At 46.6% G+C, this 260685-nt stretch overlaps 1 protein-coding gene and 1 long non-coding RNA gene across 3 annotated transcripts; one reads left to right on the top strand and one right to left on the bottom strand.

The window, feature by feature from the left end:
* Window positions 1-20729: 20729 nt before the first annotated feature.
* Window positions 20730-236467, bottom strand: LOC310682889 (kazrin-like). Of its 2 annotated transcripts, none has more exons than XM_083452198.1 (8): window positions 235886-236467; window positions 74036-74227; window positions 44509-44645; window positions 41822-41992; window positions 39261-39450; window positions 36481-36611; window positions 33113-33163; window positions 20730-31701 (listed from the first exon to the last, which is right to left on the bottom strand). In XM_083452198.1, exons 1-8 carry the CDS (start codon window positions 236142-236144, stop codon window positions 31534-31536), a joined length of 1299 nt encoding a protein of 432 aa, XP_083308324.1. In that variant the 5' UTR covers window positions 236145-236467; the 3' UTR covers window positions 20730-31533. The 2 variants fall into 2 exon arrangements, with proteins under 2 accessions (XP_083308324.1, XP_083308325.1); XM_083452199.1 differs by lacking the exon at window positions 235886-236467 and adding an exon at window positions 102144-102322.
* On the top strand, window positions 168297-171034 carry LOC310682977. Its single transcript, XR_014514230.1, has 3 exons — window positions 168297-168996; window positions 169445-169577; window positions 170897-171034. It is a non-coding gene; the product is annotated as an uncharacterized lncRNA (long non-coding RNA).
* Window positions 236468-260685: the final 24218 nt, after the last annotated feature.

The raw sequence follows: 260685 nt of genomic DNA, 5'->3' as shown, positions 1-260685 counted from the left end.
CCCAAGCCCCCCCCCCCCCCCGCCACCCAGTATTCCAGTACAGCAGAAGGAAATCAAATCTAGCCCTGGAAAAGATTGACTCGTGTTTGCGAATGGTTAGCTAAAAAGGAGCCCCCACCTTCAGAGGCAGTCTATAGTTGAAAATCAGATTTTTCTCATTGGGACCCACCCCTCAGCTTCATAGAAGATCAGAATACAGCGGTACCTCGGGTTACAGACGCTTCAGGTTACAGACTTCGCTAACCCAGAAATAGTACCTCGGGTTAAGAACTTTGCTTCAGGATGAGAACAGAAATCGTGCAGTGGCGGCACAGTGGGAGGCCCCATTAGCTAAAGTGGTACCTCAGGTTAAGAACAGTTTCAGGTTAAGAACGGACCTCCAGAGCGAATTAAGTTCTTAACCCGAGGTACCACTGTACTAAACTAGGTGAACCCAGGGGAGAGATTTCCTGCTGCTGGAGGTGACATAAATCGAACTCGGGCCCCACTGCATGCAAAGCGGGTGCTCTTGCAGTTGGCTGTGTACCTTCGCCTATATAATCATGGGTGGAAAGCTGGAAGTAATTCTTCTTCCTGAATACGCCCTCTGCGTTTGTCTCTTACTCTCCAAAGTGCCCTCTCACCCCACCTGCTCTGTCATAGAGACATCCTTTTACTCACCACTCACCCTACTGACAACCAGGTATGCAACAACTGCATCCAGAACTCATTGCATGCAGAAATGGAAAGAGGACGAGAATCCAAGCAAAAAGGAACGGCTTACAAAATTAACGGATTATACCAAAATGGCCTGTAAAACTAAGAGACCCAAATGATGAACTGCTTGTAGAAAACTGGAGGGCTCCCCCCCCCCACTATCTGTTGAAGTACTATAGCAATTTGAAATCATGAGCAGGATTTGAGATATGAGTGGCAGGGGGGAAAAGAAAGAAAACAAAACAATAACATGGAGTTAGGGGGTTTGGTAACAAGTAGAACACAGCAACCAAGGATAGGGACAAAAACATCAGGGTGGGAAGGGTGAGAATTCCAAAAGAAAAATGTAATATTGTATGGGAAGCAAAATCATAATATTTTTTTTGAAAACTTAATAAAAACCAATCTAATAATAATAATAATAATAGAAAACTAATGTGCAGGTGATGCTGACCAGTGGGCTGATGTCAGGGCAAACTGGATTTTAATTATTGCTTTCAAATATGTGGCAAAGGCATTTTAATTACTGCTTTTAACTAGTTTGCTTTCATTCTTCTGCATTTTACAAGTGATGTCTTTAAATGTTTTAAGCTGCCGAGAAAGGCGGGGTGTCAATATATTAAATAAATAAGAAGGCAGGGGGGTTGCGAGGGGTGGGCAGACTGTGCTTCAGTGGGGCAGTGGCCTCCATCAGCCCCTATGGCCCAGGCCACATTGCCTTGCATTTAGGAAAGGAAAGGAAAAAAGGACAACGGAAGTTCAGGGGTGAACCCAGCGACTGCATATCTGGAATCTTTTGTGCACAATACTATGTACAGTTCTGGTTGCCTCACCTCAAAGAGGATATTGTCGAGCTGGAAAAGCTTTGGGAAAGGGCAACCAAAATAAACAAAGGAATGGGGTGACTGCCTTATGAGGAAAAGTTGCAGCATATGAGACTTTACAGGTAGGACAAAAGGTGAATAAAGAGGGGACGTGAGAGAAGCTTGGATAGAGAAAGGTTTTCCTCCCTCTCTCCACCTAGAACTTGTGCCTCTCCAGTGAAACTGAATGTTCAAGATTCAGGACAGATGATAGAAAGGACTTCTTCACACAGCCTATGGAACTCACTGCCACAGGAGGCAGTGGTGGCCATTAACTTGGATGGCTTTAAAAGAGGACTGGACAGATTAATGGAGGTTGAGGCTATTGATGGCTATGCTTTTCCTCCCAGCTGGAGGCAGTAATGCTTCTGAATGCCAGCTGCCAGAAACTGCAGGAGGGCAGAGGGCTCTTTCGCTCGGGTCCTGTTTGTGGGCTTCCCACAGGTACCCAGTTGGCCACTGTGAGAACAGGATGCTGGACAAGATGATCCTGCAGGGCTCTTCTTCTTAATAAATAATAATAATAATAATAATAATAATAATAATAATAATTTTTATTTATACCCCACCCTCCCCAGCCAAGGCCAGGCTCAGGGCAGCTAACAAGCAATAATAAAACAAGTTGAATGAATACAACTTAAAAACAAGATTAAAACACAACAATTAAAATATTGAAGCATTAAAATATTAAAATGCAGCCTTAGGTTCTAATATTATGGGCTTCATTAACTACGAACTGCAAAATTTGGGGTCCCCTTAATAAGCCTTATATTATGTGCAGGATGAGAAGAGCCTAGATTTATAAGGGGTAAATTTGAAGTTTGGAAGCACTCCTCATCTAAAAGGTAACATCTTTCTGCATCCCGATCTTTATCTCTTACCACTCTGCTATTTCCTTTCCTCTTCCTTCCTCTTCTTTGCTGGTTGCTGTTCCTCATTTTCTCCTGTGTATCACTGGGTAGTTTGCGGTTTCCTTTGTGTTATTATTAACAACAAAACTCCCCTGGAAACATTCAGTGTTAATAACCTCCGCCAGAGTGACAACTGGTTGTGAACTGCACCCCTTTCCCCAGTCTGCTGTAGAGATGAGTTCAGGGATGGGGCAATCCAGTCACGAACTCTTGTTTGGCAAGTTCTGAGTAGCCCAGTGTGATTCAAGATCTTTGGTTAAGAGCAGCCAGACAGTTGTGGAGAGGCCAACTCACAATTTGGTGGCGCAGCAATGAAATTGCTGGCACATTTGCAAAGCTAAGCAGGTTTCAAATTGGGCAAGGGACTGTGTGTTGAGATTTCTGCCTTGCAAGGTGTTGCAAGGGAGTCTTTTCCAACCCTACAATTCTATGATGATTTCATCCAGCACCAAGCTTTGTTTGCAGAAAGTGCTAGAACACTCTCAATCTCATGAGTCATGTTCGAGCCCCACATTGGGCAAAAAGATTCCTGCAGCACGGGTTGGTTCTAGATGACCCTCGTGGTCCCTTTCAACTCTACAACTCTATGTTTCTATGATCCCATTTACGGCCTGAAACTTTATCAGAAGGTCATCCTGCTGTGTCAAATGGGGCTTATGTGCAAGATATAGCCAGCTATGTGAGAGAATGCAGCCTTAACTTCCCTTGATGTGGAATTTACTGCAGTGCTCTCTGTGTGGGGCTACAACTAATCCAGAATGCAGCAGCTAGACTGGTGACTGGGAGTGGCCACTGAGACCACCTAACACCAGTCTTGAAAGACCTACATCGGCTCCCAGTACATTTCCAGGCACAATTCAAAGTGTTGGTGCTGACCTTTAAAGCCCTAAATGGCTTTGGCTCAGTATATATACCTGAAGGAGCGTCCCCACTCCCATCGTTCTGCCCAGACACTGAGGTCCAGCGCTGAGGCCCTAACTGTGAGAAGCGAAGTTACAGGAAACCAGGCAGAGGGTCTTCTCGGTAGTGGTGCCCACCCTGTGGAACGCCCTCCCATCAGATGTCAAATAAATAAACAACTAACCTTTAGAAGACATCTGAAGACAGCCCTGTTTAGGGAAGCTTTTAATATTTGATGAATTATTGTACTTTAATATTTTTCTGGAAGTCGCCTAGAGTGGCTGGGGAAACCCAGCCAGATGGGTGGGGTATAAATAAATTTATTATTATTATTATTATTATTATTATTATTATTATTATTATTATTATTATTTCACCCAGGACCCTAGAGGGTTGGCCCCTATGATCACCAGCTTTGCTTCAATGCCTCCTTGAATGTTTCCGCTTGGCTGGGAAGTATCCTTGCACCCTGATAATGCCTCTTGCTTTGACTGAATGGAGGATGGATGTGTCTTTGCGCGTGCCCGCACAAATGAGCCTACAGTGGTACCTCGGGTTACATACGCTTCAGGTTACACACTCCACTAAGCCAGAAATAGTGCTTCAGGTTAAGAACTTTGCTAAAGGATAAGAACAGAAATCGTGCTCCGGCGGCGCGACAGCAGCAGGAGGCCCCATTAGCTAAAGTGGTGCTTCAGGTTAAGAACAGTTTCAGGTTAAGAACGGACCTCCGGAACAAATTAAGTACTTAACCCGAGGTACCACGGTACTGCCGAATGGCAAATTTTACATTCCTTGCTCCTCCCACTTTTGCCTCTGGCCCCGCCCACCCCTAGCCCCCAGAGAAGGTTGCCCGGCAGGAAATGCAACAACGCTAATGGCAAAAAGTTTGCTCTCCTCTGCTCTGCAGTTCCTTCTGCATGAGGATCCGCCCTCCCCCTTTGCTCCGAGAGAGTGCCTCATTCAAATGACTGGCTGTGGGAACTCATGAAAGCCGCATTGTGGGAGGTTACACAAGGATGGAGAGCGGGGCAGCTGTAAACAGGGGCTGTGCAAGAGTGCATGCCAAGGCAGAGAGTTCTTCCAGATGCCATCACTCTGATTCAGGGATCACGAGGCAACAAAACCCTCCTCTGTCTTGCACAGGATGTTCTCATTAAATGTAGGGATGAATCATAAAAGGGCCACTTCCGAGCAGCCTAACCAGCTTCCCACTTTTACCCTGCTACCTTATCTCCTCCTTTCTGCTGCAAAGGTGGGAGGCGGCAGTCTCCTGTATGAAGGGGCCCCTTGTCTTTGCCGCGGTCCAACCTGTCTGCAGAAGCGGAACATGATCCGAAGCCACGAAACAAAGCCGGCTTTGCTCAACAATACCTGAAAGCAGGCAGAGAAGCAAACTTGGCTCTCTCCTCCCGACATCAGCAGGACACCGCTGCGTATATATCATCCAAGGTGTCCTCCCTAGCGGTGTAATTTGGAAAGGTGCAGGCAAGGACAGACAAAAGAGGACTAAGGAAAGATGGGTGACTGTTGTTTTGGGTTTCTCTCAGTTTCTGTTCCATTCTTAAGTAAAGTTTGCTATGTTTCTCTCTCCCCCCCCCCCCCCGGTTCTAAATGTTTTATTTTGATTTTGCAGCACAAACACAAACACATTAATAAAAAGAAAAAGAAAGGTAAAAAATAATAATAATATCAAAAGTAGATACAAACACTTATACTAAACAAATATTAAACGATGCGTATATACCATATACATATATACCATATACATATTTGGACACAGGTGGCGCTGTGGGTTAAACCACAGAGCCTAGGACTTGCTGATCAGAAGGTTGGCGGTTTGAATCCCCGCGATGGGGTGAGCTCCCGTTGCTCGGTCCCTGCTCCTGCCAACCTAGCAGTTTGAAAGCGCGTCAAAGTGCAAGTAGATAAATAGGTACCGCTCTGGCGGGAAGGTAAACGGCGTTTCTGTGCACTGCTCTGGTTCGCCAGAAGCAGCTTAGTCATGCTGGCCACATGACCCGGAAGCTGTATGCCGGCTCCCTCGGCCAGTAAAGCGAGATGAGCGCCACAACCCCAGAGTCGTTCACGACTGGACCTAATGGTCAGGGGTCCCTTTACCTTTTATATACCCCCTGCCCCTACAGGCCAGTCTTGACAGACTCTAGGGTTGTGCGCCCATCTCACTCAAGAGGCCGGGGGCCAGCACTGTCCGGAGACACTTCCGGGTCACGTGGCCAGCGTGACATCGCTGCTCTGGCGAGCCAGAGCCGCACACGGAAACGCCGTTTACCTTCCCGCTAGTAAGCGGTCCCTCTTTATCTACTTGCACCTGGGAGTGCTTTCGAACTGCTAGGTTGGCAGGCGCTGGGACTGAACAACGGGAGCGCACCCCGCCGCGGGGATTCGAACCGCCGACCTTTCGATCGACAAGCCCTAGGCGCTGAGGCTTTTACCCACAGCACCACCCGCGTCCCCCTTACCTTTTATATACCATATTTCAATTCTTCTTTTCTTCCAATTGGCTTCCTTCATCCTCAGCGCAGTTCTGCTTTCATCTTTAGTAAAAAGTTTGCTATGTTTCTTTCTTTTTAAGCACTCACCAGAATTTGTCAGTGATTGATTGATACTTTAATTTATATACCACTTAATGTACACATTTGTATGCTATTTTGTCAAATATACCCATTTTTCAAACCACATTTTGAATAAAAATGAACGAATGAATAATATGCCCCTTAATGTCAAAATAGGCACCTTTGCACAAAACTGACCCCACCTTTTTAAATGAAAAATGCATTTTTGTGCACACTTTCCCCAGATGCACACATTTCTGTACAATGTTTCTGGTTGGATAACTGCTCCAGAGAAGTGCTAGTTTCAAAGTGCCGCTGCCTTTGGGTTCCTGCATTGTTTCAGGAAGTGCACATTTGGCAGGTTCCCATTAAAACATGAATCGAATTAAATCGACCACCCCAACCCTAGACCACAGTCTTCTGCTGAGCTGAATGACCAACAGAGGCTAGCCTCTGTCTCCTGAACAAAACAATTCTGGAGGTGGATAAGAAGTGATAATAGGTAAAGGTAAAGGTACCCCTGCCCGTACGGGCCAGTCTTGACAGACTCTAGGGTTGTGCGCCCATCTCACTCAAGAGGCCGGGGGCCAGCACTGTCCGGAGACACTTCCGGGTCACATGGCCAGCGTGACATCGCTGCTCTGGCGAGCCAGAGCCACACACGGAAACACCGTTTACCTTCCCGCTAGTAAGCGGTCCCTATTTATCTACTTGCACCCGGGAGTGCTTTCGAACTGCTAGGTTGGCAGGCACTGGGACCAAACAACGGGAGCGCACCCCGCCGCGGGGATTCGAACCGCCAACCTTTCGATCGGCAAGCCCTAGGCGCTGAGGCTTTTACCCACAGCGCCACCTGCGTCCCATAAGAGGTGATAATAATAATAATTAATAATTTGGAGCACGCACTATGTATGGATGGAAAAAATGCCAGAGAGACTTCTCTTTGCCAAATTCAGCTGCAGTTCTTACAATGCATCTGCCTCGCTCCCTAGGAAGGCAAGAGCCTCTGCTGCATCAGACCATCTAGTCAAGCTGCGGGGATGAACAGTTCATCAATTTCTTGTCAATTTCCCATGTGTTATGAATGAAGTCTGTTCCATCCCATTCCTGCATTCATGCACATTTAACAATGCATATGAAAACCATATTTTGGATACATTTTCTCATCAAATGCATATTTCAAAACATATTTTCTTTAAAGACATGCATTTCTAATTTTGCTTTAACTCTCAAAACATGCATTTGTTAATTTTTTTTCAAGTCAATGACTTCACACTGCAAGACTCGGAGACGTGCAAAATCTAAAGGGCAAGTACATCCCAAACCGCACGTTAGTCTGGCGGGTGCTGAGCAAGTCAGTTGACATGGAAACTCTCAAAGAGCAGATTTCTCAAGCTCCACAGGTTCAGCATCCTGCTGCGGCTGGTTAGATGTTCCTGGGCCTGGGGAATCCCAGAAGTAGGGCAGGAAAGCAATGGCAACTTTTATGTAAAATATCTGCTTCTGTGTTTTTTGTACCAAAATGGCATCATAAAAACCCAGAGGAGTGCATAATCCGATAGGAAACTGTGTTCTTGTCCACAAATAAGCTTGATAGTGTTGGATGGGGTCAATCCACTGATAAAAGGGAACCATGCAAATTCTGCTTTCATCCCTACGATAACAAACGAAATCCTGGCCTGTCTCCCAGGGTTATTTTAATAATAATAATAATAATAATAATAATAATAATAATTTATTATTTATACCCCGCCCATCTGGCTGAGTTTCCCCAGCCACTCTGGGCGGCTTCCAATCAAGTGTTAAAAACAATACAGCATTAAATATTAAAAACTTCTCTAAACAGGGCTGCCTTCAGATGTCTTTTAAAGAGAAGATAGCTGCTTATTTCCTTCACATCTGGTGGGAGGGTGTTCCACAGGGCGGGTGCCACTACCGAGAAGGCCCTCTGTCTGGTTCCCTGTAACCTCACTTCTCACAATGAGGGAACCGCCAGAAGGCCCTCGGCGCTGGATCTCACTGTCCGGGCTGAACGATTGGGGTGGAGATGCTCCTTCAGGTATACAGGACCAAGGCAGTTCATGATGTAAATGAACTGTTTTGGAACAACACTCAGGGAACATAGGAATCTGCCTTATATTGTCAGACCAATGGTTCCTCTAGCTCAGTATGGGATGCACTGATGGGCAGCAGCTCCTCAAGATTTCAGACAGTGTACATTCCCAGCCCTATTCCAGAAATGCCAGCGCTTGAACCTGGGACCTTCTGCATCCATAGCAGATATCCTACCACAGAGCTATGGCCCATCTACTCTAGATGCTTTGGATCATTGCTCATATTTTGCCACCAGCAACACAAAACACTTTGTATTAAGTCACATTATATTGTATTGCTTTTGCTGGCTTTTACATTGTTCTGTAGTTTTATTTGGTCCAGAATTACTTCCCTTTGCTGTTTAGGCATTTAAATCCATGCATGAATTAGATCCCACTGACTTTTGTTGGATTTACTTCTCGATAAACTCGTGCACGCAATACTTTAAGATGTTTTTGTTTTTGCCAGCATTCATCAACGTATGCATGTTCATCAGTTAAACTCCACACCTGAAGAATATTTATGGGCATCACTGATTACGTCAAGATCGCTTTGTTGTTAAATGGTTTGCTACAAGGCATATAGACAAATGGGGACTAGGAACATGGCTTTTTGCTCTGAATGAAGCCAAAAGTGGTCAGGGCATCAAATGCTACACCCAACACCAAGCTGGTCATTTGCACAATCTCAGAGGAATATCAGCCCTTTAAGACTGATGATTAATCTCTCCCTCCCTCTCATTTTCCTAGCTGACATTCTGGACATAATATACTTTTCCTCAACATGTTCCAGAGCTCGTACAGGGCTGCATGTGTGGAATGGATCTCTAGAGCCTTATATTAACTCTGGCTGTGTGCAGACAGAAAGATAATATTTCTACGTGTACCATCTGCTTACCACCATCTGCCCCACTAGACTTCTTTCCCCTCACCCGACGTGCTGAGTCCTCAGAGCAATGCAGATCTCTGGTGAGACACCTGTAGATGCTCAGGCGAGAACAGGAAGCGCTTTTCCACCATGCTGAGCATCTCACAAAAGCAGCCACTGCCGCTAGAGGGAAGAAAGAGCATCCTCATCTTTAGGACTGATATTTGAACTAGTCTTTCCCAATGTGGCACCCTCAAGATACTGGATTCCACGAGTTCCAGCCAGGATGGCCAATGGTCAACTGTGGGGAAAAGCTGTCCATGTGTAGAGAATCTGTCCATGGAGTTTTGCTAGCAAGTCTATGGACGTCCCTATTTTCATTGGAGAAATGCTGGTGGGTATGGAGTTATGTGACCCCCCAAGCCAAGGGGATAAGTAACTATGCAGCCTTTAGAAGACACCTGAAGACAGCCCTGTATAGGGAAGGTTTTTTGTTTTTTAAAAAAGTTTAATGTTTTATTGTGTTTTCATATATGTTGGAAACCAACCAAAGTGGCTGGGGCAATCCAGTGAGATGTGCAGCATATTATTAAGTATTATTATTATTGAATAGGACACCCCTATTTTCATTGGAGAAATGCTGGAGGGTATGAGAAATGTTACTAGATGCTCCCAGGCAAGGTCACTTTGCGGGATCAACTCATACATGCAGATGCTATCAAAACTCTCCTCAATCAGATTTCTTCCCAAGGTTTTGGACTCCCAGATTGCCTGGGATCTGCTTGGGAAGTGGAACCAAAACACGCAGGGGCATTCTTCACTAGTTCATTTTCTATTTCCAGGTCTCTTCCCTCTCCCCGCCCACACCGTGGTGCAATTTCCATTTACTGCAACTTCAAAATTCCCTGTTTCCTCATTCTAAGCACTTGACCCGACAGAACTTATGTTAGCGTGCGGGTAAGATGGGAAGGTTCTACATCTTGGCTTGTTTACGTATGCACATATATCACTGCCCAGCAATGATATTCCGAGTGTCTCTAGCAATAGAGACACAGGCCACAAGATGTCAGCATAACAGCACTCAAAACTGCTCCCAAGGGCCATTTGCTTAAAAAAACCACACAAGACAAATTAAATGCTTTCATCACCCAAATAAATCGCTTTAATAATCACAGTGCCTGCGGACCAGCACTTAGAGAATTAGTATAACCCACTATGCAAAACACAACCTTAGATTTGATACAGAGTCTGCAGGTTGGGGGATAACACAGAACTCTTTAGATTTTTTAGGGGGGAGCGGCTCAGTTCAATCACAGAAAGAACAACAACAACTAACACAGATTGTTGGTTCAGGAGAGCCTTCACTAACCTTGGCCCTCCAGAGTGCCCTCACTGCAACAATTACCAACCCCAGCCTGCTGGTGGAGAGTCATCTAAATCGGGCAGTTTCACATCAAGCTCCTTAGCTTAGCCCCAGCATGGGTCAAGAGCATACTGCGACTCCCTGAGATTTGTTGCAGGTCAGGGGCCAAGCGGAGGTAAGGAAGGAGCGACTAGGAGAAGGAAAATTCATATTCCAAACCCAGAAAAAGGCAACTCTGCCAATGCACCCAGACGGATCCCCAGCCTGGGATTCCTTGTTGACCAGACAATTACCTTCCCATCCATCATGCTAATTATACCAATTAAGAGATGGTGACAGGCCAGGCAGGACTTATCATGGGGGACTTTTAGAACCGAAGGCTGACATCCAATTTGGAAGCCGGAGAGGCTGGCAAGGGGATGATGGATATGCTGCGACTATCCTCGCAGTTGGGGGTGGAGGGCGGTAGATGGAACTTAAAATATGAGTTTTTCTTTTAGTTGGAACTAGGGATGGGGAGAAATGTGGCTCAGTTTGCACTTTTAAATTTATTTATTTTTTTGCAATGCAGTTCTGTGGCCAAGTACTGTATCCAAAGACTGCATATGCTGGAACGAAGTGTCCATGAAAATGTATCTAATAGTGAATAGCGTACCAAAAATTGCAATATGTTAGGGAGCACTGTCTTCTTTTTTTTGGGGGGGGGGAGAGAAAGTGTAATAGACAAACATGCATACAGACATTTGTGCATACAATACAGTCACAGCTTACATGTGATTCACTTGTGCAATTTCAACCTTGCATGGTTGAAAGCTGGCCGGTGGAATTCTCACAAATTAATGGCTTGCAAGGTGAAGAGCTCACCGCCTTGCTTGCAGGACTCTAGAGGCTCTCACATTTGTAAGATCTTGGACAGCCGTGCAAAAGCTCATGAGAGCCTCTCGGACCCCCTGCAAGAGCACCCCAGAGTCCGGTAAGCAGGCGGAGAGCTCTTCGCCTTGCTTGGAAGGTTATATGCGTTTTGCTTATATACTCCATTTCCTGAATGTAACCCCGGCGCAAAATGTGATTGTACTGCATCAGAGGAAATTCACACTAAGCCACAGATGAAATCTCACGAGGCCTTCCCCCGCTTTGTTTCGAAATTGCAAACTGAAGTGGACATGTGGAGAAGTGAATGTGAGATTGAAAAAACAAGGAACAGAAATTGATAGACATGTCCATCCTTAATACTGCAACCCAGCCTTCAGCTCTAGCTAAACCAAGCATTATCCATACAGAATCTGTGGGATAAATCAGCCCGTATAACCAACATGCTTAACTCTAATTACGTAATGCACAAAGGGGTTAAGACCATAAAGTAAGCTGTCCTGCCAGGCTTAGCTAGGTCACAACCCCTCACCTTGGGAGGAAGGAATATCAAACATCTTTCCCCCCCCCCCACTATGTGAACTGACCAGTGAGGATGTTGAAGCTGAATGCTCCAAGCATAGGCCACATGCCATCTTTGTGTTTCTATACAGTGGTACCTCGGGTTAAGTACTTAATTCGTTCCGGAGGTCTGTTCTTAACCTGAAACTGCTCTTAACCTGAAGCACCACTTTAGCTAATGGGGCCTCCTGTTGCCGCTGCGCTGCTGGAGCAGGATTGCTGATCTCATCCTGAAGCAAAGTTCTTAACCCGAGGTACTATTTCTGGGTTAGAGGAGTCTGTAACCCGAAGCATATGTAACCTGAAGCGTAGGTAACCCCAGATACCACTGTACAAATAACATAGAAATATTTACCACTTTTTGAAACTAAGCTGTACTTTTCTTGCTGTTGTATGGAACAGCACATGAACCTGACCTTTGAAGAGTTTGTAAGTAAACCATTTTCCACTTACCAAATGTGTGGCTTCTTTCTATGCTAGGGAAAGTGGGAAACTTTGGAGGAATCTTAGAAGGGGGTGTTTTAAAGCCTATATTTCCATGTTTTACTTCATTGCAAATTTTGTGATTCTAAATTTCTACTGGGGATCTCTGACCAAAGTGTACTTGACCCAAATGTAGATCTAGGCATCCAAGGAATTCTCCTTTTATTCTTTAACCAAAAAATACTAAAATACCAACACAATGTTTGGCTTGAAATCAGGTGTAAGGGGCTTGTTCAGGAGGGCTAAGCTTCTGGGTCTGCTGTGCAGGACTTGGTGATTGATTCCAGAGTTCTGAGCTACCAGTAACTACTGGTGTGACTACTGAGAGGCCAAAGGTTCCCTGCTTCTACTAGTAGGCCAATTGAGGTTCATAATAAAAATAATAAGCTAATTTTGTTCATTATTTAATTTATTAGTCACTTTTGCTTGCCAGGGCAACACAAGGTGAGTTATAATCCCCCCCCCCAATACATTAAAAACATCCAGCCTACATTAACAGATTAGTGGACACAAGGATATGAAAACTTGGGGCAGTTGTCCCTGGAAGAGCCTCTACTTTTTGAATAAAGCTGTGCAGGAACTGACAATTACCTTGCAATAAATAATAATAATAATAATAATAATAATAATAATAATAATAATAATAATTTATTTGTACCCCGCCCATCTGGCTGGGTTACCCCAGCTACTCTGGGTGGCTTCCACAAAGACCAAAATTACACTAAGATGTCACACATTAAAAACTTCCCTGAACTTCTTGCAACACAAGAGTATGACGGAGCAGGCCGGCCTGCCTGCATGGATATGCACGGCATCAAAATTCAGATTGCAGCAATGTTCAGGGTTACAGCACATTACACGTTATTCCAGTTGGAGCTGCTAGCAAAGAATCTGGATGCTGCCAAAGCATTAAAAGACACAGCAATACGGAGGGATATAGCAGTGATCAATTGCTCTTCAGTTTTCTCCGGGCTTGAAATCAAACGTGGAATGTGAGCATTGTCTGGCTGAGCTTGGAGACCTTGTACCAACTCCATCTTGTCTCCATTCGGCTTCAACCTGTGTGACCCCATTCCTTTACTCAGGCAGGGGTGAAACTAGGCTTTATTTCATCCTGGTCAAAGACCCAGTTTGGCACCACCCATGCCCATTTGTGTACACACACAGGCTGAACGGCTCAATGGCTGGAGGTTTCACTCGGGGGAAAAACCCGGCTAGCCCCCCTGTAGCTACAACTCTGCACCCAGGGCTTCCAGATATTTGTTTAGGATCAAGGCAGCCACACCTAAGTGTTTCCAATCTGGAGGTGACATAGGCAGCCACTCTTCATCTTGCCTGGTCCCACTGCTGTGTGAACCTACACAGAAAATTATCCTGACAATGTCCCATGACACAAAACTAACAAACAGCATCATTGGGCCATCATGTCGTCAGCCAACTCTGCTGCATTCTCACATCCCACCCATTATATTTACACGGAAATGTTCTCTCCCCTTGATGCCATTTTTTTAGTGCATTTTCACCCTTACCAACTGATGGAGAATTGGGGGTCGGGGGGGGGGGGGAAGAAACAACAAAGAATATGTTTTCAGTCTCTGCCCATCACTTTGATTTTTTTAAACTTTCTGGCAAGAGGAAAGGTTGCCTAAAAGCTGGCACTGATTTCAGGTTGAGATGGGCAAGATCTTTCTCACACAAAGCACCGAAGCTCTCCCATTTTCCTTGCTGTGAAAATTATTGTCCACATAAACCTCACTGGAGGATGTGATATAACCCCCTGAGTGGGAGTAGAGCAGGAGAATAAAGAGAAACTATATTTATCTCTCTAGAACAGGAGAAGAGGCAGGGCTGTTTTCCAGAACCGCACTCTTGAGAAGGACAGGGTCACACTCGAGGGGTAGAGAATCCCCCTTGCATTGAGAAGGATCCCTGACATCTCCAGTTTGGACAGGAAATGTCCCTTGTCTGAAAACCTCAGAGAGCTTCTGCCAGCCAGGGCAGACATTACTGAATTAGATGGCCTGACTGCCATATAGGCCATCTTCCTGTGCACTCGCTATTTTTAATAGAGGGTATTGGTGGACACAGTAATCAGAGGGCAAGCATGCCTTTTCCTCTTGCTCTCGAAAAGTCATTTCAGCAAAGGAAGGTTGTGGACAGGCAACAGGCCTGACAACAAGCGATCCTCTGCAACCTGGTATGTTCTACTCACGAGTAGATCTATTGCAATTAATGGATATGACTAGATCCGTTGAGTAGGGACGCAGGTGGCACTGTGGGTTAAACCACAAAGCCTACGACTTGCTAATCAGAAGGTCGGCAGTTCGAATACCCGCGACGGGGTGAACTCCCGTTGCTCGGTCCCTGCTCCTGCCAACCTAGCAGTTTGAAAGCACATCAAGTGCAAGCAGATAAATAGGTACCGCTCCGGGGGGAAGGTAAACAGTGTTTCCGTGTGCTGCTCTGGTTCGCCAGAAGCAGCTTAGTCATGCTGGCCACACGACCCGGAAGCTGTACACTGGCTCCCTCGGCCAGTAAAGCGAGATGAGCGCCACAACCCCAGAGTCAGTCACGACTGGACCTAATGGTCAGGGGTCCTTTTACCCTTTACCTTTACCTAGATCCATTGAGTACACTGGGGTCTACTCTGAGTGAAACTTAGTTGAATGCCACCCAAAATGTTGCCAGGGCCGGCCCACCCATGAGCCAAGGTGAGGTGACCACCTTAGGTGGCAAGATGCACAAGGGCGGCTGATCTGGCTTCTGAGGAATGCATTGCCTGCTGTCATGAACTGGCAGGGCAACAGGAAAGAAGGATGTAGCCGGGACAGGGAAACACGGGGCAAGCAGGGGATGGGGGAGGAAGTACTCACAGGATGGCGAAGGGTCAACACACAGTAACCAAGGCAGCAGGACTCATCACCAGAGCCAAAGGCACCCCTCTCTCCATGAACAGGGCAGGATCTGAGGTGTAGGGAGCAGGGGAAGGGATGTTTTAGGAGGCTGAGGCAAGCAAAGTCCCACAGCCCAGCTCCCTAGCTGGCCAGGTGGGGCTCGCTAGCTCTGGGAGGAGGGGTGTGAGTCCTCAGCTGGAGTAGGTTTGGAACAGATGAAGGTCACCTGCCTCAGCAAGCCCAGCTGCTGCAATCAGCAGGCCAAGTACACAAGGGAAGCAGAGCTGAGGGGCTGTGTTTGCTCAACTGCCCCTGTTGATGGACTTCAGCTTGGATGCTCCCGGATCCCTGTGGGACTGTGCTTCCCTTTGGACACATGGATTGACTCCAGACTGGGGACTTGATATACTGATTTGCCACCAGGTATGCCAGGGGACAGAGGTGGCACTGTGGGTTAAACCACAGAGCCTAGGACTTGCCAATCAGAAAGTCGGTGGTTCGAATCCCTGCAATGGGGTGAGCTCCCATTGCTCGGTCCCTGCTCCTGCCAACCTAGCAGTTTGAAAGCATGTCAAAGTGCAAGTGCTCTGGCGGGAAGGTAAACGGTGTTTCCGTGCACTGCTCTGGTTCACCAGAAGCGGTTTAGTCATGCTGGTCACATGACCCGGAAGCTGTACTCCGGCTCCCTCGGCCAATAAAGCGAGATGAGCGCCACAACCCCAGAGTCAATCACGACTGGACTTAATGGTCAGGGGTCCCTTTACCTTTTTATGCCAGGGGTTTGGGGCACCTCCTGCTATGGCGACAGTGATATCTGCAGTGTGCTCTTTGGAGGCCTAAACTGGACCCTCCAAGTGTCCCTATTTTCCAAGGACAGTCCAGCATTTACAGAACCTGTCCCAGTTTCTGATTTGATCCCAGAATGTCCTGCTTTTCCTTAGGACGTCCCTGTTTTCATCAGAGAAATGCTGGAGGGTATGCCCCACCCCCCGGCCTTTGTTTCCCACACCATCTATTGGATAGGGTTGATTTGATTTCACCCCTTGTGTCTGATATAGATCTCCACTACCCCCCCCCTTCTTCCTTGGTTGGGGAGGCAGCACTGCTTTGTGGTTCATCTCAGGTGACAAAAAGTTTTGTCGGCCCTGAATGTTGCAGCGTAGCCCTGACCTGTGTGTGTTCCCTCAGCCTGTGTTGGAGGGTTGTTAACAACAGGTGTTAGCATAAAAGGCAGGAGTCTCAACTCTAATCTGGGTGTTACTTCATTAGCATGCAACTCATTTGGGCAGGTTTTTCTGCAGTTTCATGCTAAGGCCATGTTTTCTGTGCACTTTTCCCTGTTACATGGATACATATTTGCTGGAGTAGAGTTCAGTTCTTGTTGCCTGTATTGTTCTGTGCCTGTGTATTCCCATCCTTCTCTTTCATTTTGCCTTTGGCTTGCACCGTATCCTGAGTCAGTCTTTTCATGAAATGGTCTTTAGTTAGGACATAGAAGGGGTTTTTAATGCAGTGATTCTGAGTTGCATTTCCTGCCTTTGGACACTAGATGACATTAGATCCTGCTGATACCTTCTTACATGCCTAACCTTAGGGCTGCCACTCTATTGGAGGAAGCGTGGTTGATTAAATTATGAGTCTTTGCTGGTTGATTGATTAAATCTACATACGTTTGCACCTGAGGAAAGAAGGATACTTCTAAAATCCCCACAGTCATCGTTCCATCAGGCAGAGGAACAGCCATTGCAAACAAGCATCAACAGAAGGGGGTGCCCTCATCACACACCCAGAAAATGGAATGGGAGGCAGCAAGGTGCAGTGGTTAGAGTACTGGACCAGGAACAGGAAGGCCTGGGTTCAAATTCTCATAACTCAGACATGAAATTGATGTTTTTGGTGATGTTGTGTCCGTTGCTGTGCTGAAGCCAAATGTACCTCACAGGGTCATTATGAGGAGGTAGGCTTGCCATATTTCAAGAAGTAAAAATCCGGACACAACTTTTGGGAAAGTTGAGTTTTTTGGGGGAAAGTTTCAGAAAAGTGGACATTTTGCTGATTTCCCAAAATTTCCCCAGTCCTAAGTTCATCATTGGGATCCTGGACATGTCTGGAAAAATCCAGACATATGGCAGCCACAGAGGAGGAAAAAGGGGAAGGGAGAACCACACACAAGGCCTTGAGCTCTTTTGAGGAAAGGTGGGATCAAAATGTAATAAAAAATGTAAGTTTCCTGGAGCTGCGGAAGCAACTGCATGCATTGCTCTGTAGCACAAGCAAAGCAGCACTTGTCTGCTTAAGGCAGAGGTTTTCAACCAGCTCCCTTGACCAAATCCATTCTTTCTGTGGCACCCCTGTGGGGCTGAGGAGCCCAGTTACGTCACCCCTTACCTGCAGAGCTGGCAGCCTCTCACCCTTTTTCGAACATCCTTCCTTGTGGAGTGTTCCCTCAGCCTCCTCCCCTCTCTGTGGGATTCCTCCAGGCAGCTGCTGCTGCCGTCCCTGGTCTCTGAGCTGCCTCCCACCCTGCCCCAAAGAAAGGTGCCTCCCAGAGACACCATTCAGCTGCTGGGCTTATAGCCAGGGCTGCTGCAACAAACAGCCACCCAAGTCTTTGGGAGGCAGAGCTGTGAGAGGGCATCAGAAGAGGGAGGGAAGGAAAGAGGGACAGAGGCCAGTGTTGCCTGCAGCACCCCTGACCATCATTCAAGGCACCCCAGGGTGCCACGGCACACTGGTTGAAAACTACTGGCTTAAGGGCTTACTCAATGCTCATCTGACAAATTCTGGTTTGGAAGATGCCTCTTCAATACAGGGCACTCGTCCAACTGACTTAAAAGAGCTTGTGCATCGAAAGAGCATGGCTGTCATTCTGCAGCCTGGTTCTCCATCCGTAGAAAGGCCCCATTATATCCCCTGCTAGAATGAGGACAACCCTCATCTCAGCTACGAAACCTAGTTTTCAAATTTCTGCTTTGGATTAATGGAATCTGGGTTTATTCTTATTCTCCCCAAGGAGCAGCCTTAGCTCAGTGGTAGATCACGTGATACTGTCTGTGCATGCGGACAAGTCCTGGGTTTAATCTTGTGCCTGGCTGATAGCTGCTCTCCAGTTTCTCATATGTTTCTTCCTAACCACCCCCTGCCCTGCCCTGCCCCTACCAGGCCACAGTAAAAGAGGCTTGTGATTTTCTGCCTCATTCTAGGATGCTTTAGAATGTCATCGAAAGACATAAGAAGAGCCTACTTTATCAGGCCAAGACCCACCTAGTCCAGCGTCCTGGTCTCATAGTGGCCAACCAGATGCCCCAATGGGAAACCTGGAAGCAGAATCTGGGCATGGACACAATCCCCTGCAACTGGCATTCAAAGGCGGTAATGCCTCTGACAACGGAGGTGGAATGTAGCTATTGTGGCTAGTAGCCATTGACTGCCTCCTCCCTCCATGAATTTGTCTAACCCTCTTTCAGAGCCGGCTTGGATCACGACCTCTTACGAGTGTGAATTGCACTGTTTATGTTCTGTGAGAACAAGTACTTTTTATTTGGCTGGCCTGAATGTTCCAACATTCAGATTCACCAGATAATAATAATAATAATAATTTATTATTTGTACCCCGCCCATCTGGCTGGGTTTCCCCAGCCACTCTGGGCGGCTTCCAACAAAGATTAAAAAGACATCAAAATGTCCAGTACTTCTCCCAGCAACTCTGAAATGGGTTGGTTTATTCCATATTTTGTCTGCTCCCTCTCCTGAAAGGGCAGAAGGAATGGAAGCCTGGTTGCTGACCTTGCCTCATCAGCAGCAACAAGGCTCTTGTATTCTTAGAACAGACCTTAAAATAAATAATATGCTATTGGTCTTGCATGGTGCCCTGTGTTAGTCCTCTTCCGAGGAGACCCATTGAAGTTAACAGACATGAGTCACTTTCATCCAGTAATTTCAATGGGTCCACTCTGAGTAGGACATAATTGGCTCTACTCCATTCTAATTCATTCTTTGCTCTAAGATACGGTTCCCATAATTTAGAAGAGCAAAAAAGAGGGCACATTTTCCAACTTCTAAGTATGGATCGCTTTGACGACTCTCATTTTAAATACCCCTAACTATACATAGGCTATAGAAGCTGTGATATTTAGCTAGTAGAAATGTTCTTAACTTTCAACAACAAAATAAAAATAATACATATTGCTCCCTCATTTGCCACATGAAAGTATTTGGGCTCATGTTCACATCTTGGTAAACTTAAGTGCGCACACCATAGGGTTGGCATACATCCAGAATTTCCCAGACATAGAAAGAATACGGCACTTGGAAGCAGTGTCTGGGCAGAAATCACTAAAATGTCCAGGAAAGTCTAGATTTTGGTGAATTTCCCCCCAAATAGCTCAAAAACTTCATTTTAAAAAATATTTTGCAACCCTAGCACACAACAATTTATTTATGTTTAACATGTACATATAGACTCTCCTTAATGGCAAGGGGATGTTAACTCTTGCTCTCCCAGACTCTTTTACTTCAGCCACTAGATAAGGGACTTACCAGTCAATATAGTATTTAGCTAGTTTAAGATGCTGCTCTCTTGTGATTCTCTGCTGCAGACTAGCTTAGCTGGGTGCCTTAGATTTGAGTCCAATGCACTAGAAAAAAATTTCTTGGGTTGCTGTAAAGAAAAACAAAAACAAAAACTGGACATTTTGTCAAATTTTAAAAATCCATAGGGACAGAAATTTTAATCCTGAAAAAGAGGATGTGTCTGGGAAAAAGTGGACCAACATAGTTTATGGCCAATGAACATTCTCAGTCTTTGTTTCCTCTAAGACAGAGAGGGAGAATCTGTGGCCCTCCAAGCTTTGCTGGACTCGAGTTCCCATCAGATCCGGGAGCCAGCATGGCCCAATGGTCAGGGAGTGACAGTCCAGTCACATCTGGAGGGCACCAGATGTTTCCCACCCCTGGTTTAGGACATGCCACATACGGCCAGTTTGGAAGTGTGGTCAGTGAGCAACCTCAAGGTTGGTGGGAAGCAGGGAGATGTTAGGGCTTCTGTAGGAGTATTTTCTGTTGCGATGGAGATGGCAGCTTCTGCAGCTTTTATGCCTCCCATTTTGCTGCTGGATGAGCAGGCAGCTATCTCTCCATCATGTTGGCATTAGCAATGGCTTCATGGTGGCCATCTAAACTAAGGTCTTATTGGGTACTAAGGTTGACAGAGGGAGCCCACTTCGCAGGTCCGCTGCCCTCAGAAGCTTAGGTGGAGGGGCCCATAACAGGGCCTTCTCTGTGTCAGCCCCTAAGCACAGGTTCATCTGGTGCCTAAATTGTACAGCTTTCATTGTGCGCTGAAGTTGCCACCTCTTTGACACCAGAGTTCCATATTTTTGGAGCCCACATTCCTCTGATTGGGAAATATTTTCACTGATTACATTTTTATATTGCCGTAACCCATCCTGGGAACTTAGGGTGAAGAGTGGTGGTGATTAATAATAATAATAATAATAATAATAATAATAATATTGATTGCCCCACACACTTTGCTCAGCAAAAATATCCACAGAAATGAAACCCTCTTCTTTCCTCTTCTCAGCTCTTCCATCAGTCTTGGCTCTGATATCCAAAGAATAGCAAGCAATCATGCCACATATAACAAAACATACTTTAAAATAAGCTTTATTTAGTTGTTGTGTATTTTTTTTTAATATTTTCATATCTGCATCCATGCCTTCAAGGAATTGTTTCTCCCCACACATGTTGGGGGAGGGAAGAAAAAAAAGTTAAATCTAATGTTACCCATAGTTCAGAAGCTATTTTATGGTAGTAGTTCTCTTTTAAATAAATCACCTTCTTAGTTTTGCTTTTAAAATAATTATTTCCTAATTTACAAAACCAAACCAAAAAAGAGGGGAGTTTTTTGTTTTAAAGAGAGAAAACAAGAAAGCTGAAATGGAAAAAGAAGAAGAAATGTCTAAATATATTCCAGAAGTTTTGCTGTTTGGATTTTTTTAACTCTGATTAAAAGGGAAGGTGGGGGAAGGGATGGGGGTGGGGAGGGGAGGAATGTGTAGCATATTGCAAAGAAGTTACCCACAGAGAAATGTTCTGCCTCTTGTTTACTTGAGGCTAATGGGAACTTCCTTCTGAAATATAAACAGCAGCTTTGGAGAGGCAATTTTTGTCAGGAATGTGGCAGGGGAGAGAAAGGGTTAAACTCCCCTCGCTCACCCCCCTGGCTTCCCTGCAACTGCAATTTTACATAACAAAGGACATGCATGTTGCCATTAACATAATATCTAGTTGAGCTGTAAGATACCCCTTGCTCATACCAACATTGGCTGGCAGAGTCCATTTCTGCTTTCCCCAGGTAGCAGAACCTCCATGCAGTCCTCCTTGCAATCGTAAGACAAGGTGCCCCCATTCCAAAAAGATGGGATTCTCAAAAGCCAGCCCAGAACTGTAGAATCCATTGCCTTCCACTATCAAGAGTGGCAAACGGCATTTGTTAAGCTTGCAACATGATGGGTTGGGTTAGCTGCCTATTAACTGGAAAAGCAAAGTCTTGGGAACAGGGAAGAGATGGAGTGGCTTTTGAAAGCACCTCCCAAAGCTTTTTTTATTTTTTTGCCTGAGGTGTAATTCCTACTAAGAGCCTGGCAAAAGGCATCTACCCCTGCCACTATCCCCCCCCCCCGGATTTAGAAAAAAATCTGGGTTGATGACACTGTCAAAAAAAGAGATGATTTGGTTGCAGAAATTCTGGATTGAAGGAAGCAATGGCCCATTTGTAACACCTGCGATGTCTTGCTGGTGCAGAGGGGAGTTGGAAATCGCTGTGTTCTGGGACAGAGACAAGCAGAGGCTTTTTTTATGTCAACAAAATGGGTCTTAGGCAGTTAACAGGCTCCAGAGTTCCTGTGTATGTGCTGGCACGGAGGAGACATGTGAGACGTAAAAATGACAAACCGAAGCATGTTTGCATATCTTCTTTACTTGCCTTGCGCCATTTTATTCTGCTTCAGCTCAAATGGGAGGAGCATAGAGGCCTAGCGCATCTCTTCCAACCCTTCTGAGATTCTATCATCCGTTGTTGCACACTTTTGAGATTATTTCCATAACCATAAGGCCTAGAAACTTGGACAAGGATAAGGGAATACAGGTACCTCTGTCTGCAGTAATAGTCACAGGGGGAAACTCCTGAACGAGTCAGATAAAAATACTTAAGCCCAGTGCAGGATCTCCTCATGTATTAATTGTCCTTAAAACAGACTCCCCTCTGCTGACAGCGCATTTGACCTGGCATCAGGAATGTCTCCATCTTCTAAACCAGGGGATGAAAGACCACAGGGCTGCAGCCCCCTGTTAGAACTTGGATTCTCAAATGACATTTTCAAGGCAAATGTGTCTTGTCCTGAGAGTCACTCCCGAGCTTGGCTAAAACGACTTCACTGTGTAACTAGGGGAAACGTTATTGCCAGAGATGTGCTCCTTGTATGGGTGTGTGTGTGGAGCGCGTGCCTGTGGCGGTGCTGAGCTGCAGGGGGCAAGGAGATAGCGAGATATGACCCAAAGTCCATAAGGAAACCAATCTCGTGCTATGAATTGAGTGCCCTGAATTGAGCGCCATGTCCCCGGAGCCATTTTTCTCTAGAGGAGAAAACGAACCAAGCTTCTCGGCATGCACAGATCAACAAGGAGCCACAACGTGCTTAAGTTTCCATGCCCTGAGAGTTGCACCCAAGGCAGTCACATGACTGAGTGTCCTCACTATAGCACCATGGGTGGAAGGGAGTCTGGGGGGTGCAATCCAAAGGACATTGCTTGCTGGAAATCTACATGCCCCAGGGGTGTTGCTGTTCTGGTGTCCAGGCAGCGAAGGATGAATGAAGGCCTTGCTGGGATGTTTTCTGGGTCCTATGTTTGCTAGCAGTTTGGAGGCAGTGAGGCATGGCCCAGGACCCTGTGGATGGGGCTTGGGGGGCAGCTCAGAGAGGGAGGAGATCAAGCTCAGTTTATTGGATCAATAAATTCTGAACTGAGAGTAGAGGGGGGCTGTCTGTTACTCCTAAGCAGGTGGAGGTCATGGGGGAGATCTATGTTAAAAAGAGGTCTTACTACGATATTTGACCCTGGCTACTGCCCAGGCACAGTGCAAGTAGATAAATAGGTACCACTTTGGCAGGAAGGTAAATGGCGTTTCTGTGCGCTGCTCTAGTGTTGGTGTTCCGTTGTACCAGAAGCGGCTTAGCCATGCTGGCCACGACCTGGATAAACTCTGCGGACAAATGCCAGCTCTCTCAGCCTGTAAAGCGAGATGAGCGATGCAACCCCAGAGTCGTCTGTGACTGGACTTAACTGCCAGGGGTCCTTTACCTTTTTTTTTTTAAACTGCCCAGGCAAATTCAAAGCTTGACCTGGAAGCTCTTGTAGCCCTACTAGGTCAAGGGGGACCAATAAACTGCCTAGGTGGGTAAAGACACTCTGTAGCCCAGGAGGACACCACAGTCCAGGGGACTTTCAAATACTTCACACCTCAGCTGTTCCAGTGTGGATTTCAACATCCCTGGCCAGCAAGTTTCTAAAAATAAATATTAATAGGAATTTTGAAACAATATTTTGTATTGGCCACCAACAGTAGCTTCACCCAATTAGCTCCCTACCATATTTGCCAGCTCTTAGGTGTGAGCCACAATCTGCCCCCTCTGTTGAAGACCCCTTTGCCTGTGTCCCAGCTCATGTAGGAGGGAGCAACGGAGATCTTGAGAAATTTGGAACAAAGCTGAGGGCCTCATGGAGACCCTAAGCCCATGGTGGGGTACCTTCAGCCTACAGGGCTAATCAGGCCCGTTGGGACTCATTTGACCCAGAAAGTGATGTTTGGCCAAGCCCACATGCCCCAAATTTGATGGTGAAGGAGTGTCTAGGCCAAAGAGGGTTTGGAGGCACTGCCAAGCAGTGGCACCTGCAAAGCCGTGTGCAACACACTTGCAAAAGCGATGTGTGTTGCACTCTGCAAGCGACCATCTGCTGGTATGTGGTTCTTCACAAACTCTGCCAAATCAGCTGGTTGTCTTCTTGGGCTCTTGGCACCATTGTCAGCGAGGCCATTAGGCCACTGAGAAACGGGGGAGTTGGGTCCTGCCTGCGAGGCAGATCCAGTTCTCTACCCTGCAGCTCACTTGCACCCTTAAATGGGCACCATGCTGATGAGCTACTGCTATTTCAGGGTCCACAGATCTTCCTTTGCACCTTCTCCATTCCTGTTTTTATGCCTGCAAAGAAATGGTTGTTTAGCACCAACAGTGCAGCAGCTGCTGCAGAGGCCAAAAAGCAGGGCAGTTAGTTTTCTCATCCTGTTACTGACACGGAACGTGTATGTTTGGAACCCTGTTTCTTATTTCTAAATATTCCACAGTGCTAGGCATGTTTAGCTGTCAGTTTGTTTGAATCCTATCCTCCGCATTGCAAATTTGCACCTGATGCTTTGATAAACCCTGCAAAAAAGTGATAATTGCATTCTCGTGCTTGTGTCGAGATCTTTTGTGTGCGTTTATGGTTTCAGTGATGTAAATGTACACACCTGTGGACTGACAAATCTCTGCCAAAAAGCAAATCTGATACAATTGTTTGTATAGGGGTATCTGGTTCTATTTGTGTAGGGGTATCTGGTTCTATTTGTGTAGGGGTATCTGGTTCTATTTGTATAGGGGTATCTGATTCTATTTGTGTAGGGGTATCTGGTTCTATTTGTATAGGGGTATCTGATTCTATTTGTGTGGTGTTCAAGCAATATGTCAGAGCACATGCGCCCATCACTAAAACACTGCACAAAACACCTTATGCAATCATGTACGCGATCACATCTGCACCACTTTTTGGGCAGTGATTTATCAGTGCACACAGGAATGTTGGAAGCTTTCTTATACCACTAGGCCATATTTATTAGTACTCTTTATACTGACTGGAAGTGGCTCTCCAGGATTTCAGCCATGGGTGTCTCTTAGCCCCACCTGCAGATGCCAAGGACTGAACTGGGGACTTTCAGTCTGCAAAGCAGATGCTGTACCACTGAGCTATAGCCCCTCCACCATATGCTCATTGGTACTGTAGAAGTAAATAAGGTGAAGGAACTTGGGTGCCCTTGAAAAAACGCCAGGGGAAAACACATACCAAACAAACTCTGCTTCTCATTTAACACTAAACCATGGCTTAATAACCAATAGTTATTAGCGCTAGGTGCAAGCCCAGTTCAGAAGTTTCACTATGGTTTGCTTGTTGTTGGCAAGCTAAGAATGAAAACCATGGTTTGTTTTCATTATTAATTTAAAAAAAATATACTGCTCAGCACAGTAAAAAAATAATAATCCCTAAGCAGTTTGCAAAAATAAGAGTTCAGTGATAAAAATGCAAAAATTCAACAAAATTACATAAAAACTGGGATAAAAACACAACTGTGTATCATAAATAAAACTGAGCCCTGAACAAACATCAAGGGCTATATCAAACTAGGTTTTACTAGGAGTAAACCCAATGAAATGAATGGACCTAAGTTAGCCATGCCCATTAATTTCAATGCATGCAATCTGACCTGGACTCGCATAAGATGCAGCCCCTAAAATGTAAGAGAGAGAGTCCTGGGAAACCTGAGTAATGACACATGCTTTAAAGAGGCACCTGAAGATCTTCACAATCTCTGCTTTGTGCTTTATGCAAAGAGGGAGCAACCCAGAAAGTAACTGCTGTTGTCAAGAAAGTCTGGTTCTGTGCTATTGCCAATGGACAATCAGCTGGTTGTGGAATCACCAGCAAGCAGGAGTTGAGTATAAGAGCCTGTGGTTCTCAGCAATGGGCATTCAAAGACACACTGCTTCTGGGAGTTGGGAGCAGAGCCACTATGGCTGGAAGCTACGAAGAAGCTGACCCTCCATGAATCTGTCTAATCCTTTTTTTAAAAAGCCATCCAAATTGTTGACCATCATTGCCTCTGGTAGTATTGAGTTCCATAGTTTAACTATGAGCTATCTGAAGAAGTGCTTTCTTTGGCTGCCCTGAATATTCCAGCACTTGGCTTCCCTGGATGCCCAAAATTTCCAGTGTTATGAGATAGCGGGGAAAAACTTTCTCTATCCACTTTCCCTGTATCATGCACACTTCTATCCTGTCACTTCTTGGTCATCCTTTCCTGAAACTAACCCTCCCCCCAAATGTTATAACCCTTGATCTGTTTTGTTTGCCCTTTGGTGAAAGCTTTCCAGCTGTAAAATATTCGTTTTGAGGTGAGGTGCACAGAGTATTTCAAGTGTGGCTTCACCATAGATTTATCTAAAGGCATCTAAAGGCAAAGGACAGTTTTGTTTTTGATTCCTCTCCTAATGACCCCTCGCATGGAATTCACTTTGTCGCAGCTGCCGCACACTGGGTCAATGCCTTCATCTGGCTGTCCACTAAGACTCCAAGGTCTCGTTCCTGGTCAATCACTACCAGTTCAGACCCTATGAGTGGATATGTGAAATTTAGAGTTTTTTGCCCCAACCTGACACTTGCTTACTTTGAACTGCACTTACTGCCCATTGCCCCTAGGAAAATGAGACAAATGGATCCTTCTGTCTCAACTGCAGGATTACAAAATTTGGTCCAGAGTTCTCCCAATTCTGCCAGAGGATCTGGAAGGGCTAATGATCAATTGACCAAGGAAATACGATCAAGTTCAGAAGTGCCATGGTTTCTGGACCAGCAGTCCTTGGATGTAAAGTCATCAAGCAATAGTAACTCTGAGGAGGAGGTGGATCCCTAATCCTTCCTGGGTATATCTGCTGGCAACGCAGTCCACACACCAGCCCCTGAAACCCAAGGAGGTACTTTTCCCACAGGACTCTAATCAGTAGTGGTCAGATTCCTTGGAGGCTCAAGAATACCCAGGCGACTTCCCCTAAAGGAGTACTCGAAATGCCAAACCCCACTGCTGAGAAGCCAGCAGCTGTCTTGAACAGCACTAGTCCTTTAACTGGCCATCAGCAGCACTCCAAGGGTTGGGCTTTCCCCATAACTTTTCAGTTCAGACTACAAAGCCCTGGCAGTTGCTTCAGGCCAGTGCTGAGACAACATGATCTTCCTGGCTCAGCTGCAGGGTTGCTATCCGTGGTCCTGAATGCCAGCTACAGAACTCTGTACAGCATCTCTGCCCTTGTTCAGGGTCCTGGCCTTGTCTCAGGACCAAGGCAGCTCCAGCTCCCTGGGCCTACGCTTCTTCACCTTGCTTGGGTTTCCTCTTGTTGGTGGAAACTGAGCTGGTGGATGGAAAGAAGAAACCAAAACTACATTCCCAGTAGTTGTGTCAATGGGCCAAGCCAGTGTTTTCAACTGTGTGAAGCAGTGATAGGTTTTTGTTGACATAAAATATCACCTTAGACAATGGGCCATTGCTTGCTTCCATACCTTGGTCCTACAGAAGCAACTTTTTCCACTTGCCTTTTCTCGCTGAAGTCTCCTTGACATTTCAAATCCAAGGAAGACGTTGGCCATTTTGTGGCTGAATTATGGTTCACTCATTTCTGATCTGAATGCACATTCAGAACATCAGTGTGTGAAATCCCTGATCTTGCCTGCGGGATGGGGACAAATGACAATGTCAAGCGAGGGGTTGAGACAGAGTTCAAAGCACCTTTGGATGTTCTTGCAAGGCCTGAACTTCAGTCACTCACAATCCATGAAAAACTATCTAGGGAAATAAGTAATAATATTGCATCACTGTGCCGCTCTGAGCAGCGGCAGCAGCTGATGTGAGTTAACCAGAAAGTGACCTGAACTGACAGAAATGCACATTTGGCATTTTGGTTGGGTGTTCCGGCAGAGAGTCAGGGAGAGGAGGAGGGGTGGATGGAGGCAGGGAGAAGGGAAATGGGGAAAACTAACATTTGTTCTCTTGGCATCAAATCCATCATACTTCAGCTCTGCAAATTCAACTCCCAGAGAGCAGGGAAGTAGAAACAGCACCCGTCCAAAACCCCCGCCCAACGTGGAAAAATATAAATTCCAATATTTATGTAATAATTTAGTTAGAATACATCTTCTGTATTGTGCAAATAAATTAAAAACTAAAACAATATAGGGAGAAAAAAGAGGGTTAAGGAATTATTCCAGATGAGTATGCATTAAAAAACAAAATAGAAAAATTAGGAAGATAAGCGAGAGCGAGCACTTTACATCCATATGATTTCCAGGTATTCTGGCCTGGAAGAGGTCATCTTACTGGGGTTTGGGGTCTTTTATTTTTGGAATTGGGGGTGGCTTTGCACCCAAAGCCCACTCCCCTTTGCACTCTGACCACAAGTAAGAATATGGTCACTTATGAACTGCAGCATAAATGTTTCGTTTGCCACAAGTCTGGCTCAGAAGCCCACTGTGGGCTGAAGGATCATGTCTGTCACATGCAAAAGAAAAGAAAGGTCCAGAGGGTATCTTTGCACAATCGCTCGCAGAAAAAGCTCACAGTGATGCTGTCCGTCTTTATAACCATTTCGCTTGTTACTTCCTCCTACAAATGCACCTCTGTGGGGTGGTTTTCAGTTGCAGATAAAAAGGTAAGGACACAGTGTGTGGTATCCAGCTATGTCCGCTTTAGAGTAGACCCACTGAAATTAATGAACATTGCCAGCCTAAGGCCATGAATTTGAATGGGTCAACTCTGAGGAGAACTTAGCTAGATATAACCCAGAGCTTTCACCCAAGCATTTTGTAGTAGTAGTGGTGGACCTAAGCAGATGCGTGGAATTAGTCCAGAACAGCCAGAAATGCCTACATATTCTGCTAATTAGGGTTTCTAATTTCAGTTTCTAATTTTTCCAGTCTTAAATTCAGTCCTCTATATTTCTATATCAGTTTGTGATTTTTTAAATAATATATGCATTTTTAATTCAATTGTGCCTAATGTACCCATGTTTACAAGCCATTTCCCCAATAGAAAGCATTTTTGTATGCTATCGTCATCAACCTAAGCCTTTCAATGCACATTTTACCCTGGTTAGTGCATTTTTGTATACATTATTTGGCCAGAGAGCCACATTGCAAAATTCAGACAAGTGTGAATTTTGCAAAGTGGCTGGTCTTAGGTTCCTGACTGTTTCAGGAATTGTGAATTAGAGAAGTCAATCTTTAAATGTGAATGAGACTGATTTTCTCCCTCAATCCTACAGATATGTCTATGTCAGGCATCCCCAACCTTTGGCCCTCCAGATGTTTAGGACTACAGTTCCCATCATCCCTGACCACTGGTCCTGTTAGCTAGGGATCATGGGAGTTGTAGTCCCCAAACATCTGGAGGGCCACAGGTTGGGGATACCTGCTATTTAAACACAGTCCATTTTAGAAAACAAAGAGATACAGCATAGTTCTACTTAGAAGTAAGCCCCACTGAGTTGAACAGGAAATATTCCCAGGAAGAAGATGGCAGCCTTAACTCTCTCTCTCTCTTTCCCCCTCTCCACTTAAGATTTGTTGGCTGAAATCCCTGTGACGGGGTGAGCTCCCGTTGCTCGGTCCCTGCTCTTGCCAACCTAGCAGTTCGAAAGCACATCAAAGTGCAAGTAGATAAATAGGTACCGCTCCGGTGGGAAGGTAAACGGTGTTTCCGTGCGCTGCTCTGGTTTGCCAGAAGCGGCTTAAGTCATGCTGGCCACATGACCCAGAAGCTGTACGCTGGCTCCCTCGGCCAATAAAGCGAGATGAGTGCCGCAATCCTAGAGTTGGCCATGACTGGACCTAATGGGGTCAGGGGTCCCAGTCCCTTTACCTTTACCATCTCTTTGCTTTCACTGGAAGGCAGCAATGTCTGCAGTGAGCAACTGGATAGCACCTCCTCTTCCTGGTTTCCCTGATATCTTCACAACTAAATGGACTAGAAACGTACATTTTTAAAACTAACACTGCACATTTAGGAAGTGGCAAGGTCTTGCTTTCAGCCGGAGCTCACTGGAGCTCAGCTCCAGCACCTCTCAGGTGGGCGCCATTGCGCCATTGGAGAATTTCATGGTGAGCTCTGGCACCTCTTTCTCTAGAAAAATAGCACTGGGACGCGTCCTCCAGTATTCTGAAAGTGGGGCTGGTCCTCACAGCCTCTCTTCCTATAGGTACAGCCCTGGTTTCACCAGCTCTGGAGGGACATATTTATAAGAGGAGGCAACCTATTGCCAACAGGGACTCCTCGCCTCACGGTGAGATTTCTCTGGCGATATGATTGTGCAATAGCAGGGATGGCCAACTTCTCCAGTCTTAGGGAACTCCATATGGCAGCACAGAAATTCCCTTTACCTTAGGGATGGTATTCAGTATAACACCTACTCAAAGCAGACCATGGAAATTAATGGACATGACTCTGTTAGGTACCTTAATCTCAACAGGTCTTCTCTGAGTAGGGATACAACCCCTTGGCTTAAATTCAGTAGGAGGTCTCAAAAGTGATCAAAGCAGAGGGGACACCATCCACATATCCAACCATTACAAGAATGGGAGGTGGTGTCTGCAGGCTGGACCAGAACCCTGGTGGGAGGGGTTTTGGATTCAATTCACCCCACCTGCTTGCTGTGGACCCAATCCAAATCAGTGTCTGGCATCTCCTACTTGCATTGGAGCAGGACTGCAAGGAGAGCAAAAAGATATTCCACACCAAGGTCTCAATCCAGACTGGAGGCCCCACACCTGACGTTTGGATTTTGGGAAAAAAAGCTTTCATGCAACAGAGTGGTCTTCCTCTCCAGTCTAGCCCAACAAGCTTGACTTGGTGGCTGGATCTCTTGCCCATAAGACAAGGCTGTTGCCCATCCCTGCCGCAAACACACTTCTGAACTGCTGGCTTGCCATGAGATAGTGCGTCCGCCCCACGAGAACAGGACACACTATTTCTCCCTTTCGGCAGCCATCTTGGCAAAAACACACGAGACGCAGACGTCATCTCAGGGTGGGATGCAATAAAAAAAGGGGGAGGGGGGAGAGAACAGCTTTTTGGGGGACAGGAGACATTTACAAGCACACAGTGCACAATATTCCTCGTCGTCGTTGTTATTTACAGATACACAGCAGTCCTTCAAGTTTTTCAAGTTTCGTAAAAAAAAGGGGGAGGGGGGGACGAAGAGGAAAAAGAAGAGTAAAAAAGAAATGCGGGGAAAGCAGGGTCGGAGGAGGCGGGGGGCGGGGAGAAACAAAACAAATAAAAAAGAAAGCACACCCCAGAACAGAACCAGGGAAGGTCACACAACACGACTGGCATCGCTCCATAGACAACAGTTAATGGGGGGCAGGGCAGGGGGTTCACACAGGGGATCGCTGGGGGTTTATGTACAGCGGGTTACATTAGAGGCCACGGGCTCACGATCCGCTGGGTTCGGTTAGAGGCTTTTTTTTTTTGCTTGCGCACACAGACACTCCCACACACGCACGCACACCAGAAGCGGGAGCGGGAGAGGCAGGCCGTCACCAGTCGGCGTCCTCCTCGATATAGTAATCTGGGGCGGTACCATCGAAGAGCCCGGGGTCGAGCGATTTCCGTTGCTTCCCTCTGGCAAAGACGCGGGAGATGGATCCGAAGCCCATTTTCTCTTTCTTCTTTTTCCGTTTTTGGTCTTCGAGGTCCTCTAGAGACTGAGGAGGAAGGAGACGGCGGGTTTTTTTCATGGAAAGCGTCACAGAATCGTAGCGCTGAAAGGGACAGCCAAGGGTCATCTAGTCCCACCCCCTTGCAATGCCAGAACCCTTGCTAACGAATCTCTGGCAGAGGACCATCCAACCTCTGCTGGAAAACCTCCAGTGAAGGAGAGGCTACCATCTCCTGAAAGAGACCGTTTAACTGTCAAACAGCTCCAACTGTCGGAAAGTTCTTCCTAATGTTAAGGTGGAATCGCCTTTCTTGTAATTGGAATCTATTGGTTTGGGTCGCACCCTCCAGGGCAGCAGAAAACAAACAGTGTGGTGTAGTGGTTAAGAGCGGTAGATTTGTAATCTGGTGAACAGGGTTCGCGTCTCCGCTCCTCCACATGCAGCTGCTGGGTGACCTTGGGCCTGTCACACTTCTTTGAAGTCTCTCAGCCCCACTCACCTCACAGAGTGTTTGTTGTGGGGGAGGAAGGGAAAGGAGAATGTTAACCGCTTTGAGACTCCTTAAAGGGAGTGAAAGGCGGGATATCAAATCCAAACTCTTCTTCTTTCATGCGGTAGCCCTTCCGATGTTTGAAGATGGCTATTGTAACAGAAAAGTGATGAGCAAAAAAAATGGGGGTGGGCTTTTGAAGTGGGGCCAGTCAGAGATGGGCAACTCTGTTTATTTGGGTTTCTTATTTTCCCACTCTTACATTTGCTTCTCCACATTTCTAAGTTGCTTAGCGAATCCCCCCCCCCCAAGTATCCTGATGAAAATTCATTGCAAGTTTAATGAGAATTTCTCCTGATATACACATTTGCCTAATGAACACATTGTTGAAATAAAAAAATCATTTAAAAAATGCTATTTTCAGCACTATATGCATTTTCATGCACATTTGACCCTGGCAAATGCATTTATGTACTCATCACTACTTGGCTGAAGAACTGCCAAGAAATATGAATTTCTAAGGATGGCTTTGCTTTGGTCCATACATTGTTTCAGGAACTACAAATTATGCAAGTTTGACTCTAAGTGAGACGAGAACTGATTTTCTCTGCTACCCCTGACACTTGAGGTTGACAGTAGCAGGTACATTGTTCAGTATATTGTTTATGGATCGGACCCTCTACAATTAAGAAGACTGGTGCACCTGGGTTCCCTGTAAACAATGTGGGTTGTATCCAACATTATAGTAGACCCGATGAAATCAATGGACACAGCTTAATTAATGGACATTTCCTCATTAATTTCAGAAGGTCTACTCTGAGTAGGACTTACTTGGGTGGGTAAAGCCCCCTAACAACCCACCTGCTCTGAGTTTAATCCCCTTGGATCTCCTCCCACCCTTACAACACATCCTGGAAAAGTCCCTTTCAATAGGTGTCTGGCCATGCAGGATGACCCAGTTCTTACCTGGACAATTGGGTTGTGCAAGTTTTTCTGTACTGGTCCAGGACTATCTCCCTGCCGGAAGAAAGAGGAATGTCAGCTTGGCACATAGCAGAACAATATAGCCTGGAGCCTGGGCGGGCTCAATCCCCATTGCCCATTGCCGAAGCACGCCTGGCACCTTCCCCCAATGGATTGGCTGGATGCAGAGGACTAGTGAAGGTAGCAGACTGGGAGAAGGTGGTGTCGGAACAGGGTTTACTGAGCAGGAAACAGGGTTTAGTGAGCAGGAAGAGGCTGTGGCAGAGAACAGTTTAGAATCAGAATCAGAAGCAGAGGCTGGAGAGGAGAGGAGACAAGAGACAGAGATGAAGAAGGCTGCTGAAGAAGCCAGGGGGTCTCCCCCTCCTGCTGTGACCAGCTCTCCTCCCTGCTGGTTGCCCAGAACCCACAGAGGTATGAAGAGGGTGGAGCAGAGACAGACAAGGTGACTTTGGCAGGACTTGGGCAGGAAACTTAGGGAGTTGTGGGAGGGTGGGGTCCTCCAGTCCTTGCAACTGCCTCATTGAGGCAAGACCTACTGGGAAGAGTTGCTGTGCTCACTAGTACTCAGCTGCTTTTGTTTCTTTGAATAAGGAGTTAACTTCACTGACACCTTGTGAGTTACTGCTGACCGGCTCCCGCCTTGACATTCAAGACGTTGCGCTTTGCTGTGAAAAGACCACTGGCTGGCTGAGGAATGAAAATGATGATGGGATGGCAGTGGTTGGCTCTCAAGGGAGTTCCACAATCCTTTCAACACAGGCTTCTTCCCTGGGGTCGGATCGGGTTACTCTGTACCTTCATGGAGAATGGGAAAATGAGGCACTGCCCCACTAACTTCAGTCCATCCCTAGCCAGCCCTCACTTGCCTGTTTTCTTATGCAATACCAATCTAGTGGGGCAACGACGCACGTCTGCCACCTCCTCTTTACTCTCAATGTTGCTTTGTAGAAGATGGGGACAAAACTAGAAATAGCTGGCTCAGCCTCTTATTGGCTCCACCTGCTGTTGGGTTTCCTGCCCCACCAGTCCCAAGGGGCGCCAGACACCACTACCATCACCTTGGCATCTCCAGGTGGTTCCTGGAGATCTAAATTCCTCTGAGAACTCATTCTGGAAGGGTAAGAAAGTCTAGTGGGGCAGATGGTAGTAAGCAGATGGTTCATGTCAAAATATTGTCATTCCGTTAAAACACACACAGCCAGCCAGAGCTAATAGGAAGTTCTAGAATTAGCTGGCTCTGCCTTTCTTTGGCTCTGGCACCTACTGTGAGTCTCCCTGTCCCAGTCCCAAAGGGGACCAACCACCTTTGTGTACCTCTGGTCCCTGAAAGCTGGAATGCGGTCAAATGGAAAACAAAAGCACAAATGAGATTCAGTGTCAGGGCACAACTAGATGGCAGGTAGCAGATGCATAGGGGAAGACCCATCAATGGGTTCAGAGGAGGGCAACAAAGGTAGTCATATAAACTATATTCCAGATCCTTAATAGCAATTTTTCATTGGATAGTGGGTTCATCATTTCCCCCTCGATAACTACTTGGCAATCTGATCAACAGGTCAATAAATGTTGTAATTCGACTGACTTCTTATTCAAATCAAAAATTAGAAAAGGAATGGAAATGTGTTGACGAATATATGGCAAAATATTGCTCAAAAAAAGATATGCTAATACGCCTAGATTAAAATGTGAAGTATTGGATGGAAGAAAAATTTGTAAGGAAAGATAATAAGAATTTGAGAAGGTTGTAGAATGCAAAGATTATTGTAAATTGTATAATGTGGAGGAAATCGAGTGGGGGCGGAGGGAAGTGGGAGGAAGGAGAAAAGAATAATATGATGGATTGAGGAATAGAAATGTAAATGTATGAGGGGATGGGGAGGAAATGGTGTTGGCTTTGGTACATCTGTATTGTAAAGTAATATGTGAAAACCAATAATAAAAAAAAAGAAAGGGAAAAAATGTTGTAATGACCTCCCTACCATCTGGAGATGTTACGGGCTGTGTCCAATTAAGTCCTACTCAGACCCACTGAAATGAATTGGCCTAAGTTAGTTACACCCATCATTTTCAATGAGTCTGCTCTGAGTAGGACTAACCCTGGAGTCAATACAGCCTTCATTTTTTACTGTGATGTGCAACATTCAACAATGACGTTACCTTGTACGTTTTCATCTGCAGGGAAAATGACAGCTTCTGTGAGTGGATGGAGAGACATCTTGGGGCAATGGGATAGGGCACAGGGTGGGGACCCTAAGTGAACGTTGAGTGGGATCATTACCAAAAGGGTGCCACCCTTTTATCTGTTTTGGGAGGAGCCATTTAAAATAAGTAAATAAAAACACTCTGTCTTTCGATGAACTTAGACCCCTGAGGAAGTTTACAACGAATAGTTTTACAACCAACATTGGCACGACAATTCCTTCCAAAAACCAAAATGGGGTGGTTGTGTGCCTACAGGGGTGTAAGAGAAAAGGGCTCACCCCAAGCATAAGGTGGTGGTTTTCTATACGCTCAGAGAATTCCTTTGGTACGTTTTATGTTCAAAAAAGAAAATGAAACATAAAGGAACCTTGAAACGGCCTGACCGTAAACTTCTGGGACATACGAAATGTTGAGGTGGGAAGGGAAGAAAGAGGATTTAACTGGTCTGCTAAACCCTCAAACAGGGAGGGCTATAGTCTAGAGGGTTGCATGCCGGGACCATGAACTCATTTCTGAAATGCAAAGGGTTGTTTCAGGAGGAAGGAAAGACGAAAGGGGATGCATTTCCCACCCTCCAAAATCTGCTCCCTCCCCAACAGCCAGCCCCCAAACTTGAGCACAGCAAAGGAAAATGTTAGATATGCTCTCCCTCAACCCTGATCCACGTAACTTGTAACTCCTTGTTCCAAGGAGACTGGAGCCCTGAACAGGAGCATTTGTCTTAAGGGAAAGGGATATACTTCAATATTTAATTGCAGATTGCATTTGCCCTTATTTATTGATTGATTGATTGTATGCACCAAAATATGAAGGGAGTTTCTGAGTGAGACCAAAGACCCATTTAGTCCAGCATTTTGTTCTCACAGTGACCAATCAGAGGCCCCAAAGGGAAGCCCGCAAGAAGGATCTGAGTGCAACGGCAACTTTCCCCCATATAGGATGCCCAAGAACTGGAATTCAGGGCCATACAGTCTCTTACAGTGGAGGGAGAACATAGCCATCATTAAAAAGCAGCAGCAGCAGCAGCAGCAGCAGCAACAGCAAAGCAACCGACCACAGGAGTCAGTTCGGGCGCAAGCGAACAAGGCAAGCAAGTGTGTTAGAACAGTGTTAGGAACATCCAATGACCTGCAGAGGCGCCTTACATTGCAGAGGGAGTGCGTTCGGTGCCGCGGGGAGTTGATGTCGCTTGGCGTGGACGACCGGTCGCCTTCTGCTGCCGACGCATCAGAGATGATGGAAGGCTGCCGGGAATGACACGGGCTCACGCGGACCGCTGAAAGGCAAGCATCGGAGAGGGGCAGGTGAGTCTCCGCCTTGCTGCGGGTGGAAGCTTCCTTGGGGCTCAAGGAAGCTCGAGGCACTGAATTGGCTCTCTGGGATCACCTGCCTTTCAAGACTGGGGTTTTCTGCACAGGTGGAACGCTCAAGCAGGCTTGGCATTTCAGGACCTTGGATAGCTCCAACTTGGTTGCAGGGATGTGGGACCTGTGGCTTTCTGAATGTTGGGAGTTTGACTTCCATCAGCCACAACCAGCCTGGCTAATGGTCAGGGATGATGGGGTCTGCATTCCAGCAACTTCTGGAAGGGCATACAGATGTGGGGCATCTGGATTACAGTTTGACAGGTGACCCCAGTGGCATAGGCAGCAGGGAATCCAACCTAATAAACTGAACGATGGTGAGAACGCTAGAGGGACCCTTACTGGAAACCACAAGGCCCATTTCCTGACTCCCCCCAATCTTAGCCAAATGATTCCCTGTCCAGTAATGATGGAGTCTGCCAATAAACGGCCTTGAGGTCTCTCTGCCCTTCCAGTATTTGAAATGCTTGTCTTGATTTGAGTCTAGGGGATGGTCTACACTACGGTTCTCTAGGGTTCTCTGCCATCCCTACCTCGAGATGCCAGGGACTGAACATGGAACCTTCTGCATGCAAAGCAAAATACCCTACTCCTGAGCTGTGCTTTATACAGTGGGTGGACTTTTGCATGGTGATCTTTAAAGGGGGAGCCTATACAGTGGTGCAGTTAAGTAATATTTGACTCTGGACTTAATGGTCACATGCCCCTCCCCTCCCTTGCTTAGATGACAGTATGTCTTATTTCATTGCTTTCCAAATGTGATGTCAGGATGCTGTCAGTGGCTCCCAGCTGGTTGTCCAGGAAGGTATAAAGTCAAGGAAAAGTTTCTTAAAGTCCTTTTTTTATTCCAGTCTTTACAGAGAGAGGCTATAGAACATGGGTAGGCAAACTAAGGCCCGGGCCCCGGATCTGGCCCAGTCACCTTCTAAATTTGGCCTGCAGACAGTCCAGGAATCAGGATGTTTTTACATGAGTAGAATGTGCCGTTTTATTTAAAATGCATCTCTGGGTTATTTGTGGGGCCTGCCTGGTGTTTTTACATGAGTAGAATGTGCGCTTTTATTTAAAATGTATCTCTGGGTTATTTTTGGGCATAGGAATTCATTCATTTTCTTTTTTAAAAATATAGTCCAGCCCCCCACAAGGTCTGAGGGACAGTGGACCGGCCCCCTGCTGAAAAAGTTTGCTGACCTCTGCTATAGAACCCAGCCTCTTGGATAGTGGTATTGCCCTGAGTGAACATTCACCCCTCCGTCTCTCCCACTTCCTCATTCATCATCATCACCTCCTTGACGGGTGCTGCTAAGTGCCCTCTGTTTTCGAGCTCCTTGCTCTCCTACTTTTAGGAGATGGTGGGTCTGGAATGCTTTCTAATGACAGCGTGCCAGTCAGCTGTCCCTCCACTTCTGCCTCTTCCTCCTCCTCTCCCATTATTTCCCAACTTTCCCCCTCATCTGCCTCTGAGCTGTAACCTCCCGCAAACCCCTGTTGCAAATCTATCCTGTCTCCCTCTTCCTCCTCTCTGGAAGGGTCAGGATGGGGAGGCAGCCTCCACCATTCCTCCTCCTCCTCTGCCTAGTCCCTGACATGTGACTAGCCAACCTTGCTGGGGGCCCTCCTCCACATTCTGCTGAGTGGGGCCCTGGTCACCTCCGCCAAAGTTCTTCCCGGATGGCACCACCAGTCCTATGGGCGTGCTGTGTAAAATTCAACCGGATGGGCGCAGGAGGTCATGCCCCTGCTGGACCCAGCTTCAGATCCCTGCTCTGCTGCAAAACTCATTGGGTGAAGTGGGGTTTAGCCCCTCTCCTTCTCCCTGTCACACCTCACAGGGCTGCTGTAATGAGAATGAGAAATGAGAAAGTATGGAAGAGAGCACAGCAGAGGTTATATTTTCTGAGAATCCTCCGGAAAAATAATCTCTCAAAGGACCTGTTGATGGCATTTTACCATTGCACTGTGGAGAGCGTACTAACTTATGGTCTGTGTGTGTGGTTTGGGAGCTGCATGGTCAGGAAAAAAACAATGCTGTCTAAGGTTGTAAAAACTGCGGAGAGAATAATTGGGTGCACTCTTCCCACCTTGGATCAAATCTATGCTTCCAGGTGCCATAAGAAAGCTGCAGAGATAGTACAGGATAGTGCGCACCCTGGAAATGATCTCTTTCAGCTTCTGCCTTCTGGAAGAAGGTACAGGATTATAAAGACTAGGACTAGCCGCCTGATAAACAGTTTCTCTGTGATTTTGGTTTTAAATGTATATATTGTATATTGTATTCAATTATGGGGTATCAGAGCTTTTAGGGGCTAACCAGGCTGGGATAGTTGGGATAGCAGGCTTGTTGGTTTTTGAATGTCTGATGTAGTTTTTTTTCAATTTTGTTGTTCTGTATGGGACAATGACAATAAAGATTATCGTATCGTATATCGTATCGTATCGTATCATATCATATCATATCATATTGTATCGTATCGCCTGTGCCACCTTTGAGAAGAGAACTGGGGAGGGGAGGGGTGGTGGTGGTGGAGTGGGTTGCAGTAGAGACGGGGGAGCAAACTCACCTTGACGGTCTACCGTGTGCTGGGGGTGGGCATGGTACAGCGTCTGCTGGCTCTGTCGGATGGCAGCCGTCAGCGGGAGGTCGGCTTGCATCACCCATTCCTGATTTCCGTTGAGCACCGTCTCCCCGGGCATGGCTAAAGAATGCCGCTTGGGTACATCCTTGGTCAGCGTTGCTAAGGACTGTTTTGCCTGAGAGAAGAAGCAGGAGACACACAGGGTTGCCGTCAGTGCTTAGCCCCAATTCAGGGGTAAACCCATTGCAGTCTACAGGAAGTGAGCCAGCAGTAAATCACAGGAAGTAAGTTGAGTTAACTCTTTATTAGCAAAAACAGGATCAGCACAGGAGTGTCAGGCCTAATGAACACAGCAACTCATATTTGACATATTTTGTCCCTGCAAAGCAGTTGCTGAGACTGAAGGTCCCTACCTTCTCACAGCTGCCTAAGTCCTCTCCTCTTTAGGGTTTTTCCTAAGCAATCTGAGATGGTGCCTGCATGAAGCTAACTTCTCCTCTGCCCTCTTCATCTCTCTCCTGGTTCTGGGAGACCAGCAGGAGGGGGAGACACCAGTGACTCTTCACTAGCCTGATACATCTCTGCTTCCTGCCTCCCTCACCTGCTTCAGCTTCAGCTTCCGTTCCTGGACTTCTCTCTGCTACAAACTCTCCCTGCTCACCAAGCCCTGTTACCTCTTCAGCTTCTGACATCTCCTCTTCCTAGTCTTCTCTCTCTGCCCACCACCAATCCCCTGGCTCTGAGCTTCTTCCCTTGGGGGTTCCCCAGCTAGTTCCTCCCACCATTCCTCTGTGTCCAACCAGTCCCTGACGCTAACCTAGGTGTTTCATTCATTTCAGTGGGGCTTCTCAGAGCATAGCTGAGAGTACATTCACGTGTGGGTAATACTGCGTTAGTTTTCCTGACTGTCATTCTAATGCTTCTGTTCTGTTTTCTAATATTCCTTTTGCACTGCGGTACCAGTTGTGATTTGAAACTGTGGCTGTTGGACCGACATGCCGGCACGTTGTGTTACATTTCATTCACACCAGTGGGTGTGGTGTGACACAACAACGAACGTCATTGGACATTGTTGCTTCTCCCTCACTCTTTCTGTCTGCCTTGCTCCAATTCCTCCATGAAAACGGCAGGAAAACACTGTATATGCTTGCATCACTTATTCCTGTGATTTTCTGGGTTAAGGGAACTGTAAATGGATTATTTCTGGAATTAAATAACACAGGAATGAATGCTAAGCATGCGCCATGTTCCATTAGTTTTCTGAAAGTGGCTTTTATGCCATGTAAAAGCTCTGATATAATGCATAAATTAACAGGGAAACATCGGGGAAATGGAATAAACCACTGTGTGAATGCAAAGTGGGCTCATTGACGCTTACTGTTCCTCTGCTCTTTCCAGGCATGGTCAACACTTTAAAGCTCCATGTCCAAACAACCTTTTCCTCCCCTTTTCTCCTGAGCTTTCTCTGGGAAATCTCATTCTTTAAAGCTCAATCAGAGCAAACAACAGCTACCAGAAAACTTGAATTGACATATGCTCTAAGTGAGCGCTAAAGAGCAGGTTTTTACAGGGAAAGCTCAAGGGCAAACGATGATGATATGCTCAGACACTGAGCTTTTAAGCATAGACCTGGAAAAAGTGGGGTAAAAACTAAGTGTGGATAAGCCCTTAGTTGGAGGTCTCTAACACATAAACCCTTCCCTCCCAATGGACTTCTCTTGCATCTGGGGTGCCAGCTACTGTTTGCACCAAATATTACTGGGCACCCCCCCAAACCATTAGTATTTGTAGGGCGGTGGTGTGTGCTCAAGCACAGAGTGGAACTTTAAGGCTTGCACAATTAAAGTGGACTGAAGTGCTCTGTCACCCGTGCCCAAGAAAGCCACTTTAAAAAAAGAAATGGTTAGAAAATGCATTGGAAAGTGAGGAATGTATGTAACAGGAAAACATTCAAACACTGTGTAAGCCAGGCTTCCTCAACCGAGGCCCTCCAAATGTTTTGAGACTACAATTCCCATCACCCCTGACCACTGGTCTTGCTAGCTAGGGATCATGGGAGTTGTAGGCCAAAAACATCTGGAGGGCCGAGGTTGAGGAAGCCTGGCGTAAGGGAATCGGGATGAGTACAAGATGAATGCTCAGTGTTGTATAACTGCCCCGTAAACAAATCAGAATGGATACTCAATGAAGACAGGGCAGGTGGCCCCTACACAGTACCCAGAGTGCTCCAGACTGAGCACTCACCCTTATTTGCTGGCACAAAGTTTATGCAGAGGGTAATAATAATTTATAATAATTTATTATTTATACCCCACCCATCTGGCTGGGTTTCCCCAGATGGTAGATGGATCTGTGTCGTCTCCTGACGAAAACTGCCAACGTGGCGGATGCCGAGTGTGACAAATAGCTAGCGTGTGCTTTCTCACATGGAGTATGGGAGCTGGGAAGGATGACAACGTTGTCTGGCTGGGAACAAGAAATGTGGAGTTTGGGGGGGAAAGCCCTCTGGAGAGACCTTGAAGGCCTGCGGGCGCAGGGACACTCACCATGGCTAGCTCAGCTTCCAGTTCCTTCATTCGGTTGTCTTTCAGGTCCAGCTGCGACCGAAGAGCACTGGCGTGGTCCGTGGCGTCTTTGGCTTGCCGGCGTAACTCCCACTTTTCCCGCTCCAGCAGATCTTTCTCTTTCGCAAGAGCTTTGACCGCATCTTCGCTTTCCTGCAGTTGGGGCGAGAGTCAGAATACGGATGCAAAGCAGGGAGGCTGGGTGGCTGTTAAGCTGCTTTCCTACCCTCCTCCCATCTCTGATCTCCTCCCCATCCTTATCAACCTCGGCGGGGGGGGGGGGGGGGAGTCAGCGGGCACATTCAACATGTTGAGGAAGGCACAAAATGGCTGTGGGAGGGGGTGTGGCAAGTGGCAGCCACATCAACAAGAACACAAAAAGAGGCAGGGCCACAAAAAAGTACAGGCATGACACCCTTTCAGTTGCCCCATGGATGAGGAAAAAAAGTACAGTGGTACCTCGGGTTAAGAACTTAATTCGTTCTGGAGGTCCGATCTTAACCTGAAACTGTTCTTAACCTGAGGTACCACTTTAACTAATGGGGTCTCCCGCTGCCGCCACGCCACAGGTGCACGATTTCTGTTCTCATCCTGAAGTAAAGTTCCTAACCTCAGGTACTATTTCTGGGTTAGCGGAAACTGTAACCTGAAGGGTCGGTAACCCGAGGTGCCACTGTACATCTATTGTGCTCAATCACAGAGATAAGCTCTTGTAGCCTCTCCAGAATGGGTGTGAAGGTGAATGTCCAATCCTGGCATCTAATGAAATGTAGGCATGTTTTAAGAGGGAGCATTCAATGTAGAAGAGGCTGAGCCAGGAAGAGCAACCAGTCTCTCATAAATTGTGGATTTTTGAGGGGATATTTATTCCATTCTCCTTTTTCTGGTGTCAGAGGAGGTTCTGGTAGGCAGACTTCTGCCTGGTTGCCACATTGGAGACCCCTGCCTTAACATCAGCAACTGTGATTAGTAATTACAGTTAGTAATTAGCATTAGTATAAGTATTAGTACTCATACATTGTAAAAAGTTTCTCCCACCCCTCCCTTCTTCCTGTACCCCTTCTCTATTGAATTTATGATGAGCTTTTAATTTAAAAGTTGCTAATAAAAATAAAAGTATGTAATAAAAATAAAAATGTTTAATATTTTACAGATAATTTATTTTACAGATGATTTATTACTTTGAGTTATTTCTTTATACTGTATTTGCACAAAATTGCCATTTTGAACTGCTTTCATTGGCTGTTTCCCAAGGTACTAAACGCAGGGACAAGGGAAGGCAAAGAGGACAGGAAGATAAAGGAGGGACTGGTGGGTGGTTAAGAATAGGTGAAGAAAGGACTTTTCTTTGTGTGATAGTTTCCCTGTAAAGTGGGCGGGGAAGTGGTGGTTTAAAACAATGGCAGAAGTCTGAGTAAAGCAGGGGTGGTAGGACACTGAGAAGAAAATTGCAGTTTTAAACAATGGCAGAGGTTTGAATAAAACAGGGGTGGATATTCCTAAAGTTTTAAGGAAGAGAAATAGCAAAGATAGTTACGACACAAAAATGAGCACTCAAAAGCTACCACCAGATCTTTCTCCAACTCCTTTTTCACTGTACTCAAACCGTGTTTTAAATTGCCACTTCCCCCTCAGTATCTCACCACCTGTTTTACTCAAACTTCTGCTGTTGATTAAAAACATTTTCTCCCCTCAAACCTTGTTTTAAATTGCCACTTTCCCCTCAGTGTCTTTCCATCTCTCAAACTTCTGCCATCGATTGAAACCACCACTTCCCTCCCCTCTCAGTGTTTCTCCACCCCTGCGTTGCTCAAACTTCTGCTGTTGTTTAAAACAGCCACTTCTCCCCCTTTCAGTCTCCCTCCTTTCTCGCTGTATTCAAACCTCTTGCTCTTCCATTCCTCAGCTGCCTCATATGAAAGAGGATGTGGAAACCTCAAATATCCCTGCAGCTTGGGTGTGTGAAGATATCCCCACCGTTCCTTTCTTCCCTCCCCAACTTCTTTGTAAAAAGCAAGCCTCAGCACTGGGCAAAGGATGCACCTGTGGCTGGTTGGTGGGCAGAGGTGGGCTCAGCTTGCCAGGGACATTCTTGATGTGTCTCCCCTCCTGCATTTAGGCCCAGTATGGGGTGAAGGAGATGCCAGTGGCCAGCAGTGGTAGCTGCCACCTGAGCATGCGGTATAATTCCGATACTCCTTCTTTCCCTTTCCAACTCACCCTGCTCCCCCAAAGTAAGCCCCTGTACGGGGCAAAAGAGGTTCAATGCCTGGAACTTCTGCCTAAAACCCTGGAGAGGTGCCACCAGTTAGGGTAGACAACGCTGAGCTAATGGACCAATGGTCTGGCTGAGAAGATGACAGCCACCTGTGAAAGACAGGTGAACAAGCCAAAGAGCTAAAAATAAGATAGAACATCCAGTGACTTCAATTGCACTGGCTGATTCTGGGCTCAATTCAAAGGACTGGCTATTATCACTCCTTATTGCCCTAAAACAGAGTGGAAAACTTCAGGCCCAACACCCGAATGTTGGCCTCCAGGCCATTCTATTTGGCCCTTGGGACTTTCCTCAGACCATCGATGGGCCCATTCTACACAAGCGTCCTTTTCCACGGCCAACACTCTGGCCAATGTCAAATCTCCCCCACCACCCAGGCATCCATCCTTACTTTTCTGTGCTGCTCGTAGTTCCTGATGAAGTCCCGTAGCTGCTCTTCCCGGCTTTCCAGGGTGGCGTAGAGCTGCTGCATCTGACTCACCAGGTCGGTCTTCTCCCCCTTCAAACGCTTCCGATCAGCTTTCATGGCTGGAAGAGACAGGTGGGTGGTTTTGAGAACTACCAGTTGGGAGATATGGGAAGAACTCACAGGACCATAGAATTGGAGAGGGGGAAGGGACCCAAGGGTCATCCAGTCCAACCTCCTGCAATGCAGGAATCACAGCTAAAGAATCTCTGGCAGATGACCATCCAACCTCTGCTTAAAAACGCCCAAGGAAGGAGAGTCCAACACCTTCCACTGCTGAATGGTTCTTACCACCAGAAAGTTCCTCCTCCTCCTCTTCTTCTATTTATTTCTAGCCTGCTTTCCCCACCCCCCAAATTAGGACATCCTAATGTTTAGTTAAAGGACGCAGGTGGCACTGTGGGTTAAAGCCTCAGTGCCTAGGACTTGCTGATCGAAAGGTCGGCGGTTCGAATCCCCGCAGCGGGGTGCGCTCCCGCTGTTCGGTCCCAGCGCCTGCCAACCTAGCAGTTCGAAAGTACCCCTGGGTGCAAGTAGATAAATAGGGACCGCTTACTAGCGGGAAGGTAAACGGCGTTTCCGTGTGCGGCTCTGACTTGCCAGAGCAGCGATGTCACGCTGGCCACGTGACCCGGAAGTGTCTTCGGACAGCGCTGGCCCCCGGCCTCTTTAAGTGAGATGGGCGCACAACCCTAGAGTCTGTCAAGACTGGCCCGTACGGGCAGGGGTACCTTTACCTTTACCTTTAATGTTTAGTTGCAATCTCCTCAGGTTGCTTTGTCATTGTTGTTTAAAAACAACCGGAAAGCATGTTTGCAATTTGCAATCACGGGTTTTGAAAGGCACTCCAGAGATAAATACATCACTCACACTGCTGTTTTGACTGAAGAAGGAGAGGGGTTGTATCCAAATAAGTTCTACTCGGGAAAAATCCACTAAAATGAATGCACCTAAGTTTGTCCTTTCCATTAACTCCAGTAGGCCTACTCTGATACAACCCAAAATCCTTGGAATATAAAGCAGCCACTCGTAATGGCTGCCTCCCCTGCCATCCCACCTACAAGTTTGCCACTGTTCAATCTTGCCGAACGGAAATAAATAGCTTGAAACCACAAATGCACATGAGGGATTGAGCGACGCACTGCCTCGGACCCCTGATGTGAGTGTACACATCGATGTGACATCCTGTGTGATGTTCCACCCATGCACGTGCAACTGTGTGTGCACGAAAACGCAGACCTGAGGCAGTCGTACTCGCTGGGGACTCCAAGTTGACTTCTGCACAGTGTCTTACTGTGAAAGCAACACGTCTTTAAAACACTGAATGAAAAGGAACTTCTGTGCAATAGACCTGTATAATCCCATTAAGATCGCTTTGGAGTGGGGAGTTCTGGGTAGTGTGTTTAAAAAAGAATCAACACACATGAGTGAATGGGGGAAGTTGCAGGGATAAAAGATGCAAAGAGTCAGAGGAAGAGCCAGGGAAAGGCGGTAGCATCTGTTTGGCATGCAAAAGGTCCCCAAGAGCATCTCTGGGTAGGGCTGAGAGAGACCCCTGAGCCTGAAACCCTGGAGAGACGCTGCCAGAGTGTGTCTTCCTGTGGATTGAGCATTCAGCCTGATTTGCTTGCACAAAGCTCACACAGCGGTCAGACTATGCCTGGCTCTCATTGACTATTTCTCCTGATTGTCTACGGGACAGCTACACCACAATCAGCATTCATCTTGCACTCATTCCTTGCAGGGTGTTTGCACAACTTCCCGCTAATCCTTCACTTGCTATACTTTCAGTGCATTCCAGGATGCATTTCCAAACTTCATAAAGCCCTTTTGTTTTTTGTTTAGAAACAGTAGATTTGTTGTGCTTTGATTCACTTTTAATTGTGCAGACCTAAATTCCCGTACGTGCTAGAATCCCTCTTGCAGATCAGCAAGAGTCAGTGTATAGAGTCAGTGGTCTGACTCAGTAAAAGGCAACTTCCTATTCAAATCAGCTCTTCAATCAGAAACATGAGGACTAGAATCTTATTTTATTCTTAACAGAAGAGCTGTAGCTCAAGAACAGAGCACCTGTGCTGCCTGCATAAGGTCCAAGGTTCACTGCCTGACATCTCCAGGTAGGGTTGGGACAGACCCCTGCCCCATCATCCCTGACCACTGGTCCTGCTAGCTAGGGATGATGGGAGTTGTAGTCCAAAACGAGCTGGAGACCCAAATTTGGGAAACCCTGGTGTAGACAATAATGAGCTACGTGGACCAGTGGTCTGTCTTGTATCTTATGCAATGGAAAGCTGTTCCGATATGTGTGATGCTGCCACTCTGGAATTAATCCAAGGCAGTCTTCTTATTAAACCAGAATTCAGGAGGAGAGCCATGCAGGGTAGAGCAATGAAGAGAGGAATAAAGGAACAGAGGGAGAGAGAAAAATCCTCTTATCTTTTGCCATAAGTCTGGGAACAGTTTAAGAGGCATTGCTGTCTGGGGCTCCCCACCCCAATTTTCCTTTGCAAGGACTCCTTGCCTCCACTTACTGTTTGAGCTCTGAGTGTTGCAGATGCCTGAAAACAGCAGTCTGTCCTCCTCTTTCCCCCCCTTCCCATAATTATATGCCTTCTAGAGTTCCCTCCACACAGAACAGCTTAAAAGGACGGTTTCGTGATGAGTCAAGCTTGGCCTTTGAGCCTGGCTGCTGTTTCAAAGTGCCTGTGCACTGCGTTGTTTTGTCCGAGGGTCACCTGAGATTATGCAGAGTGCAAGGCAAAGGATGTCAAGGACATCGTTTCCCCACCCCTCCTCTAAAGTGGTGTGAGCCGGGTGTGCGCATGCTAAAGTTGGAAGCGAGGGGATAGGGAGCTATTGTTGAGTTAGGAGAAGGGCAGGAAAGAAGAAAAAAGGTGGACCAATTTCAACTGCAATAATTTCCCCCTTGGCACGCTGGAAGTGGGGCCTGCCCAAGGAAATTGATCAGCTGTAGAATGATAGCTTTAGATGGCGTATAAAAAGACTGGATAAATGCATGGGGGTATCTATTTGCTATTTATTTATTGTCTTTCTTCCAGGGAGCTGGGGGCGGTGGTGAAGGAGGTGGTCATAACACCCCAACCCTTGCCGCCCACAGTGCCAGAGTGACCCCCTGCACTGGAGCCAAGCAGGGCTGTGATGTGCTGCCTGCCTGCCCAGCTGATGATGCACTTGGCGACGGCCCCTATGCAGGCATCCCAGCCCAGTGCACCTCCCCATGGACATTGTTTCCTCTGATGCATGGGGGAGAAGCACCAGGCTGCCCTGTGCTGAGCTAAGAGCCCCCTCAAAAATCCACACCCGTGTCTTAGCCCCTCTGGCACCCCCCAACGATACGCTCCGGCAGCCCTGTTTCTTGGAACTTAACGTTGTTTGTTCTTACTGTCCCAGAAAGCTCCAGTCAACTCCTTCTGATGCCAGGCCTTTGCGTCAGTGTGCCACTCATGCCCAGGAAATACTAAAACAAAACAAAGCAACCCCCCCTTCTTAAGCCAAGTCTCTTCCCCTAAGCAGCGCCCATTACTGGCAAACCTCGCATTTGAGGACCATCTCCAAAGCATTCAGCTGCTTTGAATTCAAACCACGGAGCTGCTACCTGACATTATATTATTTATGAGCACTAAGGAGGAGGGAGAACGTCTCCCCAAGCTGCTTTGGAAGACATTTGTCCCAAGCAATTTATGGGTTGGGTACAGGAACGCAGGAAGCTGACTTAAGCCATGTCAGGTTGTTGGTCCCATTTGGCTGTTTGGTCCACGCCGATTGCCCCAGATACAATCCCCGGCATCTTCAGGTAGGACTGGGAGGAAGCCCAGTTCTAAACTTTGGAAACTTGCTTCCAGCGAGTGTAGACAGTACTGAGCTAGATGGACCAGCTGTCAGATTCAGTATACAGCAGCTCCCTATGTTCCTAGTGGTAGGTGGGCAGGTGAGTGAAGTGTTCCACAGCTGAGGACCTAAGATGGATGTAACAGAGGTGGTTCTTGTCTCAGGTGACTAGCAATAGAGGCTGCCATCCTTAGCAGGAGGAGGAGGAGAAGGTGGCGGCAAAGCCAGTAGGACGGACCAAGACTTAATGACACTCCTACCCCTGGTTTTCCAGCATTTCACTATATGCTGCATATAGTAAGATAGCCAGCAGTAAACCAAGGCATCTGGGGAAAGGGCTGTGTGGCTCAGTGGGACAATCCAGCACTTTCAGGTAGGATTGGAAGAGATTCTTATTTAAAAGCCTGGAGAGTCATTTTATTAATGGATTTTATTTCATACAATTTATATACTGCTTGATTGTGTGTGTGTGTGTGTGTGTGGGAACTCATCAAAGCAGTTTTAAAAAAATGACAAAACAGTATCAGTTTTTAAAAGGGTAAAAACAGCTATTTAAACCAAAAAAATAACTAAAACAGACGGTAAGCTAAAAGCAAATCAAAACACATCTCAGCAGTCTACACGTCTGGGTGAGGGTGCCTAAACAAAAATGTTTTTAGAAGGTGCTGAAAAGAGTACAGTCGTACCTTGGTTTTCAAACAGCCTAGTTCTCAAACGTTTTGGGTCCCAAACGACCGAAACCCGGAAGTGACTGTTCTGGTTTTTGAACGTTCTTTTGGAAGCCGAATGTCTGACGGGGCTTCCGCGGCTTCCGATTGGCTGCAGGACCTTCCTGCAGCCAATCAGAAGCCACGCTTTGGAAGTCGAATGCTTTGGGAGTCGAACAAACTTCCGGAACGGATTCCGTTTGACTTCCCAGGTATGACTGTACAGGGATCTTCTTGGAGCTTCTCTGGTCTTTTGTTTCCCTCCCTTCCCACCTTTTCCACTTTCCTTCTCCTGCGGCATTCCTTGTCCAGAACTCTCTGGCTCTGCAACCAGAACACCCAAATCCCATAAACCAAGCCAACAGTTCAGATCTAGTCACTTCGTGTATGTTTATCCCACTGGTTCATTCCCCTCGCATTGCCTCGGCTTTCTGCCCGCATCTCTTTTCTTTGAAAGCAGGAATGTGGACCCGCCAGCGACGTTTGCTTGCAAAAACAGTTGAGAAAATATCGTCCGGTATCCATGGCAACCGGCAATCTGGCCTAACTTTCCCAGGCATCCGTTATCTTTCTCCTTACATATTTTGATGGTATGCCAGTGCATGACCACAGGGACACACACACACAAACACGCCGAGCTGCCTTCGTCGTTTATACGCAGCCAGAGATGCTTCTGTCCGAAGCAATTCCCTGCTGCTGTGATCTGGCTCAAGTCCTCAGCCATCTTTTGTTAACTGGGTGGAATCAGCTTGTCTTCCACACTCAGTGCCATTTAATTAGGTCCCTTGTCAATTTCCATAAAGGAAAAAAAAAATCTCCCACACAGAGAGATGCTCCACGTTTCAAGTGGGCTGACGTTTCTTTGCAGAGGTGCGGAATTTATTCCGCGGGTCCTCCGTCAATGAAGGAAACAGACCCGGGCAAAACTGACTTAACCCTGGTTGTGGACCCCCTACTGTCTAGCACCCCGCGAAGACAGCCAAAGTGAGCAAGCTTTCAAGAGTAGCTTTGACTGGAGAGAAGCCAATTAGTGCCGGCTGGCTGTTAGGCTGATGCTCTTTTGTTGACGTGGCCCGGGGGCTCGGTTTGATTGCAGAGCTGGGGAAGGTGTAGGGACGGGATCAAGGAGTGACGGCCGAGGCTCTCTGCAAGGAAAGGCTATGTGCCTGGATCTTTGTAGTTTAGAAAAAGAAGAGTTGACTTAGAGGTTTCGACAGTGATAAGAATGGAGAGAGGGCTCCTCCAGCTGACCTTTTTATTGAGCCTTCCTTCTGATTTGCTTGCACAAAGCTTACGCAGAGGTTGGATTATGATACAGTCTTCATCCAGCATCCTTTCTGATCTGTTTGCAGGGAACTTAAGCATCGCTCCTGGTTTGCTTTCAGGACGTTTACACATCTTAACATTAATTATCCGGGCATTCCACACTTTTCAATGCATTTCCCCATCAATTTCCTAAATGCAAAAAGTCTGTTTCTCTCCCTCTTTTTTGAGCGGATCTGCTGCGCTAGGGCGAAAGAATGCTTTAATCTGCTTTCAATTGTGCAAACCTAAATTTCTCTGTCTGCCTTTGAATCCATTCCACGCAATACCAGACCCTCCAAATGTTCCTATTTTCCAGGGACAGCCCTGGATTTACAGAAGTCATCCAGGTTCCTGGATTTGATCCTGGAATGTCCCGCTTTTCCTTAGGACATCCCTGTTTTCATCAGAGTTATGCGACCCCCGAGCCAGGGGGATAAGTAACTATACAACCTTTAGAAGACATCTGAAGGCAGCCCGAAGTCGGGAAGTTTTTTAATGCTTAATGTTTATTATTATTACTAGTCAGAAGCTGCCCTGAGTGGCTGGGGCAACCCAGTCAGATGGGTGGGCTAGAATAATAATGATAGTATAGAACACTCCTATTTTCATTGGATAAATGTTGGAGAGTATGCAATACTGATGCTTGTCTTGTTGAGAAGACGTCCTGCAATGGTTGCTGAAGACATCCAAGCTCTGAGATCACAGACACAATGCTTGAAGGGGTCTGAAAGTGCATCCCCTTAGTTCTGTACCAGGGCGTAGGAAGCCTTTTTCATCCCAGGGGACAACCGTTTGTCCCAAGGGACAACCTTTCAGAGGCGAAATGCCTGGGCAGAGCAATAAATGTGAAATTTACTTTTCTACAAACATGTATCCGTCTCTGTCCTCCACCAGGGCAAGCAAGGTGCATTATCAGAGCCCAAGGACACATTCCAAGGACACATTCCAGGCAGAAAATACTCAAGGAGGGTGCAAGTCAGGCAAAAGATGTGGCTCTGGACAGTGTGGGAGAGTCCTGAGAGACAGCTCAAAAGTCCATGAGGACCACATTTGCCTTCCTGGATCTGAGGCAACACACCTGCTTTTTTTGTCCCAAGGAGAGCTCCGTGAAACCATTTCTGCAAGGTTTTGGGATGGTTCCATTTGGACAGGGAAAAAGTGGCTGTGGAAGGCACCCACTGGCTAGAACCTGTGACATCACTAACCCCAAACCCCAGAGCAGTCTTGGAAGTGCTCTGTGGATTAACATATGAATACCTGAATGTATACATATTGGTTTGGAGTAGTAAAACTGAACAGGAAAAGGAGCAGGAGCCATTTCTGAATGGGTATTTAACTTACTGCTAGGTATGAATGTAAGGCGATAGCAGAACTGGGTGAAAAGCCCAGTAAACAAAACCGGACGGAGCAAAGGCTTGACACAATATCAAGGCAGCTTCCTGGGCTCCTATACTTTAAGGCTTTCCTTCCAACAGGAATCAGAACAAATGAGAAACTGAGGAATGCACAGAGGAGGAAAGTTTACTGCACAGGGATGCCTGGAAACTGTCCCAGCCTTGGCAGTGCCTGGCATGCAAATTGAAGATTTATAGATGAGTTAAGTTGCCATTTTTGCTCCACATCCCAACACACCTCAGTGCAGCTATGAAGCACTTGTGAGGGCTGGGAGGGGGGGGTGGAGAAAGGGGAAGGGGTGGTGTTGGTGTTTATTTCCAAACCACCTGCAACGTCTGAAGTGTTAGCAGGTCCCACGAGGGAGAACATAGCCACGGTTGCCATGGAAACGGCTGCGAAGGAATCCACGTGCCCAACGCAGTCAGATCAATTTCATCTTCGCCTCTCGGAGGGAGAGAGAAGCCACACAAGAATATCATAAAAGGGAAGGAGCATAATGGGATGTAAGCAACCAGGAGTTGCCCCCGTTCGGTCTCTTGGGGGCGGGGGCAGGAAGAGAAAGCACCACGATTTGATCTTTCTACTGGATTCTGCATTGGTAAGGATTCTCTGATTGGTGGAAACTGGTGCCCGCTAGGACCGCCGGGAAAGCAGGGAGGTCAAAATGTAGGCAGGGCCAGAGCCAATGGCAGGAGGAACTGCAGCCAATGGCAGGCAGGAACAACTAATTCTAGTTCTGTTTCCCCCTCCCCTCTCTGAGTTTGAGGAGGGCAAATTGGAGACTAGGGAGGAGGAGGAGGAGGAGGGTGACAGGCTAAGCCCATACTGAGATTGGTGGAGCAGAGCCCCCTTTGCCCTAATACACCAACCTCTGCTGGAAGCTCCTAGAATTGTGGAGTCCAGTAAAAGAGGGTCCACCCTCTAAGGGAGACCATTCCACTCTGGAACAGCCCCTGTCACTGGACTCCATTGGTTCTACCCTCTGGAGACACAGGAAACAAGCTAGCTTGCTCCATCTTCCACGGGACAGTCCTTCAGATATTTGAAGGTGGTTCTCAGATCACCGCTCAATCATCTTTTCTCCAGGCTAAGTTCACCCAACTCCCTCAACCATTCCTGAAAAGACTTGGGTCTCCAGGCCCTTGATCATCTTGGTCGCCCTCCTCTGCACACCTCCCAGTTCCATACAAAACCTTCTATGTTTATAGCAACAAGTCATAAGAGAGTTTGACGTCCTCTCTGTGGTATTCGGGACGTGGGTGGCACTGTGGGTTAAACCACAGAGCCTAGGACTTGCTGATCAGAAGGTCGGCGGTTCAAATCCCCGTGATGGGGTGAGCTCCCGTTGCTCAGTCCCTGCTCCTGCCAACCTAGCAGTTTGAAAGCACGTCAAAGTACGAGTAGATAAATAGTTACCATTCCGGAGGGAAGGTAAACAGTGTTTCTGTGCACTGCTCTGGTTCGCCAGAAGCGGCTTAGTCATGCTGGCCACATGACCTGGAAGCTGTATGCCGGTTCCCTCGGCCAGTAAAGCGAGATGAGCACCGCAACCCCAGAGTCGGCCACGACTGGACCTAATAGTCAGGGGTCTCTTTACCTTTACCTGTGGTATTCAGTCCAAATCCAGTTTGATGAGTGGAGTCATGCCTGACTATTGGCTACATTGGCTGGGTCTGATGGAAGTTGGAATCCAACAGGATCTGTAGAGTCACAAGTTGCCCTCCCTTGCTTTAACTCCTTACTTAGTTCCAATGAGAAACTGTCCTCCCTCCCTCCTAACTAGTCTTTAATGCAGTGTTAGCGATCAAGTTCCTGTCCTCATAATTCCTACTTCATTCAGAAAATGAGGCAGAAGGGAAGCAGAACCACCCCACTGGCTGACCTGATGGCATGTTCAATTCCTCCAACTCTTCAACTTTGCAATGACCTAGCAGGGCTTTTCCTATGTTCATATAAAGCTGATTGCAACCCCTCATTGTCCATTTCCAGCATCATAGGTAGAACACAGGGAGCTGCCTTCTACTGAGTAGACCACTGGTCTATCTAGCCCAGTGTTGTCTACACTGGCTGGCAGTGGTTCTCTAGGGTCTTGGACAGACTTCCTCAAACTCGGCCCTCCAGATGTTTTTGGCCTACAACTCCCATGATCCCTAGCTAGCAGGTTAGGGATGGTTGGGAATTGTAGTCTCAAAACATCTGGAGGGCTGAGTTTGAGGAAGCCTGGTCTTGGACATTGTTCTTTCCCCCCAGCAATACCTGGAGATGCCAGGGATTGAACCTGGCACCAGGTGCTCTACCACTGAGCTGTGGTCTCTTCGGTTAAATGTAAAGTAGGGTTCCAGTCCACATGATTCTGAACGAAAAGCTGTTAGAATAGGAAAAAAGGAAGCAGCTTTCTACAGAGTCAGACCATTGAGCTATCTAACTCAGTAAAATGCAAGGGAGGTGGGGTACCTTGTTGGAACGACATCCTAGCTGTCCCACAGCCTGGGAACTCTTGCTGCTAATTTTGGACTCTTGAACCTTGGCTTTTGCTCTTGGACATGGATTTCCTGTTGCTTACTCCCTTGTAAAATCACCCAGAATAGAATCTGTGTTTTTTTCCTAGCCGCTGAGCCAGTGCCATGAGACTGCTATATTAAAAGTTTGCTTCTTTACTTACACGTAAATGCCTCTGTGGTCTGCTTTTGGGTGGGAGCCAAGGCCGTTACAAGGTATAAATGTGTGCCAGATTCAGTTACACATGCTTAAAGCAGTGGAATCATAATAAAATCATGAGCTGGCACGAGCTGGTCCGTCTCTCCATAAGAGCTGCATTTGCATCTCAGGCAGAAACATTTAGCCTTTCAAGGCACCACAACATTCCCAGCTGCTTAGCTTGTAGACAGAAGGAAACACAATTGTGGGGGCCCTCGTCACACCGCTTTCGAAGTGTGGCTGTTTGCCACAAGGCCGTGTGCGGCAGATTCCCACGAAAGCATTCTCCCACGATACTGGAATGGAAACTGCAACCTGCAATTGGCCGGTGACCACCTGCATCTTGCAGCGATTAACTTGCAGCACCAGCAGCGAAATGCTTATTAAAGATACGCAGCCTCAAGAACGGAAAGTGCCGGGATGTGGTTGTTGTTGTTTTTTAAATTCTTCTTTATTATTAAATGTCGGCTTCTCCACGGGCCAGAGATTTCTTTGGGGTATAAAAAGGACAACATAATAGCAAGGGATATAATGCTATGACACAAAAGAGTACTATTAGGATGTATTAAAATAGCATCTGAAATGTGAAGGGCCAAACAAACAATGCTCCTTAAACATCCGCCAGCTAATGGTTTGTAAGACAGCTTGATTGTCCCCAGATGGCCAAATGCTAAACTGACTGCAGGAGAGTAAGGGCTGGAATGGTCTAGTTTTGAGTTCATTCATCCATGAGGATGGAGGCTTCTCTCCTTTCTGTAACGGCAGTCCTCTAATGACAGAAGCCCTGAGGAGGAGACGAGGCCGTTCTCTGATCCGTACCACGTGGTGCCACAGTCAGCTGAGCCCACATCTTATTCCTTGTGCCCCAAGAAGACATCTCTGCCAACAGATTCCAATGACTGGTAAGCAGACTCATTGGGGGATTAGAAGAGCCTTGAAGAAGCATCCCCATTGCTCAAAACCCCAGTGCTTGGAAGCCAGTGACTGCAGAAAAAGGCAGCAGACTTTAACAGACTCAGTGCAAAAGGGCTTGACAATGAGGCTGTTAGGTGGATTTGACCAAATCCAAAGAGTGCTCACCAATGGTTCCTTGCCATCCTGGAAAACAAGTGGCAAGTGGCTTGCCACAGGGTTCTCTTCTGGGCCCAGTGGTGTTCAGGTTCTTTATAAATGAATTGGATGAATGAATTGGGAGGATGCTCATCAAATTTGCAGATTACAGCAAGCTGAGAGGGGTAGCTTATAGTGCAGAAGACAGAATTGGGATTCAAGATGACTGTTAACAGATTGGAGAACTGGGTCCAAATGAACAAAATGAATTCTAATATTGACAAATGTAAGGTTCTACCCCCTAGGCAGGAATAATCAGATGCACAGATATAAGATGGGAGACACCTGGCTTGCCAGTAGTACATGTGAAAAGGATATAGGAGTCCTAGTAGACCACAAGCTTAACATTAGTCAAAGGCTAACACAATTCTAGGCTGGATCAACAGAAGTATAGTGACCAGATCTAAGGAAGTAATAGTTCCACTCTACTCTGCTTTAGTCCGACACTACCTGGAGTACTTTGTCCAGTTCTGAGCACCACAGTTTAAGAAGGATATTGACAAACTGGAGCATGTGCAGAGGAGGGAGACTGAGATGATCAAGGGTCTGGTAACCAAGCATTATGAAGAACAGGTTGAGGGAGTTGGGTATGTGTAGCCTGGAGAAGAGAAGACTGAGAGATGATATAGGCACCTTCAAATATCTGAAGGGTTGTCACATGGAAGACGGAGCGAGCTTGTATTTTGCTGCTCCAGAGGGTAAGACCCAAAACAATGGATTCAAGTTACAAGGAGATTCTGCTAAAGATGAGGAAGAACTTTCTGATGAGAGCTGTTTGACAGTGGAAAAGACTCCCTTGGAAGGTGGCGGGCTCTCCTTCACTGGAGGTTTTTTGAAACACAGGTTGGCTGGCCATCTGCCTGGGGTTCTTTATTGTGAGTCCTGAAACCTCCACCCAGGTCCCTCTCCAAGGTGCTGATCCTTGCCTTGTCTTCCTTTCTGCCTGGAATGCTGAGACCACTGACCTCCCCCCTGCTTGAACCATCATGTATTGGTCACTGCAATAAGAAAACACTGGACTAGTTGGGCCTTTGGTCTGATCCAACAAGGTGCTTCTTAAATTAAGAGTTAGAAGGAAAAGCCTTCATGCATCTGGCAAAACGGACTGTGGGCCATGGAAGTTTTTGCCATAATGGTCTTTAAAATGCCATCGTCCTCCCTCCCCCCTTTTCATTGCAAGTAGCATATCTACCCATAGGACAGGCCAAATTCATGAAATTTCCCCTGTGTTTCACCTCTTGATGGGGATGGAGTCTTGCTAACCTGTCACAAAAGTTGGTCAAGCTCAAATACAAACACCTGCATATACATACATAATACATATACATACACACACATACCGTAAATAGCTTAGGTTTCTTTATTTGAAAAAAGTCAAGCAATATATATGAGAAAGGTTGTTGATGTGAGCATCCCATGCTCACTCACACCCACACTCTAACAGCATTCATTACCTTATCACTCCAGTGCTTTTATAAAGCTTCAGAACGGAGTTAACAGGAGTTTCAGCTGCCTTCATCTAATTGTATTCATTAGCATGTCTACCTTTCACTTTTTTAAAGAATGTAAGAATGGGAGTGGAGCAATGAAGAAAGGTTGAAGAAAGGTTGCAGCATTTGGGACTCTGGGGTTTAGAGAAAAGGCAACATGCTAGAAAGAGGAGACATGCTAGAAGTTTATAAAAATTATTCATGGCATGGAGAAAGTGAGAAGGTTTTTCTCCCTCTCTCATAACAGTAGGAGGTCCTCTCCGGGGCCACCATGCCCAAAACTTCTTAGGTTCTTAAGAACTTAAGAACATCCCTGCTGGATCAAGCTAAAGCAACTAGATGTCTCTGAGAGGTCAGACAACCTTCCATTTGTGATTCTCAACAATTGGTATACAGAGGCATTCTGCCCCTGACAGTGCAGGCTAGTAGCTAGTAGCCATTGATAGCTCATTTCTCAGGAGCTCATCCAACAGATATGGGACTTGTGGAGTCACACTACGTAGTCCCACCACGTGCCAATGTACACATCAGCCACACACCTGTTCACCTGTTCAGCTGTAATGAGAACGGGCCTTGCATGCTACCGATGAATGTGTATAGAGGTTCTTCACACACCTGGGGATCCTATTAGGAGACTATGTATTTGTACGCAGCTGCCTTGCGTACAAAGTCACCAAATGATGGGTGAAACCTTGATCCAATGCTGAAATATTGTCAGTGGTAAATGGAATTCAGCGGCAAATCCTATCCAAGTATCTGATTTTAAGTTTGTGCAGCGTGGCCACTCTGGTTACAATCCGAAGAGGCTGGAAGAGTGCTGGTTTCAGATCTCACTTCAGCTACAAACTTAATTACATGGCTGTCAGGGTTGAGCCAGAGGAAGCAGTCTGACATGAACCAGGGTCACAGAGGGCTGCACCTGGGAGTCAGAGCTAAGAAGAAGAATGGGTGAGCAGCCTGGGACCCTGTTGCATCTTTGATACAGAATCACAACACCCCAAAGGGCCTGATCCATAGCATGAAAGATCCAACAGTGCCCAGATCCACTGCCCAGAGGACAATTCCCACAACACAGGCCACAAACAAGTGCCCCTTGCAGAAACCTCAGACATTTGCCTGCTGAAGGCTCATGGAAGTGAACCACATGATTTCAGGGGCCAGCTTGTCCCAGGAAGAAGATGCCTTTCCAACTTCAAATCAGCTATGTCTGGAGCAAAATCTTCAACTTCCATTCTTAGTCAGCTACACAACCAGAATAGTTTTAGGCTGCTCTGATTTTTCTGGTTCAACCCTTCTCAAGAGACCAAAGACAGGCATCAAAAACAGCCCCCCCCCTCAATGCATCCTTCTAAGAGCAAATCACTGCAATCTAGGACAGAATCTTGCTCATACGGAAGGCTACACAGAAAGCTGCCTTATATTGGGGTCAGACCATTAGTGTATCTAGTGCATTACTGCCTACGTTGAGTTGTAGCAGGTTTCTGGCAAGGAATCCTCCCCAGTCTTAGCTGGAGATTCCAGGACTGAACCCAGGGCCTTCTGCATGCTCTGACACTAAGCTACAGCCCCACCTCCAAAATAGGAAGCTGCTTGATACGCTATTAGTTTATCAAGCACAGTATTTTAATATTTAAATAAAGCAAGGTCTTTTCCAGCCCTACTTGGAGATGCCAGGGATACGGCAGCAGATGCAGGGCTGTCTTTTTGACTATCTTCCTATATACATAAAAATGTCATGCTGTTGTCATGCTGAAGTTCACATGGCTGGCAGCAGGTGGCCACACCATTTCCAGTGTGATGACAGAATGGCAAGCAGGCAGGCAGGCAGGCAGGCAGGCAGGCAAGCAGGCAAGCAAGCAAGCAGTCCATGTGAGCTGTTTAAAGGGCGGGGGGGGGGGAGAGGCAACCTCCATTAAATGTAGCTGCAGAAAATTTTAACAGGGGGAACGGCACTTCAGAGAGCAGTTTGGCAAAGCGCTGTCTGAAGCGCCTGCCCCCTGTGTTAAATGTGGCTGCAGCAAGGTTCAATGGAGGGAGGAGCTTCAGAGAGAAGTTTGGAGAAATGTTCTCTAACCACCATAGCTTAGTGGCATAGTGTCTGCCTTTCAAGCGGAAGGTCCAAAGTTCAATCCCTGGCATCTCCCTCTAGGGCTGGGAGAGACTCCTGCCTGAAATCCTGGCTGGGGCTGATGGGAGTTGTAGTCCAGCAACATTTGGAGGGCATTGACTGAGGAAGGCAGTTCTAGAGCTGCTGGAGAGGGAGAGGAGCCTTGAGTAGCAGCAACCGCAGCAATTTGAACCAAGAAAATCCCAGCCCTCCTCCAAAAAGCAAAAATGGAGACAGCGATTTAATGGAAACGTGGATCTGAAAACAAAGACTGACCCTATTAAACATGAACAGCTGGAGCATTTAATGGTAAGCATTAAATCATGTCCAGAAGAGGCTTCCTTCCTTCACATTCTTCCAGGAGTTGCTGTTTCAGTATTAAAAAATAAATGTTTTTTTTTAGCTACCCGGAGGTATTCTGTACATTGAAAGCACACCACAAACAACACAGGCGGAAATTGTGATGATGCCCCGTAAAAATGACGCATGGCAGTTATCCATAAATGAAACACCTGATTTTAATTAGCTAATTTAAACTCCAAGAACAATGGTATTGACCTGGAGGAGGGGGATGAAGGAAGGAAAGCAAAGAATGGGGGAAGGAGGTTGAAAATGAAAAAAAGGCCGATTTACTGGCCTGGGGGAGGTGTGTGTGTGTGCGTGTGTGTGTGTGTGTGTGTGTGTGTGTTTGTGTGAACTAAGACAGGCTTTTATGTTCTTTTTGTTCCCATGCCTATTTCGTTCCATTATGATGTCACGGGAGGGTGGTAACCTTACATGATGTCTTCTTATGCAGATAACAACTATTTGTAGAATCAGAAGGAGAACCCCCCTACCATTCTCTCCTAAGAAGACCCCTGCCGAATCTGGCAAATTCAACATCTTGTTGTCACAATGGACAACCAGTACCACTTGTGAACACAAACAGTAAAGAGAAGCGTGTATGCTTGCATATTGCATTCCATGCTCCGACGGCTTCCAGACTGGACTACTGCAATGTACTCTGTGTGGGGCTGCCCTTGAAGTTAAGACCAAAAGAACAGCCCATTGGGTCTAGTTCCCAACTAGAGGCCTCAATGAGAAGCCCAAAATCAGGACCTGAGTGCAACAGCACTCTCCCCACTTGTGATTGCCATCAGGTGATATTCAGGAGCAGGCACTACATAGCCATCACAGTTAGTAGCCACTGGCAACCTTGTCATCTGATACTTTGTCTAACTCTCTTTTACAACCATCCAAATGGGTGGCCACCTACAGCTTAACTATGCTCTGTCTGAAGAAGTATATCTTTTATCTGTCTTGAACGTTCTAGCATTCAGCTTCACTGGACGCCCGTGAGTTCTCATGACTTGGAAAAATTCAAATTGCCCCAAATGCACCAGCCTGATTATTGGCTGGGGTTTAGATTTCATATGAACCCTGTTTTAAAATAGCAGCAGCAGTTGCCAGTTTCTTTCCAGGTCCAGTTCAAGAAGCTCAGGTAGGCTTTCCCAGATATAGGGAAAGACTGCCTCTTTCCCTATAGACATCTTAGGTGTTAAGGGCAGACGTGGCCCTCTTGGTAATTCTGCCACCCTTGGAAGATTGGTATGTGGTGGCCCAGGAGAGGACATTCCCTTTGGTAGGTAAAGGTAAAGGACCCTTGGATGGTTAAGTCCAGTCAAAGGCGGCTAGGGGGTTGCGGCGCTCATCTTGCTTTCAGGCCGAGGGAGCTGGAGATTGTCCACAGACAGCTTTCCGGGTCATGTGGCCAGCATGACTAAACCACTTCTGGCACAACAGAACACCATGACTGAAGCCAGAGCATACAGAAATGCCGTTTACCTTCCCGCCACAGCGGTACCTATTTATCTACTTGCACTGGCGTGCTTTCAAACTGCTAGGTTGGCAGGAGCTGGGACAGAGCAACAGGAGCTCACCCCATTGCGTGGATTTGAGCCACCGACCTTCTGACTGGCAAGCCCAAGAGGCTCAGTGGTTTAGACCACAGCGCCACCCAGGTCCCTCCCTTTAGCAGGCCCCAGGTGGCCTTATGGAGGCATGTCTGGTATTCTTTCACATCTCTTTACCCTGGTTTTTTTTTTTTGGACCCACCCTGTTCTTTTAATTGCAAACTGTTGTAACTGTATTTAATCCTGTTAACTGGTTTTAATATTGTTGTAACCCGCCCAGGGAAGAACAGGTCGGAAATTCCTACAATAGCAACCGTAATATCCCCCCCCCCCCCCGGTTGTGATGAAATGTGCAAAGGAGAACCCAGTAGATGCAGGGAGAGGGTTCTGCAGAAATGACCCTTAATTTTCTTTATAGGAGGTAAAGGGTAAAGGGACCCTTGACCATTAGGGTCCAGTCACGGACGACTCTGGGGTTGCGACGCACATCTCACTTTATTGGCCGAGGGAGCCGGGGTACAGCTTCCGGGTCATGTGGCCAGCATGACTAAACTGTTTCTGGTGAACCAGAGCAGCGCATGGTAATGCTGCTTACCTTCCCACCGGAGCGGTACCTATTTATCTACTTGCACTTCGTGTTTTCGAACTGCTAGGTTGGCAGGAGCTGAGACCGAGGAACGGGAGCTCACCTTGTCCCGGGGATTCGAACTGCAGACCTTCTGATCAGCAAGCTCTAGGCTCTGTGGTTTAACCCACAGCGCCACCCGCGTCCCTCTCTATAGGAACATTGACATATAATGGAAGTTGCGGTTCTAGAGACAGCATCCTAAGTACATGCATTCACTACATTCTGACTTTGCTCTCAAAAATCCTTCTATTGGAAATAAGCAACACAACACAACAGTCCTCTCACCCCGCTCCTGCCCCCTTTTCCTTGTGTTGTCATGCAGAAATACTTTAATCTGATAGAACCATTCAGAAACAAATTTCTTATGCAAATTAACCGAGAACAAGAAGGATCAAACTTGTTAGCTGAGAGGAGTGGAGTGCCAGAGGGCCATGAACCCCAAACAAATCTGTAATGCGCCTTAAAATTATCCACTTCACACAACCTGCTAAACAGCCTGTCAAAAGGCTCTGCTGAGATCTGCTTAGCAATTTAGATCCTGCCTGGATGCAGTGGAGGGGTAGCTTAGCCTGGAATCCTCTTTAACTCACTTAAATGCTAGCATCTCAACCTATCATCCTTAAGGCAGAAAGGGAAAGTGTGTGGGGGTGGGTGGGAATGAAGCACAGTAGCATGAAAAGCTAATTATAATAATAATAAGAAAAAAAATCTACGTGTGCAACATGACAAAACCTGCACTTGCAGCAAGCATACAAACCTTGCCAACTTGCAACTTCCCTCCCCTTTTCATATAAATGTAGCTTTATTGATTTCTAATATAGAGCAACAATTACAAAAAAGGGAAAAATATTCAAAAACGAAACCCCAACTTACACCCCCTCCCTGGTGGATAAGTCTACTCAGTGCTATTATTCTAGAAAAAGAGGTGCCAGAACTCACCATTAACACCCCCCTTGTTCTCTGAGAGGTGCCTGAACGGAACTCAGTTCTGTAAATTTAATGTTTCAGACTCTTGCAAGGTTAGTAAAAGGTAAAGGGACCCCTGACCACTAGGTCCAGTCGTGGCCGACTCTGGGGTTGCGGTGCTCATCTCGCTTTATTGGCCAAGGGAGCCTGTGTACAGCTTCCGGGTCATGTGGCCACCATGACTGAGCCCCTTCTGGCAAACCAGAGCAGCGCACGGAAACACCGTTTACCTTCCCACTGGAGCGGTACCTATTTATCTACTTGCACTTTGACGTGCTTTCGAACTGCTAGGTTGGCAGGAGCAGGGACCGAGCAACGGGAGCTCATCCCGTCGCGGGGATTCGAACCGCCAACCTTCTGATCGGCAAGTCCTAGGCTCTGTGGTTTAACCCACAGCGCCACCCGCATCCCTTATTCAATAGGTATGAATATCCAATTATAAATCAAGATCCGTTTCTTAATCTTGGAAACTTGCCGCTTTCAACAGAAACCAAAGACTGCGCATCGGGGGTTTAGTGGTGCTTTCCTCTTTGTGCCCGCAGCTTGATCCCGTGCTCAGACCTATTAGCCAAACCCGAGGGACAGGAGAGCATGCAAGGGCACCGCCAGTTGCCATGTCCCTCAAGGTAATCCCCTTGAGGTTCCGAGGTCTGAGGAGCCTTTGTGGACCTCTAAAAACCCCACGCCGCTTGAGATTCCTGCAGGGCTATCTCGCGCGTCTTTCCAATGGCCGTGGCTCGCCGGAAGTTGAAATGCGCCCTGCCCCCAGGATGCGCACCACGCCCCCAGGACACGCGGCAGCCCCGTCCCCGCCTGCTCTCCGCCCCCCCCGGTGCTGGAGCATGAAGCTCTGCCACTGCAAGCAAGAGGCATTTTCAGGGTTAAAGGACACATTCTAGCCAGGCAAGAACACGCAAGGAGGATGCAACTCAGGGCCAGTGAACGGTATGGTTGGGGAAGACTAGAAGATCACACCTGGGCCCCAGGCCCGATGTTCCCCATATACTAATCTGGGAGCAAATCACATTGAATTCAATTAACTTACTCCCTTGCAGTTGTGCTTAGCTGCATGTATCGATATTATGATGGACTATTTCTTTATGAAATATATATATATAAAATAAAAAATTGTCCAGTAGCACCTTAGAGATCAACTAAGATTGTTCTTGGTATAAGCTTTGCATGCAACAATTTATTTATTTTTATATATATTTTGGCTGCGTCAGACCAACACGGCTACCTGCCTGAATCTATTTCTTGACAGTCTACCTTTCCATCTTTCATTGCAGATCTGTGTTATGCCCCTTGCGGTCAGTGCACTCTTGGCAACTGCAATACGATTGCATGTTCCTTACCTCTAGGATGATATTTCCCAAACTTGGGTCCTAAGCTGCTTTTGGACTACAATTCCCATCATCCCTGGTTACTGGTCTTGCTGGCTAGGGATGATGGGGGTTGTAGTCCAAAAACAGCTGGAGACCCAAGTTTGGAAAACCCTGATCTAGAGGGATCTGATCATGCTCCCTCTTTTCCTTCTTGTGCTAGACCTAAAGATCTAGTTGGAAAAGAGGCATGCCAATATTAACCCAAATCAGAATCGAATCAAAAGTGGGAGAAACAATGGCTGTAAACTTTACCTTGGCACAGGAGGTTTTGCACCCCCTTCCACACATTCCTCTCTGCTGTCAAACGGGAGGCACGATCAGAGTTCAAAGACACATCCCTGGCAGACGTGAAAACATCCAAGGAGGGTGGGGCCAGAGAGGGGTGTGGCCTAGGGAGGGGAGGTGAGAGTTCTGAGGGCCAGAGAGTGAGAGAGAGGGCCAGAGGGCCACATTTAAGTCCTGACCTGGAGGTTCCCAATAGCCAATTCAGAAGGAATACCTGGCAGGTCATATGCAAGACCTTTTGCAAGCTCATAGGTGGGGGAATGAAAGGAAAGGCTGGTGGGGAATTAGGAAATTAGTAGGAGCCCATAACATCCCCAGCAACAGGCTCTGGGTTCCAGTCTAGCTTCAAATCATATGGAGCTGTTCTTCTCCTCATTTTGGAAAACAGTTCCGTTTGCCAAGCCCAACTACAAATAGGACTGGAGGGGGTTTTGTGCAAGAGGGTGTGTGTGTGTGTGTGTGCATTCTAGCGAGGGAGTCAAGATGAACTTCCTCCTATATGAATGAGGCCTGCAGCCTATTTTTCAAAAATGTGTTTGTGCGATCCCATTAGAGGTTTCTTCTGCTTCTTTTTTTTTAAGGGACTGCAACCCCCCACTCCACTCTAAGCCATCAAAAACAGCAATTCCCTTACCAATCAATAAGTAATTTATGACTAATACCTGTCTGCCATTTTTAATAGACTAATATTTCAAGCCTATGCAACAATATCGGACCATTTCCCCCTGACCCAGACATGTTTATGCGAGCAGAGGGATTGCATGCCCCAAATGTCCCGGATCGTTATTTGCTACGTGTATTGTAATCAAATTGTTGCCATGATTTCTGTTGCAGCTGACAGGACCCTAAAGATCATCTTTCAAGAGGGAAGTCCCCAGTGATCATCACTGGGGTGAGTGTGCCAACAGCTCAGGGGTGAGAGAGCATCCCTGCTGCCTAACACTTCATCAGTTCCATTGCACAGAAAGGCTATTGCCTGTATTCAACTGTATTTATCTATTTATTTAAAGCATTTTCTTTCTGCCATGCTCTTTAACTGGAAAGGCTCCCAGGGCGGCTTAGAAAGATCAGTAGTTAAAGAGAGGCTTAACACATGAAAGACAGGACACGAAAGGAAACAGGGAGGAGGAGGGAGGAGGAAAAGTAAAAAAAAAAGCAACCTCAGTTCTTAACGTTTCCAAGTGCTTACAAACACTAGCTGGGATGGAAACAGTTCAAGGAGACTCTCAGCAGAGTTGATGGAGCTGCCCGGTTTCCCTATTCTCCATTGGCTGCAGCTTCATGAAGTGGAAGCTGATGTCCTATAGCCCACAAAGAACTGTGCATCCTCAGCTAGGCCAGATGCCATGCCAGGAGCTGGTCAAGCTACAACCAGGTGCCTATAGCTCCATACATACTTCCAGCTCCATTACCATTCTTGCTCATTCATTTTGGCTCAGGACCATACAGCTGGAAGAGCCTCACACAATGAAATAAACTGTGAAGGTGACAGTAAAACTGATGGAAAGGTGACAAAATCTCCCCAGGTGTTTGCAAGCAAAGCAGTCTAAGACACAGCTGGGGAACCTTGGGCTGTATGAACCCTCCAAGGCTCTCTATCCAGGTCTTAAGACTCTTCCCAGGCCACGCCTCCTCTTCCCAGGCCACGCCCCTTACTGACCACACCCTTCCCGAGTGCTTTAAACCAACCAGGATGTGTCCTTCAACAGCAACAGTGCTCTGGTTTGCTTGGATAGATGATGGAGAGAGGCATGGGTGCAGAAATTCTGCTTTTTGCAGAGCTGCAGAAGCACTACTAAACTGCCTCTATTGCCTGTAAAACATCACACCTGCCTTCACCTTAAATCTCATACTATTTCAGCCAATGTAGGGGTCCTTCTAGGAGTTGATTTATGAGTCCAGGATCTATCTCCCATCCGGAAATTTGACTTGAGATAGACACAGCATTTACACACAGCTGTAGTTGATTTAATTTATTAAGATATTGGTTCCGTTCAAATTAATGGACACGTTTTATAGAGTGAGTTCTCACCAAGAGTTCCATCTCAAATAAATGGCTAATTACTTGGATTCAGACAAAGTGCTCATCCCTAATATATAATAAGGGGACCCATAGATAAAGCACCATTAGTCCTCATTTTTCACTTCTGAGGGAAAGAATCATTGAAATTAATATAGTCTGCACTTTCTCTCTCTCTCTAACAAAAGACGAGCCTCCTCCTCCTCTTCAAAAAGTGATTAGTACTAAAGTATGAGAGAGAGATTTATTAGCCATTGGAGAACTTCATTCCAAATAGGATTAATAAGAAAATTAATAGAAATGGCTACAAACATTACGCACAGTTGAACAATTACCACTATAGATGAATAGTGGCTGCTAAGGAAGCATCCGGGAACAGTCAGAAGAACCAAGGAAGAGGAGCCCTGCTGAACCAAAGCAAACACCATCTAGTCATAGAATCACAGAGCTGAAGATTTGGAAGGGACTAGGCCAACCTCCTGCCAGGCGCACCAACTCCAGGGGGCTGGGGTGTCTCCAGCCCCCTTGAAATCCCTGGACAACTGGCTGGGCCCTCTCAATGTTGAGGGGCTGGAAGAAGCTCCTGACGGTTGGCCTTCCCAGCTGTTGACCTCTTCCATTGTGTGTGCTGGGACACGTGTGTTGGCGCAACCCTTCAATGAGCACCAGTGTCAGATGGGAAGATGCGCTGTGCTCATCAGCAGGGGTGCACCAATGTGCCGGACCTTCGGTGCTCTGGTGCAACCCTGCTGGTGAGCCCATTGCTCCTTCCCATCTGGTGCTGACACTCTGGGCTAGTTAGGAGGGTCTAGCACTCTGGTGCGACCCTCTGTTGAACACAGGAAGACTGCTGGGCTCATAACCAGCCCTCTGGTGAGCCCAGTGCGCTGGTGTCACATGTGTGTGTTGTCACACACATGTGACACCACACATGTTGTCACACACATGTGACACCACACATGTTGTCACACACATGTGACTTCACATGTGAGGTGAGCCCCCCCCCCAATGTTGGGCACAACTCGGCACCTCTGCTTCCTGTAGTGCAAGAATCACAACTAAAGCATTGCTCCAACCAACACCAACACCTTCTGACATAAGTCCGTTCCACTGCCCCACAGCTCTTACCACCAGAAAGTTCCTCCATCCTGTTGATTGCCTTGGCCAACCAGGTGCATCTTGGGAAGCCCACAGTGCAGGACATGAAGGCAATATGCCCCTCTCCCACAGTCATCCCCCAGCAGCTGGTAATTCAACAGCATGGTGATATTGCCTCCTCTGACCACTTGGGAGGTCACTAAAGGAAAAGGCTGTAGCTAAGCAGTAGATCAGGACACGGGTGGTGCTGTGGGTTAAACCACAGAGCCTAGGATTTGCCGATCAGAAGGTTGGTGGTTTGAATCCCTGCGACGGGGCAAGCTCCCGTTGCTCTGTCCCTGCTCCTGCCAACCTAGCAGTTCAAAAGCATGTCAAAGTGCAAGTAGATAAATAGGTACCGCTCTGGCGGGAAGGTAAACGACATTTCTGTGTTCTGTTCTGGTTCACCAGAAGCGGTTTAGTCATGCTGGCCACGCTGTCTGCGGACAAATGCCGGCTCCCTCAGCCTATAGAGCGAGATGAGCGTGCAACCCCAGAGTCAGCCACGACTGGACCTAATGGTCAGGGGTCCCTTTACCTTTACCTTTAAGCAGTAGATCGCAGTGGCAAAAGGCCCTAGGTTCATTCCCTGGATGTGAGGCTGGGAATGCCCCGCATCCAAAATCCAGGAACATTGCTGCAAGTCAGTGTAGAGTCTATACTGAGATAAACGGACCAACGCTCTGACTTGGTGCAAAACTACTTCCCATGTCCAGCTCCCAGCCACTCCAGCTCAGCTAAGGACCTCGGAGGGCAGCGCTTAGATTGGGGTATAGTCACCTATGGTCCTGGCCTGGCCTTGTCCCCCAGCACATTTGTCCAGCTGCACCTGTTCAGGCTCTTTCGACCTGCTGATCCAGGTTCCTTTGTCTTGCAAAAGGTGACTCCCTTCTCCTTTCCGTGACCCAAAGGCGTGTGTTTTTGAGACAGCTGAGTCAGTTCAGCACGAGGCCAAACCTGTTCCTTTAGCCTCCCTTGGGCGAGCTGAATAAATAGCTGCATTTGCTGCATTGTTGGAGTCCCTGCATTGTCCAGTTGTCCATGCTGCATAAGAAGATTTAGAGTACAAGAAGCTGACTTAGTCAAACTACTGGTGCATCTAGTAGCTTATTACTGTCCTCACCAGGGTTGGGGAACATCAGGCACAGAGGGCAGATGCAGCCCCCTAGGTCTCTTGACCTGGTCTTTGCGACCTTCCATAGGCCCTGCCCTCTTTCCCCAGGTGCCGACTCTCAGTGGTCCTGTTTTGCACCCTGCTTGGCTGTTTTTGCTTGGTTGGAATGGGTCCTTGAGGATGCAGTACCCAGGAAAGAGTAGTGGCGGTTGAAATTGATGGAATATGCCGAATTGGAAAGTTTCACTGCAGATGGTGACAGCAGCCACGAAATTAAGAGACGCCTGCTTCTTGGGAGGAAAGCAATGGCAAACCTAGACAGCATTTTAAAAAGTAGAGACATCACCTTGCCAACAAAGGTCCGTATAGTAAAAGCTATGGTTTTCCCAGTAGTGATGTATGGAAGTGAGAGCTGGACCATAAAGAAGGCTGATCGCCGAAGCATTGACGCTTTTGAATTATGGTGCTGGAGGAGACTCTTGAGAGTCCCATGGACTGCAAGAAGATCAAACGCATCCATTCTCAAGGAAATCAGCCCTGAGTGTTCACTGGAAGGACAGATCATGAAGCTGAGGCTCCAATACTTTGGCCACCTCATGAGAAGAGAAGACTCACTGGAAAAGACCCTGATGTTGGGAAAGATGGAGGGCACAAGGAGAAGAGGACGACAGAGGACGAGATGGTTAGACAGTGTTCTTGAAGCTACAAACATGAATCTGACCAAACTGAGGGTGGCAGTGGAAGACAGAAGTGCCTGGCGTGCTCTGGTCCATGGGGTCACGAAGAGTCGGACACGACTGAACGACTAAACAACAACAACAACAACAACTAGTAAAAATAGAGATGAGACGGCCTTTAAGGAGGGTTGGATAATGTAGATTATTTTTTTAAAAAAAATTATTGCAAACATATTAAAACGCTGGCAGGTTTAGAGTAAGGTCAGCAGTAAAAGTTATTCTGAGAATAAGGAGAAGGAAGGAAGGCATAAGTCAATTATAATATGCAGCGGCAATAGATAATTTGAGGAAGCCATGGAAGGCTGGAAGGGAAGTCGACTATCAAGGGAATGTATATTGGAAAGCGTTTACCAATTGTATTTTATTTTTGGAAAATTTATAAGTAAATAAAAAATGGAATGTGTCCTTGAACTCTGATAATGCACGAATTCCCATGCAGAACTGGAATTTGTGTTCATGGCTCTGCCCATTTTTGCCTTTGCCCTGCCCCTGGGCAGGTTCCCCAGCCCTGGCAATGGATCTCCAGGGTGGCAAAAACAAAGCAAGATTCCAGTCCGCATGGTTCTGAATAAAAGGCTGATTTAAGGAGGAATGCAGGAAGCGGCCTTGTACCAAGACACACCTTTGGACTATCTGGCTCAGTATTGCCTACACTGACTGGCAGCAGTTCTCCAGGATTTTAGGTAGGGGTCTCTCCCAGTCCTACTTGGAGATGCAGGGGACTGAACCTGGGACCTTCCACATGCGAGGTAGATGCCCTGCCACTGGGCTACGGTCCTGCCCCATTATAGCTCAAGTTGGTAGAACATGAGACTTAATCTCAGGCTCGTGGGTTCGAGCCCCACGTTGGGCAAAGGATTCCTGTGCTACAGGGGGTAGGACTACATGGCCCTCGGGGTCCCAACTTTACAATTCTATGATCCTATCCTTCCAGAAGGGAAGCGGGTGGCGCAGTGGGTTAAACCACAGAGCCTAGGACTTCCGATCAGAAGGTCGGTGGTTCGAATCCCCGCGATGGGGTGAGCTCCCGTTACTCGGTGCCTGCTCCTACCAACCTAGCAGTTCAAAAGCATGTCAAAGTGCAAGTAGATAAATAGATACCACTTCGGTGGGAAGGTACACAGCGTTTCCGTGCGCTGCTCTGGTTTGCCAGAAGTGGCTTAGTTATGCTGGCCACATGACCTGGAAGCTGTACGCCGGCTCCCTCAGCCAATAAAGTGAGATGAGCGCCGCAACCCCAGAGTCAGCCACGACTGGACCTAATGGTCAGGGGTCCCATTACCTTTTATCCTTCCAGAATTAGTCTAACCCCCCTTTTAACACCATCTAAATCATTGTGACCTGATCCAGAATCCCACCAGCTCCTGAGATGCATGTGACCCAGCCTATTTTGCATCTCGACATATAATTTTCACCCAAGTTGTCCGCGCCAGGCAATTTCCTCCACGCTTTCCCTGCGTTTGGAGAAGTGTTCATTTCCGCGGCACGAGAAAGGAGGGTGGTAGGCGGCTTATCGTAGCATTTGCACTACAATAAACAGCCGATCAAAAACCTTCCCTGGCAATGCATTTCCACGCATCTCAGAGGCGGCCCGATTAATCCCTGTTCTGCATTCAGGCTACGATAAGGTAAGCCCCTCTTCAGCAGATCGCTGGGATTTTAAGGGGCTCAAGGAAAGAGGCATCTCAGCAATTTTTGCAGGTTTGGAAGCAGCGAACTGGAAGGGGAAAAAAAATTAATCAAAGGGAGCAGAGCGCAGGAGTCTTCCCTCTCTAAATAAGAATTAACATCTGTTACGAAAATTGCGGCTGTTGCTGAGTCTGTGTCGGGAGTAGAGAGCTGTGTAAAGCAAAGCGCTACTGGAGCCCGTCAAGCATAGCCAAACATACACCCACATTCAGCAGGAGAACAGTTCAGGTGGCCGTCAAGCTCTTGCTGTGCTCTGTTCGTGTGGCAACATGCAGACTCTCCTCAGCTTAAGAAACAACAACAGCAACAACAACAACAAAGAGCCTGGCTGCTGCATCCAACTCTACAATTCTCTGATTCTATATGGTCCAACTATGGTCCAACTAGCTCAGTATTGTCCACACTGACCAGCAGAGACGCTCCCAGGTTTTAAGGGAGAGGCCAAATGTGGAGATGCCAGGGATTGAACTGGCAACTTTCTGTGCGCAGAGTGGAGAAGGAACAGAACAGTCCATAGTTGAAAGCAGACTCACATTCTGAGAAGTTAAGGCAGAATGAATACAGATAAGAATTTAACAAGTGGTGTCTTCCCATACTGTGCATTTAACAAAAAAGAAAGAGAAGGTCAGGTTCAACCTCCAGCATCTCTACAGCTAAAAGAACCAGGGAGGAAGTGGCCTGGAAGCCTCTCCTCTGTCTGAGACTAAAGAGCTACTGCCAGTCGACCCTACTAAGTAGCCCCTAGATCAGGGCTCAGCAAACTTTTTCAGCAGGGGGCTGGTCCACTGTTCCACAGACCTTGTGGGGGGCCGGACTATATTTTGGAAAAAAATGTGAACAAATTCCTATGCCCCACAAATAACCCAGAGATGCATTTTAAATAAAAGCACACATTCTACTCATGTAAAAACACCAGGCAGGCCCCAGAAATAACCCAGAGATGCATTTTAAATAAAAGGACAAATTCTACTCATGTAAAAAGACGCTGATTCCAGGACCGTCTGCGGGCCGGATTTAGAAGGCGATTGGGCCGGATCCAGCCCCCAGGCCTTAGTTTGCCTACCCATGCTCTACAGGCCTTGGAAACTGCCTCCTTGCCACTGATTTTCATTGCATTTCTCCTCTGCTCTCGCTTTCTCCTGCTTGCTAAACAGACTGTGCTTTTATCATATTTGAGTCTAACGTCTTTTGATGGCATTTCTCCGCAACCTTTGGAAAGGTACCAGAAGAGAGGAACCCACATGTGGTATGTTGTGCAGCTTGGAGTTTATATTTAGAGTCTCTCGGTGCCCAGCATGAACCGCTGGAAGTCGCTTTCCTCTGCAGGTAATTTGGATAGATGGGAGCAATCAGGACTGGCGGTTTAGAGTAGCTATGAAATGCCGCATCCACGCTGAGCTTCTAGTACATTAGCAGAGAGAACCCCCCCTCCCTCTCCTTTTGCACCAGCAGGGCTATGCAGAACTCTGCATATGAACACCAGAGTGCTGCTGGATCAGAGCGTAAGGTCCATCCAGCCCACAGGTGCTTATGGGAAGCCCCTAACATGGGGGCCTCCAAGGTGGTGTCCCTGGGTACCCTTGAGGTCTTCCCCTGGCACTCATGGAGCTTCTGAGCTGCCCCACGAGATAGTGAAGATGGTTAGCTTCACAGACCTCGAAAAGGACATAGAGTTGAAGGAAGAGGTCGATAGAGGGGCACTCTTTCCATCTGACCACATCAGGGATTTCTAAAAATACCTACCGGGGAGCCCAATTCCCTTCCTTTGTAAAACTTCCAACAGTGAATGAATAGCACCCCTCCCGGCCTCCCAGTTGTGCCAACGAAAAGATCCTGTGTGTATGTGTTTGAGGTCCGGAAGGTGTGTAAAAAAGGCGTATATGTTTAGAGACCAATTCTGTTTCCCATGGTGAAGGGACAGCCTTTTCTCCACTGGTGAAAGAATCCCTTTTTGTGGGACATGGGAATAGAAGGATGGGGGGTGGGAAAAGGTTGGCTCTGGGCTTTGGGGGACGACTGAGCTGTTTCCCCATTTTGTAGCACCTTTGCATGGTTCCCAGGTTAGATCAGCAACCTTTTATCCTGACTGCGGTTTCCCATTCTTAGTCTTTATTTTGCCTTCACTGGCCTTACCCTCACCTGCCAACACTCGGTTGCACCCAGCCAAGTTTTGCTCCAAGTCGACCCACTGAAGTTCAGGGGCCTAAGTCAGCTGCGTCTGTTAATTTCAGTGGGCCTGCTCTGAGTAAGGATTAGAAACTGGCTGCCATTTAACAACCCTGAGGTAGCCCATGTGGGCTTTCTTTCATGACATCACATTAGAGGAGCATCAGTACATTATTGTGGTCGAGGGTGCGTGGAATCTGCAACACAGCCAAAGGGATGAAACAGGGCCCAAATGAGGCAGAGGGCCCACAAGTTACAGAACAGAAAATCACAGAACTGTGACACGGGTGGCGCTGTGGGTTAAACCACAGAGCCTAAGGCTTGCCGATCAGAAGGTTGGCGGTTCGATTCCCTGCGGCGGGGTGAGCTCCCGTTGCCCGGTCCCTGCTCCTGCCAACCTAGCAGTTCGAAAGCACATCAAAGTGCAAGTAGATCAATAGGTACCGCTCCGGCGGGAAGGTAAACAGCGTTTCCGTGCTGCTCTGGTTCGCCAGAAGTGGCTTAGTCATGCTGGCCACATGCTGTACATGCTGTACACCGGCTCCCTCGGCCAATAAAGCGAGATGAGAGCCGCAACCCCAGAGTCGGCCACGACTGGACCTAATGGTCAGGGGTCCCTTTACCTTTACCTAGAGTGGGAAGGGAACGAGACATGTGCTGCTCAAAGCTCACAAATGAGGCGAGTAGCTTGGGCTTAGAGCGGCGGGGCGAACGGAGCGAATGATGCACACTTCATGTCATGACAATATACAGAAGGGAAGTCCAGGTCTTACCTTGGAGGGCTTCTTTGGCTCTAGCGAGCTCCTGCTCTTTCTGCGCCAGCTGGACCTTGAGCTCGGTGGCCGAGAGGATCTCCGTCGACTTGCCGCCGTGGGTCTCCTCCAGGTCTTTCGTTAGCATTTCCTTCATCTGCCGGAGCAAGTGAACCTCCTCTTGAAGCTGGGACACCTCTTCCCGGAGAAGCACTGCGAGGAAAGAGGAACACAATGTCAGGAAGCGAGGGGCTGGCTGCCTCCTTCGGCTCAGGAAGATCTCCGGGGAATCTTGAGGGTTAGCGTCGCAGGATCCCAAGTGCCGTTGCAGTTCTGCTGTTGCTGTTTTAAGGAACCACCGCCAACAGCACCAGCTCTGTGGTGTAATATAAAACGCTGCAGAGATGAGGAAGCCTGTGGCCTTCGAGATGCTGCTGGGACTACAAATCCCATAGGCCATGCCCATGGGATTTGGAGCTCAACAATGTCTGAGAGCATCAGGGTTCCTATCTGTGGAGCAGAGGTTAGAACAGTGCTTCCCAAACGTGGGTCTCTAGCTGGCTTTGGACTACAATTCCCATCATACCTGACCACTGGTCTTGGTAGCTAAGGATGATGGGAGTTGTAGTCCCCAAACAGCTGGAGATCCAAGTTTGGAAAACACTGGGTTAGAGTGTCAGACTAGGGCCAGGGGAACCTGGGTTCGAAACCCTACTCTGGGTGACCTTGAGCCAGCCACAAACTCCCAGCCTGGCACAAGGTTGTTGTGAAGGGGAAAGGGTGGTGGACCACATACAAAGCTGTGAGCCCATTGGAGGGAACGGGATTAAAAATAAAACGGCCAGTCTTTATACAGATCCATTGTGTGACCGCGCTTGAGATGCATTCTGTACAGTTCTGGTTGCTGCATCCTCCGAAGGATATTGTCCAGGACAGGGCAAGCAATGTTACCAAGGTGTGCAGCTGGGATGGGCAGAGAGAATGAATTTGATCTCCCCTCCTCCTGAACAGGTTAGCACAACCACCTTTAATCTGAATGAATGAACAGCCCCTCAACACCACAGTGGGGCCGATTTACTTTTATTATTTATCTATTTTTAAGCTGTGCTTCAGCTGAAAAAAGTCTCCCAGGGCAGCTTACATAGGAGCCAACTCCTGGGGGCTGAGGCCAATCCCCCCCCCATAAAATATTTGAGGGGGCTGCCCCCCGCAAATTGATGGGCATTGCCATTTATATGGTGTGAGTGTGCTATATCATGTGATCACATCTGCAGGGCGGAGCTTACCTCCTCCCCCCCCCATTTTATTCAAGTTGACACCCTTGGCAGCTTCCATAAGTAGGTTTCCGAAGCACAACACAGAAGGAAAGGAAGTTGGGAAGGACGAGGTCTGCAAAATATGGGCAGTATCTTTCTGCTGCGGGCAGGTCATTGGGTTGTGACCTGAGCCACAATCTTCCTCCCTGCCAAACCTGTATTTCCCTTCCATCCTAAACCCTTTATTCTAAGCCGATCTTTTCACTACGTTCTTTGGCAACAGGACAGTGGGAGGGCACGGTTTGGGGAACAACAGCCTGCCCTTCCCAACGGGGACACAAAAGAATGAATAGAAGCCGGGCGGTGCAAAAACAAGGTAATTCAGAAGCAAAATGGAGTGGGGTGGGGAAAAGGGTGGTTGCTTTGAGCAGGGTTAATATTACGTTTTTCAAAGCCAAGCCACATAACCTCAATACTTGTGAGAGCCGGGCAAAGGGAGGATGGCTGGGAAGTCCTTTGGCTCCGGTGGGAAAAGGGAGAGCCACACAAAAGGTTTCATCTTAATTGGGTTTTTTTTGCAAGCCTGATCTGGAACCAAAGGACAACCCCATGCCAACCCTGGTAGGCGGGCAGAAAGAACAGAAGATTCTTTCTGTGTGCTTCCTTCTCCAGCTGGCATGGGAAACAGAGGACACCTGGTCAAATGTGCAAGGCGCTGGATATTCTGTGAGGGCATGCGACAAGCACCAGCATCTCCCCAGGGAAATCTTTCTGGTCACCTCGACTCAAAAAGGATGTCTAGGCTTGGGAAAGTTTCAGCAAAAGGCACCAAAATGAGCAAGGGGATGGGGCGACTCCCCTGTGGGGAAATGTTTGGGACTTTTTAGTTTAGATAAAACACAAGTAAAAGGGGACATGATAGAAGTTTATAATATTATACAGGCCGCGGAGAAAGCAGACAGAGAAAAGCTTTTCTCTCTCATAAGATTAGTAAGCTGCAGCTGTTGATGGGCATCTATATAAATTTAATGCATGATAACAATAACCACCACCACCAAAGTGATACTGTTGTTGCTGAACATTTAAGTGCTGTTCAATATACCCCTTACTATTGCCACCCTTTTCCTAATTTTCGTTTTGCTCTCACCAGCCCTTCCCCTCACTTGCCCTCACTGCCGATTGTGGACATTGAAGGCACAGAAGGAAAGTGAACTTGGTGGCATGAAGTACAGCAGGCATAGGCAAACTTGGCCCTCCAGATGTTTTGGGACTACAACTCCCATCATCCGTAGCTAACAGGACCAATGGTCAGGGATGATGGGCGTTGTAGTCCCAAAACATCTGGAGGGCAGAGTTTGCCTATGCCTGAAGTGCAGCATCAAAACACTGTGCATATAGTCACAATGAATATATACATTTAACTAGAGGTATGCAATTGTGTTTACAGTACAGTGGTGCCTCGGGTTAAGTACCGTTCCCGAGGTCCGTTTTTAACCTGAAACTGTTCTTAACCTGAAGCACCACTTTAGCTAATGGGGCCTCCTGCAGCCGCCGCACCGTCGGAGCACAATTTCTGTTCTCATCCTGAAGCAAAGTTCTTAACCTGAGGTAATATTTCTGGGTTAGCGGAGTCTGTAACCTGAAGCGTATGTAACCTGAAGCATATGTAACCCGAGGTACCACTGTATATATATCCCTGAAATATGCTCACACGAAACGAGGTGTGCAGTTTCAGCTCAGCCTTTGCCCAACACAGCATGTGGCATCCAGCATTTCCACCCCAAGGCAAGAGTGCTGCTTTTTGAGGAGGAGAAGAAAGAAAAGGCCTACATTCTCCCCCCAGGGACTTCCTGACATGCATCCCGCCCTCGTTCCAACCCACATTCCACTTGGCAAGCTCCACCAACCTTCCCAAACTGCAAGTGCGAGCCAAGAATTTGCTGAGGAAACGACTCTCCGGTTGTCAGCCAAGATACAGAACTCCCTTTTATCATGTGCAACAACCAGCAGAACATCACAGAACACCCCCCCCCTACACAACCATGGGCTAGAATTTCGTGAAACATCCACAGGCTCACATTTGCTCCACATCAACAAAGGCGTGGCTGGGGAAACGGTCCCTGAGATGCAGTTGAATTCTGAACTCCCATCAGCTCCAGCCAGCACAGCCAACGCTGGGAGTTGTTATAGTCCAGGATGACAGGGGTTACTAATTCTGCAGCAGGGTCCCACTCTCCAGCACCCTGGAGCTGCCCAATCAGCATGAAGGAGCTTTTAAGCCACTGAGAAGCAGTCCTCTCATCCTTTGTGCTGGCTGGAGCCAATCAGAGTGAAAGAAGGTGAGTCGGCCACTGAGGATTGGCTCCTAGGGTCACTCTGGAGAAGGTTGGTGGGTGGAACACTGAGGAAGAAGAGTTCTTTGCTATTATTATTAGTTTTTATTGATTTAATTTGTATACCACCCTTCATCAGAAGATGCCAGGGCCGATCACAACACAAAAAGGCAAAACTAGAACACAAAATACACAATAGAACAAAAACAAACCAAGGCTGCAGGTTCAATCCCCATAAGGGGCAGCTGCATATTCCTGCTTTGCAGGGGGTGGACTAGATGTTTCTTGGGGTCCCTCCCAACTCTATGATTCCATGGAATGGGGATCCGCAGCTAAAGGCTTGGTGGCAAGGAACTGCCAGCCAGCCTACTGATGCACTTGACACCCCCAACAATACGATGAGGCAGGGATGGTCTGCAATGACACTTCCCCAGGTGTGAATCATTCCACATGTCAGGTAAGCCGTTCACCCACTGCATGGGTGCAGGGCAATAATTGGGGACCATTACTGGTTTTGCCTGGCTGAATAGCACCTTTGAACTGTGATAATAACAGTTGCCTGCCGAGGAGACCCATAGGTGCTGGTTTGAAGGAAGAGCAGGATCTAGTGGATAATATTAAAGCCACCTTGCTGCTTCATGTTCCCAGGCCCTCTGTGAGCATCCCTGCCTGCCTACCTGGGTCTGTCTCCTCCTCCTCCTTCTCCTCCTCCTCCTCACCTCTCTCCCACCCTTGGCACATAGCTGTCAACTTTTCCCTTTTCTTGCAAGGAATCCTATTCGGAATAAGGGAATTTCCCTTAAAAAAAGGGAAACGTTGACAGCTATGCCTTGGCGTTAAGCTGGTTTTATCCCAGAAAAACACTGGGCTTCCACTTCTCTTGCAGCGATCAACATTTAATGACTGGCCCTTCCCCTTCCAAAGTTGGAGTGTTTGTGAAGATCCCAGGATATCACCACACAGACATGGCAAGGTGTGTTTACCATTGGGGAAGCAGCAGCTGGCTATCTCTTTAAGCTACTTAACAATGAAAGGCTGTGGGCGCACAAGTAATTTAGTCATATAAGAGACAAGGGAATGTGGGGCAGACACTGCTTAGGGTCAGAAAAGCGGGTGGTAAGCATTACTTCCAGGTTGTCTACGCTGCAAACATGCGACGCAACAAAAGTGGGAGAATAAAGCGCTTAAAACCTCAAGGATAAAATCGGACACCTGCCTGTTTTCCACTGCATCAGAGGGTTGTTTCCAAAATTAGTCCTACTCAGAGCCCTGAAATTAATTTTAATGGGTCTACTCTGGGTAAAGCATAGTTGGCTGCAACCCAGGATGTGGCCCCTGGCAATCGGTTCAAAGGCAGGTGCATTTTTTCTGGCTATGCCTGCGAGAGGATGGCAGTGCGGGGTGGGTCCCCCTCTCCTGGCACAGAGTGCCACTTTGGCACAGCTTTGCTTAGCATGTTTTCCCCGGCTGTAATTAGACAGTGGCGAGATTAAAGGATCTGCTTTCATTTGATGCCGAGGGGGAGGCCAGGTCAGAAGATGGATTAGAGATTTCATTTCTTACAGTTTGCTGTTCTCGCTCGCTTTTTATTATTATGATTCCAAGTCCTCAAGGGGGTTTATAGGGATGAGTTCTTAAAAGCCCATGGGGACTCCACGCCTGCTTAATAGGCACGTAAATCCCATTGATTTCAGAAGGTGCCTGAGCAGTACCTTGAACTGCCAGCTGGAAGCAAGAGGATGACGATATGTGCTTTGCTTCTAGGGTATCTCAGGCTTTGGTAGCGGTGGTATTGCAGATCTCCAGGCCTCTCTATCTGGTCCTGGAAACTCTCTGCAGCCACAACCCTTTTCACAGGCCTGTTTTGCGCCTTCCTTGTGCCTTTTTGCCAGTGGGATGTACCCTTGGACTCTGATAACAACTATTGCCTGTGGTTTGAGTATGGAAAGAAGCCTGCTGAGCAAGGATAAAATTCGCATTTGTTTCTCTAGCCCCACCCAAATTGGCCCCCAAATGCTCCCCACTCCTGGGTGAGAGTCCCAGGGGCCATAGAGAGAGGACTGGGGGCCATATTTTGACTCACAACACGTGTTTCTCCAACTGTAGCTTAATAGTTCTAGAAAACAACTCTCCGGTGCTTTGAAACCTCATGATTTCAAAACCAGTTTTGGCCACCCTACCCCCCTCTTTTTTAGGGGGGGGCTGCAGAAATGCTGGGCCTGATTCACAAAGAAGGTTTTATGCAGAAGCTGCGCCGAGAGGAACGATAGTTGGGAAAGCGCCCCACGGCGAGGATACTTCCACCCTAGAATTTTGGCACCAGATCCATCGCCTTTTCCAATTCCCTCAGGCGGCATCCGTTAAGACGGCATTCTCTGTGGCTTAAGAGTAAACCACATTGGTTACCCAAAAGCTTTCAACAGAGGGCATTACGATTTCAAGATATGGCGGAGTTCCCGTCACAGCAAATAACTTCTGCTGTTAAGGCTGAGCCGAGTGGTTTTGAGGGAACTTCTTTGAGCTGAAAGCCTGTTTGTCCTCCCTGACCTATATGCTGTCAGCTATTTGTCATCCTGGGGGCAGATGTGCTTTTTCCTGGTCATTCTGAGCATCGGAAGGAGGGCAGGAAGCGACGCTGAGTTGGTGACGACACAAAACAGCCAATGAGCTAGGGCTTACCAGGTGATATGTGACGTCAAATCGAGAGTGAGGGTGGCGGCTCCCGCCCTCCCTCTGGTGACTTGTGGGTGGGTAAACATACATTGTGTGGGATGTGTGGTACCAAGCACCACAAGTAAGCTCTAGCAAGTGGGTCAAACCTCAAAGGGCAACCGTGAAACCTCCCAAATTCTTCCCAGTGCTGCATCCTGTAAACAGAGTGGCAATCTGTGGGTCACCATTTAGAATTGCATCCTTAGGCTCAATCCCCCCCCCCCAAGTGAGGGATGATGATTAAGGACTCAGCTATATTAGTAAAAATAATAACAATAAAGGTGCTTTAAATGGGTTATATGGGTTCTCGAAGCTACAAACATGAGTTTGACCAAGCTGCGGGAGGCCGTGAAAGACAGGAGTGCCTGGTGTGCTCTGGTCCATGGGGTCACGAAGAGTCAGACACGACTAAATGACTAAACAACAACAAAATGGGTTATAACACTGTGACACCATATGGAGCTGTAGAGTTCTGTCTCTGGGCAACAGGATTTCCCTTTATGAGGTTTACAACACGTTTTTCTGAAACATTTTTTTTTTAATGTGTCCAGATCTAGCTTAAGTTATTCTAATATTACTTAAGTTTTTAGCCAACTCTTCCTTTCAGGAGTTCAGGTGTACCTAGTTCCCACCATCACCACATCCTTACAAAAACCCTGTGAGGTAAATCGGCTGAAACACAGGACTGAGCCTCTCTGCCTGGGATAATCTGACCATTCTGACCAGTTTACAACACTGGCTCATGTAGGGCTCACCAGTGGCGTAGCGTGGGTTGTCAGCACCCGGGGCAAGGCAAGTAATTTGCGCCCCCTAACCCGTGGATTTGCGCCCCCTAACCCTAACCCCCAGATGTTGCGCCCGGTGCGGCCGGCCCCCCCCTGCACCCCCCACGCTACGCCACTGGGGCTCACTTCCAGAGTTAGAATCTTTTTTAAAAAATGACATTGCATTATTATTTTTTAACAAAACCACTGCTCCCTGTGCACACAAACCCAGCACGCTTGCTATAAATCCACACACTTGCATATTATTAATTGCTGCCCAGAACCCCAACACCTTCCCCCTTTCCCTAATATACATGAATTTGATTTGAAACAAGCGACGCAGCTATAGAGAATGAACAGTAGCTGCATTTTAAAGAATACAGCACGGCCCAGCTTTCAGGCTCACAGGGCGGAGTGAAATGCCCCATGGCTGCAAGTGATTGTGGACTTAAAAGAATGAGAAATTAAAGGGTTGTGGAATACAAGAACTCTGGTGCTAAAATTAGATTTTTCACTTCCCCTGGCTAAAGTATTCCCCAGGACCACATGCTAGAAGCTGAGCAGGAAGGCATTTGCTCTGCAGAAAATCTACACGGCTTTCCCCTGGCATTAACCCTGTAATTATGGTTGTCAATTGTGTGAGGACGTCTCTCAGCACTGGAAAACCCATTTAAAAAACTTAGGCCACAATCCTACACCTGAGCAGGGGGGTGGCAAACGAAATATTTCAAATGAAGAAATGTGACTAAAAGCTGAGTGCAGGCAAGCTACTATCACTAAATAATTTGCCTCCAATCTCAGTCCTACAAATTTGTGCATGTCTTTTGCATGCATTTCCCTGTAATGAGTTCAAATGTTTGTATACGATTCTCATGAACAGTGCCATTATTATGGGTGCTTCTTCCCTTAACATGCAATTATATTTTTTTGGTATGCATGTTGCCACCGGAGAACTGCATTGCAAAATTCAGAAAATTGTGAATTTCAAAGGATATAATCTGGCACCCCATCATCGCAACATGGCTTTGCAATACAGGCTCTGGACCAGGGGTGCACTTTGAGTTTGCCCTTTTTTTCAAAATTATCTTCCCCCCGAAATTTACTTAGTTTTTTTATATACTGTACTTTTCCGTGTATAAGACTAGGGGTTTTTTTTACTTAAAAATAATGTTAAAAAAGGGGGGGGGGAGGTAGTCTTATACATGGGGGTAATCTCCCCCCATTTTCTTAATTTTGAGTCCCCCCAAATAGGGGGCGACTTATACCCGGGGACGTGTTATACACGAAAAAATACTATCTATCTATCTATCTATCTATCTATCATCTATCTATCTATATACACTATATATATAAATACTATATATATATAGAGAGAGAGTGAGTAATTGGTCCTTTTTTAAAAAGTGTAAGCAATCTCCATTCTCAATGTTCTGTTTCCCCCGCTGTAATCAATGGCTGAAGCCACGGTGCCCTCTGAGCGCAGATCTCACCCCTGCTTCTATCGGGTCGAGAAAGGTGGAACAACCAGCTGGAGGAAACCACAATTAGGGTTTTAATTTCAGAAATCCCAGAAGGAGGGCCTGGAGGTGGCAGTCCTCTCCTGCTTGTGGCTACCAACACTTAGCATTCAGAGGACTACTTTACACAACTAACCCATTCCCTCGGTTCTGCACCACTTCCTTATTGGTTACGTAGGTGGAATTCTTTTTCCGAAATGCACATTGAAGACTTATGAAATACTCCGCAGGAATGAAAGAGCTTGCAACAAAGGAATGGGCTCTCTAATTCGTGAAAAATTAACGAAGCAAGACGACGCCTCAAATTTCATCCCTACTAGGTAATTCTAGACCCTGGATTTAATGACCCGCCCCTCCTATATGTATTACTTTAATTTTGGCAAGGGCCGTACCTCAGTGTCAGAGCATCTACTATGAGTGCATAAGATCTCACATTCATTCCTGCACATATCTAGGTAGGGTTTGGACAGATTCTTGCCTGAAACTCTGGAGAGCTACTGCAAGTCAGTGTAGGCAGCAATGAGCTAGATCAGGGCTTCCCAAACTTGGGTCTCCAGCTGTTTTTGGACCACAACTTCCCATCACCCTTAGCTTGAAGGAGCAGTGGTCAGGGATGATGGGACCTGTAGTCCAAAGAAACCCAAGCCTGGGAAACACTGAGGTAGATGAACCAAAGGCCTGACTTCGCAGAAGGCAGTTTCCTATGTTCCCAACAGCAAGTAGACCTTTATCTTCTCCCTCCTGCCTGAGTTCACGCGTCACAACCTGACACGTTAAAAGGAAAAACCAGGCAAAACAGTGCACCAAACTCAGTGCCGGATTTATGTATAAGCCTAGGAGTTGCTGATCAGAAGGTCGGCGGTTCGAATCCCTGTGACGGGGTGAGCTCCCATTGCTTGGTCCCTGCTCCTGCCAACCTAGCAGTGCAAAAGCACGTCAAAGTGCAAGTTGATAAATAGGTACCACTTCAGCGGGAAGGTAAATGGCGTTTCCGTGCGCTGCTCAGGTTTGCCAAAAGCAGCTCAGTCATGCTGGCCACATGACCCGGAAGCTGTACGCTGGCTTCCTCGGCCAATAAAGCGAGATGAGCACCGCAACCCCAGAGTCGGTCACGACTGGACCTAATAGTCAGGGGTCCTTTAAACAAGCTATAGCTTAGTGCCCCACTCTCTTGGGGCCCCCCCAAAAAAAATAAAGGAGGAAAAAAACTGGATGTACATTTCCAAAATATAAGATAAAAAACAAATAAAATAAAACCTACACACAGCAGCAGTGTTTTGTGTTGTGTAGGCTCCTATGATGTAAGTAATGGGCCCTGGCTGCTAGCCTGCTCCCTAAAATATCACTGGTTTGCTCATTTCTATATATAGGGTGCCTACATTCTGCATGTGCAAATCGCTTTAGATACCTACTAGGTCCATAAATTACCATATAGTATATATTCAACAGCGACAATTTGTTGTTGACAAAGGACAGCTGGACATATAAAGGGCCCATTACCTGATGAGTAGCTTAGGGCCTCATCAAACCTAAATCTGGCCCTGACCAAACGTGATGAAAAATGATGACTCTGCCTGGCAGCAGCTGTCCAGGGTTTGGAGGAGGGATCTCTTTGAGCCCTAGGGATGCCACTGGGGATTGCGCCCAGACCCTTCTGCATGCATGGCATGTGATCTACTGCCGAGCCACAGCCCACATTCCAGCAAAGCTCTTGGTGCTCAGCTCATGTCACATCAGAGCTGGATGGACTCAAGAAAACAAGCAGATGAAGCAAATTGTTGAGTTGAAAGGGAGCCCCGTAGGTCATCTAGTGCAATGCAGGAATCTCAATTAAAGCACCCATGACAGATGGCCATCCAATCTCTGCTTAAAAACTTCCAAGGAAGGAGGGACTTTGTTTCACTGCCAAACAACTCTTACCACCATAAGGTTCTTCCTGATGTTTAGTCGGAATCTCCTTTCTTGTATCTTGAATCCATTGGTTTGGGTCCTACCCTCCAGAGCTGGAGAAAACAGGCTTGCTCCATCCTCCGTGTGACAGCCTTTGAGATATTTAGAGATGGCTATCATAGCTCCTCTCAGTCTCTTCTGTACCTGGCTAAGCATCCCCAGCTTCCTCAACTGTTCCTCATAAGGTTTGGTTTCCAGAACCTTTATCAGCTTGGTTGCCCTCCTCTGCAAATGTTCCAGCTTGTCAACATCCTTCTTAAATTGTGGCGCCCAGAACGGGACACATCACTCCAGGTGTGGTCCGACCAAGGAAGAATAGAGTGGTACTATCACTTCTCTTGATCTGAACACTGTGCTTCTGTTGATGCAGCCTGGTACAGTGGTACCTTGGGTTACAGACGCTTCAGGTTACAGACTCTGCTAACCCAGAAATAGTACCTCGGGTTAAGAACTTTGCTTCAGAACAGAAATTGTGTGGTGGTGGCACGGCGGCGGCAGGAGGCCCCATTAGCTAAAGTGGTACCTCAGGTTAAGAACAGGTTCAGGTTAAGAACAGACCTCCAGAACGAATTAAGTTCTTAATCTGAGGTACCACCGTATAGCATTAACTTCTTTCTTTCTTTCTTTCGCAGCTGCATCGCTGTTAAGCTTGTGGTCTACTGAGACCCCTAGATCCTTTTCACATGTACTACTGGCAAGCCAGGTTTCGCCACCTTGGATCTCTATGGGATGTAATTCTGAGAAAACACACATAGGGACTGGGCTGCCGTTCTGGCTGAGTGATGAATCTGGACTCAGAGCTGCCCAACCCAAGGCCTTTGTCCTAATCCCCTTTAAAATAAAACAAACTTCTCTAAACATTTGTCAGTCCTCCTTTCCCATACATACCATAAACTTGGGGCCCTTTTATGATTTTTAAATTTATTTTTTAGTTTTCAGAAAGTAAGGGCTGTTGGGTTACCCGAGCTTTTTCAAGGCTGCTTCTATTTTTGTCTTTTTAACAGCTACAGAGATTTGATCACCTCTTTGAAGTTCTGCGGACCAAAGATTGAAAACTGAACGGATTAAATTTTAACAAGATGTAAGCGCAAACAGACTTTCCTGGCCTGCATTTCAGCCAAAAACTACAAGCCTGGAAGCCAGAAAGATGTTCACTGCACAGAGGCAGATGTATAGGTATGTGCAGAATTTGGCCCCTCTGCGGCCAAAGTTTCCCCAGAAGTTATTAGTCTACATCATTAACTGAGAGGATCCCTATGAAACATGATGACAAAGAATGAATCGCCATGGCTGAATTCTAATATTTCATTTCGCTGCATTCTTTGCATTCTTCATTTCTCCTGCTCTCCATTTAAAATCAACGGAGGATAGTCCCTTCGGGTGGGAATCACCAACCCAGCACCTGAGAAGGTTTTCACTGGCCTCTGAACAGGAACGCGAGAGCCTGAGCTTTCACAGTTTTTTGAAGCAAGTCTTTGATTCCTGCACTGCAGGGCATTTGGCGAGATGACGCAGGTCCAAGTCTGACACACTAACCCAGGCATAGGCAAACTCGGCCCTCCAGATGTTTGGAACTACAACTCCCATGATCCCTAGCTAGCAGGACCAGTGGTCAGGGATGATGGGAATTGTAGTCCCAAAAAATCTGGAGGGCCAAGTTTGCCTATGCCTGCTCTAACCACTGCTCTAACCACTGCCTCTCTATAACAGGAAGCAGGGGCATAGTATTGGGGTGCCAGAGGGCCTTAGCCCGGGCACAGATTTTTCAGGTGGCAGGAAGCAGGCACTCCCCACAGGCACTCCCAGTGCAGCTTGTCCCGATGCCCTTCTCCTGGCATTGGAGGAACCAATGGTCATAGAGGGGAGCACCGGGTAGGGCCATGCTGGAGGCCCCAGAGTGGGGGCGCCTGGTTCGCACCCACCAAATACCGTGTCGGCTGGTCGGGCTCTCCCTTGCATAGCAGGCAGGTAGTGCCACATGGCCCTGCTTGGCTCCAACATGCAGTGGAATTGACAGTAAGGGCTGAGGTGCCATGGCAGGCTCCTTCACCCTCTGGGTGCATGCACACCCCTTTGCCACGCGTGTGCCCGCCCCGGGCGGCATACACTCAAGCAACACTGCCGATAGGAAGGGACCTCTGTGGTTCTCTCCCCTTCTCCAGCCACAGCTGCACCAAGAAATAAGAAACACCTCCTTCGCATTCTTCAAATATTTTGCTTATGAAGGCTGGAAAGGACGCACTTTTTGTTTTTTTTGAAAAATGCAATAAAAACGTCTCTTATGAGGAACCTCTGCGCTTTGGAGGGTGTGGGGTGTGTGTGTGTGGGGGGGGGTTGGGACCTGACTAACACCCAACGAAGTCCTTGCCAACTAACGACACCATCCGTGCTCAGCCAACGACCGATGCACCCGTATGCCAGCCGTAAAGCCTGCCAGTCAAATGTTACATGCTTGGGTGGAGAGATTGGCTCCCGAAACTTTCCAGCAATCTGGGATTTGTGTGCGTTGCTGTGGGTTTTTTCCTCCCCCCGCTTTCAGATGAAAGCTTCACCAGCAGCAACCATCTTTCAAATCCAAACACGCTGCAATCGGAGCTCTCATCTGGAAGCTGATCCTGGAATCCGTGCCAAGTCGCAGAGGGAGGGGAAGCAGAACGTTTGCACATTTTCCCACGCTACGGATACAGAAGAACTGCCAGGCATCCGCGGCCTCTTAGAAATCCCCCGCCAGGCAGGGCAAAGTGTGCCCGGCCGTGGTGGGAAGGGACTCGCTTTCAGCATGTGGCAAGGATGCAGCTGAAAACACCACAAGCCCCCTTATGCCAGGGGCAGATGGTTCTGCATAGACGGAGGCAGACCGGCCCATCTCCAGGTCAGAGGAGGCTGTTGGCATCGTGCCCCCTTCTACATCTCTCTCCTCCCCAGCCATGGAGCATGGAAGATGGAATTACAGGCTCTGCATGCCAACGACCCCGAGTTTGAATCTAGGGAGAGTTGCTGCAACAGCTCACAACCATAACACAAAACCGTAACACTAGTCGGCGCAGGCCAGGAATGCCAGAGTTTAGCATCAGAAAGGGAAACGGGAGAAGAAATTGCCGCAATTTGTACGTTCATCCAAGGTCAGGAACAGAAACTGTGCAAGCAAAGATGAGCAGAGTTCACTATAGTTAAGTAAAGGGTAAAGGGACCCCTGACCATTAGATCCAGTTGTGGCCAACTCTGGGGTTGTGGCGCTCATCTCGCTTTATTGGCCGAGGGAGCCGGCGTACAGCTTCCGGGTCAGGTCGCCAGCATGACTAAGCCGCTTCTGGCGAACCAGAGCAGCACGGAAACGCTGTTTATCTTCCCGCAATAGTGGTACCTATTTATCTACTTGCACTTTGACGTGCTTTTGAACTGCTAGGTTGGCAGGAGCAGGGACCGAGCAATGGGAGCTCACCCCGTCGCAGGGATTCGAGCTGCCGACCTTCTGATTGGCAAGTCCTAGGATCTGTGGTTTAATCCAATCCCTTCACTATGGTTACTTTTTATTTTATTTTAAAAAATAATTCTTTGCAAACATTGTGTAATTAATTCTGTTGTTTTCTGCATTGTTTTGGTATTTTCCTTCCATGGAAATGCACTGACATTAACTGGATAATTAGTTTCGTCCATAGCAAATAACAAGAAGAAGAACGTAGGTATCTGTGGAAGCCGAACTGCAGAGGAACGGAAGCAGTGCAGATTGTGGTGAGCACAGACCAAAGACCAAAGGTGGTGGAACTTCTTAGCTCCTCAGTGCTCTGCAGCAAATGTTCCAGGGTGGCAAATGCTCTGGCAAGAAAGTGGGTGAGGCCCAATCTCCTCCTCTCTCTCATACACACATGCAGGCAGACAAACAGATGCACAAGTGCTCACGCATACGCATACACGCAAACAAAAGACAGACTCACAGCCCTGCTCATCTCCTGATCCATGCAGCAAAGAAGCGGGAAGTATTTTCTATACCCCACCCACGAAACATTTCATCAACATTTCTTCTCCCCCTTTTTTTGGATAATTTTCAAATGCAATTTATTTTCTCATTAAATGACAGGAAAGAGTAACAAAAAAAAAAAAAAAAGAGATTTCCTGCACAGAACTGGAAGATGCTGCTCTCAAGATATTGCTCTCCATCACAGAGCTTGTCGAGATTGTGAAAGCAGACAGGTGGCAGGAATAATTCAGCCTTCAATAGATTGTGGCTGGGTCAGGATTCATTGATCAAAAAGGATGCCCCCACCCCATCAATGGTTTCCATTGCTTCCCTCCCCAAAATTCCCCCTCACCCTCTGCCTCGGAGGTTTCACTTATCTGCCACAAAGCTCATTTTAGCAGAGAAGCCACAGCCCCCGCCTCCCCTCTGAGTCACAGCTGAACAGGAGGACAAGAGACAACAGACTTTCCTTCCTCTTCCATACTTCTGGGCTCATTTTATAAAGGAACAGGATTGCATAAAATAAAAATAAAAATGTAACAACGATAATAAAGGAGAAAGATAAACACCGCAAGAGGATGAAACACGGATTCAACGATCTGCGCAAGAAATAAAGGCTCAGATATTGACAAAAGGGAGGGAGGGAGGGAGAGAACTATTTGTGCCTGAAGGAAAGGTAGAATATATATTTAGTAGTAGTAAATAATAATAATAATAATAATAATAATAATAATTTATTATTAACCACCCAGAACAGAATGAGCCAACTGCAGTTCACACTGTCTACTTTGAAAATGCCCCCCTCTCTTGCCTGTTTGTCAGGTGCACAGCTAATCTTCGCTGAAATATGTTACTGGCTATAGTGACTCAAGGTCAACGTGAGCAGCCAGGTAAACACTCGCGCCAGCCAGCTTTAGTAAATCATCATCTGTCCCCGTACTCTGACTTCATACTGCCAACAGAGATGCATTCCAGAAACAGCTACACTTCACTCCCTTCCTTCAAAGGGCCTGTTGTCGCAATCACCATTAAGAGGATGAGAAACAAGGTCCTTTCTGGGATTAAAACCAGAGGCATTCTTCTTTCTCCAGTGGTGGCCCGTCCTGTTTTGCCACCTGAGGTGAGACAAGAATGGGCCGTCCCCTGTGAGAGGGGGGCATTCTGCAAGGCCTTGCTGCTCATCTTCTCTGCCCCAGGGGTGAGGGAGATGAGTGACACACCCAGAGAAAGGGGGGTGTTCCATCAGTGGCTGAAGTGACAGGGCGAGAGGGGTGTCACCTCTCTTGAGCTTCCACCACCTGAGATGGCTGCTTCCCTCTGCCTCATGGGTGGGACAGCTCTCTCTCCCTCATCCTTCCAGGCACTGTGGGCTGGAGACAGCCTCAGATGATGGGTGGGGGAATGCGATCAGGGGCCCTCTCTCTCCCATTCCTCCCTTTGAAATGATGGTCCTTTATCATCACACTGGACTGGACATATAGATGATGCTTTCAAACAGAGGGCTATCCTCTGCAAAAGTAGGGCAGATGGCAACTCTAGCCAAGCCTTTCCAGGGATGGACAGTTCCCAGCACCCCCGCCCCATACTGAGGGAGTGGTACGTGCCTGATGATACCGACCTCTCACACCAGCCCAACAAGCTTCCATTTCCTCATAGAAGTTGGACTTCAAACATCAGGAACATACAAAGAGCTTGCTGGATCAGGCCAATGGCCCATCTAGTCTATGGTTACCACAAATTTTTAAATGAATCTGGGGACACTTTTTTTTTTTTTTTTTTTTTGAAACTGAGTAGCAACAGGAAGTCAGTAATGGGGATGGTGAGGCAAAAGATCCTGGGCCCAAGCACACATGCATATTGTATAAAGGTACAAAGCCCTTCTTTCGCACCCTGTGAAACACAAATGCACAGAGTTTTAAAAAGTGAGCCTCCCCTGATCAGTCAAAACAAAGGGGGCAGGAGATCTGTACCGCTGGACGTCCCTGGTTCCCCTTCAGCAATGGCAGTCTGCAGCCCAGAGCCAGCCTGGTAGCGCAGTTGGCTCTGGCTGGCTTCAGGAGCTGCTTGCTGCCGTGGTGCCCGCCAGTTTGACTCACAGAAGTCCCCATATGATGTGTCTTGTGCGCAACACATCATATGGGGACTTCCGGTGATGAAAAATGGCAGGCGGCACAGCAGCGAGCAGCAAGCAGCTCCTAAAGCCAGCCAGAGCCAACTGCGCTACCAGGCTGGCTCTGGGCTACTGAGGCTGCCGTTGCCACGTTTCCTGGGGACAGAGTTGCAAATCTGGGGACATTCCAGGGACGCAATATGTCAGATCTGCAAATCCGGGGACTGTCCCCGGGGATGTTTGGTAACCCTAATCTGGTCCGTTTTTCACAGTGGCCACCCCAGATGCCCCAAGGGGAAGTCCACAAGCAAGACCCAAACACAAGAGCACCACCCTTTCCTGAAGTTTCTGGTAACTGGCATTCAGAAAAGCATTCCTGCCTCCGACTGTGGAGGCAGAGCACTGCCATCATGGCAAGTAGCCATCGAAAGAATGGTTACTTATAGAACATGCCAGATGTTTTCCCCTCCCCGGAGCAGTTGGAATGCTTGTGAATACTGGGTGCCACCACGCCAGCTCAGCCAATCACTGTCAGAGGCTACATCAACTCTGCAATACAAGAAGGACTTTGAGTGCCAAGGGCAGTTTTGGGTGAAACCAATGTCCTCCCTTGAGAGAAGGCATCAGATTACCTCTGCTGAAAGAAGCAACATTGCCTTCTCATTTCTTGGTCCCTAAACAGGCAACCAGGGAAGGCAATTGAAAGCCAAGCCCCCCCCCCCCCCCGGTTAAATATGCAAACCAGCAGCTACAGAAAGCAGTTTGTGTGTGCATGTTGATCTATTATCATTTCATTAGGCTAAAGGTCACCATCTTTTTTTACTTTCCATTTGGAAACCCATAAAAGCTGTAAAAGACACTGTCAAGTAACCCCCCCCAAAAAACCCCTCCTTTACATCTGCAAGCAATTTGCCAGGATGCAGAGCTTGATGTTTACACAAGACTGAGATTCTGTTGCTGAGTGATTTGCAGCAAGAAAAAGAAAAAAGTAGATACTATAAAAAAATGTGGGATGAAGCGATGGAAATGCAACACTTTACGACCTAATTGAAAACTTCAGAGGCAATGATTAAGGCAGTTTCTCCGTTCTGTTGAAGTTGTTACTTTATATGACAGCCAAGTACATTTGGGAGAGAGACAGAGAGAGAGGAGAAGAACACGTCAGAGAACAGATCCAAACAAGAGAGGCCCTGGATTCCAAACAAAGGAAGTCAGAACATCGGTCCAGCTAGCTCAAGACTGTCATCACTGACCAGGATACCAGAAAAGGGACATTCCTGGGCTACCTGGAGATTTACTCAGAGAGGAGATGATCACAGGTTGCACTGCTGACCTCTATCTCCAATGGTGCACAGCGCTGCCAGCTACCCAAAGCAGAGCAAAGGAGCAGGGAGTTTGCCACAGAGGTGGTGCCAATCTGCCATTCCCGCCAGTGTGCCTATGCCACACCAAGTTCCCAGCTTTCTTGCCCCACTCTTTCTCCTTCTTGGTAACCAGCAGAGATGCACAGCATTGGGAAGGCAGGCTACAGGCTAGCCACACAGCCTCACCCTGCAGGCCGCTACTGTTAACACAAGGTTAGCAGGGCTAAGAAGACTCGTTGTGGTCTAGGAACTTGTGCCATCTCCCTAAGGAGGCCACTGTCTATCAGAGCACGCCCTTCCTCTTTGACCCAGCGTGCTTGCTGGTAAATTCACACGCGGGAATGAAAATTGCAGCAAGGCAGGGACTTCCGTTGGAGAACAATTACACGGTGTTATAAAAAGTTACGACCGTTTCCATATGAATGTAATGTCGGCTGTATATATGTGATCTGCTCCCTGTAAAGTAAGCAGAAGCTGTTGTACAGTTAGATCAAATGGCCCAGGTCTGATCCTTGCCTGGATCCCCAGAGAGCCACTGCCAGTTAGTGCAGACAATATGAAGCAAGATGGACAATATAAGGCAGTTTCTTATGTCCCCCCCCCCCCCATGGCTGCTACTTGTAGTAGGAAAATTAAGTATCCAAGGACTTTAACGCATTTTAAGGTACACACTATAAGGTAACACTGGATGGGCAAGAACTGAGCAGCAGCAGGAGAAAATTAAGAACAGAAAGGAAACAGAGAAAGAAAATGACTCGGAGGCTACGGACGGGTCTATCCTGCTCCCAAGCAGTGCTGTTATTGAAAAGGTATGACAAGGTTAATTGCTGGAAAACAGCTTGAGGTATCTTTGCGTTGCACCAAGGAAGCAAAACACACACACACACAACTGGAGGTAATTAACAAGGCAATGAGCACATCTTTCAGAGGAACCAGAGAGACTAGGAAGTACTTTGCAAAGGAGGCTGAGAAGGGAACGGGGCAGGGATTTTATTTTGTTTTTGTGGTGAGGTCATAAGTAGAGATCCTTGAGGATTTGTTTTGTTTTGCAGTGAACATAACCTACTCAAATAATCCCACACCGGGGCTCAGACCAGAAAGTAGATCTGTCTACCAGATCAGTTGCTGGGGAGAAACTGCTTGTGAATTTCCCACCAGCAACTGGTTGGCCATCGTGAGAATGGGATGCTGAACTAGGTGGACTAAGGGATGCAGGATGAATCCATTTTAAACATATTTAGACACAGGATCTGGTAGTTCTGACCTAATTGAGCTTTGCCCCCATTAGACCACCTATTGCACAGGGTGACTCCTTGGTCTGTGCTGTCTGTGCATTGTAACTTTTTTTTTTAAAAAAGCCCAACTAATTATATGCAACCTAATTATGTATAACATAAAATAGTCAACTTCCGGTACTACATTTCTGCAGCCTGATTTTGTACGTATGGACACATAAATATTTTTGTACAGTCATATGCACAGTTGTATCTGTTTATGTGCTGGTTACTTTACACACACACACAAACACACAAACACACACACACAGTACTTTTCTGTGTAAAGTCTAGGTTTTATTACTGTAAAATAATGCTAAAAGTGGGGGACGGGGGGGTCATCTTATACCCGGGGCCATCTCCCCCCATTTTCTTAAATTGGAGTCCCCCAAAATAGGGGGCATCTTATTCACGGGGGCGTGTTATACACAGAAAAATACGGTATATAATTTCTGTGTCGCTGTGTCATAAAGATACATCACATCGGTTTACAACCATATAAAAACTATGAAACCAAACAATAAAATCATAAAAAGTTGAAAGCAAAAAGAAATTAAAACACACACACACCAGCAAACCAGTATTATTTTAAGCATTGCACTGCAATAATTGTTTGTATTTTTAGAAACAACTCTCTTCTTTTTCAGAAGAGAGAAAAAATTCAGGCAGTGGGGGGAGGGGAAGAATCTCAACATTGAGAACCCATTCCTTTGGTCTGAGCCAACACACAAATATGAATGCACACATGCTGGCTCTGATAGCCAGACCTCTGCCACTCTCCCCAAATTTACCCTGAAGAACTTCACCTCCTCAACCCATGTACGGACAAAGTTTGTTTTTCGCATTCCCAAACCTATATCTGAATCCACTTCTCTCCTCTATTCCACAGCCCCACTGTGCACCTGTTTTCACCTTCACCCCCATTGTTCATGCATCCTCCCTTACTCCCCCCCATCCCCTCTTGCACACAAACTACTCTCATCATAGCCTTCTGTAACTTCCTCTTCTTGCATACTGCAACTACTAAGCATCCTTTCCACCTTCTGCACAATTATGAAGCCACCATCCTCTTGAATCTACAAATCTTCCAATGGGGGCTGTGCGATGACAGCCTTACATTTTTATGTGTATAGGAAGATATCTCTAGCTCGCTGCCCACATCAGTAAGTGGGAGCAATTATACCCCCCCTCCGCTCCAATTATGGAGGAATATGGAGAATTTCCTTTGTTCTGCATTTTTGAGGGAGATGACCTAATTTGCACCTCCCAGATAAATACACAGAACAGAATTATCTCTTGGATTTTGCTGTACCGCAAGTTCTGCAGTACAGTTTTAAGCTAAGAAAGGCACACTGTGAGGGAAAATGCACTCAGAAATATATACATTGACTGGTTCAAGATCTGGACAAGCCTTGACATCAGTCATATAGCAGATATTAGTCAAGACAGCTCAATACAACCCTCAAATCCAGGAACAGTCTACCCTTGAATATCATCAGCCAGGTGGCAACCAAAAAAAGAGAAGCTGACTTCTGGCCTCCTCCGAGTTCTGGTTGGCCACTGGTTAGATGGCCCTTTGGCCTGATCCCGTAGGGTTCCTCCTATATTCTGAGGAACCTGTACCGCTGCCTTACTACCAAGTCAGACCATTGGTCCATTTAGATAATTATTGTCAGCACTGACAAGGCAGCACAGTGGTACCTCAGGTTAAGAAATTAATTCATTCTGGAGGTCCATTCTTAACCTGAAACTGTTCTTAACCTGAGGTACCACTTTAGCTAAAGGGGCCTCCCACTGCTGCCGCACAATTTCTGTTCTCATCCTGAAGCAAAGTTCTTAACCTGAGGTACTATTTCTGGGTTAGCGGAGTCTGTAACCTGAAGCGTCCGTAACCTGAAGTGTCTGTAACCCGAGGTACCACTATAGCTCTCCATGGTTTCAGGTAGGATCTCCTGGAGATTTCGGGAATGGAACCTGGAGCCTTCTGCATGTAAACCAGATGTTCTACCACTGAGATGTGACCCTTCTTAAGTTCCCAAGCAGTGAAACACCGTCAGCATTCACCCACAGCTTTTAAGCAGACGACAGATTTGCAGCAAAAAGAAAAAGACACTACAAATGGCCCACTTATCCAAAGAGGTCAGCACAAGATAACTGACCTGCTATAACCAGAGGCAAAGCTATATCTACCTAGCTATTCATCCAAAGCTGAGCGTTGCTCAGCCAGCTTAGACTCTTTTGGCACACCAAGCATCAGACAATCCCCTTCTCCCCAATTTCTCAGTCTGCCTGCCTCTAACTAATCAATCCCAGGGGAGTGGGGAGGAAAATGACAAATGCAAACCATGCCCCATGTTTGTAACTAATCAAAAGTGAAAAGAAGGAGGGCTCTAATCTGGCCTGTTGTTACAACAGGTGTATTACCCCTTCTTCGAAAGCAAACAGCCAGTGGAATGGTACGCAGTGGAAGCTGCATGCATGTCTATTCACAAAGAAGCCCCAAACATTGAGTACAGGAAAGCTTTTATGTCAAGAGGAGTCCGGTTCCAGTTTCAAAGAGCGACGTGCACTTCTCTACTCAGAAGCACCGTATTTTCTGCTCTATAAGACGCACCAGACCATAAGACGCACCTAGTTTTTGGAAGAGGAAAACAAGGAAAAAAAAAATATTCTGAATCCCAGAAGCCAGGACAGCAAGCGGGATCACTGCACAGCCTCTCCCAGGCAAGGGGAGCCTTCATCCCATGCCCAGGAGAGGCTGCATGCAGCTAAGGTTCCCTTTAAAGAGCACGTGGAGCGTGTGTGTGGCTCTTTGGGGCTTTTCCCCAAGGAGGGAGAAGGGCTGCCCTCCACGCGGCACTTTAAAGGGAGCACTGAGCATAGCCTCCCACCTGCATTCTCTCCATAAGACGCACACACATTTCCCCTTACTTTTTAGGAGGGGGAAAGTGCGTCTTATAGAGCGAAAAATACGGTAAGTCCACTGAGTTGTATATGGCTGAATGTGGATATAGCCAACTCCCAGGTAAGTGGGCATAGGAATCACAGGATCATAAGAGTTGGAAGGAGACTGGCAAACAAATGGGAATGGGTTACACCCAGGGGTGTTTTTCCCCAGCCGGAACTCAGTTCTGGCACCTCTCAGGTGGGCGCCATTGCCATTATGCGAGAACAAGGGAGGCGTTCTTGTTAAGTTCTGGCACCTCTTTTTTATTATTAGAAAAACAGCATCTGTCACAGCCATACACCATGCATTTAAAGTACTTTTATACCACTTTCATAGACACAGGGAATCCTGGGAACTGTAGTTTGTCAGAGTGTTGGCCTTCGAGAGCTATAATTCCCTGACCCTTACCAAACTACAGTTCCCAGGATGCTTCATGACTGTTAGAGTGATGTAAGAGTACTTCAAATGTATGATGTGTCTGCAGAGAGTGTTGATGGGAGTGAAAAAGGAGGTTGGTATACTCAGGGAGGGCATCTAAACAAAATTCTCTCCAAAATTTAGAGCTACTACCTACGGGTCCGCCTCTCCTGGTATGTCCCACAGAAGAACTTACGGTCTTCAAATAAAAACATCCTGAAGGTCCCACGCCACAGAGAGGTTAGGCTGGCCTCAACCAGAGCCAGGGCTTTTTCGGCTGTGGCTCCAATCTGGTGGAACGCTCTGTCACAACAGACTAGGGCCCTGCAGGACTTGACATCTTTCCGCAGGACCTGCAAGACAGAGCTGTTCCACCAGGCCTTTGGTCAGGGTGCAGCCTGACTCCCTCCTTTGGCAATCTTTACAGAATTTTAGCTTATGGTTGCCATCAATTTGATTTTAATTAATTTTTATAATGTTTTTAGAATGTTGCACTATTTTATTGTTGTTAGCTGCCCTGAGCCTGGCTTCGGCTGGGGAGGGCGGGATATAAATAAATTTATTATTATTATTATTATTAATATTATTATTATTATTACTACTACTTGCTGATCAGAAGGTCGGCAGTTTGAATCCCCGGGAAGGGGTGAGCTCCCATTGCTCGGTCCCTGCTCCTGCCAACCTAGCAGTTCTAAAGCACGTCAAAGTGCAAGTAGATAAATAGGTACCGCTCCGGCGGGAAGGTAAATGGCGTTTCTGTGCACTGCTCTGGTTCGCCAGAAGCGGCTTAGTCGTGCTGGCCACATGACCCGGAAGCTGTATGCCGGCTCCCTCGGCCAATAAAGTGAGATGAGCGCTGCAACCCTGGAGTCGTCCGCGACTGGACTTAATGGTCAGTGGTCCCTTTACCTTTTACTACTCCTGGGTGGGGGCTAAGATGCAATCCTTCACACAACAGGGGTGGTGAACCAGTGCCTGCCTCATGTTGCTTGACTCTAAACTCCCACCATTCACCAGCTTGCATAGTCAATGGTCAGGGATTATGGGAGTTGGAGTCCAATAAAATCTGAAGGGCTGGTGTTTAGCCATATACACAATGAATGTGGGAGCAAGTCTCATTGAACTCAATAATGAATAAATACATAAGAAAGAAAGAAATGACTTCAAAACTTTTTTGTTGTTAAAAGTGACAAACGTAGTAAGTAATAATGATAATGATGTTAAGAATAACAATATAGATAAGAGAAAATTTAAATGGGAGTTTGGATGAAGTGCTAGGTTTGTTTGTTTTTAACGCCTTCAAACAGCTTCACTGCTTAGGGCAGGGCTTCCCAAACTTGGGCCTCCAGCTGTTTTTGGACTACAATTCCCATCATCCCTGACCCCTGGTCCTGCTAGCTAGGGATGATGGGACTTGTAGTCCAAAAAAACAGCTGGAGACTCAAGTTTGGGAAACCCTGGTCTGGGCAGTCAGCCAAATTCCATGGGCTCTTGGCTAATGCTATTCCTACTCAGAGTAGACCTGCTGAAGTTAATGGACACAACTAACTTAGATTTGTTAACTTCAGTCAGCGGGTGGGTTGGTTTAGGACTAGTGTTCCCAATCTCTTCCAGTGAATGGGTGTGTTTGTAGGGTTCCTTCCATACAAGGACAAAGTCCACTACCCAAAAGTTAAATTGTAACTTCATCTGAGGATTCAGGCTGGAGATTGGGGAGGCGGGAGGAGGAATACTTTCCAAATATCTACCCTTTGATATAACAATATGCAGACCACACAGGGAAGCGATTAAAAAAAACCCAACTTCCATAATTTAGAAAGGGTAGTTTGCTTTAGGGGTTGTTTTTAATTGGTGTATAATTGGAGTTTTTGATTTCTATGCAGAATGAGAGCCAGGCAAAAGTTTCCAAAGAACTTTGAAACATTTATCCATTTCCAAGTCTTTGGCTCTGTGGCTCAGTATTTACAGAATTATAACCATCTAGTCCTCATGTTTTCACATTGCAAGTGATCGTACAGATAAATGTGCAAAAGCACTGAGCTTACATCACCACCCGTCTCTGCAAGTTCAAAAATTGGGGGCCTCTTAGTTGCAATTCCTGCATTGCTGGGGGTTGGACTAGATGACCCCTGGGGTTCCTTCCAACTGTGCAAATCTATGATTCTATTGCGGGTGAGGAAAACAGCCAAAGCTTTTGCACCACTTAAGACCAGCAGGGTTTAGGCTGCCCGTTTCACTTTCTGCAATGCTGCATTTACTTCTTATCTATAAAGGTCCCTCTGTGTGCATCTTTCTAGGAGGACAAGTCCTTGCCCCAAGCAGCTTACAATTTAAAACTCAACAGGTGAGGAAAGAACAAAAATAGGGAAATCGAGGCAGGGGAAAAGAGGGAAGAAGTCGGCCATTGTTTCAGCTACATGGGCTCAGACTGGGTGGCACATTTGAATGTGCAGACAGTACTAAGATCGATGGACCAATGGCCTCAGTATATGTCTAGGTAGCATTGTTATTTTCCTAAGTGGTTCAAAATAGCTGCACTTTGCTCTCACTGTTGGGGTGGCGGAGATCAGGCGCTCGCAAGTTTTGCCAGGACAGCTAAGGGGAAAGTGCTGGGTAACCTGGAGCAAGTCATTGGTTCTCAGTCTCTGTTCCTCCACCTGTAAAATGGGACTATTCACAAAGCTCTTGAGAGGACGAACATACTCATGGCCGCAAAACACTTCTTGTAGAGAACAATCGTTAAGGTTCTGTGCAACTCAAATGCTTTTCAAGGTTCCAGTCGTTGCCCCTCAGATCTCAGCAAGGAATTTCTCTCTCTCCTTCCTAAGTACTGTATCAGTGATTTCAGGACATAGATCAGGTATAGGGAAGCTGTAGCTCTCCAGATGACTCCATTAATTCCAGCCAGGGATGATGGGATAGATTCCAGCAACACCTGGAGGAACATAAGGACCCCATCCCTGCCTTAGAGGAAAGAGAAAGCCACTTGCAACTTTTAACTCTCCTGCCTTGAGTGACATCTGGGGGGAAGAAAGCATGTTGTCCATCGGCCACATGGCTTGTTATGATGGTGAACGGTACCCATCCATTCATATAAGCACCCCACCACCACTCTCACTGAACTCTCATGTGGGCACACAGCAAAGGCCACAAATCGCTCGCACTTCTGCAGATAGAGAAGCACGGGAATCTGCCTACAACTGAGCCATTGGTCCATCTAGCCCAGTATTGTCAACACTGGCTGGCAGCTGCGGTGTTGGGTTTGAGGCTGGGGACATTCCCAGCCCTTCCTGGAGAGTGAACCTGGATGCAAATAATAATAATAATAATAATAATAATAATAATAATAATAATAATAATAATAATAATAATAATTTATTTATACCCCACACATCTGGCTGGGCTTCCCCAGCCACTCTGGGTGGCTTCCAACAAAATACAGTAATGCATCAAACATTAAAAGCTTCCCTAAACAGGGCTGCTTTCAGATGTCTTCTAAAAGTCAGATATTTATTTCCTTGACATCTGGTGGGAGGGTGTTCCACAGGGCTGGTGCCACTACTGAGAAGACCTTCTGCCTGGTTCCCTGTAACTTGGCTTCTTGCAGTGAGGGAATGACCAGAAGGCCCTTGGCGCTGGACCTCAGTGTCTGGGCTGAATGATGGGGGTGGAGATGCTCTTTCAGATATACTGGACTGAGATTCTTTGTCACTGAGCTACGTACATGGGAGATTTGCCTCCTCAACTCTGGTGAGATATTGGGCTAGAGACTCCACCTGTCATCCTTCAGGATCACACGGGGGTGGGGGTAGATCAGCGGTAGCCAACATGCTGCCCTCAAGATGTTGTTGGGCATCATGTTGCTTCTAAGGGTAGTTTACCCACCTTGCACTCAGCTCTCACCTGGGGCTCCTAGAAGCTGTCAGCAGGTGACAGCAGCCACACCCTGGGAACAGCTTTGACCGGCCAGCTAAACCAGGTGAGGGTAGCCAATGGGTCTCAAACTCTTGGTGAGTTCGGGACTTCCCCTGCATGCGAAGGCAGGCTCTGGTGGACTGAGTGGATGAGACCACTAGTGGGCCGAAAAAGCCAATAAGGCGGTTTCTGCACATGCTGTAGAGGGAAGTAAGAGGCAGATGGGACTCATCAACCCGGGAAGGTAGCCCATCTAGGAGAAAGAAAGCTCTGATCCTAAATCTCTGCTGCATTGCAAAATATCTTTGGGAGAAGAAAAGGCTAAGGAGTAAACCCTACACAAATCCGGAGTGGAGTCCCTAAGGCAGTTGGGTGGCACCTTGTACACCTCCTTCTGGCAATTCCTGCAGCCAAGCTGGTGCCAAATGTATTGCTCTGCTTTCCTCTGGACTACATCAGCAAAACTGAGAAGGGGGTCTTGTCATCTGGGCAGCCCAGGACCTCCATACACACTGGCCAGGTCACTTTAGTGCTGCTAAAACAGCAGTTTGACTTCACCCCCGGAAGTATACTCCACTGTCTCTTGAGACAGGCATATGGCAGCAGCAGCAACAACAACTCCCATCATGCCCGAGCACTAGCTATGCTGGCAGGGGCTGATGGGAGTTGGAGTCCAACACCTGCAGGGCATCACATATACGGCTACCTATATTAATGCCAGGAAATATTTTGTAGGTTCCAGGGAGGCTGCAGCCGATTTGGCTCGAAGGACCCCACCCTCTGACATCACCTACACATCCCCCCTGGCCTGTTCTTTTTGCTGCTTTCCTGCAATTTCCTCGTCGACGTGAGCACAAGAAGAACACGCAAGCCACGGCACACACACCGCTACACACCCTCAGGTGCAGCACACCTTTCCTGACAGCTGTTCTCCAACCCCGTGTGCCGAAGGCCCCCGACCCAAGACAGCTGGCAATGAGGCAACCCGGAAGGCCGATCCTAATTAAAACCCAAGGTGCCAATGGGCTCCTAGCAACCACAGATCACGTTAAGAATTATCTCATGCACCGAGGGCCCACCTCCCACTCCCAGCCTGTCAAACTCCCAGCCTTCGAACAAGGCACTATCCAACAAGTCCTTCACTGTTTGGGGCTTGGGTGCCCTGTTAGTAGCGTCGAACCACACCTCCCTGAAGGCTATCATTTCAGAGGCTCAGCGCTGGCTCCCATTCCCCTTCTCTGAAACACGGAAGGGAAAAAATGAACCATGCCCTAGAGAGAGAGAGAGCCGTTCTGGGTGGCTGCTCCTAGTTCTCGCGCCTCGGCAAGTTTAAAAGCAATTGACAAGGTGCTTTTTAAAAAAGAAGACGGCGGAGACTTGCCTGCACAACAACAGCCTGCCCACATGGCCTCTGGTGTTTCCCTGAGGCTGCTGTAACAAATGCACAAACTTACACAAGCTTACTCGCAGGACAAGGAAAGCCAGCGCATAATGTGGCAAAAGGGATCTCCGTTCAAACACCCTCAGCAAAAGCCCCACAAAAGACGAGGCCCGAGACGAGGTAGCTATTTTCAGACAGGTAACCGTGGAAGCAACATCTCTCCCCACATACCAGGTTTGTTCTCCTCGCTTTCCGACTTCATGGTGCGGAGTCTGGAGAGGGGAAGGGGAGACTCGGCCCTGGAGATTTGGAAGATCTTTCTTTCTTTCTTTCTTTCTTTCTTTCTTTCTTTCTTTCTTTCTTTCTTTCTTTTCTTTCTTTCCCCTCCTGACTCCTCCCCACCAAAGCAGGAAGTGCCCTTTGCGCTACCTGAGCACCTTGGAACCTGACCCTGTTACAGGTTGCAGAGTTTGCCAGCACGAGCTCACTGAGAGGAAGGAGGCGTGCCCAGGGAGAGAACTTCACCTGCCTGGCTCAGCCTTCCAATCAGAGGTTTTAAGCTGCACCAAATAAGATTTCAGGACTCAGCTCCTTCTTTTGAAGCTGCTCAGCCAGGCCGCCCCTTTCCTTCTCACGGGGGAAGGTGCCAAACGGCCCCACTATTAGAGTCACAGAGAAGAAAAGGGAAGAAAGAGACTGGGAAGGAAAAGCTTTGGTACAAGAATTTGCCGTCCTCCCATAATGCACTGCCCCGTCACACTGGGGATGGGAGGGGAGAGAGAGGCTTGTAGCTCCGAGGCAGAGCACATGTTTTGCACATCAAATCGTAGAATTGTAGCACTGGAAGGGCCCCCCAGGGGTCATCCAGCCCAACCCCCTGTGATGCAAGAATCACAGCTAAGTTATCCCTGACAGATGGTCACCCAACCTCTGTTTAATCATAGAATTACAAGGGATGCCCAAGACTCAATGCCCAACTGCCTGCAATGCAGGAATCACAGCTAAGCACTCATGTGCGGTCCCTGATTTTGGGGACCGCAACCAGGAACAGGCATTTCTCAGCTCAGGGGAGCTGCTGCTGCTGCCAGTCAGGGAGGGTGGCACTTGGGCATGGGAGACCTGCTCATATAAAGAGACATTGCTGGACTCCAACTCTCCTTGTCCCAGTTAGAATGACCAATGGTCAGGGAGTGATGGGAATTGCAGTCCTACAACATCTGAACGGCCATTTAGTTAGCAGCCTTTGGTCCACAGTGACTGACGGTGGGTCTCCGAGGTTTTTAGACATGTCTAGCTCCCAATTCTACCCAGAGATGCTAAGGACTGAACCTAGGACCCTTTCTGCATGCAAGACACTATGGTCCGTCTTGTAAAGATGCTAGTCATCATGGTTTCAAATAAAATTTGAAACCTGGAATCTTGGAAACATGGATGTGCCAGCACTTAGTCCCATTCCTTCTTCCTCTATCTCTGAGCAAATTTCTCCCAATAAACACATTTTTGCAAAGCAATCTTCCATCCTTATATAAAGCATTTTTGTATGTCTTCATTACATTGACCTATTAGCTTTGGTGGGTCTCCTCTGAGCACAACTAGCAATGACTGCGACACTAGGCCTACTCAGAGTAGTCCTGATGAAATTAACAGGCAGGGCTAACATAGTTTCATTAATTTTAATGGGTCTGCTCTGAGCAGGAAATAGTTGAATGCAAGCCTTTATTTCCAGCATTTTCTCCTGTGAGCTCTCCCCCTCCCTCCTTTTTTATCCTCACAACAACCCTGTGAGGTAGGTTAGGCTGAGAGCGACAGACCGGCCAAGTGGGGATTTTAACCCTGGTTTCCCAGGTCCTAGTCTGACGCTCTAACCACTATACCACACTGCCTGCACAGAGTATTCCAAGTGCAGTTATACCATAGAATTATACAAAACCATTATGATATGTTGCGGGTCGGGCTAGATGACCATCAGGGTCCCTTCCAGCTCTACAATTCCCACTGGTTGGCACTGGCAAGCCAAACACTGCCCAGTGGTTGCCAGCAGATGGCAAAAGAGGATTTAAAAATAATAATAATTAGATCTTCTTTCTCAATGTTTCCATGAAGTCACAGCGCTAAATGGTTCTGGAATGGGACTCAACAGGTTTCTCCTTAATCCCCTGAACTGCTTTTGCTTCCAATGGCGCAGCTGGGGGGCAGGCAACTTGATTCAGCATTTGGGGACAAGGCTACAAATGAAGAAACACCTGTCCTTTTTGATAAAGGCAGCTTTCCCCTGTTGGATGATGTCAAGGGACATTTGTTTCTCGGAAGAAGTGTGCAAGCTACATCAAACAGTGCTTTTGAGAAGTAATTGAGCTGGGGGCTGTCTTAAAGCACTTCTCAAAAGTGCTGTTTGAAGCACCACCACCACATTGTGAGAGACTGCAGTCAAACATAACTAAGCCCAACTGCTATTGCTAGATAGACTTAGTTAGGTCATGCCCCCTCACCATGGAAAGAAGTCAAGTTCCCTCCTTTGCCCATATTCTTTTCCACAATGTACCATTGAAGAAGGATGTCTGAGGAGACTGTGTTTAGCCCAGATGGGCACATGACTTCTAACAGAGCCATCTTAGGGTTTCTGCACAATTAATTTAGAAACACAAACTTGTTCTGCAGCATGTAGCCAGTGAAGACAGACATTTATAAGCTAGCTCTGTGCTTAGAGCACATGGCTGAAGCTATCTTGCTGTATTTTCTACACAAGAGCATCTTGCCTGTATTATCCTTGCTGCTGCATGTAACAATGCATGACTATGACCTTGAATCTGTAAGTAAACCATTTTAAACTTACTTAAAGCATTTTAAATTTACTGAAAAACACTCGGCCAGCTGCTTCTTTACAAATACGGTCTACATGATTTTGAATATCTTCACTGTGCCCCTAACCATTTGTACAGACAAACTGGAGTAGCCCCAGATTCTCCTGAACTGCACTTGTAAGTCACAATGAATTACTGAAGAAAAAAATGAGAAACAAGAGCATCCTAATTCTCACCTTAATGCTGGCAACTGGTTGTATGGGGAGGAAAGGGGGGTGTTGAGAAAGTTTGTTGATTGTAATTTTGTTTCTCATACAGGGACTTGCAACTCATGTGGGGGTTATGTTTCTGGAATGGAATATAAGCAAAAACACGTCCAGTCAGAGCACCCCCTTGGAATCATCCCCATGCAAGCAATCTTACCTTCTGGAGTCATGTGCTGAGCAGACCTTGCCCCCAAGGAAGGCACAGTGCTTTTAAGCTCTCAGACTTGCTTACCAGGCTCTGGGAGGCTCTCATGAAATCTTGCGGGGCTGTCCTGTGAAAGCTTGCTAGACCCTGTCATAGCCCACTAAACAAGGTAAAGGTAAAGGTACCCCTGACCATTAGGTCCAGTTGTGGCCGACTCTGGGGTTGCGGCGCTCATCTCGCTTTATTGGCCAAGGGAGCCAGCGTACAGCTTCCGGGTCATGTGGCCAGCATGACTAAGCCGCTTCTGGCGAACCAGAGCAGCGCATGGAAATGCCATTTACCTTCCCGCTGGAGTGGTACCTATCTATCTACTTGTACTTTGACGTGCTTTCAAACTGCTAGGTTGGCAGGAGCAGGGACTGAGCAACGGGAGCTCACCCCATCGCGGGGATTCGAACTGCCGACCTTCTGATCGGCAGCTCCTAGGCTCTGTGGTTTAACCCACAGCACCACCTGTGTCCCTACAAGAGGGAGAACTTTAAAACTCTTTCCACATTGGGAAAACCCCACACAAAAAGCTCTTCACTTTCCATGCATTCAATATGCGTGATTGTGTCTGGCCTTCGACCGCATAAAATTCAAATTGTGCAAGTTCAACGCATATATGTTGTGTTGACTATATTTTAAAACAAACTCCTTTCTTTTAAAAGGAAGAATGAGAAACTGCGAGAAAGCGAAACTGACAGATCCGTCCATTCTGATACGAGAGTCCCACCACCCTCTGCGGAAACCGTAACAGGCTTGGGCTGAAGAAGCTGCGAGAGCGACTCAAGATAGCGGATTCTGCTTTTGCTGGATTGATTGTGTTGGAGACATTTAAAAAGAGCATGAACTTGATGTCTCAAAGGGGCAGGTTTAATGAGCAGAACACTTTTCCCTCTAAGTCTCCCCCCCTTTAATAAATCCTGTTAGGAGGGCCTGCGAGGAAGCAACAGCCTGTTATGTAAGCTATCACGAATCGCTTTCCTTAATGCAGTAATGCTCGGGATTACAAGCCAAGACTCAAGCGGGCTTGTATCTTCGATTTGCCTGGTAACCTTTAGCAGGCCTGCCTCTTGTTTTTAAGATTTTTTTTCTAGCGGGCCTATTTGGATTGCAAAACTGTAGGGCAATCAGTCATCGCACGTGTGCCTGAGTGTGTGCAAGGAGGATGGCTGCGCAAGGCTATGATCTCCTTCCACTGCCTCCAGATTCCTGTTGTTGCTGGGAATTGCAAGTGGTGAAAGTGCTGCTGTTGCACCCAGGTTCTGCTCATGGGCTTCCCATCGTGGCATCCAGATGATCATGGTGAGAACAGGATTCTGGATGGGATGGGCCCCCTTTGGCTTGATCCAGCAAGTCTATTTGTATTTTATTAAACTCGTTATTTGCTTTTCCTTGCCCCAGGCAACTCAAAGCAACTTAAAGGTAAAGGGACCCTTGAACATTAGGTCCAGTCGTGGCCTATTCTGGGGTTGTGACGCTCATCTCGTTTTAGTGGCTGAGGGAGCTGGTGTACAGCTTCTGGGTCATGTGGCCAGCATGACTAAGCCACTTCTGGAGAACCAGAGCAGTGCACGGAAACACCGTTTACCTTCCCGACGGAGCGGTACCTATTTATCTACTTCCACTGGCATGCTTTCGAACTGCTTGGTTGGCAGGAGCAGGGACCGAGCAACAGGAGCTCACCCTGTTGCGGTGATTCGAACCGTGATCTTCTGATCAGCAAGTCCTAGGCTCTGTGGTTTAACCCACAGCGCCACCCGCGTCCCTGTTAAAGCAACTTACCACAAGCAAATAAACAACACACATAGATACATTTAAACCAAGGGGGAAATGCATTAAAATCACCCCACCCACTTCTAAAAGTCCATAGAGGCCAAATGGTGGTGCCATCTTTGAAGCTAGAAACATCTTTTTAAGCTAGAAACTTGGGATTTCGCCTGACAGGCAATACCTTTTTCACTCTCATGCTGCCCTCATGGACCCGGCAATAACTATCCAAGGAAGCAATGCTAATTTGGTTTAGAGTCAAACCAGTGACCTCCAATCGACAGCCAAACCACTGCGTTGCTAGTCCCCTTAAGCCAAACAGCTTCCTGATGCTCTGAAATTATTTGGGGTTAGCTTCAAATTCATGGAGCTGGTGAAAGAGCAACTACTGCAATTAATATATGGACACTTGAAGCAAATCCATTTCCTGGGCATCTCGGGCCCCTTAAGGCACAGACACCCAATTTGCTACAAGAAAAGTTTTGGGGAGACTTTCTTCTTTTTAAGGTAGCTTCCTGAAACTGGGTGAGGTGGCCTTACACTCCTCCAACAGAAGGTGGTGCCTGTTCCTTTAAGAGCTGTGAGACAAGAGTAACCTGGGAACCTTAAGGTTAAGAGGTAGTACTCATAGAAACCAAGTGCAAGTATTTTGACTAGCAGTGGGGTATTGGATCAGGCCAGCAGGGTGAATCTATTAATCTCTCCCTCTGCCACCCCAAGTTTGACCAGTAGGTGTGGCAACCCCACCTCTCAGTGATCTGGCACCACAATGATGTCAGGTGTCACAGAGTGAGCCTGTCGGAAAAGTATACAATTCAAAGTTGGTGTTAACTTTCTAGTAGCAAAAACACATTCTTCACAGACTTGGCTGAGTGTCAGGCATAATAAGCACAGCAGCTCATTCCCTCTGGGTCTTATTCCATGAAACCAGTTGCCGAGACTAAAGGTTCCCACCTCCTCACAGCTGCGCATGGGCAGGGCCTTGCAGAGCCAGGCAAAGGCCCGGGCCAGGTAGAAAATGTGACCCCCTTTTTTACCCTGGGGATAACTGAAGTCTTATAAATAAGTAAGTATATAAATAATTTTCACAAAAGTTATGCTGGCAAATAATTTTATTTCAAGGCTTGAACCATACCTGCATATAAAGACAAAATGGAAAATATAGATAAATATGCTGACCAAGGCCCCCCTTCTGTCTGAGCCTGCGCACGGGGGCACCACCTGGGAGCACCGCAAGCTGCCCACAGAGTCTGCCTTGTGGATGCAAGCCCCATGCTGCCATTTTGGGCACCGTGGGGCACCGAGCCACCGTGTCACTCCCAGGAGAGACGCATGGTTTGGGTCAGTCAGGTTCGTAAGTTAACAAAGAAGAGTGTAGTTTATTGCAGACACAAATAAACTTTAACTGTATTCAAAACATTGTTACTCTGGACCTTCTTAAGTCTTATTTTTATCCTGTCTCTAACTCTTCTACCTCCCCTCACACAAGAACCAACTGCACTGACTGTCTATTTCCAACTGTCTATTTCCAACCAACCAACCAAAACCAACCAACCCAAACCTCAGGCTTAGCCCTTTTATAAACAGGTAGGCTCCACTTCCGCCTTTTCTATTGGTCTACCTATTAACTCTTTCTCTCCACCTGTACAGACATTTTAAAAAGAACGGGCAACACCACAGTGCTAGTGAGGGCAGGCATCACTAAGTGAGCTGGACCAATGGTCTGCCTTGGGAGAAAGCGGCTTCCTATATTCTGAGCTGACTGTCAGAGCTTCAAAGTGCTGCACAACACTCGAGTTCAGCCATGGCAACCAGCTGGTGGTCAGGGTTCAGCCAGAGTCGTGCGCAGGGCTTGGCAACCATGGCAACTGGTTGATTCTTGGTGCCTGCAAAGCGCTGCTGAGGGAGCTTTGCAGGGGCAGAATTAGCCCGACCTCTAAGTGCTATGTCCTCGTTGATCAGAGAGTGAGGCAACTCCCAGAGACCAGGTGTTGGTGCAAAAGGCTTTCTTTCTGCAGGTGGCTTCAGCGACAGAGCGACTTCCGATGGGGAAGAAAGATAACAACCAGAGCTGCCATTTGCTTCCTGCGCACACATCCCAAGCTGGCCAAAGTGAGAGACATTGATTCGATCAAGCAGCAGACTCCCCCCCCCCCCCGCATGCACAAGGCACTTTTCGTCACTTAAAAGTTGGAAGCATTGCAAGAACAAGGACTCTCGCTTGCTTGCAACACGTAAATGCGAGTACATGGCACCAAAGTGAATTAAAGGGTCGTCCTCGTGGGAAAAGGGGGAGAGGAGCCGCTGTCTTAATGGTGCCTGGGAGAGGCAGCGGAAAGGAAACGTTTAGCAGAAGTGGGCTGGTGGCCAGCGTTGCTACCCCAAGTGGTTGCGAAACAAAGCGGCAGGATTCTAGAGAACGGGGAAGGCGACAGGAAACGCCTCTGAATACCAGTCGCTGGGAATGACAAATGTGGAGAGTGTTGCTGCTGCAACTCAGGTCCTGCTCTCAGGAAGCCCATATTAATATCTGGCCAGGACAAGGTGAAGTCTTTTTGGAGTAGTGTGTATAATGAGTTAAAAAAGATATTTAGGTATACCTTTTATTAAAAAAAGGGAGGCATTTTTGCTAGGAATGGTTGGAGAGGACATTAAAAGGGAAGATCAGAAATTCTTCCTGTATGGCACAACAGCAGGAAGACTACTCCTCGCACAGAGATGTAAACAACAGGATATTCCGACAATTAAAGAATGGCAACAGAAAGTATTGGAGTATGCGGAAATAGCAAGGCTAACTGGAAGAATCTGACAGCAGGACGATGAGAAATACCAAAAAGTATGGTCCAAATTTATGGTATACGTAGAGAAAACTGTACATAAATAAAGACACTCACAGGATTGAAATAAAACTCATAACATTTACAGTGGTACCTCGGGTTAAGTACTTAATTTGTTCCGGAGGTCCGTACTTAACCTGAAACTGTTCTTAACCTGAAGCACCACTTTAGATAATGGGGCCTCTTGCTGCCGCCGCGCCGCCAGAGCACGCTTTCTGTTCTCATTACAAAAAATTATTAAGGAATTATAGACATTTATAGAATGTATATATAGTAATCACACTTAAGTAAGAGCAATGTAGAGAAGCCAGAGGAGGGGAGGAGGGAAGTTAATTCAAATAAGATATAGATTGAAAGGAGAATAATATTGTTAAGCTGTATTGTGTTTAAGATATTTTGAAAAAAATAATAAAAATTATTGGGGGGGGGGGAATAATATCTGGCCAGCACACTGAACAAGATGAGCCACTGGCGTGATCCAGCAGGGATTTTCTGATGTTTTCTCCAGAGGTTTTGGACTCTGGCACTACGGCCAATGGCACCATCAAGTGACTCTTTAAGCAGCTTCCTTTCTAGGAAACTAGATGATGCAGTTAAATAAACAACCACCCTAGAAGCTCTTCTCAGTCTCACCTGTGCAAGAAGACTCCCTGAAGCTTGCCAGGGAGGAAAACAGGCTCCATACAATCTCATGGGTGCTTCCATTTATCCCACAGTCCAGGATTGAGAAATGGAGATGCCCAGGCAAAAACGTGGCCTTGGCTTCTGTTTCAGCAACTACTTGAATCTAGGATTTTTATAAAGGCCAAATGGGTGGAGCCATTGCAGAATCTGGCTGTTTGCTGGTGGAGCTAAAGCAATCCTTGATGGCTTAGGGATGAAGACTGGAGATGCATCTGGGGGTCATGGTGGTGGTGATGGTGGAAGAAACCAGGGGCACAAGATGGTTCCACAGGCATTAGAGAGAACAGAACTCCCTCACACAGAGCACAGTTAAACTATGGAACCCGAGACAATGATGGCCATAAACATGGATGGCTTTGAAAGAGGATCGGAGGAGAAGGCTACCAATGGCTACTAGCCACAATGGCTATGTTCTGCCTCCATGGTTGGAGGCAAAAATGCTTCCAAATACCAGTTGCTAGAAACCACGGAGGCGACGGCTGAGAGAGTGCCATTGCCCCCAGGTCCTTCTTGTAAGTTTCCCAGATGCATCTAGTTGGCCACTGTGAGAACAGGAAGATGGACCGCATTAACCTAATCCATCAGTCTCTTCCCGGTCCGGGTTCTTAACTCAGTTTTACTGGCCAAACCATTAAAATACTGGCATGGCTGGTGAAAATATTAACATCAAAGGTAAAGGTAAAGGGACCCCTGACCATTAGGTCCAGCCGTGGCTGACTCTGGGGTTGCAGCACTCATCTCGCTTTATTGGCTGAGGGAGCCGGCGTACAGCTTCCGGGTCATGTGGCCAGCATGACTGGCGAACCAGAGCAGCACAAGGAAACGCTGTTTACCTTCCCGCCAGAGCGGTATCTATTTATCTACTTGCACAAATTAATTTCGTCTTGCGGGGCACCACTGTATCTACTTCCACTGGCATGCTTTCGAACTGCTAGGTTGGCAGGAGCAGGGACCAAGCAACGGGAGCTCACCCCGCCATGGGGATTTGAACTGCCGACCTTCTGATCAGCAAGTCCTAGGCTCTGTGGTTTAACCCACAGCGCCATCCGCGTCCCTCAATTAACATCAAACTAAAGCAAAATCTCAAAAAACAGCCTGTCCTCACCACGAGCTAAGAGAGTCAAGGAGATAAAATGGAGGTAAAACAGTTAAGGAGACAAAGAGAAAACGACTACCCCATCCAGCATGAAACCCATTCCGTGGGTTCAACAATGAATCGTGCCGCACAGTCATTATGTCTACAGTTTACCGTCTTCGATTCTGGCTCCCTCCCACCATCCCCAAACTCTATGATCTGCTCATTGTGTGGGAGCAAACATGGGTGCTTAAACGACTCAGAGGATGTATGTTAAATGATTGTTGCATCCTTGATCCCAGTTTCGGGACCACTTGGGCAAGTAGTATACTCTTTGTCCCTCTTATCCCCACTGCTGCCACCGCTTCAGATTCCAGAGGAAGGCAAAATGGCGTCCTCCAGATTCTGTTGAACTACAACAGGGGGGGATAACAACAACAACAACAACAACAACAACCACCACCACAACAACAATTTATTATTTGTACTCTGCCCATCTGGCTGGGTTTCCCCAGCCACTCAGGGCGGCTCCCACAAATACCAAAAATACACTAATATGTCATACATTAAAAACTTCCCTGAACAGGGCTGCCTTAAGATGTCTTCTGAATGTCAGGTAGTTGTTTATCTCTTTGACATCTAGAGGGAGGGCGTCCCACAGGGCGGGCGCCACTACCAAGAAGGCGCTCTGCCTGGTTCACTGTTGCTTTGCTTCTTGCAATGAGGGAACCGCCAGAAGGCCCTCGGAACTGGACCTCATCGTCTGGGCAGAACGATGGGGGTGGAGACGCTCCTTCAGGTATACTGGGCCAAGGCCGGATGAATCTTTTTTCAGCCTGAGCGCCACTTTCCCTTCTGGACAACAAGTTACGTCCCTGAGGGATCTGGCCTGGGCAAAGGAGGTATGGCTGGAGGGGAGGTGCAGCCTAGGGAGTGTCTTAAAGGCCACATTTGGTCTGGGAGACCCCCGAGACCATGCAGACTGCCTCCCTGATTCTTCCCTGCAATCCTGCCCTTTCGTTTCTCTTTCTCACGAGTTGCAGAAACCTCTTGCTTCCTTGCATCACTTCAGTTCCTTCAGGCGTTCTCCCGAAGGTCTTGATTTAAGTCTATCCCTCCTCTCTTTAACTTCTGCCGATCCTCCTACCCGCTACCACCTTGGGAAAGCCAGGCTTTTCAACTCTGTTTTACAAAACGCGGACACTGATGCGGACAGGGAAGTTAAATGGCTCGTTAAAGGACATGGAGAGTTTTTTTTTTTTTTACAAGCCAGAAATGCTTCTGTCTCTTGGCCCCTGCCTGCCCCTTTACAAGCTGAGATCAGCTGCTGAAGAACCAGAGAGAAAAGGCAAGGGGAACTTGCTTCTTCTAAGAGGCCGAAAGGAGCTGCCCTCGCATAAATCTAATGGCAGTCTGGACTGGCAGACTGCTTTCCCTGTGGGAATGAGAGGCCTCTCTTCTCTGTAACCAAGCAAACATAGAATCGTAGAGTTAGAAGGGATCCCAAGGTCCATCTAGTCCAACCCCCTGCAATGAAAAAAATCACAGAATCCCTAACAGATGGCCATCCAACGTCTGTTGGAAAACCTCCAATGGTTTCACTACATTGTGATATATCGCTAGCTAAACATTGTAATATAGTGATATATCACAACGTCTGAAGTAAGGATGGAGCTATGAAGAGGCATTGGCTGGCTTCACGGTTTTGCCTGCATTGTGATTTTCGCATAGCGCACACATGCGTGCGTGTGTGTGCGCGCACCCCCCCCAATAATTTAGGATATATTGCCAGGTCAAAAATTTTGAAACCAATATCACAATATGGACTTCGAACTAGCTTTGGGTGATATATCACCCAGACCCAACACAGATCATGATTCACAATATATTGCCAGGCCAAAACTTATGAAACTGTTATCACAATATGAGCTTCATATGGACACGAACGTGTCACGAGGTTCGTTAATTCCTCACCCTCGTTACATCTGTAGCAAACGAGGAAGGACAAATGTTGATGTTTTCTCTCTCTATATATATTGCCCAGCCCTAGAGAAGGGCTACGGTTCAAAGCATCATCCGCTTGGCATGTAGAAGGTCCCCGGTTCAAGGCCCCAGTGCCTTGAAATTAGGGCTTTAAAGCTGTGGAGAGCTGCTGCCATTTAGTGTGGGTGGACAAAGCTCATTTAGATGGACCACTGGTCTGACTAGGTATACAGCAGTTCTACGATTACATTCCTATGATTTTATCCTACTTTTCTGTTGCAAAGCGCACCCAGATCAAATCAACAAATAAAATGCCTTTTGTGAAGGAAGGAGCAATTTTACGTGGGGACTCGCTGTAGCTCAGTGCTAGATCACTTGCTTTGCATGCAGAAGGTCCCAGGTTCAATCTGGGACACCTCCTGGTAGGGCTGGGAAAACCACTGGAGAGCTGCTGCCAGCCAGTGTTGACAATATTGAACTGGGTGGACCACTCGCAGCTGGCTCAGCATAAGGCAGCTTTCTATGTTTATTAGGAGCACCCATAGCTCAGTCCTATAGAGCACCTGCTGTGACTGCAGAAGGTCCTAGAGTTAATCCCCAGCATCTCCCAGTCGGGCTGGGAATGTGCTCTGCCTATAACCCCAGAGAGCTGCTGCCGGTCAGTATAGGGAATGTGCTCTGCCTATAACCCCAGAGAGCTGCTGCCAGTCAGTGTAGGCAAAGATGGGTCTGACTCAGTGCAAGTCAGAGCTGTAGGGTGAATGTTGCCTGGGTCACATTGCCCTGTGCGTATGAATGTGGGAAGAGGTGAACTCTAATGGCATGGCATCCCCCCCCCCTTTCATTGCAATATGGACTTGTAAGGGAGTGGAGAAGGCCAGCTGCTTTTCGTGAAGGACCTTGGAAAGGACCCGGAAGGGCAATAAGAGCTTTTAGGAGGGATGCGTTTTTTGCCAGATGCATTTGCTGAGTGCCTGAAACAATGAGCGCCTCTTGGTGCTCCTGTAATCCACGATGATCATAATTCAAGGAGACCAAATTATTGCTTTCCCGACACCCGGGAGCTGCCCCACAAACCACACTTCCATCTCCCAGCAAGCACCAGATAGCTGATAACTTGTAATTATTTTGAAAAGGACACTGGGCGGTACATTCATCAGGATGCTATTAGGTGACAGACGTGTCATGAGGTTCGTTAATTCCCCACCCTCGTTACAGCTGTAGCAAACGAGGAAGGACAAATGTTGATCTCTCTCTCTCTCTCTCTCTCTCACTCTCTCACACACACACACACTCTGAATCACAGCCCTAGAAAACAGAGCAACCTGGAGTCATTTCCTGCTCAGAACCCATCAAAGGGATTTTTTAGGGAGGTGTAATGTTGTTGTTGTTCTTTGCCACAAAAAATGACACACATTTATCCATGCCTTTAAAGTTGCTTCCATTAGATATGATCCTTCACGTCTTCACACATTGTAATCAGACGACGCAAGTGGCTTGCAAAATGAAAAATGAAGATCAGACCAGAGAATGGGGGTCAAGGGGAACTGGGAGGGGGGTGCGAGGACTGATGGCAGAACGATAAACCCATTGGTGAAATAGATAAAACAATTCATGTTAATTAGAAAATAACACCAACAAGCAGAAGAGCAATAGGGTGGAAATGCATGGAAAAAGTTGAGCACTTAGAAAGTAGATTTCTGATCTTTCTCTGTCTTTTTAAGTTTTTTTATTAAAAACCAATATTATTACTGTTGCAGTGATACTTCAGGTTAAGAACTTAATTCGTTCTGGAGGTCCGTTCTTAACCTGAAACTGTTCTTAACCTGAGGTACCACTTTAGCTAATGGGGCCTCCCATGGCGGCGGCGGCGCAATTTCTGTTCTTATCCTGAAGCAAAGTTCTTAACCCGAGGTACTATTTCTGGGTTAGCGGAGTCTGTAACCTGAAGTGTCTGTAACCCGAGGTACCACTGTATATTCTGACAATTTGTAGCCAAAACCATTGTTCAGAATTAAATTAAGTCAAGTGACCTGTGAAATGGGGAAGGGGGCTACATAAAGATCCTATATAGTAGTGTGAATAAATTAAAATGAAAAATATCATTTCCATTGCCATGCCAGAAATGTAAAAACAAAGCCCACCTCTCATTAAATTTGTTTTCTTGATTATGTAACTTGGGTCAACCCAACTCAGTACCCCCTAACTGACTCCAGAGTTGCTTACAAATGCCAGTCCCGTCCCGCAGGCTTATAGTCTGAAAAAGGCACCATGCAAACTAGGGTGCTAGTTCTTAGTTACTGTAATTTTGCAATTACCAGCTGAATTGGAGGCTAGGTGCAATGCAAGACAAACCCTTCGATACCGTGCATGTTTTAAGCACGGCTTCCTCGAGCGAGAAACAAGATTCCCTCTCTATCTGGGTGCTTCTTTTCGTGCTGGACTCTTAAGCAATTGCGGTTGTTTTCGCTACAGCTGAATAAACCCATTACACATCCATTAACCCCAGGAGAAGCTCCCTTCCTAGGCTTTGCCAAAGTTTTAATAGTGATTAGACAAGAAGTGCCTGCTTTTTACCAACAGGTGGTCTTCCAGGCAGGGAAATTTTTTGCTGCCTGATGGTTCCAGACTACACCAGGGCACCCAGGCAGAAACTGTGCAACTGTGATCAGCGTGGAAAAGAGCAGTGTAGGTGCAGTGGTTAGAGCAGCAGAGAGTAGGGACCTGGGAGCCCCAAGTCCCAATCCCCACTGTGGCGTTTGCCCTCCTATGTGTGTGACATCATACTGGGTTCATAGGGAAAGGGTTAACTAATTGTAAAATGACTAACCAATGGGAACCCAGGTGGCACAGTTAACGGTGTACAGTGGTACCTCGGGTTACATACGCTTCAGGTTACAGACTCCACTAACCCAGAAAAAGTACCTCGGGTTAAGAACTTTGCTTCAGGATAAGAACAGAAATCGTGCTCCGGCGGTGCGGCAGCAGCAGGAGGCCCCATTAGCTAAAGTGGCGCTTCAGGTTAAGAACAGTTTCAGGTTAAGAACAGACCTCTGGAACAAGTACTTAACCTGAGGTACCACTGTATAAGATTTAAGCACAGAGGTTTTTAGCGAGTTAGAGTTGTTGAGAAGACAGTCTGGAGTTAGGAGAGGCAGAGAAGATAAGTCTCTGGGCTGGGCTAGTCTGGGGTGAGAGAGGGAGAGAATTTGTTAAGAGGAGTCAGTCAAAGAGTTGAGATAATCAGTCAGAAGGTATTAGGAAGGTATAGGCCAGTAAAGAAACTAAAGTTAAGATACTGACAGGAATAATATCTGAGAAACCAAAAACTTGTTAATGCTTGTAAAATAAACTTGTTTATTTTTTGGTTCACTTTTAACAACTGACTGGACTCAGTGTTTTACCAGAGAGTAAAGGGTTGGTGGCAGCGGGGAAGCAAGCACAGTGGTGGCACAGGGATCAATAGACCGTTAAACGTCCGGGGACCCTGTGTGATCGGCACACCCACTCTTTCATGGAGCTCGCACAGTAACCCTCGGCCACTCACACCTTGCCAGATGTAACAGTCCCCCCTCTCCTCCCCGCATGGGATGTTCTGAAGGCTCTCCCAACCCCATGAACCAATTTCAGGGAGCACAGGGGATCACAAGGGTGAGGGAAAGCCCCATTGTGAATATGGAACTCATTGTTCAGGGCTTCCATTGATGGCATGTGTGTTTGGGGGGGGGGATCCCACCCAGCAGGTTGAATTTTCAAGTAAATTTCTAGTCCTTAAGCTGCAAAGGGGTGGCGCTGTGGGTTAAACCACAGAGCCTAGGACTTGCCGATTAGAAGGTCGGCGGATCGAATCCCCACGACGGGGTGAGCTCCCGTTGCTCGATCCCTGCTCCTGCCAACCTAGCAGTTCGAAAGCACATCAAAGTGCAAGTAGATAAATAGGTACCACTCTGGTGGGAAGGTAAACGGCGTTTCCATGCATTGCTCTGGTTCACCAGAAGCGGCTTGGTCATGCTGGCCACATGACCCAGAAGCTATATGCCAGCTCCCTCGGCCAATAAAGCGAGATGAGCACCACAACCCCAGAGTTGGCCATGACTGGACCGAATGGTCAGGGGTCCCTTTACCTAAGGTGGAAAGGCGTGTTGGAAATTTGTACAGTATTCCCCTCCTCCCTCACTTTTTACATTCAACAGGGTTCCTCTTTTAATTTTGTGTGCGTGTGGGGGGCGAGAGTAAGTGCATGAAGAGAAACAATCTTGAAACAAATAAGATTTCAAAAGAAGACTGGCCACAAAGCTGGAAACCCCCCCCCCCACTGCAAGAGCTAAAACATTTCATTGGCCCATTGTATGGTGAGGTATTGTGTGTTTCACCATGACCTTTCTGCTGGATGATTGTTCTCAAATGATTTACAAATTCCACGCATGCCTTTCAGGGCAACGAGATATGTCATCCTGCAGCACAAATTTGCGACCTGTCACATCTCGAATGCTGCCCTCTGTCAGGCGTGATCAGACTGCTGGTCCATCAGTCCCCGTCGCCCCCGCCGCTTATAGCGATGTGGGCAAAAGGAGAGCAGGTTGATGCTGATCCTCTATCTAACCAGCTGCAAAAGACGATGCTTTGTCTCCTGCAGGTGGAAAGCTCTTTTCCTTTCCTGCCTGAATTGACCCCTCAGCTTGTGTTCTGCATGCGGAATCCCAATCAATCCTTTCAGCCAGCCAGCCAGCATCTGCCTTGGCTGGTTTTCAACCTGAGGACTCTTCTTTGAGTCAGCAACTTCCCCTCCTCCTGCTCCAATAATATAGCACGCAACAGGTGTCAGAAGTAGGGTCACCCAACAAAGTCAGTGTGCTGGTCCCGTGGGTTACCCGAGAGGCGAGGTCCAAGTCCGGTCCGTGGTCAAAGGTGCAACATGGAGGCAGTCTGTAGTAGCTGAAGCTGGGTGCAGGGCAGGGTGTCGGGTCAGGAACAGGCATGCAAGCAGGAAGCCAGGGCGGGCCCAGAGCTCAGGCAGGAACAAGCAACCAACAATGTTGCTCCAGCAACTTGTGACTGTGGCTGGCCGGCTTTTATCTGCCCCGAGGCATAGGGCGGCCTCGATCCTCAGGTGACTTGCCTCTCCTGGCCGGGAGGCAAGCACTCCTCCTGCGGGAACTTAGTTCCCTCCGCCTCTCTGCCCTGAGCCTCTGCAGCTCAGGAGAGGCTGGAGGGTTACCGGACCCAGAGGCAACCTCAGCTTCCTCTGATGGGGCTGAGAGTGGAGCACCTGCAGACAATGGGTCCTCCATCCCCTCAGGACCCAGAGCAGATTTAGCCGATGCCTGCAACTGAGGATCCAGCACAGGTGAGGACCCTTAAGGCTCATGTCCCAGCCCCAGCTCAGCTGGTTCTGGAGGCGGGGAATCCTGTGCAGGCTGGGATCCCTCAGGTTCAGCATCCGAGTCCGAATCCCAGGCCATCACAGTCAGGAGGAGACAGCTCTACCCAGGACACCCCTATAAGCAGGGGAAGAAATCCAGCAACATCAGTTTAAATTTTCTAATTTTCCCCATTTGTCATGACCCCAGAGTCCAGCAGTGACCAGGACACTGATTCAAAGAATCACAGGATTGGAAGGGACCCCGAGGAACATCTAGTCTAACCCACTGCAACGTAGCAACTAGAGCTAAAGAATCGCCAGTGGATTTCCATCCAACCTCTGTTTACAAATTTCCAATGAAGGAGAGTCCACCACCTTTCGAAGGAGTCCTTTCCACTGTCGGCCCATAAAGATACTCCAATTCTCCAAAGAGAGGGGAGCTTAGGAGAGGTGGCAGAGGCTCAAAAGACCTCCATCAGCTTCCAACGCTAGGTGCTCTCCATGGTTCTGAAGCTACCAACCTGCCTGCCTGCCTCTGTGGGCTCCTCAGCAGGGCCCAAACAAGAAACAATGACATATTTTAAAATGTTTTTCTAATTCATTCCACTTCTTCTGAATTCCAGTTAAAACCAGGAGAATGTCTGATGCTAACTCAAGCCCTAGGAGTCACTACATACAGTGCATGTGTGCGATGCCGCATATGTGCTGTACTTAGTGGATTGCTGCTGGCGCCCGGATTCTCTGCTTGCAGCTACAGCCACAAATGGAAGATCCTCCAAAGGTGGCTGTGGCGGCGCGATGGCTGCTTGCGCCACCGTAAGCCCACGCAGGGTGACTTCTTGTCACCCCTGCAAACATGGAACCCAGGGCATACCGCCCCCCATGCCCCCCATTGCAACGCCACTGCTGATGTGCATTTATAAAACACTGCAAAAAGGGCAATTGTGATACTCTTGTAGGTATGACTTCATCCAGATTCCTTTGTGTGTTACGTTTTTACGGATGCACACACAAGGCAAACATTACAGCAAAAACATCCTGAAACCCCCTGCTTGGCAGGGGGTTGGACTCGATGGCCCTTGTGGTCTCTTCCAACTCTATGATTCTATGATTCTAATCTTGTTTCAATCATATGCACAAAGGCTATCAACTTTTCTTTTCTTTTGCATTGAACTCCCACCAGTAACCACATTGGTTTTGTCTTTCATTTCCCTGCTTAATTAGTTATTTACGCCTCATCTTTCTTCAGAAAGTTCAAGTTGGTGTCCATGATTCTCCCCCTCCCAATTTGTATCCTTCAACTCATTTGTATCTGGTTAATCCAGGAAGCTTCAGGAACCAAAGTGGGGATTCTTTTTGTGTTCAACACTCTAACCACTACACCACACTGCCTTTCACTGGTTATGTTTTATTTCTTACTAGTACACATTTCTTCCTTTAGGAATACCACACTGAGCATGACAAGTAAAAGGAGGAGAGAACTTGAGGAGAGAGGAACAAAAAGCCAAACTTTTTTTAAAAAATACACTTTGTATGATTAAAAAAAAGGGACACTTCTGTTTTGCGGTGTAAGCGTGTCCTAATTTTGCATTTTCAGTGTATTTCTGGCTAGTCAGAAGAACATATGGGAGCTTCCTGGAGGGTTTATATAAAGAATCTTGGTGTGGATTTTACTGCTCTGAAGTTTCTGCATAATCACCCTTGGGAAGGGAAAAAAGTGTTGAGTCAGGACTAAAAGCCCAAAGGGAGATGCATCTCAACAGCTCATCACCCGTTCACCAAGCAGAAATTTAACCTCTGCAGAAATGTTCCCTATTCATCCACAATGTCCCACTTCCCAATCACCTGCTATAGGCAGGGCAGAGTAATTTCACTAAGGACAATATATCACTCCCCGCCCCTCTTGTGTGTTTATGTGTGTTAAAATAGCTACGCACTGCTGGAAGACAACAGATAACAAGGCTAGGCAGAGGGCAAAGAGAATATTTCGCTGCTATCCCCTTCCAGGGGTTGTATGAGTAGGCCAAATCACTCACAGAGGGCACAAAGCAAGGCAGATGAGGGGGGTGACCTGGGAGAGTCCCGCGGGCCAGATGGAGAAGCCCCAGGGGACACATTTTGTCTCTGAGCTTGAGCTATAACACTCCTGAAGGCAAGCAAACAGGAGGGCCTAAGAATAGTGACTGTGTGTTGTTCTTGTGTTCCTGAAGAGGTCATTAGGAACACAAATGGGTTAATTAATTGGGGATTGGGCTTGCAAAAATCCATCTATTTCACACACACAAACATTTGGGGCAGGGGAATAGTTCACTTTACCAAGAGAGGGGTTCTGAATTGGGTTCACTGCTCACCAGGGCTCACTTTTTGTTCCACCCAAAGCCTCTTACGAGTGTTGAAACCTGCAATAGAGTCTCAACTTTTTTTATGCCCTAGAAATTTCATCTCTCTCTCTCTCTCTCTCTCTCTCTCTCTCTCTCTCTCTCTCCCCTGTCTCCTGTCAGCTTCCCCCCCACCCAATCAGAGGGTCTAAGCCGCACTAGTTTTTCCCCTCCTGATACTGCATAGAAATCTAAAATAAGCACCAAGAAACACACAGAGAGATGCGGCCCACATTTTTCATGTATAATCATTCACAGATGGAAGAATCTCAGGGACTGAGCACCTCCTTGATCTCAGAGTTCAAGGACACCGGCCAGTCAGGCAAGAACACTTAGGGCCAGTGAAGGGGGTTGCCATGGAGACAGTGTTGCCTGGGGAAAGTCTCAAGGACCTGATACTGAGGCCTAGAAGGCCACATTTGGCCCCGAGGGATGAGGCTCCTCACCCCTACTATATAAACTTACTTGAGAGCAAACAACAGGGAAGTTTTTAATGTTTGACATCTTCTTGTGTTTTTAATATTCTGTTGGGAGTCACCCAGAGTGGCTGGGGCAACCTAGTCAGATGGGTGGCATATAAATAATAAAATTATTATTATTATTATTGAATTCAATGGACTTACCAATTATATACCCAAATGGCTCCTAAGTGGTTTAAAACTCTAAAATCAATTGTAAAATTCATACCTAACAATTCTACCAGGGCATTAAAATGTCATTAATTAAAATAGGTGGCAAAACAATGCAGTTTTTTGTTGTTGTTTTTTTAAAGCATGAGAATTGGGACAGTTATTAAGACAGTAAGATCAGATGTTAAAGGGAAGGTTTGTGCCTCTAGGACCCAGTGGAATCCCAATCTTGATGGGGTCTGAACTGCAGGATCTGAACTGCATGTGGAACTGACATGGTACAGAAATTCATCAATTCCTAGTGTACGAAGCCTTGAACAGGTTGAATTGGTTCCGGTAGGGAGAGACAAACCTGCCAAGTTAAATTTCGCTTAGTTTCCCATTTTTCAAACCTTTCAAAGTTCACCAAATTTCTGCATTCGTTTGCTTTAAAAAAGAAAAAAGAAAGCAAAGCCACCAGCATTATAGTGCACACTTCTTTTAAGATGCACGTTTTTGCAAGCCATTTATGTGGAAATTGTTCAATTTAGCTGTTTACTTTGGATGTCTTATTTATGGCATGCTATGTTTGTAATTATGTATTTTTTTTTCATGTTGAGCATGGTTTCAACTATGGCATACAAATAAAATCAGGTATGTATGTTTGCATACCATTTCATGCATTTTTACCCACACCTGTCCCCTAAGGTGCTCATTTGTGTGTGTGCATTTTTGTGCTGAGAAACCGCATCTCAAAAGCCAGAGGAGAAATGCAGAGACGTATTCCATTTGGAAGTTAAAGGTAAAAAGGTAAAGGACCCCTGGACAGTTAAGTCCATTCAAAGGTGATTATGGGGTTGCGGCGCTCATCTCGCTTTCAGGCCGGGGGAGCCAGGGTTTGTCCACAGACAGCTTTTCAGGTCATGTGGCCAGCATGACTAAACCGCTTCTGGCACAATGGAACACTGTGATGGAAACCAGAGCTCACGGAAATGCCGTTTACCTTCCTGCCGCAGTGGTACCTATTTATCTACTTGCACTGGCGTGCTTTTGAACTACTAGGTTGGCAGGAGCTGGGACAGAGCAACGGGAGCTCACCACCATCAAGAGGATTCAAACCACCAACCTTCTGATTGGCAAGCCCAAGAGGCCCAGTGGTTTAGACCACAGCGCCACCAGCATCCCTATTGTTCAGAAGGATAGCTGTGCTTCAAAATCTGCATGATGTGTGGAACAGTGAGAATTAGGTCCGTACTGAAACGCAAACCAAGCCTAATTTCTCCCTTGTCCCCTAATGGCATTCTGTTTAGTACCTTGCTATTTCCATTTGTGAAATGCCAAGCTCGCCTGTGTTCTGTGATTGCACCTATCTGGGCTCTTCTAATTCTCAGGGACCGTGTGGAAGCCGCAGATAAGGTTCTCCTTTTGCCGTCTGCGGAAATGCATTTTGTGCTCTCTGATCTTTAAGCTACACTTCACACGCTGCTCATGGTGGCAAGCGGAGGATCAAGCAGGGAGTGGAAAGAGAAAGACAAGCACTGGGGACGCTGCCAAAAGGAACCTCCAAATCGCTAGCAAACAAATCTGCTGGTGGCAATAATTCATTCATTCATTTTTTAAAAAGCAAAAGTAGAGGTTGATGTTTGATTGTGAAGATTCTTCCCCCAAACCCCAGCACGGACATGCACACATGCGGAGGCATTTTTAATTAGGATTTAAGCCTGCAAATGCAAATATAATCATTAACAACAACAACAACACACACACAAACCTGCCCCGACATCAACTCTGCTTTCTAATGTTTGCTTTTTACAGCCAATGAATTGCAAGGCCACTTCTCACCTTTCCAAAGAAGCAGTAAAGGGGCAGTGACTTGCAATTTGTCTTTCCCTAACATAAGAAATAGGGACACGGGTGGCGCTGTGGGTAAAAGCCTCAGCGCCTAGGGCTTGCCGATCGAAAGGTCGCGGTTCGAATCCCTGCGGTGGGGTGCGCTCCCGTTGCTCGGTCCCAGCGCCTGCCAACCTAGCAGTTCGAAAGCACTCCCGGGTGCAAGTAGATAAATAGGGACCGCTTACTAGCGGGAAGGTAAACAGCGTTTCCGTGTGCAGCTCTGGCTCGCCAGAGCAGCGATGTCATGTTGGCCACGTGACCTGGAAGTGTCTCCGGACAGCGCTGGCCCCCGGCCTCTTGAGTGAGATGGGCGCACAACCCTAGAGTCTGTCAAGACTGGCCCGTACGGGCAGGGGTACCTTTAACTTTTAACATAAGAAATGGAAGGGAACCTTTGGAAGGAGAAGCAGCCAGCAGTCTCACCATCAGCCCCATTCAAGAACATGGTACAATTCTTGGATCCAGAACCAAACCAAAGAAACTCAGTACCTGGGCTTTAGTTCAGAATCTGTTTTCATTAACCCCCCCCCATTAAAACAACAACAACAAAATTCTAGTCCTGAAAGCTGAGGGAGATTAAACCTGGTTTTGAGCCCTGGGTTGCTTGGCTATTTGTTGAATTTTATGTTAAAAGCATATCTAATATTTAAAATCTCTAAATGGTGCACACGATTAAGATCCTGCCTGCTTGCCATAGAAGAGGCAAACTCAAGGTAGATGTTCAAAAGGTCTCCGTCCATTTGGCACATTTGCTGGTACAAGTTGCTATCCTTTCGGTGCTGCCTAGTTCCTTTGCAATACCAGACTATAACACTGGGCGGGGATTTGAACCTTGATCTCCCAGGTCCTAGTCCAACACTCCCTCACCAATACACCCAGCTGGATCTCTCAACCCAAGACTCAGCCTGTTTTTGTGTGCTTGTCCCCAACCGCTTGGCTCCCCCCCCTTTTTTTTGGGAGAAGAGCATCTGTTGACGATTCTTCAAACAGAACCTTAAATGAACAAGATTGCTCAAGTGGCACATCCCGGAGCGAGCCCATTTAAATCCATGCAAAGCAGGCAGCACTTTGCAAAACCAGCTCCTAATAGAGGTTATTAAAGTTCTCAGCTGCGTTAAGGAAAAAGCAGGAGCCCCACTGGGGCACAGATGCTTTGCCACATGGGTGTCATGTCGAGTTGGGTAAAGATGGACATTTGCAGGCAGTTCCTTTATTTGTCACCAGGAATCAGGAGCCAAAGATTTAAACTGAGACAGAAAAAGGAAAGGAAATGGGGGGCGGGGGCACATATTGGAGGGAGGTATTTCACTCGGAGTGGAGCTGCTTGTGAAATTCAATCTTTGAGAGTTCCTGTGTGAACTGCCTTGCCCCATATCGATTTCCTCTGCCTAACTGCAAGCCAGTGTGGCGTTGTGGTTAGAGTGTTGGACTAGGACCTGGGAGACAAGGGTTCAAATCCCATCTGGAGCTTGGTGATCTAGGGTCATCAAGCTTAATCTACCTTTCAGGGGATTAATTGTGGAGGGGGGGAACCATATAGATGGCACCTTGAGCTCCTTGGAGAAAAAGTTGGGATAGAAATGGCTTTTTTTTCTAAGCCGGAGCTCAGCTCCGGCATCTCTCAATTGGGCACTATTGCCATTCTAAGAGAAGAAGGCAGGAGTTCATGGCGAGCTCCAGCACCTCTTTTTCTAGAAAAACGGCACTGAAGAATAGCAATAATGTACAGATGGAAATTTAGCTGTCTGCTGGAAGTCACCGACTGTGCAGCATGGCGCTCTGCAGTTAAAATGTCTCAAAATGTAAGCATGGATGCGCATTTTGAGAGCTGGAAAAGGTTCAACAAAGCACAATGGGCATGATGACCAAAAGGCTGGAGCAACTTCTTTGTGAGGAAAGGTTGCAACATTTGGGGATTTTCCATTGACCAAAATGGTGAGTGAGGTTGGGTGGGAGCGAGACACATGACAAAGATGCATAAACTGATGCATGGTGCAGATCAGGGGTGTACAACCAAGTAGATCGTGATCTATTTGTAGATCCCCGGCTGATCCTGGTAGATCATGCGATCCTTATTGTGTACAAAAAGTTATGGGGAGAAGCGAAAACAACTCTGGGCAATCCATCCACTCCAGGCATGCTCCTACTCCCTCCACTGACAATGGGTAGATCACTGCCAGTTTTTTAAATACTGGGAGTAGATCACAGTCTCTTGGGAGTTGGACATGCCTGGTGTAGAGAAAGTGGACAGGGAGATGTTTTTCTCCCTTTTGCATGATACTAGGGGCCATCTGATGAAGCTGAATGCTGGACAGGCAAAAGGCAACTGCCTTCTACTGAATCAGACCTTTGGTCCATGCAGCTCGGTATTGTTAACACTGACCAGCAGAAACTCTCCAGGGTCTCAGGGTGGGGAATATTCCCATTCCTTCCTGGACATGCCAGGGATTGAACCTGAGACCTTCTGCATGTGGGGCTGATGCTCTACCACTGAGCTATGTCCCTCCAAGCTTCAGTCCATTAGCAACCTTCTTAGTTAAAGGTAAAGGTACCCCTGACCGTTAGGTCCAGTCGCGGACCACTCTGGCGTTGTGCACTCATCTCACTCTATAGGCCGAGGGAGCCGGCGTTTGTCTACAGACAGCTTCCGGGTCATGTGGCCAGCATGACTAAGCTGCTTCTGGTGAACCAGAGCAGCGCATGAAAATGCCGTTAGCTGCTGACATTTTTGCACTGCTTTTATTGAGGCAACATCTTTAAGAATTTACGAATCCCTTCACTGGGTTGGACTGATGTTTCTTGCCCATCCACCTTTCACAACATGATCTGGTTCTGAGTGGAAGGCCTTAGATGGGTCCATGGGTACACCACAAACAGAGGTACAATTCCAAGCACAATTCAAAGTGCTGACTTTAAAGCCCTAAATGGCCTGGGCCCTGTATACCTGAAGGAGTGTCTCCACCCCAGTTGTTCAGCCCAGACACTGAGGTCCATCTCAGAGGACCTTCTGGTAGTTCCCTCACTGCTAGAAGTGAGGTTACAGGGAACCAGGCTGAGGACCTTCTCTGTAGTGGCACCTGCCCTGTAGAACACCCTCCCACCAGATGTTAAGGAGATAAGTAACCATACAACTTTTAGAAGACATCTGAAGGCAACCCTGTATAGGGAAACTTTTAATGTTTTATTGTGTTTTTGTATTTTGCTGGAAGCTGTCCAAAGAGGCTGAGGCAACCCAGTCAGATGGATGGGGTACAAATAAAATAATGAAAATATTCAAGCTGACCACCATCCCTTGGAAAACCAAACTGAAACTCCACCGCCGATTTCAAGCTTCAATCTTTAAGCCTTTAAGCAATATCTTGATTGGGAGTGGGAGGCCAGAGTGCCAGTGTCACTGCTTCCCTCTGCCCTTGATTTGGTGCCAGTGCAGTGCTATGATGTATGATGCCCATGACAGAAGCTGACATCTTAATCACTCATACCTAGAGAGGGCTTCCATGTAATGCGGCTGTCAATCTTCGTGACAGGCCATGGTCCGGTGAGGGTTCCCCATTCTGAACAAAACGCCCCCTGCATTACTCCAGAACAAAAGGCACCAAAATATTTAGACACTGTCAGGGGAGCAAGGGAGGGAAATGCATAATTAGCAATGGCTTTATGCTCCCCCCCCCCAAAAAATGTTGCTGCTTTGCTATGTTGTGTTTTATTGGACTGCTGTTCACCACCCTGGGAATCTCCCAGTTGAAGTTCAGCTTAGAAATGTCAATAACCCCCAAGATGAACAACAAGAATAACAGACGGCTGAGCCAAGGAGTGGAAATACTACAGCTACTACTAGGTTTTATTAGACTTAATTCTACTCAGAGTATTATAGATTTAGAATAAAAGAACTGTAGATTTGGAAGGGACCCAAAATGTCATCTAGATCTAGTCCAACCCTCTGCAATGCAGGAATCATAGCTAAATAGCAGACCCGCTGAAATTAATGGAGACGGTTAACTTAGGTCCATTGGGTGACAGCCACCAACGTTTTACTCAAAGTAGACCCACTGAAACGATTAAAGCTAAGTTTGCTGTGCTCGTTAACATCAGTAGATTTACCATGACAAGCAATAATACAACCCATTGATTTCAATGGCCCCACTCTTAATAGAACTTAGTTGGATGCAACCTGATTAATAATAATAATAATAATAATAATAATAATAATAAACCCCAGCAAAGCAGAGATTATCCTTTACTGATGATGATTTCATCTTTTTTGCAGAATAATAATAGTTATAGTCCTTGGCAAATGTGAGGAAACTGGGTGGGAATCAAATTTGCACTTCCAATATAAGTGCATAATGCAGTTCTGAGATGGTCCAAATAAGAGAGACTGTGCCAGGCTAGGCCCAATTCCATGTAAAACCTACAGTGGTACCTCGGGTTACATATGCTTCAGGTTACAGACTCCGCTAACCCAGAAATAGTACTTCAGGTTAAGAACTTTGCTTCAGGATGAGAACGGAAATCGTGCTCCGGCGGCGCGGCGGCGCGGCGGCAGCAGGAGGCCCCATTAGCTAAAGTGGTGCTTCAGGTTAAGAACTGTTTCAGGTTAAGAAGAGACCTCCAGAACGAATTAAGTTCTTAACCCGAGGTACCACTGTACTGTAAAACTATGGTATAGCTCAGTCAGTAGTACATGAGACTCTTAATCTCAAGGTAGAGAGCTTGAGCTCCATGTTGGGCAAAAGATGCCTGCATTACAGGGGGTTGGACTAGATGACCCACAGGGTCCCTTTCAACTTTACAATTCTACGATTTCTATGGGCTAAATTATGAATCATTTGGAATGTATGTGGGGGTGGGGGTTTGGCTGTGTAACTTCTGACAACTTTATATGTTTTGCAGCTTTAATTCGATGATCATTTTCATGCTGCTTGTTTACTGCTTAGCTGGCTCTGTGCGCACCTGTTTAACTGAAAGGCAGAGCAGGAGTATTTGTTTTACAAAGCAAAGGAAACGCAAGACACAGCAGAGTGCTGATTCGAACTCAAGCCTCGAGAGCTAATTGCAAGGCGCCGTCGACAAGACTGCACTTGGCGATCACATCATGTGTCGTTTAAAAATAAAGATGCTCAAATTATGAACGGCATGTTCCTCCAAATCATGTGAACCTCAGCTGCAGGTGCTGAAAACCTTCCATAGATTTGGATCTGAAACTGAGTATTTCATTCACTGCTTTGGGGGAATATAAATAAATAACCCTCTCCTCTTCCTGAATGAAAGCCTCCGAGGGAAAGCTTGTTACCCATTCATGTGGCATTCATAATATCAGACACAGCTGCAGGAACAATTATGTGTTCTGTAATCATTAATTCAACCCCTTTTTCTCAAAAAAAGGAAAAGAAAAAAGCCAGGATTTTCACATCAAGTTTCTTCAGAGCTTCACAGAGATATGTTTTAAACTTTTCAGAAAGTGTTTTATTGCATTGGTGGTCCACCCCTGGGCATGATGGAAAGAGATGCAGGCAAAGTACATCATCTGCAGAGCTTTCATGACTGCCAGGGAGGCCATGTGGACTGATTTCTGGGGCTGGTTTAGCTAACAGAGAAAGACGGGAGGGACTCAAACACCAGGGTCACATCTATCTGTGTTAAAAACAGCAACAACTACAAAAAAAACCCCACCAGAGCAGATTCACTGGATCACCAATATCTCCAGGTAGAGCAGAGACATCACCTTGCCGATAAAGGTCCGTATAGTTAAAGCTATGGTTTTCCCAGTAGTGATGTATGGAAGTGAGAGCTGGACCATAAAGTAGGCTGATTGCCAAATAATTGATTGACCATCATTCAAGGCACTCCAGGGTGCCACGACACACTGGTTGAAAACCACTGGTGTAGCTACAACAGAGCTTCAAAAGTATGGTGTGGATGTTTATCAACCAGCAGTTTGATTTTTTATTTATTTAAAAAAACCTTGCATACCTCAATTTCATAAATAACGTCAAAGCAATTTTCAAAAAATATATATGCACACACAATAAAAACCACACAATTCTTTTAAAAATAGATCACCAGCTAACTATCACAGGTGTTTATCTTAATTGTCTGCATAAGCCTGGTGCTTTTGAATTATGGTGCTGGAGGAGACTCTTGAGAGTCCCATGGACTACCAGAAGATCAAACCTATCCATTCTGAAGGAAATCAGCCCTGAGTGATCACTGGAAGGACAGATCCTGAAGCTGAGGCTCCAATACTTTGGCCACCTCATGAGAAGAGAAGACTCCCTAGAAAAGACCCTGATGTTGGGAAAGATTGAGGGCACAAGGAGAAGGGGACGACAGAGGACGAGATGGTTGGACAGGGTTTTCGAAGTTACGAACATGAGTTTGACCAAGCAGCGGGAGGCAGTGGAAGACAGGAGTGCCTGGCATGCTCTGGTCCCTGGGGTCACGAAGAGTTAGACACAACTAAACGACTAAACAACAGCAGGAGCTGGAAGACCCCTGTCTCAAGCGCTGGAGAGATGCTGACAGCCTACATAGACAGGGGTGGGAAACTGGATCCACCCCTATGGGCCACCATGATGAATCACCAAGAATCACCCACTCCACAGTCCCCAGTAGATGGGGTAGAGTCATGTTGGTCAACATCAGGTTGCAGTAGCTGAAGTGAAGGTAAGTGAGGTTTTGTCACCAAGGTGGCAAACAGAGCAGAATCAGACTGGGAGAGCAAGGCAGAGCTGATCAGCACCTTGGACAGAGCCTTGGCAGAAGACTTCTCAACTATACAGTATTGTGAGGAGCTGTTGTTTCAGCAAGGTGCAAAGGCCATTAGCGTTATATATTCTTCTTCCTCTTCCTTCTCTTTCTGTATCTTAGAATGTTGTTTGTCAGTCTGTCTGTTCTTTCTATATGCTTTCGACCACTTCTAAGATAACTAAATTTGGAACAATGACTCCTGAGACTAAGGAGCAACTTTTGGACTATGTTTGGCTGTGACTGAAAACCATTTTGACTCAAGATGGTGGACTGGCCCTTTCAAAATCACGCTGATTTGGATACCTCATTGCCATTGTTCTCTGTCATGCCCGCGCTGGAGGAATCTTCTTCCGAGGAGGATCTGACACTTCTCTTAAAAAAATGTTACAGGGGGCAGAATTGAACGTTGGCTGTAATCTGTTTCTGCTCCTCCCACTTCAATCCTCACCTGGCCCTGGGAGACAGTGGACCAGGAGAGGTGGGTGCAAAAGGAGGAAGTGTGGAAGCTCTTGACACCAGGCTGACCAATCTCTCCCTCCACCCACACCTGTTCTTCACTCTCCAATCCTGCAGTTTATCCTGCCTCTGACTCTTGTCTTCTGGCTGTTACAGGTTCTCCCAGATCACCAATCCCTTCATCCAAGTCAGTCTCCAACCCTGTTTTCCCCAGTGTCCACTCATCGGTATTCAGCCACCACTCCTCAGCATCCAGCCAGTGCCTGACATAGCCCCACACAACAATGAGATGTGGTCCTCAAGCTGAAAAAGGTTTCCCACCCTTGTTATAGATGTTGGGCAATCAGGAAGTGCTGTTGGTACCACCCCTGCTGGAAAAAAAGGGTTGGCATCTGAAAAGGGCCATTGCTTTATTCTACAGTCCTTGGCTCTTGTGACAATAAGGTGATGAGGGGTGCATTCACATTCTGTTTCTTCAACATTTCCCCATTATATTTTAGCTTTCACATGACAAGACAGTTGCTTTCAGAAATATGGTGGGATGTAGAGCAAGTTTAGAGCTCATTTCTGTGTTACTTGTAAATGGTTTTTTTCCCCCCTAGAAGCAAGTAACATGGAAATAAGTGCTAAAATTGTGCTATATTGAGTTGTATTTCTGGCAGTGGCTTCTGGATCACGCAGAAGCTCAACTATAATGAGGAAATCAACAGTTAAGGAGAGAGTGGAGTAAAGTGCTGTGGGAACGTGGCTTAAGGCAGAAGTGGGACAGAGTCTTCTATGTCCGATAAGATGGGCAAAGCCCCGTCTTCTGGTCTGGAAGAACATTGTGGTGGTGAGGGGATGAGAACATCTCCACCAGGTTGTCCTCCAACTCTGAGCAGTGGGGGGGGGGGTGATGTGGGGGAGGGCAGCCTGAAGCTGTCAAACATGATACGCTTTATTAAACCAAATTTCAGGAGCTGTGGAATATAGGGCAGAAAGAACCAAACAACAACAACAACAACAACGTCATGGGTATACGGAAAGGTTCTTCCATTCCAAGTTAAAGACAGCATTGCAGGACTTCTTCAACTGATACACAGTTTGTTGATCACTGTACTCTGCAGGAGAAGGCCTCCTATGAGGAGGTCTAGTCTGCACCACACAGGAATCAGGCCTTCGGCATGCTGGAGCCTGTCCTTTAGAGCTTCCTCCCATTATGCATCAGACAGGCGCCATCTCTATTGCCCATTGAAAAGAGCCTGTTGGAAGACCTTCCTGCTCCATCAAGCCTTCTAAGTGGAGATTCACTCTCCCCAACCCCTCAGTCTGTATTGGATTTACAATCATTTGTATATGCGGAATTGGTTTTTAATTGCCTGTATGTACAGAATTGTCTTAACAGACAGAATTGCTTTTACAGACGGGGATCTTTCAGAAATTGTTTGTATTGTTGGTTTTACTGTGAAATTGCTTTGAGATGTTTTACAGAAAGGGATTCACACATGGAATGAACGGTATAACTGACTGTGCCTGGACGGCTCAGTTGGTTAGAGCGTGGTGCTGATAACGCCAAGGTTGCAGGTTCGATCCCCGTATGAGACCAGCTGCAAATTCCTGCACTGCAGGGGGTTGAACTAGAAGATCCACAGGGACCCTTCGAACTTCACAATTCTATGATTCTATGGCTCTGTACTTGTGGCAAAAGACTGGCTAAATGTGACATCTCATTCCTAATTCCTTATACCAATGGCCCACAAACCAGCAAGTCTTTCTGAACAAGTGTGGTGGTGGGGAATTTCATAACCATGGATGACCTCATGGAACAATCCCTATGGAATTGCATACATTGTTGACCAAAAAATCCCAGAAAACACAATTGTTCCCATATGACGCCCTAGATGGAAATGAACGTGGCTCCGAAGCATTTTAACCTCTGTATTTCATTCTCATCAAGGTTTCTGCGGCGAATCTGGCAGAGCAAAACAAACAAGGACAAAGTGCCTCTGGTTTCACTGGGTGCAAAGAGAATTTGGGGAGGTTTTATATAAGGGAGGGGGTAAGGATGGATGACATGTTACCTAGGAAGCTGCAACACTGATATGCCACAGCTGACTCCCAAGAGCGTTTTAATCAAATAGCTCAATCCAGAGTTCCCCTTGGTTGCATCTCTTGGTTAATCCCCCCCACTCTTTGTTCTTCATGAAAAGATATTAAATCTATCAAGACGGAAAACAAAGTCTTGATTAATCCAATTTGCTGAATCCCGTTCACTGTAAGCAATTTAGCAGATTAAAGAAGAAAGTGAGGGGAATAACTCTGCTTTCTCATCCCTTTAGAGCATCAGGGCCAATTTCCACAGAGCTGCCGATTCAGAATACTGGGTCTGCCTAGCTCCATAATGTCTACACTGGCTAGCAGGGGCTCTCCAGTGGTTCTCTTCCCCCAGCCCTACCTGAAGATGCTGCGGACCTTCTGCATGCAAATGCTCTACAACCTACGCTTTCCTTACATTAGACTAAGGCACTCTAAGGTAAAGGTAAAGGGACCCCTGACCATTAGGTCCAGTCGCGGACAACTCTGGGGTTGCGGCGCTCATCTCGCTTTACTGGCCAAGGCAGCCGGCGTACAGCTTCCGGGTCATGTGACCAGCATGACTAAGCCGCTTCTGGCGAACCAGAGCAGCACACGGAAACGCCGTTTACCTTCCCGCCATAGTGGTATCTATTTATCTACTTGCACTTTGATGTGCTTTCGAACTGCTAGGTTGGCAGGTGCATGGACCGAGCAACGGGAGCTCACCCCGTCACAGGGATTCGAACCACCCTACAGCAGCACATAAAATATAGCAAATAAATTCTTATGCATTTCTTGCCTTACACAGAGTCAGACCACTGGCCTATCTAGCTCAGTATTGTCCACAATGGCTGTCAGAAGCTCTCCAGATTTTCACAGCCTTACTTACAGCTGTTGGCAATCAAACACAAGACCCTCTGGATGTATAAGAGCTGCTCTGCCACTGAGCTATGGGGATACTATTTAAGTGGTTTTATCCCACTACAAACAACATTTGGGAGGAGGGGTATGTCTCCACCAATGATGGCAGGCAACAAGGTCAAAGCGCCCTCCCCCCCGCCCGATTCCAAACCTATCCATCTTGTCTCTCCAGCCTGGTTTTTTTTTTTTTTGAAAATAAAGGCCAGACCGTGTCACAATCTAGCTCAGCTTCAGGTTGGCTGCAGAGAGGCCATCAAATGGCTGGAGATAGATCGTTTCCCCAGAGTTTACAGAATTACAGCACTGAGTCATCGAGTTCCACCCTCTGCTTGATGCAGCAAATCCAGAGTTAGAAGCAAGTCCAGCTGAACTAGAAGCAAGTCCCACCCCCTGCTTAAAAAAATCCCTCCCCAGCTTAATGCTCTTACCTTGCTCCTGCCACCCCCACATGGGTGTTTATGCCAATGTTCAACCAAAATCTACCTTCCTGTAACTTAAAACCTATCCAAGAGAGCATGATATCACTAGCACTTCACACAGTGTGTTTGCTAACTTCTTTACTGTTACTATTATTGTTTATTAAATTTGTTACTGTGACGGGTTCCCCCCCTTTTTTCAAGAGATGCTTCCAAAACTCTACTCATTTGAACCTCAATTAAAAAAAAAAATTTTTTTTTGCTGTTCTGGTTTACGTATTCATTTAAAGCATTAAAAACACACACACAACCCCCCCTACCCTTCAGCCAAAAGCAAGCATAAAATTTCAATGTGATTAGGTGAACACCTGGTTTATAATCTAAAAAGCACAACACAAAAGTAAAAGGCACTGAGAGGATGAAGGTAAACTGAGGCACAAGTTTACAGTTGCTGAATTATTGGAAATACCTTGCTGGACTAACTTGCTTCCAAACTGGAAAAAAAGAGAAGATGCATTGCAAATTATACACTTTTATTTTTGTAAATTTTGCTAGAGATTTCCAGACCATCCCTTCATTTCTGTTTCCATTCCCACCCCTTGATATTACTTACATACATAAGTGAGCATTGACAAAACACAGCCCCCAAAGCCATCTTGATATGGTCATACGTACGGCTGTATTCAAGATCCTTTTTCAGCAGCATCTTACTGATGTGCAATGTGTTCCTGCACGCTAATGAAACATTGCTTTAGAAAACCTTCCGCTCATACTAATCACCTAACACCCCTAAAAAACCAAACCCTGCCTGCACTGCAACAACTAGACAACAGGAACACATTGAAATGCAACTTGCATGCTCCAGAGAGCTTGGGAGTCCCTGAGGGTCACACCCTGTCCATGTAGGCTTTTCATGCAAATTACGCAGACAAATCATGGAAAAAAAGAGAGAGAAAGCTGAGCGATCCCTTCTAGGTAACAGCCATGAAATCAGCAATTCTCAAAGAAAAAGGAGGGAGGACAAATAATTATCTGCTGCCAGTACAGTGAAAGGCCTTGCTGGTGCAGGGCAAGCAAGAGAAGGCAGTGTGGCAGGATTATGCCCTTCCCGCTTGACACGGTGCTGTGTGACAGTGAGACAGAGCAGTCGATTAAGGGTTGTGACATCCCCCGTTCTCTGCTGAATTACTGCAACTTCTTTTCTCAGATTTACTCCTAGGCCTGCACAAGGACTGGACCATGGAAGCATGCGGTTTTCAAAACACGGGTCTTGTAAAATTATGGCAAACCCTCCAAGTGTCCCCATTTTCCAGGGACAGTCTTGGATTTACAGAAGCAGCCCCGGTTTCTGATTTTCCTTAGGACATCCCTATTTCCACTGGAGAATTGCTGGAGGAGGTATGCAACCCCTGAGCCATCTGGGGTTTTTTAAACGTTTAATTTTTTTATATACACCTTTGTTGGAAGCTACCCAGACTGGATGGGGCAACCCAGTCAGATGAGTGGGGTATAAACAGTACAACAACAGAATAGGGCATCCCTACTTTCATTGGAGAAACGTTGGAGGGTATTGTTATGGGGTGCTTCCAAAACTCTGTGGGACTAAGTTGGAGACAATATTCTTTTGCAGTAAATGTATTTGTGTGTTTCCTTGAATAGCACGGGGGGGGGGGGACCAAACCAATTGGACTGATTAATAGTGCAATTTCCACCACCACCAATAGCCAAACTGTGACATCTGCATTCAGAGTTCACTTATGTTTTAATTGGGATGTACAAATTAAAATGCAAACGGAACAAATTTCTCCCTTTTTCCTAGTGTGAGCCATAGCACAGTGAACCACTTGAACCTAGTTCTGCAGAGGAAGATTTGTGCATCAGTGGCAAGGCACGTTCATTACATGTAGAAGGACCCAGGTTCAGTCCCCAGTGTTTCCATCTAGAGGTCGGATAAACCCCCTACCTGAAACCTTGGGGAGCCGTTGCCCATCAGTGCAGACAATTACTGAGCCAAATGAACCAAGACAGCTTCCAGTGCTTGCTTGGAGCAACCATAACCATGGTAGAATCATGTGCTTTGCCTGTAGAAGCTCACTGGGAAGCCCTGTTGTATTAAACCCTGGAGAGCTACTGCCAGTCAGTGTTGAAAATACTAAGCTAGATGAACCCGGGATCTCACTCAATGGAAGGCAACTTCCAGCTTCTTTTCTCCTGCTCCGGAGGGTAGGACCTGAACCAGTGGCTTCAAGGTACAAGAAAGGAGATTCCGACTAGAACTTTCTGATGGGAAGAGTTGTTCACCAGTGGGACGGACTCCCACAAGAGGTGGTGGACTCCCTTTCCTTGGAGATTTAAAAGCAGAGGCTGGGTGGCCATCTGTCATGGATGCTTTAGGTGACATCCCTGCATTTTGTTGTTGTTGTTTAGTTGCTCAGTCGTGTCCGACTCTTCGTGACCCCATGGACCAGAGCACGCCAGGCACTTCTGTCTTCCACTGCCTCCCGCAGTTTGGTCAAACTCATGCTGGTAGCTTTGAGAACACTGTCCAACCATCTTGTCCTCTGTCGTCCCCTTCTCCTTGTGCCCTCCATCTTTCCCAACATCAGGGTCTTTTCCAGGGAGTCTTCTCTTCTCATGAGGTGGCCAAAGTATTGGAGCCTCAGCTTCACGATCCGTCCTTCCAGTGACCGCTCAGATTTCCTTAAGAATGGAGAGGTTTGATCTTCTTGCAGTCCATGGGACTCTTCATCTTGGGTGCCCTGCTTGGCATAGTTCATAGCTTCTCTGAGTTATTCAAGCCCCTTTGCCACGGCAAGGCAGTGATCCATGAAGGGGCATCCCTGCATTGGTCCCTTCCAACTCTATGATTCTGTATTTCCATCTGTGTTGGCTCTTGGTTGGCTGCAAGGCAACATCCACAGGGCCTCTCCTTCACTGAGCCTGCCTCCTCCCTCCAAGTGTGTCTTGCCAGGGGCTGTCACACGCCCGGCTATGCCACCCTTGATTTCTGGATTCCAATGAATCACACGCCAACTGTTCTTTCTTGCTGCCACAGTAGGGTAGGATCTCTCCAAGCAACCATGCATGGCAGCACAGGCTGGCTCCTGTCCCTTTGGCATAAAGCCCCCGGCCCCTGCTTGGCGTGCCAGGAAATAAGAAGGTTTGATGCTCCTAACGTCTGCGAAACAAAGAGGGTCTGTTGGCACTTATCGCCACTGGAATCATGTTGCATCCGTATCACCTGCACTGATAGGATTATTTGGCTGTTGTTATGTACGCTTCATAATTCAATAACAAAACCTGTGCTGCCCCAGGGGTGGTGGATAATACTCAAAGATTATTGGGCTGGATTAGCGTTCGCCTTTTATGAATTGTAAACTCCGAGAGTCCACAGAGCAATCAGCGAGGGGAGAGACAGATGCAGCTAAGATCCAAGAGTGCTCGGCAGATGTTGTGCTGGACCTTTGCGTGGGGAAATGCCTGCCAGTGTCCTCAGACGTTGGGCCCTGCAGCCAGGTGGAAGTGCACTGGGGAGAAGGAACACCCAAGTTTGCTTTTTCTCCTCTTCAGCCAGAGGACAGACAAAAGGAATCAGTACTTCAGATAACGCATGAACTAGAGAATTCACTCCAAGATAACGGTAGCAATGACCACCAACTTGGAGGCAGTGCGGTGTAGTGGTTAGAGCGCTGAACTGGGACCTGGGAGATTGGGTTTCAAATCTCCACTGGATCACGAAGGTCACTGGGTAACCTTGGGCCAGGCACCGCCTTTCAGCCTAACCTACCTCACAGGGTTGTTGTGAGAATAAAACGAGGATGGGGAGAACCATGTTGGCCACCTTGAGCTCCTTTGATGGAAAAAAAAAGCTGGGATATGAACACATTAAGCAAACAAACAAAGGCTTCCTTCTAATCTCAGGTGTGCAGGGATTCCTAAGAGAAAAGCAGGGCTGGGGAACCTGGGCATCCCCAGATGTTGTTGGATTCCATTTCCCATCAGGCCCTGCAAGTGCGGGCAATGCTTATGCATGATAGGTGCTGTAGTCCAGGACAGGGGGAACTGCAGTTCAGTGCAGCAAGCTGCCTGCTGCCTGTCTGCTGACTGTGACAGCCCCAGCCATGAGCTGCTCAAAATAAGCAATTTGTGCGGAAATTATGTCTTTCCACTATATTAGCCACAAAACAAAACACTCCCTTGGCTTTTAAATCAATGCAAGGCAGTCTGCTGCAGTCGATGGAGCAAGGCATCCAACAGACTGGGTAGTGCAGGGTTAGGGAACATGTGGCCTTCTAGATGCAAACCCATGTGCATTTTCACAAACAGACACTGCAGATCAGGAATCTCCTGCTCCTAGCCTGCTGGAGACCCATGGAAAGGGGTTGGAATTTATTTATTTTTTTCTAAAAGAGAGGAAAATGTCAGCAGCCCACCCTAACAAAACTGTAATGAGGCACATTCAAAAGGCAAAAGAACAGGGTCAAGGATTTACTAGGAATCTAGATTTACTAGGGTTTACTTGACTTGAAAACAGGGTCCATCCTTGGTGAACAGGAACCGTCCAAGCACATAGTGGCATGCAGTGATAGCTCATGGTCCCCTGCGGAGTTCCTTATGCAAGCCAGGCTGAAACGAATTGGCAACTACATCAGTGTAACAGCTGCTTCCTCTTGATGCTTACATACTGGTGGATATCATAGAATCATGGAATTGCAGAGTTGGCAGGGACTACCGGGGTCATCTAGCCCAACCCCCTGAAATGCAGGAATCTTTTGCCCAATGCAGGGCTCGAACCCAGGACTCTGAGATTAAGAGTCTCCTGTTCTGTCCTCCGTAGTGGTATGGATGCTCTCTGATCTATGTGTTCGGAGACTGACCCTGGAGCTTTTCTGCAGGTGCTTACCACAGAGCTACAAAATGAGTCTCTGGTCTGATCTGGCATGGCTCACTTCATGCCTCTGTGTTCACCAGCCTTTCAGACCACTGCCTGACTGTTAAATATACCTCTCCGCCCTTGTGGGCTGCTGTTGCCTCCACCCACCCACCCCAAACAGCTGGGAACTCTGTGTAGGAAGCAGGAGACCTGTGTTAGACAACGGGATCAATGAGTCAGGACAGATGTTGCCAGCCTGAACAATCGCTCTGGACAGGGAGGTGGTGATCAGTATCATTAAAAAATAAAGAGCTGAAAGATTTGGGAAAACAGGCTCCGAAAAGCAGCAGGCTGCCTAACACACAAGAAGCAATTTCGAGACGGCGCGGCAGGGGGAATTGAGAGCGACAGATCAAAACATCGAGCTGGGAAAATAATGGGTTTTTGCTTCTAATGACTGCAGAATTACTCTATAGTCAAGACAGAGGAACCAGGCAGAGGTGAGGGACCAGCAGAGTAAAGATTTGGAGCAGTGGAACAACGAACAAAGCAACTGCTGTATCACAGGGAGAGGCGGGGACTGGGGGGGGGGGAGAGAATTTTGGTTCAGTTCACATGTAAAAGCGAACCTATCCAATTTGCGCTTTCTGATACAGTACAGGAATGAAAGCACCAATGGAATTTTGCAATGCCCTTCTCCATACAAAAAGAGGTATATTGGAGTAAAGCGTGTTTTTATCTTGCATTTTTATGCTGTGCACAGCCTTGAGATATAAAGATGTAGGGTGGTATACAAATGTAATAAAGAATAATAATAAAATGCATGCCTGAGTGAAAATATCAGTCAAGAATAAACACCGTTAGAGGATAGTTGTTTCCAAAGGCATGTATACAGTGGTACCTTGGGTTAAGTACTTAATTCGTTCTGGAGGTCCGTTCTTAACCTGAAACTGTTCTTAACCTGAAGCACCACTTTAGCTAATGGGGCCTCCCGCTGCTGCCGTGCTGCCGGAGCACAATTTCTGTTCTCATCCTGAAGCAAAGTTCTTAACTTGAAGCGTCTGTAAACTGAAGTGTCTGTAACCCAAGGTACCACTGTATTAGGCAAAATTGCATGCAGCCACATTTATTAGGAGAAATTTGCATTAAAATGTTGATGAATCTTCATAAGAACTTAAAAAATAATAACAAACTGATGTGGAAACGTGGAATTGAACCTAAGATTGGAAAAATTAGGAAGTAAGATGAGCTGAAATGGACAGATTCATCCAATCCGTGGCCTAGGGGCCATTACAAATCCCCCCCCAAACAGTTGTATTTTACCGTTTCCCAGATAGAACTTTACTAACTTACCCTATCCTAAAAACCTGACTTAATCTCAAATTGATGACTCACTTATTCAGATTTATTACATTTATATCTCACTTTTCCTCCAAGGAACTCAAGTTGGCCTACACGGTTCTCCCCTCCCTCTTGTATCCTTACAACAGTAGCTTAGGCTGAGAGAGTGCAACCGGCCCAAGGTCATGGAATGAGCATCATGGCCTTTGAGTAGGGGTTTGAACCCTGGTCTCTCCTAGATCTTAGTCCGACACTCCAACTGCTACATTATACTGGCCCTGATTCAATCTGGTATGCACATGAGCACCTGATATGGTTGCAGGCTGATTCATGCATCGGAAAGTTTTTCTTCAGCATGGTGCCATGGTTTTAGGAACACAGGAAGCTGTCAGGTCCTGACTGGGGCCATTGGTTAATCTAGCTCAGTCTTGTCGACTGGCAATTGGTCTCTGGGCTTTCAGACAGGGGTTTTCCTCAGCCCTACCTGGAAATGCCAGGGACTGAACCTTCTTCATGCAAAGCAGATGCTCTTCGACTGAGCTACTGCTTTCTCCAAAAGGAAAATGGGAAACTTCCTATTGGAGGAACGTAAGAGGCTGCCTCAAAACAAATCCACCTCTTTCTTCCCAATGTCTCAACAAATGAAACTGATTTGTAAAAATGTTACGTGGGGGGAAAAATACGAGAGAGAGAGACATTGCACACACTTTTGTAAATCAAGAAAATCTTTAATAAAAAAACAAACAAACAGATCAGATCATTGGTTCATCAAACTCAGTATTGTCCCCACTGACGGGTGTGTGTGTGTGTCTCCAGGGGTTCAGGCTGGAGTCTTTCTCAAGCCTTACCTGGAGATGCTGGGACTGAACGTGGCACTTATAAGGCTGGGATAGCTCAGCTGGTAAAGCATGAGACTGCTAACCCCAGGGTCATGGGTTCGAATCCTGAATTGGGCAAAAGATTCCTGCATTTCAGGGGGTTGCACTAGATGGCCCTCCTGGTCCCTTCCAACTAGACAATTCTGTGATTCTGCATACAAAGCATGTGTTCTAGCAATGATCCTCAGCCTTCTTTTTGGGGGGTGGGGAGGAGAGTTAGGAGTGCAGCTTCTGACCACAGACACTGTCCTTTAAGAAAGAACATGAGAAGAGGCCTTTTGGATCAGGCCAAAGGTCCACCTGGTCCTGCATCCTGTTTTTCACAGCGGTCAACCAGATGTCTTTTTGGAAGGACAAAGTAGTGAATTTCGTCGTCTCCTTGTGTGCTGAATGAAGAAGCCCTTTTTCTCTTGTCTGGCCTGAACAAAATGCTTTGGGGGAGCTTGCAAACAGAGGAGACTGCTTTTCTCTCCACCCCACCCCCTTGCAAATACAAATGCATCCTGAGTAAAATGTTTACGTTTTGAAATGTTGAGTTCAACTCCAAAATAATCCCACATATGCCAGTTTTCCTAAAAATGCGTGAACAGTGTTGACGCGGGTTGGAACACAGTCAAGAAATTCCTCCACGTTTTCCAGGCATTGTAGGTTTTTGCATTTGAGCAAGGCGCACATTCTTTCAAGCATTAAATATGTGTTAGAATGCCGAATTACAAGCTTCCCAAATGAGGTTCAAGGTTTCAGTTTATTCTCCACCCCACCTTCTCCGAAACCAGCTTTCCCTTCCCTCCCGGCTGAGCCAGAATCTCAATCAACAGATGTGTTTGGAATGAGATACATTACCCAGAGGAAATTTTGGCTGAGGGGCTAAACTGTGTGTCATATTCAGTCAGCTCACACACACGCCCGACAACAGCAGGCAGCTGGTCCCTCGAAGACAAGCAACGCGCTGGCTGGGAATGATGAGATCTCAGCATCATCTCTCCACGGAGAGCAAAAGGAGGGTGGAGAGACGGATTGCTCCGTTGTCTGATGCAGAAAATGACGGGGTCAGAAGGGAGAGAGGCAGAGGGAGGCAAGGCTGGGAACAGCTCCGCACATTTCGCCGCACAATGCAGCTGCACCGCAAGATGCACCCCGGGATCGTCTGTGACGTCACCAGGAGGGAAGGGAGGCTGCAAACGTCGGGTCCCTTGCTTGTGGCATCGTAGGCTGCAGGTCCACAACACAGCCCCTGCGTTGTTTGTGGGGTTCAATCTCCCCACAGCACCTCCAAGCAGAGCTGAGAGACAGAGAGAGTCGGAAACCCCAAAGGACTGCTGACCAGTGATTGTAGACCAGTGATCCTCAAACCCAGGTCCCCAGCTATTGCTGGACTATACAGTGGTACCTTGGGTTAAGTACTTAATTCGTTCCAGAGGTCCGTTCTTAACCTGAAGCACCACTTTAGCTAATGAGGCCTCCTGCTGGTGCCGTGCCGCCAGAGCACAATTTCTGCTCTCATCCTGAAGCAAAGTTCTTAACCTGAAGCACTATTTCTGGGTTAGCGGAGCTTGTAACCTGAAGCATATGTAACCTGAAGCGTATGTAACCCGAGGTATCACGGTAACGCCTATCATTCCTACCTAGCAGGACCAGGGGAGTGATTCCTCCATGAATTTGTCCAATCTTCTTTTAAAGCCATCCCTATATGTGGCCATCTTGTGGGAGTGAGTTCCGCAGGATAACTGACATATATTTGTATCTTGCTTTTCCACCTGCAAGCTCAAGGCTGTGCACGTTTTCTTCTCTCCCCCACCCCTCTTTGTGAGGTAGGCTAGACTACTTTAATAGATGTACACAGGCAGCAGTTCATGTCAATAATTTGTGTGTGTGTGTGTGTGTGTGTGTGGAATATAGAGGCCCCAATCTGCATACAGTGTAACTAACCAGGATATTCTGTTGGTATCCCTGCAGTCTAAACCCTTAGACCAGGGCTCTAACATTGACACAACTCCTAGTAAGAAGAAGAAGAAGAAGAGTTTGGATTTGATATCCCGCCTTTCACTCCCTTTAAGGAGTCTCAAAGCGGCTAACATTCTCCTTTCCCTTCCTCCCCCACAACAGCCACTCTGTGAGGTGAGTGGGGCTGAGAGACTTCAAAGAAGTGTGACTGGCCCAAGGTCACCCAGCAGCTGCAGGTGGAGGAGCGGAGACGCGAACCCGGTTCCCCAGATTACGAGACTACCGCTCTTAACCACTACACCACACTGGTAAACCAAAGTCTGAACTCTTATTTTTTGGAATTGCTACAGATCCTTTTGACCAAATAAATTCACCTCCAACTTTGCATCAGAAAGAAGCTGGTAGCTACTAAAAGACTTGAAAGGTCCCACCTGCCCCGCCCTAAGAACTGCTGTGCATATTTTAAACAGATCCTTAAAAAAAATTCGCAGAGATATTTCACCTGAACGGAACTTTTGCAGAAGTCCTGAGCAAAGCACACAGGGTAAAGTATTTGGATGAGTATATAGCTCACCTTTCCTATATATATAAAAATGTGAGCAACGGGTTTTCTTTGTGACAATCAATGGAAAACATTGTATGGATATATTTGTATCTATCCATGTAACTGTCCGGTTGATGGACATGTGGCAACATCTATGACACAATCTGACTTCCAGCCAAAGCCCACCGCTGAGTGCCTGTCACTTCCATTGCTCATCTCTGCCTTCTTCATGGACTCCAATGGCCTTGACAAATAATTGCCTAGACAGGCTGACAATCAGAAGCAAAACGTATCAGCCAGAACCAAACAAACCAGAGGCACAATCCATTGAGAGCCTTTCCTTGCAAACATCCGACCAGCCGTCTCAAGGAAGGCTTGCATCCCCCTGCCTTTCATCTGAATTTCACCCTTCACCTTTTGCAGTTCAGAGCCAAGCAAGCCATTTTGACGTGGCTGAAAATACCACAGGTCCGATGGACACAGGTCTCTGGGCCTCTGTCCATTGGGCCTTGGGTGCCTCTGAGACCATTTGTTTTGTTCCTATCATTGGTGTTCCGTAATGTGTTTTTAATGCTGTAGATTGCCCTCCTCGGATCTTCTGAGAAAGGGTGGTATATAAGAAGAAGAAAAAGAAGAAGTAGAAGAAGAAGAAGAAGAGTTTGGATTTGATATCCCGCCTTTCACTCCCTCTAAGGAGTCTCAAAGCGGCTAACATTCTCCTTTCCCTTCCTCCCCCACAACAAACACTCTGTGAGGTGAGTGGGGCTGAGAGACTTCAAAGAAGTGTGACTGGCCCAAGGTCACCCAGCAGCTGCATGTGGAGGAGCAGAGACGCGAACCCGGTTCCCCAGATTACGTGACTACGGCTCTTAACCGCTACACCACACTGGCTCTATATAAATGGAAATAATAATAATAATAATAATAATAATAATAATAATAATAGTTCCTCAACCAGCACCCCTCACAAACCCTGCTCTGCACCTTCCTTGGCTGCTTTGGCTTGGCTGGGATCAATCTATTTCATGAAAGTTATATGTCCCTTGATTGAAAAACAAAACAAAGCGGTTTTACGAAAATAAAGAGCATTTAAAGATAGCTATTTACAACATTCAGAAATAACTGAAATCAATTATAAGCTAAAAACAGATTAAAACGCATGTCAGCATTCTACATATCTGGGAAGGCTCGCGCAGCAAAAATGTTTTTAGCAAGCACTGAAAATAGTACAGTGGTACCTCGAGTTACAGATGCTTCAGGTTACATACGCTTCAGGTTACAGACTCTGCTAACCCAGAAATAGTACCTCAGGTTAAGAACTTTGCTTCAGGATGAGAACAGAAATCGCGCGGCAGTGGCATGGCAGCAGCAGGAGGCCACATTAGCTAAGAACAGGTTAAAAACAGTTTCAAGTTAAGAATGGACCTCCGGAACGAATTAAGTACATAACCAGAGGTACCACTGTACAGTGAAGGCACCTGCCAGATGTCAATAGACAGGGACTTCCAAAGTGTTGGCACTGCCACACTAAAAGATGGATTTCTTGGAAATGCAGAACATGAATTATGTGGCAGTTTTGCAGATTGAAGTAGCCGAGTACATGGGGTCAGGCAATCTTGCAAGTAAACTGGTCCCAGGTTGTTTAGGGCTTTATATACCATGAGTAACACTTTAAACTTGGCCCAGAAGCAAATGAGCAACCAGTGAAGATCTCTGAGCTGAGGCGTTAAGCTGCTGACAGGGTCTCATGCACAAAAGTGGGCCGAGAAACAAATGGGGAGGGACGGACGACAAAACACGCTTTTGTTATTTTCTTTATGTTTTGAAAGCTCACGTTCATGCAAATGAACACCCAACCCTGCTCCCCAAGTAAGCATGGTCAATATAATCCAATGAATCAAAATACCCATTCTTTATGCTCTTAGCCCAGGCATCCCCAAACTCAGCCCTCCAGATGTTTTGGGACTACAACTCCCATCATCCCTAGCTAACAGGACCAGTTGTCAGGGATGATGGGAATTGTAGTCCCAAAAAACATCTGGAGGGCTGAGTTAGGGGATGCCTGTCTTAACCTAATAGGTCTGTCCAGGTTCCTGCAACAGGCTGTTTCTCCAAATAGCTCTCTCACATCTCTGTATTCTCCACCCAAGCAAGTAAAGCACCTTAGCAGAGTCGAAGGACATCTTCCAGCCAGGCATAACCACTCAAGGAGGGTGTGAAGCAGCTCCAGAGAGAGGTGTGGACTGGAGAAAGTCCATAGGGCCAGATGGAGAGACCTGGAGGGCCACATTTGACACCACCACCCAGCCTCGCCTGAGGTTCTTCACCCCTGGCATTGATATTTGAGCATCATTTGCACAGCCCAGCAGGCACGGAAGATGGGAAATCGAGGCAAAGTGGGAGATGCCACAGCCACCTAAATTTGATTCAGAGTAGACCTATTGAACCTTTTATTGAGGGTGAAAGAGGAGAGTGCAAAATATGGTCTGAAGCTCAACATCAAAAAAACGAAGATCATGGCCACTGGTCCCATCACCTCCTGGCAAATAGAAGGGGAAGAAATGGAGGCAGTGAGAGATTTTACTTTCTTGGGCTCCATGATCACTGCAGATGGTGACAGCAGCCATGAAATTAAAAGATGCCTGCTTCTTGGGAGAAAAGCAATGACAAACCTAGACAGCATCTTAAAAAGTAGAGACATCACCTTGCCAACAAAGGTCCGTAAAGTAAAAGCTACGGTTTTCCCAGTAGTGATGTATGGAAGTGAAAGCTGGACCACAAAGAAGGCTGATCGCCGAAGAATTGATGCTTTTGAATTATGGTGCTGGAGGAGACTCTTGAGAGTCCCATGGACTGCAAGAAGATCAAACCTATCAATTCTTAAGGAAATCAGCCCTGAGTGCTCACTGGAAGGACAGATCGTGAAGATGAGGCTCCAGTATTTTGGCCACCTCATGAGAAGAGAAGACTCCCTGGAAAAGACCTAACCCTGATGTTGGGAAAGATGGAGGGCACAAGGAGAAGGGGACGACAGAGGACGAGATGGTTGGACAGTGTTCTCGAAGCTACCAGCCTGAGTTTGACCAAACTGCGGGAGGCAGTGGAAGACAGAAGTGCCTGGCGTGCTCTGGTCCATGGGGTCACGAGGAGTTGGACACAACTAAACGACTAAACAACAACAACAGACCTATTGAAATGAATGGAGTAGAGTTGATGTCTGTTAACTACAGTGGGTCTACTTGGAATAGGACTAGCACTGGCTGCAGCCCAGAATTTATTGGGGAGTAGGCAGGGGAGAGAAAAGATAACAGGGTGGAGGCATTTAAACAGCAAAAAATTAAAACGATACTGCAACTTGCAAACACTCCTCCTCCGCAGGCCTGGTGGCTAATGGAATGGAAATATATAACGTAATTTCTCTGCCCCTGGAAGGCTCAGCTGGTTGTAGCATGCCCTGGAACCACCAGCCACCATTATTCATGCAAACAATTACACTTAATTTCCTTTACGTTTGGCAGGTTAGTAGTCAGAAAGGAACACGGGAAGCACGGGGAAATGGGAGACTCAGCACTAAGTTGTTCTGTTTAATTCACAGCCCTTTTCTTAAGAAACTTGCAACATGATGAAAGTGGTGATGGCACAGAAAGCATTTTCTTGAAAGAATTTTAAAGTCGGAGAGACACACGGAAGAACTCAACGTTTTCCTCTGCAAAGACTGATGCTGCCTATTCGTCATCGTTAGCATTTGATGATATTTGATTTTTCTGCTTGAACGCCTTCACTATTTGGCATGCAATGGCGTCTGGGGTTCTGGCTGAATTATCTGATTGCTAGCATGCAATGGTGTCTAGCATCTAATCATATTTGATGGGCTCTGGTGTCTGGCACGCAAAGACATTGCATACTCTGAGCAAATTATTTAACAAGCTGGTCTCTGACCACAACTGACATCTTGATAAGGTTTCAGAGCTGACACCTCTTTTGCCTCTGGCCTCATCCACCACTGGCATGTGGCCCTCAGAAGGTTGCCCAGAAAGGAATGTGGCCCTCGAGCAGGGGAAAGTTATCCATCACTGCTCAACGGAGTGAATCATGTGGCTGATTTTGCCACTATTATGGGCTGGAGAGGAAGGGGTTGCTGCCAGGGTTGTGATGTGAGGGCTCAAAGAATTGTGAGTAGCTGATATTCAAGGGATTATTTCTGATGGGACATGGGCAGCTTTGTGGTACCAGTGTATTCATAATTCCTTATTAACCTTGGAGAGGAGGACAACATTTCGGTACATTGATCCATATGTGGTGGGAGTGCCCAAAAGCCAGGGCTATTTCCCCCCCCCAGCCAGAACTGAGTTCTAGCACCCCTCAGGTGGGCACCACTGCCATTATAAGAGGAGTTCATGTTGAGTTCCAGCACCTCTTTTTCTAGTATAATAGCACTGCCACAAGCTCAGCAATTTGGACAGGACGCTTTTGCAATCCTTGCTGATCTCCATCACAGAGGTACTGAAACAGAACCGGGATTAGCTCTGCTCCCCTTTCAGGGATATTCCCAGTTAATAATCTGATAAACCACCTCCTTGTGGCAGCTGGGGTGACACTGGAAAGGTGCAGACAGCTGTACAAAATGAAAGAGGGTATGGTACTTGGCACTGACTGATAAACTTGCATGGCACTATGGAGCGATGCATCGAGGAAAAAACAGGAGCCTTTCAACACTGATTAGTTTATCTTTATTTCTTTTATTAACTGTCTCTTAGAGGAATCTAGACACCCCCTGTAACTCATGCACCTTTTGGCCATGGTTATTGAACTTAACATACTTCTATTATTTTCTGCCTTTTACACATCATGGCTGTATTTTGCTTTCTACTTGGTGAGCAATGCACATTATTTGTTGTTTGCATTGCTTAATGGGTCCCCCCCCCGAATACAGATTATATTATATAAGGGCAGGGGGAGGACAGGAGATCTGGGCTCCACTGCCTTTGGCCCCTGGCCTAGCAATGCCTCTGCATTACTTTGGTTCCTCCTGTTTTTCCTTCTTTGCCTAAAGGGATGTGTCTGTAGATCCATTTGGGGGGAGATCGATCCTGTGCAGCCTAGCAACATTAATGACCGTAAGTGATTAGCAGCCGAGGCATGAGCTGAACCAGTGACCTGCAGCAGAAAGCCTCCATATCCCATTACAAACCCCCTGAGCTGTCCACTCCCTCGTTTAATTTCAAGCCGAACCTTTTGCCCTTCCTGCTTAATCTTCCCAGTCCCGTTAAAACACTCCCTCAATTACAATTTTCACTGTTGTCACCGCTCTCAACGGCTTCCAGCCACCTCAATTATCATCCTCCCGCTCTCAAAGCCGGGTTGCCCGTAGCTCTGCAAATCCTTGCGGCGAGCCTGTTTGTAGTCATTTGGGTTATTTGCAAAAAAGAGAGAGAAAGTGCAAGCAAATAGGCACTCCTTCGGTAGGAGGCAAACCCTACCGAAGGCTGCACTCGTGGTTCCAGTGAAGGGCAGCTAGAAGCAGTGCCTTATTTCAGCTGGTAGAGTATCAGCTAATTGTAGTGTTGGAAGGGTTCCCTCAAAGGCCATCTAGTCCAACCGCTTGCAATACAGGAATCACAACTAAAGACTTTTCTCTCTTTCTCTCTCTGCTCCTTCACATAGCTGGATGAGTTTCCCTTTCCCTGTTCTCTGATGTCTATTCCCTGCCCTGTGGTGTCTACCCAGCGCTTGGCTTCAAGACACCATACCGACGCAATTGTGCCTCTTATCTCCATGGAAGAGCAAAGATCACCCAGCTTCAAATTGGCATAGCAGCTTTCTTCAGCACAACCACCTACTCTCCCGGAGGGAAATGAAGTCGAATGACTAGCAACTCCCTACCACCGCCATTACCGCTTCTGTAATCACTATAATTACACAGAAAATGATCGTCAGCTATAACGGATTAAAGTGTCGTTGAGGCGGGGGGAAGGCAAGGGTGTGTGTGTGTGTGGTGGTTTTTTGGTTTTTTTAAATCCTTCTAAATATGAACAGAACAGCAAACTGGGTCATTTTAAAAGACGAGCAAGTCCGCACCCCTGCCTACCACGAACCACCATTCCTCAGGGCTGGATCAGACATCACATTCAACACACATCGTTGGGAGGTTTGTGACGGGTGAAATGAAGTTCTGCTTCACACAGCAACGTAGTCAAACTCTGGGATTTGCTCTCACAAGAGGTTGTGATGACCACCAACTTGGATGGCTTCGAAAGAGAAGCTTATCAACAGTGGCTAGCCACAATAGCTATGTGCTCCTTCCATCACTGGAGAGAGGGTGCAACCAGTTGTTGGAAACTTCTATAATGTCACCACCAGCGTTCAAAATTTGACAGGTGCATTTTGCTATTGGCCTCTTGCGACCAAGCAAAGATGCCTGGGGTCCAGGATGGCATCTGATGTCTCCACCATCTGGAGGCGCATGCCTGGGGATCCTTGGATCTCGACTGTTTTCACAAACTAGCAGTGCAACCTGTAGAATTCTATCCATTATATATTATCTGTGCAATCAAAACGAAATTCAGGAAACAAAACGATGTATTGAAAAATACGGCTTTTGAGCTGTCTGGCTGCCCCCCAATGGCAACTAGGCATTCCTTATTGTCAACTGTAACCTTGGTTTGAGGAGCCGTTTGGTGCCTAACTTATATATCTGAGTTTCTAACTCACTTACTTGCCTTTTCTCCTCATAGGGAAGTCGCTCCATCCCCTTGATCTTTTTGGTTGCTCCTTAACGTGGTGGGGAAAATATAGTACAGTGGTATCTCAGGTTACAGACATCTCAGGTTACAGACACTTCAGGTTACTAACCTGGAAGTAGTACCTCAGGTTGAGAACTTTACCTCAGGATGAGAACAGAAATTGTGTGCCGGCAGCACGGTGGAAGCAGGAGGCCCCATTAGCTAAAGTGGTGCTTCAGGTTAAGAACAGTTTCAGGTTAAGAACGGAGCTCCGGAACGAATTAAGTTCTTAACCCGAGGTACCGCCCTGCCACCTTACCTGAGGTCTCAGGTGGTCTCCAGCTCATAGCTGAGACAACCGCTTCCAAGGTTCAGCCAGCAGGGTCCCCAGGAGCTGACTAGGCCCTGCCATGTTTAGGAGACTTGCCTAAAATTTTTGCCTGACCAGACTTGGCCTGTACTGTACCTGCACTGCTCCTGAGAGGCCAAGTCCCAGCAGGATAGAATACCTTTTAGATATATAGTAAGCTCGCAACATACTGGCATGTGTGTGTGTGTGTGTGTGTGTGTGTGTGATGTTCTGAGGATAGCAGATAAAGCCAATTTTGCATATAGTCAAAACACATTGAGTGTAATGGCATGTGAGACTGCCAAAGTCCCCCCCCCCCCCCGGACACCTGCCCCCTCCCCCCCCTTTTTTTAACTGTCAAGCACGTAAACCTGAATGAGCACAACTTAAATGCACCTATGTTGCGGGTCTACAGTACAGCATTAAATATCCTTGCAAGAGCTCTTTAAAGACCCCCACCTTCCCCTCTGCACGGTTGGCTCCTTGGGTCGCCATTATAGGAGGCAATTTTTGTGCCAGTAGAAACCTCTCTTTCCCCAGGCATCTGATGGAGTGTGATAAATGTTCTGCAGCTTATTGCTTTTTTCCCTGCTGTTGGAAGTTTCGCAGACAATGTTTACGGGATATTGTAATGGTTTTATTGTAATGTCTTCATTTTGTTTTTTTGTGTTATGCCTTTGGCTCTTAACTTTTTGTAAGTCACTTAGGCACTTTTTTGGAGGGGGGGGGGAGAGACAAATTATACTAATAGCAATAATTTCTCCTGTATAATTTTGCTTTTACATAACAGATACTAAAACTGGAACGATGCAGTGAAGAGTAGCATAATATTAAACAGATATCTAGTCTTGTACATTTGTCTACAGGCAGGAAAATAAAATAAAAGACTTATTCAAAAGGAAGAGGAGAATAATCCAGGGATGAGGCTTCTTCACCTTTGTGTGTTTTTTTGTTTATTTAGAAAGATTTGCAAACTATTTAATCTCTAAACTGCGCACTTAACCAACTCGTAGATAAAATACTGCTAAAATCCACAGAGCTTTTAAACAACAAGTACCACCATCCAGTGAAAATGAGTGGCAAGAGATTCAAGCAAAGACTCCATATGGCACACAAGGTAATTATCATTAAAACACAGGGAAAAATTAGCGAAACCTTTGAAATGAGTACGCGTAACTAGATCGTAGTACGTCTGTGTATGCTTGCTGAAATGAAAAGCTTCTCAGCAGGCACATGAAACAATATGGCAAGAACCCTCCCTAATATCAAGAGGCAGGGAGTTCCAAAGGACACTAAAAGATCGACTCGTCACAAATGGGAAACATGGCGTGGCACTTGGAAAAGGGAAGGTTCCACAGATTGAAGTGGTTCAAAGGGCAAGTAGGGGACAATGTAAATGTAAAAAGTAAAATGAGCAATCCCAAGCCATTAAGTGCTTCAGATACCAATGCTAAAGGAACACCTTAAATCTGGCTGGTAACGAATCAGCAGCCAGTAGGGCTGGGTGATATCTGGTTTTCAACATCGCAATATATCAGCAGCTAAACATCACAAAATACTAACATAGAATAAAGTCTGAAATAAGGATGGAGCAATGTACCTCGGGTTACAGAAGCTTCAGGTTGCGCGTTTTCGGGTTGTGCACCGTGGCGAACCCGAAAGTACCGGAACGGGTTACTTCTGGGTTTTGGCACTCGCATAAGCACAGAAGCGCCGAATCGTGACCCGTGCGTGTGCAGACGCGGCGCTGCGGGTCACGAACGTGCCTCCCACATGTATCACATTTGCAACCCGAGCGCCCACTGTAGAGGCATTGGCTGGCTTCACAGTCTCCCCCCCCCCCGCATTGTGATTTTTGCATAGCACACACACATATCATGATTTGCGATATACTGCCAGGTCCAGAATTATGAAACTGATATCATGGTATGGACTTCAAACCGGTTTTGGATGAAATATCGATATATCTCCCAGCCCTAGCAGCCAGTGCAGATCTTTGGGGGTCTGCTGATAGGATCTAACACCTGCTAGCAATTGTGCTGCAGTTTCTGGATAAACTGTGAGAGAAGCACCACACAGTGTGTGTTGAAGTGATCTATTCTTGAAGTTACCAGTGCCTGAACTGCTGTGGTCAAGCTATCCCAGTCCAGGAACTGTCACAGCTATAATAATAATAATAATAATAATAATAATAATAATAATAATAATAATAATTTATTTGTACCCCGCCCATCTAGCTGGGTTTCCCCAGCCACTCTGGGTGGCTTCCATAGAAACCAAAAAACACTAAAATATCATACATTAAAAACTTCCCTGAACAGGGCTGCCTTAAGATGTCTTCTGAATGTCAGGTAGTTTTTTATCTCTTTGACATCTAGAGGGAGGGCGTTCCACAGGGCGGGCGCCACTACCGAGAAGGCCCTCTGCCTGGTTCCCTGTAGCTTTGCTTCTCGCAATGAGGGAACCGCCAGAAGGCCCTCGGCGCTGGACCTCAGAGTCCGGGCAGAACAATGGGGGTGCAGATGCTCCTTCAGGTACATGCTGTAGCCAGTACGAAAAAATCCTTCTTTCCCAAACAGCTACCACATAAACACCAAGACAGGAATGAAGCACGAAGATTACCCTACGTGGCTTCACCATCCAAAAGAAAATTAACAGGCAGCTGCGTGTGAGGATCAATAGCCACCAGCCCAGAATATCAGATACACTGCTGCCCTCCGGCAGTGTCACCGTTGTTCAATATCACAAGACCCGTGCAAATTGATTCCTCCTCTGCTTCTTCATGTTCTACTTTATTTTACAATTTAAAGTTAATTTGCATCGAGCCAATGTGCTGGGAGAGCGCATCAAAGGACCTTTCGACTCTTTAATTTTCGCAGCCGCCAAGCATTCTTATGCAAGCGACTCCCCCTCGTCAAATGCAACATGGAATCGCAGGAATGTAAGCACATGAAAGGAGCCCTGCTGGAATAGGCCAAAGGTTCGTCTAGTGCGGCATCCTGTTTCCCACAGTGGCCTACAAGATGTCTCTGGGAATCTCACGAACAGGGAGAGAATGTAGGCAACAGATCTCAGCCTTCAGAGATAAACTTGCCGGGAGCACAGAGGTTCCGTAAGAGCCATCAGGAGGTCTAATTCTCTTTTCAAGCCATCAGAGCTAATGGATACCACTGCATCATGAGGCAGTGAGTTCCATAAGCTAACCGTGTTACTTTTGGGGTCTGGGAAGGGGTCTGTCAAGAATCGCCTGCCCTTCAGTTAAATTGGATGGCTCTGAGTCCTAGCATTCTGAAAGAGGAAGGGTACCCTCGCTGATATGCTCACTACAAACCACACATCCTTTTATAAGCCTCTGTCTAATGGGAGGGAAACCTGCATCTCTCCAGTTGATATAATAATAATAATAATAATAATAATAATAATAATAATAATAATAATAATAATTTTATACCTCACCCATCTGGCTGGGTTTCCCCAGCCACTCTGGGAGGCTTCCAGCAAAATATTAAAAAATATTCAATATTCTAAAAGTCAGATAGTTGCCTATTGCTTTGACATCTGATTGGAGGGCATTCCACAGGGCAGGCGCCACCACTGAGAAGGCCCTTTGCCTAGTTCCCTGTAACCTCACTTCTCGCAGTGAGGGAACCGCCAGAAGGCCATCAGTGCTGGACCTCAGTGTCTAGGCTGAACGATGGGGGTGGAGACGCTCCTTCGGGTATACAGGGCCGAGGCCGTTAGGGCTTTAAAGGTCAGCACCAACACTTTGAACTGTGCTCAGAAATGTACTGGGAGCCAATGTAGGTCTTTCAGGACCAGTGTTATGTGGTCTCGGCGGCCGCCGCTCCCAGTCACCAGTCTAGCTGCCACATTCTGGATTAGTTGTAGTTTCCGGGTCACCTTCAAAGGTAGCCCCACGAAGAGTGCACTGCAGATTACAATTCCCATGTGTGACTTTCCTGTCACAATGTCAGGCTTCAGGGAATTGACTTCCTTCTCACCCCCTTTGGCAGCAGATAAGCCGAACAAAGAGAAAGGAGTCTTTTACCAGTGAGAAATTTTAATGATCACAGCGAGAGAACAAAAAATCCATTCCTAGGAATGAAGGTGCTCCCAATTAAGGGTTCCACTCACTTCCTCCCTAGTCACCCACGTCACTCCTGCATCTTCTAACCTGATTTCGCAACCACTGTGCTTTCTGTGCTGCCACCTTATCTGCTGTTCTTGACCTAGGGCTGAGCAGATGAACTCCTCTCTTTGGAGGACCACATTGGACTTCTGGGGCCGAGGTTCCCGCCCTGATGTGGAGTGCCACTCTGTCATGCTCCACCTCCGTCATCTTTCCTAGCTCCAGGGGTTTAGCTTACTAACTTAGGCCAGTGATGGCCAAACTTGGCCCTTGAGCTGTTTTGGGACTACAGCTCCCATCATCCCTAGCTAACAGGACCAGTGGTCAGGGATGGTGGGAACTGTAGTCCCAAAACAGCTCAAGGGCCAAGTTTGGCCATCACTGATCTTAGGCAGAGAAGGGAACCTCAGCCCCAAGGATGAATGTGGTCCTCCAAGACGCAACTTTGTCTATGTTCCCTTCTGCTCAACTTTCCAGGGTCCACACGCCAACAGCAGGCAGGGCAAGAGGCAGAGGTGGGATCAGCACTTAATATAAGCTTCACCTTTGTTCAGAAAGGTAGTTTCATACGATACAATGTAAGGGACCATGAGTGTCATCTAGTTCGACTCCCTGCAATGCAGGGATTTTTTTGCCCAACGTGGGGCTCAAACCCACAACTCTGAGATTAAGAGTCTGAGAGATTGAGCTGTCTCCAAGATTAAGAGACTGAGCTGTCTCCAAGATTCCTTCACACCCTTCTATCTCCTCCATCCATGTGAGCAAGAGGCACAAGCAGAGTTGGAGGACGCATTCCAGCCTGGCAAAAAACACTCAAACCAGCTGAAAAGCAGGCCCTGGAGAGAGTCCTGGGGGCCAGAGAGAGAGAGGCCTAGGGGGCCGCACTCTGCTCTAGTCGCTGACCAGAGCTCTCAAGTGAAAACAGCAGATGAATTTCTCAGCGGCAGCACATGCTAAACGTCCACCTCTTCGATGCCTGCCTGCCAATCGCACATCACTTCACCGGCGTGTTACAACCAAATTAGCCCACTGAAGCATCTGCTGTGGCGGCCCATTTGGCGACTGGCCTATTCCAGTCATTACAGGATATTAAAAACGTCACACTGTATTCGCTGCCATGCAAATGACAGCCCCAGAGAGGAGTTGTCCATTAGATCAAATTTGCGAATCTTAATTTTAAAAAGTGTGTCTAAACGATCCAACGTATGCCGGGGGTAGCAGCAACCTCTCTCTTTCCCCCCAGTGCCGGATCCGAAGATCAGAAGAGCTCTGATGGATCAGGCCAATGGTCCATCTGTTCTCACAGTGGCCAACCAGACGCCTGTGGGAAACTGGCAAGCGGGGTCCAATAGCAAGAGCTCTTTCCCCTCCTGGGGTTTCCAGCAACTGATTTTCAGAAGCATTGCTGTTTCCAGCCTAGGACTTGCTGATCAGAAGGACGGCGGTTCGAATCCCCACGACGGGGTGAGCTCCCGTTGCTCGGTCCCTGCTCCTGCCAACCTAGCAGTTCGAAAGCACGTCAAAGTGCAAGTAGATAAATAGGTACCGCTCCAGCGGGAAGGTAAACGGCGTTTCCGTGCGCTGCTCTGGTTTGCCAGAAGCAGCTTAGTCATGCTGGCCACATGACCCGGAAGCTGTACGCCGGCTCCCTCAGCCAATAAAGCAAGATGAGCACCGCAACCCCAGAGTCGGCCATGACTGGACCTAATGGTCAGGGGTCCCTTTACCTCTTTAAGTTTATGGCCATCACTGCCTCCTGTGGGGATGAGTTCCACAGTTTAACCATCCCCCATCCTGCAAGGAGCTCCGAGGATTGCAGCTCAGTGAGGGGCGCCCTGGATCTCTCTTGCTGAGAACATTCAAAAATGACAATTCTCCAGATAATCTTGCAGTTAATGAATCGCGAGATGCCTTCCAGTTTATTCTAGTCCTGTGCTGAAATTAGCCCTACGATTATTTCACCTCCGAAGGAAGCCTATTAAAATGATTTCTTAATTTTTATATGGAGTGCCAGTTCTGTCTTTTCACTCCCTCTGCATTACCAAGGTGCATACGGACCTTGACTGCAACAAAGCAGGCTCAACGTGACTGAATATATACGATGGCATGAAGATTCTTGGTGTGCTGCCGTTTTGCTGGTGCATGCCTGCATATGGGAGCACTGCCAAAATGCTGCAAACCCCCACCAAATGTAGCAAAATGAACCATTGTATCAGTATTCTTTGCCTATGGTGCCTTACCAATGTGTGGGAGCACGTGTGTGCAAAAGACCAAAAAGGAGTATTGATGCAATCATATATACAACTGTACAATCATGATTACTTAAAAAAAAACCTGCTGTATATTGCTAACACAGGTGGCTGGGGCAGATGTGAATTAGGAGTGGATTACCTGTGGTCCTCCATATGTTCTCCAACCCTCCTCCATCCTCAGTGAGTGTGGCAAAGAGTCAAGGATGATGGGTGTTGTAGCTTAGTAATACAGTGGTACCTCGGGTTACATACGCTTCAGGTTACATACGCTTCAGGTTACATAAGCTTCAGGTTACAGACTCCGCTAACCCAGAAATAGTGCTTCAGGTTAAGAACTTTGCTTCAGGATGAGAACAGAAATCGTGCTTTGGCGGCGCGGCAGCAGCAGGAGGCCCCATTAGCTAAAGTGGTGCTTCAGCTTAAAAACAGTTTCAGGTTAAGAACGGACCTCCAGAACGAAATGAGTTCTTAACCCGAGGTTCACTGATAGCTGTATCCTATTGCAAGAACAGCCAGAAACTATTAATAATCCTATCCTACTACGAGATCTTATTACCCAGAGATACCAAGGAGACTTTTTTCCTTATGCAAAACACTTTCCCCCCTTCTGAGTGACCTATGGAAACAGCATGTGCTTCAACTCCTGAACAGATTTTAGAAAGCATCCCCATTTCAGGTACTGAGGAGAGGCAGAACATGGATGAAATACTCCTATCCTTAAAAACAAACAAATAAACCCACAACCAACTGTGGCGATCAATTTCCACACTGATTCTTCCATACAACAGCCCCTTCACCAGCCTTCAGATCAAATAGTTAATAGGATGGATGGATGAGTCCATTTCTTGGCTGTGTATGTTTCACTTCCATTCATTCATAAATCTGTTCCACTCTATTTCCCGAATGATCCTGAGCTTGCTTAAAAAAAACCCATGAACAATATTCCAATGCTACTTAACGCCACATGGAATTAATTTATTTTTTTGAAAGGCTGAAATGTGCATTGTTGAAGGTGTAAGAGAATGAAGGAAGAAGTACTGGATATTATACGAATAAGTACAGACTATGATCTCCCAAGAAACCCTCAAATAGCTCTCTTGATATTTCACTCTGAAGTCATAGCTGAGTGGTACACTGCTAACAACAGCAAAACCGTGTATTGCACAAAATATAGAAAAATAAAGGTTCCCCTACTGTAATTGATGGATTAAGGAAACCTGGCAAACTATCTTAAGGATAAAACTTACATACATCCAGAGGTACCACTGTATAAGAGAAATGCAATACATAATAATCAAGAAAACAATTTTTTTGAGAGGTGCGCCTTGTTTTCAAATCTCTGGAATGATAATGTTAATTGTGGCATTTCCCCTTTTAATTTATTCACGGTACTGTAGGATTTATTTTGTTGTCTCTTTCCCTGATGCACATGCTCTCACCTCTTCTCTTTGATTCCTTTCCCCGATACATAATGATTTTGGCTACAGATTGCACAAATAATACAACATAATATTAGTAACATCATTTTAAAATGTAAGTGGACCGAACAAAATCTCTGAGCCCTGCTGGACGAGGTCCAAACACTCCATTTAGTTCAGCATCTTATTCCAATGGCAGCCAGCAAGATGCTTCCGGGATGTCCCAGGGAGCAAGGTGTCTTAAACCATCGCCCTCTTTTGTGGCTGGCTCCTGGCATCTGATATTCAGGAGTATACCTGTTTCTGGACATGGGAATTCCACTTGGGGATCATGGCTACCAAGCCTCTATAGAGGTTCCCTCCATGATGCTGAACGATCCTATTATTACACTCGCTGCAGTTAGAAATTAGCTGCACTTGCTTATAAATGTCTGAAACAGTCAAGGGGGGAAAAAGACAATAACCCCAAAATAAACACAAGGCAATCATGTCAAACCTAGTTCTCTTACACTCTGCAATTACGCGTGACGTTTGGTAAACTGCCACGCTGTGATCCACCGTATCCCTCCTCCGCTCATTTCTCCTTGGCAATCAGCCTGCTGCGCCGCTACACGGACCGGACACCCTCTTCCTCCACCGTACAAGAGCTGATGTGATTACAATCAGCTTCCTTTATTCTCATAAACTCACAATCATGGCAGATCAGCAGCTCAAACTCCCCAGAAGCCGAAGGAACGTGCTCGTTCATGCAACTCTGAGAGAAACTTCCCGTTTCCAAAGCAAGCGACCTTGACGAATCGTGCGTTCGCAACCTGAAGCAAAAACCGGTTTGAACAGAGAAGCAGTCTTCTAGCATCTCTTGGGCTCCTCCACCCAAAAGGGAATGGTATAAAATAATAATAATAATGTTCCTCTGCATTATCATCTCTACACCACTTGTTGCAAATAAACCACGGCATGCAATCTGTGTATATATGCAAGGAAACGTGGAACTGGAAGAAATTCTCTTGTGTTAGCTATGGTAAATGACTACTACTACTACTACCACCACGCGGGTGGCACTGTGGGCTAAACCACAGAGCCTAGGACTTGCTGATCAGAAGGTCGGTGGTTTGAATCCTCGCGACGGGGTGAGCTCCCGTTGCTCGGTCCCTGCTCCTGCCAACCTAGCAGTTCGAAAGCACGTCAAAGTGCAAGTAGATAAATAGGTACCGCTCCGGCGGGAAGGTAAACGGCGTTTCCGTGTGCTGCTCTGGTTTGTCAGAAGTGGCTTCGTCATGGTGGCCACATGACCTGGAAGCTGTATGCCGGCTCCCTTGGCTAATAAAGCAAGATGAGCGCTGCAACCCCAGAGTCGGCCACGACTGGACCTAATGGTCAGGGGTCCCTTTATCTTTACTACTACCAGCAAAATTACCAACAATTATTTTCAACTGGCATTTTAAGCAAGCTTTTTGGGTGTCAGAGTTATCTTTGTACCTCTTTCTTAACTGCACTACACATCCCTTATAAACTATGGGGTTAACAGACCCTCCAAGTGTTCCTATTGTCCAGGGACGGTCCCGGATTTATAGGAGCTGTCCCGGTTTCTGATATAATCCCAGAATGTCCCACTTTTCCTTAGGATGTCCCTATTTTCATCACAGAAATGTTGGAAGGTGTGGAGTTATGTGACTCCAGAGTCAAGCAGATGAGTAACTATACAACCTTTAGAAGACATCTGAAGGCAGCCCTGTATCCCTATAGTTTTTTAAAAGTTTGTTGTTTTATTATGTTTTTATATATGTTGAAAGTTGCCCAGAGTGGTTGGGGCAACCCAGTCAGATGGGTGGGATAATAATAATAATAATAATAATAATAATAATAATAATAATAATGTGAGGATGATGAAATAGGATGTCCCTATTTTCATTGAAGGAATGTTGGAGGGTATGGGTTAAGCAGTACATAAATTGTTGTAATAAATAAATGCCCCCTCTTTTTAAAACCTTCTCCAGACTAAAAATGCTCTTTAACTCATTCCCTACTGGACTTGTTTTCCATCCTTTCCAACCTATACTGGACCAAATGCTCTGGGTCTAAGAAAGCCTCCAGGTTTCTGAATCTGGAGAAACCCATTCGATTCCTGAGTCCCAACACTTTTCCTCAGGAAATATGGGCCAGACTGAGTTAACATTTACTTTTCATTTTCTCAGCCGTCTCCCTTTCTTGGTGTTTAAACTGGGAATGCTAAAAAGCTTCCGCAAGAGCTGTGCTTGTGCTACCTAGCAAAACTGTTCCTGCCGAGAAGCCCTGTGACTTCAGGCAATTGCGCATAGTTCCATAATCCGAGAAGGCATTTTCGGGTAAGTAAACATGGGAGACGAAACATCCTTCAAATTGCAAAGGTTATCAAAACAGAAGAAATCTGACAAACACCATTTTTTTTTTACTGTCTCTCTTGTTAATACCAAGTGGTAAAACCATCCATCTGGAGAGGGAGAGAGATTATATATTCTTTCAGGAGCAATAAATCAAAGGCTGTAATGGACATTTGCTTTGTTTTGACTTGTCCTTTCTGTAACTTTAACTGGGTTTTAAGTGGTGTAATGACAAACTGGCAGGGTAGAGAACCTCAGGTCCACCTCAAGCCTCTTCATCAGGTTATTGGGGTTTTCCTCAGGCCACGCCCCTTTGCCCTGGCCACACCCACACTGGCCCTGCTTGGCACCTCCCCCCTTGTTTGTTTCTCCCTAGCTCAGAGGTTCCCAAACTTATTTGGCCTACCACCCCCTTTAAAAATAATATAATAATAATTACTTTGTGCCCCCCTGGAAATCTGCCCTCTTTAAGCAAAGATGCAATGACAAATTTGTGTTCTTTTACGTATATCTATATTTCTCCCTACGTCCTACAACATAGTAAAGAAAGCTGTTGTAAATAAGACATCTTGAAATTATAAATTTTTTTTTTTAATCAACCATAGCAACATTCGCATTACACACAGAAAATTAAGATAATGAAGGATAATACAGTTGTACCTTGGTTCTCGAACATCATCCTAACCGGAAGTCCATTTGACTTCCGAAAACGTTCAAAAACCAAGGTGCAGCTTCTGATTGGCTGCAGGAGCTTCCTGCACTCAATCGGAAGCCATCAATTGGACGTTTGGGTTCCAAAGAACGTTCAAAAACCGGAACACTTACTTCTGGGTTTTTGGCGTTTGGGAGGCAAAACATATGACTACCAAGGCGTTCGAGAACTAAGGTATGACTGTATTAAAATAAAAATTTGAACAGCATTTAAAATAATCCTAATGAGAAGGATGAACTTGGTGTGCTGCTATCAATGTTTTCGTCTCTTTTCGGCTCTCTTTTCGTCAGCAGCATTCTTTTGTTGTTGTTTAGTCGTTCAGTCGTGTCTGCCTCTTCGTGACCCCATGGACCAGAGCACGCAAGGCACTCCTGTCTTCCACTGCCTCCCACAGTTTGGTCAAACTCATGCTGGTAGCTTCGAGAACACTGTCCAACCATCTCGTCCTCTGTCGTCCCCTTCTCCTTGTGCCCTCCATCTTTCCCAACATCAGGGTCTTTTCCAGGGAGTCTTCTTTTCTCATGAGGTGGCCAAAGTATTGGAGCCTCAGCTTCACGATCTGTCCTTCCAGTGAGCACTCAGGGCTGATTTCCTTAAGAATGGAGAGGTTTGATCTTCTTGCAGTCCATGGGACTCTCAAGAGTCTCCTCCAGCACCATAATTCAAAAGCATCAATTCTTCGGCGATCAGTCTTCTTTATGGTCCCCCTCTCACTTCCATCCAGCTCTCACTTCCATTCCAGCATTCTTAAATCACTGCAATTAGCTATTTGCAGTTGGGTTTCTTTTTTTTTACTTCACCCAAGCTCTGTAAAACCCCTCGCCTCCAGCCCAACCGCTAGTTCCAGGGAATGCGTTGTTGCCATCCTACAATGGTGCCTGACCTGGTGGCAAGTGTCATTACACAACAGATGAAACATGTACGGTGTTTCAATTTTTTTTCTTCCCTTCTCTCCTTTCTTTTTGTTTCCACCACCCCTTGTTTTCATTCAACACCCCCAAATTGCACCCAAGACTACCACTGCTCCCCCAGATCATTCCAGCACCCCCACCCCCAGAGGTAGGTATTTCCCACTTTGGGAAACACTGGCCTAGCTGGAATGCATCCTTGAACTCTGATAATACCTCTTGCTTGCCTCGGCGGAGGATGTGTGAATGTAAATAGAAACTGTCCTGGTGTACAAAGCTAAGACTCAAAGCATGTCTTGCTGTGCACACTTTTGCCTCTGTGTCCCCCCCCCAACTGCCATGTACTCCCCACCCAGGAATGTGGCAACCCCTTCCTTTCACACCTTCAGCATTCAGTCTAGGGGAACGTATATGCAATCCAGGCTACAAAAATCATAAGGGTGAAAAAGAGAACGCACCAGACAGATCCTTTCTGCATCATTTTAAAGGCTGAATGCAAGAGCTCCTGAGGCAAATTCCCTCCTCCTTACATTACATTACAAAGGCTAGCTTAATTTAACAGGTTATAAAGTTCCACTGTTTTCTGACTATCAACTTTTATTGTAGGGCATAAATTTTTTTTCTAATGAGATATAAATCGATGAGAGAGACACATTATCATAAAGACAGCTTGGTTTCACCATTTGCAAACTACAGCATCAAGGCTCTCTGGTGGATCTATCTGTCTGTCTATCTCCAATAACAACCAAAAATAATTCGAAGGAGGATAGGGTAAAATATACTCCATGGTAATAATGTTATCATCATTTAGGTGGAGTTCGGCAGCAGCGAACAGAAATGAAATGAATAAACTCACCCAAAAATTTGTCTCCCTAAAATTTTTGATGTTGAATATTTATTGGGTATTCTCTGAACCAGGTAGCCAGAGTGGTACCTTTCAGAGGATCTTGGGAGGCCAGCTCACATCACCATCAGCCAGAGTAGTCAGTTGTCAGAGGTGATGGTAACTGTGGTCCAACAACACTTAGAGGCCACCACAAATACCTTAAGTTCTTCCTTTCTCATCTTTGAGCAAGTTTGACCACCAAGGCTGATCTCCGAGACACTGTTCTGAATTCCTCTACCGTAAGTAGGAGGCTGCTTTCAGTCACTTAAATAAATATTGCCAACGTTTGAGCATTTCAATGCTAGAAAAACTTCTGGATTTTCTGCTGTTATTATTAATATTTCAACTCGCTTTGTTACAGCTCATTAGAACATGGAAGTGGCCACTGAGACCACATAACACTGGTCCTGCAAGACCGACATTGGCTCCCAGTACATTTCTGAGCACAACTGAAAGTGTTGGTGCTGACCTTTAAAGCCCTAAACGGCCTCGGTCCAGTATACCTGAAGGAGCGTCTCCACCCCCATCGTTCAGCCCAGACACTGAGGTCCAGCGCCGAGGGCCTTCTGGCAGTTCCCTCACTGCGAGAAGCAAGGTTACAGGGAACCAGGCAGAGGGCCTTCTCAGTAGTGGCGCCCGCCCTGTGGAACGCCCTCCCTTCAAATGTCAAGGAAATAAACAACTATCTGACTTTTAGAAGAAACCTGAAGGCAGCCCTGTTTAGGGAAGTTTTTAATATTTGATGTTTTATCATGTTTTTAATATTCTGTTGAGAGCTGCCCAGAGTGGCTGGGGAAACACAACCAGATGGGTGGGGTATGTATAAACAAACAAATTATTATTATTATTATTATTATTATTATTATTATTTCTGCTGCTAATGACCTTAACCAAACAGTAGGGTATGCACCCCTGAAGTAAACAAAAAAAATGATGTTTGTGTTTGAAATCCAATGATAAATGGAGTATCATTGGATTTCAAACACAAACATCATTTTTTTGTTTATTTCAGGTTAAATGAACTATCTGAAATTATTATTTATATTCAGTACCATTTGATAAAGTGCAATGGCATTTCAGTATTTAACAGCCTTTGGTAACAGGAACAAGGAGAAGCAGCCCAAACACTCCCTCCTGCAGAGGCTGATGGCCAACAGAGGGGGAGGGAGATGGCAGATGGTGGAATGAGCTCCCATCCCAGCCGGAGTGGAGCCTGGGGGCCACCAGAGGGCATCCAGCGACTCCCTGAAACAGGTGGCATGGGCATTTGATTGTTGCGCTCTGGTGTGCAGCAAGGAATGGCTTCCATTAGAGCGTAAGACCAGGGGAGGCCAGGTGAGGTTCAGGTGGGATGCTGGCTCATCCCATGAGAGGACTGGGATCGAAGGGCTCTCTGTCTGAAACCCTGGAGAGCTGCTATCAGTCACAGCAGACACTACTGAGCCAGATAGACCAATAGTCTAAACTTGGATAAGGCAGCTCCCCATGTTCTGCCCTAACATCTATTTTCAGCCAATCGCTCTCTGCTCCAAAATTTGAAATCCAGTTCTTGCTTCAAATGGCAAGAAAAGAGATTGTAAGTTAACATCAGGAAAAAGTTTCTGATTGTAAGAGTTGCTCAACAACGGAACGGCCTCTCTTGGACTCTCCTTCATTGGAGGTTTTTACGCAGAGGTTGGATGGCCATCTGTGATGGGAGCTGTAGCTGTGGTTCCTGCATTGCAGGGGGGTTGGGCTAGATGACCTCTGGTGCCCCCTTCCAACTCTAGAATTCTATGATTGTGTTGACCACAATGCCTCACCTACAAGGCTTCACTTTTCTAAGAAGTCCTGGGGCTTGAGTTTTAATAAAGGGGTCCTGGGCGGATAAGAGAATTAGACCTAAACGTGGGTAAGGGATGAACGCTCACCCCACAAAAACGGAGATAAAAGATAAAGGCTTTACCCCTGACCATTAGGTCCAGTCATGGCTGATTCTGGGGTTGCGGCGCTCATCTCGCTTTATTGGCTGAGGGAGCCGGCATACAGCTTCCAGGTCTTGTGGCCAGCATGACTAAACCGCTTCTGGCAAACCAGAGAAGCACATGGAAACGCTGTTTACCTTCCCACCAGAGTGGTACCTATTTATCTACTTGCACTTTGATGTGCTTTCAAACTGCTAGGTTGGCAGGAGCAGGGACAGAGCAACGGGAGCTCACCCCGCCGCGGGGATTCGAACCCCCGACCTTCTGATCGGCAAGTCCTAGGCTCTGTGGTTTAACCCACGGCGCCACCCGCGTCCCTAAAATGGAGATAACTAACCCTTAACTACTTTTTCAATGCCCCCTCTCCAATTTTCCTTCCTCGTCCTTTAGTCCCTTCCATATGTGTGTTCAAGCAGCCTCGAACTGTTTACCGATGCTAAAGACAAGCTTCTCTCGGGGCCAATTCACTCAACAGGACTGCCAGGGAAAACGTTAAGAAATTAATTTGGCCTACAGCAACATGTCAAAGATATGGGGGCGGGGGTTGAAAAGAGGGGAAATGTGGGAGGGGGGTTGGGGAGCCAACACAACAAAAGCCAGGATTCAGCTTTAACTAGAATGTCAGCTCAGTGGAATGCAGAATGTCAAGACCGGAGTAATGACAAGCAACTGCAAACTGGTTATTATCTACTCTTTCCATGGAAGGGGGGGGGGGGGTTGAAAATAACAGCTCATTAGGAAACCCCCATGAGGTTAAAACAGCAGACATAGTAAAGGGGAGGGGGCAAGGGGGAGGAGAAAGAAGGTATTGTTTCTGGAAAAACATCTTCGGCAGCTCATGGCATCTCATGGAAAACAGCTTGCTTCTCCTCCTAGATGAGGGTAATGTGAGGGAGGGGGGCCGAGACAGAAGCAAGGGGAGTGGGGGTGGGGAAGGAACACCCCATCACCACCACTGTGCTCACCATCTTCCATCAAACCCCTACCTATGGCAAACTACTGCCTAACCGCATCCAATACAATGGTACATCGGGTTACAGATGCTTCAGGTTACAGACTCCGCTAACCCAGAAATAGTACCTCAGGTTAAGAACTTTGCTTCAGGATGAAAACAGAAATCGTGCAGCGGTGGTGCAGCAGCAGCAGGCCCCATTAGCTAAAGTGGTACCTCAGGTTAAGCACAGTTCCAGGTTAAGAACGGACCTCCAGAACAAATTGAGTTCTTAACCTGAGGTACCACTGTATTCTGATCCTTCTGCAGGTGGTGAATTCTCCTTCCTTGGGGAGGCTGGAGGATCATCTGTCAGGGATTCTTCAAGTTATGATTCCTGCATTGCAGGGGGCGGGTTTGGGTTGGACTGGATGACCCTTGGGTCACGGTTCTCTGGAGCAAATCACCTGTGATGGCTCTCAGAACTCAGCAGGGGCTCTTGCCTCCGCACTCTGCTCGGAGGGAAGTGTCTGGTCGGCTAACGAGGGAAAGCGTGTTGCAAACCTCCCCGAGATCTACAGATGAAGGGTGGTATGCAAATTAAATAAATAAATGACAATAATAAAATGGGATTGCACCCTACATGGTTCTCCGTGGTCTGATCTTACGCCCTTATTCCTTTTTTGCAGGTCCAGATATGAGAAGTGCCCATCTGACAGGAAGGCTAAGGCAATATAATCGTGTGAGGGAACCTGTAACACAGCCTTCTCCAACCTGATACCCCACAGATGCTTGCACTATAAAGGTAAAAAAAGTAAGGTAAAGGACCCCTGGACGGTTAAGTCCAGTCACAGTGACTATGGGGTTGTGGCACTCATCTCGCTTTCAGGCCAAGGGAGCCGGCGTTTGTCCACAGACAGCTTTCCGGGTTATGTGGCCAGCATGACTAAACCGCTTCTGGTGCAATGGGACATCGTGACAGAAACCAGAGCCCACAGAAATGCTGTTTACCTTCCTGCCACAGCGGTACCTATTTATCTACTTGCACTGGTGTGCTTTTGAACTGCAAGGTTGGCAGGAGCTAGGATAGAGCAACTGGAGCTCAACCTGTCACAGGGATTCAAACTGTGGACCTTCTGATTGGCAAGCCCAAGAGGCTCAGTGGTTTAGACCACAGCGCCACCTGCAATCCGCTTGCACTATAACTTCTTGTCCATTAGAGCAAATGGGGCACCAGCCCCCATCCGCCTGCCTTCTTGCATAAGAACAATTCAGGAGGAGGTAGCACTATTTGCCAGTTTTCTCCTTTTTGGTCCCTTAGTGCTGGCCTTGTAGAATTTGCAGCAAGGGCAGCAACAGAACTAAATCCACCTGTTTCTGCCTGCTGTTGGCTCTGGCGCCACCTACTGCTGGTCTCCCTGCCTTCTGCCCTATCCGTCCCAATGGGACCAGCCAGCGCTTAGAATGGAATAGCTTCTACTCATGCCACAGGACTGCTCCCAGTCAGTGACAGCTGGGATAGCTCAGTTGGTAGAGCACGAGACTCTTAATCTCAGGGTCAACGCTTCAAGCACCAAGTTGGGCAAAAGATCCCTGCATTGCAGAGGGCTGGGTTAGATGACTCTTGGGGTCCCTTCCAGCTCTAAAATTCTATTTTATGATTCTATTGCTGTGCCCACCCAAATCTGCTCTGCAGTTTCCCCGAAACTTGAAGACAAAGCTTTCCCGTTGTTATTGTCATTACAAGATGTGCATCACTTTGGGAGACAGTATTTGTACAAAAAGCTGGATAGAAACCTTAAGAAATAAAACGGGTTTTTTAATAAAAACCCGGCACAAACAGCATCTTGAGGCAATTGCATCCCACAATCAGATCACAGTCATACCTTGGTTTTCAAACAGTTTAGTTCTCGAACGTTTTGGCTCCCGAACCCCGCAAACCACGAAGTGAGTGTTCCGGTTTGCGATCTATTTTTGGAAGTCAAATGGACTTCCAGAATGGATTCCATTCTACTTCTGAGGTACGACTGTAATGCCCTTTTTTGGCAGAGTTTTATCAAAACATATGCGTAAGATGAGAGGAAGTCAAAGTAGGAAATGAATTGAGTGAACTGGCACTGTGGCAAAGCACACATGCTCCACTTCCAGGTTTAATTTTGGAAATTATCGCAGCTCAGGGAGAATTCAGAAAGACTGGAATGCCCAGCATGGAAAACAAGGAGAGGAGTATTGAGAAAATGGAATAGAGTAAATTGCCTCTGTGCACCACTGTGACATCAGCAGCCAGCGCAACAACCCTCACACTCACCACAGACCTATTTGCATGCAAAGCAACCAGCTTGCCACCTGCTCAGAAAATGGGCGAAGATTGCTGGCTGCCTTTAACAGGTTTGCAAGCAAAGATTCGAGAATGACCCTGGACATAACAGAGGTGAGCACAAACAAGGACAGAGATTGTCGGGGTGGGGTGGTGGGGATAGGATCTAGTGGAATCAGTGTCAAGCATGACAGCAAACAGACAACAAGAGCCAAAAGATAAAAAATTACTATACAGTGGTACCTCAGGTTAAGTACTTAATTCGTTCCGGAGGTCCGTTCTTAACCTGAAACTGTTCTTAACCTGAAGCACCACTTTAGATAATGGGGCCTCCTGCTGCTGCTGCCGCTGCCGCTGCCAGAGCACAATTTCTGTTCTCATCCTGAAGCAAAGTTCTTAACCTGAAGCACTATTTCTGGGTTAGCGGAGTCTGTAACCTGAAGTGTATGTAACCTGAAGCATATGTAACCTGAGGTAGCACTGTATTGTGCTCAACACGCACATATGAAAGAATAAATACGTAGAAAAATATGTACGACATATAATGATATATATGTTACAGCTTGCAGTTACAGCTAGTTGGAGGAAGAACTGCCAAAAATGATCCAAGAAAGACTCAAACCTTGTGTTGCTCGAGATGAGAGGATAGAAAACTATCAAGATGCCTTAGCTGCACAGGAGGATGAAAAACAAGGGCCAGTACAAATGCCAGCTGAGGCTTGGACAACTGTTCAAAGCATTCCACGTTTCCCACCTATGCTTTCTTCTGGGCACACCGAGACACAGAGCAAAAATATTAATCCATCTTGCTATATATCCGAGCTGACAGTTACCAGACTGAGTCTGATCAGTCAGAACAAAAGGAGGGCAAGAACAGGAAATGCTAATTAAGAGATACATACCCTCTAGAAATTTGTCAGATGAATAACACAAGTATACGTATTTCGCAACCGTGTTGAAACTCGGGAAACCATGAATATAAAGGCATAACAAACTGAGATATGCAAAAGCGAAGGAGGTGGGTAGGTCTAACAGTGGGCCTATGCAGCACTGCGATAGCAGAGATTTTAAAAATAATAAATAGTGCGGTGCAATGGTTAGACCAGTGTTCCTCGAACTTCGGCCTCCAGCTGTTGTTGGACTACAACTCCCATCATCCCTGACCAATGGTCCTGCTAGCTAGGGATGATGGGAGTTGTAGTCCAACAACAGCTGGACACCTACGTTCGAGAAACACTGTGAGACAAAGGCTAAGATCGCTTGGGTTGAAATACCTATTTAGGTGCAAAGACCAAATGGGGGCGGGGAGAGTGTAGAGTGAATAGAGAAAATGTGGATAATGTACACTTGGATCCTTTTGAGGGCCTGAGGCATTTCAAGCTGTTAAATTAAACAAGGTGTTTTTATGTTTAGGAAGGAGTAGGGATGGAACAGCACATCTGTAACAGCCTCCATCAATAAAGAGGGGAGTAGGGTAACATGGCCAGATGTGGGTGCTTTATAATTTTGACACTCCCTGCAAGTACCGTATTTTTCGCCCTATAGGACGCACCGTCCCATAAGGCGCACCTAGTTTTTTTGGGGGGGGAATAAAGTGGAAAAAATTATTTTCCCCCCAGGCGCAGGGCTGGGGCGGGGGAAGCCCGAGCTTCCCCCGACCCCAGCCCCCAAACAGGCAGCTCTCTGCAAGCCGTGGGAGCCCAGCGCTGGCTCCCACTGCTTGCTGAGAGGTCCGCGAAGCCTGGACGCGCTGAGCTCAGCGCGCGCAGGCTTCAGCATGCAGGCAACTCTCTGCAAGCAGCGGGAGCCCAGCGCTGGGCTCCCGCTGCTTGCGGAGAGGTGCACGAAGCCTGCATTTGCCCCATAGGACGCACACACATTTCCCCTTCATTTTTGGAGGGGAAAAAGTGCGTCCTATAGGGCGAAAAATATGGTACCTCTTGAGAAGTTTTATATTCTGTACAGTCGACTTACCCAACTCACCTCCTTAACATCCCTCTTAAATTATGTACAGGATTTGATGGACATACAGAGCTAAAGACTTTGATCCTGTACTTGAGAGTAGATGCCAGGCCTAGACCAGGTAGCTCCTTCAGAAGGAAGAAGCCTCTGTCAAAGAAGAAGAAGACTGGCAAAATAAACTTTTGAACTATGCGGGACAGATTAGATAACTTGAAACCCAAGAAAGAAAGGACTCTGAATATTTTTTTTAAAGCGGTAAACATTTATTGCATATTCTGTAAGCTTTGTGTGCAGATTTATACACTGGTATAACTTTTAAAAGTCACTTGTATTAAGATGAAAAGGGTTTAAAATCAGATTATTAAGAATATAAGGTTTTATGGACATGCATGAACAAGTATTAAACGATGAAACCAAGAGGGGGAGTGGAGTGAAGCCAAGCATAATGATGTCTTTAAAATTTACTTATGATGTGTGTGTGTGTGTATTCATGTTATATATTGTTGTCATTCTTTTTTTATTATTTTATTTTTGGAAAATCAATAAATTGTTGTAAAAACAAACAGACAAACAGACAGACAAACAAACAAACACACACACACATCCCTCTTAAATTCTGTCAAGTTCAGCATCCTGTTTCTCACAGGGGCCAAGCAGATGCCCTAAAGAGAAACCCTAAAACAAGCTGGACCTGAGAACAACATCAGCAACTCTCTATTCATGATTCCTAGAAGCTAGTACAGTGGTACCTTGGTTCTCAGACTTAATCCATTCCAGAACTCCATTCCAAAACCAAAGCATTCCAAAACCAAGGCATGCTTTCCCAATGAAAGTAATGCAAAACAACCCCTAAAACAGCAATTTAACATGAATTTTACTAACAAGACCATTGATCCATAAAAAGAAAGCAATAATCAATGTACTGTACTATAAAGTAAATAAAGACAGTATTGTAGATGATAACAATTACAATTAATTATTTTTCTTAACTGCACTGATGATAGTCATTGTTTGGATGGGAGGGCTTTTATAGATTTCTGCAGTCACACAATCAATCAATCAATCAATAGCTGAACTGGGTTCCACACAGTCACAAAAACAAATTAACCAAAAAAGCCCTAGAAACACAAAAAAATAGCAAAAACAAAAGCGCCAAACTTAATTCATTAGTAGTCCGTTTGACTTCCGAAATGTTCAAAAACCAAGGCGCAGCTTCTGATTGGTGCAGGTGCCCCGGAAACAATAGCCAACAGCCACATCGGACGTTTGGCTTCTGAAAAACATTCGAAAACCGGAACACTTACTTCCAGGTTTTCGGTGTTTGAGAACCAAGGTGTTTCTGAACCAAGGTACCACTGTACTGGGAGAAATACTGGCTCTGACCCAGCCATCACGGCTAGCAGATGACAGAATCTAAGCTATCGCTGTCCAGATAGGGGCATAGCTGGGCCACTAGCCAAAACTGATGGATGGTACTCTGCATCACTGAGTCCACTGAGCAACCGCGATCGATCCAGATGTTCCTGCTCCTTTAGGGGGGAGTGTAACCTCAACAAAAGCAGCCCACCTCCCATCTATCTGGTCTAGGAAATCACCTGCTAGAAGTGCCCTACCTTTGTGGGGAAAAATAAAATAAAATGCTTTGTTTCTTAACCAGAAGTCTAACCATCTTAAATCAAACAACACACAAGGAATGAAAGAAAGGAAAAGTGGAAAGAAAATAACCAAAGCTTCAAAGGAAAGAAGGTCAGCAAAAAGGGGACGGCAACAGCTGTTAAGAAATGGCAGATGACGATGTCAAGACAGAAGCACTGATGGGTGAAGCAGATATGCAAAATTAAAGTGCCTACTGTCTTTGATGTTTAGCGGTGGACACAGGAGAGAGCGCAGAAAGGAGCCACAATTTCAAGTGGCAAAGAGAGGAAAGAAAGGAAGAGGGAAATATCAACCACGGAAAGGTCAGGGATGGGAGGATTTTCCCTCCGTAGTTCCTTTTGATGTTCCTCTAAATTGCTCCACTCTTCCGGAATTCCAGCCGGACTTGGAGGATGTCTAAAATTAGTTCCAGAACTGGAGCGTGTGTGCTTGTCTGCTGGGGCTCTCAGATCCATCCTTTTATCCTCTCTCAACAATGCTGACATGCAGATTTGCAGTGATATAGCATGACAAAAAAAAAACTCCCCACCAAACCTAAATTGTGCTTGTTTCTTTATCAAGATTCATTTTGTGTCCAGGCTGAACGATGGGGGTGGAGACGCTCTTTCAGGTATACTGGGCCAAGGCCATTTAGGGCTTTATAGATCATAACCAGCATTGATACGCAGCCATACGTACTCAATCAAAAATGCTGCCCTGTTGATCAATACAATATGGGCCAATGGTGTGGTTCCATATAAAGCAGCTTCCTATGTAGATCCTCCAAGCCTAAAATCTGCTTAGATGATGCTGAGATGGACCACCGATTTAAGTTGAGATAACAGCAGCATCCTAAGTTTCTAGGTTCCATTCAGATAGCATAGCTAATAGTCCTTGTTAGAACTGCGCTCTCTCTCTCTCTCTCCCTCTCTCTCTCTCACCCCATGTGACTTTGTTTAATCTTTTAGGTAAGGAAGCATCACTGAGAAAAACCTGGTAGCGGATACATGAACAAGGAGATGTTCCAAGCACCAGGAGGATGCAATATCACATGCTGAGAGTGGGCTGGGATGTTGTTCTCACAAGCTCAAGCCTTGCTGCCTGCAGGTCGTTTGTTACATCTTGACCTTTGCAAAACACTGGAGGCACATAAAAACCAGAACATCCAAGCAGAAGGGCTGTGTCAGTGCAGAGGCAGTTGCGCCAAAAGCACAGGAGGAGGGTTCAGTCTTTCTGGAAGGAGGGAAAGCGTTGCAAACTCTGTGTTGATGCGGAAGGACCCTAGATTTTAAAGGGTCAAGCTATGTGACACACAAGGGGAGGCAAACCTGTGGTCTGTGGGGCAGATAAGACCCACCAAGCTACCTGAAGCAGCCCAACGGACCCTGGCAATATCCATACATTGCAAAGGTGTCTCGTCTTGCATGGCACCATTGCCAGTGCTCTGGAAACATTTCTTGGTGCAAATTGTGCCACTATGTTTCTTTTTTTACTTTTTAATTGCTTACAGCTGCACAGGTGTTGTTATCAGCACTGCAGTGCATTCGGAGGGTTCCTTCTCCAGCTGTTGGACACCCCCCCCACCAGCTTTGAGATTTGGGGGGGGACACACAGTGCCCACTGCCATCAAAGGAAACTTTGGTCCTAAACCCAGTGCCTAAGCCATGTTGGAGGGTGGGATTGTTTTTTAATTTTGTGGGGAGGAGGTGGGGGTCATGGATAGGAAGCGATACCCCTCCCACTCCTTGCATTTGCAAACTCCACAAAAATTGGTCCGCGACACGACTGCAAATAATAAAAAAGGTGGATGTTGTGCATTAAGCATAACACATAGTTTGACGCTTAGCGCTGTGGGTTAAAACACAGAGCCTAGGACTTGCCGATCAGAAGGTCGGCGGTTTGAATCCCTGCGATGATGTGAGCTCCTGTTGCTCGGTCCCAGCTCCTGCCAACCTAGCAGTTCGAAAGCACATCAAAGTGCAAGTAGATAAATAGGTACTGCTCCGGTGGGAAGGTAAACTGCGTTTCCGTGCATTGGTCTGGTTCGCCAGAAGCGGCTTAGTCATGCTGGCCACATGACCTGGAAGCTGTACGCCGGCTCCCTCGGCCAATAAAGTGAGATGAGCGCCACAACCCCCGAGTCGGCCATGACTGGACCTAATGGTCAGGGGTCCCTTTAACTTTACTTATTACCTTTTTTTTAAAAAAAAAATCTAAGACAAGTAAGAATCCCACACAAGGAAAATCTTGGGAAAACCACACTAAAATGAATGTAGTATTTTAAATCTGACTAATACCACCCCTGCTTTGCAAAAATCTGCCATAGCTACTTCTGACAAAGCGGATTATTTTTGCTCAAAGAAGTTCATACAGCAATATATTGGAGAATCTTTTTCAAGGTGGGGTGGGACTCTTTTGTCATTGTTGCCTAGCCCAGGATCTTTTTGCTGGAGATCCATTTCCCTGGGAGTCCCTTTCTTCTTGCATCGACACCTGCTTTGGGGGGGGGGGCAGGCTGTGCAAACAGCAGTCGCCACCGTCTGACTCTCGATGGTCCATCTGCAGTTTCCAGGTCACTAACTCCCGCCCTGAAAGAGCCTCATGTATTTTAAATGTGCAGATTGGATGGGTGACTCATCCCTTCATCACCCCGCCATTCGCATTCTCGCCCGCTTTCCCCCTAATTTGTGAAGACAGGCTGTCAAGACCAGTGGGATGTGGCGAGGTTTGTGGGAAGCCCAAGGGGAGAGCTTTGCAAATGGGTTCGCCAGGATATCTAAGTGGTCCTCAGCTCTGGCCCAATTATTAAAAGCAGGGAAGACACGGAATGTGGCTGCAAGGCTACCAACTGGCGCCAGACAATTGCCATCATAACAGGCCGGCCCTTCATCACCTGCTACTTTGTTCCCAATCTGTTTGGAGCAGGGCTGGGGAACCTTTTTATCCTCTCAACCAGAGAGGTGCATTACTTTTAAGGCAACTATCTGGGGGCTACCTGCCAACAGAGGGTGGGCAGAAGGCAAACAATGGGGGCAACAGATGCAAATGTTAGTCTGTCCAGAAGGCTGGCAGTAAGCTCAAGGACACATTCCAGCCAGGCAAAGGCTTCAAGGGAATAAAACAGGGCAAACTGTGGGGGCTAGGGAAGGCTCTGAGGATGAGATAGAGAGGGCTGCCCCATGAAAGAAAATTAAAGGTGAGGGCAAATCAGTGAGGGCATCCTGCCGCTCTCTCTTAGGGAGATTCCTGGGGCCCAGCCTGAAAATATTTGCAGGAAATCAAGATACCTGGATAGCTCAGTTGGTTAGAGCATGGTGCTGATAATGCCAAAGTTACAGGTTCGATCCCCATTTGAGACAGCTGCATATACATTCTTGCATTGCAGAGGGTTGGGCTAGATGACAATGAAGGTCCCTCCCGACTCTACAATTCTATGAAACCACCCTGGACTTCTGAAAAGCCTTATCCCCGAGAAGTCACTTACAGAAAAGAGCAAGTGGCTCACAGAGGCAGAGCCAACCGAGGAGAAAATGAGCGTGGCTGATCGGCCCATGCATTAGTAATGCCAACAGCCTCCCACGGCGTGGCCATTTCGACGGCACCACATGGAGAGGCGAAGGAGTGCGCCGCTGGCGGAGACCCCAGCCTCCTCCTCCTCCTCCAGCGACAGCTGAAAGGGGCAGCGAAGGCCCAGCCCGTCAGGAATCAATGCCACTTCAAATTCATCTTCCATCACAGCGAACCTCCACAGCGCTCAAGGCAAAGGGGTTATTAATGGGCCGTGTCAACTGGTATGAACAATAGCGGGCGTCCCAAGAGTGCACATCTTCCCTTCCCTTTCGTCTCCTGCTCCTTAGATGGCGGCTGACTGAAGTCGTCTGCGCAGCTGATACCTGTGATCAGCCGCCCCTCTCTCTTCCCAACGCATCACACGAGGCGATTAAAGAGCATGCAGAGAGCTTGGGCAACATAATAATAATAAAAAATGGTAACAAGCGATTTGACTCGGAGACGAGAAGACAACCCGCCAGGGATACTTGGAGGTGGCAGCGTTTGCGGGATTCGGGGAAACTGGCCAAGCCCATTGCAAGGTGGGCTCTTCGCTCCTCTGAGGTTTGGGAAAGGCTCCTAATGGGTCCAGCACAAGCCCCCTTGCTACATACTCAAGTATGTAGGAGTTCCAGAGGTTGCAGCCTCTGACATGCTACTCATCCACAGCTCAGTGGCAGTGGGTCTGCTTTGCTCGAAAGAGGTATCAGTGGCACCCGCCCTGTGGAACGCCCTCCCACCAGAGGTCAAAGAGAACAACTACCAGACTTTTAGAAGACGTCTGATGGCAGCCCTGTTTAGGGAAGCTTTTAATGTTTGATGCATTACTGTATTTTAATATTTTGTTGGAAGCTGCCCACAGTGGCTGGGGAAGACCAGCCAGATGGGCGGGGTATATATAAATTATTATTATCATTATTAGGTTCAATCTCTGGTACCTCAGTGGGAAATGATGCCCATTCCAAACCCTGGAAAAAAATCTACTGCCTATCAGTGAAGACCAGGCGTGGGGAAACCTTTCTAAATGACACAATTCCCAGCCGGCGTGCAACGCAGGGTCAGAGGGTTGTGTAGCCTGGGAAGAGTCCCGAGGACCAGACAGGGAGGCCTGGGGGCCACACTCAACCCCAAGAACCTGAGGTGCCCTATTATCAGCCAGGATAGCTCAGTTGGTTAGATTAGAGCATGGTGCTGATAACTAATTATTGATGGGAAAATTAACAGAAAGGGTACGTGAAAGACAACAATGTGAGAAACTGCATAACTTTTACACAACGTGGTCCTCCTTTATTACATGTGCATCAAAGAAAGAACATGCATTTAAACCACCTAAGACACATGGGAGCATGTGGAATGATTATTTTTTAAACCAGCAACCGTAGAAATAATTTTTGATTTGACTGTATTACTAATGTAATTACCGGGACGTAGTTGGGACTGGTTTTTTTTTGGGGGGGGGAGTAGGGGAAAACTGTATTTCATTGCTTGTATTTGATTATATGTTGTTCTTATATTCAACTAATAAAACATTTTTTTAAAAAAAAATGTTGCAGATTTGATCCCTGAATGGGACAGCTGCATATTCCTGCATTGCAGGGGGTTGGACTGGATGATCCACAGGATCCCTTCCAACTGTGTGTGTGTACTTGTGTGTGTGTAGTGCTTTTTTTCTAAAACAATGTTTGGGGTACTCTCATTTTCCTACTCATATTGAAACACTGTCCCTCAATGAGGTCAAACTTAGATTCACAAAATGTTTAGGGATATGCATACCCTTACATACCCCCAGAAAAAGCACTGTATATATATGAAATAATTTCAATTATAAAAAATAAAGTGATACAGGAAAAAAGAAGGGGAAGTGTGAGGAAGAAAAAACAAAGATGTGTATACTGTAAGAAAGAAAATAAATATATACAAAAATGCAATATAAGATACTCCTATACGTACATTCTTATATAAACTGATACAGTGGACACTCGGGTTGTGAATGTGATCCGTGCGGGATGCACGTACGCAACCCGCAGCGTTTGCAACCCGCAGCGGTGCATCTGAGCACGCATGGGTTGTGATTCGGTGCTTCTGTGCATGTGCAAAGTGCAATTTAGCACTTCTGTGCATGCACGGCCGCCGAAAACCGGAAGTAACCTGTTCTAGTACTTCCAGGTTTCAGCGGTTCGCAACCCAAAAAAACACAACCTGAAGCGTCTGTAACCCGAGGTATGACTGTATAGTTTTATTAACCTAATGCTTATATAGATGTTAACAGTGTACTACATTCTGCATAAACTCATTCCAAATGTTATTATATTTATCCAGACAAAGTCAGACCGTTCATAAGTTGCGAGTGTCGTCCCTTCAAACTAGGAAGGCAGAAGATACCCTCAAGCTGAACGGGCCTGAGGTCCGACTCAGTATAAAGACAGCTTCTCACCTTTCCATGCGGCTCGTTTCCCCCACTTTAGCACTGCCAAGCCCATCACAAGCCAAGCACAGCTCCTCTGAAGTTTGGGCTCACCCCATCTCAATTTGGCATCCTTCCTATTCAAAGAGACCTGTGATAACACCTGGAGTTCATAGCCCCTGGTGTGCTGTGGTGGAGGCTTTCCTGCACACAATGGAGAGCTCAGACCTAGTTCATGAGCCCCGCTGCCCCATTCCTATTCCCATTAACAGGTAAGTTGTGGGGAAGGGGTGGCTGTCAGGGGGCAGGTTAGGACATGGAAGAGGTCAGCAGGTTTACAGCCAAAGTTAGCTGAGCTCCCCTGTGCTCTTGATGTCATTGGCAGCACACAGAAGTTCAAACTTTGGAATAAAATAATAGGGGCCCATTCCCTATTAAGATAAGTTTTGGGGGGGAGGGAGCTCATGTTATCACTGACTGCCTTCCAGCAGGCGGGAATCATCACTGGGCTTCTAGCGCTTGCTTTTCTCTGCCCTCCTCATTACTTTTTCCTCTAGCACTGTGTCTATTCGATTGTGGTCCTGCAGGCAGGGCCTCTCCTATCTTTGAATCAACATGCAGCGAAATATTTTATACACCTTAGAAGTGAATATTAATAGCAGCAGCAGCAGTAAAGGTAAAGGTAAAGGTACCCCTGCCCGTACGGGCCAGTCTTGACAGACTCTAGGGTTGTGCGCCCATCTCACTCAAGAGGCCGGGGGCCAGCGCTGTCCGGAGACACTTCCGGGTCATGTGGTCAGCGTGACATTGCTGCTCTGGCGAGCCAGAGCCGCACACGGAAACGCTGTTTACCTTCCCGCTAATAAGCAGTCCCTATTTATCTACTTGCACCCGGGAGTGCTTTTGAACTGCTAGGCTGGCAGGTGCTGGGACCGAACAACAGGAGTGCACCCCGCCGCGGGGATTCGAACCGCCGACCTGTCGATCGGCAAGCCCTAGGCACTGAGGCTTTTACCCACAGCGCCACCCACGTCCCAGAGCAGCAGCAGTAGCAGCTTTTAAAACCCAAGAACAGGAATGAGACCCTACAGCCCTTCCTGTGGATGCAGATGGGTGTTGCAGTCCAAAAACAGCTCTATGAGGTAATCTTACAAAGAAACTTGTCCTGGTAATTGTGTGTTTAGCAGAGCACTAAAGCCAGCAAGGGATCAGCATTTGGGGTGAGAAGCAGTTTATTACCCAGACAGGTTAGTTTAGGGTAGCTCCTAAGTCACAACTTGAGGCTTTCCTGACACTCTCATCATCTCAAATGTTCAGCAGAGCTCTGGGAAAACCGGCTGCAATCCATCTCTGCTCTGTGTGTGTTTTTTGCCAACTCAGAACTTTTTCTTTAAAAAGAAAAAATGAATTCCGCCGTAGTTCCTTCAGCTGCTGACAGCTACAATCCTTTATAAGAATTACAGGACCATTTACTGCAGAGCTGCACTGTCGGAGGGCAATGTAAACACACCGGAACGCGGAGAAGCCTGGGTAAAGAGGGGTGGCATTTCCGTGAAAAGAGGCAGAGGTGGACAAGAGGTATAGTGGTTAGATCGCCAGACTAGGGCTTGGGAGATCAGGGTTCAAATCCCCACTCAACCCTGAAGCTCACTGGATGACCTCGGTCCAGTCACTCACTCACAGGCTAAGCTGAATTGCTGAATTGTAGAATTGGGAGGGACCCCGAGGTGTGTGGTGTAGAGTCAGTGTGGTGTAGTGGTTAAGAGCAGTAGACTCGTAATCTGGTGAACTGGGTTCGATTCCGCACTCCTCCACATGCAGCTGCTGGGTGACCTTGGGCTAGTCACACTTCTCTGAAGTCTCTCAGCCTTACTCACCTCACAGAGTGTTTGTTGTGGGGGAGGAAGGGAAAGGAGAATGTTAGCCGCTTTGAGACTCCTTCAGGTAGTGGTAAAGCGGGATATCAAATCCAAACTCCTCCTCCTCCTCCTTCACCTAGTCCAAACCTCCACAATCACTGAGGTGCCCACAGGAAGTATGCAACAGGGATCTGAGTGCAAGAACATTCTCCCCATCATTATCTTCAGCACCTGACCTTCAGAGGCACCGGCTACCAACAGTGGAGGCAGGACCTTTCCATCATAGCTGATAACTGTTGATAGACGTATCTTCCATAAGTTGGTCAAATCCTTTTTTAAAGCCATTCAAGTTGGTGGCCATAATCACATTGTATTGGAGCAAATCCCATAATTTTAGCTGTTCGCTGTATGAAAAAGTACTTTTGGCTGCCCTGAATTTTCCAACATTCCACTTCCTTGGGTGCCCCAGAATTCTAGTATTATGAGGTAAGGAGAAAAATATTTTCTCTCTCTCCACACCATGGATTCATTTGTTTCTGTGAGGACCACCTTCCGAACCCCTATTTCCCTTTGCTTTTCTATCCCAGGCCTATCTCTCTCAGTTGTGTGTTCACCTCTGCACATCAAAGCACTGGTGGCAAAGAAGCTCCTCTTTCTGGAATCCACAACTTCCTAGTGGGGAAGCAATGGAATTTCATCTTGTTCCACCCAAATCTTTATCCAAGGGAAAAAAAGGGGGGGGGTCTGAATGAACTCACTTAAATTAAACATGTTACATTAAGTAAGCAAACAAATGCAGCCTCTGTAAGTCTTAAGAAGCAAAGAGGTGCAAAGTAATCACACCTACAAAGCATTAGAAATTCCAGCAGCTCTCCACCAGGTGTTTACCTTCTTCAATCCCACCAGGCAAGTTTGATTGCAAGCCAATTTTTCCATGGTCGTTAAGTTCCAGAAACTTCTTTCAAAGAAAGAAACTCAAGCTACGATTCTTGGGTTTCTGGACTTGGGGGTCGGATAATACATTCTGTGCTTACAAGGTGAGATTGTAGAAAATGAGCACATACTACTGTACTGGGTGGTGCTGGAGGAGACTCTTGAAAGTCCCATGGACTGCAAGAAGATCAAACCTATCCATTCTTAAGGAAACTAGCCCTGAGTGCTCACTGGAAGGACAGATCCTGAAGCTGAGGCTCCAATACTTTGGCCACCTCATGAGAAGAGAAGACTCCCTGAAAAGACCCTGATGTTTGGAAAGATGGAGGGCACAAGGAGAAGTGGACGACAGAGGACGAGATGGTTGGGCAGTGTTGTTGAAGCTACCAGCATAAGTTTGACCAAACTGTGGGAGGCAGTGGAAGACAGGAGTGCCTGGCATGCTCTGGTCCATGGGGGTCACGAAGAGTCGGACACGACTAAACGACTAAACAACAACAACTGTACTGGGGGCGGAAATCATGTTTATATACCCCCCCTCCACTTAGAAATGTAGGGTGTTGCCTGGTACCCAAGTTAGACCTTTGATCCATATAGCTCAGCAAGGTGTAGCTGTTTGGAGACTACAATTCCCATCATCCCTTACCACTAGTCCTGCTAGCTAGGGATGATGGGAGTTGTAGTCCAAAAGCAGTTGGAGACTCAAGTTTGGGAAAGCCTGGTTTACAGCGATTGGCAGCGGCTCTTCACAGACAGGAGTTTCCCAAACATACCAGAAATTGAACCTGAGACCTTCTGTGCAGAACTTGTGTTCTATCACCAAGCCCCAGAGACACATATCAATATTAAGTGCCCATCAGTTCTTTGTCACCTTAGGACATAACAATACTGCTGCGGACTGCAGCTTTGGACTGCATGCAAAGTACAGGGGCGGGGATTAAATTCTCAACATGTTCCAGCCCACCGCAGAGTTAAAAAGAAGACACATTGCAGTCTGAAGCCGGGTAAAGATGAGAGGATTTCCTTAATTCTCTTCCTTTGTTGTCCCATGGGTTCATGCTGGCCTGCTCTCCACCATCTCCCGAGCTCCCGTTTTTACTAATCAGAAATTCTACAATTAACTCTGGGACCTGGAGCATGCATGGTTGTTTTTCCCCCCAGCGCTTAAATTCCATTTGCATCTTTTCTGCCAATCTATGGCACTGATGCACATGTGTACACTGATTAAAAACACCACCGAGGAAAAAAACAAAAGGGGGGAGTGTAACTGCATCACAACAAGATTCTTCTTGTGCAGTGTTTCATGGGCCTATATGTGTGTACACACACTCCCACACTATGGTAAACATGGGGCATGGAATAATCTTGATAGTGCGCAATGCCATTAAGGCTGGTGTGTGCTTTTGCAACTTTTTAAATCAATGTGTGGGCAGTGGGGAGAGGAAAATGAACAGAAAGCAATAGCAAAACAACACACGCACAATGCCCTGTCCAAAATCTGGAAACAAGACTGAAGGCCAAAAACCCATCGATGAAATCACAACCGCAAACCAGTGCTCATGCTGCTGCAGCAATGCTGAGCTGAAATTATTTGCAAAAACAAATGAACAAAACAATCCCAGGGTTGTCCTGCATTTCAACCCTTCTGTTTAACCATCCAGCCATTCAACTCTCCAAAACGCAGGATTAAACTGCATTTTAGTCCTTTCCCATATCTTCTCCGACCCCCCCCCCCCCCGTCCCGCTGCCTTCCACCCTTTGCCAAATCAAGGAAAAACACGAAAGCATTCAATGACAGGGACAATCGGAAGCAAAAAGGGGTGGGGGGGTGGGGAGTGACACCAGAAACAGACATGATAACAAAGGAGCAAACCTTGTTCCTCCATCGCTGGTTCACAGCCTTGTACTTTACAGGATGATGATAAACAGTGCAGACAATGAGGCCATCTGTTCCCAGGGACGAATTGAGCGACAATGAAGACAGGCTCAAACATGGAAAACAAGAGGGGGAAGAGGGGTGCTTTCTCCCTGTGGGGTACAGAGGACGGAGCTCCAATCGGCAGCCTATTGGATACCTGTCAGACCTCCCTGGGGCAGATACAAACCTCTCCCCACCAGACAAGGCTTGAAGACGGAAAGGAGCGTAGCATGGGTATTTAGCATGTGCATTCGCTAGGAAGAAAATGGGTCCCAAGCTGCAAAAATCACAGACTCCTCATCCAAGTCCAAAATGAGATTCGAAGAGCTCGTTGCCCCATATATCATGGAATGAAATTCAAGAACTTAAGAAGAGAAGAGGAGCTTGCTGGGTCAGGAAAGTTTAGACCACCTAGCCCAGGATCCTGTTTTCACAGTAGCCAATCAGATGTTGAATTTCCTGATTTCCAGTCCCAGGAAACTCGTAAGCAGGAGCAGAGCGCGAGGGCACTCAGTCCTTGTGCGGTTTCCAGCACCTGATATTCAGAAGTACGCTGTCTCTGACAGTGAAGGTAAGAACAGAGCTCTCAGTGATGGTGCCCACAAATAGCTTTATCCTTTAGGAATTTGTCTAATCTTCCGAAAGTCGTCCAAATTGGTGGCCATCAGTGCTGCTTGTGGAAGTGAGTTCCAAAGTTTAATCATGTGGTGTTTGAAGAAGTATCTTGTCTTTGCCGTCCCAAATGTTCTGACACTCAGCTTCATGGGAGAGCCACAAGTTCTAGTGCTGTTGTTTTTCAATGTGTTTTTATTAAAGATTTCTTGGTTTACAAAAGTATGGGCAATGTCTCTTTTTTTCAAATTACATTTTCTACAGATCAGTTTCATTTGTTGAGACATTAGTGTTACATCAGAAAGAAAAAGGGAAAGAGGTGGAGGGGGGAATAGTGAGTGGGGGTGAGGTCAGGTGGCCATTGTTTTTATTTTACTTAATGTATGTGTGGGGTTTTGTGTCAGCGCCGCATGTGCAGGTTCTCTTTGCTATTCGCTTGTGTTCCTCTGGTGTTGAGAGAGGTTGGGGGTTGGCCTAGGGCATGGTTGTTCATTTGAGATTGGCTGTGGTGAACTTTGTTTTCATGTGTGAGTGGGGTGGGTGGATGTTTTGGATCAGGTTAGCCATATTGATTCGTATGCTGTTGGTGGATTCTTGTAATCTTGTTGGGCTGTGTATGTGATAACGGGGAGCCATACTGGGGAGAAGGACAGGTTCTAATGCTACGCAGGAGAAAAACTTTTCTCTAGCCTCATTCTTCATACCACACACAGTTTTACACACCTCTATCGTGTCTCCTCCTGTTCGCTTTTTCTCCAAACCTAAATTCTGCAACCTTCTCTTTTCTGAATCTTTCCCAACTCTACCATTTTTGAGGCAAGGTGACCCAAACTGTATTCCAAGTATGGTTGCATCATAGATCTGTTTAAGGACACGATGGTGTTGGCAGTTTTGTTTTCCTTTCCTAATGATCCCTAGCATGGAATTCACATTTTCTTCCCACCGCTGCACCACAAACTGGGGAGACGCCATCTTTGAGCGATCTACCACAACCCCAAGATCTCATTCCTGAGTCTCATTTGCACCATTTCAGATCTCATGAACATGGTCTATTCCATATGCACTGTTACAATATACAATAGTCAGTGTAGTGTAGCCGAAAGAGTTCCGGACAAGGATTTGGGAAGCTAGGCTTCAAAAAACTACTTGGCCATGAAGTTCATTGAGCTTTGACTTTGGGTGGGGGGTCAGTCTCTGCCTCTTAGCCTAACCCACCTCACAGGGTTGCTGTGGAGATTAAACGAGGGAGAGGAGAACCCTGCCCGCCATCTTGAGTTTCTTGGGAATAAAGACAGGAAGTAAATGCAACGGAAAATAAAAATAAAATAAAATATAGCCTCCAAATCAGAAATTGTACATTTTATTTATTTATTTTATTAAAAAACATTTAAATTGTGCACACTTAGTTTATGTAAAAACATTTACATACCACTTAATATTTCATTTCATTTTCTCTTTTAATTTGTATACTGTCTTTCTATAATGCTATGCACAAGAAGGTTTGCATGCTGAAGAAGCAACGAAATGTTCAACGAAGTTCACACATCTCATATCAATCTGATCCAGTACAAATAACTCACAGTAAAAAATACAACTTAACATAAGCAACTTATATCAAATAATGTTCAAAAAACCCATTACAATATAATAGGACACCATCAAAAAAATAGTACTCTCAGAATATCGCCCAATAATAACAATTCGCTCTCAACCATTACAATACATCGTTACTAAACCTGTCAAATATCTCTAAGCAGTATGAACACATCATTCTCTAGAACGGGAATCTTGTGTGCTTTCTGATGCCTCCCCCCAAAATACACATCTGCACAATCCTCTTCACCCTATGGGTCCCACATAATACACACTTCTTTACTCTAACACCTGAGATAAAGGTTGTTAGTTCTACTCAAGAGTAAACCCACTGAGATTAATTGGCCAAAGTTAGTCATGCCCATTATTTTTTATGGATGTATTCCATGACCAACGTTGGATACAATAGATAGACTGATATCCCTAGGATCTACCCTATTCTTTTGAATGCAAATTGTTTTAATATTGTATTTTCATGCTGTTGAAACTGTCCTGGGCCCTTATGGTGAAAGGGCAGGTAAGAAATCAAATTAATGATCGTGATAAGAAATCTGTGGACATTTTTTTGAACCAGGATAGCACCACGAAATCTGAAGAAGCGTATCATCTGATTGAGAGCTGCGCTCCAATCCGCGTGTAAGTCTGGGAGAAGCCATTCAGGTCGGCTGGAGCAAAACATAAGGAGAAGATGAATTTCTCCCCCAACCTTGTTCTGGCTGCATAGATGAAATATCAGCCGCCATGTTTCCTGAGGTTCCCATATTTATGAGAAGCAAGCGGCTAGGAGGAACAAGGGCTGGGTTAATGAATGTGCCGCCCCGTGACCTCCAGAGGCCACGCAACTGATCAATGAAGCAAACAAAGGAAACCGCGAGCAGATCAGTGGAGATGCAAGACTCTAAGGACATCCAAGTCAATCAGGGACAGCATTTCCTCCACTTCGACAGCCCGAGTGGGGTTGGAGCAGCCAAAGAAAGGGATGCAGATGCAGAACACACACACATACATTTTGAAACAGATAAGCAGACGTTCCAGCAGGCGATGCACTACTTTAACAGCACGCCTTTGCAAAAAAAAAAAAAAAGGTTGGCGATAAAGAGGTGATTGGAGTCAGCAAGCCTGATAAGCCTGATAAACAGCCTCTGAGAGAGAATCCTGCAGGGTTGCCACATATGCTCTTGAACGATATACCCACTGTATGGAAATTGACAACATGGCAGCGGAAATGGATCCTTCGTGCCCTAACAGTGACCAACTGGTACTGATGAACTGGAAGAACAGAGATACAATTTCCTTTAATCAACGGCTTAACACGACGGCGTTGGCAACATACGTATGAACGGACAGCTGACAGACACAGGCTTTCTTTGGATAAATACAATGATATTTAGAAGCAGTTTACACAGAATAATATCAGGTTATTGGCAATTCCATGCTCCACCACTGCGTACCTTCAAACACAAAACTAGGACACTAACATCCGGGGTCACACACTAGTGTGAATCATGTGGCCCGCACGAGATTGCGACCCCCAAAGATTTTTTTGTGGGCACAGTGCCCTAAAATGTGCACAAGATGGTGCCATCCATTTTGGCTGCTGTCCTCCCATAGGGAAAACTCGGGTGTCCCATTTCCCCAGGGCAGTTGATGTGTATGCCACTTAGCTACTTCCCTTCTGTAATAGGAACACAAGAACCTGCCTCATACTGAATCAGACCCTTCAGCTAAGGGTTTTCTGCAATGACAGATGACGGCTCTCTGGGGGTTCTGACTGAGGACACACCCAGTCCTGCTTGGAGACACTGAACCAGGGACTATCCACATCTATATTTCATTTATCCCCACCTTTCCACCTTTCCACCTTTCCTGCTCAATGTGGCACCCATAGAATCATAGAATTGTAGAGTTGGAAGGGACCCCAAGCGTCATCTAGTCGAACTCTCCTGCAATGCAAGAATCTTCACTAAAGCACTCATGACAGATGACCACTCAACCTCTGCTTGGAAACCACCAAGGAAGGAGAGTCCACCACCTCCTGAGGGAGACTGTTCCACTGTCAAACAGCTCTTACTTCCAGGAAGTTCTTCCTGGTGTTGAGTTGGAATCTCCTTTCTTTTAACCTAAAGCCATTGGTTTGAATCCTTCAGAGCAGGAGAAAAACAAGCTTGTTCCCTCTACCAGTTGACAGCCCTTGAGATATTTGAAGATGGTTATCGTATCTCCTCTCAGTTCCCTCTTTTCCAAGCTCTCTTCCCCACTCCTCACAACAACCCTGACAAGGCAGGTTAGGCTGAGACCCTGTGACTGGCCCAAGGTCACCCAGTGAGTTTCATGGCTAAGTAGGGATTTGAACCCAGGCTTCTGATACTCTAATCCAGGCATAGGAAAACTCGGCCCTCCAGATGCTTTCGGACTACAATTCCCATCATCCCTGACCACTGGTCCTGTTAAGCTAGGGATCATGGGAGTTGTAGTCCCAAAACATCACTAGCTGATGTTCCGCCATGGAGCTCTGGCCCTTTCCCCTTTCTTTCTTTTCAATACCAATCCAGCCTTTCATTCTTAAAGGTGGCCGATGTTATAGACAAGAAGCGATAGCCTCCCAACAGTGGAAACCAGGCCTGGAATATATGACGGGACTCAAACGAGCTGCTGAGAGGGTTAAACGGCATGCCCCCCGCCCAAGCTCACTGCAGACGATGCACAATGGCCTGCAGAGCAAGACCACACGGCTTCCTGGCGTGCAGCACTTCAAACCTTCCCCCATTAAGCGCAGCCCACCAGCAGCGCCTCGTCTGCTGCTCGAGTGCCTATTAATAACCAGATGTTGCTTTTGCTGTCCAATATACAACATGTCATAGCCCAAAAGGGTGGTGGGAAGGAATATGGAACATATTCCACCTACCACCTCAGGCTGCCGAAATCTCTGCATCCTCACCCCCCCACCCCCCGGGAGATGCAGCGTTCCTCTGATCGCGGTGGTGCAATTACAAGCTTTGCTGAACACCGATCTGCAAGAGCCAGCCAAGAAAACGGATGCTTGCTTACCATTTCACCCTCTCTGTTTCTCTCTCAATGCCTATGAAAGGAAGCAACCTCTCCGCCTGGCCCCAATCTCTTCCAAAACCCCTTCAGGTCTTCCTCGTTTACTAGGGGATTTCCCTTTTCTTTTTTCTTCTTCTTCTTTGGTATTTATGTATAATTCTACTGCATACCCTCCAACACTTCTCCAATGAAAATAGGGACGTCCTAAGGAAAAGCAGGACATTCCGGGATCAAAGCAGAAACCGGGAAAGATGCTGTAAATCCGGGATTGTCCCTGCAAAACAGGGACACTTTGAAGGTCTGCTATTGCACACAGAATGAGGTTGACCAGCTTTGAGTTAAAAGAAGGACCAGCTCTTATTCATTGGTTGAAAGGATCTGCAATGAGATGATTTCTTTTTCAACTACAGGGATAGCTAACCTGTGGTTGTTGGTCTACAACTCCTATGACACACTGTGCTGCCTGGGACTGATCCTTTTGGCTTACTGATAATTCTGCTTGTTCCATGCTTAGAAAGCACGGGGACGAGTGGTTTTCTGACTGTCCCACTTCTTTCCCTGGAAAAAACCCCCAATCTCGACCACTGAATTGGAAGAAATGTCAATCTGTAGAAAACCGGAAAATCTGCGGGAAATTGTCAGGGGATATACACACACACACACATGAAAACACATACAAACAATCACAGATCACTGGCTAACTGTAAGCAAAGCTTTGGTTTCTTGGATTGTCTGCATAAGTCTGGAGATACAGGCATACTTTCAGCACACGTTTAAAAATTAATACTCAAGATACCTGCTGAATCTTTGTTGGAAGTGCATTCCACAGGACTGGTCCAATAAGACAGAAGGTTCAGTTCTGTGTTGACATCAGATGAGCCTCACCAACTCAGAGGGCAACAAGAGATACTCCTACAGATATTCCGGTGGTCAAGAAGGGGTTTAAAGACCATTTCAGAAGTCCTGAGGTCCAGAAACTTGTTCTTTCTTTCTTTCTTTTTTAAACAAATGCTGGCATTCTTTGGGAGCTGAAGTCTTTGCCAGAAACATCATATTCTCAGCTTGGTGTAGAACTTCAGCAATGGGCATGCAGCCTTGGTAGACTAAGCAGTGAAGTAATTTTGGACTCTGGGCTTAATGGTATTATGACAAGCCATTCAGGATGGCATAGAGAACCTCCTGCAGATCAGGGCTATGGGCACCTGCCCCAGTGCAATGTGTTGATGGTGCTCTACTGCAAGCAACAGAACCCCCCACCCAACCACCACAATGCCAGCACTTTGCTCCAAGCGGCTGAAATTCCCACCAAAATTCAATATTGCTGGAAAGGGGGGCGGGGAGCTGTGCATCTGGCATTCCTAAATGGCCCTGCCTGCTCAACAAAATTAGAAAGAGAGGCTAATGGATCAAAGTGAGGCGATAATAAAGGGCTATCAACCTACCTTCCTACATCAGCCTGAACTCCCTCTGGGGATAATTATAATTTTTTTGAAGCCAGGGACAGTGTATGGGATAGATACCAACAGCATCTATTGGAGGGAGAGGAATACTCTGAGCAAATGACGGGTATTAGGATGTGATTAAGAGGTTTTTCGGGATCAGTGAGGTGCGAGGAGCAAAAATGTAAGTATTTTGCATCGATAAGGGAAGCTGAAAGCATAATGTCCCTGTTCTGCTAATGTTCTTTGAATAAAACAAGGTGCCCCCTGGCTAGATAATTAGTATGGAGAGAGAGAAAGCACAGGCTCTGTAGATCAAACAAACAAAATAAACACACAAAGGACTGTCCAGCAAACAAGGTTGTAGGTGCAGGTCGTCAACACACTCTGGAATCTTCCTGAGATGACATTCTATGTATATTGTGTTTGGGTTTGAAATTTAGAAGGTTTAGATCAGGGGTCAGCAACCTAAGGCCCATGAGCCGGTAGCAGCCATCCCCCCACTTCTGGGTTTATGGCGCCTGTGTGCATGCGCATGAGCACTCCTCCGACCTGGATGTGCGCCGGAAATAGCGTGTGCGTACGCATGCGGGATGGAGAAGCACTTCTGGGTCGGAGGAGTGCCAGAAATAGCGTGTGCACACGCACACAGGCACTCCTCTGACGCAAAAGAGTGTGCGTGCGCACACACTCCAGCCCATCCTCTGATGGACAAAGCATTGACTTGTCCATCTTCGGATAAGGTTACCAACCTCTGGTCTAGATGCTACCTTCACTCGGCTTGGGCAGGCCTCTCTTAGCCACAGTTTTCTACTTGCATAATAGGAATGGCCCACCTCACTGTTTCTATGCAGCAGGGAACATTAGACATCTGCAAGAGCTTCAAAACTCGTCCCTCTCACATAGGAACACTACCCTTGCTGATCTCTGCACCAAAAAGCCAAAATTCCAGCGTTATGTCTCTTCAAGGATATTACGTTTGCTCAAGACACACCTCCTTCATGAGGGCAAGGCCAAAAATGAATGTGGGCACTGAACACAGGCAAGGATGTTTCCCTGCTTTGCTAAATCCATAGAGTAGGAACCCTCCAGGAGACCCTCCCCAGTTGACCCTCTCATTCCTCCATTCCTGTCAAAGGCAAGTGCTGAGCACATAAGGGAAGCTCGGCTCCATCAGTGGCCCATCTGTTCTTCATCTCCTAGTGGCCCACCAGATGCCCGTGGGAGACCCGCAAGCAGGCCCTAAGCGAAAGAGCACTCTCCTTTCCTATGGCCTCCAGAAGCATTGCACTGACCATGGAGGCAGGGCAGGGCATAGCCATCGTGGCCAGCAGCCATTGATAGCTGTATCCTCCACTGATATCCCCTGTCCCAAGCACACTTCTCTGTCATAGGTCAGCATCCAATCCTTCCATTAAAGTAAAGGTAAAGGGACCCCTGACCGTTAGGTCCAGTCGTGGATGACTCTGGGGTTGCGGCGCTCATCTTGCTTTATTAGCCGAGGGAGCTGGCGTACTTGTGGCGAACCAGAGCAGTGCACGGAAACGCCGTTTACCTTCCTGCCGGAGTGGTACCTATTTATCTACTTGCACTTTGATGTGCTTTCGAACTGCTAGGTGGGAGCTGGGACCGAGCAATGGGAGCTCACCCCGTCATGGGGATTCAAACCACCGACCTTCTGATCGGCAAGCCCTAGGCTCTGTGGTTTAGACCACAGCACCACCCGCATCCCAATCCCTCCATTAGGGATTTACAAATGTGACACATTTTGGTCTCTTCCTGGTCCTCATTTTTAAGGTGGTTTTGTTCTTCAGAGCCACTGATTTCAGAGAGGGGGTACAGAAGCAATCTTAAATCGAACTTGTATAGTGTACGCGATTTTGCTCTATATACTCTCCCGCTGAGAATGCAAAATCAAAATTACATCCTGCTTCTGTGGGTCTCAGAGAAAGGGACTATATCCATTGTTCACCCTCAAGACACCCCACCTGCAGATGGACAGATCAGTCTCTCTCATTCCATGCCTGTTTCGCACGTGCCCAATCCCGTCCCAATTTTCATTGATTTTTTAAATAAAAAAAATAAAGCACACATACTCACAGAGGCAGAGGATACACATACAGAGGCACACATACTCACAGAGGATGTGGGTGGCGCTGTGGTCTAAACCACAGAGCCTAGGGCTTGCCGATCAGAAGGTCAGCACTTCAAATCCCCACGAGCTCCCATTGTTCAGTCCCAGCTCCTGTCCACCTAGCAGTTCAAAAGCATGTCAAAGTGAAAGTAGATAAATACCCAGGTATCGCTCTGGCAGGAAGGTAAATGGCATTTCCATGCACTGCTCTGGTTCACCAGAAGCAGCTTAGTCATGCTGTCCACATGACCCGGAAGCTGTCTGCAGGCAAACGCCGGCTCCCTCGGCCTATAGAGCTAGATGAGAGCACAACCCCTGAGTCATCTGTGACTGGACCTAACGGTAAAGGGTACCTTTACCTTTTTACTCACAGAGGCTATGTATATTATGCACATGTTATAAACACTCTGTGTTTAAATACATTTTTTGTACCTGTTTCAATGCCTCCCCCCATCCTAAGCTAGCATTTCACCTCCCAGAAAAGCACACACTTTAAATGCATTTCTGAACCAAAACTGTGTTGTAACATTGGGAGAAGTGTGAGATCTGACGGCAGTGTTCCAAATCCACAGAACCGTCTGGGGCCAGCAAATTAGTTTGCTTTGCTTTAAAATGTGGACTAAACAAATTTCTCATCCATCCGTACTCTTAGCAAGTTCAACTCACAGCGCCTTGTTTTCCAACAGTTGATTCTGGCAAGGAAACCTAACATATAGCTCGCTAAACTAACAATAGTTGGATCACAAGTGGGTGGGAGGGAGAGCGAAGAAGAGAAACTGAAAAATTGCTACCAACCCTTACTCTGTGCATTAGGCAGCTACTGGAAAGGCGGCTGAAAGTGAGGAGGGAGGTGAGACTACATTCTGTCTAGAAGACAGGGGTACAATTTCTTTAAAGACTTGAAACGTGGGCACACGCAAATGGCATTTACTGCTACTTTCATTATTTGCATCTTAATTACATGGGTGCGAGCCATCATTAAACACACAAATGTGCACTTGGGAAGAGATCGATGTATCATTTTTAACCGTATAAGCAGAGATCATCTCCGTGTGTTTGCTAATCTATAGCTCACAGCGAGGCAGGGAGATTCAGTTGGAATGGAGAAAGAGTGATGCCGGGAAAGAGGGTGGTTTTAACCACCTCTTACTTTCCAGCCAAGTCAACGGCACGTCTTTTGCATGCCAGAAACCTCAGAGTCAACCCTGATGTATCCAACTGCCTTGATCCCAATGGATCCTTGCTTCGTTACAGCAAAGCCAGCCCCCGCCAATCTGTGGCCTGACCAGGAACTTAGCCAAGGCCCAACATTAGCTTAGCTCAAAGGTGGGAACCAGTATTCTATGAACACAAGAGGTTTATAACAGTAAAGCCACTGCTTGACACAACCACTTAACTAAGCCTCTTTCTAATATATTAAAATTACAGTGGTACCTCGGGTTAAGTACTTAATTCATTCCAGAGGTCTGTTCTTAACCTGAAACTGTTCTTAACCTGAAGCACCACTTTAGCTAATGGGGCCTCCTGCTGCTGCCGCGCCGCCGGAGCACGATTTCTGTTCTCATCCTGAAGCAAGGTTCTTAACCTGAGGTACTATTTCTGGGTTAGCGGAGTCTGTAACCTGAAGTGTATGTAGCCCGAAGCGTATGTAACCCGAGGTACCACTGTAGAAAGTTGGCCGGGCCAACCCAATGGAGCTGGAGATCAGAAAGTTCAGAACAGGCAAGAGAAAGCCCTGCTCCACAAAGCTCAAACTGTGGAGTTCACTCTCACTGAAGTCGGTGACAGCCACCAAGTTGGGTGCCTTTAAAGGAGAACTGAGCAAATCAAAGCCAACCGATATGGCTGTCAATGGCCAATAGCCTTGACTGCTTGGTTCTCTGTTGTCAGAAGTACTATGCCTCTGAATACCAGTTGCTGAGAACCACAAGCGTGGAGAAGGCTGTTGCATTCAAGTCTTGCTTGTGGGCCTCCCATTGGCATCTGCTTGGCCACTGTGAGGACAGAGTGCTGGACCACATCCAAACAGACTTTCTTCTGTTCTTATGTTAAAAGTGGGAGGATGGGGAACGATGCCTCCCTCCTGCTTCTGCAGTATCCTTGTCCATTTTCCTCGGCGCTGTAAACACTTCAAAGTCCAAACAAACATGCTTTGATTTTTTTTTAAAGAAGCATAAGATACGAAAGGATTTTCCATTAAAGCGTTTTTTAAAAAAAATGTTCATAGCATTTGGAAAAGCAAACGGATCCTCTCTTTCCTCCCTCGCACTTTGTTCTCTTATCTCACGAAGACACGCAGCGTCTCCAGAGTCTTGAGGAAATTAAAGGTTGTGTTCATTAAAGAGAGAAGACTCTCCACATTCCCGGGCGACACACTCAAGGCTGCGTTCAGGCTGCCATTCGGAAGGATTCCACCTTGATCTCCAAATCTGTATATATGCCATCACCGACACTATTTACAGATGCACCTTTCATTTTTACTTTTTGCAATATATGACCTAACACTGGAATTTTGAGCTGTACAGTGTGATATTGGTGTGTGTGAGTGTGTGGAATGGAGTTGTGGACATCTCAGGAGCATACAGCACTATTAAGAGTGTGTCTCCCCAGTTCAACAGAGAAACCGTGCTTCAACAGGGCAATGTCCTCCACCCCAGCTGAGGGCAACAGACTAGCTTAGAGGACAAACATCTCTGTCCTCCAATGCCTCACCGCTGCTCCCTTCCATCTGCCACCTGAGGCACCTGCCCTATGGTAGCACTTGCCCCTATGGTAGCACTTGCCCAATATGTCCCTTTTTCTGAATTCAAACACAGTGGTTCCTCAGGTTAAGTACTTAATTCATTCCGGAGGTCTGTTCTTAACCTGAAACTGTTCTTAACCTGAAGCACCACTTTAGCTAAAGGGGCCTCCCGCTGCTGCTGTGCCGCCGTCGTGCGATTTCTGTTCTCATCCTGAAGCAAAGTTCTTAGCCCGAGGTACTATTTCTGGGTTAGCGGAGTCTGTAACCTGAAGCTTATGTAATCTGAAGCGTATGTAACCCGAGGTACCACTGTAATAAACAAAACAAATTTAAACATATGAGATTTTTTTTCAGTGCAACACTTAGCATATTTACTCAGAAGGAAGTCATACGTATTCCCAGCAACCACATTTAGGACTGCGAACAAAGTTATGTCCTTTGCTGTTGAACATAGCCTTTATGAGAACCCCATGGTACTCTTCCACATACTATATCTGGCAATGGATCGGACTGTGTCATTCAGGACTGGTTTTTACAATCAGTTGGTATATTCAATCAGGTGCTGGCCACTTTGGAGTATTTCCAAATAGGAAAGCGGGTTATAAATTATTTGAAATCAAAACACATCTTACTAAATTTATTCTGTGGGTACTGGAGAAAAGTTAATTCCTCCTCTTCTTTTTTCAGCTCGGATTTATTTGTTTATCATCCCCATCTCCTTCCTCATGTGGATTTGACTGCCGTTCCCACAGATTTCTTAGTATCAAGCCCACAGCACATTACGCTTAAATTGATGCAATTTCTCTGCCATTACGGTGGAACATAAACAGCCTGTGTTGTTTTTTTTAGGTAACATCAGCCCTGAACGTTTATCTGGTGCTTTAAGACAGAGAGAGAAAGTGAATTCAAATGCGAGCAAATGGGACATTAATAATCCCAAGAGATTTCCTGCAGCTCCTTATATATTCAGCCGCTTTTCCTGTCATGGCAGCAACAAAACGCATATATGCGGCATGCTTTGAACGACGAGACACTAAAAGCTCAATGCGTCTGAAAAGCTGTTCTCTGTTGACTGAACACAACATTCCTGCACAGAGACCAGAGTTTCATCAACATGCAGGTAGGATTAAGAAGTTTGTAACAGGCCGGGGGTGAGACGGACAAATCCTTGGGAGAGAAAAAGAAAGATTGAACTGTCCCAATGCGGAAGAGGTCAAGGCTCCTCCTGCATCTTTAACAATTGCAAGGAAGATAGAATTTTGGGATGCCTCCTGAAGTCAAAGAAATCAATGCCTGCTGAAATTCCCGCTTCTACGTAACTGAAACGGTGTTCTTTTGCATCGTGCCACTCTTAATTAAGATGGTTCCCCATTTCAAGAGCACAAGCCAATGTGGCATAATGGTTAGAGCATTGGACTATGACCCGGGAGACCAGGGTTCGAATCCCCACTCAATTGTGAAGCTCATTGGGTGACCTTGGGCCAGTTACTGTTTTTTAGCCTGTCCTAAGTGGCTTAGTCATGCTGGCCACATGCCCTGGAAGCTGTATGCCGGCTCCCTCTGTCAGTAAAGCAAGATGAGCGCTGCAACTCCAGAGTTGTCTGCGACTGGACCAAACGGTCAGGGGTCCCTTTACCTTTACCTCCGTGGGACACAGGTGGCGCTGTGGGTTAAACCACAGAGCCTAGGGCTTGCCAATCAGAAGGTCAGTGGTTCGAATCCCCGCAACGTGGTGAGCTCCCGTTGCTTGGTCCCTGCTCCTGCCAACCAAGCAGTTCGAAAGCACGACAAAGTGCAAGTAGATAAATAGGTACCACTCCGGCGGGAAGGTAAACGGCGTTTCCGTGCGCTGCTCTGGTTTGCCAGAAGTGGCTTAGTCATGCTGGCCACATGACCCGGAAGCTGTATGCCGGCTCCCTCGGCCAGTAAAGCAAGATGAGCACCTCAACCCCAGAGTCGGTCACGACTGGACCTAACGGTCAGGGGTCCCTTTACCTTTACCTCCACAGGGTTGTTGTGAGGATGAAAAGGGAAGAGGAGATGCATGGAAATCATCTTGAGCTCCTTGGAAGATAAAAGGTGGTACGTAAATGCAACATATAAAATAAAAATAAATAAAAGATGTCCCAATGAATCCAATGGGACTGACTTCCTGGTAAAGTGTGTGCAGGATTGTAGGGCCGTTGTTCAGTGATAGAGCATCTGCTTTCATTGTTCAGTCCATCTGCTTTCCATGTGGCTCATTCCAGGTTTAATCGCCGACATGCCCAAGTAGGGCTGGGAATACCTCTTGTCTGACTCTCCGAAACTCTGCCAGTCCGTGTAGACAATACTGAGCTAGATGGCCTGACTCCGTAGAAGTCAACAATGCCTGCTGATCCTCGTTAATGGAGGAAAAAGGATAGGAAAGGAGCAGTGGTTCCTAAAACCTGGAGAGAGTTGTCATTTTGATGCTGAGATTTGAAAGATTTTTGTGAGCCCAGCTGTACAGCACGTTGCCTGCTCTCTCTAGATTCCAGGGCTCCTGGCTTCGCCCTCATCTAGTTAGCCTTGACATGCAGTGGGCATTTTCTGCCCATCCAAGAATCAGATCCAAAAGTACAACTAATGGATTTGTTGTTGATGATGATTGCTGTGCAAACCTCTTGGTGACCATCTGCAGTGAAAAGCAGTCCATAAATACAGGAAGTTATAATATGGCAAGAGCCATACCAACTTTAGCAACAAAAGAGGGAGGGGGGCGTGTGAGAATGAAGACATGAATGCAACGGCAGAGTGAAAAGCCACGAATGAACCAGGCAAACAAGAGCGCTCTGGGCAAAATTAAGAAGTTTAACAACGCCAGCAAACGAGAATTCCTACGGCACAAGTTCTGTTTCAAGAACAGGACTGGGTACTCTGGAGCACCAAAATCTGGGGAGGAATTTGAATGAGAAGTCTGGGCACCAAGAAGGATATTGACAAGCTGGAACATGGGCAGAGGTGGGTGACCAACCCGGAAAATGGTCTGGAAATGAAGCCTTTTGAGAAAGTTGTGTATGTTTAGCAGAGGAGCCCGAGAGGTGATAAAATAGCTCTCTTCAAATATCTAAAGGGCTGGCATGCGGGTGACGGACCAAGCTTGTTTTCTGCTGCTCCAGAGGGTAGGACGTGAACCAATGGCCTCAAACTTTATAGCTGGAAAGGAGATTCCGACTAAACATTAGGAAGAACAGTGGAACAGACCACCTCTGAGGTTGGTGAACTCTTCTTCACCAAAGCTTTTTAAACAGAGGTCGGATGGCCATCTGTCAGGGACTCTCTAGTTTTGATTCCTGTACTGCAAGGGGTTGGACTAGATGATCCTTAGAGATCCCTTTCAACTCTACAACTCTCTGGGAAGCATCCTTAAATGGGGTAGGGCAAACTATTCCGATGTGGATAGTTCTTCCTTATCCACAATGTATACATTTCCTTTTTATGTCGCCCGGCTGATGGCAGTGATGGAGCACCCAATAAAAATAGCAAGTAAACAATAAATAAATAAATAAATATGTATGTATGTATGTAGTTGTTGTTTTTTAAATGGAGTGGCTCCAAATTTAATTTCAGGGAGAAGGAGCAGGCCTCAGACGCTTCTGAAATGGAGGGCTAGAGCTTGGAACTTAGCATAAAAAGCAACCCAGCTCTATTTACAAAGCACGTGTGATTGATGAATCGAGAGGCTTCCTGCTTAAATTTGGTATAGGGCATAAACTGTTTCCATTAAAATAAAATAAAAAGTAACAGAGTGGAATGACCAGCACTGGCATTAGCTAACCACTAGGAGTCTTGGTTCAGGTCCAGAAATAAAGACCATTATATAACCCCACTTTCCAAAAATCTCTCTTTCTGTCTCATTCTCATGTCAGAGTTGAAGGTCAAACGACAAACATTATCTTTGCATATTTCCCATCCAGAGAGTCTGTATTTAGCATCGTTATGTTAATGGCATTTAACCAGAAGTCATTATGTTAATACCAGTGGATTTTTAAAAATAAAGATAATAATAAATATAAATAAAAAGCCTGCTCCCAAGAGCCATTTGTAAGGCAACACATGGGGGGAAATGAAAATCAGATCACAAGGGTGACTTAGAATTCACGACCCTGGAGAAAACTATTGTGGGAAGAATTCCCTCTGACTTGACTTTCTGAATTCTCAGAGGACAGGGAGGGCTGGTCCGGCTGACAGCAGAAGTACAGTGTCCAGATCAAGGGAAGTAATAGTACCACTCTATTCTACCTTGGTCAGACCACACCTGGAGTCCTGTGTCCAGTTCTGGGCACCACAATTTAAGAAGAGTATTAACAAGGTGGAACATGTGTAGAGGAAGGTGACCAAGGTGATCAAAGGCCTGGAAACCAAGCCTAAAGAGGAATAGAAGGAGAAGAAGAGTTTGGATTTGATATCCTGCTTTATCACTCCCTTTAAGGAGTCTCAAAGCTGCTAGCAATCTCCTTTCCCTTCCTCCCCCACAACAAACACTCTGTGAAGTGAGTGGGGCTGAGAGACTTCAGAGAAGTGTGACTAGCCCAAGGTCACCCAGCAGCTGCATGTGGAGGAGCGGGGAAGTGAACCCGGTTCACCAGATTATGAGTCCACTGCTCTTAACCACTACACCACATTGGCTCTTGAGGGAATTGGGTATGTTTAGCCACAATGACTATGCTCTGCCACCAGAGTCAGAGGCAGCAAAGCTTCTGAATACCAGTTGCTGGAAACCACAAGAGGGAAGCGTGTTTTTTGGCTTCCCACTGGCATCTGGTTAGCCACTATGAAAACAGGATGCTGGTGGGCTGTTCTAGCTTGATCCAGCAGGGGCTCCTTGATATTTAGATGTAGGGTTCCGAAGTACATGGTCCTTTGATCTGACAGGGCTCCTCTTAAAATAACCGACAGGTCAAGAAATTTAGTTTTCTCTCCACCCCACTCCAGCCCTATGTAGCACAGTCCACTTCTGAAAAAGACAAAAATCCTCAAAGGGAGTTATTAACACGGATCATTCTGCAGAAAGCAAATCCAGCAAACAAGATTATCTCTAATGAGCTTATCCGCCAGGAGAAAATAAAATAAAAAATAAATTACCAGAGCTGTGGCGAGAGGTACATTTAGAAGGTAATTAAGAAGGCGAAAAAGCAGATGTGGAAAAGGATGCCCTGGACTGGGCGTATGTGCGTGTTTGGGGAGGTGGCGATTACATCAGCCCTCCCTCTTATTCTCAAGGAAGAAAAATGGAAATATTTTGTTAATGTGAGTCTCCAAAAACTCTGCTGACTATTATCATTAACGCTTAAAGCAAGGTCTTTTTTTTTGTTTTTTTTAATGGTTGATAACCATTAAAAATCCATGCACTAGATCAAAGCACAGATACTTATAAGCTGGCTTGCTGCCTGCGGTGCGTAAGAATCACTGCCAGATGGACTGGCTGAGTAGTTTTTCAAAAGCTGGCTGTTCTCATAGGCAGTCAGTGAGCCAGAAGGCCATGTGGACAGGTAGACCTGGCTATTTATTTCTCTCTCCTCCGGACTCTTGGGGGCACACATGCTCTCCCTCTCTCAATATTATCTTCACAACAACCCTGTGGGGTAAATTAAGCTGAAGGGCAGTGACTGGCTCAAGGTCAATCGGTGAGAGCTACGTGGCCAAGTGGTGGGTTGAACCCGGGTCTCCCAAGCTGCTTCTTCTTTTTTCCTTTTCTTTTTTTTTTTTAAATAAAATTTACCGTATTTTTCGCTCTATAAGACGCACCAGACTACAAGACGCACCTAGTTTTTGGAGAAGGAAAACAAGGAAAAAAATATTCTGAATCCCAGAAGCCAGAACAGCAAGAGGGATCGCTGCGCAACGAAAGCAGCAATCCCTCTTGCAGTTCTGGCTTCTGGGATAGCTGTGCAGCCTGCATTCGCTCCATAAGACGCACACACATTTCCCCTTACTTTTTAGGAGGGAAAAAGTGTGTCTTATAGAGCGAAAAATATGGTATTTGGCTTTTCAGATTAAAATTTTACAGTCACACATCCAACATAAAAACAAGATTCTAAAGAATTTCCGGAACTTCCCTCCTCGCCTTTTTGGGTCCCATTGTTAATCCTTTCCTCCTGCATCTTTTACGATAATCCAAATCTTTTACCTCTCCATTGTGTCCAAAATTCACCATTAAACTACAAGCGATATTCCAACCCTGCTAACGATTTTAATTGTTTGCAATGGTTTTTATAAGATCAGTTATAAATTTTCCTCATTCCTTATTAAAATTCTGGCCTTCCTGATTTCTGATTCTTCTGGTCATTTTAGCCATTTTGGCATAATCCATCAACTTGATCCGCCATTCTTCTCTGGTAGGGACTTTATCTTCTTTCCCAAGCTTCTAGTCCAACACCATAACCACGACACAACACTGGTGTATAAACGACAGCATTTATAAACTATTTTTTTTAAAGAATATAAAATTAATACAATTGTAGAGTTGGAAAGGTCCATATAGTTAAAGCTATGGTTTTCCCAGAAGTGATGTATGGAAGTGAGAGCTGGACAACAAAGAAGGCTGATCGCCGAAGAACTGATGCTTTGAATTATGGTGCTGGATGAGACGCTTGAGAGTCCCATGGACTGCAAGAAGATCAAACCTATCCATTCTGAAGGAAATCAGCCCTGAGTGCTCACTGGAAGGACAGATCCTGAAGCTGAGGCTCCAATACTTTGGTCACCTCATGAGAAAAGAAGACTCCCTGGAAAAGACCCTGATGTTGGGAAAGATTGAGGGCAGAAGGAGAAGGGGACGACAGAGGACGAGATGGTTGGACAGTGTTCTCGAAGCTACCGACATGAGTTTGACCAAACTGCGGGAGGCAGTGGAAGACAGGAGTGCCTGGCGTGCTCTGGTCCGTGGGGTCACGAAGAGTCGGACACGACTAAACAACTAAACAACAACAACAAAGAGTTGGAATGCATCCCAAGCGCTGTTTAGTCCAACCCCCTTACAAAGCATATAATATGCAATTATTTTTTTATTAAAAAAAACCAATGACAACAAAAAACCAAATTTGCATTTAAATACCTACTGATGACAAACGTCACTATGGCACCCTTGGGATTCCCTTGATGTCACAAGCCCTTCCCATCCACAGCACCTCTCCTAAGGCCACACCCCTCACCAGCCTTGTTTTGCCTGCCCCTCGGGTGATTTTCCCTGGCTAGATTGTGTCCTTGCAGTCCGATAATGCTTCTTGCACAGAGAGCAGCATGTGTGGAAACTGGTCTACAAAGGTAGAATTTGAATGCGTTGCACCACCTGCTTCTGCGCCTGGCCCTGCCCATCCCACCATGAGGCCCCTGGAATATCTCCCCAATGGGAATGTGCAGCCCTTGGGTGGGAAGCGGGTTCCCCACCTCTGCAACATAGCTGGCCCTTTCCCTTACAGATGCGCTCTCTCTCTCTTCCTCGATCCCCTAGCCGAGCCATCCCTCAGGTAAGAGGAACTGACCTTGAACAAAACAGCTTTGTGAGGTTTGCCTGAAAAGTGGGACATAAGCACAATGAAGGAAGGAAGGAAAGGATGAATGAATGAGCCCTCTATCTTGGAACTGTTTCCTTCAGTCATAGGCTGCTCTGTTTTCTGCTGTGATTTTTCTGATGCCTGGATCTCTAGAATTGCTGGCAGGAATTAATATGCAGCTGTAGGAAGATCCTCGCAGCAATCTCCGGTGGTCATTGCCCCTACGGACAAAGCTTTGGCGGCGCCCTGTTTCTCTTGGCGCCTGATCAAGCACGGCTGCTCTCTCAGAGGAATTTTCCATGATCCGGCAGGCAAGAGGCTTTGAGGATAATCCAGCTCATTTTGGGAGCGGGGAGGAGAGGAAAAACCCGACGCATTCTGACCACCTTCTGCCGACATCGCCCCAGTTGCTAAGATGATGGAAGAGTCAAGCACACCTCCATCTACGGCATGCAAAGGTCTCCCTACGGAAAAGCCAGAGTCGCCTAAGCTAAGGTCCCAATCCTATGCACAGTTACTTAAGAAAAGCCTGGCTGGATCAGGCCAAGGGCTGTCAGCTGGAAGATGGAGCAAGCTTGTTTTCTGCTGCTCCAGAGGGTAAGACCCAAACCAACAGATTCACATGGCAAGGAAGAAGATTCTGACTAAACACCAGGAAGAACTTACCGACAGTAAGAACCGTCCACCAGTGGAAAAGACTCCCTGGGAAGATGGTGGACATCTGTCAGGTGTTCTTCAGCTGTGATTCCTGCACTGCAGAGGGTTGGACTAGATATCCCTTGGGGTTCTTTCCAATGCTACAATTCTATGCTTCTGAGGGCCCTACCTAGCTAAGCACTCCAGGGGCGTAGCAGGGGTTGCGATGTCCGGGGCAGGGCAAGTGTGTGTATATATATATATATATATATATATATATATATATATAAAACTTTTAATTGATTTTCTTTTTTCTCATTACAAATATACTTATAACATACAAATCCACACAACATCTCTCCCTCCACCCCTTTGGACTTCCCTCAACTTCCATTTCTGATTTATTGTCCTCATTATTATATTCTGCTATTTTCTACAAATATCATATTTTCCCTTTTATTACATTATCTGTTCCCCATCCATAAAGTTGTGAATGTTTATTTAAATCCTGCCATCGGGTCAATATTCTTCCTTTGTTTCTGCAAATATAATATAAAAGGTTCCCACTCCTTTTCAAAATCCCTATTGTCCTTTTCCGGGGCAGGGCAAGTGTTGAGCCTCCCCTTCCCCATAGACTGGGCAACAGTCAGTCCCTTTGCCAGCCAGCAAAGGGAATCTCCCCTTGAGGACCAGCCCCAACCTGGGAACAGAGCTAAGGCAGAGAAACGTGAAGCCAGGAACACCGCTTTGCCGCCTTGCCCTCCTGTGCTTGCAGCGAGGCACTCTGGGCAGCGCACATGGCCCCAGCAGCGCTTCCTCGGCTTCCCCTCCCCCCTTGACGTGTGGTGGCGGCTCCCTCCCCCTTCCTCCCTCTTGGCCAGTTCAAGGATGGTGCGCGTTCAACCATCCCTTGCTGACCACGAGGTGGAAGCGTGCCAGCCCTGAAGGCCCAACTCAGGGGCGGCTTCTCTCCCCTCAGCTCCACTCTCAATGAGGGAACTTGTTGTGAGGGAACCTAGTTGCGCCCCCTCATAAATTTGCACCCAGGACTACTCCCCTCCCCACTCCCCACACTATGCCACTGCAGCCCTCTATTCTGACAGTGGCCAAGAGGATGTTCATGGGCAGCCCATGACCAAAACCCAAGCTCCCTTACTTAGGACAAGCCCCAACAAACAGAAGTCATCTCCACACCATAAATTCAAAACACTATGATACCTCTTTAAACAGTCATGTTGTTGTTGTTTAGTCGTGTCCAACTCTTCGTGACCCCATGGACCAGAGCACGCCAGGCACTCCTGTTTTCCACTGCCTCCCGCAGTTTGGTCAAACTCATGCTGGTAGCTTTGAGAACACTGTCCAACCATCTCGTCCTCTGTCGTCCCCTTCTCCTTGTGCCCTCAATCTTTCCCAACATCAGGGTCTTTTCTCATGAGATGGCCAAAGTATTGGAGCCTCAGCTTCATGATCCATCCTTCCAGTGAGCACTCAAGGCTGATTTCCTTCAGAATGGATAGGTTTAATCTTCTTGCAGTCCATGGGACTCTCAAGAGTCTCCTCCAGCACCATAATTCAAAAGCATCAATTCTTTGGTGATCAGCCTTCTTTATGGTCTAGCTCTCACTTCCATACATCACTACTGGGAAAACCATAGCTTTAACTATACGGACCTTTGCTGGCAAGTCATGGCTTCCCCCAAAGAATCCTGGGAGCTGTAGTTTGTTAAGGGTTCTGAGGGGTGCTAGGAGTCCCCGTCCCCCTCTCAGAGCTACAATTCCCAGAATTCCTTGTGAAGAGGGATTGACGGTTTAGCCACTCTGGGAATTGTAGATCTGAGAGGGGAATGGGGATCACCTCTCAGCACCTTAACAGACTGCAAAAAGTGGTCCCATTTGCCCAACAGTCTCTTTCAATACACTTTGCTCCTTCACACAAGTAAGGCATGTTGGGGGCTTAAAGTCATTCTTTTTCTTTTTACAGCTCTAGCACGATGTCCTTCCCTAATTCTATTTATTCATTGAGTACGCTTGTATATTCCACTTTATAGCCCCAAGAGTCTCCCAAAGCAGCTTAGGAAAGACACACACACATTACAGGCTCTGTATTCTTTGTGTTGTGCTCAAAGCTGATTGTCATGCTGTCATACTGAAAATCTTTCAATACAAAATATCATCAGACGGAATGCAACCTCAAATTTACCCAGGGAGCATTTCCCCCACTCATTCCTTATGTTATGTTCATGACAACCCCACCCAGGGGTGGGCCAATCTTTCACTTTCGGTTTTTCTCAATTTCCCCATCTTAAATTTATGCCTCCACATTCCCACATTAGTTTGCAATTGATTTATTTTAAAGAAGCCCCTGCTGAGTATTCACCAGAATTTTAGTGCTAATTTCTCCTAATACACACAATTTTGCAAACCAATTTCCCCATCTGTAATACATTTCGTACCCTATTTTCACCAATATTTGCATTTTTCTGCACACTTTACCCTAGCCTGTGCATTTTTGTCCATGTTATTTGGGGAAGAATGCATTGCAAAAATCAGAAAGGTAAGGATTTCAAAGGATGGTTGTTTTGGTTGGCATGCAGTTTCATAAACTGAGAATTACAGAAGTCTGCCTATAAATGCGAAATGAATAAAAGTTATCCATTACCTCAACAGTGAAACATTCTGGGAGATATGAGTGGTTAAACTAAGGAGAAGGGTACAGAGCTATTATTACTATTATAATTGAATTGCTCTTCCACCCACAATTCTTACTCCACTAAACATTATTAGGCCACTAAGCGGGATGAGGCTGGGAAGGTAGGAGCATGGAGTTTGAACCAGCATCTCCAAATGCAGTACGTCCTTGTCAAGACAAGCTCACATCCAGGACATCTGTCTCAGGGCTCTAATGCAGGGGTAGGTAAAGGTAAAGGGACCCCTGACCATTAGGTCCAGTCGTGGCCGACTCTGGGGTTGTGGCGCTCATCTTGCTTTATTGGCCGAGGGAGCTGGCGTACAACTTCCGGGTCATGCGGCCAGCATGACTAAGCTGCTTCTGGCGAATGAGAGCCGCACACGGAAACGTCATTTACCTTCCCGCCGGAGTGGTACTTATTTATCTACTTACACTTTGACGTGTTTTCAAACTGCTAGGTTGGCAAGAGCAGGGACTGAGCAACGGGAGCGCAGCCCGTCGTGGGGATTCGAACCGCCGACCTTCTGATCGGCAAGTCCTACACTCTGTGGTTTAACCCACAGCGCCACCCGCGTCCCTAGAACGCAGGGGTAGACAGCCTCAAATGTGGTCCTCCAGTATTTGGCCCTCAGGATTCTTCACTCCAGCCCTTTTCCACACCTTCCCTTTGAGTGCTTTTGCTGGCCTGCAAAGAGTCCTCGAACTGCGACTCTCCCTCTTGCTTGCATGAGAGAGAAGACTGTGTGTTGAAACCTCTGGCTTTTGCGGGGCTGAAATGCAACCTACTGTATGGAGGTGAAAGTCACATCCATGGCTCCACCCACTCATTTATGGCCATGCTTCTTCTTTAGCGATCACTCATAGCTGAGTAAGATTGTCTTCCATGGTCTTAACAGTGACTGCGGAGGCCAATTCTGGATCCGCACATCCTTCCACAGTGAGGACATAGGTTTCTGGACAGGAGTTGGTCATAGTGACAGTTTGCCAAATGTGCCTTCTCTTAGCTTGTTTCTCCCTTTCGTCCTGAGTTCATGCTTCTTCCAAGTCCATGACACCTTTGCTAGGAGCTGTTCTCCAATTGGAACGCTTGCAGGTCAGTGTTTCCCAGTTGTCAGTGTTTATGCTACATTTTTAAAGGTTTTCTTGAGAGCGTCTTTAAACCTCTCTTGTGGTCCACCAGCATTACACTTTCCACTCTTAAGTTGAGAATAGATTAGTTGCTTTGGAAGACAATAATCAGGCATCCGAACAACGTGACCATTCCAACAAAGTTGATGTTGAAGAATCATTGCTTCCACACTGGTGCTCTTTGCTTCTCCCAGTACACTGATATTAGTTCGCCTGTCTTCCCAAGTGATGTTAAAAATTATTGGAGACACCGTGGATGGAATCTTTCAAGGGGCTGGAGTTGGCATTTATGAGTGGTCCATGTTTCATGGTGAAGTTGGTGGTACAGTAGCTTTGTAAATAAGCATTTTGGTTTCCTTGCAAATGTCCTGTCCTCAAACACTCTACACTTCAAACCGGAGAAAACTGCACTTTCAAAGCTCAGGTGATGCTGGATTTTGGCATCAATGTCAGCCCTTGTGAAAAGATAGCCTTGCCCTTAGGCTGGAAAGGGTTTCTAAGTTCAGGTGACCAAGGCAGAGGCACCATCCCCCAAGATGATGACATCCCACTCAAGCTTGCAAGCTTCTAACGGCCTTTTATTTTAATGCCATCACTTATTAGCTTTTTATTTTATTTTTATAGGTTTGCTTTCAACCTTTTATACTGTGAATTTAAAGTTATGTTTTTATGTGGTGTGAGCTGCATTGAAAATTCAGGACAAAGGCAAGCACAGCCTGACAGCTCAGCTGGTTAGAGCACTGTGTTGGTAATGCCAAGGTTGCAGGTTTGATCCCCCGTTTGGGACTACTACATGTTCCTGCATTGCATGGGGCTGGACTACAGGGGTCAGCAAACTTTTCAGCAGGGGGCCGGTCCACTGTCCCTCAGACCTTGTGGGGGGCTGGACTATATTTTGAAAAAAAGAAAGAAAGAATGATTTCCTATGCCCCACAAATAACCGAAAGAAGCATTTTAAATAAAAGGACACATTCTACTCATGTAAAAACACCAGGCAGGCCCCACAAATAACCCTGAGATGCATTTTACTCATGTAAAAACATGATTCTACTCATGTAAAAACATGCTGATTCTGGACCGTCTACAGGCCGGATTTGGAAGGCGATTGGGCTGGATCCCTGGGCCTTAGTTTGCCTACCCATGTACTGGATCAGGAGTGGGTAACCTAAGGCCCATGGGCCACAAGCGGCCCATGGGGGTCATTTAACTGGCCCCCGAGCTGCCCCTGAACTGAGCCGCCTGCTTGGTGAGTCCCCGCGCACTGCGCTAAACCGCCGCAGAGCAGTGTGGGGACTCGCTTCCGTGGGGCCGGAAATTGCATCTGCACAGACGCAGACACAAAAAATCACCTCCGTGCAGACACAGACGCCAGAAATCCAGCCCACAGAGGGGTCTCCACTGGAGTGAACTGGCCCAGGCAACGTAAACCCTTGCAGATCCCAGACTAGATGATCCTAAGGGTCCCTTCCACCTCTACAATTCTATAATTCTCAGTAAGGCAGGGCCATGTTAGAGGTGTGTAATACTACAAATGGCATGGAGAGAGCAAGTTAAGAGAATCCCCACCCCCAGTAATATTAGAACTCTTGTTTTATCTTTTTTTGTGAACTGCTTTAAGGTCTGTTTGCTTACAAGTAGTGGGTAAATTTCATGAAATAAATAAACCTGACAGTAAGAGCTATTCAACAGTAGGACAGACTTCCTTGGAGGTGGTGGGTTCTCCTTGGTTGCTTTCAACCAGCCTTTTGGAGGGCCATCTGTCTGGGATTCTTTAGCTGCGATTCCTGTATCACAGGGGGTTGGGTTAGATGACCCTTGGGTGTCCCAAACCTATGATTCTATGAAATAAATCAATTCAATGAAGCTGAATGGTAGAAAATTCAGGATGTGCTAGAGCACAGTTACACGGTTCTGCCTCGGGATGATGCAGTGAAAACCATTAACTTGGTGGCTTTATTTCATGTATTGTTTTATTTATTTTTTCAGTTTTTTACACCATCCTTCTCCCAAAGGAGCCCAGCGGAGTAAGGCAAATTTAGGATGCATATTGCTATCAGCTGCTATCACAGCTATATTCTGCCTCCACTGTTGGAGGCAGTTTACCTCCAAATACATCACTGCCCCTCCCCAGTCATCTCTTTACATTTATTTATGCATTCCGTGCATAAATAAAATCACCCAGCGGCAACTTTGCCCATTTTTTTGCTTTGGCATTTTCTCTAGGAAAAAAATAAAATAAAAATGCTTCAACCTGGAAGTTGTCTTTCACAGAGCTTCCCCTCAGAGGACTCCCAAGTTTCCTGAAGGTTCTTCCACTGTTTACACACAGAACACACACTCTCTTAATTATACCCAAGAGTGCAGTTTATTTCAAAATTCATTTCAGAAGAGGAAGAAGAAGGATCAGAGCAAGGGGTGGGGAGTGGGAGAGAGAGAAGCAGTTTCACCATTTTAAAAACAAAACAAAACAAAAATGTGGATTCTTAAACAATCAGAAACCTCTGCACAAAAGTGGGGATTGTATGTATGTATGTGTGTGTGTGTGTGTGTGTGTACTCATACACACACACACATATATATATAGGAAGATCCTATGAGGGTAAACAAACAAACTCCAAGACAAACCAATGAGGACAGAGCATGCTCAATGGGCAGGGAATGCTACGCTGACTATTGGAGGAGGGAAAGTAGGAAAGTACTTCTTACCCACAATCCTGACCTCTGCATCACTTGGCACCGAGTCTCGCCTACCCGTAATACAACTGCTTCCAATTTAGTAATCACACGTAAATCTAATTAACAGACTGTTTACCCCTTCAGAACAGCTTGTTAATGAATCTGATAAATCAGAGAGGCAAAGGAATCCTAGGACATGATTTGCAGCTGTTCGAGACTCCGCTCCGCAGTGACCCAGGACAAGAAGCCAATGAATGCCACCCTATGAAGATGTAAACCCCCTATATTCAGCCCAGAAGAACCACAATTTTTGCCTTTAAAACAACAACAAGGCAATAATATTACCGTACCTCCCTCATCCGGCACAAGTGTGGAAAATTCCATCCAATAAATCCAGCGTCGCACCAAAGATCTTTCCAGCAGATTGTGGTCTAATAATAAGTCTCTCAAGATCTACCAGAAATCAAGGGTAAATGGCATTTGGTTTTAGCGAGATGCGGTTGTGGTTAGTTGTGGGGCAAGAAAAGCCCGTTCAGCGAACTGACCAAATTCTCACCTCTGGAAGGAATAGATGAATCGGAACGTAATTATCCTCCGGCACTTCTCCAAATTTACAGTAACAGTTTCTTGGCTCAAAAAACAACAAATAAATCCCAAAATGCTTTCTTTAAAAAAGTTACACATTGATCAAATACATTTAGAACTAGGTATGTACATTGCCTGTGGGACGCAGGTGGCGCTGTGGGTAAAAGCTTCAACGCCTAGGGCTTGCCGATCGAAAGGTCAGCGGTTCGAATCCCCGTGGCGGGGTGCGCTCCCGTTGTTCGGTCCCAGCGCCTGCCAACCTAGCAGTTCGAAAGCACTCCCGGGTGCAAGTAGAGACCGCTTACTAGCGGGAAGGTAAACAGTGTTTCCGTGTGCGGCTCTGGCTCGCCAGATCAGTGATGTCACGCTGGCCACGTGACCCGGAAATGTCTTCGGACAGCGCTGGCCCCCGGCCTCTTGAGTGAGATGGGCGCACAACCCTAGAGTCTGTCAAGACTGGCCCGTACGGGCAGGGGTACCTTTTATGTACATTGCCATAGAGATAACACCCCCCTACATTTAACATTTATTTATTTATGATTACTCGTTAGCCCCTTGACACAAATCTCCACATAAAAGATGGCATAAGATTTGGGGAGCAGGGGAAGACAGTGCGTGGTATATATGATATGTGACTATTTTGTGATAAAATGCACTATTATTATTTTAAATTGAAGTTAGAAGAGAAAAACAGAAGCCTTTTTTAAAAAAAATGAACACAGGTGCACCAGGAAGAGAGTTGAAATATCCGTCCCTAGCACTTAAACATGACAACACTAATCAAGGGCCTAGCTTTGAAAAACAGGCAAAAAGATCTCCAGCTGATTCATATTAGGACAGCCAGGATTTTGACTGGAGCTTGTCCTTTTGGCTGCATTACTCCACTATGATAACTTCAATGGCTTCCTGTTCATTTTTTGGAAACAACAGAGGATGCCGCTTTGGACTGATCAACAATTGCTCAAACATTGGGCAAACGATTCCTGCATTGCAGGGGGTTGCACCAGATGATCCACGTCGTTCCATTCCATCCCTACAATCCTATGATTCGAAGTGATCCACAAGTGCTCTCAGGAACTCAGTGAAAGAGTCTGAAGCTAGGACCTCCTGCATCCAAGTGCTCGAACCTCTGAAAAAAGTGCAGCAACTTCAGAGGTGTTCAGAGGTGCTCCAAGCTCAGCAGTTGCGCAGGAAGTGAGACACTTCACTGCTCAGAGGCTGGAGGCCATGTCAGGATGATAGCCACCCTCCTCCATGCTCTGGTTGTGTTGTCAATGTGGCTGGTGTCTCCCCTGTCTGGAAAAGTTGGGCGTCATCTTATGTACAGCGGACGCTTGGGTTGTGAACGTGATCCGTGCGGGATGCACGTTTGCAACCCGCGTCTGTGCACGCGTGGGTTGCGATTTAGCGCTTCTGCGCCTGCACGACCACCGAAATCCGGTACTTCTGGGTTTTGGCAGTCCGTAACCCAAAAAACCACAACCTGAAGTGTCTGTAACCCGAGGTATGATTGTACAAGCAAATACAGTGGTACCTCGGGTTACATACACTTCAGGTTACATACGCTTCAGGTTACAGACTCTGCTAACCCAGAAATATTGCTTCAGGTTAAGAACTTTGCTTCAGGATAAGAACAGAAATTGTGTTCCGGCGGCGCAGCAGCAGCAGGAGGCCCCATTAGCTAAAGTGGTGCTTCAGGTTAAGAACAGTTTCAGGTTAAGAACGGACCTCCGGAACGAATTAAGTACTTAACCTGAGGTACCACTGTAGAGGCTACAACGTTTGCAGCTTAGGCAGGAAGCTTACACACAGAGAGACAAAGTTACAGGATGGAGTTTAAATGCTTCTATTTTGGAGGGGGGGGTGTGTCTGTGTACGTTTGTTCTGCATTGTTAACATTTGCTGGCAACTTTCCCCCAAGGATTAGTGTGTAGCTGGGCCATCGCCACCCCGCAGCAAACAGGCACACATAGCTGCAAACAGAGTGCCAACCTCCCACATTTTGAAGCGAAGCTTCCCCCCCCCCGACCCAAAGAAGCAGTTAAGCATCTTTAAATGTCCAATTAAAATGGTTATTATGATCATTACAGCCGCATCTAGAGGCCCCAAGCCAAAATCAGGGAACGGCTGCATGGTGACAGCGCAGGCTAAGAAGAAAACAACTCTTTGTGCTACTGATCAGAGGCTGGAGAGGAGCCACGTAAGGAAGTGGCCGAGAGGCAATTAAAACCTTCCCTTGGAATGAAAAGAGGCTGAAGGGTGGAATTTGCAGATTCTTCCAGATGAGATATTGGGGAGCTTTTTGCAACCTGAAGGTTCCTTCCCTTGGGGGGGGGGCTCCATGTCCAAAGCAGAAAGAGCTAGAGGCAAAAGTGGGTGAGTAATGCATGCAATTCTTACCTCGTTTGCAAAGATCAGGCAAGCGAGGGGCATTATCACAGTTAAAGGACACAGCTAGAGAGATCTGGGGGGTTGCATTCACCACCTGCTGCAACCTAAGTTTCTGAAGTCCTGTTCTAGAGCCAGCAAAAAATGCCAAAGCGAGCGAATTAGTGTGCGTGTTGCTTTGTTCTGCAGTACCATGCGACACTCCTTCCTTTCACCAGGAAGAGCCAAGACAGGAACAGACCAGGACTCTGTCTGAGATGCTCCTAAGGCGATAAATCAAAAGAAGTAGTTCCAATGCAACCATTCTCTCCTTCACTGGAGGTTTTTAAGCAGAGGTTGGGGTGCTTTGGTTTAAATTCCCGCATAGCAGGGGGTTGGACTTCCAGCTCTACAATTCCGTGAGCCAATCCAGCTCCCCTACATTATATTTCTGACATGTTAGCTTCATTCTGCAGTGGAACGGAGCCGGTGCTGGGGAAGATGGGACTATTCTTATGTCCAAGATGGAGGGAGAAGAAAAGTCCTCACAGTGGCAGTGAAGCCCTGGAAACCCAGATACTACCTTCAACCCAACCCTATCAGGTTGAGAAGGGTGGAGCAATCAACAATTAGGGTCCCATTGCAGGAAGTCTTCAAGCAAAGGTGTGAAGTTAGCAGCCCTTTCCTGATTGTGACCCTCAGCAACTGGTGTTCAGAGGATTACCTGTGGCTGGTAATCTTCATTCCCTGAGTTCTACACCATGTATGCATATACTGAAGTCATAAAATCATAAGAGTTGGAAGGTACCCCCTAAGAGTCATCTAGCTAGGTAAAGGTAAGGTAAAGGACCCCTGGATGGTTAAGTCCAGTCAAAGGGGACTATGAGGTTGCGGTGCTCATCTTGTTTTTCAGGCCAAGGGAGCCGGCGTTTGTCTACAGACAGCTTTCCAGGTCATGTGGCCAGCATTACTAAACCACTTCTGGCACAACAGGACACCGTGACAGAAACCAGAGCATACGGAAACGTCATTTACCTTCCCACCGCAACAGTACCTATTTATCTACTTGCACTGGCATGCTTTCGAACTGATAGGTTGGCAGGAGCTGGGACAGAGCAACGGGAACTCACCCCATCGCCGGGATTCGAACCACCAACCTTCTGATCGGCAAACCCAAGAGGCTCAGTGAACCCCTGGCATGATGGCGGATGTCACCTTCCACAGGCGAAGCATGAAGAAACAAAAGAGCTTCAACATTGTGGAAAAAGAAAGAGCCACGAAGCGGAATGCCCTCAATCATTTCCCCAAAAATATTATTAAGGAAGGGAGGAGACATTTCAGTTTGCGTCCCTACTCCAGGCCTGCAACATTTTGTCGCAGGTCCCACTTGTACAAATGCATTGCCTCCGAACAGGAGGTTAAGCCTTCCTACAATCATACCTGTCCCTGAAAGGGTTGGAGTTGCAGTCCCTACTCTGTACTGTCATCTGCCTTTGTGTACATTCAACAACCATAAGGGAGTTGTTTCATGAATGTGTATTCTCCATATTAAAGGTAGCTCAGATCTAGGCTTAAGGAGGTACATTCCAAAAGGGGGGGGGGGGAGCTGATCAAATCATTGACAGAACTATTCTCTGGATCTTGTGCTTGGCAAGGAAACACAACATGTCAAAGAGGCAGCTGGCATGAAAGGCATCTTTTCCTGTATTCCTCCCCCCTCCCCCACCACTCCTCGCTTGGAGAGCAAATTAAATTTTCGCTCTCTGTTACGAGGCTTCCCAACTGCTGATGACCTTACATGATGGGAGCACTTAGGCACTGAAAACACACACACACTAATTGCAGTGAGTTATTGCAACATCCTGCACAGGGCCCATTGTCCTATTGTCAGAGCCACTCTGAAGGCTACTCTCACTTTCTTAACCATAGCAACGTAACACCTGGATAGTGGTTTGAAAAGCATTTGGGGCCATACTCCCCCCACCCAAGAAGCCTAACAAGGAGCTGGAGACAGGTGAAGTAATTTCGTTGTCCCCGAAGGGGGCAATGACAATAAAGATATTATTATTATTATTATTATTATTAAGATCGTAGTAGTAGTAGTAGTAGTAGTAGTAGTAATAGCAGCAGCAACACTCTGAACTTAACTCTTCATTCAAAGAACCAAAACAGCCTAGTGACCACAGCAACTCTTTCCAGAAGGTCCCAATAAGGCAGTTGCAAGGACTGAAGGTCCCTGCCTTGTCACTACTCTCTAAGGCTCCTCCCTTAGTTCCTTCCCCATCAGCCTAAGGCTCCTTCATCTTGTCTCTTTTTGCTCTACCCTCTTCACTTCTCTGTGTGTTCCAGGAGACCAGGGAGAAGGGAAGCAGCTTGCAGCAGGAGGCAGAGGCTCCCTAGATTCTTCAGCAGCCTTCCTTCTCTTGGTCTCCTGGCTCCCCTCCTCTCCAGCCTCTGAACCAGGACTGCTCTCTGCCCCTTCTTCTTCCTGCTCACTAAACCCTGTTGCCTCCTCCACTTCCAACACCTCCTCCTCCCGGTCTGTTCCCTCTTCTCCCTCTGACCACTCATCATCATTCCACCACCACTCCCCGGGCCCTGAGCCTTCTTCCCTTGGGGTTCCCCAGTTGGTGCCTCCAACCAATCCTCTGCACCCCACCAGCCCATGACACTCTTTCGGACTCATCCAAAAGCAGGTTCAACCACATTCACGAAGGTGCCGTATATCAAACTGGACCATGAGTCCATCTAGCTCCATTGACTGGAAGGTGCTCACCAGGATTTCAGATGGGGCTTTCCCAGCTTGACCTAGAGATGCCAGAGTTTGAACCTTGAACCTGCTGCGGGCAAAGCACACCCTCCAGCACATACCTGTGACACTCGCAAAACTAAAGTAAAATTCCACTCCTTGAGATCCTCCTAAACAAATGTATCCCTGGAACAGGAAACAATCTTATGCTAAGTCAGACCACTGGTCTTCCTAGCTCAGTATTGTCAATAGGGACTGATAGGGCTGGAATCCTGAACAGCAATTGTTTGGGGACTGAGCCTGGCGCCTTCTGCATGTAACATATGCAAATGAGCTATGGATCGTCTCCGATGGCGGGGGCATATTTCTGTCTTTACATCAAAGTCCTGATTCACAGAACCTTGCCTCCAAGCTGTAGAAACCTTTCCCAACCCAATGCCCTGGTCAGAAGAATGGACAGGTTGCTGAGGATTTGCGATGTGGCATCTACAATGAAACTATCTTCATATACAAAGTAAAGGAAGGAAAACCAGTAGATGACAGGTTCGTTGAACAATTTAGCTTTTGTCTTAATGCACCGAACTTTTAATTATATTTTGAGTGTTCTTTGTGTAAAAAAGGTGACATTGATAGTTTGTATTTAGATAGGGTATATCAGAATATGCCAATTTGTTTGTCTCAAAGCAGCAAATTTTGTTAGAAAGAATTATGTATCCATGTCATTATTTGACATTAGTAAATACCCTCTATAAAGAGAAGGGTCATATGGCGGGATTAGCTGGACTTCAACACTCATCAGCCTTGTAGGCATTGAAGTAACATGCAAGGGGAGGGAACAGCAGCTGGCAAAGGTTGATATACGTTTTTAGCTTTTCCGTAGTATCACAAAGTTGTAGAGTTGGAAGGGACCATGTGGGCCATGTAGTCCAACCCCCTGTAATGCTGGAATCTTTTGCCCAATGTGGGACTCGAACACACGACCCCAAGATTAAGATGCTCCAGAAACTGAGCTATCCATGTTCTATCAAATTCTGCTTTCAAAGGAAGAAAAACGCTAAATGGGTTATATCCATCTAAGAACAGACTCCGTGAAATGACTGTACTTAAGTGAGTCGTGAATATGAATTCCAATGAGTCTACTCTGAGTAGGACTAAACGGAATGCAACCCACCAAATTGGTAAGAGACCATGTTCAGCAGAGGCTGAGCCATTAGGGAGAATGGGGCATTGCCCAAACAGCCCCCGCTTGCCTTGCCTTCTTACTTGCAACCCGTCCCAGGAGTGGCCTTGCCTGTCAGCTGCTTCCTCCTTAGTCTCAGTGTTCTCCCTGTACAGGTCAGCAAGGAGGAAGATGGGGATACAACTGGCTCTGCCTGTCATTAGCTCTGGTTCCCCCTACTGTTGGTCTCCCTGCAGTCCAGCCTACCCGTCCCAATGGGCACCAGACCTCACTGGCTGGTGTCTACCTTTTCATTAGCGCACCGAAGATCCCCCAGTTTCTCCAGCGGCCTCCGCAATATCAGATTTTTAGCATTGACAGCCACCACTCCAGAAGAATAGGCATTTTCTCCAGGTGTTTGGAGACAGCAGCTTCAGATCAGCCGATTCATCAGGCCGTCCTATAGAAAGGTAATTGCAGGCTCGCTCTAAAACATACATCATTTGTCAGATCACCAATGCTGGGAATTTGCGACACAGTGGCAGTATCAGAAGCTCTCGTCTTGCTCCCTCCACTGTCAACACGGAAATGATGAGAACGGAATTTTAAGATGCAGAGGTACAAAGAAGCACCATGCTGTATCGATGCTGCTCTTTTGATGTGGGGGTTTTTCCCCCTTCTAAGTGTGCGCACACCCAAATCCACAGGAGTATGCTCTGCTTCGATCAACACGGCACAACTGACAGTTGCCCTAATATGCTCCTTCATGATCATTTTGGGATAAGAGAAATTGTCTCAGCAGTGTGCTTTGGGGAAAGATTGAAGACGTTGTCCTGAACATCTGGAAGGCAGCAGACTGAGGAAAGCTAAAGTCAAACATTATGGAGGATGTTGAGTGTCGATGGGGCAGGGCGGGGGGAACAGCCCTGTAAAACTTCATTCTCTCTGTCTCTGTCTCTCTCTGACATGCTCAGAAAGCAAGAAGAGCCTGCTGGATCAGGCCAGAATTGTTCAGCATCCTGTTCTTTCCCATGGGAAGTCTCAAAGCAGGACCCATGTACAGCAGCTTCCTCCCCATATGTGACCCCCCCAAAACTGGCATCACCATTCCTAGGCATCAGTGGAGGTAGAGTAGAACATAGCCATTGTGGCTAACAGCTGTTCACAGCCTAGTCTTCCGTGAATTCGTCTAATCCTCTTTCAAAGCTATCCATGGCAGCTATCACCACTATCTTGTGGAAGAGAGTTCCACAGCCTCATCCTCCGTGAATTCGTCTAATCCTCCGTAAATTCATCTAATCCTCTTTCAAAGCCATCCATAGCAGCTATCACCACCACCTTGTAGAAGAGAGTTCCACAGTTTTCATGACACGCAGCATGAAGTACTTTCTTTCCCCTGTCCTTCATTGCTTTGGTGGGTTTTTAAATGGTTTTACCTTACTACAATGGGGCAAGCTTTGTTCTGTCAAGGGCCACATTCCCCCATAATGATCTGCAGTGGGCAGTCACATTTATTTCTCTCTCCCTGGTCCTGTTCCTCTCACCCTGTGCTACCTCTTTCCCTCCCGCCCCATTCCCTATCTCCTCCTCCACTCTGTGCCACCCACTTTCTCTTCCTGCCACCCCTCTTTCCCCCATTTTGCCCTCCACATGAAACGAGGCCAAGGGATGCATGAAAGACAGGAAAGAGCCACAGGTAGCCAACCTCTGCTTTGGTAGGCGAGATGGGGAGTGATGTTTTCAGTGACACATCTCCAGGAGCATCTAATTGTGGCTTAAGTGCACCCCTGATGCTAATGAAGCTGCAAAATGCTAAGAGTATCCCTAAAGTATTCCAGGAGAGCAACAGCAGCTAATTTCCTCCTAACCCCTGCTCTTGCTCGTTCCCCCTCCCTTTCTCACACACACACACACACACACACACACACACACACATTTTCCGCTCATTTAGCATACTTTATCTCACACTTTTAATGCTGGAAGACTTGCAGCCAATGGTGCTGTGGCTGAAAGCCAGGAGCAAGCGGGCAAAAAGTGAAACCTACTTAGGAAAGAACCTAAAACAACCATCACAAATGTCAGCAAGAGCATGCATATTCTCTCTCTCTCTCTCTCTCTCTCACACACACACACACACACACCATTTATGGGGCTTTATATCTTCAAAGTGCTCAGCAAACTTAGCTAATTAAGGTGTTGGCTGTTTGAAGCTGCAGGTAGTAACGGATGCTGGCAGCCGACTACCAGATTAAAGCGAACAATTGCCATGTATGCATGTTCTCTGCTGAACTGGTAAGCAAAACAGAAAAGAGAGTCATAATTAAGGCTGAAAGCATTAATTGACACAATTATCTGATTAAAAATATAGACAGGGGGATATTTAAAGTTGGGGTTGGCTGCTCCACCTACTTGCCACCACGAAAGAACATTCCCAGGCAGAAAGCGCTACCGAAAGTAATTTCAGAATGGCCCGTCATTCATAGATTAAGGAAACCTTCCACAGCATAGAACCAATTTGCCTGTGACTCTGAGCTGGTTTTGGACATTAAAGTGATGTGGTGTCATGAAGAGGCATGGAGGAAACTTAGCATGCCATGATCTCTGATGTCATTTTTGATGGAACCCTATGCAGAAATCACATGAGTTTATAAATACTTAGACCAAGGCCCTGCTTGGATACAATGCCTATATTTCTGATCCACATAGCTGCCAACTTTTCCCTTTTCTTGCGAGGAATCCTATTCGGAATAAGGGAATTTCCCTAAGGGAAATGTTGACAGCTATGCCTTGCCATGGTGTGTGGGCTTGAATGTTCCTAGGATCCTTGTGAGTGAAACTGTCGGGAGACTTGTACCAAGGCGGTAAGGTAAAGGGGGAGGAGCCAGACAAAGAATGACCCAAGAAGTCCTCAACGGCAGAACAGGCGGAAGGTAACAAGCTGTATGTTACAACAGCTGTGAAGGCTGCAGCAGATAAGCATCTAGGAGTCGTCGTGATACTCATGCCATCGGAATAGAGCCTTACTGCAAAGACAGTGCGTTGGTCAGCGTGCACTGATCTACACACATAAAACAAATTTACACACAGGCGTCTTTCAAAAACCCATCCCAAACTCAAACCCAAAAAGTCTCGTGGCAATCAGCAAATGGTAATGGGGGCAGGGCTGTGAAATCTGGAAGCCCCTAGTCATGAACCAGCACATGGGCGGTGGATACAGATTCAGTCGCTCTGACTCAAGGAATGAGGCAGTTGAGCAGCTCGGCAGCTGTATACATGACTGAGCAGCCCTATTTAGGATCCACTCTGCTCACCCCAAAGGGGGGGAGGGGCTAGACAAGGTGCCCTAACATATTCTGCCTCCCCTTTCCCCTGACTGGATTACCGCGCCCAGTGGGGTCACCACCCAGCAGTTGTAAAAGACAATTGATCTTTGGAACATGGAATATACGGACTTTGTCGGACAACACAGATAATGTCCCAAAGGCAAGACTGTCATCATTGCAAGAGAGTTGCGACACTTTAACCTCGATATTGCAGTGCTTAAAGAAACTCAAAGAGCAGGAGAGGGACAACTGAAGGGAGAAAAAGGAGGCTACGCATTCTTCTGGAAAGGTCAACCTAAACAAGAATGCTGAATACATGGAGTAGGCTTGGGTATTCAAAACGATCTTGTGAAGCTCTTGTCAAAAGTCCCTACTGGCATTAATGATCGACTTTCAACCCTTCAAATAAAACTCACCAAAACCAATAGGATACTATTTTAAGTGCTTATGCACCAACACTGGATGCCGATGAAGACATTTTTCTTTAATTATTATTCTCAGCTGGATGCCATCCTATCAGAGACACCTAAGGAGGATAAAACTATCCTCCTGGGTGATTTTAATGCAAGAGTTGGGTGAGATTACGATCTGTGGCCTATTGGGAAAGAAGGAATTGGCAACAGCAACCAGAACAGAATCTTACTTTTGACTCATGCCCAGGGCACATGAGAATTACAACTTTTAAGCAACCCATCTTGGCTGACATTGTATCCACTTATTATGCTTCTATATTAATTTTATGAGTCATTATTTTTATTATTTCGTTCAGAAATGAAACCTTTTCCATCCCACTGGGTGTCGGAAGCAGGATCTGAATGCATACACCTAAGTGATTTCAGGGAGAAAACAAAGATTGGAGTTCTGCTCCCACCCCAAGCCTTGCTGCAATTTCTCTCCTTCCCCACTCTTTGCAAAAGGTCTGGCCTGCTGATGAAGTGCGGCGAGGCAAGCTGGGGACAGCTGGGAAGGGCTTCAAATCTGGGAACAACTTGCCCCTCAACTTGTTGCCCACTGCTGCCACCTCCTCCTCTCCCTCTCTGGCCTCCTTTTGATTCCACCGTCGCATGCCAGGACTTCCCTGGGCCTCCTCCAATCATGTCAGGCAGTGGCGGCAGCAGTGGCAGTGTCAAGGTGCCGACAGGAAGATCAGGTCATTCACAGGTCAGAGAGGAAGATGGGAGGCTAACGTGCAATTAGTTTCTTTATTAAGGAAGGGGGGGATACAAGGAAGCTCATAAAGGCAACCCCCTGTTGGGGTTTGAGTTTGCAGTCATAGCCCCAGGTGCTTTGGCTGCAAGCTCAAACCCTAACACCCCCCATGAAGAAGCTGCTCGAACGAGTGTGCAGCTCTTCTTTGCTCTCTAGCCAGCGTGGTGTAGTGGTTAAGAGCGGTGGACTCGTAATCTGGTGAACCGAGTTCGCTTCTCCGCTCCTCCACATGCAGCTGCTGGGAGACCTTGGGCTAGTCACACTCCTCTGAAGTCTCTCAGCCTCACTCACCTCACAGAGTGTTTGCTGTAGGGGAGGAAGGGAAAGGAGATTGTTAGCCGCTTTGAGACTCCTTCAGATAGTGATAAAGTGGGATATCAAATCCAAACTCCTCCTCTTCTTCTTCTTCCTCTTCTTCTTCTTCTTCTTCTTCTTCTTCTTCTTCTTCTTCTTCTTCTTCTTCTTCTCCTCCTCCTTCTGAGTCAGGGCTCCAGCCCTGTAATCGTCTGCTATGGTGAGCAGCAGGAGCCTCTCTCCGTGCTTGCCTGACCCATTGCTCAGTAACATGGAACATCCTTCACGTTCTGGAAGCCAGTGGGGCCCAAGAGCCTTCAACAGAGTCTGTCCTGTTGGTGCTGTGGGAGAGATGTAGGTCTGGTTCCCCTCTGTCGTCTCTGTTGGGAGTCTGCATCCAAACTAGGAACCTAATCACCCTGTCCTGTGCTCAGCCACCTGACTGCTTCTGCTTCTCCATGATCCCTCATGGAGCTTCTAGTACCTCCCAGCTTGTCCTCTGAGATGTGGCTAGTATCCCACCACCAGGATCCGGGATCTAAGTCGTCATCTTCTGCGCCCTTCCTGGGGGCCTCTTGGGCAAGTGCCTCCCACCACTCTTCCTCATCTAACCAGACCCTGACAGGCGAAAGAGGTGGGGGTGCCATTTTCTGTTTTGCCTCAGGTGGCCAAATATCCTGGGCTAGCCCTGTTTATCAGGAGTCGGCAAGTGGCCAATTCTGAAAAGTTGGCCCTTAGCAAAACACTATATTTGGGCTTCATCTCCTTCCTCACTCTATTTTGCCATCACGTATTCCTGCACCTCTCCCCTCTCTTTTTAGACTGTTTTTTCTCTTTCTTTCTTTTTTTTTTAAGCTGCAAGTTGAACATTGAAACGGATCCTTCGCAAAAGCACTTCTGGGACCACACAGAAAAGGGTTTCCCTCTACTCTCCCTGCAAGTACTAGCATTAAATTGCTGACAATTTTGTACTATACATGTTAAGCTTATCTTCTAACTAAAAAGCAAAGAGGTTTCCACCACTACTGCCAGTTGATTCTCAGACAGCAAACAAGACCTTCTGCTATTCAGATAATACAACCGAGGAATTCTATTGTTTTCACATTTTTTTTCTGACTGGCTAATGCATCCAAAGGAATCTGATCTTTCCAGTCGTTCATCAAATTACCGCTTCTCACGGAGCAAACCTGATCCTTTTAAAGCGATCCTTAGAGGAAACAGAAAAACAATTTGCATGTGTGCACTCAAACACATACAAACACACAAAGAATCATTTCCCACCCCCCAAAAAACTTGTGAAATCTGATACTGACCAAAATTGCAAATAAGTTAGGTTAAAAAATAATAAATAGGAAGGAGGGGCAAACTTCCTTCTTGTTAACAGTATACAAGAGGCTTTTGTGAGTTTGTCTGCCTGCGAGTTCCTGCAATAACACCACATGATTCTGTGTCTATTCTGTCAAAACACTTTCCAATTATGCTCCCAGCAATTTGGGCTGGCACCAAGAGATGACTACAGACATACGATGGTGGCTTAAAACAGAGTCAGGCTGTTGGTCCTCCATCTACTCCCAGGACTACAGCTCCTATCATTCCTGACCACTGACCATACAGACTGGACCCGATGAGCGCCAGAGCCCTACAGCATTGGTTCTTCTCCATCAATCTAACCTGACTGGCAGTGGCTCTTCAGAGAAAGGTCTTTCACCCATCACCAGCTCCTTGACCCTGTGTAGAAGATCTCAGGTTTATTCTCTACCATGTTTGGAAAAACCTTTGGTCCTCCAGATGTTCTTCAACTACAGCTCATAGCTGTGCTCATTGGGGCTGATGCGAGTGGTCGTTCAGCAATAACTGGGGAACCATAAGTCCTTTACCCCTGTTCTACATGCAAAACAAGTGTCTCTACCACTGAGTTACAGACCCCCTCCTCTGAATTACATTTTTCAGGGTTTGATCGCACACACCATGCTCTGGTGCCAGACTAGATGAGCCTGGGGTGCCCACTGAGATAGGTGCAACAGAAGAAACACGGGCAAAATGAAGTAAGCACACTTGCATTTGAACCTAAAATGGGCATGGGGAACCTTTTTTTTTATATATATAAATATTTTATTCGTTTTTGCATAAAAGACAATAAAGCAAAACAAAAGCAACAAACAATACACCAAAAACATAAAGAATTACACAAACATAACATACTACAAACAACAGAAATAAAGACAATCTTATCTTCATATTGATCTTGCATTAACTTGTTTCTCTGACTTCCCCGAGTCTCCCTTCCCTGTATTCCAATTCATACAATTAAACAACAAATCCCTTCCCTCTTTCATAATTAACCTCCTTTCTGATTTGAATGTCTTAATATAGCTTATTCAATGCTTAGAACTTAGAATGTTGGGTCTTCTAATCCTTAAAATTTTACTCCAATAACCTTATCCATTCAATCTGATGTTATTTTAACATTCATTAATCTTGTAGTGTTTCTGTAAATAGTCTTTAAATTTCTTCCAATCTTCCTCCACCGTCTCTTCACCCTGGTCTCTGATTCTGCCAGTCATTTCTGCGGATTCCATATAGTCCATGACTTTCATCTGCCATTCCTCCAGCGTGGGTAATTCTTGTGTCTTCCAATACTTTGCAATAAGTATTCTTGCTGCTGTTGTGGCGTACATAAAAAATATCCTGTCTTTCATACGTACCTCTTGGTTGACCATGCCCAGGAGAAAGGCCTCCGGTTTCTTCGGGAATGTGTATTTAAATACTTTCTTCAATTCATTATAGATCATCTCCCAAAAGGTCTTAATCCTTGGGCATGTCCACCAGAGATGAAAAAAGGTACCTTCAGTTTCTTTACATTTCCAACATTTGTTATCGGGCATATGATAAATTTTTGCTAGTTTGACTGGTGTTATGTACCATCTGTATATCATTTTCATAATATTTTCTCTTAGGGCATTACATGCCGTAAACTTTAGCCCAGTGGTCCATAACCGTTCCCAGTCGGCTAGCATTATGTTGTGACCCACATCTTGTGCCCATTTAATCATTACTGATTTCACTTCCTCATCCTCTGTATTCCATTTCAGCAGCAGATTATACATTCTTGACAATATCTTAGTTTTGGGTTCTAGCAATTCTGTTTCCAATTTTGATTTTTCCACCTGGAAGCCAATTTTTCTATCCAATTTATATGCCTCCATTATCTGATGATAGTGGAGCCAATCACGGACTTTACTTTTTAATTTGTCAAAACTCTGCAGTTTCAATTTATCTCCATCTTGTTCTAGTATCTCCCAATATTTTGGCCAATTGGCCTCCATATTGAGTTTTTTGACTGCTTTTGCTTCCATCGGAGATAACCACCTTGGAGTCTTGTTTTCAGAGAAATCCTTATATCTAATCCATACATTAAACAATGCTTTCCTGACAATGTGAATCTTAAACATTCTGTGAACTTTGACCTTGTCATACCATAAGTAAGCATGCCACCCAAACGCATTATTGAATCCTTCTAAATCCAGTATATCTGTATTTTCAAGAAGTAGCCATTCTTTCAGCCAGCAAAAAGCTGCTGCTTCATAGTAAAGTTTCAAGTCTGGCAGGGCAAAGCCTCCTCTTTCCTTTGCATCTGTTAATATTTTAAATTTTATTCTTGGCTTTTTGCCCTGCCAGACAAATCTGGATATATCTTTCTGCCACTTCTTGAAACAGTCCATTTTATCGATAATCTGCAGGGAACCTTTTTCAGCATAAGGGCCACATTCCCTCAAAGGCAATCTTCCAGGGGCCACATCCCAGTGGTGGGCAGGGCCAGATACAAAAGTGGGCAGGGCAACAAATGCAAATTTTACCTTGGCCCAGTAAGCTACTCACATACCCCTCTCTATCCTCTAAGCAGGCAAACAAATGGTGTTATCAGAGTTCAAGGACACATGCACAAAAACACCCAAGGAGCGTGCAAAGCAGGAGTCGTGAGGGGACATAGCTGAGGAGGTGTAGCCTTGGAAAGAGTCCCAAAAGCCAGGCTGAGAGGCCTGGAAGGCTGCATGTGCTTCCAGGCCTGAGGTTATCCACCCCTGTTTTAAACAAAGAGGTGGATATGAATTACACAGGTAAAGGGGCCAATGGAAAAGGCCGAATGCGTGAACTGATCATTCCTGAGGATTTTTGTTGTTGTTCTTTTTTGACAGCAGAATGGACTACCTTGGAAGGTGGTGCGACTCTCCTTCATTGGAAATTTTAAAGCAAAAGTTGGACTTTGACCTTTCAGAGATTCTTCAGCTGCGATTCCTGATTTCCAGCTATGACTCTTGCATTCCCTCCAACTTCACAATTCTATGATTCTAGGACAATGCAATATAAGTTGGCAAAACACCTGCAATGTTTGATCCCCATCATTTTCAGAACTCTGGACAGAACATGATTGGGATTTATTTTATTTATTTCTTGAACTCTTCCCATTTGATTCTGGCTTCAAAATACAGTCAACTGCTGATATTTTGTTTGTTTTTATTCTCTGCAAATGGTGGCAGAGATTCTGTCTCTCGCTTTACATAGCAGATATATTATGTATGTGCAGTTTGCTTAATTTGGGAAATAAAATTAAAATGTGCATGTGAAGAAGCAATATGGAAAAAGTGGGTGATAAAAATTACGGCTGAAACCTTCTGTTGATCCAGTCAATCAGTGTGTGGCAATTAATTTTGATCCAATAGGATAAAAGGTATGGACGCCTTTCTGTGTGTTTGGGGGGCGCCAAGGCCAGATTAAAGTGGCTGGGGGCTCTGGTGCAATTTCCAAATAGCACTCCCTCTCCTAGAAAGAACATGTGAAATTATGTACCACAAAATAAGTCTAGTGCTATCTTCAAGTCTAACAAATTTATCATGATGGAACATTTATATACTGCTACAAATACTCTGAGCACTGCTGTTTAACAACTCTCAGCAGAGCACAAACAAAAACATTTTGCCAAAGCTAAAAGAAAATACTCTCAGTATGTGCAGTTCCACATTTTGAACTCACTTTACTGTTCCTTGTTTTTGCCCACCTCCTGCCTCAGTCTAACCTACCTCACAAGACAGTTGTGCAGATAAAATGCAATACTGGACTTAATGGCTGCATCGTAGGCATCAAATTTTGGTTCCCTTAAACAGACTGAAGCATCTTTGTGCAATGAAAGGGTCATGCTTTCTCAGCCAGTCCCCCTGCAAATTAGTGTAGTCTGTAGTCTGTAGATTCCTGTAGTCACTGAGGTGGGGAACAGTGGCACTACAGCAGATTTCCCTCTAATCTCACGCAACATTTCAGAAATGTGGCCAAGGTTGTCTCTACCATTGGGCAGAGTGGAGCAGCCACCTTAGGCAGCAGGACTTGTGGCAGGGTGGTGGTGGTCAAGTGAGAGCCAGAGGTGATGGTCAGGTGTTGGAGGACCCAGCTGCATACACTCCATGAACTGCACCATTTAAGCTATCCTTTTAGCCTCAGGTACAGTGGAGGGGACGCGGGTGGCGCTGTGGGTAAAAGCCTCAGCGCCTAGGGCTTGCCGATTGAAAGGTTGGCGGTTCGAATCCCCGCGGCGGAGTGCGCTCCCGTTGTTCGGTCCCAGCGCCTGCCAACCTAGCAGTTCGAAAGCATCCCCGGGTGCAAGTAGATAAATAGGGACCGCTTACTAGCGGGAAGGTAAACGGCGTGTCCGTGTGCGGCTCTGGCTTGCCAGAGCAGCGATGTCACGCTGGCCAAGTGACCCGGAAGTGTTTGCGGACAGCGCTGGCTCCCGGCCTCTAGAGTGAGATGAGCGCACAACCCTAGAGTCTGTCAAGACTGGCCCGTATGGGCAGGGGTACCATTACCTTTACCTTACAGTGGAGGAAAGGGACATGGGTGGCGCTGTGGTCTAAACCACAGAGCCCAGGACAGGGGTAGGCAACCTAAGGCCCGTGGGCCGGATACGGCCCAATCACCTTCTGGCCTGCGGATAGTCCAGGAATCAGTGTGTTTTACATGAGTAGAATGTGTCCTTTTATTTAAAATGCATCTCTGGGTTATTTATGGTGCATAGAAATTTGTTCTTTTTTCCCCCTTCAAAATATAGTCCGGCCCACCACATGATCTGAGGGACTGAAAAAGGTTGCTGACCCCTGGCCTAGGGCTTGCTGATCAGAAGGTCGGCAGTTCAAATCCCCGCGACGGGGTGAGCTCCAGTTGTTTGGTCCCAGCTCCTGCCCACCTAGCAGTTTGAAAGCACATCAAAGTGCAAGTAGATAAATAGGTACCACTCTGGCGGGAAGGTAAACGGCGTTTCCGTGCGCTGCTCTGGTTTGCCAGAAGTGGCTTAGTCATGCTGGCCACATGATCCAGAAGCTGTTTGCGGGCAAACGCCGGCTCCCTTGGCCTACAGAGCGAGATGAGTACGCAACCTCAGAGTTGTCCACAGCTGGACCTAACAGTCAGGGGTACCTTTACCTTTACTTTTACAGTGGAGGAAACTGCCCCTAACTTTAGCATTGAAGAAAAAATCAGTCTTGCTGTCAGTCTTGCATGTGGAACAGGGAGGGCAGCACCATCTTGCCCTTTGCTTTAGGGCTATAAAATGGCTTGGATCAGCCTTAGTTGAGGACAAGCTCAGAGGTCAAGCCTTGCCCTTTGGCAAGAACAATATTTGGGTTGACCAGCTAAAATGTGTTGACCACTGGTGGGGATTGCTGCCCTATATATTGTGATTGGTTCCAACACGATGATTTCAGAGAGGGGAAGGAGCGATAGAGAGGTACCCCCCCATTAATCTATTCCCAGAGTTGCACAGTGAGTTGGGAACAAGATCCTGCCACCATTTTATGGAATGCTAATTGGTTTTACATGCACACACACACACACACACACAGAAAAACAACTCCAGTTATTCTGCAATAGTTCCACAGACCCCAGTTCCTGACTTGCCCACCTGTTTACAAAGCAGAGGCCTAATATTTGCTGGGCAAATCCTGACGGCACACTAAACACATTTGATGTTAGATTAGTTTGTTTAAATGGCTAGAACTCCCTGCACGCTGGAAACAGCTAAATATTACAACTTTGATGGAACGAATCCCCTAAACGAATCTCTAAATCAATTTGCACTGACGAGCATTGGCGATGCAAGCACAGCTGATGGGAAGGAAGAGGGTGAGGGGAATGCAGCCTGCAGGCAAAGAGGGAGGGGGCCACACAAGATGCTCACACACATGTACTGTGTGCACACTGCATGCACACAGACACAGCACCGAAAACAAAGGGTGCAATGCTGAAACGAAGACACACTCTGAAGACCTTTGGGTGTCCCAAGCCAAGCCACCACCAGGTGAGATCCTACCCAACAAGGAACACAGATCCAAGCAAAGATGTACGTTGAATCTTGCTGGAAGTAGCAATGGCAAATTCTACCTAGACCAGGCATAGGCAATCTCCAGCCCTCCAGATGTTTTGGAACATCTGGCCAGAGCTCAGGGATGATGGGAGTTGTAGCCCAACATCATCTGGGGACCCACAGGTTGAGAACCACTGAGCTAGAGGGAAGGTATGAACATAAGAAGAGCCTGCTGGATCAGGGCCAAGGTACATCTAGTCCAGCACATACTGTCCCCACAGTGCCGAACCAGGTGCTCCAATGATAATGATAATAAATTTTATTTATATCCTGCCCTTCCCAGCCATAACTGGGCTCAGGGTAGCTAACATCAAAATATAAATACATTAAAACATAAAATTCAGCAATTGACTGAAATACAGCTTAAAATCAAGTAAGATCAGAAGGCAAGCGTCAAATTATGACTATAGGGGTTGGGAAACTTAGGTACTCACCAGGCTCAGCTATTTATACGAGCCGGTGAGAGGAGTTAGAGAGGCCTCTTACATATAGGGTCTTGTGTAGGAGGAGAGGGGTCAGACTAGGCCCTGACCAAAGGCCTAGAGGAACAGCCCCATCTTGCAGGCCCTGCAGAAAGATGCCAAGTCCCACAGGTCTCTTGCGGCAGAGCATTCCACCAGGCTGGGGCCAGGGCCAAAAAGGCCCTGGCTCTGGTTGAGGCCAGTCTAATCTCCTTGAGGCCCAGGACCTCCAAGATGTTATTGTTTGCAGACCATAGGGTCCTCCGCGGGGCATACCAGGAGAGGCAGTCCCGTAGGTATGAGGGTCCTGTGGATATTTTCACCCCCTCCCATTGCAAGAATCTCCTGGTTTTTTCAGAAAGGAGGGGGTGGAAACTGCTCTTTGGTTCTTCAGCTCCTGCCTGACTCTGTGGGGAGTCTGAGTGTTATCTATGTAGCGATTAGATGGCTGAGTGAGAGCTGTAACACTCAGGCAAGCCAGTAGCTCTTTAGTGTTTAGTTTGTAGCAGCTATTAGAAAATGCAGAAGTTATGCTTCACAGCTTTCTTCTGTGTTCATACTCTGCCGAGTTTGGTGCTCACAACTCACAGTTGTGGGTCCAGTGCACTTAGACCTAATTTCCAGGAGTGGAAGGTCTCTGGAAGTGCTCCAGTTTGCCTGAACCAGGGCAGAACCAGTTGTTGAGCCCATTAGCTGGCATCGGCTCAAAGGTGTACTGAGAGGTCCCAGGTCGTATAGGGCTTTAAAAGTTAGAACCAGCACCTTAAACCTGACCCTGTACTCCACTGGCTTCCAGCTGATGTAGCACTGGAAGGATATGGTCCCGCGGCGAAGACCCCGTAAGGAGTCTCACCGCAGCATTCTGTACCAAATGGAGCTTCTGGGTCGGAATGAGAGACACACAAAGCAGAACCCGAGTAATACAGCATTCTCCCCACTTGCGATTCTGAGAAAGGGGCATTCAAAGGCATTACTGGTTCTGTCAGTGTTAGAACACGGTCATCATGGTCAGTAGCCATCGGCAGCCCTGGCCTCTATGAATTTGTACCCTCCATTCAGACTGCAAATGGGAAAGCACAGCAAGAGGAGAGTCGCTCTCTGCAAGAACGGTTAGGTACCAATGCATCTCCACCTACAAATCAGATGGGAGAGGAGCATCTGCTGGAGAGTGTTCCATGCTATGGTTATCTGCCTGGTTCAGACTGTAGATACGTGTGGTCCATTCAGCTCAGTACAGTCCATATTGATTGGCAGAGGTTCTCCGGTTGTTTCAGAGGAACCATTCTCAGCCACACTGGGAGATGCCAGGGGCTGAACCTGTGACCTGCGCAACAGTTGCTATGCCACTGCCACTGAGAAACCTCTCTCCTAGCTTCCATCAGTTTCTCCTCCTTCATTTGGGGAGAGGGCCGAGAGGAGAGACCCCGCCGTCATGTCTGGGGAACACAAGTTTGCACTTCGCCAAACATTGCATAGTCTCCATCTCAAAGGGCCTCCCTAGGCAGAGATGTGGTGCAGCAGATGTCTCTTATGTTTCCCACACCCACAAACATGTATACAGAGTTTGCTGTTCCTGAAAAATATGTACTTTGTTTCATAAAACTGTTGTAGCAGAATGGATGGATACAATAGCACTAATTGAATGAAACACAATCACACTGTGGGTCCCCCACCCCTTTAACTACAGTGATACCTCGGGTTACAGATGCTTCAGGTTACAGACGCTTCAGGTTACAGACTCCGCTAACCCAGAAATAGTACCTCGGCTTAAGAACTTTGCTTCAGGATGAGAACAGAACAGAACAGAAAAGGTGCTTCTGCGGTGCGAAGGTAGCAGGAGGCCCCATTAGCTAAAGTGGTACCTCAGGTTAAAAACAGTTTCAGGTTAAGAACGGACCTCCAGAACAAACTAAGTTCTTAACCTGAGGTACCACTGTACAGGGACATGTCAGGGCAGGGAGATGTTTCTCTGCCAACACAATGCATGAGAAGAATTTAACCCTACCCCCTGCACAACTGCAACATAAACCATGCTCCAGTTAGGCAGGGGTGGGGTGGGGAGAGGATTAAATTTCACCTGATGCACTGTGATAGATATTTCAAAAGGTTTTGATAACAGGGACTGAAAATCTATTTCACACAAACATAGGCTTAATTGTGCGAGCTATATATTATGAACTATTTTGTATTGCCTGTATGTTGACATAATAAACAGTTCATGGGTGGGAATAATAAAAATAAATTTTATGCCTTTTAAGAAACACTTCTAAGAGTAGCACAAATCTGCCAGTTGAAGCAGGTTGCCCAGTCTTCTCTAATGGTAGGACTGGCCCCAGATGATGATGAATCACTTACTATGTAAGACACACGTTTTGCAAAGGCAAATAATACAATCAACAACAACAAAACTCTAAACCAAAAATGCACTGTAATCACACACCAGGATCTATCTCTGCAAGTTGTAAATTAAATTCAAGCCATTCAGATGGTCACAAAGCACAATCAGCAGAAGCCAACAGGAAGTCAATCATCTCACTCATTCCCTACACAGACTTATGTTGCAATCCTATACTTACCTGGGAGTAAATCCCATTGAACTCAGAGGCAGCTTACTTCTGGGTAGTTGGTTATATGGGGTTCTTGTGCAAATTTTACCTAGACCAGGCATAGGCAAACTCTGGCCCTCCAGATGTTTTGGAGCTACAATTCCCATCATCCCTAGCTAACAGGACCAGTGGTCAGGGATGATGGGAATTGTAGTCTCAAAACATCGGGAGGGCCAGAGTTTGCTTATGCCTGACCTAGACCATCAGTCCAAGTGGTCCATCGCAGCATTCCCCCACATGTGGCTCGCAAAACCTGTGCAACTGGGTCACAGGTTTTATCAGAAAACCCAAGGCATTGTTCCTTGCAATCCATCGTTTGCATGAGGAATGCCTTTTACAACTTTTGTCTTGTTGGCATGGTGCAATGCTGTGTTGACACTTGTCATTGAACATCAGAGAGGCTGAAGTCTTACATTAACACTTGGGAACTGCTCTCTGGCAGCTGGAAGCAGTGAAGGTCTCAGATTCAAAATTCATGCAGCAATACATTGTTGGGTCACCATAGCAAGTAAATTTAGACTTATGGGTTGCCATGCCAAAAAGGTTGGGACTTGGGAACCCTCAATCTATCAGACCACAGTTACATGTTAAAAAACGTTGACTTCTTCATAATTCAGTGGTGCCCACTGGGAATATCCTGCTTGGCAGATATATACATTTATCATAAACTTTTGAGGGCTTCCTCTGGCTGGTCCAGGTGTGCTGCCTGAGACACCATGTTTCCCAGCTTGGTTTTCTTCTTTTGGCAAACACCATCCCAAATGACCTTAGCTTTCATGTCCAAGTGCACTTTGGCTGTGGGAATGAGAGATCACTGCACCTAGAGTCCCCCTTCCCTTCTGTATGCAAGGTGGATGCAAAGCAGAGGCGGGTTTGCAATTTCTACAGAGGTCAAGCAGTGCACATATATCCTTTCTCACACAACACATACAGACCCAGGCTCACACTCTCAACCCTACTCACAACAATCAGGCTTCATTAGTCTAGATCAAGGGAAGCCAGCATGATACCTTAAAGATGCGGTTAGATCCCAACTCTCATTAGCACCAATCAATATGGCCAGTGGTCAGTAGTCCAACATCATTGGGAGGGTACCACATCAGCCATGTTTAGATACAGGCCATGTCTGGATGCATGAGTGAGTGAGTGAGTGAATGAGTGTTTAACAGAATTGTACATTTTTGCAAATGTTGGTTCAACCTCTGCACTTCATGCTAGACCACTGGCAGGTTGCCACCCAAGACTGCCATGTCTTACACACTCATTTGGGAGTCCATCTCACCAAATTCAGTAGATGTTACTTCTTAGGAAGGCAGTATACTGCCTCATACCAGGGCAGACAATTAGTCCATCTATCTCAGTACTGTATAGGGTGCAGAATTGAAACGTTTCAGACTGGGGACATTTCCAGCCCTTCCTGAAGAAGCTGGAGATGTTGGGACCTGGAACCTCCTACTCAAATAGCAGGTGTTCAGCCAGTATGGTGGGCAAATAGGCCAATTTCAGTTTCGCATTCTCTCAATCTTGAGTTCCGTTCTCCAGACCTCCACATCTGTTTGCGATTTTAACAACCACAAAATGAAAAGCCACCAATGTTTCAGCGCACATGCAATTTCCCCCCAATATACCATTTTTTTGCAGAGCAATTTCTCCTAATAGAATTCATTCTCACTTATATATGCATTTTAAAGCACACTTTGTGCACAATACTTGGCTGGAGATCTCAATTGCAAAATTCAGCGAAGTGCAAATTTCAGATGATGGCTCTGTTTCAAACCACACATTGTTTCAGAAAGTGAAGATTAGGTAGGCTTGCCTTGAAATGCAAACTAAATCCACATTCTCTCCCCCACCCCTCCAATCCTATCTACCACTAAGATACAGTCCTACTGCAGAATTCTGACTGAACCTACCCAGGATCACCTTGCAAGCTGAAATTCATAATCAGTGAAGCCAGCCTGTCTGCGGCACAGAGGGCACCCACACACTTTTAAACATTCTAGCTGTTTTAATGTGGGAATGTGAGGGGTAAGGACTGCAGCTGGCATAGCGGAGAGCTGAACATACCTCAACATCAGGAAAGCAGGTTAGATATATCACATTAATGAAATGGATTTAGGAGTCACAACCAGCCACGACTTCCATTGCTATTGCATAATGGGGAGGTGGGGGAGATTCCCTCCCATCCAACAAAATAAGTGGGAGAGATACTAAAGGAATGATCAGGAGCTGTTCAGCTCCCATTTCCTAACTCTGATGTAAAAAATAAGAGGATAAATCACTCATTGAACAGCCTGAAGAGCCCCTTGTTACATCGCAGAGCTATTCCTGTGCAATTTACAAGACACACTGCTTCAAAGTCTCCTTAAGTTTATTTCATTTCCACAAGCAAGGAGGGGAGAATGCAGAAATGCGGAGTGGCTGTTTTATACCAGGGAAGTCAGACCCGCCAGAGGCACTTTCCCAGCCATTTCCTCATTATAACACACATACCTAACGGTCCGTTTGCCTTTTGCACATCTATTCTCTCTTGCACTTTTTTTTTTAAACCATCACATATCAAGCTGCTTTCATCGCAATGCCAGGTCGCCCGGCTTGCTTAACTCTCCCTGTCCCTCCTCTCACAACCAATAAATCGGAATGACAACAACACACTTTCTGAATCAGATTCCAGATATTGACTGGAACGTGAACAGAGGGGCAAATCTGGAAATCAGAGGGAAGCAAACAGAAAACCCAAACTGCCAATTTGAAATGGAGAAGGGGGGGGGGGTTAGAGAAGAAAGCATTCTTAAAATTCCTACCATTTTGATAACTGCATTTCAAACTAATTACTCTCTGAAAGCAATTTAATTTGAGGGGGGGGGAGCAAAGGAAGATTCTGCTCTTAACCAGAGCCACACACCAGAAATGCTATCATGACATCATCACTCCAACACAGTATTTGCAGGACTCCCTGTGTCTAAGCAGGTCCACTGCAAGGTTTGGAGCGGCTTTCAAAAGCACCTCACATTTGCCTTTACGGATGACCAAGGTGCAAACAAAGCAGGAGAACGTGCCTCTGAACGCCACCAAAACGCTGCTGTCACACCTCTTAAAGCACTGACATCATCGTGCATAAGCACAGGAGGAAAAGCTGCTGGACAAAGGCCATATTCTCCAAGGTGCCAGTTTTGAAGGCTGCCCATTGATCCATCTTTCCCATTGAATACAACAAGAGACAGGCAGACAGGCAGGCAGGCAGAGAGAACAGCCTAGTGTCAAATAATTCTGTCCTGTTTCAGTCCAGACACTCTACACAGCACCTCCTTCGTACAAATGCAAAGCACCTCTCTTAACATTATTGCAGAAGTCTGAAGAAAGGGAAGGTGGTTCGCGAGAGCAGTCCGCTTCATAAACAACCCTGAACCACAATTCGCCCTGCAAAGCACAGGGTCGCGTTTCTCTTGCAAAAAGATTGTTTAGCTGGATGAAATCCAAGTGAGGATGGAAAGGGAGGAAGGGGGGTGAACAGCAACTTACGACAATACATTAGAGATGCAAACAATGAATTGCAGCCTCCCTAGAAAAAGACTGCGGTGGGGGAAACTCCAAACAGGAGTGGAATTAAAGCAAGTTTAAAGATATTGTAACAAACCAGGGGAAAGCCAAGAATGGAGGCATTCTTCCAGGAAATAATGTACAGGAATTGCGGCGGGGGGGGGGGGCGGTGTTGGAAAAGACCTTGTGGAATCCAAAGTTTGCAAAAACACAAACCTAGTTTGCAACCCTCCGCAGACTTATCGGGTAGTAAGTCTCGCTGAGCATTGGGGGGGGGGGGGGGTACTGACTTCCGTGCAAGCACATGTATGCAATTGCAAAGCGAGGGGGGGGGGGGCGTGCAGAGAGGGCTGCATCCCTTCGCACACTTAACTCGCCGCTGACGGCAACCGGGCTTTGCTCTGGAGTAAGCAAAGCAGAAGATCGTTCTGCTAGGCTGCAATTCTCTGCAGGGTATGTTTGGGGTGGGGGGGGGGGTGGAGTTGAGAAATAAACCCCACTGCACAAAGGGGGGCGCCTGCAACCCCAACGCGCGATTGCCACCAGGACTGCCACGAACAACACTTTACTCCCGAGTCAGCCTGCATAAAGACTCGGCTGAGTGTCAGCCGAGCAAAAAGAGGGGTGGCTGGTGGGAGAGGGAGAGAGGATGTTCGGAGGTGATCAGCAACCCCCTCCCCTCCCATCCTTAAGACACATGCTCAAGACACATTAGTCTCCCCCCCCCCAAAAAAAGAGACCCCTCAAAAAAGGAGCTTATTGGGAAGAGACCACCCCCCCTTCCTCAAAACGGCCCCGATCCCCGCCTGGGCGCAGAGCCCTGCTTACCTTGCAGGCTGGGCTGGCTGTTCTCCATGGCGCCGCCGGCCGCGGCCATCTCCGTGGCGTTGGGGCTGCTGTTGCTGCTGCTGCCGCTGCCTCCTCCTCCTCCTCCGCCGCCTCCTCCTCCGGCGCCGGAGCAGGCGCTGAGCTCGGCCAGTCTCCGGCTGGTGGCTGTCAGCTCGGCTCGCAAGGCGCTCACCTCCTGGCCGGCCGCCTGGAGGGCTCCGTCGATGCGCAGGGCCAGCTGCTGGTTGCCCTCCATCATGCTCAGGATTTTGGCCTGCGGGACGGACAAGGCAGGAGGCTCAGGAGCCGCGAGAGACGCCGCATCGCGCACCCCGGGCGGGCTGGCTGGCCGGCTGGCTGGGGCGCGGGCCTTTTCCCGGGGACCGGGGCACCTCCGCCCGGGCAGGCGACCTGTTGGATCCCCCTTCCTCGCCTGCAACGCGGCGCGGCCAGCGGCAGCCGCTCGCCCAGGGAAAGCAGCGCCGAGAAAGGCGGGGAGGGCGCTTTAAATGGAGCCTACCATCTGGCCGCCGAGCTGGAGGGGGGAACGGCGAGGAGCGCCGGAGAGGCGCGAAGGGCGCTGGCAGGAGGCCCGGCGGCGCCTCCCTGCCTCCGCCCGCGATGCAACCGTCGGAGGAGGAGGCTGAGCCGAGCGGGGGGGAGGGAAGCGGGTCCGGCTCCTCTCGCACACGCGCCGAGGGTCCCCATAGGAGAGAGGGGGCTCCGCTGGGCACTGCCCTCCCCTTGGCTTTAGGTGATGGTGATGCAAGCTGCCTTATGGGCTTTTGCACAGCATCATTAATTTTATTTTATTTTATTTTATTATCATGCGTTAGACTGGAAGAAGTTTGCACGGGTTCGCTAAGGGTCAACTCGTCCAACCCCCAGCCATGCAGGAATCACGGCTGAAGCAGCCCTGGCAGATGGCCCCCCATGGGCGTAGCCAGGATTTATCTGGGGGGGGCAGGACACCCACCTGCCACCACCCTCTGTCTCGCTCTGTCTAGCAGATTCGGAATGAAATGTCTCAACCACAGTTGTTTTAAATTTACGTTTCTTTTGACACCTCAGAAAAAAATCTGTCACAAGCTTTTTGCTTTTAGTTGAGTCTTTTTTATTTACTTACTTGATTTAGGAGGGGGCAGTTGCCCAGCCCCTGGGTAAACACCCATGGTGTCCCCCAAACATATGTTGCCGGTTTTTTTTTTGTTTTTTTTTACTTATTTGTTTCGTACAATTTATACACCTCTTGATTGTTGTTGTTTTTAAAAGAACAATATCAAAAGCAGTTTACAAAGGATAAAACAGTAAAGTCAATTTACGGCCCTACTTGAAAACATACGAAAGTTGAAATATTAAAACTGATCAAAATTACTGCTGCTTTCTAAGTATCTGGGTAGGCCTTTCTGAACAGGCATGTTCTTAGTAAAGGTAAAGGGACCTCTGACCAATTGGTCCAGTCGTGACCGACTCTGGGGTTGCGGCGCTCATCTTGCTTTACTGGCCGAGGGAGCCGGCGTACAGCTTCCGGGTCATGTGGCCAGCATGACTAAGCCACTTCTGGCAAACCAGAGCAGCGCACGGAAACACCGTTTACCTTCCTGCCGGAGCCGTATCTATTTATCTACTTGCATGTTTATCTACTTACGTGCTTTCAAACTGCTAGGTTGGCAGGAGTAGGGACTGAGCAACGGGAGCTCACCCCGTCACGGGGATTCGAACCGCCGACCTTCTGATCGGCAAGTTTTTATCTGGTGCCAAAAAGAGGACAGCAAAGGCGCCTGTTTGATCTCAATAGGCAGGGAGTTCCAAAGGGTAAGGTGCTGCCACCTGAAAATTCTTACAAATGCAGAACGTGGCACCCATGGTGGGGCCCATTCCACTGATCAAAGGAGATGACCAGGAACATGTGGGATACGACAGTCTTGTAAACTGACCCCAGGTTGTTAAGGGCTTTATAAGGTAATCGTGACACCTTGAACCTGGCCCAGTAGCAAATCGGCATCCAGAGCAGATCTCTGAGCACAGGTGTTGCGTGCTGACAATAGCTCCCTGCTGTCAGCAATTGTGCTGCAGCATTCTGCACTTAACTGCAGCTTCCAAATCAAGTGTGAGCGAAGCCCCACCTTATGGAAGCAGTCTTGTGGATTTTTAAATTAAAAATATTTAACCTCTTTATATCTGTTATTACTAATTGTGTTGTTTATCACCCACCATCCTAAGGTCCCAGCTCAACATGAAAAACTGTTTAAAACAACTTAGAATCACAGAACTAAAGTGCCCCCTACAAGTATACATTTCAGGTGTCAAAGGCCAGTCTAAAGAGGTGTGTCTTCAGCTTTCCTCAAAAGCCAGGAACACCTCTGTGGAAAGGCACACCTCAGCTTAGGAGCTGCCACAGAGAAGGCCCTGTATTCCTAGGGGTAACATGGCCACTCTGAGCTTCTGAGGGCAGTGACACAACCAAGCTCATTGCTGGGCAAGCTGCATCCCTCCTGATGTCATTATTGGGACTCTGACTCCCATCAGCCCCAATTAGCTAAGTCTAATGGTCAGGGATGATGGGAGCCGGAGTCTAACCTCTGGAGGGCTGCAGATTCCTCAGCTCTTCCATAAGAAGGTGCCGTGTGAAGCTATTAAAAAACTCTGCATCAATATTGATTATTAATTCATCAGTGTTGTAAATAAAATGCCGAGATTACTAATGGTATTAAAAATAGTTTGCGTTTGTGGCAAGCAACTTTATAGACATCCATGCAGATGGTGCTATATAAATAAAGTGGAAGGCTTTTGGTATTGTTAGGTTTGATTGCAGTCCTGTGCCTGTCTGTTCCGGAGGAGAATTCTCTCCCTGGTAAGTGTTCCTATAACTTCAGCCTTAGCTTAGTTTATTTACATGCCTGCTTTTCCAAAATAAACGGTGCCAACAGCAGCTCTCAGTACACAGAATTATCAAAACACAGAGCGCTGTAAAGAAAATACGATTTGTTGCAACATGTTACCAATAGATTGAAATAAGGCCAAACAAACAATTCAGGATAACTTTTTTTGTACTGCAGTGGAGTAACCAGGTCTTAATATGCAATGCATATGGAGCAGAATCCAGGTCAACGGCCCCAAAGATAAATAAATAAAAATGTGCCTAAGGAAGACAAACAAACAAAACAAGCCCCCTCAAAAGGTAAAAATATTAAAAAATGAGTCTTTAAAAAAGGGGAAATAGATAAAAATGAGCCTATGTTATTTAAGTTTTATGATTTCCGTGGCTCTAGAGAGTGACAAACATTGGATATTGCCCAATAAGCCTGATTGAACTCAATGTGGCTTACTTCTCAGTAGACGTGTAGGATTTGTAGAGGGGTGCCCATGTGGTGGCCAAAACAAGGTCCCATGGCACCTTGAAGATTTATTTGTTTCTGGATTTATTTAGTATACTTTGATCCCACCCTTCCTCTTATGATCTCAGGATGGGGTGCATAGCTGTCAACCTTTTCCTTTTTTTTAAGGGAAATTCCCTTATTCCAAATAGGATTCCTTGAAATAAAAGGGAAGAGTTGACAGCTATGATGGGGTGCGAATGAATTAAAATACAAGAAAACTCCCCTCCTAAACAAAAAACAAACCCAGGGAGAACTGAAGACCACTAATAAATACATCTTATGGAACCAAGACAACTACTTACAGAAGAGGGGGGGAGCCTCAGACCTGGGGGGCAAATGCAGACCTCTCTAACCCTTGGGATTCCCCCCAGGCAAGCCCCTATCCCCAGGTCGCACCCCCTCAGAGGTCCACTTTGCACCCTCCTTTCGAATATTTGCCTGGTGGGACTGTGTCCTTGATCTCTGGCCATGCCTCTTGCTTGCCTGAATGGATGGAGGATAGAGAGAGGGTATGCAGACACCGTACAAAGATAAAGGTTAGCTTTGTTGCTCTGCCTGCTTTTGCCTCTGGCCCTTTCCACCACTTGCATGTGGACCCCAGAACTTTGCTCCGGATTGAATATGAATGTCAGTCTGTTATGTACTGAATTGAATAGGATCCAAAATGCAGCAGACTGATTGGTCCTAGAACAATAGGATTCAGAATGCAGCAGTCTGATTAGTTCGCAGGAGCCACCCAATCCAGCTCCAGGTGGAAGTGAATCCGCAACCTGATTGGCCTGCAGGAGAATCCCGGAATTAGCCAATCATGTGGGGCCCACTGTGTAAATAATGTATATAAAGCAGACATTCTGGGGGAACTTCCATTCCTCCTCACCACTATGAGCTGAATAAAGAGCATGAAATCCACTCTCGACTGCAAGTACATTTCACAATCCCAAGAAAGACCCAGAGGTGAATATCAATGAATGAATACCATGATGAATATCAAACGATGACTGTGTCGCTCTTCTCATATTGTTTTGGAACGAGCAGATTTGATAGATCCGCCTTGAGATATAAATGGAGATTTCTCCCCGTCACATGAGTCCAGCTGGGGGAAAGTTAGGCACAACACTAAGCCAGCTCCGTCACTGTTATCCATGGCTTGGGCACCACATAGGAAGCCTAAGTCTTTGCTGTGTTCAACTCCTGCTGCTCTTGCATTCCCATCGCTATCCTCCCTCCCCTCTATTGTTGAGTTCTGCAGCAGGAATGTGGATGCTGTGGACTACAGCTCCCATCAGCCCCAGGGATCATGGGAGCTGGAGGGGCCACAGGTTAGCCTCCCTGGCTCTATAGGAAAGGGATTTCCTCCCACCTACCCCTGGCATGTTGCCCTGCAAACCATCAGGCATCGACAGTGCAATTGACAGTTTGCCCAGAAGTCTGTCTCTCCAGGTTCAATGTGAGTTTATTGGGTTGAATCCAACTTTAGTCCCTCAGAATAGACCCACTCTCTCTTAAGCATGTTCCACATTGCAGCCTGGACAAAAGACATCAAGGTATACCTTTCACATGGAAAGGATGTGATTTGCAATGCAATCATCTATCTCTCTGTCTATTTACCTACTGAAAAGTAAGGTTTATTGAGTTCAGTGGAGCTTCCTCACAGGTGAGTGAATAGAGGATTGAAGTCTTAAGCTTGCTTTGAAACTGTTCCTGTGCCACAGAAAGGAGCCCTCGGTACAATCCAGCTTCACCATCAGGTTGTATACATCAACCGTACACAGGGGTGCATGAATTTCAAAATCCAAGATCCCAAACTCTCCTGCAGCCTCAGATATCACAGAGATTTGCCAATGATGCCCTAAAAGGCAGCTTTCAAGAACACCCTCAGGTAATGGGACAGCTGGGATGGTTTGAGCTGGATTTTGATCCCCTCAAGACATGCGTTGATTTCTCCACATGCTGAGTTTTGGCACAAAATTGATCAGAAATCTGAGTTTATTAAGATGCTCAGACTAAAAGCGCATTGAACCACATAACCCAAAGGGGTCAGCGTGAAGCCTGAATGTGGGTTGGAATCAACTAGCTTCATGCAATCAAAATTCTCCTCTTGCAGGGACCATCTGTGGATATAGCTTGCACCAGGGGCTTCCTGGCCTGTGTTATTGTTGGCTGCTGCAAATCTAATCCCTTTGCATCAACACCACTAATCATGGTTGCTATTATAACAAGGAGAATACAGTTGGAGAAGAGATCCTTTTTTGGTGCAGAAACGAGGGCTGTGCAACTTACTTGTCTGAATCATGAAACAAACCGGGCCAATTTGTGCCTGTTTGTACCAGATTAAGGTCAATGCAGCAACAGACCATTACAGAATGTGTCTTGTGGACCCAAATCAATCTGCAACAGTTTGGACCAATCCGGAACTTTTGAAAAAGCCTCCCTAAAGCCAGACCGTCTGTCCCCAAAGTGATGCAATTATTAATTGCATCTTGCAATTAAGGAGACCACCAGGATGGCGAGAGGAGAAGGAGAGGAGCTGGACTCTGAGAGCACAGTAGCTTCCAATTCGGGGCTGAGGTTTCACCCAACACTCTCCACTCACAAGAGGAGGGATGGTAGAAATCTCAAAACTCAGCAAGTTCACAGTGCGTCCACTTTTATGTAAGTTCTTTCTTCTGGAAAGTTTGGTGGCATTTCTTCAGCATGTGGTTTGTTTGTATATATCTGAAAATAATGCAAGCCCCTTCCCTTCCCTATGAGGATTTATATAAACAGGGGTGGGGTGCGAGAACATAGGCCTGGGACCTGAACATGCCCCCCCCCCCATTGTCTGCTTCTCTTTCTGGCATTCGAGACTCTACCCTGGCCATGTCAACTGCCACAATCTCACCAACCCTGTTCCATGTTCTTCCTGACAGTTTTTGCTTAGATGGAATGAGAACATAGGAGCCTGGAAGCTCCATCAGGCCAAAGGCCCATCTCATCCAGCATTCTGTTCTCACAGTAGCCAACTAGATGCCTTCAAGAAGCCCTCAAGCTGAACATGGGCACAACAACACTCTTAACTACTTCTGATTCCCAGCAACCCGTAGTCAGAAGAAGTAATGTGTTCCTGAACTGTGTTTATACCTCTTGCTTGCCTTGACTGAGATGTGTAAACCTCTGAATTGTGTGCATCTGGAACACGGCCTCCTGCACAAGGGAAATAATCAGAAATACATCTCTTTCTCTGGCACTCGTTGCCTCTAGCCGTAACTACATTTGCCTGTGGCTCAGGGACCACTATTGGCATGTGGCCATCAGAATGTTGCCCCTAAGGGAATGCACCATTTAAAGATCAGGATAGATCCTCTGGGAGTCCACACATATGCGTTGGGATTTCTCCATTCAAGTGGGAAACCCATGTAACCGTTTGCTCTGTCACACCCCTGAAACAAATGTATGTTGCTTCCAAAATTCTAGTTCTCTGCCTGGATTGTGGAGAACTGATCTGTTCTTGTTTCCCAAGTGGAACTGATGCATTAGAAACCCTCTCTGTTTTGTCTTTCTTATTTGCAAATTCTGTAAAGTGATGTCTGTATACAAGCTGACCCAACTTTTAGCTTCTTTCAAGTTCACTGTCGATGACACACACACACACACACACACACACACACCCTTGGGCAATGTTGTGATGGGATTTGACCAAATGACTTCTGGGGATCCCTTCCACCACTGTTGTTCTATGACTGAGAGAGAGAGAATGAGCGAGAGACTTTAAAAAGAAGAAGAAGAATGAGAACGAGATAAAAGCTAAAAGTGGTAGGAAAAGAAGAAGAGTTGGACAGGTCTGGCTGGGCATTTTCTAAAGTTAGAAATTAAGGTGATAGGTTGCCATAGGGACAAATTGTAGACTATTTGTGAATGATGAGGAAATGGAGGGAAACTGTTCTGGAAGAGAAGAGCCATTTTGTGGGAGAGATAATCTCCCCTCTTCCTTTATCTAGGAATAATGTCTTCAAGCTGTGTTTGTGTGTAAAAACTTATACATATAATTTTGGGGCACACTATGCATTTCAAGCACATTCAAAGCAGCTTCTCTCCCTCAAAGAATTCTGGGTCCAGTAGTTTATTAAGGGTTGCTGGGAAGTATAACATTGTGAGGGGCAAACCACAGTGCTCAGAATGATTTGAGGGAAAGTGCTTCGAATGTGCTTTAAAGATATCGTGTGCATACAGCCTGTGTCTTCCAATACATTTCCTAAGATGCAGCAAAGGCTGGTCCGCTAAATGGGGCACTGACCCACCAACCATAGTCTGCTTTCAGTCAGTCTCCTCCTGCCTATCTTCTTACTCCAGCCAATCAGCAAGTAGTTCTGCCTGTCCACCTGGATGAGGTTCCACCTACTGTTGTTCTCCTGGCCTTCAGATATGTCTTCTGAAAAGTGTTGGCTCATCTGGGCAGTTTCTGGAGAGATCATAATGGCACAGAAGGAAGGAAGTGTTCCCCAGGGCAAGGAGATAACTGTCACCTCTCCAAACGGGACCTGTTTTTGAGCTTGCACAAATCCGAGTCTCTATTCTGCCATCACCTGCTCATCGAAAGCAACAAAACATGACTTTTAAGATGAGGACTCCTGGCTCTGTTTCTCATCAACACATCTGTTTCCTTTGTGGACCGATATTCCGTGGCTTGCAGCAAGTCTTCGCCATTGCTGGCAGTTGTAGGGTGGAATGAGAAACAGCATGCTGGGAGGATATGAGCTTTTGGGAAATGTGGCAGCTCTTGCTAAAGCCAAGGATACCCACCTTCTTCTGCAGTCTCTCGACTATGTACACTGCCTGTCTGTGAGCTTCTTTATCCCTGTTAATGGAAAGCAGCCTCAGAGGCTGCAGTCAACAGCGCCAAGAGGTGGGAGGAAAGGGGAGGGCACTGGGTTGCGTCTCCCCACCCCCACCAAGAATGAGAAAGCTATTGCAGGTGAGGACTTGGAATTGCCCCCCCCCCCAAGGCTGCAATCCCTTAAAACAGGACCCACTCCCAGGACCCACTTGAGTTGGCTGGAAATGACTGAGAGCACTACTCAGAAAATGGTGGCAGAGTTTGGCAAAATGAATTGGCCACTATGATAATATTTTTCTACTGATAGCAAATCCATCTCAGGAGATTGCTAAATTATTTGCCCCAGCGTTTTCCTTGTGGCAAGGGGTTCCATAGCTCAGCTTTCCTCAAGCTAAGGGCAGATATCTGCTCTGGAGGTACTGCAACCTCCAGCATTTCAATTTTAGGCATAATTTGCTGACCCAGAGGCTCGAAGTGGAGAAGGCTTTTTATTTTAGATTGTCTCTGTTATGTACTGAGTTGAATAGGATCCAAAAGGCAGCAGTCTGATTGGTCCTAGAACAATAGGGTCCAAAAGGCAGCAGACTAATTGGTCCACAGGAGCCACCTAATCCAGCTCCAGGTGGAAGTGAATCTGCAACCTGATTGGCCTACAGGTGAATTCCAGAATTAGCCAATCACGTGGGGCCCATTGTGTAAATAATGTATACGAAGCAGACATTCTGGGGGAACTTCCATTCCTCCTCACCACTATGAGCTGAATAAAGAGCATGAAATCCACTCTCGATTCTGAGTATATTTCAGTCCCCTTCTTATCCACCCCAAAGACCTATCAAAGATTGTTTGTTTTATCTCATGACCTGTAATTTCTTCTCTCATTCTCCTTTCAAGCACAATTTGAACCTTATTCCCCAAACTGCCATTTTCTTTCAGTCAGGGCCTTTCCCCATTCACTCATTCCTCTCACAGTTTCTCTCTCTTATTCCCTTCCTTCCCATCCCCAGGTTGTTTGTTTGATGATGATATGAATTTACCGGTTTATGTCACGTTCTGATTAACACTTCCTCTGCGTCTTTCCTTTCAGAGGAAGGAGACCTCCTCCTCCTCCTCCTCCTCCTCCTCCTCCTCCTCCTCTATCCCAAGTTTCTCTGTCTCCCAGAGACCTTTGCTCAGTATGCAAGGAATTCCTAGTGTGTTGGTCCAACCAAAAGGCTATGGAGCAGCTATAGGGCAGGGCCGGGGAAGTGGGGAGGCAGCTTGTGGCATCGAGGCCCTCCGGAAAGTGGTTCAAGGCCAGCTGATGGATCCCAGCCCACTGTTTGGAGAAAGCACTGATTTAACACTTCCTTATGAGCAAGTCTCGTTTAACTCAATGGGGCTTATTTCTAAGAAAAGATGCAGAGGCGTATGAACACAAGAATATCTTTCTGGATCAAGCCCATGGCCCATCTAGTCCAGATACTGTACCAGTATGGGAAATGGATCTGGAGGAAGATTTGGGGACTGGGGCCAGATCCCTAGTGTAAATCGCAGCACGTGAAGCCTGTTACGTCCATTTCTGCTAACATCCAAGAGAACTCTGTTATGACCATGCACCAATGGTTTTATACACCGGTTCAAATGGGCCACATTCAGGGCAATGGTAATTCTCTGTGTTGGCAGAAATGCAATGAAAGAGGCATCGCTGGTTGACCTATCCAGCAGTAAAAGACTTTTTGGAGCAAGCAGTTGTGGAGATTAATGTCATCACAGGAGATAACTTGGGATCCAATTTCACTCTATGTTTATTATCTAACGCTCGTACTGTTTGCAAACCCCTTGTCATATATTTGATGCTAGCAGCGCACCTAGTTATTTCATGGGGATGGAAATATGCTTCATCAATTACTTTAGAGAACTGGTACAAAGAGCTTTATTTATAGCAACTTCTGGGGGATTTGCTTGTTATCTGTGCACCTTGACAAGCAGAGCCAAAAGACTGTGCAGCCGTGTTGTCAAATTTTATGTTTCATGTGAATAACCAACCTTCCCAATCCTTCATACCCTCTAAATGCAAGTTTCTTTGGAGAAATTTGCATCTAGAAAAATAGGTGCTGGTACTCACCATGAAGTTGTTACAGTAAGTGCCATACATTTTAACAACATCAAAAAAGAGGTTCCAATACTCTTGAGTACCCCCTGAAAAAAAGCATTGCATATCCCCCACCAAATTAAAACCCAATGGATTTTTTGTTGTTGTTAATTGTTGGGGTGAAAGCATTAGGCTTTAGCACAAAACGGTTGCCTGACAATATGCTAGCTGTTGATGGATCTCAACCATAACTCTTGCTACCAGCTGCCCAATCAGTGAATTCTAGGACGACGAACAGGAACAGAACTTGATGACTAGTAACTTGATTTTTAGTTAGCTATATTATATACAGCAGAGTAAAGCACAGCTTTGTACAAGTTACTATATACACACAGAGACAAGATTCAAACTCTTTTCCAAAACTCAACACTCCAATAACAGAACTGCTGTGTCATACCGCTTATAAGGAAGAACTTAGCCAACCAACACCTGTTGCTAGGCTTCCTTGTCCCCAAGCAGACTTTCTCACGTACTCTGTTTAACTTGGCTTGTTGCCAACCCACTAATTGTCTACTCCAAAAGCTGCTCGTAGTCAAAGTCTCAACACTAGCACGGTACAAAACATACCTCAGGGTGCGAAATGCCCATTGCATAGCCTGCCATTTTGCCCTTTGAGCTAGCATGGTGCCTCAATGCTCACATGCACGCATGAAGGAAAATGCATGACAGAGACAAGATGCATCCACCCACCAAAGAGATTTGATTTTTAGAGCAGGAGTGAGGAACCTGCAGCCCTCCAGATGTTCCTGAACCCCAATTCCCAATTCCCAACAGCCCCAGCCAACAGGACCAATTATCAGGTATAGTGGGAGCTGAGGATTCAGGAACATTTGGAGGGCCACGGGTCCGACATCCCTTTACTAGGGAATTCTGGGGGTGCCTGGGGAATTAAATTTCAAGCAACAACCTTTTAGCAAAGGATATCCAAGAGGAACTGTTCCTGATACATACACTCCAATGGAGCGGAGTGCATGATGTTGGCGTCATATATATAATAGACTGGTTTTCAGAATATTTTTGCTTTCATCACAGAACTAGAACTCACACCAGATGGATTCCTGTGTTGCAGCTTTCAAATGTGTATTGTTGCTGGTGTGGAATTAATCTGACTTCGGATGAGGTTGCCAGCCTAGGATGGTGCATTTGTGCTCAGCTGTGTCAACTTTCTCAAGGCAAATAAGCAACGAGGAAGAATCATTGATTTTCATTGTCCATGTTTCCTCATCTGCATATTACAGCCTTGGGGCTTTCTTGGAAGGGATTAAACAGAATTAGTTGCCCAAATCCTATGCGCCTCCAAGCCACTGCAAAGAGTGTAGAACCCTTTTTTAAAAAAAATCCATTATTTTCATTAGGAGACTAGTCAGTTAGCAGTCGGGTCAAGCTCCCCATCTGTTCCTACATCAAATTGTATTCCAGTTCGTTTTCAGTGGAGCTGAACCCAGGGGATGCATTGACTTCTAAATCAGGGGAGGGGGGTCTGTGGCTCACTGACTGTTTCTGAACTGCAACTGCCATCATCCTTGACCATTAGCCATTCTGTTTCAGACTGATTGGATCTGGAGTACAACAGCATTTGATATACACAGAACATGCATTTTGTGTGTCTATAATGTTGCATATCATTAGCCTGACTTCAAAAAGAAAAGAAAACCTGACAAGGCACAAACAGCTGAGACATAAGCAGGCAGTTGATAGATGAGGCAGTCCATAGAAAAGAATACTTGATTAGGTCAGAACAGCCAAATTCTGTCTATGAATCCATTCAAAACAGATTCCGCCTCCATCCCTAGCTCCCGAAACCTGCAGGTGGCGCTGTTGCTGATGGCTCTACTCTATGCATATTTTACTATCAGCCTGTCCTCCAGTAATTAATAGACAGGCAAACAAAGTACCGGTAACAAGGTGCCAAACAAACTAACAAGGTGTCATGATGGATGGATCACATTATTTCCGTCCTGTGCCAGCTTCATGTCCCCAATGCCCCTCTAAACCTTGCACCATTTCATCTCATTTATAGGCAGAACTTGAGATGGTCAGATCCTAAAGAGGATTTTGTGGGCAGGACTTCATTCAGCGGGTGAGATTGTAATAGATCCCTTTGAGACACATACTGTTGTTTCTTAAAAAAATGATTCTTGCCTTTGTGTTAGTTTGTAAAAGTAGGAAGTACTTATGAGGTGATTGGAGGGCTCCTTGTTTCTGAAAATTAAAAATTCCCATTTAAAATGATTCCAAGAAGTGACTGTATTTCATAATGAGCAGCCCCAATCCTGGAGAATTGTGTAGGGGGGGAGGAATATATCTCTGCCCCCCATGTCCTACAGCCTACCTTCTAAGTACAGTCCAGACCCACACACAGTTCTGAGTACGTGCCTCTATCCACAGAACAATGTTCCAATTTGCACATGGGTCAGGTGTGTGTGTGATGCAGAGTGAGCTAGGATCCTCCCCAACACTAAGAAGGTGACACATATTCTTTTGGATAAAGACATATTAGGAAAACAGAATTACCCCATAATATTGTTATGAGAATGCTATCTGATTGGTGTGAAGTGTTCTGGGTATGGACAAGAGAGGGGCAACGGGCCAAAACGACTATTGGCAGTTCTTGAAGTGGGCAGCCAATCACAACTGGGAAGTTGCAGTTAAGTAGCTCAGAATGTTGTAGGATAGCTGGAAACACCTGTGAAAGGTGAGATCCTTTGGTCCTGGCTCCTGATTTGCTTCTCCATCCTGCTTCCTGGTTTGTCCTTTGTCCTTGACTTCTGGCTTGTCCCATCAATCCTAGCTCATCAAAGACTCCTGCCTATGGACCAGCCTTAACATGTGAGAAGACAGCAGTGGTGAAAACATGACTTGTGCTCCTTTTGGTTTCCATAAGAACATAAGGAGAACCTGCTGGATCAAACCAATGGCCCATTTAGTCCAGTATCCTGTTCTCACAGTGGCCAACCAGATGCCTGCAGGAAACCAGGATATGGGCGCAAGACCACTCTCCCCTCCTTTGGCTCCCAGCAACTGGTATTCAGAAGCATTGCTGCCTGCAGCTGTGGTGGCAGAACATAGCCATTGTGACTAGTAGCCACAATGGCTGGAGGTCTTCATGGCTCAGTTGGTGGAGCATGAGACTCTTAATCTCAGGTTCAAGGCCCATATTGATTGTTTGATTATTTAATTGTTGTTAGCCGCCCTGAGCCCGGCTTCGGCTGGGGAGGGCGGGATATAAATAAAATTTATTATTATTATTATTATTATTATTATTATTATTATTATTATTATTAAAAGATTCTTGCATTTCAGGGGGGCTTGGATTAGATGACCCTTCAGGTTCCTTCCAACTCTACAGTTCTATGAACAGCCCTCTCCTCTGTGGGTTTGGCCAGTTTGGGATTCCTCCCTCCCTCAGCATCTTCACTCAGAAGCAAGGACCCTGCTGAGCAAAGAACTTCAGTAGGTGCCGATGGGAACCAGAGTCAAACTGTAGGGCAGCCTTCCTCAACCTCGGCCCTCCAGATGTTTTGAGACTACAATTCTCACCATCCCTGACCACTGGTCCTGCTAGTTAGGAATCATGGGAGTTGTAGGCCAAAAACATCTGGAGGGCCGAGGTTGAAGAAGCCTGCTGGAGGGAGAACAGGTAAGGCAAACAGGATCAGTACCTTGGACAGCCCCAAGAAGGCCCTGTTGCTCAGAGTGTTCTCCTCCTAAGGCAGCCACAAGGAAATGCTGTCTCTGTAGGGAGCTAGAGCTAGCTGAAGCCAGGCTGACCAGACCTGGAATGTGGTAGGTTCCATCTCCCTACAGAGAAACCAACTGGCTTCTTAAAGAGCTCTCCTTTGCAGCTGTTGACTTCTGTGAGGCAAAGGGAGACAGGCAATTCAGGGCACTCATCAGAGGATGGTGGTAAGCCTATGCCTTGCAGCTGTTCTCCTGGAAAAGGAGTCTGGACCTCATTCTCAGAGTCCCTGTCCCCACACTGCAAGGTCCTGACAGCAGCCATGTCATCCAATGATGTCAGGTCCTTTAACCCTGCTAGCATTTGGGTCTTCCCATGGGACAACCTGGGGCTCTTCTGCAGTCAGTCCAGATCTGCTTTAGCTTAAGGTGGGCTTTCCCAAACTTGGTTCTCCAGCTGTTTTTGGACTACAACTCCCATCATCCCCACCTAGCAGGAGCAGTGGTCAGGGATGATGGGAATTGTAGTCCCAAAACAGCTGGAGACCCAAGTTTGGGAGATGCTGGCTGAAGGTGTCAACTCTTCTCTAGGAAATGGGAAGAGGCACTTTCAATATAGGGTTTTATTTTATTTTTTAAGGAGATAAAAATCACCAAACATGAATAGTGATGCCATATAGCCACCTTTAGACTGGCTGGGGTAGGATTTGTCTAATAAACCCTATTCAGTTCACAGCACAGATTACATTGCTTTTTAAAAGTAACAAGGAGTGATAAACTATCTTAGTAGGGAAATCAATAGGAAGCAGTTTAGAAGCCCCTGGAGTCCTTTGCAGAGGATCTCCTTGGAAATCTGAACAGCCAAGCTGCAATCAAGGAAGACGCCATTGGATGCTGTAGGGAGGGATAAACTCATAAACTCACCGTTTATGTTTCTTTTCCTAAATACAAATTCCAGGCTGAAACTGCCTCAGCCCCTAGCCGTCGGCGCCTATGAATGGTGATAATGATTGTACACCGTATTCCAAATTTGACAGCACAAAAGATTTGTACAAGGACATTGCTATTCTGACAAGATTATTTCCAACTCCTTTCCTAGGAATTCCAAACACGGAATTTGCCTTGTTCATCACTGCCACACACTGACTTGATGTTTATATTGAGCTAATCCACCACCAAGTCAACAGCTCATTCTTGCTCAGTCAGTCAGTTGGCTATTATTAGCTGGTGGCCAGCCAGTCACTAGTCAGAATACTGTGTGTGTGTGTGTGTGTGTGTGTGAGAGAGAGAGAGAGAGAGAGAGAGAGAGAGAGAGAGAGTTGAACCAACACTAGAGGGCATTACTGTGCCTTGGCTTTGCCTGGGAAACTATAAAAGAAAATGGAGCTCCAGAACTTTGTGTAGCCTGCCAATTATTGAAAATTTGGCTCATCTGGCTTTGTGGGCACAGAAAATTCCATTTTTTTGTTGATTAGCAGATGTTTAGTTGCCATCCATCCATTCCTAGCTCCACAGAGAGCAGCAGGTATGGTTTTAAGCGGCTAAGCAAGAGATCCTATAATTACGTATTTATAATTCATTCATTCATTCATTCATTCATTCATTAAATTTATATACCACCCTTCATCAAAAGTCTCAGGGCAGTTCACAGAATAACAACATCATGCAGGAATGCAGGCCCTTCATTGCCACATTGTAATCTGAAAGCCCAGTTTTGGTTTATTTTGTTTATTAATAAAATAATAACAATGGGAAAGCCCATCTTTGTGATGCTCCCACAGCAAAGAAAAATGAGGGCCATTTTGAGCTTGGGATGGTGGAGAAAGTAGTTTTGTCTTCACTTTTATGCAATCATAACATAATCTTTTGCGTACATACCGTCAAAACAGCTAAAATAGTTTTTAAAAAACAGTACCAAAAGGCAAACGAAGATAATTTGCTGTTCCTTAATCCAAAACAAAGAAAGTGGCACTCCTTCCAATTTCACAATGCAGTTGTCTGGCTAAAATAATCTACCAAAATGTGTATATAAGGAGAAAGAACTTACAAAAAAAATGCGTATTAGTGAACATAATGTACAGACAATGCATATACTAGGCCACATAGGCATATTTTTACACAATCTTTTTTAAAAAAAAGATCCTGGGAGCTGATGCAGAAATGTGAGGAGCCAAATTTTAGATTGGGGGGGGTAGGTGGAAGCTGAAACAGATTTCTTCCTCCATAGTCTGAGCATCAATGAGTAACAGAGAAGTAAAGTGAGTGTGTTTAAAGACAACTTGTTTTCCACTCCCGCCCCCCTTGCATTTATATCCCATCATTTTCTCCAAGGAGCTCCTGGGGGCACACATGGTAAGGTAAAGGTAAAGGGACCCCTGACCATTAGCTCCAGTCATGGCCGACTCTGGGGTTGCGGCGCTCATCTCGCTTTATTGGCCGAGGGAGCCGGCGTACAGCTTCCGGGTCATGTGGCCAGCATGACAAAGCCGCTTCTGGTGAACCAGAGCAGCGCACGGAAACACCGTTTAGCTTCTCACCAGAGCGGTACCTATTTATCTACTTGCACTTTGATGTGCTTTTGAACTGCTAGGTTGGCAGGAGCAGCGACCGAGCAACGGGAGCTCACCCCGTTGCGGGGATTCGAACCACCGACCTTCTGATCGGCAAGTCCTAGGCTCTGTGGTTTAACCCGCAGCGCCACTCGCGTCCCCAACACACATGGTACTCCTCCTCATTTAATCCTCACAACAACCCTGTGAGGTAGGCTAGGTTGAGAGGCAATAACTGACCCAGCAAGCCTCATGAAGAAGAGTTTGGATTTGATATCCCGCCTTTCACTCCCTTTAAGGAGTCTCAAAGCGGCTAACATTCTCCTTTCCCTTCCTCCCCCACAACAAACACTCTGTGAGGTGAGTGGGGCTGAGAGACTTCAAAGAAGTGTAACTGGCCCAAGGTCACCCAGCAGCTGCATATGGAGGAGTGGAGACACGAACCCGGTTCCCCAGATTATGAGACAACTGCTCTTAACCACTACACCACACTGGCTCTCATGACTGAGTGGGGATTTGAACCCTGGTCTCCCAGGTTCTAGTCTGACACTAGGCTAGGGGTCATACTTGGCAGGTTTATGTCGGATGTCAATCAGAGACTGCCCCTCTCCATTCAGCTTCTCTGGTGATGACAGAGCAATTCACACCAACGATGGTCTGCATTAGTAGCGCAATTTGGAAATATGTAAAGGAAAGGACCCATGGACAGTTAAGTCCAGTCAAAGGTGACTATGGGGTGTGGTGCTCATCTCGCTTCAGAAGTAGAGTCATTCAGTGCCAGATTTACGTATAAGCTAAACCAGGGCCCCACTCTCTTAGGGCCCCCCCAAAAATTTAAAGGAAAAAACCCACTGGGTGTACATTTCCGAAATATAAGATAAAAAATAAATAAAATAAAACCTACATACAGCAACAGTGTTTTCTGTTGTGTAGGCTCCTATGATGTAAGTAATGGACCCCACCTGCTAGTCTGCTCTCTAAAATATCACTGGTTTGCTCATTTCTATATATAGGGTGTCTACATTCTGCATGGACTGGGTGCATGGCAACATGTGCAAATGGCTTTAGATACATATTAGGTCCATAAATGACCATATAGCATATATTCTACACAAAAAAACAGCGATAATTTGTTGTTGACAAAGGACAGCTGGACATATAAAGGGCCCCATTACCTTCAGAAGCTGAGGGCCTCATCAAACCTAAATCCGGCCCTAGACTCATTGACCTACCTTAGTAATGTTCGTTAATTTCAATAGGTCTACTCTGAGGAGGACATAAGAAAGTCTCCATGTGTTTCATTCAACCTTAGTCTGACTCAGAGTAGACACACTGAAATTAATGGACATGACTAACTTGGGTCCATTAATTGCAGTGGGTCTACTCCAAATAAACTTAGTCGGATGCAAAGCCCAGGCTGCTGATCTATGTTTTGTGTTTCTTTGTTTTGCAAGAGAGCTGGAAAGCTTCAAATGGACACAGCACCCAAAATGAGAAAAAGTCAGAACCTGTTTCTGGAGGCTACAGCACAGCCATTGCTTCCCATTATGGTTGCAGTTTTTCTATCCAGCTCTTTTAATGTGGCTCAAATAATTCTGAGTTCCTCTCCCATCCCTGTGCAATGTGTCATAAGGCTTGTACAAGCCTATTATGTTTATTTTGCAAATGTTAATGACTTCATAATTCACCATTCAAAGCTTCAGGGCATTTGTGTGTATGGTATTATTCACTTTTCCTCTCATGTGTAAAAAATCCAAAGGCTCAGAAGGTAACAGCTGCATGATTTAAAGCAAAACAAATTATGTTTTTTTTTTCATTCATAAAAAAATGTGCTACTTTTGTGCTGGTAGCTGATTCATTATTATTATTATTTTAGCTGATTAAGGCCATTTAACTGGTGGACTCAGTTAGCAATTAAATGTTAGTTGTTATATAAAGCACACTTTAAAAGAAAAAGAAAAATCAAAGGTGGTTTTCTGGAATTTACAGCCCTCTGCTTTCAGAGAGGCTTACTCCCAGGTAAATATGAATAGGATTACAGCCTCAGTGTTCAGAGTTCGCGTGATTATTGGTGGCTTTGGGGCAAAAATGGATGAATTGATATCATTGTTATGGCAATTGACAGGTGACTGACAGGCGCCCAGTCAAGCTTGGGGTGTGTGTGTGTGGCAGGGGAGAGTGTTCTGGGAGTAACCCCTATTGAATTCCACAGGGATTACTTCTGTGTAAACATGCTTGGCTTGTACTGTCACATAAACAACAAGGGAGAGCAAGCTTCTCTAAGTTTGGTGGATAGCTAAGGACATGTTTTTAAGGGGGCATTTTGCTTGAGTGTCCTCAGGGATGAAAGGTAAAGTAACTGATTTAGTATATAATTGACTATTTTATTTATGGTGCAACAATGATGCTCTTTGCACTGGAGGGCTTGGAAAAGCTTTCATGCAGTTCCCAGATGGTCTCCCGTCTACATAAAAGTCAGATGTGCTTACAGATGGAACAGCCAGCCTAGGATGGAGGGTGTATTAGCTAGGTTATTCATGAGGACATTTGGTCACTAGAATACATATATATATATATATATATATATATATATATATATATATATATGGTAAAGGGACCCCTGACCATTAGGTCCAGTCGTGGCCGACTCTGGAGTTGTGGCGCTCATCTCGCTTTACTGGCTGAGGGAGCCAGTGTACAGCTTCCGGGTCATGTGGCCAGCATGACTAAGCCGCTTATGGCAAACCAGAGCAGCGCACAGAAATGCCGTTTACCTTCCCGCCGGAGCGGTACCTATTTATCTACTTGCACTTTGACGTGCTTTCGAACTGCTAGGTTGGCAGGAGCAGGGACCGAACAACAGGAGCTCACCCCGTTGTGGGGAATTGAACTGCCAACCTTCTGCTCGGCAAGTCCTAGGCTCTGTGGTTTAACCCATAGCGCCACCCGCGTCCCATACACACACACACACACACACACACACACAAACTTATTAAATTTCTATACAGTGGTACCTCAGTTTAAGAACAGCCCTGTTTACGAACTATTTGGTTTACGAACTACGCAAAACCAGAAGTAGTGTCCCGGTTTGCAAACTTTACCTCAGTCTAAGAACAGAAGCTGAACAGGGCACCGGCAGCAGAAGGCCTCATTAGGGAATGTGCCCCTTAGTGTAAGAATGGTTTCAGTTTAAGAACGGACTTCCGGAACAGATTAAGTTTGTAAACTGAGGTACCACTGTACTGCCGTTCCTTTCTAAGGATCACATACAGTTTACAATATGTAAGCACATAATTGCTGGAGGGTGGATGGTGGTTAACGGATTGAGGTTGAATCCTGACTGTTTTGGGGGGACAGGGGGCAGGCGGGTGTGGGGGATTCCCTGGTCCTGAATGAGGTAACTGAATAATAATAATAATAATAATAATAATAATAATAATAATAATAATAATTTATTATTTATATTCCGCCCCATCTGGCAGCGTTTCTCCAGCCACCCTGGGCGGCTTCCAACTGAATATTAAAAACAATATAGCATCAGATATTAAAAACTTCCCTAAACAGGGCCGCCTTCAGTTGTCTTTTAAAAGTAAAATAGTTGTTTATTGCCTTGACACCTGCTGGGAGGGCGTTCCACAGAGCGGGCGCCACTACTGAGAAGGCCCTCTGCCTGGTTCCCTGTAACTTCACTTCTCACAGTGAGGGAACCACCAGAAGGACCTTGGCGCTGGACCTCAGTGTCCGGGCTGAACGATGGGGGTGGAGACACTCCTTCAGGTATACAGGACCGAGGCCGTTTAGGGCTTTAAAGGTCAGCACCAACACTTTGAATACAACAAGTGCACAGCCTGGGGGTCATTTGGGACTCACAGCTGTCCATGGAGACAGAGGTTAATTCTGTGTCCAGGACAGCTGTCTACCAGCTCCATCTGGTACACAGGCTGAGACCCTACCTACCCGTAGACTGTCTCACCAGAGTCATGCATGCTCTGGTTATCTCCCACTTGGACTACTGCAATGTGCTCTACGTGGGGCTACCTTTGATTACTACAACTAATCCAGAAAGTGGCAGTTAGACTGGCGACTGGGAGTGACTGCTGGGACCATATAGCACCCATCCTAAAGGATCTATACTGGCTACTATTACATTTCTGAGCACATTTCAAAGTGTTGGTGCTGACCTTTAAAGCTCTAAACAGCTTCAGCCCAGTATACCTGAAGGAGCATCTCCACCCCTATTGTTCAGCTCAGACACCAAGATTCAGCTCTGAGGGCCTTCTGTTGTGCTAGCTCCAATCTGACCACTACCTGTAGACATCAAACCATATCCTTACCTAACATTTCTGGACATAAGTCCTGATAGAAGGGTTGTTACAGCTGATGCTATGGAGGTTGCAAAGGGCAATGTATATGTTTTCTTTTACTGAGGCGGAGAACTCAGTTATGAGAAATGTGTTATTCCTGCCACTTTGTGTCCTGGGACCCAGGACTCTTAAAACACGCTCTATATCAGAGGGGGGACTGATCATTATCTATTCTGTCATATTAAAATCTCACCAGGTTTCCTGCTAAGGGAAGGACCCCTCTAAAGTGAATGATCGCCCTCCGTGCCTAATTTTCCTGCTCATCCATATGGATTCTTAAGTCACAAACTGCCATTTTACTCCATCAACCCGAGGTTGCTGTTTTAGGCTGGGATCTAGGGCCTCATTAGCCATTTTGGTGCCATCTCTCACTTCTGTGTAAAGATCCCTTAAAGAGTGGTTTATAGGGCAAGAGCAGCATTCGAGTCATTTACGAATGCTTTTCTCATTAGTGATAATTGATCTGTAAGATCAGCATCGTCCTGTGTGCCAGATGTTAACTTTCCTGTCTTATGGCTTTTAGGTCCTCCAAGCACCAGATTTACTTCATCATTGCTAAGGATGTCAGAGAGACTTTCCCATCTGTTGAAAGCACATCCTCTGCTTTAGGGTTCCTCTTTGTCCTCAGTGCATTCCCTGTCATGTCCCCGGTTAAGAACCATGGGTTTTTTCATGCCATGAGATAAAATGCTATTTTTAGAGATACGTAAACCTCTATAGGGAGTGCAGAGTTAGACAACACATCCATCTTGCTTCATAGCAAGCTATGCCCTTGAGTGAGAGGTTTTAAATTAGATACATCAAACTCTTGTAGGACTGTGGAGAACTGAACCTGAGTGGAAAAAGTGACCCCAAAATCAACACATTCACCCATCCCTAATAAAAAGGTCTCGCCCCTGACCAGGGTGATTTGTGAGTTGCCTAAGGCTTCCTTGGAGTTACAATGGTACTAAGCAATGGGATCATGATGCACACAGAAAGAAAAGGGAAATAATATACAAACCACTCAGAACTGACCCTTGCATAATAGTTATGATGTGTATGCCCCCACCCCACCCCAAAACTACGAACTTTTCAATTCCTCCCCCTATTAAAAGTTTTTGTATTTCATTTCACATTTCAGCACCTAAAGTTGCTGCCGATTAGAAGAAAATGGCAGAAACATAGAGATGGGGAAATGCTGAGCTAGTGTGTCCCCAACAGAGTGATGCCCAGCCTCTGCTTAGACATAAAAAATGATATGTGCACACCATTGCTAACAGCTTTGCACCTTCATTTGACAGATGTTGGATGATTGGCCCTCATCAGCAAATTAATTGTGTCTAAAATTAATTGTGTTTTAAATCCAGCCTGTTGTGGATCTGCTAGGATTCACCTTCCTTCCTTCCTTCCTTCCTTCCTTCCTTCCTTCCTTCCTTCCTTCCTTCCTTCCCCTGTGGGTTCCCAAATGTTGTTGAACTACAACTCCCATCACCCCTAGCTAGCAAGGCCAGAGTTCAGGGATGATGGGAGTTGTAGTCCAACATCTGGGGGACCCACAGGTTGAGAAATACTGTAAGGAACACAGTTTCTCAGCCTGGAAGGAAATGAAGACCTCCCAAGGGCTGCTGTGCTAACCTTATCAGACCTCGCAAATAACACAGCTCATAAAATTCCATGCAATCACTGGGACAGATAAATGGATGTTGGAACTAGAGCGTGTCCAAAAGATATCCAAGTCATCATGTTCAAAGTCTGTCAGAGTGTTCTCCCCCTCTCTATATATTGCAGTCATTCTCATGGGAGACGCCAGCATGCCGCAAGAGAGTTGCAGAAGCCTTACAAGAAACAGAAGCAATTAAATAATTAAGGGTTCCCAAAGCACCCACAAGGTGTTGTGTCTTTGCAACAGTCTCTGCTCTCCCCTCACCCCCTATCATCCAGTGCTCCTCACAGGTAGCTAATTATCCCTCTTTGTTTGCATGGGGTCTAACTGGAGGAGAGACGGACTCTTTGAGAAATGGCGCTAGCCTGGTAATATTTGCATGCAGAACGTCCCACGTTCAATCCCAGACATCTCCAGGAAGGGCTGGGAGAGACATGGGAGCCGGGAACCCAGGAGAGTCACTGCCAGTCTATGTAGACAATACTGAGGCAGACAAACCAATGGTCTGACTCAGTCTAAGGCCCATACCTCAAAAGTAGAGCATATGCTTTGGACTGCATCCAATGAAGTTCTACGAAGAGTAGAGCACTGACCTTAACAGACCTGAATTAGTCATATTGATAACGGTTAATGGGTCTACTATGAGTAGAAAATAATTGGATGCAAGCTTTTTCTGTGCTGGCATCCTGGGGGCTGGGGCTGGGGAAGACTCCCAATTTCAACAAGATTCCCTATTATATTTTTGTTGCCACACTGGTAAAATACCGTATTTTTTGCTCTATAGGACGCACCCGACCATAGGACGCACCTAGTTTTAGACGGGGAGAACAAGAAAAAAAATCTATCTCCCTCTCTGCACAGCTCCCCTTCAGCGAAGTGGCAGGAGAAACGGAGCCCCTTCCATTTCTCCTCCCGCTTTGCTGAAGGGGCATTGCACAGAGAGGGAAAGCTGTGCAACGCCTCTCCAGCGAAGCGAAGCCAGGAGAGCAAGAGGGATCGGTACGCACCAATCCTTCTCGCTCTCCTGGCTTCAGCGAAAGCAACACGAAGCCTCCGGAGCGCGGCGGGAGCCATGGAGCCTGCATTTGCTCCATAAGACACACACATATTTCCCCTTAATTTTTGGAGGGGGAAAAGTGCGTCTTATAGAGTGAAAAATATAGTACTAGCTAGATGGCGCCAGTCAGGTGTGACCTATCCAAAGAGTGCTAATCAATGGCTTCCCATGAACTTAGGGAACTGTGGCATAAGATACCTCTGGGTTCATAGAATCATAGATGGAAGGGATCCCAAGGGTCAGCAACTCCTTACAATGCAGGAATCACAGGTGAAGAATCCCAGAAAGATGGCCAGCCATCCTTGTCCTCTGTATAAAAGCCCCTAACAAAGGAGAGTCCATAACCTTCCAAGTCCATTCCACTGTCAAACAGCTCTTCCCATCAGAAAGCTCTTCCAGAAAAGTTCCCCCAGAGTGGGAGGGCGGGGGAAGAAACAGAAGTTCCCAGGTGAGAGCTGGGAAGGTCTACTTTTCTGAATATGGATAAAATATGTGATACAATTGTGATAGGCGGTTTTTATATCTACAGTGCTACCTCGGGCTACAGACGCTTCAGGTTACATACGCTTCAGGTTACAGACTCCGCTAAGCCAGAAATAGTGCTTCAGGTTAATAACTTTGCTTCAGGATGAGAACAGAAATTGTGCTCCTGCGGTGCGGCAGCAGCAGGAGGCCCCATTAGCTAAAGTGGTGCTTCAGGTTAAGAACAGTTTCAGGTTAAGTACGGACCTCAGGAATGAATTAAGTACTTAACCTGAGGTACCACTTTATTTCTTCTCTTTGTTGTCTCTTTGCATTTGTTTTTCCTCTTATTTTGGCTTTTCTGCATCTTTTTCTCTTTTTGGTTACTTTGGCTTTTATTGTATCTTATGTTGAAAATGTTCAGTAAAACATTTATCCAAAAAAGAGAGAAGTTCTTCCTGATGTTTAGTCAGAATCTCATTGTATTTGGAATCCATTGGTTCCATCATGGTGTGGCTTAACCTAGTTATAGCACCATTCCAGGTGTGGTAGCTAAACTCTTAGAGAGGACAGAAGCAGGATTGAAGATGATCTTGACAGAATGCAGAAATGGGCCAGAATTAACGAAATGAGTGATATCTAAAGGTTTGCAGGTAAGTAAAGGTAAAGGTACCCCTGCCCGTACGGGCCAGTCTTGACAGACTCTAGGGTTGTGCGCCCA

This window comes from Podarcis tiliguerta, assembly GCF_965153285.1.
Source record: "Podarcis tiliguerta genome assembly, chromosome: 8".
Classification (NCBI taxonomy): Eukaryota; Metazoa; Chordata; class Lepidosauria; order Squamata; family Lacertidae; genus Podarcis; species Podarcis tiliguerta.
Note: the sequence above shows the minus strand (reverse complement) of the source record. Positions and strands in the feature narration are given on the sequence as shown.

Coding starts and splice junctions, on each gene's coding strand:
- LOC310682889 (XM_083452198.1), bottom strand. CDS start 236,144: ATGATGGAGGGCAACCAGCAGCTGGCCCTGCGCATCGACGGAGCCCTC. Junction 74,228..235,885: donor CAGCCAGCCCAGCCTGCAAG/GTAAGCAGGGCT, acceptor CTTTCCTCGCAG/TGCTTCTCCGGGAAGAGGTG. Junction 31,702..33,112: donor TGCACAACCCAATTGTCCAG/GTAAGAACTGGG, acceptor CTTCCTCCTCAG/TCTCTAGAGGACCTCGAAGA.